This window comes from Pelodiscus sinensis, chromosome 24, assembly GCF_052426305.1.
Source record: "Pelodiscus sinensis isolate ZL-2025 chromosome 24, ASM5242630v1, whole genome shotgun sequence".
NCBI lineage: Eukaryota > Metazoa > Chordata > Testudines > Trionychidae > Pelodiscus > Pelodiscus sinensis.
Window position 1 is genome coordinate 20,212,441 of NC_143075.1, and position 272,949 is coordinate 20,485,389.

The window sequence follows — 272,949 nt, forward strand, 5'->3', positions numbered from 1 at the left end:
GAAACGTCCTGAGGACACCTCGTGAAGAAACATCTTGGTACCAACACACGCTCCTCAAACAACAGACGTACCCACCCAGGTCCAGAATGGGACCTGTCTGGTCAAGAGGGATGGTCAGCAGCCTGGGGACTAAGGGGTTACTTGTACCTAGCCAAGTAGCAGTCAGCCAATAGAAATGCAAGAAGGAATTTCAAATTGGGACAAAGGAATTTTTGGTTTTTCCCTCCTTTGTCCCTGGGCAGTTGTTCTCCAGATACAGAGGGGAACAGACAACATGTCTCTCGCCAAGAAAAGACTCTTCACTAACTGTAAGTAGGGTAAAGTTTAGATAAATCCATTAGGTTTTATTGTTTTATAGTTTGGGAATGGGAATCTGATGTCTGTGCATTTAAAAATGGGCTTTCCTCTCCTTTGTAACTAAGTTTTTGGCCCATGGGAGTCCCCCACGAGTATATTAATTGGTGACTTTCCCATCTAGTCATTATGCTTATAACAGGAATATTGCGGTGATGATAGAAGTTCTTTCTTTTCTATGAGCCCGGTATTGGTTAAATTTTGTGTCCTGGTTTTACTTTAGGGCTGAGATTTCCCAAGTGATTTCTTCGCTGGTTTTCTTACCATTACTTTGGTGGTGGCAGCGGATTTTTATCCCCAAAATCTAGGTTTTTAAGATTTTGGGGAGGAAGTTTTTTACCAAAGCCTGGAAAGAGAAGGTTTTGGGGTACTTTTGCGGCCCCCACTTCTGCATTTGTCGTGCCACAGTCGGGAAACAGCCTTGACGGGGCTTAAACTGACACCATGGCAGACAGCAATCTGACCCCCATCTACAAGGCAAGCAGGTAACATCAAAGGGTGGCAGCCCGTTATGTCAAGTCCTCGTTCGTACCTATGTATGAAAATGTACCCCAAGGGAGTTGTCTTTGTCCAGCCTGTGGGGCAGTGGTTCATCCCTGTCACTGAATGAGTCGAGTCCATTGTAACGAGCACACGTGTGGTAGCCTAATTATAGTTATGTGATCCGGGGAAGCCAGGACCACGCTTCATTTACAATAAACCTGGCCTTCACTGCCTAATCTGATTTTGTGGTCTGTGGGTTTCTCTCAGAGCCTGCAAGGTCACATGACACACAGAAGGAGCACATGCATGCAACTGAAGGGTTACCGTCTGACGGAGCAGGAGACCTGTCAGGACTCCATCCTGGTGACTTCTGGCCACTGCACCCAAGCAGATACTACTGGGTTACGTCATTCAGTCACCTCTGCCTGCCTGAAATTTTCTTAGCTGCCTCCAGTGGGTTCCTGAGAAATCAGTAAAGCAGAAGGATGCCTGCTTTCACACAACCCGATTTCCAGCAATGATTTCAATCTGCAGCCACTCACCTCGACAGAGTTCTTGTTTCTATTTCAAATGAAAAGACAAGGAAAAGCGTTTAGCGTGGAAAGTGGAACACAGCGTTGTGTTTAATGCTCACATGCCGCTCTGCACTCCACAGCCTCCCGCCTCGTGGATCGTCTTTTGCGGGGCTCCAAAAAAACCCTAGGGTAAGAAGAAAAAAAAGTGATGTAAAAAGAAAGTGGGGAGCGGGGGATAAAACGAGGGGAGGTTTTTGAAGCACAGACCGCAGCCCCTTTCGTAGCTCAGCTGGGTTTAGGGAAACATCAGAATAAAGGAAATAATTTATTGTGAATTTTCCATGCCCTTGAAGTCTATGGGATTATGCGTGGCACCAGGTGCTCCCTCAGTGACAAGAATCAGAGTCTGGTGGTGGATTTGATCTCAATAACCCCCCTTCACCCTTGTCCCCATCCAGCTCTACCAGCAGCTGGGTAAGCATGGGTGATCGACACATTACATATATGTTGCAGCTAGGAGACGTAATTCTCAGCATGGGTAGATGTAAGCACGCTCATGCTGCTTGAACTAGTGCACAAAAAGTGAGCCCCTGCCGGCGCCGCTCAGGTGGCACTGCTATTTGTACATCTAGCTTAAGCCGAGCTAGCATGGGCACGTCTTCCCCTGCTAGGAATTATACCTCCCAGCTACAGTGTCGTAATAGCCCGAGTCAAGACACCACTGCTGGCCTCCGGAGCAACAGGTCCTGAAGGATTCAGACCAGCAAACAAGTGAAAAGAAAGCAACTTCAGTCCACCTTTTGGCCACTCCCCTGGCAAAATGTGCTTCCTCTGAAAGCAAAGATCTTGGTTTGTTTCTGAATTAAAACTGTCTCCCCTCTCAAGCAGCTACCCCCCTCCATCCTTTACCCTGAGATAAGCACATACACAGGTGACTGCCACCAGGTAGATTTGAACCTGTAACCTCAGGAGCTTAGTGGAGAAGCCGCTACAGCATGAGCTATGAAGCCAGCTGGCTCCCAACCCAGGCCGTAGAGGTCTCTTGTTCTTATCTGTTGCTATAAGTGGTCCAAGTGCCACCGCATGGGACAGTGAGCCATACTAGATGTGTGGGTTACACGCACACACACTGGCAGCTTTCGGGTGCTAAGCAGCTTTGGCAATCCTCTATCCCCCTCTTGCAAGATGCCAAAATTCACTGGTCACCTCCACCTCTGTGGTAACCCATAGAGCCCTGAGCTGGGGCCAGCCTCTCTCTCCCCGGAGCAGTGCAAGACTATTCTCTTCTTCCCTTATGAAGGGGGAAGAACTGCCTCCTGAAAGTACTGTTGTCTCTGATTTGCTTTGTGAATTACGAACAGTCATTTCACACTGCACCACAGTGTAAAATTCCTTTTATGTGTATATAACAGCCTCATGGCCCCGCTGTGCTAGGCACTGCACAAACCCAGTCCATGTTCTGAAGAGAGAGAAAGGATGTGTTATCCCCATTTTACAGATGAGGAACTGAGGCAGAGAGATTAAAGTGACTTGCCCATGTCCCACAGTAAGTCAGTAGCAGAGCTGGGAAATTAACCAGATTCCCTGAGTCCTACGCCTGGGTTTAAACCACAAAAGACCCTCTTTCATCTAGTCCTATGAGATCCTTGTGAATGATGCCACATAAATGCAACGTATTATGAGCAACAACAAATACTTCCCAAAACCCAAGAGTTGCAGGCCCAATCGAGGGTCAGAAAGCAGCAAGAAAGCCTTTCACAGAGCTAGAGGCACCAGCTCGACAAATCCCCCGTGTCAGAGGAGCCAATATTGTTCATCTCCATTCCCTCACTTCGTGTTTGTCACACCGCTCCTGTAAATATCTCCTCTCGTTAGCCTCAGCGGAGTACTATAATTCAACCCTCTCTCCCTGTGATGGTTCATGAGCCGTATCACTGAGAACAGCACGGCTCAGGGCTCAGAAAAACACCTGCAAGTCGAAACCTGAGAACTTTATTCTGCTCTTTAGATTCCTGCCTACTGGACAAACCATGTTCTGGGGGATTAGGGAATGGAGAGAGACGATTATAGCCAATTGCAGCCAGCTAGTGGATTTGCAGACGATGGGCAAAGGGGAATTTGCAGCTAGTATTTTTGCACTGGTTCAAAGCGTTTAAGAAGCTGGAATGTTTGTTGCAGCCTTAGGCATGTTATCTCGGCTCTTTTTCTTTTCCCCTCTTTCCCTATACACTTTGGAGTCGTTTGCTGTCATAAATGCTAAATGGAGCTTGCGATCTTTAACACTGGTAAGCTGGAGTTGTATAAACAAGGTGGTAACATTTAAAGGCATGCGTGGAGATAACCACAAGGCTGAAGAGCCAGCAGGGAGCTAACACAGGGTGTTAATCCCACCTTTAAAAGGTGGAGTAAACATACAGGCGAACCACAGGGGCTGCAAATCTAAGGGTGGGTGAGGTTGGCAAATACTAGCTGGGCCCGCTCCCCATTGGGGTACTCTGAATAAAGGTCCCCCAACCCGTTGGCCATCCAGACCTTTATCTTCACATCCAGGTATGAAACCTCCCCATTCTACCCTCAGGATTCAGTGGGGACTGAGGCTCAGCTATGGAATCACCAGGCTGGTGCAGCCAATGCAGTATCCTGTCTCAAAGTTATCAGCACCAGATCCTAGAGCTGGATGAGACCTCAGGAGTCATCGAGTCCAGCCCCTTACCCAAGGCAGCACCAACCCCAACTCAATCAACCCAGCCAGGGCTCTGTCAAGCCGAGACTTAAACACCTCTAGGGATGGAGATTCCACCCCCTCCCTACGGAACCCATCCCAGAACTTCCCACCCTCCTAGGCTACGTCTAGACTGGCATGATTTTCTGCAAATGCTTTTAATGGAAAAGTTTTCCGTTAAAAGCATTTGCGGAAAAGAGCGTCTAGATTGGCACGGACGCTTTTCCACAAAAGCACTTTTTGCGCAAAAGCATCCGTGGCCAATCTAGACACACTTTTGCACAAAAAAGCCCCGATCGCCATTTTCGCAATCAGGGCTTTTTTGCACAAAACAAATCTGAGCTGTCTACACTCCCTTTTTCACAAAACTTTTGCGCAAAAGGATTTCTTCCTGAACGGGAGCAGCATAGTATTTCCGCAAGAAGCACTGATTTCTTACATGAGATCGTCAGTGTTCTTGCGGAAATTCAAGCGGCCAGTGTCGACAGCTGGCAAGTTTTTCCACAAAAGCAGATGATTTTGCAGAAAAACTTGCCAGTCTAGACACAGCCGTAGTGAAATAGTTTTTCCTAATATCCAACCGAGACCTCCCCAGATGCCACGGAGGAAGGGATAGGAGCCCCACAGAAGTTCTGGGTGTAATAATTTGCCTCCCTAATGTTAAGTTTACCCTGATCTCTGATGGATAGAGACTGTCTCAGAGATGCCAAGACTCAGCCATTCACCCAGCTGCCACAGAGATGCTGCTACGCGGGTACTTATGCTTGCATGGGTTAGGGTGGCACGTGAACGCCATGGTGGTGGGTGCAATTTACAAACCCAGGCCAATGATCTCTGCTGTGGAAGACTGCACTACCTTCTGCCTTGTCTCGTTTCCCTAAAGCAGGGCTAGGGGGACCCTTTTTTGGGTCGGGGGCTGCTGACCCACAGTAAAATCAGTTGGGCAGAAGACAGCGGGGGCTGGAGTGCCAGCAGGGGCTCCCCAAGGCTGGGGGTGGAGGAGCCCTGAGCACCAGGGGCCAGGTCCAAGAAAGCCGGGGACCGCATCCGGCCCCTGGGCCTTAGGTTCCTCACCCCTGTCCTAGAGGGAGACAAACAAGCCCTAATTCCGCACTGGCCACTCCAGACTTTCCTTGAGTTCTCAGCGCTCAGCCCTGCTCTCCCATTCCCTCCTTGGCCATCCGCCCCGCATTACCGGACAGCCACTGTAGCTATGGGGGCTTTGCATGATGCCGAAACAGGCACAAGTCGGGTGAGCCCAACCGTGGCTCGTTTCTGAAGGCGACGCACTGCAGCCTGCGGGCGGGGGGAGGGAGGTGCAGGGGGATGAGAGCTGGAGTGCTGGTTACTGTCCAGGAAGGGGGGGAGGCTTCAATTTCTTTTCTTTTCCCTTTCCGCTGAGTTTTAATTTTAATTAAAAAATGGAACACGCCTGCAGGAGCATTATACAGATCTGAACGGTTGTGCTGGGCAATTCCTCTGCGCTGGGGCCTAGTCTGAGGGCCAGAAGGACTGTTCATCAGCCCTGCAGTATAGTCCTTTGGGTCCTCCCCCCCCCCCCGCATGAAACCTGCCACGAAAAGGGACAGATCCACATACACTCGACAGTCTTTCTATTATCTCGAACAAGTGGGGCACGAGCCAGCCCCTCACTGTGGGGCACAGAAGGGAACAGGGCTCCAAAATGTGGGAATGAAATGATAAACGCTACAGAGAAATGCTACATTGATATGCAGAGTAGGCCAGCTCGTCTTCCTCCTGCGAGGGGGGCTGTGCACATCGGTCTTGGCTTCCTTCTGTTGTTGACAAATCACGCCAAGCAGAGGCAGCTTTTCTGCTTTTCTTCCCCATGTTGTCCCCCTCCACCCGCTTTTGAATTTCTTGCACTGTCTCTTATCTGCAGTCGCCCTGAAGTCTCAAGTGGCTTTATATTGTCGCAGCGAAGGAGGAAACAAAAGAGCACAGCGTGCTTCACCACCGACTCACCCACTAAAGGGGCCGTATTGTCAAAGGAGACATTCCTACCCGCTAGCAAATGACTAGAGAACCAGATAAATGGCACCAACGAGCACGCACGTTCATCTGGATTGTCAAGGGAATTCACTTGGGTTGCGGCCTCCTCCCTTTCCTGTTCACTTTCCACAAACAATAGAGCAATCGAATTGCACTAGAATGAATGTGCAAGGAAAGCAAATTTGAAGCACGCACAACAAGAGAAAACGGCAAAGTGTAGTCTGTGGCAAGGGCCCCTCTTACCCAGGCCACCGCTGGGGCCGGCCTCTTCTTCCCAAACCCTGGGGTTGGGGTTCATAGCAGGCCTCTGTGGTAGGGAGCCCAACCACTTCTTCTGGGACTCCTTCCCCTGGGCTATGTCCAGACTACATCCCTTTTTCGGAAAAGGAATGTAAATTAGACATATCGCAATTGCTAATGAAGCGGGGATTTAAGTCACCCGCACTTCATTAGCATAAAAATGGCTGCCGCTTTTTTTCAGCACGGAGCTTTGCCGGAGAAAAGCGCCAGTCTAGATGCGGATCTTTCGAAAAATAAAGCTTTTTCCGAAAGATCCCTTATCCCCATGAAAAGATCCCTTATCCCCATAAGGGATCTTTCAGAAAAGGCTTTATTTTTCGAAAGATCCGCGTCTAGACTGGCGCTTTTCTCCGGCAAAGCTCCATGCAAAAACCGTGGCAGCCATTTTTATGCTAATGAAGTGGGGGAGATTTAAATCCCCGCTTCATTAGTAATTGCGATACGTCTAATTTACATTCCTTTTCCGAAAAAGGGATGTAGTCTAGATGTAGCCCTGCTGTTTCTGCTCTAATGCTGGAGAGACTCTTCCGAACTTTTTGCGTTCTCGTTCTCCCTCTCCCTCCCTCTCTCTCTCTCCAGGCTTCCAGCTGCAGAGGCTTCTAAAGGCCTTCAGCAAGCCTGCAGTGGAGTCGGACGGCCCTAATCTGCCTGAGCCAGCTCCCGTCCAGCTGCTTCTAATTGTCTTGCAGCCCTCTGCTTCTATTTAGCAGATCTTTTATGCTTTTAAGGCTACCACTCTGCAGCAGCCCTCTGGTCTAACTCTGCTGCAAGAGAGAGAGAGAGACAGACACCCACCCTCCATGTCTCTCCCCCAGAAGACATGACTCTGCTACAGGTCCTGGCCTTTGGCTTTTGCTTTTAGCTTTAGATCCCCAGTTCAATCGTCAGTGTCAGTAACATCTCTGCTTTCAAATTTTGAAGGGCTACACAGGGAGCTGAAGCTGGTCAAAAGAACAATAAAAAATTCTTCTGAAATTTTGTACTTTCTTGAAAATTCAGGAAAACAGGGTGGGAGCTATATAAATTGGGACCCTGCCAGAATGAGCCAGTCACTGGCTTTTGTTGAAAGAATACAGGGAGGAGAAAGAGCCATTTTCATGCCCAGATCTAAGCTCACTTTCCAAACAGAAGGAATGGATTGTTAGCCCCACATTGCAAATGAGAAAACTGAGGCCCATGGAGGTGAGTCTTAGGAAATTCAGGTCTCGGAATTCACTGTGCAGTTCCCTCTCCATGGATGACTGAAAAAATGTTTAGAACCTAATTTACTTTTTACCACTGTGGCTGATTGTTTATATTTTGCACTTCATTCTGCTTGACACACCAAAACCAGACTGCTCTGTTTCACTTTCTGTTTATAATCAAATTTCGCTTTTCATGGCAAGGTCATGAACGTGCATGTTTAAAACAATTAATTGCACATGTGTGCATGCACACACATCCTGCAATCTTTTTATTCCTCTGGGGTGTGTACTGCTGTAGCAAAATCTCCATTTTAGGCTTCAACACAACTTAGCCATGGGAGGATTCCTCCAGAGCTGTATGGGAATAGCTATCCTGGCAGAGCTCCCTAGTGAGGAGACAAAACATATCAGTATAAGGAGCTCTTTGGCCAGCAACTTCACCCCCTCCTTAGGATTAGCTATAATAGCAAAAAAGACTCATTTGACCTTGCCCAAGGTCACACAAGCAGCCTGTGGCAGAGGCAGGAAAGGAATCCGTCTCTGCTCAGCCCCTATCCATTGCTTTATTCACAAAGACATTCTTCCTCCAACCTCCCTATAAACGGGGGATTGGGACCCACATGAACTTCTCTACCTGCCCCCTAAAATATCCCTCTGATCACATGAACCAGTCACGGCCAGTCTGTTCCTGATTCCCAGGAGAATGGAAGTGGTGCTGCCGGAGGGTGAAATCTGCTGAAATGCAAACTGTGTGAATTTTCACCATTGCTGTCCTTTCTCCCTCTCTGACCAGGAAAACGTCCCGGCAGCAGGGGTGGACTGGCAATCAAAATAGGCCTGGGAAATGGGTTGAGAACGGCCCACGTTTTCACGTCGAAGACATTTTTTTATAATTTACTCTTTGACCCCCAATTAGCCACACCCCTGACCCCTGTTAACCACGCCCCTGGCCCCCATTAGCCAGGCCTCTGGAGGTAACACTCTCAGGGCAAGATGGACACATGACCAGAAGTAAAAGGTGTCATGTGACCACTCTAAGGACTTTCCCCACTATCCTCCTACCAATAGGGATTAGGGGCTCCAGACCACGTGCCGGGCCTCGAGTTGGGCCACGTGGTGCAACTTTGGGCCAAGTGCTTTTAAAATCCTGGGATGTGACGTCACACCACACCCAGGCATCTTCCCTCTCACCTGTTGCATGGCATTTGAGCACACTGTGCATGTGCTCCCTCGGCCCCACCGTGCTCCGTACATGGCCAGCGCATGGCGCCGGGGAATTTAAAGTGCAGGATTGCAGTGCCCCATCACAATCCCCCTCCTCCTCCGGCAGTCTCCAGCTGGCCCTTCGGCCTGGCCTTCGGAGGACGAGGACGGCCCATTGGGAAATTCCCGGTGTTCCGCCGGGCCAGTCCGCCCCTGCCCAGCAGGACAAAGATTTCTCTAAAACTGGGGGCCATAATGTGGCTATTAGGGAGCTGTTAGAGACACAGAAAGGGACTGTACAGAGACACAGACCTAGACCAGCTGATGAAGCTAAGAGAAGGAGCAGGCTGGCAGTGAAGGAATGGGCCTGGCTACCGGTCATTCCTGCCAAAACACGCACCCTTTGCTCTTTCGATTTCTTATTCCCTTTCCTCCCGTCTGAGAAGAGGCCACATACTTGACTCTATGACGCCTTCAGCATCCCTCATGGGCCACCTCTGCCCACTACTTACCAGCGCACCCAGAAGAGCACAGCTTGCTGAAGCATCTGGCTTGGCACACATCACTTCGACTTTTCTCCCTTGAAGGGAGAGCAATTCCCCTTGGGAAACATCTTCACAAGTTCCTAACCCCCTTTCCTGGCAAAGGGCAAAAGAGCTCTGCTGACACGCCCCTTGAGCTTGTCACAGACTAGCCTCTTCTGCCCAAGTTGATGATCTTGCCTTGCTGGAGGCAAAAACCCTCTTTGCTCCTTCTCCGGCAGCCTTCCCTGCCCTAAATGGCTCCTTCAGACAGAAGAGTGCTTGTTCCATAACACACCTATGGTCAAGCCACTTTGTGTTGCCACGTTGGAAGCCAAGCAGCTGGCTGGGAGGGGATGCTTTCGAGGGAGACCCAGGCGGCCACCAGAGTTGCAGTGGGTGGCCTTGAGGAGTGCTCTGAGCCGGACACATCATCTGAGGTAACTTCTAGTGAGTCCTCAGGGCCCAGCCAATCCACAAGTAAAAGTCTAAGCAGGTGACCCTCCCAAGGCAGCGATATAGGTCCCAATGAAAGCAGCCATGCTGGTCTGCTCAACATCACTCCTTTGGCGAGGGGATACTCCCAACAGCTAGTAGTTCGGACAGCTTGTGCCTGCTCCAGCCATGGCCGGTTGCCTGACAGTGACCGAAGCGATGTCACTGATCCCTCTGAATCAGAACGGAGCCAACACCTCTGTCTGAGATGCCCATGACCCTTTGTGTTCAAATGCTCCTCAGGAAACCGCTCCCTTAACCCCCAGTCATAGAATCATAGAAGACTAGAACTGGAAGGGACCTCAAGAGGTCATTGAGTCCAGTCCCCTGTCCTCACAGCAGGGCCAAGCACCATCTAGACCATCCCTGACAGGTATCTGTCCAACCCGCTCTTAAATATCTCCAGAGATGGAGATTCCACAACCTCCCTCGACAACTTATTCCAGTATTTAACCACCCTGACAGGAAGTTTTTCCTAATGTCCAACCTAAACCTCCCTTGCTGCAGTGTAAGCCCATTGCTTCTTGTCCTATCCTCAGAGGCCAAGGAGAACAATTTTTCTCCCTCCTCGAGACACCCAAAGGAGACTACTGTGGTAACAGCTAGCCCCAGGGATGTCAACTTGCTCCTCGCCCTTCCACCCTCACCTCTAGCCCCTTTTCCTACATATCTGGTGTCACCAGCCATCGGTAAAGTCACCATGTGGCTCTTTCCTCCTTGCCCTCGTGCACAGAGCCCATGATCATAGAGATGAGCCTCCAGGTGGCTAGAGAGGAACTGTGACAAACATGGCCATTTCCTGCAAAATCTTATTGACTTAAGTTAAAGTATCTGTGGAGTCCATTGTGCTAAATTCAGCGGCAGTAGTATCGTGGGGTGTGATGTAATTCCTAGGCCAAAATTACACTGAGTTGGCCTTAGTGCTGAGGGTAAAGATCTGTAATTTAGAGTAAAATAACATTACAGGATTTTAATTAATCTCAAAACAAGCATTTCTATGGGGAAGGGAAATACAACCCCTCGTGTACAGGTAGCAGATCATGTTTCAGGGCTTGCCTTTAGCAAGCAGCATGATCTAGTTGGGGGGACACTGGACAGGAATGCCAGAGACGTGTTCCAGTTCACCCTCTTGCCCATGGCCGCAGACCATCAGTGCAAGTTTCCTCCCCTCTGTTTACCCTCCCACCTGTATAGCTTGTCTCTTTAGATTGACCGTGTCCCTTGTCATGAACAGTGCCTAGCACAATGGGGCCTCAATTCTGGCTGCAGCCTGTAGGCTGGGGATGGGCAATAATTTTTGCAGGGGGCCACTTCATGAATTTTGTTATGTGGTCACGGGCTGGCTCCACCCCCTAGAAAGGGCAGGGCCTGGGGTAGAAGGGGCGGGGCTGGGAACTAGCTTCCCCCCAGGGTTGTCTGGGGCTGGAGGCTTTAATTTAAAAACACAGCAAAAGGCTCACGGGCTCTGGGCCCTACTGCTACCGCATTGCCTGGCCGCCGCCTGGGGTTGCTGTGGCTATTTAGAAGGCTTGTGGCTCTGGCCCCTGTATGGGTAATGCCACGACAGAGAATCGTGAGCCATTGAAATGGGATCCTGCTGCCTGAGCCCCCGCCTGGAAATTTGATGGCACAAGCAGCAAGTGATACATAGAAAGTGGCCAGATGCAGTCCGAGGGCCGGATGATAGTGTGAGGCGGGCCAGCTCCGGCCCCAAGCCACATCTGGCCCAGCCCTGTTGCAGGCACTATACAAAGGACAATAAGTCTATGACTGCAAGTGCTGGCTTGTTATCCACATAAAAAACAGAATTCGGGTTGGCAGAATTTGGTTTTTTTGTCATGACAAGCAGATAACCACAATGGCTATTTTTAAGTATTTTTCAAGTTTCAGTTGTGCAAAATTAGGGGTTTTCAACATTTTTTAATTTTTATCGATTAAAATTTTCACTGTTGTGGGAAATTATAAGGGATGAGACAGTAATTATTGAATGACAATAAATGTTGAGATTTAAAGAGCTAATGCACTAATTCGCAGTGTCGCAACCAAATGCGCCAAGTAAATATGCTTAAATCAAACTCCATTAAGTTCTCAAGCAACACTTTTCATAGCTTGCCTAACTTCTTACCACCAGAGGAATATTTTTTCGTTGTTTGCATGTGTATGGCAAAAATCAATGTTTACCCACGTTTCCTGATAAAAATCTAATCCTTCCAAGCCTAGGCGTGATGATCTCTGGCCCTGTGGAGGTCAATATTCATTTTGTTTGGGTTTATTTAGTCTCACCAGCCTTATCTCTGTAGAGCTGATCTTTCAGGGTTGCACCTGAGTTTGTAAGAGCTCTGTTTGACCAAGAAAATCATTTACCTGGAAGTCTGAAGGGGTTCAGCTGCATCTGCTGAGTGGCTCTGGGTCTTCACTGTTCACTTGTGGGTAATGTTGACTCAAGACAAACCAGGAAGTACTTTTCAGGGAAGGTCCTACCTCCTTGAAACAATGTCGTGCTCCTGTTCTTCTGAAGAGGAACAGAGGAAGTTAGAGATCCATGTCGGTATGATGCAATCCATCAGTCTACAATCTCCATTTTTTCTGCTTTTTTATGGAAGGAAATATAGAAGGAGCAATGAAAGATTAATAACCCGCAAGATGCTGCCAACTCTAACGGCTAAGCTGACAAAACGGGAAACTGGGTGGCTCGGGGAATGAGTAGATCCGGGTTGCTGGTTCTGTAGCGTCCATCCGGAGCTGGCTTGGTTGTGGTGAATTGTGTGTAGCCGTCTCTCAAGAACTCACCACAAAAAGCAATCAGCATGACTGGCATGCATGTCAGCAGTCTTAAGGGTGACGGCGGAGCTACCCATGAGAGCTGACTGGAAAAAATAATTTTTCCTCCACAAAAAAGAAATTAAGATGGAAACATTATTTTTGTCTACGTTTTCCAGGGCCAATTTCAAAATTCCTGCAAAAATTAGAATGGAGAAATACTTCAATTTGAAAACGCTGCCTCCTGGGGGCTTTAGTTTGGGTGCCTTGTGCGCCCATTCTCCTCTATAGGTCAGGCTCCCTATAGTTCCCATGGTGTAGCTCATGCAGAGCTGTCCCCATGCATATACAGAAAAGGTGCTTGCATAGGGCATCCCAAAATTTGGGGCACCACTGGGACTGCAGACAAGAATGGGTGAGGATGCAAACACTGTCATGATCAGAAGGAGTGCTGACTAGCATCTAGTGACTAAGGGTTAACTCAGTTAACAGATGTCGGTTGGGGTAGGACGAGGGCGGTTTGGGCAGCCAGCCAATAACAACGCAGGTAGGAATTTCAAACTGGAAAAGAAGGGTTTCTCTCTCTCTCTCTCTCTCTCTCTCTCTCTCTCTCTCTCTCTTTTTTGTTTGAGCTCAGAGCATTTCTCCCAGGTATTGAGGGAGATGGGAGACACTTTCTATTTCCAAGAACAGACTTCTTGAAAAGTGTAAGTAGGGAAAAGTTTAGATAGCCCATCAGGGTTTATTGTTTTCCTTGTTTGGGGATTTGGAAATCATGTCTGAGCTGGCTAATTGTTTTTCTCTTTTGTAACTAAGGATTGCTGGACTTTCCCTGAATATATATCAAATCATGGCCATTTACCACCTAGCCAATTTACTATGCTTGCAACAGTAGTTTTGTTTTGATAATAAAAGTTTTCTTTTTATTATAATTAACTGGTATTGGTTGATTGCTGTGTCCTTGGGATTAAGTGCCTAGTTACAAGGGCAGAAACCATTGTGTCTGTGGATTCCCTGTTTTTCCCAGCTCCAAGCAAAACGGAGGTTGGAGCAGGAGGGTTGGGGCTTTATCTTAGGAGGGGGATTTCCAAGTGATCTCTTCCCTGGAAAAGCACTTATTTTTATATTTTCTTGGAGTCGCTTGGGTGGTGGTAGCGAGGAACCAGTCTTGTCTCTTTTTTTTTTTTTCCGGATCTCGGGGGACTGAGATTGAATACGTTTCTCTCTGGGAATTTGCAGAGACAGGTTTTTGCAGTGTTTGTTCTGCTAGCCGGCCTCCCACCTCTGCACTCAGAGTGTCAGGTTGGGGGACTGAGCCATGACAGGGCATGTCTACACTTGGAAACTACTTCAAAATAACTAAAATCAATTGAATAACTCCCCAAATAAAAAAGATCAAAATAGCGTGTCCCCACTACGGGGGAGCCTCGAAATTAGTTCGAGGCAGATTCCCTTCATGTGGATGCAGTACCCCAACTTAGAGCCATGGGAAGCACCAGGGAGTAATTACTTCGAATGACTCTGGGGAGTCGTTATTTCAAAATGGTGGCACTGGAGTGTCCACACGACCGCCATTTTGAAATAATTATTTCAAAATAAGCGTTATTCCCCGAGGAAAGCAGGCGTACAGATTTCAAAATATCGGGCATGGTAGGGTGGACACGCCACTTATTAATGCGACTTAAGGGGGAGGGTGTATTTCAAAATAAAAGCGTAGACCAGGGCTGGGGTGGTTACCTGGTTACTGCTGCTGCCAGCTCCTCACAGCGAGCCATGGAGCTGAACAGCCTCTGCAGCACCAGGATCTAGGCCCCCTTCCTCCCTGCAGGACCCTCCCACATAATATGCCATGGGAAGGGGGTGTGGAGAGTGCAGGGGTCCTGAGCTGGGGGTGGGAACAAGCCATATGGAGAAGGGGGGATATTAAGAACCTGGCCCACAAGGGACAATGAAGAGTCAAGGTGAACAAACTACAACTCCCATGAGGCACTGGAGCAGCACATCCAAACTGAACTCTTTCAGCTTCGGGCTGCTTGACAACCGAAGGGTTTCCACAGACAGCAGAGACGTTGCGGAAAAAAACATTCCTTGTAGTTGAAAACCCAATTTTCCATTAAAAACAATTCATAGGGAAGCGCTTTGACATTGAGGGGTGCCCAAAAGTTGAGTTCCATTGATAGCTGCGATATGGGCACCAACCAAGCTGTAACCCTTTTATCTAAGAATGGGATTTTGCCCTCAGTCCTTTTGCAAACCTTAAAACCATTTGTGCACTGTGCAACTTCCAGTGCTTTCCTTTAAAGAAAAAAAAAGAGGAGGGGTTTTACAAGAAAACTCCGTAAATTCTCAACTACCGCAGCAACGGGGACCATGTAAGAATGAAATAGAAAAATACCTGAATAAATGGACGGAATCCAAGATCATGTTGATGCAGGATTTTTATGCCTCCTCCGTGATCTTTATTTCTTGGTGAACATTCAACCCTTCTCCACGGGCCACTCTCTCGAAAATTGTGTATTCCAGATGGTTTGAGCATTTTTATACATCAGAGCCCTGTAGCTCTGCTGCACGCTCTGTTCTTTGCCTTGCCTCATCATCGCTTGGAATTTATTTCCCCCCATTTTCGACCGACAGTGCATCTGTTTCTCATAAAAGCCCAAATTCGTTTTTTGGTGTGTGCTTTTCTCCAGCTCTCCCCTCCCCCGTCGCCTCACCACTTCTGAATGAATTTTAGTGCTCACCAAAGACCATAGCACACGCTGCAGACAAGCCTGCTGCAAACTGCATCTTGGCCAGTGCACCTGAACTCAGAGTGGCAAATTGTTGCAGGTTATGGACTAAACTGCCTTCAGGAACAAAGCAAGATGCACATTGTATTGTGGACCTGAGCAAGCTTTGACCCCAAGTCGTCAGCAGTGAAAAGCTATTTGTTCTCCTCCTGCACAAATCAGTTCTTCTCAGGGAGATGCTAGGCAGGGCGGGCGTCTTTCTCTGAAGGGCCAGGAGATAATGCAAGGGCTGGAGCCAGTATCAAATCAAAACCAGGCTTTGAATGTTGGGGAAGTGTCGACAGCAGCCCCTCGGCCTGATTCTGCTGTCAGTTACACCGGTGTAAACAGGAATATCTCCCAGTATTGTCAAACTGCTAAAAATTGAGAGATTGATTTAAAAAAACACAATACCCCAACCTTGAGAGTCAATGGGAACAGTCCTCATTTGGGTTCTTTTATTTGCCTTTAGTTTCTCAGCCCGAGGGCGTAAGCTCAAGGTTTTTTTCTGTTCTCCTCAGGATTGGAAGCTTCCCTTTTTAAAACATGAAAGCTGCATTTCTCCGGTCACAGGACTCCAACAGCCAGCGCTGTAACAAACATGCCAGACCTGTCATGTCATCACAAGAGGGACTCAACTCACCATCCCTAGCCTTACTGAAGATCACTGGGAGGAACAAACTGAAAAGCATGGGCCCGAATCTGCCTGCAAGGTGTGGGGGGTTGGACCGCCGTTTATCTGTGGATCGCATGCCCGTGCCAAGCAAAGACCTGTCTGAAGGGGAGAGGCTGGTTCACCACTCACACTAGAGGTGCTGATGAGTACGTTAGAGGGAAGACCTGAAGGAGCAGTGTTAGAGAGCATCCCAGGCTATGTAGTACCTGTACTACTGCTTCGTCCTTGACCTGCTTCTCCAAGAAGACACAAGGTTTTCTCAGAGACAGCTGAGCCCCACGGAACAAAGGAGAATGACTCCTCCAAGACACCAGAGATGTGGGCCTGGTCGCGCGGAGGATCAGGTCTCCTGTTCGCGGGGGTGGGGAGCAGCCATCTTGGCGATGCCACCACACAATTTTTGCTGCTTGTTACCAGAGGTCGGGTGGTTTCTCTATTCCTTCCACACACACTCTCCCCGGAAGAGAGGCAACCGGCAGACAGCTGGCAAGCAACAAAACCGGCAGCCTGCAGATGCCCAAGGGGCTTTGAAAACAGGGGATTACACCAGCCCTCAGCCCCCCTGAGCCTGCGGGCTCACCTTGCCAGGAACCACCTCAAGAGCGGAAGGGTCTGAGAAGCCTGTGAAAGCAGCGTGAGATCTGGGGAGGAAGGGAGGAGGGGGAAGAGTTGACCTTGATGAGGAAAAGAGAGGGGAATCGGGAGTTTCTTCTCCAGGCAAAGCAGCTCAGCCTGGAAAGCAAATCAAAAGGAACAGAGCACAGAGCTGGGTGCCAGCCGTCGCCACGCACTGCCGCTGTCAGGATTTAACTGGGACAGATCAGCCCTCGGGGTGCTGCAGCGCATAGGTGCGTGTGTGTGTGTGGCAGGCAGTTTGGCTGCATGGAAATACTCACTTCTCGTTTGCTTCCTCTTCGGCGTGCAAGGCAGCTCAGTGACCCTGGTGCCTGGGAACGCTCGGCCCAGAGGAGACACTTGCTTACAGGGATCTTGTCCCTCTCCTTCCCTTCCAACCCCACCCAGATTACAACCTGAGAACCCAGGACTACCGTGTTCAGTTGCGGTGCTGTTTGCCAAGCAATCTGCGGATACACAGAAGCTCTGTGAGCTAGTCAAGCTCTTCCTCTGGCCAGATCCGGAGAGCGGAATCGCAATGCAGAGTTTGGGTTTTGGACCTGGGCAAAAGCACTTCTTAGCCCATGCCCAGATGGGCAAAGGGCTAATTTCCAACCCAAAAGCTCAGCCCAGGCAAGGCACAGTTGTCATTACTGGCATGAGATCCATGACTATGGCTGCTTAGCACCTGAGCCAAATGCTTCTGACTCATACAAAAAAAACCCCAACCCATCTAGGGGGTATTCCCTGCCCCAATGAAAGTTCATCTACAGAAAGACGTGGCCACAGACATGGCACCCAAGACATAGAGCTGCTGGGAGCGGAGGAGAAGCTGGGGAAGGCAGAAGCTCCTATGGGTTTTGGAGCTTAAGGCAGGCCTCCTACTGGAGGAGTAAGGGGGGGTGCAAATCATTTTAGCTGTGGTTTCGTGCATGGGTGGGGTGCAGCTCTGTACCCGAAGCCTGGGGCTGAACTTCCAGTCATTATGGGGAAAGATCAGGTCAGGATCCAGCCCAGCTCTGTGCCAAACCTGCATGTAGACTGAACGTCGCCAAGCGCCGCTCTTCGGGGTCTGCTTTCACGCTCACTTCCACGCTGGAGTCTTGCCACGCTCCATCTCCCTACAAAAGGCATTGAATTACATACAGCGACAGGCGCATACGTTTGCTTAGGCCAGCAACCCACCAGACCTCTCTTACTTCCAGCATCCGCTAATGCTTGCAGTTTCAGGGAAAGGCCAAACCCACAAGCTTGTGGGGTCAAATCCTCAGCTGGTGAAAGTCAATTCAGTGGAATTGTGTCACTTTACACCAGGGCTACATCTACACTGCAGGCTTTTTGCACAAGCACATCATGCCTGAGTTGCGCAGGAGCACAAAAGGTCAAAGGGACCCCATCAGAAGACACTTGCAGAAAAGACCTTCTCCTCAGGTAGAATCAGATGACGTCTGAGAGCGAGAGAGACAGCAAGAGAGAGATGATGGCTACAGCCAGCTACCTCCCCACATGCCCATCTCTCTGCGCTGGTGCAGCCCTGTGGCTTCTCCTCTCTGGGAGCACACGACCCAGCTACCCACGTGGCTCAGGCTGAAACAGATGCTCAGGCTGCCCCCAGAGATACCTCGATACAGATCAGACATGGCTCTTTAATGCTTCTGCTGACGGGTATTGTTTTGCCAGGCAATGGGCTTTATAGTCTCCTGGGGAGAAAGACTCAGAACCGGTTCCACTTTCAGCTCACCTCGACAGTATATTGAATAACCAGAGCCCTTTTCCCTGCAAAGTGTGCTGTAACTCCAAACTCCCCCTCCCCCTTTGCTTCCCATATATCTCCCGTCTCAACAACTTGTGTCTCTTACCCTGCCTTCCTATTCCAGTGACCAGGGCAGGAAGCTAAAGTGGAAGAGGAGGGGTTGTAGTGGGGAAAACAAAGCCTTGATCTTTCCCTCCTGGCAAATAATTCTAATCGCACAGACTTCATAATACAAATACATCCCAGGAGATTTTTAATAGCAGGTTAGATAAACACCTGTCAGGGATGGTCTGGATTGGGGTGGGCAAAAGAGCTTCTGCGGGCCAGATCTGGTCTGCCAAGTGGGTTATCCAGCCCATGGAGGTCTTGCTGCTCCCCCAATCCCAGGCTAATCAGGGCCTAGGGATGGGGGAGCGCAAGGAACTTAGTCAACCTTGACTCTAAGGGGACGTCTACACTAGTCCCATAGATCGATCTAGGGAGGCTAATGAGGGCGACCGGAATTGCAAATCAAGGCCGGGATTTAAATATCCCGCGCTTGATTTGCATGCTCCCGGCTGGTCGCCATTTTAGAAATTGACTAGCCCGAAGTAACTGCCCGCGTCTACACGTGGCAGTGAAACGGGATTCTGATTTAAAGCCCCTAATTCGAATTAGCTGGTAAACCTCATTGCAGGAGGAATACCAGCTCATTCGAGTTACGGCTTTAAATCGGAATCCTGTTTCACTGCTGTGTGTAGACGCGGGAAGTTACTTCGGGCTAGTCAATTTCTAAAATGGCGACTGGCTGGGAACATGCAAATCAAGCGTGGGATATTTAAATCCCGGCCTTGATTTGCAATTCCGGTCGCCCTCATTAGCCTCCCTAGATCGATCTAGGGGGCTGGTGTAGACATACCCTAAGCACCATGCGCCAGAGGGCAGGGAGCAAGAGACTTTGTGCTTCGCCCGCCCGCAAGCCAATCAGGGCCTAGGGACGGGGCAGTGTGCGAAGTCGCTCAGCTGGTGGGTGACTAAGTGCGGTGCACCCTTGCAGGGCAGGGGCAGAGGCAGGAGCAGAATTTGGATGCTGTCCCCATCCCCAGGTCCTGATTGACTCGGGGACGTAGGGTGGGGTGGGGAGCGTGCGTCTGCTCCTACTGCTAGGGGCACGGGGACCTAGAGGGAACCACCAGCAGCTCAGAACAGCTGGCGGTTCTCTCTCGTGGAGGGGTGGGGGCAAAGACTTCCTGTGCTCCCCCACCCACAGACCAATCAGAGTCGGTGGGCGGGGAAGCATGGAAGTGTCCAGGTCCCGCCCCTCCACCCGAGGCCCCGCCCCTTCTGGGGTGGCCTGGGGCCACTTCAGAAATTTCTGAAGTGGCCCCTGGTCAAATATTATTGCCCTTCCCTGGTCTTTCACTGCCAGCACTGGGACTAATAAAAGATATTATCTCGTCCACCTTGTCTCTCTAATATCCTGGGACTAACCTGACTACAACCATTACAAACCATTATGTCTGGGTAGCAGCCATAAAGAAGAGAGCTGGCCCATTTCGTCCAACCTATGGCTCTCCATCATTAAAGCTAGCTCTCTGTTTAATGTCACCAGGCAGGAGTTTTCAAAATGCTGCCTGTGACCAGCTCGCCTGGCGCTCATCCTATTAGCATCTCAGAGCGATAACGAGTCTGGAGAAACCGATCAATAAAGGAAATATTGGAAACCTAGGAGCACCAGGATCTAAATTCATAGCTGTTAAGGTCATCCCTTCAATACACGGACGTCAAACCCATTGCCTCCTACAGCAGCCTGCACAGTTTAGACGTTAGAAAGTCAGAATTATCTCCAGAAAGACCCCATCAAAGGTATTTACAAGGAAATAGTTCAGGGCATGACAGTCCACCAGATTACATATATGTTTTAAATAGAGAACAAGTCACATTACTGCCTCAGAGAAGCTTCCTGGAACTTGCCAAGAAATCCTTTCCAGCTGGCACTGCATAGTCAAGCTATCTTCTCTGAATATCCCTGGCATCACAATATATTTAAATCCATCTGGGGTATCTCATAGTGGTCGGGAGGCCAACTCCGTACAGCTGTACCAGGAATCTGCAGATAAGAGTTCTAGTCTTAGCTTAGTCACTAGCGGACTTTGAGCAAGCCACTTCACCGCCTTACGCCTCAGTTTCCCCATCCATAAAATGGGGATTATAATGCTGCCCTGCTGGGTAAAGCACTTGGTGATCAACTGATCGAAGTTGTTTTCTTTTAACAGCAAAGTTTTCCATCCCCTCTTGCAAATCATTACAGCACCAAACCTACTATCAGATGCTCACAGAGGCAAGGGGACGTCTACTTGGATCCGACAGAGGGGCCTAATATTGTAACAAAATGATGTGAGTAGAACCCACTTTAAAAAAATCCAAGGTTTTGGCCACAATAGTTGAAACCTTTGTTTTTTAAAAAAGGGTAATGAAAATGTGGCTGATGTCTATCAACTGACGGCTAAATGAAAGTTCAAAAATTTGATATTGAAATGTTTTAACACAACAAACTTCTTTGTGGAAGTTTCTCTGCCTTTCTCAACCCATCCATGCATCTCGGCCGCTTCTGCCAGATGGACGCTGCTCAGCCATGTTCATGAGCGACTGGACGTTCAGATGCTACGCGGACTAAAAAGGCCGGGAGTGCTAAATCAGTCCGATGGCAGGGGCTTTTGGCGTAGGAGGAGCACACTCTGCTGCAACTGGGAGCAAGGACTCAGAGAAAAGATGGCCCAGAGATTAGGGGACTTGCCAGAAACACAGATTACTGCCCCTGTCCTGTTTGCGTGCCCCTGGACTCACGGACTCTTGGTCTCTCAGCTCTCAAATTGGGAACAGAGCTCACCCGGAGTGTCTGAGGGAAAATACAGTGAGAAGATATTTTGTTAGGCCCTCAAATATAACAGCAATGAAGGCCATGTACGGAGCTGAGATAAAGCAACTGCTCTGGTGCCCTAAAGAGTCGAGTTGTGCATCATCCGTAGACTCCTAACCCATCCTATGTCGTTCAGGGGGGTGAGATGAGCCCTGGCTGGTTAGCCTCTAGCAGGTAAGGGCCGGGGTGGCGTGGTCCAAAGTCAGACAGACTGACTCTCCCATAAACAGTTGGGAGCTTGTGCAATTTGATCCTGACCTATCCATTTTGATGATTACCTCTTTGAGGGCAGGGGGAGTCTCATGCCCTGGGTTGCCCATACACATGAGAAGTCATCCACCAGGATGTAGCAGCCTGGCCTAGCAGTCAGAGCTACTGGGTTGGGGAACGAAGCCAAAGGTCAGCACTGGAGTCACACTGCTCACGACTAGAGCCAAGGGTCAGAAGCTGGAGGTCATGGCCAGAGCCAGGACTGGTAGCTGGGCATTCAGGGGGAGCGTAAGGGAAGGAGAAGAGGCAAGGAGCAAGCACGGAGCAGGAGCATGGTGGGGACAGGAGCCAAGGTAGGTGCCAGGAGCGGAGCAGGAATGGGACTGGGTGCAGGCAGCAGGTACAAGCAGAGTCCTGCTGCTCCTGGGTCGTCTTCTGTCTGAAATACTGGAGTTGGACCAATCAGTGGAGCTGGGCGCTCCTCCAAACAGAACCCTCATGGGTGGGGCTTCGGCTGGGGATGTTGTCCTAGTAGCTCTTCAGCCCACCAGGTTCAGTGGGCATTGGGTGGAGGCCAGGCAGCAAAGCGCAGGGGCACCCACCTCTGGGTTCAAGAGCCGGGGACATCGCAAGCATTTTGAGAACTCTGATCGAGATGCGCGTTACTCTAATTACCAGCCCGGGCCCTGGTCCTCGCTCATCCTTAGACTCACGACACAGAGGCTCTGCTATTGTGCGGCCTTAGCACTAGGGAGTCAGCGACTCATTCTCATAATCAAAAGACAGACTCTTCAGTGGCCAGCCCCCTGGAGGTGCAAATCTGTGCATGCGCCATTGATGTCAATGGGACAGATTGCCAGCCACGGCCAACGAGCACAGCACCACGGAAATAGAGCTACCCCAGCTGAGAGGAGACCTGAGAAAGGCCCTGCACAGCGAGAGGGATTTACGCACGCGAGCTAGCTCATGGGACCCCTCCCCGCCCCGCACGCTCCAGACAGCCGATCTCATTAAGGGAACAGGAATTAGTTTGTTCTCTTTGACGGTTTCAATCTGCGAGACACGGCGCTTCTCAGAAGTGCAATGCCTACCTTATTAGACAGCTGGCAGAAAACGAGGCGCTGAGAAACGTCTTCATTCCTCCGCTGCGCCGGCTAAAGTACATTAATTTGATAAAAGATAATCAAGCCCTCCGGAGCGAAGCTAACAACGTAACCCCGAGCAGCTGCTGCCAGAGCCTGGCTCAGAGCGACTCTTGTGATCAAGGCCTGCGCTGCTTGGTCTCGCCGTACGGGGGGAAGACAAGGGGCCCAGTGCATCCTTCTGCCTTCATATAACCTCTTTGCGTCACGCCTGCTCCAGTGTCCATTGTTGGGATATGTACAAATTCATAGGGTTCCGGGAAATAAATACAATAGTGGTAAGGGGTCCAGCCAAAGCAGGTACTGCCCTTTAAGCACGTTTCCCCCCCTTGTCCTTGCAGCCTAGGAAGACAGTTGCACTGAACAGTGTTTTCTTTGTTTTGTCTGTAAAAATACTGTCAGGGTCACATTCTTTGTAACCTGCTGACTTGGAAAGTTTGTAGTGTAAAAAATGTTGATTTATTTAAAAATTTGTGAAGAGTAATTAGGGGCGGGTATCATAATATTCTTCGCCTGCCTGTTCATAATCATGGCATAAAAATTAACATTACTACATAGAATTTTAGAAAAAACACTAATAAAGGTGTACATTAACATACTACAATAAGTAAAAGAGTGTCCTGATGCCAAATTATTGCCACTCGGAATGGCGTGTTGGGGGTCCAAGGTAAACGTGCGGCGGCAATAAAGTGGTCCGTTTACCCCATCTGCTCCTGGGTCACCTGTTTCTTCTCTAGCATCCACCAAGTTACTGGTAGGACCCATGGACTGGAGTGAGCCTTGAATAAGCTAGTTACTTTAATGGCTTTTAGACTGGACCCCTGATTCTGCTTGAAAAGACATTAAACCTTGTACCCTCCCCTGTTTGCTGGGTCTGAACGGCTGAATCCCAGGCCAGGGAGTCTAAAGGATCCAACAGGCTCCAGGTGCTCTATGCTTCTGATTCTGGAGATCCCTGGCTTCCACTGCTGCTGAGCGCAATGTGACCGGCAAGAAAGTTCGAAAGTGCAAAGGGATGTGACGGGCCTGTCAGAAAATGTTGCTATATAAATGCAGGTCAGGGACGGGCTCTGGGAAGGAGTCCAGCATGTCCCTGGTTTGGAATCGCAACACAGTTTACGCTCTGGGACAAAAGGATGAGCTTGATGTTAAGGTCCTGGACTGGGACTCATGTGGCTAGGGTCAAGTTCCGGACACTCAGGGCCTCCCATGCATGCACGCCGAGGGACTGGCTTTGAAGGCCGTTCCTTGTGGCTCAGTGTCATCTCTGCTGAGTTCTCAAGAGGCTGCTCACCCATGGATCTGCCGAGGCGGCAGCAGGGCAAAGCCACCGTGCCAGTTGCACTTCCAGGCTGATGTTTGTGCAGGCCGCGGCAGCATTTTGGAGACGATGGTTCACCTGCATGCCATTTGCAAAGGTTGCTGGGTGTCTGGTTTTCAACTCATTGGCATGAGGGGGAATGGGAGACAGGGCCGGGGGGGAGAATGGGAGAAAAGGTTTGAGGGAAGAGGTGGTGCAGGGGCGGTCCTGGCACTCAGCGTCCGCTTTTCCCAAATTGGAAAGTTGGCCATCCTAGCAGGAGCCACAACTGCACTAATGAAACTGGGGAGGGGGAGAGAAAGTCTTGCCCCCGCTCGATGCTTGGAGTTCTAGCCCTCTTTGGCATTACATGCAGCTACAGCAGGTTCCTCGTTTCCAGGTAGAAATTCCTTTTCCGTACACTCGGAAGAATCCAGCGAGACAGGCCCTTGCCATCTGTATTGTCCGCCCAGATTTTTCTGCAATTCACTCACCTTGTTTCAGTTTTCATTTTCAGCTCCATGAAGGGTGAAGCCTTTTGGCTTCTGGCAAGAGGTTCAGCATCCGCTCACCTAACATCACAAACATTCCTTTGTGGCAACAACTGGTTGGCAGGGGTGGGGATGGGATGGGTGCTGCCTTCGGGTGAGGAACACACACCTGGCCAAGAGCTGAGCCATGTCATGGCTCGCCCACGCGGCCTGGGATCTGGGGCGTCGGGTGAGAGACAGTTTGAAGGGGCTTGACTTCCAGAAGGTTCCGAAGAAGCCCTCTCAGCGAGGTCACCACTTGGCCCTTCCACAGCTCGGGACACACCAAATGACTCGTCGCTTTTCACAGTGTGGTCATCATGTCCCAGAGCCTCAAACCCAGACTCATAGACTTTAAGGTCAGAAGGGACCATTATGATCATCTAGTCTGACCCCCTGCACAGTGCAGGCCACAGAATCTCACCCACCCCTCCTAGAATAATCCTCTCACCTATATCTCAGATATTGAAGCCTTCAAATACTTTGAAGGCCCCAAAATGCAGAGAGTCCTCCAGCTGTGATCTGAGCCCCATGCTACAGAGGAAGGCGAAAAACCTCCAGGGCCTCTGCCAATCTACCCTGGAGGAAAACTGATGGCAACAGGGTTAGGTGATTAAATACCTGGGCCGACATTGCAGCGATGTGATCGCACCCGTGCTGTAAGGCAAGGATCCAGACCCTCAAAGGAACTGGGCTCCTCTACCCCAGCAAAGGGGCTGCCCCCTTCCTCGACTCCATGAACTAACCACGCTTCGGTATGTGACAGCCGCTGAGATGCAGGGAAAACTTATTAAAAAACAGCTTTGCAAAAAAATACATGCAGATTTGATGTCTAATTAGAAAAATACCAGGAAATTGGTGTAAGCTGGATAATCTTCTCTTTTCTGACAAGCTGTCCCATTTCAAGGATGAATAGTTGGGAATATAAATCTGATAATTGCAATGCTGAAAATGAAAATCAAATTGAAGCCATCAGAAGATCCTATTTTAAATTGGTTTAGTCCTCTGACAAAATTTCCATCTTCCCCCGTCCAGAGCAGCCCTAGCAGACAGCTGGACGGAGTGAGTGGTTGTCAATGGCTGAGATGTGCCGCAGCTGGGTGAAGTGTCCTGGTCAAAGATTCTTGGCTTTGGTCCCCTTTAGTCCCCCACCAAACACCATCCAACGGGCACGTTTGGCTGGTACCAAGTCGATGTTTTTCAGAATTTTCATTTGGCAGGAAATGTCCAAGTTCAGGCTGTGTTCCTGCTTGGGGAAGGGACCAACCTGGCTCCTGCTGATAGCCCGAGGGCCACCAGAGTGCAGTGCTCAGTCTCACGTGGCGCTGAGCAGGCAGGTTGCCCACACCCCAAGCCAGTGGCCCTCCTCACCAGCGCACAACAAATTCTGTTTCCATAAAAGCATTTGGAAGATTTTGGTTTAGATCTGATGCTGTCCCTGGGTCACAGAACTGTCCCCCTCTAATGGACTCCTGGGGTCTTTTCCTTCTCCCTAACCTGACCTTCCTCCTCACCAGCTGCACGTTGGGCAAGGAGGGGCAGCCCACTTTCAGCTCCGATGCCTTGCTACAATCTTACCCCCGACATGAAGGAAGGGTTTGGCAGATTTCGTGGCAGCGAGTAGATGGCAGCAAATGTTGATCATGTTAAAACGCCTCCAGGGCTGGTGCGGAGACATTCGAAATCCGCACTGAACCGTGGCCGCCCAAGCTGGGAACTGAAGTTCAATTCCCAGCCAGAAGTTCTCTCGCCAGCTGGTCTTGTAGCTCTAAAGGCAGCACCAGTCAATCGCTGAGCAGGGGCACTCAGCTGTTTTCTCCCAACATCTGGATGCTCTTGCTTTGGGAGTCCCATCCCATCCTCTGTCTGGCCAGAAGGAGATGGAGCAATACAAGCCACAATGGAGGGCCAGGAAGCCAGGAATGTCTTGGGGGAGATGAGTTTTTTAGAGCCATGGAAAACTTTGGGAATGACCCTGACAGCCACAGGAATACAACCCCCATCCCCCTGCCTATCCCTTCCAGGCAAACTCGGGGCAAAGTACAGTTGCAAGCAAGAAGCCACATCTGCTGGGAGACAGGGAGCATAGGTGAGGTGCAGGAAGCTACAAGGTGCATTTTGTAACCTCTCTATTAAGTCTCATGCCTCCCACACCAGCTGTGCCATGCACACAAGACGGGGAGGCAGGAGGGTGTCAGGATTCGGGGGCGGGAGTGGAGTTCGAGTGGCCTGAGACCTTCAAACGTACTTTGGCTCCAAGGCTCATTAGATTCCGGGGGAGTGAACTGGTTTCAGGCATCTGGGCCTTAGTTCTCCATCTGGAAGACGGGGCGAACACTGTACCCCGTCCTCCATCTTGTCCAACTGGCCTGTCTGCATAGACACAATCGGTCTGATTTCAGCTGGATCAAGAGGTGCTGCCCCAGTGCAAACAAGAACCCAAAGGACTGGCCCAGTGTCTCCAAAAGGAGAGCCCACGCTTCCGTCCCAGCTGCAGGCTGCCCGGATTTCAAGAGCTCAGATGACAGTGGCCTGCCGGAGCCATTTAAACAGGCCTGAGCTGGCAGCAGGGAGCCCTGACTCCAAGACACGTTTTCCTCCTCTTGGCTTCCTGTTTGTTCCCTCTGGAGGGGGCGGGTGGGACTGGCAGTGGCCACTATCATCAGACAAGATACTGGGCTAGATGGGCCTTTGGTCTGACCCAAAAGAGCCGTTCTTACGTCCAGCTGCTTCATTTCCATTCGGGAAGGTTCGTCCCTCAGCTGCTGCTCCCATAGGTATTTGTATTGCAGATAAGGATCACGGTGGCACCCTTCAGAGGCTGGGGGGTGGGAAGCAACGCTTGGAAAGGAACAGGACTGCAGCTTCTTGCAGGATTATTCGTCGCTATTCCCCTGAAGGCCCAAGGACAGAGCCCCAGTTAATACAAATCCCGGTCGTGCCCTGCAAGCAGCGGATCTATGCCAATGTCGCTCTGCGTGGGCCCAGGCCCGGCCTTTGAAAGGATAAGCAGCGATTTCCCCTAGAACGACTCCTCCATGCAAGACCCATCAGGTTTCCACGCCGTCTACTCCGTCCTTCCGCCCTAGGTCTCTGCTGCCAGGCACGTCACCGACGGCAGCTGCTCCGGGAGCCGTCGTGGGTGGGCTGTGGGCAGAAGGGGCAGGGTGTCTGCAGTCACTGGCTGGCAGCCCCGTCGGCAGGGAGAATCCAGCCCAACACGGCTGACTCCCTGGGCTGCGATCTTCTATTCCCTTGCGGCTTTGCTGGGCGGGGAGACCGCTACAGAGATGCCTGGAGTCCTCGCCTCTTGCTGATTAGCCTGTTGGGAGGGAGAGGCTGAAGGACCCACCTGGTGTATTTTTCTTCTCTGCATGGAGGCATGGAAACCATGGTTGCTCTGTGGGGTGCAGCCAACAAAGGGACACATGGTGCAGGCAGTTTAGATTCCCTGAGGTCCCTGGCTAACTAACAAGCTCTTGCTCCATCTTTTAGAAGCTAAACCGGTTCGTTGGCACAAACCAAGCCCAGATCCTTGGCTTCCCTTCCAAAGACCTCCAGCGCCTTGCAATAAGAAGCCCTGAGGCTATTGCAGGAGGGCAACCCCCCACAATGCAGAATCGCTGCCAAGGGCTCCAAATGTAGCACTGTTGTTATTGGCAAAGGGGGTTGCCCCCACCTGTACTCTAGTTCTCATCAAGAATCCTTCTCTTCCCCCACCCCCATGTGCCTGTCAGGTGTTTGGCCCTGGCTAGAGAGCAACCCTAGTCAACTGCTCTGACACAAGCCACACAAACCTCCTAGAAGCAGCAGTACCGCGGCACTTCCCAGTGCAGCACGCTGCCCTGACGCCGGAGCAGTCCCCTTCCCGTCACCAGCTCTAGTCCCGACAGCAAATGGATGACTATTAGCCAAAGGATAGTTAAGGTTACCAAAGAAGGTTGTAGTAGGGATGCTTAATTGCGGATAATAGACTAATCGAATAGTCGATGCACTTTGCATCGACTCTTCGACTAGTCGATAGGGAGCCTCCGCCTTTGAAGTGTGGAAACAGCCCTAGGACTGTTGCTACACTTTAAAGGAGAAAGCGCCATGTGGAGCCCGAGATCAGCTGGGGACTCCCTGCTGATCCCGGGCTTCCGTGCAGCGCTGCCGTTTTGTACTGGCGTGAGGAGCCTGACTCCGGGCTCCCATGGCGGCGTTTCAAAGCGGCAGCGCCGCACACAGCCCCCTCCCCAGCTGACCCCGGGCTCCACGCAGCGCTGCCACTTTGTACTGCCATGAGGAGCCTGACTCTGGGCTCCCATGGCGGCATTTCAAAGCAGAGCTGCACTCAGCCCCCTCCCCAGCTAACCTTGGGCTCCACGCGGTGCTGCCGCTTTGAAATGCCGGGAGGAGTTGGACGCCGGGCCGCGTGGTGCCTGGTCTCCCTCCTTCCCGTCTCTTTCTTACAGAAAAAGCAAAAGGGGGTGAGGGGGAAGCAACTAGTCGACAAGCTTGTCGACTAGCCTTTCACATCCCTAGGTTGTAGAATCACCATCACTGGAGGCTTTGAGCACAGGCTGGACACACAGCTGTCAGGGCCGGTTTAGATTTATTTGGTGTTGCCTCAGTGCAGGGCCTGGACTTGGTGACCTCCCAAGGACACTTCCAGCCCCGTGTTTCTAGGACTCTTGTGACCTGACATTGGGTTTGCGCCAGCCCACCCGAGGGCCCTGGCCACTGCTCTTTCAGGGGGCAGCCGTCGGGTGTGTCATGGAAAACATGCCAGCTGTGTTCCCATGCCCAAGCAGCCATGCCCTGAAACGCCTCATGGCTGGACCGGTCGTTCTCTGCCCAGCTTGAGTCCAAGCCCCAGAGGTACGAGAAGAATGACCACTGGCACCACACAACCCAGCCGGGTGCCATAAATGAACCCAGGTGGCCGGCCAGCTGATCTCAAGGGGCTCCTGAGAGAACACAGAACCCGTCGGGCTGAAATTTGCGCCTCTTTATTCCTACGCTTCCTGCTGCCGCAATATATACAGATGGTTTATTTATACACATAATAATATACAGAATTAGATTTATATCTCTCTCTCTATATTCACACACAGACACTCGCGCCCCCTTATGAAGGGATGTGCCCAAGAGCTCAGCAAACCTCCTCAGCCTGCAGGGAGGGCGCTGTTCCCAACACACCCAGAACGGTAAAAGAAACCCCCATAAACAAGCTAGTTTCTCAAGAAAAATTACAGGAAATGTGAAAAAAAGTCTTTAAAAAAGGGGGAGTGAGGAGGGGCTTTGTTTGGTAAGTGAAGCAGCGACTCCCTCCTGACCAGCGGCAAGTCCTTCCGGTCGGCCTGGGACAGTAAGAGCTACAGTCGCAGCATTCCCTGGTGCAGGCTGCTCTTCCGAGAGGCTGGCAGGCGTCTGGAGCCAGGGTTAGGCACTCTCCGTGGTGCATTGTGGGTAGCGGATGCTGCCAACGCTATAGCATCAACGGGACCTGCCATATGAGAAGAGTGCTGTCCGTCTCGCTGCAGGCAGGCAGCTTGCTGCCGGGGTTGAAGTTCCGGTAGCCCCGCCCGCCAGAGACGATGGCCACCGAGGAAATCTCCTTGCGGTGAGTGTCCCGGGCGCACGGCCTGCTCCGCACCCAGACGTCCGGGTCGTCAGCCATTTCGTAGATGGAGCCGTCCTCCTCGCTGTGCTCCAGGGTGTTCCCGCCCAGCGGCAGAGAGGCCTCCTTCACCGAGAGCAACTGTCCAGGCAGGTGGGAGGTGGAGCGGAGGCGGTACTGCAGGAGGATCCCCTTCTTCCTCATCTCCCTGGGTGGGTTGTCGTGGGCACACGGCTCTGGCAACGGGCCGTCCGGCTTCTCCTCCTGGCCTCCCTCCTCCTCCTTGTCGTTCTTCAGCACGTCCGAAGCCAGGGTGCTGGCGGCCACGGCCAGGAATTCCACAGGGCCACAGTGGCCGTTCAGAGAGACCATGCCTTTCCCTGGGAGCCGAGCAGGGACAGCGTGCGAGAGAGACAGAGAGGGAGAGAGGGAGAGGTTTTATTAACAGGAAACGCTTCAGAAAACAAATCAAGTTCACGCCTCATAAATATTGCAAGGCTCGTCTGCCGAGCCCCGGCGGCTCCCTGCTGCCTCGATAACTAGAGCACGATATTCTGAGAGGCACAGACGGCCGGAGCTCTCCGCGCCTCACTGTTAACCCTGAGCCTGCCAGCACACGCAGACCCCCACACGCCCAACAGCTCACCACCTCCTGGTTCCCACTGACAGCACTAAGAGGGTTCGGACTGACGTGCCATGTGCCCCCGCTGGCCACCCCTGGCCTTTGTCATGTGAGCTAGTGGCTCCTGGCTCTCCTCACTGTACACACACCCCCGTCCCGCCCCTCCCTGCTGTGGCTCTGTTCCCTGACTACACCATGTCCCCTTGCCTCGCCGCGCTGCGACTCCAGGTTTGTATCGTGGGGGCGATGCTGGGAGATCCCCAGCAGACAGGCCAGCAAGAGAAGCTCAGTCCACCCGCCGTGGCGATGAGGAAAACGCTTTTGTCCCCGCCAAGGCAGCGCGTCCTCTCTCGGGGTTCAGACGGTGCCCGAGCAGGGCAGACATGCAGCGGCTGCTTGGGGGGGGGGGCAAGAGGGGAAACACACCATGTGGGGGCTTGCAGAAGCCAAGGTCCTGCAGGGGTGCCTGGAGCAGGCCTGTAAAGAGGGGCTTTGTGCTGGCTTCCACACACACAGCTCCGCCGGGTCACCCCAGCCCTGAGCGGCACCCCTCTCCTCTGCTACTCCAGCCCTGGCAACCCTCCTAGCTCATCCCTGGAACTGGCCCCACCCTGCCCTTCCCCAAGTGCGGAGAGGAATGACCCTGGCCCCAGTGCTGAGCCAGAGAGCCAGGGGCTGCTTTCCGAGACAGCCCCCAAGGGGGTTCATCTGGGGCTTTGGCCCCCACATGTCCCCCGCTGGAAGGGGCTGGGAAGTAGGACACAGTAAGGCCCCTCCATGAGACTCCCTGGTGCGTGACCTCTCCAGGGTCCCATTGCGTCTGCCCAAGGCTCAGCCCAGGGAGGGAGGCTGCCCCCGAACACCAAGCGACGCCGTGAGGTGGCTGTAAGAGGGCACAGCAGTGGGTGGTGTGAAGACGTGGCTCAGTGCGGCACACTGCGGATCGACCAGCACGTGGGGCTTCCGGGCCCCAGACCCCAGCAAGCAGCTGGGCTGCCAGGAGCACAGCACCGCTAAGTGCACCTCAGGGCATCCAGAGCACTGCCTGAGTCACCGCCACCGCCACCGCCTCCGGCCAGGACAGGGCCTTCCCTGGGCATGGCCCTCCCAGCCCCGAGCCAGCCACCTTGCATCCCCTGCGCTACGGAGAGCACGTCCTGAGGCGGGGGGGGGAGAACGTTCTGAGGCCAGGGGGGACGTCCTCAGGCTGGGAGGGGGGACGTCCTGAGGCCGGAGGGGGAACATTCTGAGGCAGGGGGGACATCCTGAGGGCGGGGGAAGGGGGGGAATGTTCTGAGGCGGGGGGAGGAGGGGGAACGTCCTGAGGGCGGGGGGAAGAACGTCCTGAGGTGGGGGGGAATGTTCTGAGACGGGGGGGGAGGGAACGTCCTGAGGGCGGGGGGAAGAACGTTCTGAGGTGGGGGGGAATGTTCTGAGGCGGGGGAGGGGGGGAACATCCTGAGGGCGGGGGGGGGGGAGAACATTCTGAGGCAGGGGGGACGTCCTGAGGCTGGGGGGGGGGGGAATGTTCTGAGGCGGGGGAGGAGGGGGAACATCCTGAGGGCGGGGGGGAGAGGGAAGAACGTTCTGAGGCGGGGGGGGACGTCCTGAGGAAAGGGGGGGTTCTGAGGCGGGGGGAGGGGGGGAACATCCTGAGGGCGGGAGGGAAGAACGTTCTGAGGCGGGGGGGGACGTCCTGAGGGGGGGGGAATGTTCTGAGGCGGGGGGAGGGGGGGAACATCCTGAGGGCAGGGGGAATAACGTTCTGAGGCGGGGGGACGTCCTGAGGAAGGGGGGGAATGTTCTGAGGCGGGGGGAGGAGGGGGAACATCCTGAGGGCGGGAGGGAAGAACGTTCTGAGGCGGGGGGGGACGTCCTGAGGAAGGGGGGGAATGTTCTGAGGCGGGGGGAGGAGGGGAACATCCTGAGGGCAGGGGGAATAACGTTCTGAGGCGGGGGGAAAGGGGGTACGTCCTGAGGCCGGGGTGGGAGAACGTTCTGAGGCGGGGGGGAATGTTCTGAGGCAGGGGAGGAGGGGGGAACATCCTGAGGCCAGGGGGGAGGGGGGAAGAACGTTCTGAGGCGGGGGGGGGACATCCTGAGGCCAGAGGGAGGGGGGGGATGTTCTGAGGCGGGGGGAGGAGGTGTAGCGTCCTGAGGGGGGGGGGGGGGGGGTAGAACGTTCTGAGGCGGGGGGAGAATGTTCTGAGGTGGGGGGAGGAGGGGGAACGTCCTGAGGCCGGGGGGGGGGGGACATCCTGAGGCCGGAGGGAGGGGGGGAACGTTCTGAGGCGGGGGGGGGGAAGGAGGAGGAACGTCCTGAGGCTGGGGGGGAGGGGAGGAGAACGTTCTGAGGCGGGGGAACGGGGGAGCACATTCTTCTCGCCTGCCTTACATGGCCCCCTCCCCCCAGCGCTAGCGTTTCACTTGTCCGTCGAAGGAGCCAGCTTCGCAGTCCCACCGCTCGTCAGGGGTCCACCCGCCCCAACGCAGGCCCCCCCGCTGGCGGCGCAGACAGCCCTCCGCTCGGGCCAGCCCCCGGGGGCAGGCAGGCCAGGAGAGCAGACTCACCGGTGATTTTGGGGATGCCCTCCAGCCTGGGCACAGGCAGCAGCACGATGATGCCTTGGTCTGTGCCAACCCACAGGAGTCCCTGGCAGATCAGCAGGCTGGTGACCCGGACGTTCTTCTGGCCTGTGGGAGAGAGCTGGGAGTGAGCATCCCTCGGCCCCACCAGCGGGTTCAGCACTAGGCGGGGGAGAGGCGGCCCCGGCGAGATGAGCTCCCCTGCAGCCGCCAGGAGTGAGAGTCGGGCGGATGCCAAGGGGCACTGCCTGGAGCCACCGGATTAGAGCTGACAGGAAGCCAGACTCCCAGACCGGCACGCGTGGCCTTACACCAGGCAAGGGGGGACTGGCAGCAGGGGGGCTAGGCCACGCCGACTCCACAGGCAGCATGGCAGAGCCTGGCACCAGCCAGAGCTGCTGAAGCTGAGCAAGGTGCCAGCCTGGCTGGGGACCGGCAGGGAAAGCAGAGCATCCCATGCACCCTCGCAGGGCCCGGGCACGACCCTGGCTGGGTGAAGAGCCGGAAGCCACGGGGCTGCAGCGCCTGGCAATCTCCTGGCAAGGCCCTGACGGCGCGATGCCGGAGCCGTGTTTTACATTCGGAGCGCATGAGTGCCTTCCGCTTGCGAGAACAGAACACCCTGTTGTTCCTCGGCACGGACAATGAGACGGATAATTCGCTGCCATGAATTAACATGTTTTTGATGTCAGTCCAGATTAGCTCGTCCCGCATGATCAGCGCCGGGCTGTCTTTTCACTTTAGCGGCAACGTTCAGGAGAGGGAGGACGGGGAGGCGGACGGCTCAGCGAGGACGGTTCGGGCTCCGCTCGCCAGCGCAGATGCACCTGGGGCATGGCGGGAGGGGAGGTCTGAGCAGACGGAGGAGCCCATGGACTCCATGGGGGCCGGTGGGATACAAAGAGTTCCCCAAGACCCATCAGGTTGGATTCCTCCTCCCAACGCACGAGGGGCCCAGGCCAGCTGGTAATGATTCACCCTATGCTCTTAGTGCACTGTAGGATGGGGTTGGGGGGTAGGGCTGGCTCAGATCGCAAATGTGGGGGGGGCTCTGGCAACCCCCCAACTGGGCAGGACGGATGATGAGCAGGATATTTAGTGCCCAGTGCTGTCCAAGCCATTTTGTGCCAGCCAGGGTCCCTGTGCTTGTGACGGAGCGCTCCTTAGGGAAATGGGACACGCCTCCCTTTGTCTCAGCCCAGGAAGGGCTGCGTGGCTTCTTTCCCCACGTAAGACAGGAATTCGCACTCTGCTCCTGGGGTCTTGCAGCAGCAAGTAGCTGGATGGTAGTGTGGGGGAAAGGGGGGAGCACGAGAAGTCTGGTAGCCAGTGCCAGGTGCCCCAGAAGGCCCCGGCAGAAGGGGCGGGGCTGGGGGCAATCAGAGCTTTAGGATGCCCACCGCAGGGTGTGTGGTCCTGCCCGTGTTGGTGAATAGCCATTGGGGGGACCTATCCGCTATGGGACGTTCGAGTTCTCTTCTGGACCAAGCTACGGTTCTGGCCTGTGCTGCATCCCCCGGGCAGGGAGTTCCACTGGGCGGCTACGTAGTGTGAAGAACTACGTCCGTTGTTCCACACGCGCTGCCGGGCGATGTTATTAAACGGCCCCTGCCTCTGGTTTTATGAGAAGGGGTAAATCCATGGGTGGCGGGTATGCGAGGCAGGGGGAGGCCTTGCCGTCCCAAACTCCCAGCCTGGCCCCACTCACACTCCGCCTCCACAACACCTGCTGTAGGCGTACTGCGGCGGGGTGTTGCTCCCCCAGCACCTGTGCTCTGGCCCGGGGAGGCTGAGGCTGCATGGCCACCATCCCCGTGCTTGGGGAGAGGGGTAGTGTGGCATGCTGCCCATCTCTCGGTGGTGCCGGAAGCGGGGAGGCGACTTGGCTCCTGTAGAGGGTGGGGCCTCAGCAGAAGGGGCGGGGCCGAGGGCAGGGCTAGGAGTTTGCCTCTCTCAGCCTTACCTGCACCCACTGTCCTTATTCCCTTTCTCCACATTACTCATGGTTTTCCAGCCCTGTATCATATCCCCCCTTAGTCGTCTCTTCTGAGCTGAGCAAACCCAGCCTTTTCAATCTCTTCCCAGCTGGAAGCCGTTCCAGACCCTTCGTCAGTTTTCTCGTCCTTCTTGGTACTTTTCCCAATTCTCACATTTCTTTTTTTGAGATGGGGCACCCAGAGCAGCAGCCAGCATTCAGGGGTAGGCGTACCATGGCTGCGCATGGAGGCATTATGGTATTTATTGCCCTATTTTCTCTCCATTCCTAACCGTCCCTAATGTGCTGTTTGCTTTTTTGATTGTGGAGGCCCATTGAGTGGATGTTTTCAGAGAATCATCCACAACAACGTCGAGTGGGAATAGCTAGTCTGCACCTCACTATTTTGTACGTATGGCTGGGATTATGTTTTCCAATGGGCATCATTATGCATTTATCTACATTCAGCTTCATCTGCCATTTTGTTGCCCAGCAGCCCGGTTTGGTGAGATCCCTTTGTAATTCCTCGCAGTCAGCTTTAGTCCTAAGCATCTTGTGTCATTTTGTATGGTCTGGAAACGCTGCCGCCTCACTGTGCCCCCCTTTCCCCGGATCATCTGCGAGTATGTTGAACAGCCCTAGTGCAGACCCATGGGGGAACTCTCCACCAGCTTCCCACTGACCATTTAATCCTGTTCTGTGTCTCCGATCTTTTAACCAGTTACTGATCCGTGAGAGGACCTTCCCCCTTATCCTATCACTGCTTAATTTGCTTACGAGGCCTCAAGTGGGGGACCATGTCAGAGGCTTTTTTGGCTGTGTCTAGACTGCATCCCTTTTCCGTAAAAGGGATGCAAATTAGACACATCACAAGTGCAAATGAAGCGGGGATTTAAATCCCCCCCACTTCATTTGCATAAAAATGGCTGCCGCTTTTTTCCGGCTCGGAGCTTTTCCGGAAAAAAGCGCCAGTCTAGATCTTTCGGAAAATAAAGCCTTTTCCGAAAGATCCCTTATTCCTTATTTTAAGAGGGATAAGGGATCTTTCGGAAAAGGCTTTATTTTCCGAAAGATCCACGTCTAGACTGGCACTTTTTTCCGGCAAAGCTCCGAGCCGGAAAAAAGCGGCAGCCATTTTTATGCAAATGAAGCAGGGGGGATTTAAATCCCTGCTTCATTTGCAATTGCGATGTGTCTAATTTGCATCCCTTTTACGGAAAAGGGATGCAGTCTAGACACAGCCACTATGCCCCCTGGCACCCTCGGTCCCCATGCAAGAGAGGCTGGACTGGCCAAGAAGAAGAGCGGTGCTATTAACACCTGCTTGTATCCCAGTGCTCCCTGGTTTCTAGAGCTAGCAGACACACTACCCCAGGGCTACTCAACTTTGAAGCCGTGGGGGCCATAATGATACTCACAGCACATGCCAAGGGCCGCAACTTCAGTGTGGTTGCATAGACATGCAAATATATATGCAAATCTATGCAAATAGCTTCTTGCACACGGACGGGCATGAATACAAAGATGAAGGCAAGACGACACAACACGCAGGCCCCATTTAAGTCAGTTCTGCTGATATTAATAAAATGCAACAGTTACCTGATTTCCACCCACAGGCAGCACTTTTAACGAGCAATGACAGTGCAGGGATTTAACTACTACAGCGCATCTCAACAGAAGACCATCACATTGACTGCTTTCTGGTTTGGGCTCCCAACCAGACTCCTCAGGCTGCAAACAAATGGATTGCAGGCCACATGTGCCGCATGTTGAGTAGCCCTGCACTACCCTGTCCCCAGTGGAGGCAGCTCCCACCAGAGACGAGGAAATGTCAATTACGGGATGGGGCGGGGCGGTGGGCGGGGCAGGGGAAGAGAAGGATTATGGATTATACCCAGTCTCCCTTCTCCTTTCCCCCACTCCCAGGGTGCACTGCTTTCACCGGGCTGCCCTGAGCAGGGATCCAGTCTCCACAGACCCCTTCCCCGGACAGGGGCTGCTGTCACCCCACACTGCTGCTTCTGTATCAGAGGCAGCAGCGCGAGGGTGACAGGCAGCCAGTCCGCAAGGGGAGCTGGTTTTTACACTGGCTCCCCTCGCAGACCAGCTTCCGTCTGGCACCAGAGGCAGCAGTGCGGAGGGGCAGGGGGTTCCATGGGAGTGGGGCCGGAGCGCACTGGCTGCTGGCCCCACCCCCAGGGACTACAGAATAGTCGAGTAACCGACAAGAATTCATGAGGCTAATTGACTATTCAATTAACCGAGATTTAACATCCCTAGCACGCATGTGCGGGGTTAGCCTAGAGCCGGGGGCGCTGGACGACTGGCACAGGATCACTGCAGCCACAGCAGAGTCTCCAGCTCTGGTTTGGACCTGCCTCTTAGATCCAAGCCAGGGCCGTGGCTTTGTCCCTCTGTTGTCAGTAGTTCATGTCTGTTGGCCCCGGAGAGAAGCATGAGTCAGGCAATTCCGTGACCCCCGGCGGCTCCACCCCGGGGGCCCTGTGTGGCTGGACCATGGAGGAGGCTTTGCGAGAAACAAATTCTTCATGGATATTGGTTACCAGCACAAGCAAACAACACAGGGCAGGGCACGCCGGCTCAGGAGGGAGACCCCCTAGCTGAGCACCAGCAGGGCCCAAGGCCCCCAGACATCTGCAACAGCAGGGGGGTTGGGGAGGAGCAGGCAGCCCCACTGAACCCCAGAGCAGGAGGGTACCAGAGCAGGACAGATGGCAAGCGCCCACCATGCCCAAGCACTGCAGGAGACAAACAGCTGCTTCCACCCCTTCCCTCCCCCCCAGCAGCCGCCTTTTCCACTCCAGCCACCAGCTCAGCTGTGTATCCTGCCAGCATCCTCCCCATCCCCGCTCAGGCCTCCCTTGCCTCACCAGATGAGGGTCTTGCTCATTAAACTCGCACGCAGCCCTTTCCCGGCTAATGCTGTGAAAGGCTCGAAGGAGGCTTGAGAGCGGAGTTCTGAGTGACCATCCCTGAGCCTCAGTTTCCCTGGCCCCCTTTGTTCATCCTACCTGTTTAGACTAACCCCCCCAGGGCAGAGACAGCTGTCACTCCAGCTCTGGCACTAGTAAAACCTGAATGTGAGGCAGCTAGTCCGGTAGCGTTACGGTTTTAGTTTGTAACTGAAATAGCTCTAAGAGTTATGTACCAAGCCAAACGTGGACACAGTTACAGACACAAAATGGTGGCAGTGTGTCCAGGGGTTAAAGCCCTGGACTTGAACTCATAGAATCATAGAACCATAGAGCTGGAAGAGACCTCAGAAGGTCATCGAGTCCAGCCCCCTGCTCTAGGCAGGACCAATCCCAACTAAATCAACCCAGCCAGGGCTTTGTCAAGCTGAGGCTTAAACACCTCTAGGGATGGAGACTCCACTACTTCCCTAGGGAACCCATTCCAGTGCTTCACCATCCTCTTAGTGAAATAGTTTTTCTGAATATCCAACCTGGATCTCTCCCACCACAACTTGAGACCATTGCTCCTTGTTCTGCCATCTGTCACTACTAAGAACAGCCTCTCTCCAGCCTCTCTGACACCTCCCTTAAGGAAGTTGAAGGCTGCTGTCAAATCCCCCCTCACTCTTCGCTTCTGCAGACTAAATAGACCCAAGTCCCTCAGCCTCTCCTCATAGGTCATGTGCTCCAGCCCCCTCATCATTTGGTTGCCCTCCGCTGGACCCTCTCCAATGCTTCAACATCCTTTCTATAGTGGGGGGCCCAGAACTGGACACAAAACTCCAAATGTGGCCTCTCCAGAGCCAAATAAAGGGGAATAATCACATCTCTGGATCTGCTGGCAATGCTCCTCCTAATGCCCCCTAATATGCCATTAGCCTTCTTGGCTACAAGGACACACTGTTGACTCATATCCAGCTTCTCATCCACTGTCACCCCCAGGTCCTTTTCTGCAGAACTGCTACTTAGCTGGTTGGTCCCCAGCCTGTAACAATGTTTGGGATTTTTCCGTCCCAAGTGCAGGACTCTACACTTGTCCTTGTTGAACCTCATCAGATTTCTTGTGGCCCAATCCTGCAATTTGTCTAACTCGGATCTGTCTCTGTCTCTGGCCTGGGCAAGCCACCTTGCTCTGTGCCTCAGTTTCCCCATCTGGAAAATGGAGATAATGGTACTGCTGAAAAGTTCTATAGGAGAGCTAGGATGCAGTCATATGCGGGTACATGTTGTTCTCTTTCCTGTTTAGGTATCAGCTAGAGCAGTATCATTGTGTCCATGCTGTGGGGGTGGGACTGTTTGAACCTGGCTGGGATGATTTAAAAGGCTCAGCTTGCTAGAGCCGACCGTGCCTAAGCATCCGTGCATCACCTAGCACACCAGCGCCCCGAACTCCAGCGACTCTTCTCGGCACTGCCATTACGCCAGTCCCATTGAGAAGACCCTTAACTCTTCAGGGCTCTTTGGTAGCGGGGTTCCCCCTCCCAGAAAGGAAGAGCAAGACATCAAAAAAAAAAAAGTCAGATTTCTAATGGCAAATAAATATTTTATCACAGCGACTTAACGCCGCGGCGTTGGACTCACCGAAGCAATATATCTGCTGAGATACAGCTTGAGAAAGCCAGAGCTCTCCACGAAGACTTTATTAATGACCTGTCTAGTTAAGAAAGATGAGGGAGCTTAAGTTCAAAAACGCATTAATGCCAAAACACTCACTCTCCCAGGAAGAAAAGGAAGTGATAAATTTTTTAACATGCCCTAAAAAAAAAAAAAGCCACCCACTTACACGACTACTGCCTTTATTACTAATTAAACAATTACTCCTGTTCAATGCGGGAGTGAAGGGCGGGGACCCGACACTTCAAAGCCGTGAGGGGGGAATGACAAATTTCAGAATTCTTTCCAGCTGACTTCCCTGCTGGTGCTTTCAGAGGTGGGTATGGAGCAGAGCTCCCTGGTTCCTTGGAAATTGGGGTCAGCATCCAAAATCTGGGGTTTGAGCCCATTTTTAAGGGCCAGCTTCAGGCCTGGCCCTCACTGGGGGGCTGCCCTGACTTCAGCCAGCGGCGTAGCTGCATCAGGCAGAGGGTATGTCTGTAATCACAGACTGCAGTTCCAGGAGCCATCCCTGAGTTAGCTTTAATCCAGTGAACCTGGGCTCTGGAGCCACTAGCCCCCAATGAAGCGCGCGTGGCCGCCGCGCCGTTGCTCCACTACCCCAGCTACTGCGCCAGATTAGAGCTGTGGGTCCATCCCCCTACCACAGCCCACGGTTAGGCTGTGTCTACACTGGGCCACTTATTCCGGAAAATCAGCCGCTTTTCCGGAATAAGCTGCGAGCTGTCTACACTGGCCCTTGAATTTCCGGAAAAGCAATGATGCTCTACTGTACAAAATCAGCCACTATTCCGGAATAAACTGCGAGCTGTCTACACTGGCCCTTGAATTTCCGGAAAAGCAACGATGCTCTACTGTACAAAATCAGCCACTATTCCGGAAAAACTATTCTGCTCCCGCTCGGGCATAAGTCCTTATTCCGGAACACTGTTCCAGAAAAGGGCCAGTGTAGACAGCCCAGTAGTCTTTTCCGGAAAAAAGCCCCGATCGCGAAAATGGCGATCGGGGCTCTTTTCCGGAAAAGCGCGTCTACATTGGCCACAGACGCTTTTCTGGAAAAAGGGCTTTTCCGGAAAAGCAGCCTGCCAATGTAGACGCTCCTTTTCCAGAAAAACTGAAAACGGAATAGTATTCCGTTTTCAGCAGTTCCGGAAATTCATGCCAGTGTAGACGCAGCCACACAGTACAGACATGCCAGAGCTGCTCCTTCCACTGGGGAGGCAAAACCCAGCTGGATCGCTGCTAACTGGCAGCTTAGAGCAATTTTACCGTCTCGGCAGAGGGCACGTCCATTGGTGCCACCTTGCCGGAAGGTGGGCAGACACCCCCCCCCCCCCGGGTGAAAAGTAAACCCCGGTTTGGAGTCTATTTTTGGATTTTCTACAGCTTCTGTAGCCGCAGGATCTGAGCACAAGATACAGGAGAACTGCATCGAACCAGAAACTTGTCAGCCAATGCAGAAGGCAAGGGATAAACGGGGCATAAAGCTGTAATGGACAGGAGTCCTGACCAGCACCCAGGGACTAAGGGGTTAAACTCAGGTAGTTCGCAAAGGTGTTGGCCAGGGGGTCCAGAGAACCAATCAAGATAGAGGGTTGAAATTTGAACTGGATCTAGGTTCCCTGCCTGTTTTCTTTGTGTGGGAGAGAGAAATCCGGAGTTGAGAGACACAGAGGCTGTGTCTAGACTGGCAAGTTTTTCCGCAAAATCATCTGCTTTTGCGGAAAAACTTGCCAGCTGTCTACATTGGCCGCTTGAATTTCTGGAAAAGCACTGACGATCTCATGTAAGATCTCATGTAAGATCGTCAGTGCTTTTCCGGAAATACTATGCTGCTCCCGTTCGGGCAAAAGTATTTTTCTGAAAGACTTATGCGCAAAAGGGCCAGTGTAGACAGCACAGTACATCGCGAAGATGGCGATCGGGGCTTTTTTGCGGAAAACCGCGTCTAGATTGGCCACGGACGCTTTTCCGCAAAAAGTGCTTTTTGTGTCTGTGTGTGTATCTGCATGCCTGACTGAGGGGTCGGCTATCAGAGACTGCAGCTTGTTTTTCTCTTTTCAAGCTCTTTTTGGGCTTGGGGGTGATTCCAAGTGTTTGCCCCTGGTTTTTAGGGATAGAAAAGCACCTGCTGGTGGCAGCAACTCCTCAAAATCTGTCTTATAATTCTGGGGGGAAGTTTTTGTCACCTGTGCCTGGAGGTGAGGCTTTGAAGTTCTCTTGCAGGCCGTCACGGAGTGCCAGAGAGGGGAACAGCCCTGACAAAAGTTCTAGGGCAGGACAGTCCCAGGGCAGCCTCGCCGGAGAGGACGACGACCTATCGCTATTTGGTGGATAAACTGAATTTGGCTCTCAGAGGCGGACAGCTCCCAGGAGCTTGTTTGGAGTCACTCCCCAGACTGCATTTCTCATCCCAGCAGCCTACTCAAAAAACCCCGTTAGCACCGCCAAGCATTTGCATGACAACAAGCTCTTTGTTTCCACAGAGTTCACCAGCTCCTGGCTTCCCATTGGCCAGCTAGTTACTCCTTGCGATATCGCTATCGGTTGCCTGGAAAACCACTGACAGTGCACATGTCCGATCGCGATTCGGGGCGGTGGGGGGATGGGAGGAATTTGGAGAGGAGCTGGGGAGACGTGAGAGACCATGCTCGATGGGGGCAGCCCTGGGAATAAAAGAAGAGTGGCAAATGGATGAGAATGCAGAAGAGGGGAGCTCTGGGCAGAGATTTCTCTGAGAGGGATCAGGAAAGGGCTGGAAGATGCAGCGGCTTGTCTAGAGGAGGGAAACGTGCAAGTGGGGTTCACTACGCCAGCGTCCAGTCTCTAGCGTGTGCCCATTAGCACAGAGCAAAGATGCGGCAGGCACTCATGTTGCGGGCTCGGGTGCAAACCCAAAGCAACGGTATCAATGTAATTACACCGGCACAGTTTCCTCAGGCAGCCAAGCACAAGGACTTTGTGGCTTTTTATACCGTGCATGAGACTTCTCAGCTCATGAACGATGCCAGCGTGGCAACCCCAGACACCCAAGTGCTGTAACTAACCAGCACCGGAACCAGGCAGCACCCCCCTCCCGGCTGCCCTGCCAACACGCCTCACCCCTGACACAGGGACGCCTGTCGAGGGCCGAGAAGGGGACTCAGTGGAGGTGGCCTGAGCACAATTTGACTCCTCTGAGGAAGCTGCTGGGAAGCGAGGGTGGTTCCAGTGGGACCTATGTCACTCTGCACTGAACAGCCTTCCATAGGGCAGGCGTCTGGCACCACCAGTGTCTGTATCAATTTTCAGTGCGATTCAGGGAAGCAATTGGGTTGCACCGACACGGACGTCAACAGAGGGTTTAACCAAGGGAAACAAGGCAGCAATGCTCCTCGAAAGCCCGTCTCCTCCCTCTCTGCACACCTCAAAGCGCTTGACAAAGGTGGAGTAGCATCACCAGCCCTATTGTTAAGATGGGGGAAACTGAGGCACGGACAAGTTCCCTAAACACACGTCGCTCTATCGATAAATGGCAGAGCTGGGGAACAGAACCTACGTCGCCCGACTTGGCCTGAAACCGCACTGATGTGTCGCGCCAGCGCCACAGAGTCACAAACGCTGCAGGGGGTGCCACGTTCGTGCATGGCACCTGGGTGGGGCCATGGGCAGCTGAATAGCGGCCTCGCCCGACCAGCGTGCATTGCACCCAGCTCTCCAGCAGCCTCCTGCAAACCTGCAGCCACACACCCACTCTGAGAGGAGGCAAATAATCACTCTCACTTCACAACAGGAGCCTCCAAAGCAGGGCATGGGAGTGACTTGCTCCAGCACCTGATTTCCAGCCTCAGGCCTGTGTGTTCCCCCCACACCCACCCATCTCTCTCAGCGTAGGCATTCGGGATCATTGAGTGCCCCCCTGCGGTTCACTGCTGATCCCGGTTGTGCAGCAACAGGGCACTCCTGAGGGAAGGCAGATGACGGGTGGGCGGCCACACCACACCCGTCAGAGCCGCCCGAAGGATCGCTCAAGGCATTTTAATCTGGGGGATCAGCCCCCGGTTCAGCCACTCACTGGGGTACAGTCCTGGCCCTTTAAGAGCCATCCTGGAGAATCCACCCTGCAGAGCAGCTGGCTGAGCTGCCCTTGGAAAAGACCAGACTAGGGCAAGAGGAAATGTAAAGGGCCAGGCCTACGGTTTTAAAACAATCTGCGCATCCCAACCCCCAGGCCTGGCTCCCCAAAGCTTTGCCAGGATGAGCCTGGGCAACGAAGATCCATGCTCAGAAATGTGGGATTTCTGCCCCCCCCCCAACACCCACTGCCTCAATTACACCCCACTTTCCCCCTCCACCGCTTTCCCTGCCCTCCTGCAAAGCCGGCTGTCACTACTCCACAGGCATCCAGCCACTCTGCACTGGCAGGGGAGGAGGCAGAAGAGAACGTCGGCCAGCATCAGCCCAGAAAGGGACCCCCTCTGTCAGGCGGCGGGTGACGTGGGGAACAGCTTTTCAAATCACCAGCAAAGAATCCACGCCCGATGCGCCGCGTGAAAGACGGGAGCAGGAGCATACGCAGGCATCACACAAAGGCCACTTCCCACAGCAGCGGCCACAGCCCATCTGGCTCCTGTAGCCGAGCAGTTCGCCGGAGTCTGGCCCACACTCTCCTTTAAGGATAACACGGCCCCCCGCCCAGCGCTGGTTCAGGGCTGAGGCAGGGCCCAGGCCAGAGACTCTTCCCCCTGAATGCAAGGGGTCGTTTGGCCCGTCTGCTCTGTGTGTCCTGCATGGATGGGACAGCTGGAAAAGGTTGGGGGGGAGAGGGGGGAGTCGCTTCTCTGCAGATCGTCACCTCCTGCCCACCTGTCACAGGTCCCGTATGAGGAGAGATCAAAGAAACTGGGACTTTTCAGCTTGGAAAAGAGGAGACTAAGGGGGGACAGGAGAGAGGTCTATAAAATCATGAGTGGGGTGGAGAAAGTGAATAAGGAAAAGTTATTGACTTGTTCCCATAATATAAGAACTAGGGGTCACTAAATGAAATTAACGGGCAGCGGATTTTAAACAAATAAAAGGAAGTTCTTCTTCACACAGTCAACCTGTGGAACTCCTTGCCTGAGGAGGTTGTGAGGCTAGGACTTTAACAGGGTTTAAAAGAGAACTAGATAAATTCATGGCGGTTAAGTCCATTAATGGCTATTAGCCGGGATGGGTAAGGAATGGTGTCCCTGGCCTCTGTTCGTCCGAGGGTGGAGATGGATGGCAGGAGAGAGATCGCTTGCTCATTACCTGTTTGATTCACTCCCTCGGGGGCACTTGGCACTGGCCACTGTCGGCAGACAGGATACTGGGCTGGATGGACCTTTGGTCTGACCCAGTGTGGCCGTTCTTATGTTCTTATACGCCTGAAGAAACTGCTGGCAGGCTGGTCCTCAGGCAACATCTGCCTTGTTTCCGATATGTGTGGTGGTTCTAGCCTGGGTGGGACATGGGGGTGGAGAAGGAAACCTCCCTTCCACCACACTGGTAAGATACCCAGGCCCGGCTTCAGAGCCCACTTCTGGCCGTCTGTACGATGCAGCATTCGCTCACGCAGGGAACAGGACAGGGGAGAGTCTGGACTGGGCACGGAACCTGTAAACCATGGGACGGCGGGGAGGAGGCTGAAAGCGAAAAGGTTCGAAAGTGCAGCCAAGTGCCCACGGCAGGCGCATGACTGCTCCCTAGTGGTGAATATCAGAATGGCTCAACTGTGTGTCAAGCCCCAACACAGCGAGCAGGAGGATCGGGGATGAGGCACAGCACAGCAACAAACCGGGGCGTTCCTGTCGGGCCAGGGGTGCTGGCCATAAGCGAAGGAGAGAAAGCAGGATCGGAAGCCGAGAGAAAAATCCGGCCAGCCCACTCAGTACAGCGCCCCCTGCTGCTTGTAGGCAGGAAGTGCTCTCTCCAGTGAGAATGAACGCAGCAACACTGCAGACACTCGACTGCCGGACTGAGGCCGGGGAGAACAGGTTCTTGGTACAGTCTCCAGGCTGATTTGCTTCCCTGGTTGGCGGGAGGCGGGGGAGGAGGAGGAGGAAGGGGTCTTTCTCCAAAGTGTGGCATTGCAGACCTCCAGCAAGCTCACCTGCTCCCCATGGCATCTCCCCACAGTCCCGTCCACTCCATGGCTGCCACGAAGCCAGGCCTGACCCCGGCTACGGTCCTGCGGCTGGATCCCATTGGGGCAAATGCAGCCTGCCTCACCCCAGACAACTTCCCCATGGACCCCACAGCCTGCGCTCTGGGATGCAGAGGCTGGAGATGGTCATCCCCTCCCCCCCCGCGAGAACAGTTGGCCCAGCAACCGTTACGGACACAGCCCTTTGCTAAGACGACGTACAGCTTCCCAAAGGGTCACGTGCCTTCCACAGAAATACCCCTCCCCCCGGCCTCTCTAGCACCCCATGCACAGGAACAGCCTCCAGCACACCCCCCTGACCATGGGGCTGAGCCTCAGTGGGCTGCCCCCTCCCAAACAGCCCCGCCTCGCCCTACCTGGCAGGACGAAGGTGGTCCGTGTTGCTATGTTAATCTCCTGCAGGTGCTCCAGGGTCTCGGTGTGAAAGAGGCGAATGGAGGAGCCGGAGGAGAAGGCCATCCAGACGCCGCTGCCTGCCTTGATCATGTGCGTCACGCTGGCTTCCTCGTCCGGGTGGGCCTCGAAGGTTTGCTGCAGGGGGGATGAAAGGGGAGGGCTGAGACTGCTTGGCCACTGGTTAACCCGTTACCCAGTAAGTCTCCAACCAGTGGGGCTGGCGCAGCCTCCCCACACCATCCGCTGCGGGCAAGGGATGCTCCAGCCCCACACGGCCCACCATGGGCAGGGGTGTTACAGCCCTGCCGGAGCAGCCCCCATCTGTAATGGGGGGAGGAGGGAAAGCACTCTATCACATCTGTGGTGGGGGGCTGCTCCAGTCCAGGTGTGCTGGGACAGCCCACCCACTTACCCCAGGGTTTACCCGATTAACCCAGGGGTGGCCAATCCATTCTGGACAAAGAGCCAAGATAGCACTGGATCCAGTGTGAAGAGCTGGGGCAAAGTTGTCAAGCAAAAAACCTGCCCCTTTTGCTCCTTTAAAAGGAGCCCCCGGTTGTGTTTGATCGTGCAAAAAAAAAAAAAAGAAAAGAAAAGCTCTGCCCCTTTAAGAGGCTTTTTGGCCACATTAGGCTCCCACCAGCTGACACCCAGGTCAGCACAGAGAGCAGGGGGCCATTTTTCAGGGTGCGGGGACGGCTTACGAGCTATGGGGGAGGGGAGTGCTTCGCAAGCTGTACTTGGGGGAGGGGAGAAGCCTCCAGATGGCCATGGCGGGATTGACCAATTAAACAGGATTTTACAACCCTAGTTGCCACGGAGCACTTCTGCATTCGGAGTGCTGCAGGAATTCACAATTTCGATAGGAACTGACCGTACGCATCAGCCCGGTTGAAGTTACTCACCCTCACCCTCTCCCATCGCCCAGGTCCCCCCCACCTGCTCATGCCCCTGTGACAGCAGAGAAGGGAACGCCCCGTGTCCTTGCTCCGTGAGATGCTGCCTCCCAGGGGCTGGCAGGCTGCATGCGGGAGGAGACGAGGCGAATCGGATTCCTTTCCAAGAAGATAAACATTCCGGTGAACTAGAAACAACAGGGCCAAGCAGCATCACGAGCGGGCTCCAACGCAGCACCCGGCATCCCGTGGAGCCAGGCATGGGAGTGAGCCACGGAGACAAGGGCAGGCTCACGCATGCAAACGCAGGGAGCCCGTTTACTAGATCCAAGGACCCGGAGCCAGAGAAAGGACAAATTCAAGCGCTCTCTAGCCCAGCATCCCAATGGCCTCAATCCGTGCAGGCTGCCAGCTTGCTCGGAAGGTCCCAGGTGAACCCAATTTCTTGCTTAGAACGAGTCACTCTCGTTGCAACGCACCCACCACATCAGCGGCTGTACAGCAGGGGACGACTGTTGATCGCTCAATGCCTCTTATTTCTGAGGTGTCTCTTTAGACCAGGGGTAGGCAAGAATTTTTTGCCTGGAGCCACTTCAGAAATTTTTGAAGCGGCCCCTGGCCGCACTGGCAGGGGCGGGGCCTCAAGCAGACAGGGCGGGGCCTCAAGCAGTGAGGGTGGAGCTTCAAGCAGAAGGGGTGGGGCCAGGATCCTTCCCTGTTTCCCCACCCGCAGACCATGATTGGTCTGGGGGTGGGTGAGCACCTTTGCCCCCCCTCAACCCCCACCCGCTGCAGAGGATCGCTCTAGGTGCCCATGTCCCTGGCGGCGGGAGGAGACTTCGCAGGCTCCCCCTTCTGCCCCCAGCTCCTCGCAGGGTGGGGACACGGCAGAGGAAACTTCATGCACTTCTCCCCGCTCGCAGGCCCTAAGTGGCCTGGGGGCGGTGGAGCGCTAGGGCTTCCGTGGGCCAGATCGACCGGATCCAGCCCGTGAAGGCTCTTTTGCCCACCCCTGCTGTAGACCCTCCACGCCGGACACCGGGGTTTTAGTCAGCGGTGAGAGTAACTGAACATTTCCTACGGGGACTGGCCTATTGCAAGCCAGGTCCCTGTCAGCTCTTTAAACAGCTCCCTGCTGGCTTTTGCCACAGCTCAGCCGGCTCTTGCCGGAGCCGCGCACCACGGCGCACGCCCCTCCTCCCCTCTCTGGTTTCAGTACCCGCTGCCCCAAACCACAAGCGTCCAACAGCTGCAGCCCCTTCTCCAGCACTGCAGGCCTCTCCTGTGTCTCTACACCTGGGCAGGGGCACGAGTCCCAGCTCCCAGTGAGCAGCAGCGCCAGGAGTGACTGAGCACACGCTCGCGAGACACTAGCCAGGGAGCCAGCCCGTGCAGCTCCGGTCCATTGCTAGCGCCCGAGCAGGCTCCGAACGCTCCCGGAAGCTGGGGATCAGCCCACCGGCTCCAAGGGCAGACGTTCCCTGCGTCCTTTCAGGGGGACCGTCGGCAGGGACCGCACTTCCTGTTGTGTCCGTGGCAGGCTGTGCTCACCACCCCACCCGCCTTAGCAGGGACCCTACGGATCAGGTGGGGAAGCCACCACCCTTTCAGTCTGCAACTCGGCAGCTCTGCCGAGCTCTGCAATTCAGATTGCGGGGCTAGGCCCATCTCTGCCTAGCTAAGGGTTTTACGCTGCTGCCCATCACCCAAGCATCTGAGGGCCTCCCGCGTACCATCCCAGCAACAGGGACGTCCCCAGTGCATGTCATGGACTCCATCCCCTCTATTCTCACCCAGTGTAGATCACCTCCCGACTCCACCTCATACGCTGCACACAGGCACTTGGCCTCGGCTCCTCCAGCCGGGTCAGCCTGCAGCCCAGCGAAGAGAGTAGGAAGGATTTTGTCCAGTACAACCAATGACTCATTTCCAGGTGAGGTGGCAATTGATTTACACTGGGTCTTCACGCACAAGGCTTAACTCGTAGGTTAGGCTTACAGCACAGGTTACAAGATTCAGCTTTACCGGGAACTGCGGGTCTGTCTAGCCCCCTCTGGTCTCGGAGCAGCTGACTCTGGCTTGGGCTGTGGGGGCTAAAAATAGCAAAGTAGAGATCGGGGTTGGGGCTGGATGCTGGGCTCTGAGACGGGAGGGGGGGCTGAATGTCTCGGCTGCAATGTTATTGACCTCAGGCCTGCGCTCGGGTACTTTATTGCAGTGTAGACATGCCCTTGCAGTCAGGTTCTGGGCTTGGCCCTGGGCAGAGGGAAGTCTGGCTCTGGAAAGCAACGGGAGTTGTTTAAAAAGGTGCCGTGGAGGCAGGGCTTCTGAATTCCTCCAGGAAGTCTAAGGAGACACGCACAATGCATCATTCAGACCTTAAAACAATAAGCTCTGAACTGTAAAGGGTAAAAAAACCAATTCAGAATGACGTAACTCAGCCTCCGCTCCCAACGGGACGATAGCACCGTGCCCTGCAGAAGCGTTTGTGCCCCGCAAGCTACCGTGCGGCAGCTTCACACCCAGGCTGGCCGCGCAGACAGGCTCTGAGTCACTTGGGTGTTTACCGCTCCCTGACTGTCGCTGCCACTTCCGCGCCTAAACCCCCAGGGCGCTTCTCAAAATGGGGAATGAGGCGCTTTGGAAAACTTTACCCCAAGCCGACCAATCGGCTGCAACCTTTCCGTGGCAAATCTGATTCCAAAAAATCCAACCTTGGTGTTAAAAATCTCCAACCAGGGAGACTGTCCCAGAACCTGTAACTTGTCCTGATGGTTAACGACCTTCACTGGGAAAGGACAAATCAGCCTCCGTCTGGCTTTGGATCCTGTTACACCTTCCTCAGCTAGACTGAAGAGCCCATTATCAGCTATGTGTTCCCTGCCCAGTTACTTAGGCTCCCGCAGCTAAGTTTAATGCGCTGCTGCCGCAGGGCTGTAACACAGCAGTGGGGTCCCGGCATCAGCGCTGGGGGGGAGCGCTCTCCTAGCGCTGTAGGTAAGCTGCCTCCACGAAGGGAATAACTGACTGCCAGAAGCTTGGTGCTTTAGAGCGCTATTACTTGCTGCACTTGGGGTGGATGTGGGGTGTTTTCATAGCACAGTAAGGGTATGTCTAGACTACATGGCTCCGTCGACGGAGCCACGTAGATGAGGTTTCTAGACATAGGGAAATGAAGCGACGATTTAAATAATCGCCGTTTCATTTACATCAAAATGGCCGCCGCGCTGTGCCAAAAACTCTGCAGCGTAGACATAGGCCGAGTGGATAAGTGACTTGCCCCAGGTGTGCACACAGGAAACCTGGGGCAGAGCAAGGCTGGAACAGCAGGTCTTCCAAATCACAGCCTAGCGTCCTAACCCCTGGACCACGCTTCTTGTGCTCACACCTACCTCCACCAGCATGTGTTAAAAGTAGCCAGACAGCTGATTTATTTTCTCCTTCCCCCAGTCTAGCAATAAAACCCGGGCCAAGATCCTATGCATTGCGTCCAAGCTCAGAGCAACATTTTATGGTGGGAGTTATAAAATCCTGAATATTACATTGGAAATGCTGCCACAAGCTTACCTACAGCAACACAGTATTTATGTACCTAGAAATGTCTATATAAAATAGAGGCTCTATAAATCCACACAGCAGCAAGCAAGGCAGGAAAAGTCATTAGTATTGATGAGGCATCAGTTGTGCCAGGAAATTTCCAACCTGCTGTTGATACTAAGAAGCTTTCTTGGGGACGTGGAGCCTAAGTTAATGGGAGTTTTTCCTGGTGAGTTTCATGGGAGCCTGGGTGGAACGTGGCATTTTGAGAAGGATGGTGGGGTTGTAAAGTCCAGGACTGGCTCTCGGAACAGGATTCCGGTTCCCAGCTGCGTTGTGTTTAGAGACAGCTGGGAATTTCTGGATGGACTTTTATCGCAAAAGCGACTGATCGGCTGGAAGAGAAGCTGCTTGCGAAACAGGGCCGGGTTCCAGGAATCGCCAGACTTAAAAAAGTGGAGACTTTCTCCCCTCCCCAAAAGGCAACATTTTCCAAACGAAAATTTGCGATTTTTCCAATGAATGACTTTTCATTTGGATATTGACGTTAGCGAGACGGGGGAGGGGGAGAAGATTCAAATCAGACAGCCATATGCATGGGGGGTGGGGAGGATCATCTCCCACCCATCTCTAGCCCATCCTCACTGAGTTACCTTGTGTAGGTCACGTAGGCGTTCCTGAAAATTCACCTTCAGTGACTTAGAAACCTAAGAACCTAAAGTCTCTTTTGTTCCCTTTTGTGAGGCTTCATTTTCCCACCGGTACTACAGAGAATACACCCTTTCTCCGTCCTGCCTCCTTCAACAGTTAGCCCTTTGGAGCAAGGAACATCTCTTGGGATGTGTACGAGCAGCAATCAGGTTTTAAAGTTTCCTCCGGCCGCCTGTCCTGTCTCTTACGAATGCATTTATACAGCACCTAGAGCGACAGAGGCCCGATCTCAGCTGGAGCCAGCCTGTCTCCAAACACGAAGGAGGCTGTGTCTAAACTACATCCCTTTGCTCGAAAAAGGAATGTAAATTAGACACTTTGAAATTGCAAATGAAGTCGGAATTTAAACTTCCCGTGCTTCATTTGCATAATTGTGGTCACGGTTTTTTCGAAACAGGGCTTTTCAATAGAAAAGCGGCAGTTTAGGCAGGGATCTTTCGAAAACAAAACCCTTTGTCGAAAGATCCTGTAAACCTCATTTTTTCCTGTAAACCTTTGAGAAAAGGTATGTCGTCTAGACACAGCCGGCGCGGGGTTTGCGTTCCTGAGGAAAGCAGCTTAACCAAAGGGAGCGAGCAAAGCTGGGTGTGGATCGAGCAAGATTATTGCTGAAGCATAAATTAGGGGCTGGCAAGAGCCTCATTAGATTACCTCCACCTTCCTCCCCACGAGCGTGGGATTCACTTGCCCTGTGGTTCATCAGCCAGCACTTTGTCCCGTGCACGAAAATACAAGAGCCCATTACACAGCGCTCCGTCAAATTCTATTTATACTGTAACCAGAGGGGGTGTTTGCAGAGCCGCTATTATACCTCTGGTGGCTCGTGTTAGTCATAAGGGAAGTAATAATGCGGTTAAGTGACTGTTCATCGGATACGGAGGGAGAAAGCTGTGAATACGCAGAGCTAACACACGGCCCAACGTCCCCAAGCGGCAGCAGGAGCATTCATTAACGCAATGCTGCTCCGGAAAGGAGGGGGGCAGGTGTTGGCCATGTTCAGAGACGGGGCAATTACCAGAGAGGTAAGTGGCCTGAACTCTGGGGGTGCTGGGGACCCAGCACGAGCTACAGACGCTCAGCAGCTCAAAGTCAGCTCGTTGGCAGGCCCGCCGACATGGGGGAGCAAAGGGAGCAGTTGCCCCTGGATCTGGCAATTCAAAGGGGCCCTTCAAATCACCACGAGAGCACTGTGCCGCATGCGCCGTGCATTGGGGGGACTGCACTCCAGGCGACACTGAGAACAGGTTGTCCCCAGCCCCGCCCCTTCTGCCCCGCCCTCTCCGGGAGAGCAGAGCCGCCCCCCCCAGACCTCTGTCCAGGGGCACTCAGGTGCTGTCTGCTCCCCTGGTCGTGGATAACTTGGCAAAGGCCCCCCAACAAGTCCCTGGCAGAGCTAGGCTCAGAACTTCGCCTTCCACCCAGACCCGTCTGCAACTTTGCCCGAGTCCCTGCTTCCCAGGAGAGACTCCCCCTTCCAGTGCGTGGGGCCGAGGCTCTTTCCACAGTAACGGATGGCTCGCTGGCACCCAGCTTAGCAGGCAATGCAGGACTTGCCCTCCTTATTTCTCATGCTGACGTGTGTGTGTCTGCGAGTGTGTGTGTGTGTGTGTGTCTGTGAGTGTGTCTCTGTGCGTCTGAGTGTGTCTGTGTGTGTGTGTGTCTCTCTGTGTGAGTGTGTCTCTGTGTGTGTGTCTCTCTCTCTGCGTGTCTCTGAGTGTGTGTCGCTCTCCGTGTGAGTGTGTCTGAAGTGTGTGTGTGTGTGTCTGTGTCTGAGTGTCTCTCTCTCTGTCTCAGTGTGTCTGTGTCTCAGTGTGTCTGTGTGTGTGTGTCTCTCTGTGTGTCTGTGTGAGTGTGTCTCTGTGTGTGTGTCTCTCTCTCTGCGTGTCTCTGAGTGTGCGTCGCTCTCTCTGTGTGAGTGTGTCTGAAGTGTGTGTGTGTGTCTGTGTCTGAGTGTCTCTCTCTGTGTCTGAGTGTGTCTGTGTCTCTGTGTGTCTGAGTGTGTGTGTGTGTGTGTGTGTGTGTCTGAGTCTCTCTCTGTGTCTGTGAGTGTGTGTGTCTCTGTGTGTGAGTGTCTGTGTGTCTGTGAGTGTGTGTGTGTCTCTCTCTCTGTGTCTATGAGTGTGTCTGTGTGTCTCTCTGTGTGTGCCTGAGTGTGTCTCTCTCTCTCTGTGTCTGTGTCTGTGTGTCTCTATCTGTGTGTGTCTGTGAGTGTGTGTATGTCTCTCTCTCTCGCTGTGTGCATGTGGGTGTGTGGGATCTGCCAGCTTTGTCAGTGACGATTTTAAGTTTTCTTCCAGATCCTTGATGACAACGCCGAATAGCGGACGGCCAAGACCTGATCCCCACGGGGTCCCACGAGAAATATACCCTGTTCGTGAGGCTACCCTGTTTAAAACCCAACCCGCGAGCTGTCCAGATGTCCAATTTCTGTTTCCAGCTCCCCCCGCTTTGTTGGCTCTTCCAACTCCCCACGAAGAACGGAGCGTGGAGGGACGGACTTCGTGGAGGAAAGCGACGCGCACGATCCCCTGCACACCAGAGGCCCGAACGCTGGAACTCTGCCCTTTTGGCAGCTTTGCAGCCTTCCTAAAACTCTGTTAATTTCCCAGCCCACATGCTGATTTGCAGGGCATTACCCAGCATGCCCCGCGCCGAGACGTCTTTTTTTCCCCTTTTGCAAAGAAGTCCCAGCCGGCTCGTGTCATAAATAAGAGAGGAGAGAGCAAACTAATCCAGCCCCGCAATGCATTATTCATCCCCGGCACTATTGTGATGACAGATTTACAACAGCTAATACATGCAAACTAAGTTTGGGCACTTAAATGTGAAATTTAAGGGTGGGAGAAAAGTCGCTACAGCTGCAGGAAGTTTGTTCAATACGACAGTGAAAGGCAGGCTGGCTTCAGCCCTGTCACTGCCCAGGAGAAGCTCGGCTGGTTCTGCCCCCCTTCCCCTATGATGCCCCATCCAGGTGCTGCTTTGGAGCCCTTCGTTCCAAAGGGTCATGCCAGAGCTTGCACGTTGGTCTTTAAGCCGGCCGCCGCCGCCTGGTTTGTCTGCTTTGTCTCTATCAAGCTGCACATTTCCTTCCAGGCTGGCTTGCAGGCATGAGCTGGGCCCCCCGGCTTGGCCTGGGAGACCACGACTCTCTCCCTTCGCCACCGCTACCGCCACGCCCCCAAGAAACCCAGACGATGCCGGGCGGGTGAATCTCTCCGTTATACGTACCCAGACCCCTGGCTGGTGTAACCTGCCGCAACTTCCTATGCCACCCTGGCCCCTTGTCACCTGCTGGGACCATCGTGCTGGGCCCACTGGGTGCGTAGGTCACTGAGAACACCCCTTGCCCTTCCTCCTCTGGGTTGTCAGGGTTTGCTCCTTTCTTCTCTGCATCTCGGGGGAGCCTTGCCAGGCAGGGACTTGGTGCATAATGGAGCCCTGCTCCGGACTTGCTCCTTCTCTCGCTCCTCTTACTGCCACGGTATCCAAGCGCCTTCTGTGCAGGCCAGCAGACACGGTCCCCTCTTCGCTGCTCCCCTCCCACACGGCAGGCCTCTCTGGAATCGGCGACGGGGGGAGAGAGGAAAATCCTCCAATGGCTCCCTGTTCTGTTCACTCCCTCTGGGGCACTTGGCATTGGCCACTTTCGGCAGACAGGACACTGGGCTAGATGGACCTATTGTCTGACCCACTGAGACTTTTCTTATGTTCTTAACACCAGGGCTAAACATCATCTCCCCCCCAGAGTGTTGGGGCCACCTCTCCCTCCCCAAGCCATCCACCGACCCCCTGTTTGCTGCTTTAAGTCTGTTCCTTGCTCCCCCTCTTACCCACGGCCTTGCCAAGGCTCAGAGGCGCCAGCTGTCCCCTTCTCCGTACAGCGACACTTGAAGCTGTGCCGAAGAGCCGCCGTAGGGGGTTTGGCGGGGGTTTGGCGGAGACCAAACGGGGATCCAGACGCAGGAACAGGCCTGCTGAGGTGCCCAGGCAGAGCTGTGGTGTAGGGGGTGCTGCTGGCTGGATCATGGTTTGGGGCAGAGATGGAGCGGCTTGGTCATCCACCTGCCGCCAGCCAGAACGGCTGGGCATTGCCGGAGCTGGGTGCAGAACTGCCTGCCTGTGGTGGGGGGGCACAGCGGAGAAGCGAACTTCCAGCGCTGGCGTCGGGGGGCGGGGCAGGAGACGCCGGGACGGGAAGAGGAAACCGGGCGCTGCGGAACCCACTCGGCCTTCAGGTCCATCAGGCGCCCAAAGGGAAAACTGCAGGATCCGACGTGACGGGGGGCGGCCGTGGGAAGGGAAGTCATTTCACATGCACGCAGGCCTGACAAAGAGCCTCTCCGGCAGCCTGCCCGGACGGCTCTCCCCAGCCTGCCGCATGCTGTGAAACGCTGCCATTACAGGGAAGACGCGTCCCCGTGACGCCCGCCCCACCCCCTACCCCGGCCCTGGCGAGATGGAGCGTGTGTGATGGTTGAGGGGACTGTCATTAGCTGTATCCAGAGGGCCGCGCCGTGGAAGGAAGCCCATTTCCTATTCCGCTGCCAGCAGGGGCAGCTCTCTATTAACGATGGAGCGAGTCCACCGTGTTCCCGCGCAGAATGGAAATGGGAAGGCGCGTGCTCAAGGCCAGCTCCCCCCCGCCGCACACGCCACCCCTCGACGTGGCAGTTGCCACTGGGTGGCCGACGTGGGTGGCTTGTTCGGTGCTCCCCTGCCCCCCCCCCTTCCTGGCACGCTCCCCTCGGCAATCGGCAGGCCGGGCATAAAGCGCAGGCTCCCTGCAGCCGATCCCGTTTAAAAGCCGCTGGTGCTGTGCTGGTCTGAAATCATGAGTGCCAAAAAGAGAGGGGCCGCGGCTTGCCCGGCCGGGGAAAGGAGGGGTCATGGCTGCTGCGCGGAGGCTGAACACGGCGACCTGGCCCTGGCAGATCCTCCCCTGGGGATCTGGCCCATTGACCCCGACTGGAGATCGGGGACTAGACTCCCTTCTCCCAGCCAGAGCTGGCACCACGAAGAACAGAGCAAGCACGTTCTGGGGGGTAAGACATAAGCTGAGCCTCTGGATGCCTGGCTGGAAGAGGAAACTAGCCCCAGACTAGCTGCCTAACCTCAGACCAGTCACTTGGGCCATGTCTACACGGCATGAGGGGGGGATGAGCCAACCCACCTGGGCCACATCCGTTCAGCAGCCCCACGCACGGCTGGGGCCAGCCCTATGCCCGCGGGAGAGTGGCCTCCGGCGCCCAGCGGGGAGGATTCCGCCAGTCCAAGGAAGAGCTCTCCCCAGTTGGCTTAGGGCAGCGACCCCAGGGAGCTCCCAGCGGCCGCGTGCCCCCGGCTGTCCAGCGGGGACGCCCCTCCCCTCAGCGCGGCGGGCTTCGAGCGCATTGCGACTCGGGAACGTGACCCGAGGGCTCCTAGCTTGTCTCCACAGCCCCGGCTCCCGTTTACAAGCAGTGGGGAGGGAGGAGGGGTCTCAGTGCAGCCCCTCACAGCCCCCCCAGGCCTGAAGCCTTGCTAGTTTCCCGCCAGCTCTCTCATCCTCCCCAGCAACCGGGGCCAGGCGGCCCTTGGAGGTAGCTAGGCAGCCCCCTTGCTGGGGTGGATTTGCACAGGTGGCCTCTTAAGAAAGGAGAAAGGAACAGGCTGCGTCCCATGGCCCAGAGCCAGGCTTTGGGGGCCCCCTCTGCAGACTCAAGTCCCAGACGTTAAAGCTGGTGCAGCTGGCAGCCCCGCGTCACCTCCACAGGCTGCCAAGGGACGGGGGTCTTGGGGGTGCTGCCAGCTGCACCAGCTTTAACGTCTGGGACTTGAGTCTGCAGAGGGGGCCCCCAAAGCGGGCCTGGAAGCACCAGCTGTGGGAGGCTGGGGTGCGATGCACCGTGAGCTCTGGGGGGCGGGCGTCCTAAAACTCTGGGGAGCCTGACTGGGAGGGGGGACGGGGGGGGGGGGGGGGGGGCGCCACACGTTTATTTAACCATTTCACAGCCAGAAGCAGCAACAGCCTACAAAAGCCTCCGCTCCTCCTCCACACCCACTCCCCAAACCCGGGGGAGCTCTGAATCCCACCCCCGGGGTGCGGGAGAGGGGTCTGTGCCAGCCCTCCCAGCAAGCCTGCTGCATCCTGAACATGGCACCTGGCTCAGGATCCCAGCCTGCAGCCCCCTGAGCGGGGCTGAGGCCCTTCAGCCTGACCGGGACCCGCACTGCCTTCGCGTGGCCTTTTAGAAGCCCCCGTGCTGGGGCCTGCCAGGCAGCCAGCCTTTGTTAGACTGAGTTCTCCCCCCTCCCCCGCTCTGGTCCTTTGGAAACTGAGTCAGGCCAAGGAGTCACGTCGGACGAGACCCTCATCCCGCAGCTCCGGCCAAATGGGCCTCTACTGGAGCTACAGGCCCCTTTCTGTTAGGGTTGCCATACGGTTTAACAAAAAATACCGAACACTCCCCCCCCCCCCCAAAAAAAAAAACGGGGGAGGGGGTGGGAGAAAGTTATTGAACAAAAAAAAAAAAAAGGTGCTGTACCTTTAAATGGCCTCACTTCCCCCGCCCCCGCCACTCCCTCGCCCTGGCTTTCATCCGAGTGGACATATCACATGTCCAGTATTTTCTGGTTTTTTTACCGGACAGGGGACCCAAATAACGGACAGCCTGGTCGAAAACCGGACCCCTGGCAACCCTACTTTCTGTGGGCCGAGCTATTGCAGTTCTCGGTGGCATGGGGAGCCCTGAGAGGAGCCAAGAGAAAGATGCCCTGTCGCCTGGGGCTGTGCAGACAGCTCCCGGGGGGCACCCCACACTCCCTGCCAGCGGGCTAGACACCCCCCGTCTTTGGGTTTGCCAAGCTGAGCCTCTGCCCGTCTCTCGCCACTACCACCCACGAAACCACTAAAACTCCAGGGTGCCAGGCCCATTTGCCCAAACGAGTCGGGGCCGGCCGATGGGTCCCATTCGGCCAGCAGACGGTTACCTCGGCCCCCCATCTCCCCCCGGACGCTGGCGGGGGGGGAGGCTGGTAAACGAGCAGAACTCGCACAGCCGCGACGTGAGCCCGCTCCCTCCCCGTTCCTGCGCCGAGGGCCATTTCCAATCAAGTCGCAGCCCATTAGGCATGAGGCGGCATGGAGAGGCCGCGGCCCGCACATCCTTGGAACAACCCATCTCCCTCTGCGTAATAGGCCGGGAGCTCTCCCAGCGAGCCAGTGGCCAGCAGGAGCACGGGGAGCGCTCAACCGAGAAATGCGCCCTCGTTAGAGGCCTCGCTGCTGCCGTTAGATGATGGGGGAGCAGGTTCGGGAGGGCGGCCCCCGGAGCACCTCCAGCTGCATTCGCTTGTGCACGGCGACAGCCGCACGCGATGCATTGCCCGCAAAGCCTTCCTGGGCCCGTCGCACGTGGGGCGGGCAGGGGCTGGCTGAGCCGAGCGGGAGGGAAGCTCGCATGTCTCCCCAGGCCCAGAGGGGCTGTGGGGTTCTCGGCAGGCTGTCGGGGGCTGGCTCGTCTCTCAGGAGCAGGGGAGGCGTTGCCCCAGTCTCCCTCACTAGAGAGGACACTGAGGGCTCGTCTACCCCTGAAACGCTACCGCCAGCCCAGTGCAGCTGCACCCCAGGGGAGACGCGAACGCCGAGGGGAAAGGTTCTGCCCTCGCGGTCGTTCATCCACCTCCCCGCCAGGTGCTACCAGAGCCACGGAGGGAATGTTCCATCTCCCCAGTGCTGTCTGGGCAGGGGCTTAGGTCAGCTTATTTACCCCCCCCGGGGGTGGCTTTTTCACACCCCTGAGCGAGGAAGCTGGGTTGATGGCGTGCCCCAGGGGTCTGTCTACACTACAGCAGAGAGCGGAACTGGCTCCAACCAAAACAGCAGCAAAGCCACGGCTGTCCAAGCCGCCTGGGTCCCGGAGCAGGTCTCCAAGCCCATCCTGCCACGGCGTCCGAGCCGCTGCTGTTCGGAGCTCGCTAGAGCAAGCTCGGGTCTGTAGACGCACCCAGAGGTGCTGGAGCAGCGGCCTCTCCCGAGGGAGAGCTCAGCTTGTCCCGGCTGGCGCACTGGGTGCACAAGAGCCAGTGTTCAATGGGGAGAATCGGGATTGCGAGCCGCCCCACTCCCCCAGTACGTTCCAGAGGCATTAGCTGGGCTGCGTGTCGGGCTACCGGCCTCCCTGCTCTCTGCAGGCTTCTGCCCCCTCCCTCTTGCAGCCAGGCCTCAGCCGCCCCACTGCTCCTCCGGCCTCCCCGTGTAGCTCTGGCGCCATCTTGGCCCATACCCCCAGCGTCACTCGCTGCCTCGACCCGCACGGCCCCGACGTCCCTCTGGGCACGGGCTACTCCAGAGCACCCAGCGCCCTGGTGGGGGCTGCTCCCCACACCCCTCCACAGCGACGGCTCCACGCTCCTTCCCCATGCCAGTGCCTTTGGCAGGTCCCCCCCCCGCCCCATCAGAAGCCGGGTCCGGGAGACCTCACACGCGACGGTGCAGGGGCCAGGACTACTAAGAACACGGAGCTCCGCCGAGCCATTCCTCCCTCTCCCACCGCAGGTCCTGTGCCTGCTGCCCAAGGCCCGTTCCCGGGCCCTTTGGTGCCTGGCTAGGCTGCCCCAGGCTCCGGCCTTCCCCTTTGCAATCGTCCCAGCCTTAGCTCTGCCGGGCCCCAAGGCAGGCAGAGCCCAAGACAAAGGGCACGGGAAGAGCTGGCCAGGGTAGATCTGGCTCGGCTACTCCCAGCCTTGCTCCAGGGCGGCTGATGGGATGAGACGGCACCGGGGCCATGGGGGCCGGCGTCACAGCCAACCCCGAGGAGCAGAGAGGCTCACGGACCAGTGACGCTCCCCTCGTCCCGTTCAGCCATCACAAGATACTCTCCCCTCCCCTCCGCTGCTGCTCAACGCTCCCCCCGTCCCCCTCCCCTTCCCCTTCAGAATAGCAGGGATCCCGCAGCCTCGGGGGCACAGGCCAGGCCGTTCCAGGGACTCCCAGCCCAGACACAGCGGGTACGTCTAAACTACATGCCTCCGTCGACAGAGGCATGTAGATTAGCCAGATCGGCAGAGGGAAATGAAGCCGCGATTAAAATAATCGTGGCTTCATTTAAATTTAAATGGATGCCCCGCTCTGCTGATCAGCTGTTTGTCGGCAGATCGGGGCAGTCTGGATGCGACGCGCCGACAAAGAAGCCTTTCTTGATTGGCACAGGTAAACCTGGTTTCACGAGGCATACCTGTGCCGATCAAGAAAGGCTTCTTTGTCGGCGCGTCGCGTCCAGACTGCCCCGATCTGCCGACAAACAGCTGATCGGCAGAGCGGGGCAGCCATTTAAATTTAAATGAAGCCGCTATTATTTTAATCTTCATTTCCCTCTGCCGATCTGGCTAATCTACATGCCTCCGTCGACGGAGGCATATAGTCTAGACACACCCAGCGATGGGGAGAGGCGCGTAGAGCAGCGTAGCAACAAAACCAACATGCCCCAGTGGGGCAGGGAGGGTCAGTCGCCCAGCGCGCAGGTCGAGAGGCTGTGAGGGGACGCGCGGGGAGGGCAGAAGGGGAGGAAACCCCACCCTGAAGGCAGCTGGAGTCTGGGCCCCCGGCGCTGCAGATGGCAAGGGGAGCGGAACCGCCCGGAGGACCAGCCGTACCTGAGCCTTCAGGCTGGCAACATCCAGCACGGTGACGTGGTTGGCACAGCTGGCCCACACCGTGTCATCCAGCGTCAGCAAGGTCCGCACCGGTCCGGTCCCCACCTCCAGACAGCTGGGCTGCGCCTCCAGATCCCAGAGCCCCCCTGCAGCAAGGGGAGAGAACAAAAGCCGGCTAAATCAGAGACTGCTCAGAACAGACCAGAGGAGGAGACACCTTGGAGCCGGACCTCAGCCCCCTTCCCTCCCTCCAATCCCACAGGATCTAGGGCTTCCCCCTCAGGAGCCGGATCAGACGCTGAGCCCCAGCTGAAACCCAGGGCATGACACGGTTGTGGCACAAGCCACGCTTTCCACAAACAGCTGGAGCCCCACTCTCGGACCATCCCTCCTTCCATTCACCACCTCAGCGCCGCCCCGAGCCAGTAACCGTCGCTAGTTCCTGGGAACATCTGCAGCTGACCGTGGGCACGACCCGCCCGACGCTCTCCCCAGCACCCAGGCAAGGCCCCCACGGACTTGAGCTTGGAAGCCTCTGGCCTCACGCCAGGCCTTCCTCGCACATCCAGCCCTCAGAGGAAGAGGTCCCGCAGGGCTGGGGTGTGGCGCCTGTCACGCTGGGGGCAGGGAGAGGTGCCGGCATAGCTCTCCCTCCTAGGACTCCAGTCACACCTGACATGTCTCAACACACTGAATGCTGCAGCAGGAATCACACAACACTAGACCTCGAGAGTCACCAAGTCCAGTTCTCTGCCCTCGCGGCAGGACCCTGCACCGTCTAGACAATCCCATTCAATCTGCTCTTAAAAATCTCCGGGCATGGAGATTCCACAACCTCCCTAGGAAAACAGGCACAGCTCTCGTCCCTGCAGCCCTGACAGCGTGCATGGGCTATTTATAACCCGGCGGCCAGGTGCCGGAGAGGGGGGATGGCGCGGGACTGTTGGCACTGAGAAACACGCAATACTGGGGAGCACGCGGCAAACGTCGCCTTTTCAATCTGGCAGTGGCTACGCCGGGGCTACCTCGCTACTCTGCCTAAACTTGGGCAGCAGCCTCTGGGCGCTCATTAACTTCTCTGCCATGCATGGGCACGGAGAGCCGAGCCGGGGGAGGGCTGGAGCAGGTGGCAGAAGTCAGCTGGCTTACAGCCTCCTTCGCAGAGCACAGTGGTGTAACACAGATCCAAGGAGAAAGGGGTATGTGGGAGGCGGGGGGATTTCTGATAACAGAGACAAGCCGGGAGGAGGGTGCAGGGGGTGTGAAGGGAGAGGGGTTTGAAAATAGCCCCGATCCCAGGCCCTGCCATACTGCCCAGTGAGACGTGTCTCCGCGGCGGCTCTACACCGGCGCAGCCACACACGATTGAACGAACACGCGTTGGGCACACGGAGGCGCGGCAGCTTTGAGAGCCGCGGAGCCCTTCTGCACTTCCTTGCGCTCGGCCCAGCCTGTCATTAAGAGAAACTGAACTGCCTCGGCTGTTTCATCAGGGCATCCTGCTGCGCCAATTTCCCCACACAAGGCGCGGCGGGAACGACCTCTCCCGCCCCTCGCGTTTTCTGATCCGCTGCCAGTTGACCCTTCTCGGCACCTGCCTGACGCGAGCCATGAAAGGATCCCTTTGCTCCCCGACTCCCGCCCCGCAGCGTGCGCGACTCCACAGACGGTTTAAAGGGCTGGAGGCGGTGGCTTCTCTTCGGGGAAACGGGGACGTTGAGGAAGCTCTAATTAAAGCGACGCCGGGTTACGGATGAAGCCTGAGACTCGAGAAGAAGAGAGACAGGATGCTGCCAGCGGCGTGTGATGCAGTGTGGGGACTCGGGGCAGTTGCATGCTGCCTGCTGGGGGTTGCGGTGTGGTGTGGCGCAGGGATAGAAACCCCTCCTGCTGCAGAGCACAGCCTCAGCCGCTCACGGTTAGCATGGGCCATCAGGGGCAGCGAGACAGACCTCCTGCACATGGCTGGCCACAGAACCGTCCCCACCCAACCTACTCAGCTCAAGAGGGAACTTTACCAAGCCCCCGCTGGGTAGGTTATTCCTCAGCTCCCAACTTCATGCTGCCTTGTTTCTTCCTGGCCTCTGGCGTTGGCCCTGAGCTAGGTGGAGAGCAGGCTGCGGGTGGCCAGGAGGGGGAGACATGGTAACACCAACCAAGCCAGTGTTAATTAGCTCTGTTCGAAGCAGAATTATTGACAACTCCCAGTCCTGAGAGCTCGGAGCTGCAGCCTCCTTGCCTGAAGGGCCCCAAGCTAAGGGCTGAGACAGGGACGGGGGCCCTCAGAGCTCGGGTTTTTTTAGCACATTTGGGCAATTCAGGTCCACATCCATTCAGGAAGGACCAGTATCTGCTCAGTGCCCTGGGCTCAAAGGGGAAGTGCTGGAAGCCTGGGGAGGACACGCCATGTTCTTCAGGCAAAACAGAGAGGCTGAATCCCTGCTTTAAGCCCCTAATTGAACTCAACCTGAAGGCAGGAGAACCACAGACCTGCACCGTCATAGTGGAGTGGCCACGCCCAGCAGGAGGGCCACAGACCTGCACCCTCAAAGCAGCGTGCCCACGCCCGGCAGGAGAGCTGCAGATCTGCACCGTCATAGCAGCGTGCCCACGCCTGGCAGGAGAGCTGCAGATCTGCACCGTCATAGCGGCGTGGCCACGCCTGGCAGGAGAGCCACAGACCAGCACCATCATAGCGGAGTGGCCACGCCCAGCAGGAGAGCCACAGACCAGCACCCCCATAGCGGCGTGGCCACGCCCGGCAGGAGAGCAACAGACCAGCATCGTCATAGCGGCGTGGCCACGCCCAGCAAGAGAGCCACAGACCAGCACTCTCATAGCGGCGTGGCCACGCCCGGCAGGAGAGCCACAGACCAGCACTCTCATAGCGGCGTGGCCACGCCCGGCAGGAGAACCACAGACCAGCACTCTCATAGCGGCGTGGCCACGCCCGGCAGGAGAGCCACAGACCAGCACCCTCATAGTGGCGTGGCCACGCCCGGCAGGAGAACCACAGACCAGCACCCTCATAGTGGCGTGGCCATGCCCGGCAGGAGAGCCACAGACCAGCACCCTCATAGCGGCGTGGCCATGCCCGGCAGGAGAGCCACAGACCAGCACTCTCATAGCGGCGTGGCCACGCCCGGCAGGAGAACCACAGACCAGCACTCTCATAGTGGCGTGGCCACGCCCGGCAGGAGAGCCACAGACCAGCACCCTCATAGTGGCGTGGCCACGCCCGGCAGGAGAACCACAGACCAGCACTCTCATAGTGGCGTGGCCAAGCCCGGCAGGAGAGCCACAGACCAGCACCCTCATAGTGGGGTGGCCACACCCGGCAGGAGAGCCACAGACCAGCACTCTCATAGCGGCGGGGCCACGCCTGCTAGGAAGTGTCCAACCCAGGCTCCTCAGAACCTCTGGGGCAAACTTCCACCAGGTCCTTTTTCTTCCCCCAAGCTGCCTCTCTCCATGCAGAGTTTCCTTCCCTCCGCTCGTCACTGACAATAGTTCTCTGCCCACAGCTCGGTCAGGCACACCTTCTCACATTCGCCACTTGCAAACTTCCACCATTTTGAGGTCACATCGGAGGGCTCATCTCCTGGTGGGACAAGCTTAGTTTTCAGTCAGGCTCCTAGCACAGTCACTTCTGCGAAGGTTCAATGCCCAAACAGAACCACTATGAGCATGTAGCCTTCACAGCGCAGGACGGCACCGAGTCCCATTGCAGTGTGAGACTGGAAGCCACCCCCCTGTGCTGAGGAAAAGCCAAGGACCGAATAAACCTAGCCCAGCCCTGACAGGCATTTGTCCAGCCTCTTCTTAAAAACCTCCCTTGATAAACCTATTCCGGAGCTTTCCTCTCCTTCTCCTTAGAAAGTTCTTCCTGACATCTAACCTAAATCTCTCTTGCTGCCGGTTAAGCCCATTATAATCTGTCCTCCTTTCAGTGGACACTGAGCAATTGATCACCATCCTCTTTATGGCCGCCCTGGACACAGTGGGAGACTATCATCAGGTTCCCCACTCTCAATCTCCATTTCTCAAGACAGCACGGGTCACGGAATTTCACCCCGTAATTCCTGCAGCGAAGGAAATTTTTCCCTGCTATTGAAGTGACATTACAGAGCCGATTAATGTGTGGTTGAACTAGAGAGCATCTTTTAGAAAGACATCCAATTTGGATTTAAAGCTTTCCAGTGATGAATTCACCATCGCCGCTTGCTAAGCTGTTTCAATGGCTAATTGCCCTCACTTAAAAATTAGCATCTTATTCCCAAAATGATTTTTTTTAAACTGCAAACCATTGGACCTTGTTATGCCTTCATTTGCTAAATGAAAGGGCTTCCTACAGTCAGATCTCTTCTTGCTGGTACCTGGAGTTTGTAATCAAATCATCCCTTAGCCCTCTCTTTGATAAGATAATGATCTTAATCTATTTAAGTCTGTCCCCAGAAGGCCTGTTTTTCAATTCCTTGATAGTTTTTGGAGCTCTCTGAGCATTTCTGCAATATTCGCCGAACATCAGCGGCTCCAGAAAATGCTCCTACAAATGAAGTCGCTCACCAGACCAGTTACTTTCGGCTTAAGAAGCTGCAAGAGCATTTATGGAAATATTTCTTCTTGAATTATTTATCCCGCCCTCCTCAGGTACTTCACACCAAAAAAATCTCTGCAGAAGAACTATAAACAGGGACTGAAAGCAACCTGGGCAGCCATCCCGTCATTACCTGGGCTTGGCAGACCCTGGGCTGGTGTGGATGGGCACCGCTCTACTGACTTCAGTGTCACTACACCGATTTGTACCACTTGGGGGCCTGACCCAGGCTCCTGGGCGCTGAGAAGCAGCCTTGGATGAAACTGCGAAAAGCTTTTGAGAGAGAAGCTGGAGACACTGGCATCCAGCCAAGTGAGAAGAAGGGAAGGTAAGCAGGTGCGTTGCTAATTTCTGCCCTTCTGGTCAAGGAGGGAGAGTGGCGAAACGGAACAGAAAAACTTCACTTCCTGAGGCCACTGTGGGTCTCAGCACCAGCTCCAGCTCAGCAGCCTCGGTACAGAAAGCGACCGGTGCCATCTGGGTCGGGTAACAGCACGGTGACGTCTGGCCACACACACATGTCTCCCGTACAGCCCGCAGCAGAAACACGGACGGGAACACACCAGCCTGGCGGGAGGGCAGAGCATTTCTGCATATGCTCAACCCACACCCGCTCTTACATTAATGGTCTCGCTAGGATCCCACGCCAGGCCACCTGCAGCACTGGCTCAGTTGGAAAAGTAACATTCCCCACGCTGCTGCACGCGGCCTTTGAGCGCCCGCACCCAGCACCGGCCCAGCGCCACGGCAGGAGAGTTCAGGAACCCAGCGGCTGCGCTTCCGAGCCCAGGCCCTTAGCAGAGCCCCTGTGAGCAGGAGAGGGATCGAGGACTCTGCTAGCTCATACACCGTCATCCTGGGCGGCATGCCCACGTGTGGCCAGACACCGAAGCCTTGGGGAGGCTGGACGGCCACGCTCCGTGGTAAAGCCAGACGAGGGTGATCAGCAGCGACCCCCATCTGGGACCCTACTGCAGCTCAGGAATTAGTCTCGCTCTCTAACTACCGGGTTGGCACAGACACGCCTTCCCCTGCGGCCCCGCGGCTTTAACCTCGGGCCAGGGAGCTGGTGGAGTCTGCCCCTACGCTGCTGACGTGTTCCCCGCCTTCCTCTCCAACGCCCCCCAAGCCAGAGCCCAGCAGGGCCCCTAGAGCGCAGGGGACCCATGCTCCTTATGCATGTCTGCGCCCAGTCTTGCATGGAGGCTCTTTCCTGCCCTCTAGTGGCAAAACAGAGCTATTTCCTCGCCCACTCCGCACGGTCCCTCCCACACAGCATCCTCGCACGGGGATGTAATAGTGTAGTCGATTAACCAATTAATTGATACGCACATTTTTTTAGCAGGCTGGCCAGCAGCCCAGCTCAGTCCCAGTTTGCACTGGGTCCCGGACCTACCCCCGCTGCGGTTCTGTATTTAAAGTGTATTAGGGGGCAGGCAGCTCGGCTCAGTCTTGGCTCACGACGGGTCCAGGAGCTCAGACCCCTCCTCTGGACAGGGGCTGCTGCCATCCCGTGCTGCTACTTCTGTATCAGGGGCAACCGCACAGGGCGACAGGCAGCCGGTCCGCAAGGGGAGCTGGTTTTTAAACTGTCTCCCCTCACGGACCAGCTCCCGCCTGGCAACCTCCGCTGCTGCCTCTGATAGAGCAGCAGCAGGGCAGAGTGGCAGAGGGATGGGGGGGCTCCTCAGGAGTGGGGCCAGAGCCCATTGGCTGCTGGCCCCACCCCTGAGGACGATAAAATAGTCGAGTAACTGATAAGAAATCATTAGGTTAATTAACTATTCAATTAATTGTTATTTAACATCCTTACCTCACACTCCACCACATGTCCCATTATCCCTTTGGGCCTCTCAGCCCCCTGCCAGTCCTACGCGCCAACTCGCACCTGAGAGCCAGGGTCTCCCCTGGCAGATCCTTCCCGGGGTGGGAGGACCAGTCACAGGCCCTGGCTGGGGCTGACTGGCCTTGGGCCAGCCTCACCGTGCTTTCCGGGGACGCCAGTTGGTTCCCCCAAGATGCCCCACGGTTTCAGCAGAACATTAGAGCAGGGGGAGCTGGAGACAAACGAGAGAGCGGCTGATTCTGCCAGCCACCAGCTCTGAGAACTCCATGCAAGTCCAGCAACGAGCCAGCCTCCGAGATCCTCCACCTCAGACAGAAGGGAACCTGACCCCCTCTGATGCCACACGTTGGAGCCCAGCGCCTGGCCTCTGTGCGGGCTGCATCCCCAGCACCGGCACCAGCTGAACAGACACTGAAAACACAGGCAGACAGGCCCAGGCTGCCTTGGGAAGCCAGGCTGAAGGGCTGGGCATGAGAATGCCACTGGAAACCCTGCCAACCAGCACAGAACCGCCCCCCCATGTACACCCTCCCAGAGGGCAGCCACGGGCCCAATTAGCCTGCTGCCCCTTTAGCTAAGAGTGGTCAAGAAAGCACAAGCCAAGAAATTCATTCCCGTCCCTCCCCGCTCCCAGCCAGTCTGCCAACCGTCCCCCATGAAGGGTAACCTTCAGCACAGGAAACAGGAATGATGGGGGCACATCGCGGAAAGTCGTTACAGCCCCTGAGTCCCAGGGAGCCAGATCCCGGGAGAAGCAAAGCCCAGCCGCCGGGGAGAGGCGGGGAGGAAGTGGAGGTGTCACGGAGGAAAGGAGAGGAGAGAGACGCAGGGACGGAGCAAGCAGAGGGCGCGGAGAGCTGTTTCCACTCCGAGCAGTGCAGGGAGCCGGGCTCCCTCCCTATTTAGCCAGCAGAGCGAGAGCGCTGTGATGCATGAACCCTGCAGATATGGGCACATATTGACATTTCCCTCTCCCCACCCCTGCCTGCCTGGGAGACGGCGTGGGTTCCTCTCCCCCTTTAATTAAAATCTATCAATGCCTTATCAAAACGCATTTAAAAAAGCCAACACGCCGCAAAGCGGAGCAGGAGCTCTGCACACAGCCCCGTGGATAACCCTGCGCGGGCGGCGGAGACCCAGCCGCGGAGCACGGCACAGGGAGAGGCAGCAAAGAGCCCTCCAGACCTGAGGAGAGAGTATTCCCCGCCCTACTGCAGGACACAACACACCCGGCCCCCAGCGCCCAACCCAGAGGGGGACGCTGTCCATAGCACGAAATCTCGACCCGGCCCCCCATCTGGGCGTCTTCCTCTCTGCCTGATCCAGTAAGACGCTGACGATCACTGATGCCGGCACAGGTACTTAGTCCTTTAGCTCCAGGGGCTGGGCTATGTCCTCTGGGCTCTGAAGGTCCCAGGTTCAAATCCTGACAGCGACCAGGATGACAGTCAGCAGGGATGAATCTCTTCAGCCCTCTTTTGACAGCCTGAATGGTGTATATGGCTCTGCCCTGGCCCTAGGGTTGCCTGATGGTTTCACAAAAAATACCGAACCCAAAAAAACAGGCTGGGAAAAAATTCTGTTGAGCAGGAAAAAAAAAGAACCGCAGAAAAAGTTGTTGAGAAGAAAAAAGAGGAAGTGACCCGAAATGCCCTTTAATTCCTGGGCCACGGGAAAAACAGAAAATACCGGGCTGTCGGGTTCAACACCGGACATCTGGCAACCCTACCTGGCCCTCAGTAGAACAGTCAATTTCCCCCCAAAATTCTCTCTGGCTAGGCATGGCCACAATCAGTCGAAGGGTGGCTACCAAGCCTGGCTGGATTCGATTTATTCTGGTAAATGGAGATTGCCAATTTCTCCTGGGGGCCTCCTCCTGGCAGATGTCTCTCTCTGGCAACACTTGTGGAGCTTGGCAGGCCAAGGAACACTCCTTGTGTTGAATGGATCTGACACACCTCCATTGTCCATCCAGAACGCCGAGCAAGGAAGTTTAAAAGCCACTTGGAGACAACGTGGGTGTGCGGCGCCAGCGAAGTGCCAGCCAATCAATAGGAAATTAGTTTAATTCTCAAAGAGGATTTTATTTCTGCAGCTGTTACGAACCCTGAATTCCAGCGATTGCATTCACTTAGCAGCAGCTCCCTCTCTATATATTTACAACAGCAGGAAATAAAAGGTTTTAAATCGCTTGGCAATAAACTGGGATCAATTTTCCCCATGTGGCGTAGGGAAGGTTTGGACAAGACTCTGCCTCCCCTGGGTCAGGTTTAGTATTGTTCCCTTCAGAGATGTGGGGCAACCAGGGCGGCTACGCCTGCAGGCCACGGTTACCATGTGCAAATGGCCACGAGAAGAGCAGTAACTGATTGAAAACTGAAGCCAGGATGTGGTATACGGGACATTTCCATATCCCATCATCTCCTGTCTTCGGTACATCTACGGCCTTCATTACAACAATAGCCGAGTGGCTCTCCATCTCAGACATACTTATCCCTACAACAGCCCTGGGAGGCAGGGCAATACTATGAGGCCTGTTTTAGATATAGGGAAATGATGCACAGAGAGGTTAAGTGAGTTGGCCAAGGTTATGGAGGGGGGTCTGTGGCAGAGCAGGGATTTAAATCCACGGCTTCCATCTCCTCGGGGCCAACCGGTGCCACTCCACCATCCTTCCCTTCTGAGCAGGACACTGGCCACAGGCTGGCTGTTTAGAAGATCCCATTCCTTCCCACCCGGCCAGCACGAGGCATGTCACACGCATGGACCAGGCACCAGTACAACAAACACCGAAGGGTTAACTAGCGGCCCTCCTGCAGCCAGGCCAAAGGTGAGACATGTCGCAGACCCGCTGCTGGGAGAAGGCGGGGCGATCATTCCCGTCGGGCCAGCCTCACTCCAGATCCCTGGGGAAGGCCGGTTGAAAGCAAAGCACCGGTCCCCCTCCTTCCTCCCCTCCCCCATGCTGCTCTCGTGCTCACCGCTGTTTCTGGCGTAAGCAGCAACGGTGCCGTTCTGCAGGCCGGCGAACAGGTAGTCCGGGCTGTGCTTCAGGGAGAGGACAGGCTGCAGCCCGGGGCTACTGCAGGTCAGCAGGCACTGAGCCCCCGTGTCGATGCTGCCATAGACCAGGATGCTGGACAGAGGGGAAAGCGTGGAGTTACCATGGTGAGCGCCCAGCCTGGCCAGCTGCTGAGCACACCGGGAGTCCTGGGCACAGGGTGGGCAGCGGGAGGAGGCCCGGCTGAGCCGCCTGCCCAAAGCAGGGTCTGAACATGCCCCCCCCCACAGCTGATTTCTTCTGTTTCTGCCCCACCCGTTTGCTCCCAGACACAGGACGGTTTGGCCCAGCTCTTCCAGGCCCAGGAGTTAGCCTGGGGCAGGCACAGCTAGGAGCAGACAGCTGTGTCTGAACTGGAGTTCTGGGACTGGCTGGCGCCTGCAACGCCAAACTCAGGGCTCCGCCTCAGGGAGGTGCCATCAGGTTACGTTCACCACTTGGCAGTTTCCCGTAGCCACGGAGCTAAGTGAGAACGTGGGCAAATCAACATGCGCAATGCCAGGCGCGCCAGAGAGAGAGCTAGGTCTGGGGACACCGGAGATGCCCAGAGCTTGGGCTTTGCACAGGCATCCTGCTGCGGCAAATGCAAGACGAGACCGGGGGGGTAGAGAGGACAGATGGGGGGTATCTACCGGCTGTGATTTACAGAGCCTGTCGGGGGCCTGGACTCCACCTTCCAGGCCAGAGGAGGCAAGAAAAATATGGTAGAGAGGAAGAGAGTTAAAAGCGCTTTACGAGAAGTGCTCCACACACAGCCCCGCCCATTGCTCCAGGAGTGGAAGGTGCATCCAAGCCCACGGCGGGAGACACTGGGTGTCCTCACAACGCTACTGGGTCACAGGAGGAGAAGGAAAGCCAAAGGAGGAAACCAACGCAGGGCCAGCCAGCCGGATATCTGCAGTTGACGGTGCTGCGGGGGGTAGCAGGCCGCTGGCATTCCATACACAGCACGTCACGGTGGCTGACTGACGGCGATGACAGGGGGCAGCTGCCTGCATACAGGATACCACGAGGCCGAGACACCGCCCTCGGGAGATGGTGCCGCCGAACCCCCTACCCACAACTCACCTTCCGTCCTGCAGCCCCAGGCAGATGGTGGGAGGCGGAGCGGAGGGCTGCTCAGCCGCCGTTCCCGAATCCTCCGCTTTTCCCTGCTCCGGCTCCCCCTCGCCGGCCTCAGGAATGTATTCCATGCAGAGCACCTGGGAGGCCACCGGGAAGGACTTCACCGTGCGGGGCACCGAACGGTTGAGCGAGAAGATCTCCACCTGGCCTGCTGCGCCTTCCTGGCCTCCCCCGACCTGTGGAGATAGAAGCAGACACCCGGAAGGGCTTTTGACTTCCGCTCCCGTCGGCTGGAGCATCGCCCCCACCCCGAGCCGCCATTACCACGGCAAACACGGGGCCCCCCTCGTTCCCTGGCTTTGCCACAGTGGGGGAGACCAGAATGGACAAGCTACGTGGGCCATCATCGTGACAACTCCTCCCCTGGCTTTGACTCTCTGGCCAGGGACTAAGGGGCCAGGCTGGCTGCACACAACAGCCCCAGCTGGGCCGCAGGCTCTCTGAGGTGCAGAGGCATGTCTGAGAGCGGAGCCTCCGCCCCATCCGCACTCACTAGGCCGGGGGGTTCATTAAGATGCGTCCGCCCGGCCTTAGTATCCCGCAAGGGACCAAAACGTCTGGGGCTGCGGCGTTTCACCGCCCTCCCCTTTGCTGCCAGCCCCCTCCCCGCTGACACCGACCAACGGCGTGCTGGCCCGGATTGCCCAGGACCTCGGCTGAACCCCGCCCAACGCATCTCTCCTCTTCACCCTGCCCATCACCGTAGTAGCTGGACACCACAGGCCTCAGCGACTTCGGGCCCAGAGGGTGAGCCCTGCCTGGCGCTAGCCCCCGACTCTCGGGAGCTGTTCCCCGGCAGGTCAGCTCAGGCTGCACTCACCCACAGATACCCCTGCGGCAGGGAGGTGCTGACGGCCGAGAAACCCAGCAGCGAGGACTGGACGGGATTGTGCACCACGGCTCCAAGCTGGAAGAGAGAGGGGGACACGCGGCCGTCAGGCCAGGCCGGTACAGCGCTTTGCTGGGAAGCGCCGCGTGCACACGAAGAGCCGACGGACTCCCCGCCACCGGCCTCTCCACCGCCCTTCTGCACCCCCACGTACCACATGGGGGAATTTGATTGCATGCTCCCCACACTGCCCGGCGGTGAGAAACACCCTGGTAGAGAAGATGGCCCCCTGGCTCCTGACCGTCCCAGGCCCTGAGCCGAGCCGTCTGCGGTTCGCAGACAAGCCTGGGCGTGTCACTTGCCCACGGAGATGCTTGATCCTTCCCTCCCATCCTGGCGACGTGGGATTCTGAAGAGCCATTTTGGGAGACACCGGTTTGAACCCCGGTTTTCCATAGCCAGCCTCTGGATGGGCATGTGGGGTATTTGCAGAGCTCTCCACTCAACACAAGCTGTATTGGGGAGGTGGGAGGCCGAGGGAGAACAGCCACTGCCCAGCACGCAGCCCGCATGCCTCGGATCCTAGCGATCCAGCTGGCTTGGAATCAGATGCCAGCATGCGTTAAGACCCAGCCTTGAGGAAATGACAGTGTTGGCAGGTAAGCAGCCTCTTAAGAATATAATAAATGGAGCTATACCTCTCTAATAGAGCTGGAAGGGACCTTGAGAGGTCATCAAGTCCAGTCCTCTATCTTCACAGCAGGACCAAGTACCATCCCTGACAGATTTGCCCCCGATCGCTAAATGGCCCGCTCAAGGATTGAACTCACAACCCTGGGTTTAACAGGCCAATGCTCAAACCACTGAGCTATCCCTCCCACAAGAAAGGGGAGGGTGGGGGCGGCAAAGAATCACAAACAGGCCCAGGGTAGTTTTTCAGCAGCACATCTGTGACTCAGGATCACAGGGCAGCATCAATCACACGGGCCTTTCTGGAACGTCTCTCCCAAAGCGATTCGCTCAAGGTCACGCAGCGAGCGCAAGGCCGAGCCAGGAGTGGAGCCCGGCGCCCTGTCGGAAGGCTCCATGGTGGAACCGAGCGAGTCTCCCGCTGAGCTCCACACCGCAGATCGCTATCTTGGGCGGGAGTGGGGGGTCTGGAAACACACTGACTGATCAGCCTCGGAGGCAGTTTCACAGAAATGCTGTGGCACAAGCCAGACAAGGCTTGTTTGGCTCCAGGTTCCCTGCTCTGACCACTAGACTATTTTGCCTTTGCAAAACCCACAAATGTTCTCAGAGGAAGAGGGGCGCTGTAAACCCAGACCCCCTTCCGCATCTTTATTCCCTCAGCTGCTATCAGAGCAAACTGAGACAAAACAGGGACTTCCCAGTTTCCTCCGCCGCACACTCAGCCAGGGATCTCAGTGCACGCACGCAGACAGAGCGTCATGCACCTTTTCTCCCTCATCTGCACAGCGAGGCGCTCACAACCGAGACATCGTCTACACTGCGGCTTTTGCAACATGAGCCTATGCAAATGAAGCACAGATTAGCATATCGCCATACTTTGTTTGCATAATTTATTCAAGTCATTTTTTGCGCAAGGGGTTTTTGCACAAAAACAAGCAACGTGAACGGGGTTGTTTTGCACAAAATTCCCATTTTGCACAAGATCCTTATGCCTCTCTGGGATAAGGGTATAAGGATCTTGAGCAAAACGGGGGTATTGCGTAAAAAAAAAGTCCACACGGCTTGTTTTTGCGCAAACATGGCTTGAATAAATTATGCAAATGACGTGCGGCGATATGCTAATCCACGCTTCATTTGCATAGGCTCTTGAGGCAAAAGCCACAGTGTAGACGTAGCCTGAGGCTCCGCCTGTCCGAACAGAGTCTCAGCTTGCTCTCCATTGCTCCACTGGCTCAAAGGCTCCCAGAGCAGAAAAAAGCACAAGAGGAGAGAGACTCAGGGGAGCAGGACAGAGCTGTTTCGACAGGCCTGACCCTAAACGTGTGGGCAAAGCCGGAGCATCCATCACTTGCAGGGGAGCCAATAGTGACGGCCCCCAGCAGCGGCCTGGGTGGGCAGAGGGGGGCAGGACTTGAACCCTGTGCTCCCCTGGCAAATCCCCTATCCAATAGGCCACTCCAGAACCCATCCCATCTCCCTATCTTGGGGTAGGTCTACACTAGCTCGTTAATTCGAGCTAGGTAGGCAAATCAGGCAACCGGAGTTGCAAATGAAGCCCGGGATTTAAATATCCCAGGCTTTATTTGCATATTCCCGTCCGGCCTCCGTTTTTAAATCCCCCTTCGTTTGAACGAACTGCCCGCGGCTACATGCGGCAGTTTAAAGTTAATCCGAACTAAGTCCTCAGTTCGGATTATCTGTTACTCCTCGTGGAATGAGGTGTAACAGTTAATATGAACTAAGGGGGATTTAAAAATGGCGGCCGGACGGGAACATGCGAATAAAGCCTGGGATATTTAAATCCCGGGCTTCATTTGCAACTCCGGTTGCCTGCTTTGCCTACCTAGCTCGAATTAACGAGCTAGTGTAGACATACCCTTGGAGATTTCCCCAGTGCCTGGAGGCATCTGCAGACACAGCCTGGTGCATAGGGCTTCCCTCTCCCCACACACACACTATCTAGCGCCATGGGGCCTGCCAGGATGGCAGAGGGCAACCAAGCCCAAAGAGTCGGCGTTGGCTGGGGAGGGGTGCGGTTCAGGAAGCTGCTGACTGGGTGCATCTCCCCAAGAGCCTCAGCGAGCAGAGATGCTACGAGCCCAGCACACGGCCCTTCACCCAGCAAACCCGCGAGGGAGGGCAGTAACGGGCAGGCTGCCAGCCCTTCCCCAGGGAGGAAACGCCCCCTCCCAGGGGAGGCGCATGAACAACGCCGCCATCACTGATGGAGAGAAGCCCTTAGAGAAGATTCGCCTGCTGGGGCAAGATTCGCCCCTCAGCTGGCCCACCCCTGGGCACAGAACTGGGCCTCACCTCCCCCGGCACACGGATGAATACGTGTGGACCCCGAAACACGGCTCCGGCTGCGAGAGCAGGGCTTGTGTAGCCCAGGAAGCCACGAATCGGACACTGGCGCCACGCAGCAGAATGGGGAAAGGGTGAACAGCCCACAACCGACCGCTCGGGCCAGCGCATCAGAGACTGATGGCCAGGCTTGGCAAAGCTGGCCCCTTGGCCCGGCCATGCAGCACGTGCTCAGAGGCCAGCTCCGGCCGGCCGGTCACCACGTGGGCCTCACTCCTGCGGACTCCAGGACAAGCCCGGAGGATTGGCAACTGTGCTGGTACACGAAGGAGGGCACCACCCCCTTGGGGTACCCCATCTCCCATTACTACAGCGTTTGCTAATGGCATTCAGCCCTTCAACGAGCGCCCCCGTTAGCCTCCCCTGGGGGCCTTTCTAGCCTTGTTTTCGGTTTAATTGACCGACGTTATTTATTCATTCAAAAGCACCAGGACCCGGCCCATCTGTTTGGCATGGGCTGCCGAAGCTGTTCTCGCAGATGGCGCGGGGAGGGGCTGTACAGAGGCACGGACCAGGTGGCGAAGGGGGATGCCAGGAGTTCGAGAGGAGATGCCAGGAGAGAGGAAGATGGGAGGGAACAGAGCAGGTGCGAAAGGGAGAAGCCAAGGCCTTTGCTGATGATCACTGCAGGAACGAATCCCCCAGCGCAGGATCTGATGGGGAAAGGGGCTTGCTCAGCCTGGTCATAGAGACCCCGCAGCCGGCACTGCTCCAGCACAGGAACCGCGCGGGAGGTTTGCTGCAGCGCAACCAACTGGCTCACAAGCATCTCCCCCCTCTCCCCCGCAAACTGTGACATGGTCCTCTCCGCTCCGGAGAAGCCCAGCAAGGATTTGGACCCAGCCAGCTCAGGTTCTCCCCATCTCCTCCTGTAGCCCCACAGACCCATCCTCCCTGCCGCTGCACTCCAAGCATCCACAGAGCTGGAGACATCTCGCCTCATCTCCAAAAAGATCTCTTGGCATTGGACAAGGTTCAGAAAAGGGCAACAAAAGTGATGAGGAGTTTGGAACGGGTCCCCTATGAAGAGAGATGAAACAGACTTGGACTTTTCAGCTTAGAAAAGAGGAGACTAAGGGGGGATAGGACTGAGGTCTATACAATCAAGACTGGTGTGAAAAAAGTGAATAAGGAAAACTTTTTTACTCGTTCCTGTAATATAAGAACTAGGGGTCACCAAATGAAATGAATAGGCAGCAGATTTAAAACAAACAAAAGGAGGTTTTTCTTTACTCAGAGCACAGTCAACCTGTGGAACTCCTTGCCAGAGGATGTGGTGAAGGCTAGAACATGAACAGGGTTCAAAAAAGAGCTAAATAGATTCATAGAGGTTAGGTCCATCAATGGCTATTAGCCAGGATGGGTAGGAATGGTGTCCCTAGTTGTTTGTCTGGAAATGTATGACAGGAGAAGGATCACATGAAGATTACCTGTTGTGATCCCTTTCTGTTGAGCACCTGGCATTGGCCCCTGTTGGCAGACAGGACACTGGGCTAGATGGGCCTTGAGTCTGACCCAGTCTGGCCGTTCTTATGTTCTCAACACTAGCATGTGCAGGGCCAAGTAAAGCCCAGCTCGTAGTTCTCCCCTGAAGCGAGCGAGGCCACCTCCCATTTGGCACCAAACACAATCTGCTTAGTGAAGAAGCTCCGCAAACCTGAGCCATGAGGCGCCATGCTCTGTCGGGGTAGAGCCCTCCCCTCTGTGTCCTGCTGCCAAGGGGGAGAACCAGGGAGCTTAGTCTGAATTTGGCGAGGATCTGGAAAGCTTAAGGCTCCATAGAAAAAGACTAGAATTGGGGTTAGGCTCAGAGGCTGGATGCAGCCCCCAGCTTGCCTGCATCCAGCCCCCGAGGCTCAGGGCTCCTTCCACCCAGAATTGGGGAGTCCTCACGGACACTTTAGCCCCCCCCAATGTCCCTCTGCGGCGCTGGAGCACACAAAATCTACTAGCCTGCGCCTGGTGTGCGAGGCAGGCGAGTATCTTTCTGCTTCTCAGTCAGGGGCCACGTCAGTGAGGGGTTTCGGGTTTTTTTCTCCCCTTTTGCTTCTCACTTGTGTGCGGCCCTCGACTGATTTTTCTGTGGGTCAGCGGCCTCCAACCCAATAAAGATTCCCCAGCCCTGGACTAGAAGTTCCCCAGCCCCGGGACCCCAGCGAGACTTCAGTGTGAAGTCAGGACACTGCAAGCGCTCTGCAGGATGTCACCTAGGCACAGGAACTGCGAAGATTAAAGACGTAATCGGAGCGCTGGACTCCTCCCGCTGGAGTGGCTATTAGCATGTTGGAAAACAACTGTAGAGCCTCACCGACAGGGCTGATAGGAAAGCAGCGTGCCCGGGAGAGACAAGCTGCCATTTGCTCTAATTAGCCGACACGACAGTGAGCGCTCCAGAAGGAATGTTCCTCCACTGACGAACCCGACGGAGCTGGCTGGGGGTGGGGGTGGGGGTGGGGGAAGGGAGCCAGCAGCTCGACCACATCCCATCTGTGACTGTCGGTAATGGGAGGAAAGGCCTAATTCCTCCCACTGATTGGGTTACTTCTCTAATGAACGGCAACAGGGAAGCTGGGGGAGAGAGAGGGGGTCTCTCTTGACATAGACGCAAGAGGAGATCACTGAGCATGGCCATGCAGGTACCCGCCTACCACCTGTTAGCCACGACACACCAAGAGACACCACTGCCTGCTAGAGAGAGACTAGGAGACAGAACTCCTGGGTTCTGTTCTTGGAGACTCTGTGCCTCAGTTTCCCCAGGAGGATGTGACGCCCCTACCTCCGAAGGCTACTGGAACGGTTCATGGTTCCTATCTTAAATGCTTTGAAGACCTGGGTTAAGAGAGATTATCCCTTTCAGGACTTCAGGGTTATAGACAAGGATGAGGCACCATCCAAAAAAGCCAACTGGCCAGGATATTTCCATGGATACCGCTTTCGAGGGGGGCATTTCTTGCCATGGGTGGAAACGCAGCAGGCAGAAGCGTCAGGAAATCCATGACTCTTTCAATGGTACCGTGGCTGCCATCCCCCTAAGCCACCAGCCTCCCAGCCCTCTCCATGGCACATACATGTGTGATGGATGGGGGGGGTACGGTTCTTTTTTAGACATCCCAGCATTCGGTAACTAAAGGGTTAAAAGCAGACCAGGGGGTATCCAGGCCGTGTGGGCAGGGAGCCAGGAGAGCCAATGGGAAGAGAGCAGGTTTCCCTTTGCGTGTGGGTTTTTCGAGCAGGAGGTGGGGAGAGAGAGTTGGACTGACCCAGGCTTGGATTTTTGGCGCTATCTATGCCTAAGGAAAGGCTGAACCCTGGAGCAAAGGCCAGGTGAGTGAACAGAGATGCTTCTAGTTAGACGAGAGCAGGATATTTTCTTTGGTTTTGGTTTGGTTAAAGGCCTCAGTGCTAACCCCCCTGCACCCAGTAACTGAATCACAGAATCATAGAATAGTAGGACTGGAAGGGACCTCGAGAGGTCATCGAGTCCAGTCCCCTGCCCTCATGGCAGGACCAAATACTGTCTAGACCATCCCTGATAGACATTTATCTACCCTACTCTTAAATATCTCCAGAGATGGGGATTCCACAACCTCTCTGGGCAATTTATCCCAGTGTTTGACCACCCTGACAGTTAGGAACTTTCCTAACGTCCAACCTGAGCTTCCTTGCTGCAGTTGAAGCCCATTGCTTCTTGTCCTATCCTCAGAGGCCAAGATGAACAAGTTTTCTCCCTCCTCCTCATGACACCCTTTTAGATACCTGAAAACTGCTCTCATGTCGCCCCTCAGTCTTCTCTTTTCTAAACTAAACAAACCCAATTCCTTCAGTCTTCCCTCATAGGTCATGTTCTCTAGACCTTTCATCATTCTCGTTGCTCTTCTCTGGACCCTTTGAAACTAAACCCCAAGGAAGCCATTCTCTGCACTTTCAGCTTTTCTTGGGTTGCTCTGTGATACCCAGCGACCAAATCACATCATCATTTTTAAGGCTCTGATTGGATTCCTGTGAACTACAAAGCAGGAGGGTCCACGTGCATGTGCCTGAGACGGAGGCAGCCGCTATTAGAAATTACAGTTTGTTTTCAAACGCTCTCCTGAAAGAGGGTAAAAGAGCTGGGGGAACCCGCAGGAAGAAATTCCCAAGGGAGTCCTGGGTTCGGGAGAGGGGTTTTGCACGTGGGTGGTGGCAGCGTCCTTCCCAAGACCGGGGAATCGGTGACCTTGGGGAGTTTAAAGCAGAAGCTGATAGGGCAGGGTATTTTTAAAGTCTCTTGCGGGCTCCCCCTTCTGCACTCGAAGCGCCGGAGTGGGGAACAGCCTTGCCAGCATGTTGTGCCGCGCTGAGCCTGCGGCTGGCTCCGGGTGCACAGCGCGTTCTGTTCCGCATTAGATGGTGGAAAGGAGAGTCCACCCCTCTCTGTCTCCCCAGGACCCGTTGGATTGACCCTACCTCGCACCTCCAAGGAAGGTAGGGCACTACCAGCTGGTAACAGCCAGTTCTGCCTATTCAGTTACCCTCAGCAGCTGCCGCAGGACACGAGGGCTTACCTGGGACACCTGAGCCAGCATTGACGCAGCACCTGGAACTGCCCCTGCCCCATAATCCAGTGTCAGAGACTCCCCTCGCTTCCCTCCCTGAACTTCTGAGCCGCCACCCTCTTTTTGGCTGGCTTCTCACCTGCAGCAGCCACACGACTCACCCCGATTCTACCACTGGCCTGCCCTACAGCAGGGCATCACATCTGATAATCCCCCACCTTCCCCTGTTAGGGTTTTCCAAAAGGACACAAAAACCCATGTCCTGACTGGGGAACCTGTCCCCACGTTCCCTACGAGCAGGGCCATGCAGGCCAAGAGAGGCAGCAGAAAGACAGTGACACATTCACGCGGGGCAGCCAAACAGCCCACCCCATCTGGCAGCCTACGCAGCTCAGGGGAGGGGAGGAGAGAGAAGAGAAGAGGCCAGGTTCTTACCTGCAGGTCGAGGGCCTTGGAGGAGAAGGCGGGCATGCGACACGCCAGGATGGGGCACCAGAAGGGAGCCTTGCTTTTCTTGTCTTCGTCAGGGCACAGCCATCCAGGCTGGTTCTCCTCCCCTGTGACAAGCGGAGCAGGCAGGGGAGGTTAAGAGCTTTGCAGGTCTTCCTAGCAACCGCTGCCTCCTCTCCGGCTCTCCCCAAATGCCTCCAAACATGCAGAGCCAGGGGGCTCAGAGCCCCAGCTGTCTGCAAGCTCTAGCAGGGGCCTTTGCCCATCCCACCGGCAGAGACAAGTTTCAAGCCCTGCTTCTTAGGGAAAAAATATCCCCATCCTGCAAGGAGCTAGAAACGGGTCCCCGACCCCCAGCACTGGGTTTAAAGTGCTCCCCGATCTCAAGCAGGTCTGACTGAAGTATTTACATGGCCTCCAGCACAAGGGGCATTTCTTCACCCGTCACCCATAGGTGCCCGTGCCAGCATCAACCCAGCAGCACTGGCTGGGGACTTGAGCGACACGCCCAACACACAGAGGAGAACCCAGATCTCTTACTTCCTAGTCCCGTGATCAAGCAATGGGGCAGCCCCTGTACCGACAGAGCAGAGACTAACCACTGTGATATCACCATCCGGTACCCCAGCTTTCCAGGGTGCTGGTCCAGCACCGTTTATAGCAAAGGACACACTAGAAGCCGTGAGCTCACATCACCCACACCTCACGGCATGGCGTCCCTGCTTTTCTCCAGCCGGCCTCTTCCATCCCCTCCCCTCCCGAGCCAGGGTGGGGACAGGTCGTATCTGTAAGGCACTCCTAGGAGCAAGGATCCTCAAGTTTGAGGCCTGGTGCTGCTGGCAGAAGTTCCTCTAACTGTACAATTTCTTTTGTCTTGTCCATCAGTGGCTCATCTCCCGCAGCCACCGGGCACTCACCCAGCAGCTGCTTGCAGAGTGACCACACAGTGCACCATCCACTCCTAGGCATGTGCCTGGCCCAGACGCCGCGCCACACAACACTGGTTTGTCCAGTCAACCCCAGGGAATAGCTGCACCCCCACCCTTCCGAACCAGCCCCATGCACCTTAGGGGGGAACTGCCCAGTGGCTGCGGGAGACGAGCCTTTGATGGACAAGACAGAGGAAATCTACAATTAGAGGAACTTCTGCCAGCAGCACAGGGCCTCAAACACGAGGAGCCTTGCTCCTAGGACATCCTCTGGCACCCGATCGCTCCCAGAATGGATCTTTCCCTTTCCACCTGCGGGCAGAAGACGACGCACCCCCAGCTCAACGGGATGGGAGCTGTGGGTCCACACTGAAACCAGAGGCGTAACTAGGCAGACTGGAGCAAGTGTTACTAGCCAGCCTCGCGCTGGCCTGTAATGACCCTGCAGGCAGCCAGCTTTCACTGCCAGACCTGCCAGCCAAACACCTTAGTGCGAGGCATTAGCCCGTTGCAACGTTGGTGCTTTCAGAGAGATTTCAGGACAAGACCGGTGCCACCAGCCACAGTGGGCATCAGAGGGCATTTTAGTCGCGGGCTCTGGCGTCCTTGGCTATTGGGGGGGCCCTACTGTAAATAGAAACATAGGGTATGTCTGTACTGCAGCTGACACCCACGGCTGACTTCGGCCTTTGGGGCTTGGGCTCAGTGGCTGTTTAATTCCGGGTTCTAGGACCCTCAGAAGTGGGAGAGCCCCAGAGCTTGGGCAGCGACACCGCACCTGAGGCCCACGAGCCCTAGTGGGCTGGCCTGGGCAAACCATGGGGGTCTCATCGCAGTGCAGATGCAGCCACAGCCTCTAGAGGAAGGGCACAGCAGGCACCAGCCGGCCCGCTCGCTGGCTAAGACGACAGCGCCCCGTCGCACGTGGCCTCGGCTTTGCCTTGCCTCGATTTGAACATGCCAGCTCATGGGATCTCCCCCCATGTTTCCCTCAGTGTCTGTTCCCGCCGGACGCACGGTGCTGCCAGGACGGTTTGCCCAGGGCTAGCTGAGTGGTAGCCCAGGTTTGAGTTTGACACTCTTTCCCCTCCCTCCCCCCCGGCTCTGAGCCTGGTTATGCAGCACTACTCCCCCGCCCCTCTTCCTTGCATCACCATCCCATGAATCAGGACCCCAAGCAAAGCCAAGAAAGGCTTCCCAGCCCCACAGGGATCTCCTGGCGCCCTAGAGAGAGGGGTGTCCGGAGCCACTGCACCCAATATTCTCCTCGCACCAGGCTGACCCAGCTCCGCCCGAGTCACAGAGACGTTCCCAGCTTGCACAGGGAGAGAGGGCGTGAGCCCAGCACGAGAACGAAACAGGCCCCGCTCCTGCCGTCAGACGAGGCCTTCTGCGCCCTCCTCAGCACGTGGCCATTACGTCTCTCTGCTCAGCCTGGGGACTGCTGCTGGACTTGGGATCAGGCTGCACAGATCACGTGTGCAGAAGCCTCATTTGCACCTGCACCCTGCCCACAAGCCACAGCCCCCTGTGACTGAGGTTTTACTTCTTGTCACTTCACTGACATTCCCAGATCCATGAAGCGTGATGAACGGACGGAAGAACGATCGTTGACAAGGCTTTCATGAGGCCGCTTACCCTAGAGCAAGAAGGCCAGCGAAGAGCTTTGTACTTCTCCTCACAGAGAGACTCGGCCTTTTACGCTCAGAACTTCCCCTCTCCCCTCACACAATGGTTAACACGCAGGCACCGCTCGCGTCTCCGGAGTAGCGGCACTAGCCCCTTGCTAGCCACTGTCACCTGAAAAGCATCTGAGGTGAGACAGGGATGTGCCTGGGGAACCAGTCAAACGGTTATCCACTCAGCATCACCCTTAACACACGATGCTGGTACCAGTTAGCTGGTACCAGGGAGCAGCCCCCTGCCCGTGGCCCAGCACTCCCCCCCAGCAGCAGCCCTCACAGGCAGGGACTACTCTAGCCTGTCCCCAATGGGCGAGAGGGCTGCTCCAGACCTGGTGGAGTGGCTCCCCGCCCACAGCCCTTTAATCGGTAAAGGGTGAAACGTAGTGTTAACCGATTAAACGGGATTTTACATCCCTCCTCTGAGACGCAGCCCTCTCAGGATACAGTCAGGCAACAAGAAGCTGTTTGGAATCTAGGGGGGCGTCAAGTGGGCACCACGCGGAGCTGGGGGTCCCCACCAGGCAGATAACCCAGCTGGCTCTTTCTCCTGCCAGTGCAGGGTGGCTTCCCGAAGTTTGCTCAGTCTGATGCAAGCAACGGGGGCCACAGGCAGCAGGAAGGCCCTGTATTCCAGCTGTAGTTTTCCTTTTCCCGACTCCATCCCGTGTCCAAATCCGACAGGGGGTCTGAAGCAGGACACCTGCTCCAAGGTGCCGCCCAAGGATCCCGCTCTCACTCAGCTACTGAACGCGCTTGGCCACCCTACAAGGGCAGAGATGGGTGTCAGCACAAACCCCTAGAAACACATCACTTGGGAAAGATGCGTCGACACAGTCAAAGCTACGCGGGGGGCCTGAATGCAGCGAGCAGGGCTAACAAGAGCAGTGAACACAGAACAGATGTTCAGCACAGACTTGAAGTGGAGCCTGGGTACGCCCTCACCTTGCTAGCTATTGTTACTTGTGCCTTTGCTGGATAGACACAGACACGCCCTTATCAACTGCATGAGCAGCCAGGCTGGCATTACCACCTCTCAGCGGACTAGCCTGCTTTGAGCAGTGTCTCTCAACAACTGGTCCAGCCGATCCCCAAGATCTCCATGGCACCATTGAGGAAGGTCGCAAATGAGCCCCATGTGTGAAAAGTTGAAAAAAGGCGGCTTAGAGCTTTAGGGGTCGGAAATCAGATTAGATCAACAATGTTTAAAATGCACATGGACCATCTGCCGCCAATGAACCTATCAGGGGTGGCCACATTGAAACACCAGCCCCTAGTATAGATGAGCACTAAGAGCGATTCTTTCGGCCTGTTCAGCGTCTCACACACCGTGTTCTCTGCGTCAGCTTGCAGCAGAGCCAGGCCCAAGCAGCAACAGCGGGAAAAAAAAGGAAAAGAAATAACAAAACGTTTCTTCACACGAGGCTTTAATGCATTTTTTATTCCTAACTGGTGGTTACAGGATTGCCCCTCAGGCATCCCAGATTAAAAAAAAAACCTGTTAAAAACAAGAGAATCAAAACTCCTTCCAGCCTGGGGGAATCCAGGCATTCAAATACGATTTCAAATGAATTTTTCTTCCATTAAAACTTTTTTTTTTTTTTTTTTTTTTTTGCTGCAGTGGCTGGTGGAGTTAGCCACAAAGATAAGAAGGGACGGACGGACCACAAGGGAACTTGAAGCTGACGAGGGACTGGAGAGCGGAGGGGAACGGTGGCTGCCTCGAACCATTTGCCTTTCTTCCCCCCCGTTTAATGAAGAGATCAAAAGGGCCCCCGTGCTCTGAAAAGCAATTCTACCCATGACATTGCGGGGTTACACAGACGCTCGCTATAACTCCCAGAGGGAATGTGCTCCGTTTACAAGACAAGATTGGAAACCACCTGTGTGGCATGTTCCGCCTTAGAGGTGACAAATTACAGATCATGCAGGACTTTCCAAAAGCAGCTGGTGAATTTGGTGCCTCGGTTCTGTAGCTCCCAAATTAAGACCCTTTAAAATGGACCCAATCGCCAAGCACCTACCCTGAGGACTAAGGCCCTCCAACGCACCTCAGGCGAGGTACCCCCGGCTACTAAGCAGCGTTCAGAAACCTGGCCATCGCAATGGAATCTTCCTGCCATTCAGGAAGGTGACAGGCTGCGTCTGACGGGGCACCCATGGAATAGGCTACAGGCTGCATCCGACAGGGCACGGCACTGATTTTTTCTAAGGCTAAGGTCATGGCACTGGCAGAGATCGGCGTTTTCTTCCTCTCCAGCATGGTTCCACACCTGGCACCTTTTGATGAAAAATAGTTTGCTGCAGCACTCCCAGCTGGTTCTAGTCCAGATCACTCAAATGCTGGACCAAACATCCTGACCCCAACGTCCCTCATTTTTCAGACCAGACGTCGCTTTAAGCAGAGCACTTCACCTGCCTTTGGTTAAATCTCGTGGCCGTTTCAGTGGTGAAAGGGAGACGTCGGTAGATAGTGTCTCCATACGCATGAGTATGCCACATAAGCATATCAGAACATAAAAGTGGCCATGTTGGATCAGACCAAAGGTCTATCTAGCCCAGTATCCTGTTTGCCAACAGTGGGGTGCCCCAGATGCCCGAGAGGGAGTGAACAGAGCAGGGAATCATCACCTGAACCCTCTCCTTTTGCCCATTCCCAGCTTCTGACAAACAGAGGTTAAAGACACCATTCCTATCCATCCTGATTAACAGCGACTGATGGACCTGCCCTCCATGAATTTATCTAGCTCTTTATTGAATCTTGTTATAGTCTTGAGCTTCACAACATCCTCTGGCAAGGAGTTCCACAGATTGACTCTGCATTACGTGAAGTAGCACTTGCTTTTGTTTGTTTTAAACCTGCTACCTATTAATTTCTTTTGGTGCCCCCTAGTTCTGATGTTATGGGAACATACATAACTTTTCCTTATTCACTTTCTCCACAACAGTCCTGATTTTATAGACCTCGATCGTATCCCTCCTTAGTCTCTTTTTTTGTAAACTGAAAAATCCCAGTCTTTTTAATCTCTCTTCCTATGGCAGCTGTTCCAACCCCCTCATCATTTTTGTTGTCCTTTTCTGAACTTTTTTCCATTGCCAAGATAGCTTCTTTGAGATGCGGTGACCACATTTGTACACAGTATTCAAGAGGTGGGCGTACCATGGATTTATACAGAGACAATAAGCTGTTCTCGGTCTTATTCTCGATCCCTTTTTAAATGATTCCTAACATTCTGTGGGGTTGTTTTTTGGTTTTTTTTTGGACTGCTGTTGCATATTGAGTGAATGTTTTCAGAGAACTATCCACCATGACTCCAGTTCTCTCTCTTGAGTCTAGTCCCCATCATTCTGTACATAAAGCTACACCTACAGCAGCTAAGGTACCTTTGCTCCCAGCTGAGAAACTGCCAAATTCCAAGCCACAGGCTCCCATCCTCGGTCCCCTAGAAGAACTCAAAAGAGCTCAGCTCCTATTCAGGACCCAAACAAGTGCCCAGATTTTCATCAAATTCAGCACCAGTTCGGATGGCAGCCGCTAAGTGTGGCGCTTGGCGACGAATCTGGTCTCAAGAGCGGATACCGAGCACTAGAAAGCCAACGCTGAGCTCTGTGGAAAACCTGCGACCTTCTTCACCTCATCAGCCTCTCCCTGGCAAGGAAGCACCTGCAGAACCGACCCCTCCTGGGTCCTTCCAAGCACGACACCCCACATTGGCAGGTCAGAAACACCACTCAGTACTGGGGGAAGGGGCTGTGATTGTTCTCCACTCAGGGTTCTCCTCACTGGCCAGGAGGTGGCCACTCCAGGAAGTATCTGTCCAACCTGCTGCAGGACCCCAGCCATACCTATGAACCAGGGCCTTGGGCGGCATTAAGATTGCTTGCGCATGGCTCCGCGTTGTCTAAACAGGAAAGCTTGGAGAAGCTTTGGGACTAAGACCCAACCAGCCCCACACAAGAGCTAACCCACGTCCTCAGCATTCAGAGCCCATGCAGCCCAACAAAATCCCCAGGCAGGAGACGCTGGGGTTATTGATTCCTCTGATCTCCATGGTGCTGGTGGCTGCAGGGCGCATTCATTACAGAGCATTAAATGAGCGTTAATCAAAGGCCGCACACAAACGCGTCTTGCCCTGAAGGTCACTAGGAGAGCCAGGGACAAGCCTGGGAAGGAGCCGGCAGACGTGCTTACTTGGGGGTGTCGATGCTCGGCCGCCCAAAGCACGGCCTGCCATGACCTGCGGGGAAGCCTGCCGTCACTCCAGTTCCTTCTGCTGGGGCGTAGCGGTAGGGAACCGGGAAGGCTGCACTGCACCACCGGGTGGCAATCTCCTGTCTTCCAAGACCATCGCGATTGTCTAGTGTGACCCTCCTGTACAAACGCGGGGCGCAAGGTGCTGTCCAAAGCCTTTGAGAGGGACGGGAAAATCAGAGACGGGACTGGCTGGCTGAGATCCCATCAGAGAGAGGAACTATAGTAGTAAACTGAGGCAGTCCATGGCATTCTGCTAAAAACCCTATTAAAATCCTACCTGCATCCAGAGTGTCCAGAACGATTCCCTACACACAGAATGGGGTCCTTGCGACAGCGCGCGCCAGGGAAAAGGGGGTGAAGGCCCTCAAAGCGCCTCACCAGGACGCACAGCGCCAGGGGCTCGTGAGGAGCTGGAATTTCATTTGAGCCACCGACGGGTTTTCTTCCATGCGGAAAGCGACTGCGCGGCCTCAACCCATCGCTGCTTGCAGCCATCGGGGTTGGGTCCCTCCCCTGTGGTGCTCTCGCTTGTGTGGCCCAGACACCTTCCCCGTTCTCCTCCTCGGCCCCAACCACCGGAGGAACGCTGCCCAGTCGAGGAGATATGCCAACCTCGCTGTTCGAGCCACAATTCCCCCCGCTCCCAAGACCTGTGACTAACATTCTCCTGATCCCCTGCCACAAGCCCTGGGCACACGGGGTATGACCACTTAGCGAAGTCGCTCGAAGCAGTCGAGAACGGCACCCACCAGCTCCGGCTTTAGAGACACAGGCAGGAGGTTTTCCTTCTGCCCGCTTCGCAGCCACAGCATGGCCACCAGCAACCTGCGTGTTCCCGACTGACCCCCAGCAATACAGCCCCCCCCCTCCAGTCTGTTACGTCACCTGCAACGTGCTGCCCGCTGGGGGAACAGGGCGCTGAGGGTTCGGTTTCCTGAACTCTGACTAAGCCACACGTAAGCCAGGAGTGCCATTAAAACAGGGGTGGGCAGCCGGGCCCCTCCCCTCTCTGCACTTCGTACCAGGTAAGAGAGTGCGCAGGTGCCTGAGAGCCCCTCGTACCAGCCGAGCCAGGACACAGGGACTGGGGCCCCTCTGCCCAACCTGCCTCCCTGGACTGGCCGGGCTAACGCGCAAGCTGAACGGCGGGACGTGCATGTCGACCGCACTGAAGCCAGTTGCGTGGCAGCCACCTCCCAGAGCCCACCACACCCTGGAGGGACCCATCCCAGAGCCCCCACACCCAGCCGCCTCCCACAGCCCACCACACCCTGGAGGGACAAGAGGGGCCCATCCCAGAGCCCCCACACCCAGCCACCTCCCACAGCCCACCACACCCTGGAGGGACAAGAGGGACCCATCCCAGAGCCCCCACACCCAGCCGTCTCCCAGAGCCCACCACATCCTGGAGGGATCCATCCCAGAGCCCCCACACCCAGCCGTCTCCCACAGCCCACCACACCCTAGAGGGACAAGAGGGACCCATCCCAGAGCCCCCACACCCAGCCGTCTCCCACAGCCCTCCACATCCTGGAGGGACAAGAGGGACCCATCTCAGAGCCCCCACACCCAGCTGCCTCCCACAGCCCACCACACCCTGGAGGGACCCATCCCAGAGCCCCCACACCCAGCCGTCTCCCAGAGCCCTCCACATCCTGGAGGGACAAGAGGGACCCATCCCAGAGCCCCCAAACCCAGCCGCCTCCCACAGCCCTCCACATCCTGGGGGGACCCATCCCAGAGCCCACCCCACCCAGCCGTCTCCCAGAGCCCTCCACATCCAGGAGAGATGGTTCCCTGGGGTGTCTGCATGCAGAAGGCGTGGTGCCCGGAGGACCTGGGGGGCTGGATGGTTACTGGAGGGGAATGGGGCTATGCACGTGTAGCAGGATGGTGCCTCAGGGGCTGTTTGGGGAGGGCAAGGGATGGTATTCGGGGAACTTGGAGGCGGCGGGTACTTGTCGAGGGATGGCACCCCGGCGTGTGGGGCGCGTGCATGCATGGAGGTGGTGCCACTGCCCGTGCGGGCCGGCGGAGAGAGGTGTACCGGGGGCTGTGTGCACAGCAGGATGGTGACTCCCCACGTGATGTGCGTACATGGGATTGGTGCGGGGTTCGACTCACTAACTAGCTGTAGCCTGCGTGCCACAAGCATCAGCCCTGGAGGTCCTTTCCAAACCACGCACTCTGTCGCCTGACTGGGGTTTGTTTTCTCCACTCCCAACTGACTTTCCTAAACAAGCTGGCTACGGAAAATAGCTTGGTGCTATTTAACGCTTCAAAGATAAGCCCTTCCCCTGGGAAACCACTCCTTGTTTTACATCCATAACTCCCCTTGACTCCACAATGAGAGGGCAGATACCTAGGGTTGCCAGGCGTCTGGTTTTCGCCCGGACAATTCGGTATTTTGGCCTCCCGTCCGGTTAAAAAAAAAAAAACAGAGAATACTTGACACATAAAATGTCCGATATTTTTATGTTTTCCTCAGACAGATGGCCAGTGGTGTCTGCGAGGGTGGGGGGCGCGAGGTAATTTAAAGGCACAGCAACCTCTTTTTTTTCTTTTTTGCTCAACCAATTTTTCCCTGCCTTTTCGGGATTTTTTGTGAAGGTATCTGGCGACTCTATACCTTGGAGTCAGCTCCAGCCTACACTCTCTACCTCCTCTCACAAGCCAGAACCCTGAATGGAAGTCACACAATTTGCCTCTGATCCTCAGTTTTAAAAAAACGCATAAGCCCCAGCGAACAGGCAAAACGACCGGCCTTTCGTGTGGCTTGCTCACGGGAGACTGACACCCGTAAGCTCTGACTGACTCCGAGGGTCTATCAGGCTAGTATGCAGGACGGTACATTTGCTGTACATGGGGAAATGTCTCCAGAAAGGCTGCCAGGAACAGAGCTGGTACGTTAGACATTGTGTCCAAATGGAAACTAACATGGGGAACTTATTACAGGTAAGAATCCTGGTCCTGCCCTCCCCCCGCAAGTGCCCCATGTTAGTCATTTTGTCATAGGAAACCTACATGAAACCACAAGTGCTCCCAGCATAGAGCGATTTCTTACACCTTATCCTTAGCTTCCAGGGGTCTGGGGACTGCTGGGGCAGCTGCCACCAGCCGCCTCCCCAGCACTGAAATCTGCCTCGTGCTCTCGGCTTAAGCAGTTCCTCTCTCTGGAAGTTGCACTCTCGATGTGTCGTGTAACGGTGTTTTCTAGCTATGCAAATCTGCTTCCCCGTTTCCGACAGGCACTTACACAACACCCAGCACGAGGCAGGGGAAAGACTTATAAAAGCAAGTTCTTAAAAACACAGAGGCGTGAGTCAGAGAAATTGCACCATCGCATTCCCCTGCCATGGCTGACATCGCCAGCTGGGGCGTGTAGGGAACCCAGCAAGGAATCTCCCTAGGCGTTCTCCACCTTCACGGCCGCCTGTCAGCAGCAAGGAGAAGTCACAACTGTTGCTAAGCCTTGGGGCTCAACGACTGTTCCACAAAGGGAGGCCCATGGTGAGAGAGAGCAGAGCCTCCATTCCCACACACACCCCCGGCATTCGAATACCTGCTGTGCAGTGGAACTAAAGGTCTGCAGGCAAGAAAGTCCCAGTGATTGTCACTGTCACCAGTCCCTGATGACACCATAAGAACAAGGAAGGAACACGCTTGTAGGGCATCCACGGCAACGGGAAGTCACCCCGAGGAGAGAGGGGTAGAAACCAAGCCAGACGTCACAACCCAAGCCCATCTGGACCATCGTTCTCCACTGCCCTGCAGTTTGCACGGTCGTTTGCACCAGTGCAAAGCGAGAGTGAGACACAATCAAGTCAGCACAGGCGCGCTGCACACTGGGAGGCGTGCACCAGGAAGTGGAGAGCTGGATCTCCAAGGAGCAACGCAAAGGATGGATGTGGCCCATCGCGAAAGCCCTCTTGGCTAAGCGGCAGCCAACATCCTGCTCGGGACTCTCTCGGGTGACACTGGGCAGCCAAAGGCCCTTCCTGGTCAAGCTCATCTTTGCGGCTCTGGTAGGGTTTCGACCTTCCAAAATTGAGGCTTGTGCTTGGCACATTCCCCCAGTGCCACGCGCCGGGCAATGAGCTTTGGTTCTTATTTCTCCTTCCTGAAAGGCGGCCACAGGCTCTCCCCATCCCGCCCTTTCGTTCGCATTCATTGGCAAGGACGCCCGGCCCCTGTTACTCACGCAGGCCGATCTTTGCCAGGTGCAGGCGGTTCACCCAGGAGATCTTGCTGAGCGGGTTGGGGGTGATGAAGACCACCATGACGCTGATGGGACGGCCGGACCTGCAGCAGGAGGAGGATGAGGCTAAAATGTAGCTCCGTTGGGAGTCGGACTGAAAGTCATTTATGGACCCAGGCTCCTGGCACCACCCCGCCCTGGAGTAGCTCCCCTCTGTGCTCAAGGGGAGTGGCGCCGCAGAGAAGTGCAGCCACCCCTGCGGGAGTTTACACTAGGGATGGGCGCTATCGGGTAATAGATTAGTCGAGTAACCTCATGGATTCTTATCGAGTACTCGACTATTCCAAAGTCCCCGGGGGCAGGCCCGGCAGCCAGTGCGCTCCAGCCCCACTCCGAAGGAGCCCCCTGCCACTCCATGCTACTGCCTCTGTATCAGAGACAGGCGGGAGCTGGTCCGTGAGGGGAGCCAGTTTGAAAACCAGCTCCCCGCACAGACCGGCTGCCTGTCGCCCCGTGCGCTGCCTCTGATACAGAGGTAGCAGTGCAGGGTGGCAGCAGACCATGTCCAGGAGCGGGGACGTCTGAGTTCCTGGACTCCGTGTGAGCCAGAACTGAGCCAGGCTTCCTGCCCACCTGGCTCCTAATACACTTTAAATGCAGAGCCGCAGCGGGGGAGGTCTCAGATCCGTGCAAGCCGGGACTGAGCCAGGCTGCGGGCCAGCCTGCTAAAAAACGTACTGCCAAGGGGGGGGAGGGAGGAATGCATATGGTCTAAGATAAGCTTTTGCTTATCAGTTAATCGGCTGCACTATTCCATCCCTAGTTTAACTACGACGTTACTGAGACAGAGAGACCAGCCTGTCCTGTTTTCAGGCACTAAGTTCATAGGACTCCTCTTGGCAGCTCCGGGAGGCAGTTACGTGGTTCACCGCCCCTGTGGCCTGCAGCTCTGCTAGGAGACACAGCCGGGGCTTGCCAGGGGGGCGCCGAGCGGCTCCTGCGCAGGGCTCACCACCAGCATAGACCAGCGGCGGCGGATGCTGGTTCTTAGGCCAAGGCCCCGCAGAGCACGGGCCTGGAGAGGCTTTCGGAGCTCCACCCGGGCCCGGCAGAGCCAGAGCTGCGACACTGAGGAACGGCATCTCAGCAGGAAGGGAGAGGACCCAGACCTGCCATCGTCACCGCCTCCCGCCCTTGTCGCTGGACTAGCTAGAGGAGCACCCACGCCGGGAGGGAGCAAAAAGGAGCCATGATGCACCAGGAGCACATTGGCCCAGATCCTCTGCTGCCGGAGAGCCGGACAGCACCCCACCCCATCGATCTCCACCCGCCCAGGATCCTTCCCTTTGGCTCCTCCATGAAACCTCTGAGTGTCTGCTCAGAATCAGGGCCCAATCAGTGTGGAGTGGTGCTTCCTCCTTCCCCCCCACAGTACCTGGGGGCCCACAGGGAGTTACACCTCCCTGCAAACCCTTCGGCATGGGGCCAGTTGTTTGTTCTGGGACGTCCCAGCCCGGCCAGGACACGACTCAGGCTGCTCTGGCCAAAACGTGCACAAGGCCCCGGGTATGGAGGAGACCTTGTTCTTACCCGCTGGCGAACACTTCCATCACTGGAGACCTACCCGCCCGGGCAGCACGCACACCCGTACCGGACTGAGAAAGCGCCTCGCAAAGCCCCTAGGGCTTCCCCCTCGGATCCACTCTCCATGCTCAGAGGGTTGCAGCGGGAAACGTCCCGCCCACAGGAGCCGGGAGCAGACTTACTTGTCCGGTTTCCCCGGCAGCAGGAGACGGAGGCGGCACTTGTTGGCCGAGTGGATTTCCTCCTCCTTCACTCTCATCATCCTCTGCAGGGCCAGGCACCAATCCTGGGCCACGGTCATGTTCAGATTCTTGGAGCGGAAAAGAAACCCTGAGACGGGGGAGGGTCTGGGGGTGGGAGAGGGGGCCATGCAGAGTCTACGAGTCACCATCCAATTGCTCCCAAAGGCCCAGCCAGCAACCCAGGACTAGCCCGGGCACCCCTCCAAGGCTGGAGAGCCAAGTCCATCGGGAGGTGGGCACGTCTGCTGGTGTCTAGGGAAGCCAACGGCCGTCCAGAGCAAGGAGCTACCTGTCCCCCAGCTAACGAGCAAGCATAGCAATGTTTGGGGCAGGCGCGTGAGCGGGGCCGTGAATAGGGAGGAAAGACAATCGCTTTAGAACCTCTTTCCGCGCCATTTCCTATCCTGTTCCGAGGTTACGTCCTTTGTCGTTTGGACCCTTCCCTGTGGGGGCAATTTCCAGTTACCAGACTGCCCTGGCTTCCCCCAGCCTCAGCCGAGGCCCCAGTCACAAACCAGCAGGGGAAATTGCTCCATTTCGTTAGTGAATCCCATCCCCAACCGCCCAGCGAGCGGCACTCACAGAGTGTGAAGGGAGCAGCCTGGCCCGTACCTGGTAGGTGCCATGGAGGGTGCTGATGAGTAGGGTTATCTGCTCCACCACGGCCAGGTCCTTCTGCAAATCTTGGAGCTCCTGGAAGAGGCGAGGGGGGCCGAGGAACACCTTATCTTGGGAGGAAAGCCAGGCATTAGCGGGCAGAGGGGCTGAGTGGGATGATCAGCTGACCTTCCACTTTGGAAGATATGGCTCCAAATCCCAACTCGGGTCCCAGGGGGAAGCAAATTTGCATTCTCCCTTCGTAGCACTGGCAGGCCCTGCTGAGGAACAGAAGAGCGGGGGGGCGCTAGCATCCAGACTGGAGTACGTTTACATGGTGGCACAGGGACGCTGAGCGCAGACACAGCCAGGGCTACCCAGCCCTGCCCTGCCCGAGGGCCAAAACTCACGCGCCCTCTGAGCCCGGATTCCCTGGATCCCTTGGGCCATCACCCCTCTGGACTGCCTAGCAGCCGAGCTCCTAGGGCAGCATAGTCCGATGCGTGGGGCTGCCTGTCAGACACCCTAGGCCAAGAGGGCCCAGGCCCATCAGCCTTACCCCTGGGAAGCGGGGGGTACGGCTCAGCCTTCGCACCATGCTCCCACGCCCGGGGAAACGAATGAGCCAACCAGTGGACCAAACTGAGCCACGAGTCTTGGCCGTCGGAGATGCACTGCGCAGCTGCTAAGAGGTTGCCTGACTCGGGCACAGTCCTGGCCTGAGTCCAAGGACACCATTTTGGGAGCACGCAGGAGAGGAGGAAGGGGGCGCAGCTGCACATACCAGGACGCTGCTTCCTCTTCCCCTCACTATCAGGGAGGGGAAAGTATCCAACCTGACTGCATGCCTCTTGCTCCTGCCTGGGGAGGGGAGGGACCAAGGAGGCGACCCACCCCCTGTGCTATCCTTTCGCTCCCCGATTGCAAGGGGGAGGGGAAGAAGAGCAAGCAGCAGCCCCGTACATGTGGCTACAGCCTCACCCTGAGTCTCCCCAGTAATCCCCACATCAGACTCAGGTTATGGCTGACCTAGGACACATCTTCCTCTCTGTCTCACTATAAAGACTCCAAGCCATGGACAATAAGAACATAAGAGCGGCCACACTGGTCCAGACCAAAGGTCCATCTTGCCCAGTATCCTGTGTGCTGATGCCAACTGCCCCAGAAGGAGGGAACACAACAGGCAATCCTCACGTGATCCCTCTCCTGCCACCCACTTCCAAACATTCCTACCCATCCTGGCTAATAGCCATTGATGGACCTAACCTCCATGAATCTGTCTAGCTCTTTTTTGAACCCTGTTAAAGTTCTAGCCTTCACCGCATCCTCTGGCAAGGAGTTCCACAGGTTGACTGTGCGCTGAGTAAAGAAAAACCTCCTTTTGTTTGTTTTAAACCTGCTGCCTGTTAATTTTATTTGGTGATCCCTCGTTCTTATATTGTGGGAACAGCCGCTAGAGAAAGACACAGCACACACAGCTGGCGCGTTACCCCCGCGCCCCGAGCGGTTACTCACTGTGGGACGACTGGCTGGCTGGCGCGTGTTTTTTGGCTCCCACGTTCTGGATCACCACGTTGTCTTTGTCGTACGCGCTGTTCTCCTGCCCAACTTCCACCACCTGCACCTGGGGGAGGGCAGTGTTCCATTTCACCACGTACTTGGGGCCCAAAGGCACGAGGCTGCTGATTTCCAGCTGGCCTCTGCAGACAGAGGGAGAAACTCTGTTATTCCCTCATAAAACATGACCGCAGCACCTTCACCACCCCGCGCCACGCCAGAACTCTGCAGCACCAGGAGGGAACAGTCAGGTCATGCTAGGAGGACACCTCCAAACCAGAAAAAGGCAGGAAAGTTTGCAAGCCCAGCTCCCGCCCCGCTGCTTCAAAACTTGCATTCCACGCCCTGCACCAGCATGTTAATTCCTTCCACCATAAAACTGCACCCCCACCGCACGGGGCAAAACCACCACACCATGTGCTAAGCCTACCTGGTACTCACAGGCCTGGAAAGAGAGAAGATTAACAAAGGTCATTATCATAATGGCATGCAAGTCCTCAGCTGCTGCTCCCTCCCTGGATACTGCAGCTACTTTTTTCTACCCTTTGTTCTCATGCTAGTAGTTCTGGAAAGCAGGGAGTTCTGAGTTCAAATGCTGGCGCTGACACCATCTGTATCCTTAGATGAATCCCTGGTCGGCTGCCAAAATGCACAATCAGGGTCTTCAGTCGGCCCTCAGCACTTTGGAAACCAGGCTACTTACAGAACGATGGACGTGTAGAGCTAGGAGTCCTTCCCCGGAGGCTGAAGCAAGACGGAGTAAAACCATCCCTGACAGGTGTGTCCAACCCATTCCAGAAAACCTCCAGCGATGGGGATTCCATCGCCTCCCTAGCTAACCTGCTCCAGTGCTTAACTGTCCTGAGAACAGGAAAGTCCTTTCCCAAGGTCTAACCTGAATCTCCCAGAATGCAAAAGAAAAAAAAAAGCCGATAACTTCCTGTGCTGCCCTGGCGGACACGGGGAACAACTGATCGCTGTCCTCTTGACAACAATATAAGGCAGGGCGTGGAACCTGTTTTGGGACGGGGGACGCTGACCGACAGAAAAAAATCAGTCAGAGGCCGCGCACAAGTGAGAAGCAAACAGCTGCCCCCCTCAAAAAGCTAACAACCCCCTCCCTTCTGAGATGGCCCCTGACTAGATGGAGACAGACACTCCTCGCATTCCTCTCACACACCAGAGCCTCGGAGGACCCAGGCTAGGAGATTTTGTTTGCTCCAGCAACGGGGAGCCTATTGGCGGTGGTGGCTGGATTCAGCCTTGGGGGCCCAATCCAGAGCCAGGAGCCACATCCGGTTCCCAGCCCCGATATAAGGTTTCAGAGCGGTCGCCATGTTCGTTGTAGATTTATTTGGGCAGAAGCTTTTATGGGTCAACTGACGAAGTGTTTTTGACCCACAAAATCTTGCGCCCAAATAAACGTCCGTCTTTACAGCGCCACCGGACTCCTCGTGGTTCATACAGGGTCGCTGTCCTGTTTGCCCTTCAGCCTTCTTTTCTCAAAACGAGACACGTCCCGTCCTTCGGACATTTCCTCACATAATGTGTTCTAGCCCTTTCGGTTGCTCTCTTCTGGACTCTGAGGGTATGTCTAGACTACATGCCTCTGCTGGCAGAGGCATGTAAAATAGGCTACCCGACATAGTCAATGAAGCGGGGATTTAAATATCCCCCGCTTCATTAAAATAAAAATGGCCGCTGTGCTGTGCCGGCTCAGCTGATCGCCGGCACAACGCGGCAGTCAAGACTGGGATCAGTCGGCGAGGAAAGCCTTTGCCAACCAATCCTGTAAACCTCGTTGACCAAGCTGCATCTTGACTGCCGCGTTGTGCCGACGATGAGCTGAGCTCTGAGTTCTGTCGACAGACGGCGTTATTGCATCTACACTGTCCTTTGCGTCTCCACTCTTATGTCGACAAAGTAGCTTGCTTTGTCGACAGAATTGGATGTAGTCTAGATGGTCTTTGTCGACAGAAGCTTTGTCGACAGTATCTTTCGACAAAGCCTCTGTCAACAAAAGCCTGTAGTCTAGACATAGCCGCAACGATGGGTAAAACGAGATTAGGATGCTAGTTATGACCGACGGGAGCCCAGGGCAGTGCTCTGCAGGGACAGGATGCGCTGGGATGCAGGCAAGAGAGAGTACTCAGACCAGCTGCAGGGTAGTAGGTTAGCATAGATTGCTGCAGCTAACGGCAGCAGCGGCTGGCAATGTACCGAGCCAGACAGGCAGATAACAGAGCTCTTCTGCAACAGCTCTCGGGTAACTTGCCAGTGCTGGGAAAGTGCAATCCAAGGCGTATTTTCAAGTCAAAAGGGGCCATCTTTGATCACCTGTGTAACTCCACGAAAGCCACTGAGATTGCACCAGGGATCCATGTGACCCAAGGTTGCTAGAACGACTGCCAAGAAAAATGCCAAATCCCAGCAGAACTGGCGGAGGCGGGACTGGAGTGGTGCTTCAGAAAGGTCAGCCTACGTTTGTTAGCTGGATTTCACTGCCTGGAGCCCTAGCGCTGTAGCCCTGCAGATGCCCCCGGGCTGCGGGGACACGTACGGCAGCCGTTCAGTGGGGCTCCCAAAGGAAACGGACACCGCCAACGTACTTGAAGTTGATGTTAGCGCACACCAGCATGTCGTTGAGCAGGAAGACTTTGCGCTCCTTCGATTTGATCAGCTGGCCCCGGTCTCCGTACACCGTCTCCGTCAGGGTCTCACAATGCAGCAGCTGGCGCTGGCCTGAATTCAGCAGCTGCAGAGGCAAAGGAGCAAGGAGGACGTTTATTAAAGGAGCAGGGAGAGACGGTAACATCCTAGCTCATCACACGCGTGCATGACTGCTTCCTGCTGACCGGAATCGGAACGGCTCCACTCTGTGTCCTAGGCCCTATACTGCTAACAGCTACCGGGGTTTCTCCTGCTTCCTGCTGACCGGAATCGGAACGGCTCCGCTCTGTGTCCTAGGCCCTATACTGCTAACAGCTACCGGGGTTTCTTCTGCTTCCTGCTGACCGGAATCGGAACGGCTCCGCTCTGTGTCCTAGGCCCTATACTGCTAACAGCTACCGGGGTTTCTCCTGCTTCCTGCTGACTGGAATCGGAACGGCTCTGCTCTGTGTCCTAGGCCCTATACTGCTAACAGCTACCGGGGTTTCTTCTGCTTCCTGCTGACCGGAATCAGAACGGCTCCGCTCTGTGTCCTAGGCCCTATACTGCTAACAGCTACCGGGGTTTCTTCTGCTTCCTGCTGACCGGAATCGGAACGGCTCCGCTCTGTGTCCTAGGCCCTATACTGCTAACAGCTACCGGGGTTTCTTCTGCTTCCTGCTGACCGGAATCGGAACGGCTCCGCTCTGTGTCCTAGGCCCTATACTGCTAACAGCTACCGGGGTTTCTTCTGCTTCCTGCTGACCGGAATCAGAACGGCTCCACTCTGTGTCCTAGGCCCTATACTGCTAACAGCTACCGGGGTTTCTTCTGCTTCCTGCTGACTGGAATCGGAACGGCTCCGCTGTGTCCTAGGCCCTGTACTGCTACCAGCTACCGGGGTTTCTTCTGCTTCCTGCTGACCGGAATCGGAACGGCTCCGCTCTGTGTCCTAGGCCCTATACTGCTAACAGCTACCGGGGTTTCTCCTGCTTCCTGCTGACCGGAATCAGAACGGCTCCACTCTGTGTCCTAGGCCCAATACTGCTAACAGCTACCGGGGTTTCTCCTGCTTCCTGCTGACCGGAATCGGAACGGCTCTGCTCTGTGTCCTAGGCCCTATACTGCTAACAGCTACCGGGGTTTCTTCTGCTTCCTGCTGACCGGAATCGGAACGGCTCCGCTCTGTGTCCTAGGCCCTATACTGCTAACAGCTACCGGGGTTTCTCCTGCTTCCTGCTGACCGGAATCGGAACGGCTCTGCTCTGTGTCCTAGGCCCTATACTGCTAACAGCTACCGGGGTTTCTTCTGCTTCCTGCTGACCGGAATCAGAACGGCTCCGCTCTGTGTCCTAGGCCCTATACTGCTAACAGCTACCGGGGTTTCTTCTGCTTCCTGCTGACCGGAATCGGAACGGCTCCGCTCTGTGTCCTAGGCCCTATACTGCTAACAGCTACCGGGGTTTCTTCTGCTTCCTGCTGACCGGAATCAGAACGGCTCCACTCTGTGTCCTAGGCCCTATACTGCTAACAGCTACCGGGGTTTCTTCTGCTTCCTGCTGACTGGAATCGGAACGGCTCCGCTGTGTCCTAGGCCCTATACTGCTACCAGCTACCGGGGTTTCTTCTGCTTCCTGCTGACCGGAATCGGAACGGCTCCGCTCTGTGTCCTAGGCCCTATACTGCTAACAGCTACCGGGGTTTCTCCTGCTTCCTGCTGACCGGAATCGGAACGGCTCCACTCTGTGTCCTAGGCCCTATACTGCTAACAGCTACCGGGGTTTCTCCTGCTTCCTGCTGACCGGAATCAGAACGGCTCCACTCTGTGTCCTAGGCCCTATACTGCTAACAGCTACCGGGGTTTCTTCTGCTTCCTGCTGACTGGAATCGGAACGGCTCCACTGTGTCCTAGGCCCTATACTGCTAACAGCTACCGGGGTTTCTTCTGCTTCCTGCTGACCGGAATCGGAACGGCTCCGCTCTGTGTCCTAGGCCCTATACTGCTAACAGCTACCGGGGTTTCTCCTGCTTCCTGCTGACCGGAATCAGAACGGCTCCACTCTGTGTCCTAGGCCCAATACTGCTAACAGCTACCGGGGTTTCTTCTGCTTCCTGCTGACCGGAATCGGAACGGCTCCGCTCTGTGTCCTAGGCCCTATACTGCTAACAGCTACCGGGGTTTCTTCTGCTTCCTGCTGACCGGAATCGGAACGGCTCCGCTCTGTGTCCTAGGCCCTATACTGCTAACAGCTACCGGGGTTTCTCCTTTAGCTCAGGAAGCCTGGGCTTTCAGGCTCTGAGTTCTGCCGAGCAGTTCTGAGCGGTCCTGCTGCACAGAGCAGAGACAGCCGGGGTTACAGATTTGTACAGCAATTTTCTCCTGTGCAGAGCTTTATCCAACAGGACTCCACTGCCTGACAGCACTAGCACACTGAGCCACACCCAGCAGGACCCGGCTCAGGGGCACTTCAGAACTTTATTCCTTGCTCCCCGAGTCCCTGAGCCCAGCTGCGGGGAAGGGGGGAGCGGATGGAGCCAATGACGGAGGGTAGGTCTACGCTGTGTTTTAAAACCTGCGGCGGCAAGCCCCGGAGCCCTCTGATCCCCAGCTCTGCAGGATCGGTCCCTTCGCTTTCATTTCCTCTGCAGAGCAGATCGCATCCCGGCACGCCAGCCCAGCCCCACGGGACTGCTCAGCCACAGGATGTTCTGCAAACGCCCTTCCCCGGTGATTTCGAAATCGCGCTGACCGCGTTCCAGCCTCTCTCCTCTCAGGGGGTGCACGGCGAGGGGGGAATTTCCGACGCGCTGGTTTCGGGAAACCAGAGGCACTCCAAGAAATACCGCAGCCTCTGGGTGGCAGCTAGCCAGGCCAGGCTCGCCCCGCCGTAAGGACGCGCATGAGAGACGAGCCCACCCCCCAGGCTGCCCGACGCGGCCTCTGAAGCGCCCGCTTGCCCTCCCTTCATGATATAGAACCCCAGGCTATTGGGGGGGGGGTTGCTTTGCTTGGGGAAACAATGGGCTTCCCTTCCGCACTCTCTTCCCACCTACGCCCCCACTTGGCCCACACGCTCCCCCTCTTTGCACTCTGATCTCCCGCTCAGCCTCGCCGGGCTCTGCCTGGCCTCTGCGCTGGGCACCGCGGCCCTGCCCCTGCCCTGTTCCACTCTCAGCAGCGTTTGCAACGGCGTGGCCGGGCAGCAGAGCGGCCCCCGAGCGCTCACACGGGTTACAGCCCCCGCGCAGCTGGCCAAGGAGCCACACACCGAGGCCTTGGCTGGGCCAGTCTGTCTGGGCGAGCTGTAAAGGGAGAGCTTGTCCGACGCCACAGGCACACCCCCGTCCCCAAACACTGATGGGTTCCAGGTGCCTTTGAGAACAGAGCCATCCCTGTAACAAGACACAGCCTCCATCCAGCCTTGGGCGGGGAGCGTGCCCCAGCAGGCTGCCTGCTCCCCGGGCCCAGGCTCCCTGGCAGAGGGCCCCAGCGCGGACAGCCAGGGAGATGCCAGCCAAGACAGCCTGAGGTGGCTTTTTCAGAGAGGAGCCGCCACGGCGGAGCCGTCGAGCATAGTCCCCTCTGGGTCAAACCCTCCAGGCTCCAGAGATGTGTTCAGAAGCAGGCAGTCCGGCCAGATGTCCCAGGCTGGCTGCAGTACACTCCCGGTTCCCCTGCCAGCCCTGAGCAGAGGAGTGGAGCAGACAAAGCAGCCGGTGGGGCCGGGAGAAGAGAGGACCCGGGGGCGGCCAGTTCGGAGGGGGGTCTCCTTGTGGCATCCCGCCCTGTCCCTCCCTAGGCTGCAGAGACCTGGTGCAGTTACATGGCAGAGGGCAGGCCCGCGGGGCTGAAACAGAACCAGCGAGCAACTCCAGCAGGCGACAGGGGAGGGACGTCAGGGGAAGGGTGAAGAGGATACAGGAAGGAAGAGGTTTTGGTCCTAGCACTGGAAGCCGGAATGCAGCAAGGACAGCGTCGTGGATCTCCGGAGAAAGACTCAGGAATTCTTCTGGCCGCGAGACAAGTCAGCCACAACCCCACCCGGGAGATTGTCTACTCCGCACAGAGGCTGTAGGCAGAATCCGTGTGCGGGGGGCTCAGCTCTCCGGTGATTTCCTGCTCCGTTACCCCAGCCACGGGAGCAGAGCAGAGTCACAGGGAGCTAGTCTGATCTCCCCGTGCCAGCGCCTCCTCCCGCCCCGCCCCAGCGGGGATGCTGGCAGCAAGTAACGGCACACACCCGGCTGCAGTTCGACCTGGCAGAGCCCACAACTAGGACGCGTGGGATTCGGAGCACGTGTGTCCGGAGAGCAGAGACCCGCCCCTTGCCACCCAAGGCCATATCGATCCCGGCTCTGTCATAGGCTACAGCTGGGATGGGGGGCGGGCCCCCCAAGCTATTCACATACACACACTGTCCTCTAGTGGGCAGAGCCGGGAAGGGACTTTCCCACCCGGAGTCAGGCCCCCACCTTGTTCAGGCTGCTGCGGTCGCTGACGCTCCTCGTGAGCTGCTGGATCTCGGCCATCTGGTCGGCCACTCGCTTCTGCTCGTTGAGCTTCTCCGCCAGCGTCTCCAGCTCGGTGAGGGCGAGCTGGAGCGACAGCCTGTCCGGGTGGCCTTTCGGGGTGTTCTTCAGCATGTCCTGCGGGGGGAGGAGGAACCCCATTACCAGGTGGCGAGGGGGATCATCGCGGGAGCCCGATGCCTGGGGTGTGGATTTGCACAGGTGCCAAGGAGCTGCCGCTCCCAACCAGCCCCTCTGAACAAGTCAGCCCTGGATTTCACACGGGCCTGGCCTGCGAGGAGACTTGGGGAGCGGCAACGGCTCAGGACGAACACGCCCACGCACAGTGTAGGGCCACTTTCTGCTCTTTATCCCCCCCACCACCACCCTGGCCAGCTGGGTGATCGGTGACCCTGGACTCTTCCCCCCAGGCACAAAGTGCATCCCCACGATGCTCAGACAGCTGCCCCGCCCTGGTCCCTCGCCGGGCGGCTTCATACTTCCCAGGCACAGAGACCTAGGAGGAAGAGACGCTGCTGTTTTGTTCTCCCACGGGGCTGAGTTCGGGGGCCCTGACAGCAGGATCTGTCTGTTGAATGGGAACTTTCCTGTACACCCCGGACGATGGGAGCAGGCCAGCCCTGGCTAACCTCTGGGATAGGCACCCAAATGGGGCGGGGGGGGGGCATGTCCCATCACATTTTACTGGCCATAAGGGCGGGTGATGGGGCCTCAGAGGCAGAGAGGGGCAGAGAGTGGGACTGTGGGGGCAGGGCCATGGTTTGGGCACTGGTGGCATCCCCAGGTTTTGGGAGCTTCCGCCACTCCTGCCCCTATGCCTGGAATTCAGGTTGAATTTCGAGCCCTTCATAGGACTGGTCCTTAGCGGCTGTGAAACCAGCTTCACTTTGCTGACTCCTGTGGAGCCACCCAGCTGCGGGGCAGACTCAAGAGACCAGACGGACGGTGCCCATCCCCCCAGCCCTCCAATCCGGCCCACTGCCTCTTCTCCCGGGCGCGGTACCTGCAGCAGCAGGATGAACTGAGGGAACCGCTGGATGGGCTTCACCATCAGCCCGTAGAGCGTGACCCGGTCGGGGCTTGTCATCTGCCGCTTCTGTAGAGACAGGCACAAGCCACTGCCCCCTGCACTTCAGGCAGGAGCTCCCGGTGCAGAAAGCCCGGCGCCGTCAGCTCCCTCCCCTGCCCCGCGCCTCCCCGAGCCACGGATCTGGGTGGGACTGGGGCTTTTTACTGCTCCACTCCAGCCCAGGCTCATTCCCTTTTCATCCCTCCCTCCCCGGCCGCCTCCCGCGCTCCCCGGTAGATCAGGGAGATGCCGCAGAGATGCAGTAACGAATCCACCCGCCCCGCCACGCTGCTCGGAGCACGGCTTCACGCAGGCCCTGCAGCGGCCTGCATGGGCAGCAAGACGGTCGCTCTGGGCCCTCTCTCCCAAACTCCCCCCAGATGCAGGGTCAGCAGCCGAGCCTGGCACATGCACCGCAGGGATGCGAAGGGATGGGCAGGGCACGGTCGGGTCTGAATGGGCTGCGGCCAGGTCTATCGCATCACCCTGGCATCGCAGAGATCAGGAGGGTGGCACTGAGCGGGCGGCTCCCGCATTGCCGTTCTGGGGAGGGAATCCACGCCCCAGGACGACACGGGGACTTGGCAAGGGCTTGGTACGGGCCCGCTGGCAGGGGCTGCAAGCTGGCGTCATTCAGTGTGGCTATGCGGGAGGAGCAGCTACCCGCCCACGTCGGGCCAGCAGCCGGCTCTGCAAACCCAGCCCCTGGCGCGGAGAGGCCTCCAAGAGAGCGGGGAAATCCTAGGAGCCGGCGAGTCACCGAGCAGTGTTTGAAAGGCGCCTTCTTGCATCCTCTGCCTGCTCCCGGGAAACGGGCGCCCTCGCGCTAGCCCAGCCGCAAGCCGGGCCCCCCGCAGGCAGGGCATCAGAGAGCACCAACGCGTCCTTCCCCCCCCCCGTCCACGGACCTTGAGGAACTCCAGGAACGCGGGCTTCGTGAGACAGGCCTTCTTGATCACCGCCATGGCGTTGGTGAAGTTATTCACGTAATCGCTGTACACGTCCAGCACCATCGACTTGGAAAACTTGGCGCATGCACAAGGAATGGGACAGGCGGGAGAGAGGGGAGAGTCAAATCCAGTGTCTCGTCACCAGCGCCACATAACGTGGCCAGCTCCCTGCAGACCGCCAGCAGCGCAGCCGGAAAACCTGCCCCCCCTCTCGCCCCCACCTCATGCTGGCCTAAGGCATCTGCATTCAGACACCCAGAGCTTCCGTTTCCACCTGCAAGGAGGGCACCCCCAACACACAGACCACGAGGGGTGCTGGGTCTGCCCCACACCGCAGAGCAGTCCGGGGGTATTCCCACTTTAATGGGGGGCAGCTGACCACTCGCTCTTAGGCCAGAAGACTGCGATCTCAAATTCCCCACCAAGATCTGGGCTTGCACCCGGCCTCGGCAGGGCTCCGAGCGAGGTACCAGAGTTCGTACAAGATCGCCGGAGCCTCGCTCGCCTCTGGCAGCTGCTGCAAGGAGTCTGAGCCATGGGAGCCCACCTGCCCGCCCCCCATCGCCCCGGCGAGCCCCCCAGCCTGCCTGGGCTACCGTGGGGACAGAAGGGCCGTGTAATAGCCACGGTGCTGCAGCCACCTGCCTGGCTGCCAACCACGGGGCATGAGATGGCGCCTACTACACCGATGCCTGAAAGCGGCTGGAGGACACCAAGCGTTTCTCGTGGGGGGGGGTGGACTGCCCCCTTGGATCGCGCTAAGCAGCACTGTCTAAGGGCGCTCCGCCAGGCCTCCCCTCATTGGCGGCTGCTCTGAGATCCTTCCAGTCGCCTCTGTGGCCGAGGCGCGTGGCCACGGTATCATCTCCCCCACCCCGGCAGGTCAAGCCCCCTCCACCTGCACCGCTTGGGGCAGCTCCGTCCAGTTCCCAGCGGACCCACGTCGGAAGCCAGTGGGGTGGAAACTCGGCAGAGGGGCGTGGGGCCTGAGGGGCTGCTGGGAAGGTCCGGACGGAGGGACACTGACAGAAGACACGGGTGCATTTTGTATCCTACGTCACTGCCTGCCGGGGGCAGGGCTCTTGACCCCCCCCCACTGCCCCGGCCGTGGGAAAGGGCCGTGGGTTGGGGTGGATCCACGCTCCTTCCCCTCGCTCTAGAAAGTGCCTCTTACCGAGGCCACGAAGAGGTCCCCGATTTTCTCTGCGGTGTCCCACTCGGCCACGCGGGAGGACAGGGCGATCTGGAACATGGAGTGGCAGTGCAGGATTTCCTTGAGGCGGAAGAAAACCACCTGGCACTTCCTGGCGCTGAGGACTTTGGGCTCCATCTCCATCAGGGGGTGTCTGTAGTCCTGGAGGCCCCAGAGGAGGGTTTAAAGCAGCCTGGCCCAGCCTCCCCCTGCCCTCACCACCCTAGATCACTCACTCAGGGCCCCCCAGAGGAGCCACGATCAGCTGGGGGCCCCTCATGAACTTCCCAGCCTTGGCTGCCCCTTCCCAGCCCCCAGCTGCGAGACGGGGGATTGCGCTGAACCCTCACTCTGGCTGCCTGGGGGCTTCTCTGCCGTCCCGTGAGCTCTTCCGGACAGGGACCAACTCCCCCAGCATCGAGCACCAGGGCCCTGAGCTGGTCGGAACCAGCAGCACAGGCCGTGAAGCGGTTTGATGGTTTTAAACCACCTGCCCTGCCCGCCTCGCCCCAGCCGTTTCCCCTCATCGTCCCGTTGCTGCTCCTCCACCGGGCTCAGAGAGGCAGGAGCAGCAGCTCAGGCAGCCAGCGGAGTGGGGCCATGGCTTGGGCAGCCGGCAGGGAGGGCACCGGGGAGGGCAGCCGGCAGGGAAGGCGGTGGCCAGCGGGGAGGGCACCGGGGCGGGCAGCCAGTGGGGGACAGCTGGGAAGGGGGATTAGAACTGCAGGCTGCGGTCCAGCCGTGCTCGGGGGAGGGGGCTTAAGTGCGTCATCACCTGGAGAATTCGCTTTAACGAGTCCACGTAGCTGCTCTCGCTCTGCACGATGGAGCCCAGGATGTGGCGCCGCACCACCTGCAACACCCACGGCAGGCCTGGGGTCAGACCCGCGGGCAAACCCTCCCCCGCACACCCGGCACCCCGCTCCTACGCTGCACCCGGGCTGGGGGTTTGGGAGGAAAACCAGCAGGGGAAGGGGCGGGGGAGGGAGGAACAAGTGCCACGGTGCCACGCTGCACAGGAGCGGAGCTATTTTGTGGACTCACAGCGCTGCCTGGCAGTGACACGGAGCCATTTTGCAGACTCACCCTTTTGGGAGATTGGGGGGGAAGAGGGCTGAGCAGGGAGGAAGGAAACTCCACAGAAGAAGCCCCATCGGGATCCTTCATGCAAAGAGGCCGTGAGCAGACCAGCTCCAGACCTTGGGGACACTTCTAGGTCCTCCGAGGACAGGGGTGGAGAACGTCAGGCTCAGGGGCCGGATGCAGCCCTCAGCTCGCTTGGATCCGGCCCCTGAGGCGCAAGGCTTCCCTCCCAGTATTGGGGAGCCAGTGCTGGTGCTCCCGTGGGGCTGGGGCACACAAAATCTTCTAGTTTGGGTCCCCCAGGCTCGGCTGGATGAGGAGAAAATGGAGCGTGTCATTCCCCTCAGTCGGGGGCCACATCAGTGAGGGGTCTGATCTATTTTTTTTTGCTTCTCACTCGTATGCAGCCGCCGACCGATTTTTCTGTGGGTCAGCGCCCCCCCCGGTTCAGCCAGGGAAGGCAAAGCCACTTGTGCCACAGACCTGCTGAGGGCTTAATCCATCCGGCATGGGGCCGAGCTCTGGGGGCGGGTGTTTCACGTCCGAGACGGAGACCTCCAGGAAGCCCATGTCTTCCTCCTCGGAGTCACCTGGGAAACAAATCGCACGAGCAATGAACACCAGAGCCACGCGCCCAGCAGAGTGTAGCCGCGGCCGGAGGACGAACGGCTAGTACCTGGCATGGGCCAGTAGCCCTCTACAGCCTCCTCAGAACATAGGGACGGCCACACGGGCTCAGACCAACGGTCCATCTAGCCCAGCGTCCTGTCTGCCCACAGTGGCCAGCGCCAGGTGCCCCAGGGAGGGAACACAACAGGGAATTATCAAGCGACCCCTCTCCCGTCACCCCTTCCCAGGCTCTGACAGAGGGCAGGGACGCCGTTCCTACCGCCCTGCCCAATTGCCATCGCTGGTCCTAACCTCTGTGAATTTATCTGGCTCTTTTTTGAACCCTGATGGCTCGGCTGCCCTGACATCCTGCCCCTCCTCACGGGGAGGCTGCATTTACCATTCAGCTCAACCCGCACCGTGGGTCTGGCCCCAGAGCCTCGCACAGGCTGCAGACAGGGCTGGCTCTCGGCGTTCCCGGCGTTCTGCCAGCCTGCCCCCACCTTCGCCCGCACCCCCCACCTGGGATCCTTGCCTGGTCTCCCTACTGGCATCAAGGACTAATCTGGAAGCTTGATGCATCCTAGGTCTTCGCTATTCCCCGGAGGCAGAGATGTACCCACCCCCCCTACACACACACACTGCTCCCACCCAGCACGCAGGTCATGCGGGACTGAGACGTTCACTGCCCGCAGGGGTGGCAAGGGCTCAGCCACAGCCGGTTCAAGGTGCAGAGCACTGTTCTCTCTGCAGCAGCGTGTTGCACGACTGCTTCGGCTGAGCCAGGACTTTCGGGAGCCCCCGGAAAGCTGACACCCGACACCACAGGGCTGCAGGAATCAGCCCGAGGAATTGGCGGAGGCAGGAACGGGAGAGCCACCTTCTTTGCCGGTTGAGGTCTGACAGCCCAGTCCAGCTGGGAGCCGAGAGCCCTGTCAGCCAGGCAAACGCCTCGAACGGGGCCAGCCAACTGGGGAGGAAACAGAAAAGCCGCAACCCGCCTCAGGACCCTGCTAAGGGACGGAACAGAACGCACACCACAGGCCTTTTCCGCTGGTCTTCAGAAGGCCAGCCCACGCAAGGGGGGGGAAACACGAGCCCCACACGGGGAGCGAGCAAGTTTGGGGAGCCGAGGCGGCAGAACCTGAGACGGGGAAGCCCAGAGAGAGGGATCTCCCCTTACCTGAGGCAGAGACCGAAGAGGAGGAAGAGGAGGAGGAGGAGGAGGACGGGCTGATAAAAACGTTGCTTTCAATGGAGTACCGTTTCCTCCACATTCTGCCTGCTGCATTCTCCCACCAGCTCTGCCCGTCAGCTTCCTCTTTCCTCCCTCCCCCCCTCCAGTTCCCATTCTGGTTTGAGGTTGAAGCACGGGGTATAAATAGTCGTGGCATGGGACACTCCGGGCTTGTGCTGCCGGAGACGGGGAGGGGGAAGCTTGGCAACGAGGGGATCGGCAGGCTACAGGAATCAAGCAGCTGCTTGGCTCGCAGCTCCCCAGTGACCTTTTTCTTTCCCTAATTTTGGAAGGGCGGCTCAGCTCGCTGTCTCCGCTCTGACCCAGCTGCCCAGCGCTGCCGTCACAGCCAGGGATGGGTGGGGGACCCATCCTGTCGGCCCGGCACCCATCTCGGCTCGGAGGCGGCTCTCGAGGGACACGGCAGCCTCTCGGCCAGGTTGCAGGGCTCTGCAGTGGCCCCCAAGCCCCTTGCTGCACAGACAGTAGCAGCCTGCGGAGACCATGGTGGGGGACGGGGGGACAGTGAGGGGGAGGGGCAGAATTCAGCCAGGTTCATCCCTGACTAGATTTGTCACCTAGGGCAGCTCTTCCCTTGGACAGGAGGCAGCTATTTACCTCAGCCACCACCCATCGGATAACCCTACGTGCTGCTCCGGCATTATCCTGTGCTTCCCGCCCACACCCACACCCAGCCTCTCTCTGCTATTTAATCATCCTCTAAGACCCTAAAGGACACGTGATGCTCTCTAGTTACAGCACAGCCTGTGTTTAGACACAGTAACTCACTCTCCCCATGCCTGTGGGCAGGCTCCGCTACAGAGGGCCCAGCTAATAACCAGCACGGTCTGCACTGTTGCTACTCCCTCCATTTGTGAATCTCAAAGCATTCAGCAAGTGACCCCTCGACACCTGTGTGTTAGACATTATTCCCATTGTACAGATGGGGAAACTGAGGTACCGCGCGAGGCAGTGACTTGCCTCAAGGTCACACAGGGAGTCTGGAACTAGAACCCAGGAGTCCTGATTCCCTGCCCTCTGCTCTAACCATTACTCAGCACTCCTTCTGGGAGATGGAGAAGAAAATGGACACTGAAAATCAACCCCCAAATACCAGGGAGCCATACTCGGGGTGGACCACAGGGTATGTCTAGATTACACGCCTCTGCCGACAGAGGCATGTAAAATAGGCTACCCGACATAGTCAATGAAGCGGGGATTTAAATATCCCCCGCTTCATTAAAATAAAAATGGCTGCCACGCTGTGCCAGCTCAGCTGATCGTCAGCACAACGCACGAGTCAAGACGTGGATTGGTCGATAAGGGAAGCCTTTGACGACCGCTCCCTTATGCCTCATGAAATGCGGTTTACAGGAGTGGTCGACAAAGGTGTTTCCTGTCGACCGATCAGCGTCTTGACTCGGGTGCTGTGCCGACAATCAGCTTAGCTGGCACACCGCGGGCGGCCATTTTTATTTTAATGAAGCCGGGGATATTTAAATCCCCGCTTCATTGACTATGTAGGGTAGCCTAGTTTACATGCCTCTGTCGGCAGAGGCGTGTAATCTAGACGTACCCATACCCTGCTCTACCAGACCCCAAGGGGTCTGCCTCTTTCTTATGCCCCAGCAGCTTTCATAGCGCTCGTTATGCCAGGCATGTCTCATTAGACTGGACTGAGTTCAGAGCATACGGACCGGAATCCTCCTATGCTCTAGAAATCCCATTGGTATCTCTGGAATGCATGGGGGGTGTCGCACCTCTTCCATCTCCACTGCCCCATGCCTGTGTCCCCCATTCCCTGTATCACACGAGAAGCATGAGCAGAGAATCGGTTTGGCTGGACTAGACTCCTTGCTTCCCCTCCATTGGCAAGCCTCGCACCTCCCTTCTCTGCTGTTCTACAGGCCCAGCCTTTTCCAACGGTATTTAGGTCCCCAACTCCCACTGAAATCCAGCGGAATAGGGGACTACGTGCCTTTACAAATCTAGGTCTCATCTGACCCGTGTGCACGCAGCTCTGTGTAAACGCGCACTGCCCAGCCTGCTAACCCAGCATGGGCCACTGGAAAGGAAAGTCCAATATGAAACCTTACAGCCAAAGCCAAGGACTAGCTAGCCCCTCGCTATTTGTACCCCTGCATGACGCCTCTCTATAGCCCAGTGTTTCTTAAGCGGTGCTCCGTGGCACACTGGCGTGTCGCAAAGCAGTCAGAGGTGTACCGCGGAGAACAACAGAGTTAAAAATGGCTGCCTTTAAAGGGGCAGGAAATTTTTTTTTTTTTGGCTCAATAACTCCCCCCCCACACACACACCCTTTTTTTGTTTGTTTGTTTAGTAATTTTTCCCTGCTCCCGCCCCCACCATTTTTTTCCCCTCAACAAAAAATCCTTGGTGTTCCTCCTAAAAGAAAATTATTGTTCGGTGTTCCTCGGTCTTAAAACATTTGAGAAACACTGCTATAGCCCCTGGCTGGGATTTACAAAGCCAGGGACGGTCAGAGCAGCTGGACAACAGAACGGAGGCCCAGGGAGGTGGTGGAAGTCCCTTTGCTGGAGGTTTTCCAAAGGAGGCTGGACAGCCATCTGCCTCGGAGGACTTAGATACCACAAACCTGCTCTTTGGCAGGGGTTAGACAAGAGGGCCCATGCAACCCCTTCTAGCCCTACGGTCCTAGGCTTGTCTGAGTTCAGGAATCCCGCTCAGGATACATTTCCACAGGAGTGGTGTGGCTTGTGCCCGCTGTTGGGTTTGAAGGCCTCAATCCCTCCATGTAATGGGTAACAGCTCACTGGGGGTACGTCTACACTGCAGAGTGTTTCTGGAAAAACATGACTTGCATCCACACTGCCATTGAGTTCTTTCGACGGAAAGTCAAAAGAACAGAAGGGTTTTTCCGACAGCAGTAAACCTCATTCTACGAGGAAGAAGCCTTTTTCCGAAAAAGGCGTGTGTGGACGCAGAAAAGACCGTTCTTTCGAAAGAACTCCAGGAAATAACAGAGGTGCCCTGGTGGCCACTCTGTCCAGACAATCACAGTGCTCTCTTTCGAAAAAGCACATCACTTTTTCGTTGCGCTTTTGTAGTGTGGACGCTCTCTTTCGGAAGAAGCTCTTCCAGAAGATCTCTTCCAGAAAAGCTTCTTCCGAAAGAAGCCTGCAGTCTAGACGTAGCCTGACAGATCGGCATGCTTTGGAAGACAAGAGTGCTCAGCAAAATCGACTTCTTTCCCATCCCCCAAGGCCATTGTCCATGAAGGCCAGTTGGGACCAATCTTCTCTGGGGTGGAACTAAATATTAAAGCTGATGAGAAAATGGGGCTTCTTCCATTACTAAGCCATGCACCATTTCAACAGAAACTAAAAATTTATGTCAAGCAATTGGCCAAAACTGAGATCCTATTTTCCACCAGAAAAAAAAGGGTGATTGACATTTTTGACCAGCCCTACTACGTATCCCTGATTTAAGGACATGCGGGTTTATCAGGGCCTGCAAGGGGCACTGTGCAATGTCAACACCTCTGCAACAGAAAAGTCCCCACCGAGACACACAAAGCACTGGCTGGCCGCACGGTGCTGGCCCTTCCTCCGCCCCAGCTGCAAAGACTCACTGAAAAAGTTTGAAATGCAGCAATACTTCCCTGAGGGCACTTCTCCGTGTGAGCACTTGTCCCTGACCCATCACGAATGGGGTAAGTTCTGGGATCTGGGTTACAGGATGATCTGTACAAAGAGCTGCTATTCTAGGCAGAGGAGGGGACTTGAGGCTGCAAGGGACGGTTGTACTTTCAATCTGATGCTTTGTGGTGCTTAGTGCATGTTCTGGACTCCTGAAGTTTCCCACCAGACCTCACCATACTGGAAACACCTTGGCGAGGTCTTTGTTTTCCTCCAAGAGGAGCGTGATTTGCTTTAGCCATGTGCTGTCCTCTCAAAGACCACAGCGACATCCCGCTCTTGGGCCACCACTCGCTCGGGCTTCTCCTCCCATTCCTTGAGAAACGACAGTTCTGCCACCCAAACTAGCTGGTTTCCTCTCTCCTCACATGCCACCGAAAGGCTAACGGAAGGGGAAGGTTTGGTACAGTCGTTTCCATGGAAGTAAAGCAGCAACACTCAAAATTACAACAGAGCCAGGTGGCCGAAGGGGGAAGAGCCCAATTTAGCCAGGAAGGGCCAAATTCTCCGAAGCAGCAGTGCCGACCCGGCCAACAAAATTACACTCGTTACTCCAGCAGGCGCTTTTGCCCCAGCTTGTTCTTCTGATTTAGAAGCAGCAGCAGAAGCAACACATGAAATAAAACAGGGATGTGATTTTTAGCCTTAAAAAATGAGATTAAACAATCACATTTCAGGCCAAAAGCATCTGTCTTGGTTTCCCCGAAGTGTGCGGAGCACCCTCCACTGCTACTGCAGATAAACACTTCAGACATTTGGGACATTCGGGGACAGGTTTTCAAAAGACTGTGGGGACAGATTTTTCAAATGCTCCCCAGTCAGAGTCGGGGCCAGATGACCAGCTCCCGCGGAGACCTGCAAAAGTTTTCAGAAGAGCACAACGCTCAACCCAAGTTCGTCTGAAAACCTGGCCCGTTTTTCAGCATCTACTTCGGAGCAGGGTTCTTTAGAAAGCTCGGCCCTGGATTAAGGGTGTTTTTAACATATGGCCTTAGGCTGGCATTTACAACTTGGGTATGTCTACACTACCCCGCTAGTTCGAACTAGGAGGGTAATGTAGGCATACCGCACTTGCAAATGAAGCCCGGGATTTGAATTTCCCGGGCTTCATTTGCATAAGTGGGGAGCCGCCATTTTTAAATCCCCGCTGGTTCAAACCCCGTGCAGCGCGGCTACACCTCATGGTGTACCGGTAGTTCGGAATAGGCATCCTAGTCCGAACTACCTAGTTCGAGCCCCGTGTAGCCGCGCGGCACGGGGTTCGAACCAGCGGGGATTTAAAAATGGCGGCTCCCCGCTTATGCAAATGAAGCCCGGGAAATTCAAATCCCGGGCTTCATTTGCAAGTGCGGTATGCCTACATTACCCCACTAGTTCGAACTAGCGGGGTAGTGTAGACATACCCCTTGAGAGTCCTGAAGGTTTTAGAAAAGCTAAATAGAAAAAGGATTTGGGGATGAGTTTTTAAAGCGTACAAAAACACTGGACGTGCGTTTTCCCAACCCTTTTGCACTGTTGGAGTCTCTGATTGAACAGCCTTGCACTAGAGAAGGGGTACAATTTTCTCAAGAACCTACAGAGTGAGCGTGTAGTTTACAGAGCAAAAAGCGTAAGTCGATCACAGAAAAATCAGCGAGCCCCCTACCGTCAGCAAGGCTACGGGTATGTCTACACTACCACCCTAGTTCGAACTAGGGTGGTAATGTAGGCAACCGGAGTTGCAAATGAAGCCCGGGATTTGAATTTCCCGGGCTTCATTTGCATAAAGCCGGCCGCTGCCATTTTTAAATGTCCGCTAGTGCAGACTCCGTGCCGCGCGGCTACGAGGAGTAACGGTAGTTCGGAGTAGGAAGCCTAGTCCGAACTACCTAGTGCTACACGCGGCACGGAGTCCGCGGTAGCGGACATTTAAAAATGGCGGCGCCCGGCAAGATGCAAATGAAGCCCGGGAAATTCAAATCCCGGGCTTCATTTGCAACTCCGGTTGCCTACATTACCACCCTAGTTCGAACTACGGTGGTAGTGTAGACATACCCTACGATTTTTTCACGGAAGTCACGGATTCCTTGATTTCCGTGACTTCAGCCCGCAGCGGTAGGGAGCAGCAGGGGGAGTCCCGGATTTCCAAGCGGTCCCTGAATCTGTATCCTCGTCAGTGTGAACCTGATCTCCTCATTTTGCCATTGGTATTTTTAGTGGAAGTCATGGACGGGTCATTTTTCTTTATTGCCTGTGACTTTTACTGAGCCAGTGCCCGTGATCAAATCTCAGCCTTCAATCCTGAGCAACGTGTGAATCTGATTTCTGTAAAAACCGGCTCTATTGCGCAGGACCCCGACTGCCTCCGCGCCAGTTACCTGGGGCTTCTTTCCGGTGCAAGAAGGTCACTTTCCGCATGACGGCGATCTTCGTCTTCTCCAAGCCATCCTTCGTGCCGCTTCTGGCGGCTTTCATCAGCTGGGTCATCTGAGCAGAATCGGGGGAGAGGAGGGAGACACAAAGAAGTGACCATCTCTGCCAACCCTCCAGGCCCAGCGGCTCCATCCCGGAGCAGCCGCCAACGTGCCTAGCCCCTAAGAGCAGTTCTACCCCCCAGGCACAAGCGCATCTTCCCCACGCCAACCCCACATACACTTCCCAGGGGGCATGGAGGTAGAGAAAAGTTCATTTCCCACACTGGGGCGTTAAACAGGAGCTACTGAAAACTGTCCCCCTCATGGCCCTAAAGACTCTGCTAACTTCTTTCACTAGTGGCTTTAGAAATCAGCGACACTTTATAGGAAGGATCCCTCAAGAAAGGGTTAAATCATTCAGCGCTGTCATCAGCATGTTCCAGGCAGAGTAGCAAGGGCCACAGCTGGCTGGAAGCGCAGCCCTAGAGAGGGCAGGTGGTGTATAAGCAGTCACTGATCGGAGGTCTCCTTAGCAATCTGGAACAAGTGAGAGGGCGTCTATTAACCCATTAGAGACAAAAGCCCTGGTACAAAACGTGGTCCATGTACCTAGAGAGATCCCTGGTGGCGATATCATCGCAGGAGCCCAATGAGCCGTGGCGAGCTGCAAGTTCGGCTCTTTTCCATCTCCGCAAAAGAGGAAGTGCCCCTTTTTTTTGGTTTCAACGCGTGAATTTAGTCAAGGGGTGGGGCTGTCAGACACGCGCGGCATTGGCCAGCGTGAGGGTAGGTGGATCTAATCCTTGGTGGCAACTGGTGAGCAGCCCCGGGGACAGAAGCCCCGTTAGACATGGGGCAGGGCAGCAGCAGCGCCAGGCTCCCCCATAGCACCCTGCAACGCACTCCCTGGAGGCATTACCTCCACAATAGACACAGCCCAGGACCCGGCCGCTCCTTGGCCCCTCTGCCGAACCCACAGCAAGGCAGCCGTTGTGTCACTGGTTAGTCCACTAGGGACCGGACTGAGCCCCATGAACTAACTCCACACAGGCCACTGAACTGCCAACCAAGAGTGGCATCTCCTAGTCCCTGCCAGCCCGGATCGAAAGCTCCCTATGCCAATCTGCTGGGTGGGCAGGACAGCCTGCCCTCCTCTTCTTCCGGCATTTCCAGTCGGACTCAACAGCAGCGTCCTGGCATCTTTGCCACCTTCCCTCTGGGACCAGCCTGGGCTCTAGGAACGTGTCGCCAGCCACGGGCAGCCGAGCCATCCTACCGGCCGGACAGCTCCCCTTTAACACTGCCCCACTGGAGACCCCCATCACCCTTTGGCAGGCATCCCTCACGTGGATCGGTCCAGCCCATTGAAAGGGCCAGCAGGGAAGGGGGGAAGAGCAGGTTCACTGTGCAGCCACACAGCAGCCTCGTGCACAAGGGGCTGCTTGAACACGTGGCACTTGGCAACCATGGCAAGGCACCTAGTGCCAGCTGAGGACAGCTGGGCTGTGTCCAGACTCAGGGGTTTTTTCGGGAAAAGTAGCCTTTTTCCGAAAAAACTTCCCCTGCGTCCAGACTCAAGCCGCGTTCTTTCGAAATTAAATCGAAAGAACGCGGCTTTTCTTTCGATGGCGGTAAACCTCATTTCACGAGGAAGAACGCCTTCTTTCGAAAGTTCCTCTTTCGAAAGAAGGCGTTCTTCAATGTAAATAGGGCTTCTTCAAAAGAGAGCATCCAGACTCACTGGATGCTTTCTTTCGAAAAAGCAAGCCGCTTTTTCGAAAGTTCAACGTGCAGTCTAGACGCTCTCTTTCGAAAGAGGCTTGCAGTCTAGACATAGCCCTGGTGTACAGCACATCCGGACTCTTCCTACTCCCACCCCGGCACCGCGGCTGTGAGGAAGGCAGCCTGCTCGGAACACCCCAGCAAGAAGCATCTTGCACCTCTCAGGTGGTGAAGAAATTGCCCCATGTAGACCCCTTCGATCTGGGCCAGGCTTGAGTGTTAGACAAACCGAACATTTAAAGCAGGATGGATTCTCCAGCTGGGCAAATGGAAGGCAAAAGCTGACCTGATCTGCTCAAGACCCTACGTAACTTTGTGCTGGAAGCTCCATTAAAATGTTTATGGGACATGCTTTTACCACATCTGGCAGCCCCCCCCCCCACACACACACACACTTGTGCCCTTGTAGTGGAACATCCAACAGCGGCACGTGGAAAATGTCCATTTGCAAACTGTTGGGGATCAAAACCAGTACAGCGTCCCAAGGAAAACACGAAGGGGAGGGCAGATGCGCAAACTCTGCTGAGAGCAGGACCAGTATCTAACCTCAAAGGTGACAAGCTGGTCAGAACAATTTTCACAGCCCATTTTCCATCCGGGAATGTAGTTCTATCAACGTTCATGCCCTTCCTGAAAGGTGGCAATTTCACCAGCAATCCATTTGGGACTAAACCCTCCCAAAAGTTCCTATGATTAAAAAAAGGGGGGGAGAGGGTGTTCCTGTTGGCCATTTTCAAAACAAAATGTCTTGATTTTGCATTTTGAAAAAACCTGTTTTAATGACCTTTATTAGTATTATACATAGCGAGGGAAAAGTTAATCCAAATTAATTGAGCAAAAAATAAAACTGGAGTTTTCTTTCATGGAGTGTTTAGAAACGAAACCTGGACATTTCTAACCAGAGGGAAGACAAACGCTCCCTCGTCACTCGCTGACTTGTTGCAGGTGGCCTTTGTCAGCTGAGCAGGTGAGCAAGGGTGCCGTTTCGGGAGAGCGGGGGGGGATGGCGGGGAAGCAGCCATGCACACCGGGACGCGGCTTGCTTTTCTTCCCGCTCCCATGGTTATAAGGGAGTGAGGGGAAAGTACTTGGATTCTGTGTATGACACTCACTCCTGACTGGTGAAGGGCGGGGCAGAAGAGTAATTCACGGAATCCAAGTACTTTCCCCTCATTCCCTTATCGCCAGGGTAATGGGAAGAAAAACAAACCGTGTCCCAGCAGGCACGGCCACTAGGCAGGCCACGCCCCGGTGCACACGGCCACGTCCCAGCAGGCACAGCCGCTGCCCTCCCCCCGAAATGGCACCCTTGCAGATGAAGTGACAGCAACAAGGGAATTCAATTCAGTTTCCTACCAACCATCGAGTGTTGAACGCTCTCGGCAGCGGGATTTGAACCCACGCCTCCAGCAATGACCTCCATCCCACTACTAGCACAGTACGGGGCCTTCCACCGGTCACTACAGTCGAGAAGGAACTCTTCTGATAGAGGATGACGTTCAACCTCTGCCTTCGGGAGGAAGACTTCGACGGCAGGTTTTTAACGGGCAGCTGCTTCAAGCCACAAAAAGGTTTGGGATTCAGAGATAGCCCTGGCTCAGATGGACTCCTGGGCAGAGGGCAGGCGAGCTGGACCAAGGGGCAGAGTCAGTGCCAGACATCTGACTGTTGTCGCTCTCCTGTTTCAGGGAGCATCGTAAGCAGCACTACTGAGAGGTGGAACCCACAGGAAAGACGTGACCATCAAATGAGAGGCTAGCCAAATAGGACGCCCGTGTTCAGTCTTCGGCAGTGGCTCAGATAACAACAGTCATTTTATACACAGGCTCCATCTACAAATGCTCTATAATGGGGGACTGAGCTGCCCTAAGCGTGCTAGACACCCAAAACGTGTGCTAGGGATGGTTGTAAGCGGATCACTAGAAGGCACCACAGCAAACTAGAAGACTTACTCAGCATTGCTTGGGTCTTTCAGGGCAGGGTGCCAGCAGCATGAGGGGTGCAGGCGTCACAGCAGGGGGTTGGGTGTTGGGGCGGGGTGCAGGAGCCAGGGCAGGGGGTGGAAGGTGTGGGGAGCAGCTCAGGGCAGGGCGTGGGAATGCAGGAGTCAGGGCAGGGAATGTGGAGCTCAGGACAGGAGTATGAGGCGTGGGAAGGCTCAGGGCAGGATTCAGGACAGAGGGTGGAGGGTTCAGGCCAGGGAACTCAGGGCAGGAAGATCTGGGGGGACAGGGGGCTCAGAGCAGGAAGATTTAGGGGGACAGAGGGCTCAGGGCAGGAAGATCTTGGGGGACAGGGGGCTCAGGGCAGGAAGATCTTGGGGGACAGCGGGCTCAGAGCAGGAAGATCTGGGGGGACAGGGGGCTCAGAGCAGGAAGATCTGGGGGGACAGGGAGCTCAGAGCAGGAAGATCTGGGGGGGACAGGGGGCTCAGAGCAGGAAGATCTGGGGGCACACCAGCAAGGTTTACCCCTAAGCTGTGTGCCAGCACAGACCTGCAGCTGTTTAATGAGCCCTGCCCAAACAGGGGCTCAGGGAGCTGCCCAACTGTGTGAGTGGCACCTCTCCCTCAGCGACAGCAGCAGCTCCCTGCTGAGGAAAGAGCAGCGAGTCTCTCCCAGCTGGTAGGGACATGTCCGCTCCCTCTGGGGCTCAGGTCGAAGAGGGAGCTGAGCAGGGCCGGTAGATACAACCATCCTCCCCACCATTTCACTTAGTAACCACATTCACTTGAAAGAAAAACATGGAAACACTGTTCGCAGAGTCACTTTTCAGAGCCACGGCCATGCTCTGTAGAGCCCATGGCAGGCAGAGAAACTTTCTGCCCATTTCCTTGAAAGGTAAACTGAGGCACAGAGGTGCTATGGCTCAGCTGCAGGCTACACGTCAAGTTCGAGAGCATGTATCCATGCTGGCTCTGATGGAGCGAGCGCACTAAGGATAGAAGTGATGCTGCCCCCCAATGAGGAGACAGCGGCCCCAAGTACATGCCTATAGTCTCAGATGGGGTCAGACTCTGGGAAGCCAGCCCCGCCTGCGACTTGCACTGCCACAGTGACACTTGTACCGTGCATGCCATGGCGGAGCAGAGCTAGTGCGGGTACGTCTCCTCGAACAGGGGTTTGCACGTACTCGACGAGTGGCCAGGAACTCCCAGTTCTTGTCACTGGTCTGCACGCCCCTGCCCCTTTGGGAGCCTCGAGCTCCGGCAGGTGTGAGCCAAGCAAGCCTGGTATGAAAAGGAAGCAACTGTGCAAAGCAGAGTTACAGCAGATGGGAGACTGTGGTGCAGAGAGCATGCAACCCAGGTGGGACCAGGAAGAGAGTAAAAAAAAAAAACCGACTGAAGGAGGGACAGTACCTTACAATCGTACTTCTGCTTCAGCTCCTGCATGTCTCTCCCCCCAACTCTTAAAGCCAGAATGTCCCTCTTAGTCCTGGCGTATCTCTCCTTTAGCCTATTCAGGTCTGGAGAAAGCTGCGCCCCAAGCAATCGGGTAGGAGGAGAAGCAACAGGCGGAGGGAAGAGAGGCAGAGAAGAGAGATTCAGGTAAGCAGCCAAACACAAGAGGAGGAGAAACAAGAGGACCGGCAGCCCCTCTCACCTCACCCAGCTCCAGTCCGAACGCAGGCACGAGGTTCCTGGGCCCGCCATCTTAAGGAGGAGCAAGCCAGCCGTACCCCCACCGGGGCGGAAAGCTCTGGGCTGTGGACAACAGGAGTGAGGGGAATCTAATTGCTTCAGGTCCCTCTCTCAGGCAGCAAGAGGGCAAGACTCTCCCCACCCAAAGACCTGTCTGCGGGGAAGCACCAGGGGCTCCTGGAGTTCTGCCAAGGTGAGGGGGAAGGGGGCTAGGAAAGGGGGCTGCTCCCCCCCCCAGGTACCATGACAAGGGGATTCCAGCCTGTGGAACTGAGGCCCCCACCCCTTTAGAAATGCAGCCAGGCAACAACTGCTACGTTCGGTAAGTGACTGGGCTCTCCACAGTCCCAATCACGTCCAGCCCCCCACTCTGAGCCCAGGAGAACTCGCTACGCCACTGAAGAGGGGTGGTCGGGGGGGGGGGGATGCGCTCACTGCTCCAGAGCTCGACCCAGAGCACACAGCAAAGCGGGACAGAGGCCGGCACATGCAAAGACGCTGGCCGCAGGGGGTAGCACAGACTCATGCACTATGCAGGGCGCCAAGCGGGATCTCAGCCAGCAAGAGGCATTGCCGGGTGCCCACCATCCCCATCAACCCCTCTTCCCTCCCACGGCTGCATCCTGCCCCCTAGTCGCGGTGCCCGTCGGCCGAACCGTCAGAGCGCCGGGACGTCTTGTCCCAGCTGACGGAGCTCAGAGCCCTGACGTGCAATAGGCCCGGAGAGAACACAGCTTCACTGTGCACATCTGCCCACATGGGTATCTGGCCTGGCGGCTCAGTGGAAAACCCGGGAGGGATTCTCTGGGGCACGGGCTCTTCTCTGCTTGCTCCACAGTCCAGCTGTGGACTCGGGACAGGATCTCCCCAGGACATCACTGAAACCAACGGACAGCGCGTCTAGAGACCAGGCTGAGTCTGTGCTGGGGCCTGCCAGGGTTGAGACCCGGCTCCTCTGGGCTTGACCGTCCACAGCCCTGCCACCTCTGGGTGTGCCATGTCAGGGATGCAACGAAACACCTGCCGGAGCCTCAGCACCACTTTCATTACAAACTAAGCACCAGCTAACGGGCTACGTGCCCTTTCGAGACGGTGCCAGCCCGTGGTACGATTTCATGACTAGCCGCTTGGAGAGGCAATCAGTCAGTTCTGACTTGGCAGAGGGACAACCCACCATGCGAGGGAACTGGACACTCGGGGTCCAGACACCCCAGGAGAGAAAAGAAGCTTTAAGCCCCCCCAAACGAGCACTTGAACTAATCCATTCCCAGTCCAATAACACCGTATGGATCACGTACGGGGAAGGTCTTTTAGGAAAGCTTCTAAAGTTCTGAACTTGGCCGTCATGCAAATCCGCGGCTATCCGCTTCGTCTCGGTGGCTACAGATGCAGAGATCTGCGGCTCTTTGTTGCAGGCACACATTTCGTATCTAGAACCCTGCAAGTTTTTGCGGAAACGGAGGCGGCTCTCCAGTCATGAGCTAAGAATGCAGGGCCCAGCTCCGTCCCTGCATAAACACCGTACTCATCACGGCATTACAATGTCAGGTACACCTCACCGCAGGGAGGGGCGCCTCCCATGCCACTGGATGAGAGGAAACTGATTCAAGTAACAAGTCACTCGGCGGGTGCTGTCCGTGAAAGACTGGATCCTCCCACAGCTCCGGGGTACACTGGGAAACTGTTCAAAGGTGACAGGCAGCTTGTACTAGGAAAGGGATTTTATGGCACGTAGGAGCATAACGCCTGTGGTTGCCTCTTTACATTTATCCTCTGGGTGACTCTGTCATCTCTGACTCGGCGCCTCTTCTATTCAATAAACCTGTTTTCACCCCAAGCAGGCCCCAAACAGGGTGGATGTGGGGTCCTGAGTCAGCTGGGGGGCTGGTTTCAAGCTTTGAGGGTGATGCACCGGAGGGGGAGTTAAGAACTAGGAGAGGATGGATTTGGGGAGTCCTGGGACAGTCGCCCTGCAAATAGTAACTAGGCTGGCAGATGCTAGCGTGAGACTTTGTGCTCGTGGGCTGGCTACTGGCATCAGAGCTCCGAGCCTTCGCTGCACAGCCTAGAGGCCACCAAGGCTACCCAGCAGGGGTGACTGGACACCCTGCCGGCCTGGGTGGACCCCAGAGCGTCCCAGGTCTCGAACACAACAGCCAGAAACGGGATTCTTGCTGCCCCACTGATGAGCCTCCACTAGTACCTGCAGCCAGTGGTACGTGGTCTGATCACAAGCCATTAGCTAGCTATGCATGGGGCAGGGGCCTTCAATGCACCCCCCAAGTCCCCGGCTCCTAGAACACTGCTGCATCTCAGGACAGTCTCTAAGCCACATGCTCCATCCTACCTGCTGTGTCGTCCCCCCCCCCCCGGCCCATTCCACATGCAGACTCCTGAGTCATACAAGGCCAGAAACGGCTTCCCCAGTACCAGGCAATATCTGTGATGAGCACCTAATGTACAATCTCAGTTCAGTTCTCTAGGCAAGGTGTTCCGTAAATACAAAAAAATCTTCCCCACTTGAACATGTGGCTGTTTATAGGGCTTTACCACCATAGATCTCAAAGTACTTGACAAAGAAGGTCGGTGGCATTCGACCCATTTTACAGGTGGGAAAACTAAGGCACAGAAGGGAAGGGGCTAGCCAAAAACCACCTAACAGGCCCCTGGCAGAGTCAGGAATGGAACTCTGGTGCTCTGTCCACTAGGCAACACAGCCTCTAAAGAGTCACTTAAGTCCCCTTCTTCCTTCCCAGAGAGTGGGGTAAAAGGATTCACATCCAGGCTATTCGACTGTACCCCACAACTCAGCTGAGTCACATCTGGAACAGCTACACTACTCCCACCGTCCCAGTCCGCTGCTTACACTCAAGCTAGGGACATACCCTTCTCTGAACCGCGGATGGGCTACAAACATTTATAGATGGGCATTCGCCTGACAAACCATCTGGCATTTTCCATCCTGCGCCCCCAACCATTACAGCCCTGGAACATGGATGGAAGAACCAGTCAGGGGTTATTTCAAACTGGCGCGCCCTCCCCCCACCCCAGACGACGAGGCACCGGGCGTATCATTTCTCAGGGCACATCATGTGCCGATTACCTTTGGCTGGAAGGATGCCTTGTGTTTGGTAGGTTCTGCCTCAGGCTTAGCCTCTTCTCCAGAATCGTCGCTGTAGCTCTCAAACTCGCTGGAGCTCCAGCCTAGATCCTCCGCTTCCCGATGTGCCCCATCCTCGCAAAGCAGGTTTCTGTCTGTCCCTGCCAGGGCGGGGAAAAGAACAGAACATCACTGGCAAAGACCGACGGCATGGCCTTTTGGGAGGAGCCATTTCCTTCAACACGCGACGGGTGCAATTAGTTCAACATTATCCACCCATGTTCCACACTGAACCCCACGCCACCCATTTCCGCCGAACAGCCTTCACCAGTGTGGACCCAGGCCTGGCGATGCCGCTGCGTTCGTTTAGCATTGCGCCAGAGCTAGGAAAGTCTCCTGCGGCCAAGTGCAATGCCAGTAAATCGTACTGGGGGAAAAGAGGAGTGAGCGTCACCTAAGGAAATGTACAGACTCCTAGGGCTGGAAGAGACCTCAGGAGTCATTGAGTTCAGCCCCCTGCCCAAAGCAAATCCAACCCTGACTCAATCATCCCAGCCAGGGCTTTGTCAAGCCGGGACCCTAGGGATAGAGATTCCACCCCCTCCCTAGGGAACCCATCCCAGAGCTTCCCCACCCTCCTAGGATACGTCTGCATGACAACATTATTTCGAAATAACTAGTGTTATCTCGAAATGACTTAGTCTGTGTCTACACAGCAGGCAGCTATTTCGAAATAATGGAGGACTTCTTACTCTGACTCCTGTAACCCTCCTTGTACGAGGAGTGAGGGAATCGGAGGAAGAGCGCTCTATTTCGAGATACGTGCAGTGCAGACGCTCCCAATTTCAAAAATAAGCTATTTAGAAATAAGCTACGCAATTGACGCAGCTCAATTTGAGAAGCTTATTGCCAGTTAAGCCCAGCTGTGTAGACGCACCCCTAGGGAAAACGTTTTTCCTAATATCCAACCTGGACCTCTCCTGCTGCAACTTGAGCCCATTGCTCCTCGTTCTGCCACCTGCCACCACTGAGAACAGCCTCTCTCCAGCCTCTTTGGAACCCCCTTCAGGAAGACTGCTATGAAATCCCCCCTCACTCTTCTTGTCTATGGATTAAATAAGCCCAAGTCCCTCAGCCTCTCCTCATAGGTCATATGCTCCAGCCCCCTCATCATTTTGGTCGCCCTCCGCTGGACCCTCCACAATGAGTCCACATCCTTTCTGTAGTGGGGGGCCCAGAACTGGACACAATACTCCAGATGAGGCCTCCCCAGTGCCGAATAAAGGGGAATAATCACTTCCCTGGATCTGCTGGCAATGCTCCTCCTAATGCACCCCAATACGTTATTAGTCTTCTTGGCTACCAGGGCACCCCGTTGACTCAAACTGGTGGAATTCCCCGCACACACTTAGATTGCTTCAAACCAGGCAGGATGGTGGATGAGGAAAGGAAGGCTCTTGGAAGCAGGATGGAGAGGGACAAGGCGGCTAAGGGACCGTTTCCGCTCTGCAACATCTGTTTCCAGGAGCTGGACTCAGCAAAGACAAGTAGTGGCTCGAGCTGGCGACCCTCTGAACATGCAGATGCCGAGCCACTTTGCACCGAGCCCAGAAGACGGCCTGCGCTCCTGGCCAGCAGGGGTGAGCAGTTCTGCACCAGCAGCGTGCTCGACCTCTGAGAGCAGAGACGGCTGCAGGGACAGACCAGCCATGCGTCACCATGAGGAATTTGAGAGAAGGCGGAGGAGGGGAAAGCAAGGCGAGAAGTCCTGAGAGGGCCAGTAGAACACGACAACCCAGGAAAAGCAGCTTCGGAGGCTGCCCAGCTTGATAACGGATCCCCCTTTGAGTCAGCAATAACTGGAATCACAAGGGACAGCACAGAACCCAGCAAAGTATCAGTAGGTGGGTGAGTGGGCAGGGTGGTGCTGACCAGCAGAGGGAGCTACTGCGCCACCGTTGGAAAACTTCGTTCTTTCCCTGGAACTGCACGGAAAGGTACGGCGAATGCTGGTGCACCCTAAGCTAGTCTGCAAACTCGCCGCTGGAAGATCACCAGGGCAGTGGTGTCAGTGAGAGGCAGCGTTTCTTGAGAGAGATCCAGGGCGATGGAGCGAGGCATTTTATTACTGCTTGTTTTGTCACAACAATGCCGGAAGGACCCAGTTGGGACGGGGGGCCCCCTCTGTTCTCTAATTAGAGGCTCTAATTAGAGCAGGACAAGGAAGGAGCATCAGCCCTATTTACAGATAGGAAGCAAAAGGCCAGAGAGATTAAGTGATTTGCCCAAGGTTACAGCAGAACCTGTGTCATAGCTGAGAGATTCCCAAGCACGGGGCAAAACCAGCCCTTCTAACCACAGAGCTGTTCTAGCCCCTTTCTGTTTGCTACTTGTATTTAAACCAGGGGTTCTCGAATTGGGAGACGTCAACCTCCCCTCCAAATCCTGTTTCACTTCCAACATTTGTAATTCTTGTTAAATATTTTAAAATGTGGCCGGGGGTAGGGGGTAGGTATTTAGAAAGGGGGGTCGGGAGTCACATTCATGAATGTTTGAGAACCACTGGTTTAAACCTTGTCTGTTTGCTCCTTTTCTCCTCCTCCTCTAGCTGGTATCGCGTGCTTTTCCATTTCATTTTGTAAAACCACCATCCATTTCCGATTTCAGCTGTTCAGTTTTCCACTCTCCCCAGGAGAGATTTGGTCACATGGAAGAGGATCTGGGGCTGGATCTTGTATGTTTGTATCCCATATACAATAAAAACCCCAGCCCGTTCCACACTGCCAAGCCCCTTTAAACTGATTGCATAGCATATTGGTACCAGTACTGTTTATTTCTTATTTGCACTGCAGTAGCTACCTCAAACCCCCAGCACGCCTTCAGTACGCCAGGTGCTGTACAAACAGAACCAAAGGGCGGTCCTTGCTCCTGCGAGCTGCTGCATTACACACCCCAAAGGTAGGCGGCAAGCCCAGTTCAGAGTAAAAAACACATCCGCTCCTCTCTCCTTGGCAAACAAGCTGTTCGGATGAGCAACGCCCAGATTTCCTTGCGGCGCACGCTGCCAGACGGCCAAGACACAGGCTGCTCATCTGTCTCTGTTCAGCACTGTGGAATCTAAGCCACGTGTCTCATTTTAGTTGCACAAGAACCAGTGTTAGCAAGTGAAGAAATGGGCCTGCTTTTCCCACACTCAGATCTGCTTTATTTCTCCACTGCAGGCGAGGTCCATGCGCCATCTCAGACCTCGTGGTCTTCCATCCCAGCTGATGCCACCATGCCTCAACTCCTAGGCACTTCTGGAACCTTTGCCCCAGGTCACCACGGGACTGCTGAGCCCACTCCTCCTGCTAGCTCCAGCCAATACCTGGCAGCCCTATTTAAACACGGTCCCGGCTTTTCTCAGCAGCGGCTTTCATTGTGTTCTTGTGAGGTTTTAAAAGACTGGTCACCGCAAGGAAGGGATGGGACTAAGAGCCCGGCTCCCGCCCCATTCCTAGGGCAGATCTTTCAGACAAACATCCACCCTGAGAACCCCGCTTGAGCAGTGTTCCCCGTAAGCTGGGCACGTGTGAAGCTACTCAGGAGAAATTCAAGTGTCACCCAGCTGATTAGCCAAGCGCTCCCAGCTAGGTTTTGTTTCTACGAGTGGTGCACATTCACACATGCCACGGTGCACATACAAATTATTCTGCACATCGATGGAAAAGATGAGCGGGAACATTGACCATGACCCTTGGTACATTGCTGAAATGGTCAATTACTCGCACAATTACAAATTGACACTTTCTCCCCAGTCTAAAGCCATTTAGCTTCAACTTCCAGCCTTATTGGCTAGTGGAAGATCCTTCTCTGCTAGAGGGAAGAGCCCATTATTAAATATTTGTTCACCATGTAGGTACTCAGAGACTGTAAGCAAGTCATCCCCTCTTTGTGACTCTAACTGGATTGAGCTCCTTGAATCTATCCCTATAAGGCAGGTTTTCTAAGCCTTTAGTTGTTCTTGGGGTTCTTCTCTGAACCCTTTCCAATGGATCAACCTCCTTCTCGTATTGTCACCAGAACAGGGCACAGGACTCCATCAGTGATCGCATCAGTGCCAAATACAGAGATAAAACAACGCTCTGCGCCCCGTCAAGACTCCTACTGAGGTACCACAAGATCGTCCTTGCTCTTTTGGCCAGTGCGTCGCAGTGGGAGCTCATGCCAGCTGATTACCCTGCACAATCCCCAGAATTTCGTCCAGAGTCACTGCTTCCCAGGACAGAGTCCCCCATCCTGTCAATACGGCCGACACTCCTTGTTTCTATGTGTGTGTGTTTACATGCACACTTACAGAAGCGGGTGACAGAGCTGGCCATCCATCAGTAGAGCCCCACGCGGATACAGAATGTGGTGCCACAGATATCCACACTGACATCTGCGGATACACGTGGATACAAAGCAGATATCCACGGATTTGCAGGGCTCTACCCAGCAGCGTTGCGCCTCTGGCCCTGAGATGGAGACGAAGGCTAACATCAGACAGGAGACCCCTCGTGTGCAGTGCACAGCACTGGCCATAAACTACAACTGTGTTGGGCTCTTGCCCTTCTGCCCAGCGGGAGAGCTCAGGAACAGACAGCTGGATTTTCTCCACTCTCGGAACATCCACTCCTCCAGCTGGGGAGGGACCCGAGTTCCACAGAGCCTGGCAGGAGGAGGAGATGCTCTGGAAAGAATGCAGGCGGACAGGAATTTTAAATTTGATTCCAATCATCGGGCTATTATTAAACAAAAAGATAAACAACTCCCTAAAAGAAGATTTGATTTTAGCTCACGTGTGCAACTGGCCATGGAGGCGTGAAAAACACAATCACCGCGCAGCCATGAGACGATGGCTACATTAACTTGCATTTCCACCTCCGGGGGCCTTGCTGGATGGAGACAGACGTTCACCATCATCGTGCACACCACAGTGCCACATAGGCGATGTCTTCAGAACCAGCAGCAACGAGCGTCCGAGCCCCAGGTAACAGACCTGACTCACGGGGCTCTGGTGTTAAAACCAGCGTGTGGACGTTCAGGCACGGGGCTGGGAAGCCTAGTGAAGAGGGCGGGTTTCACAGCCTGAACCTGAACATCGACACAGCTGTTTCGGGCACCATTTGCGCAAGCCCGAGGCTGTGGAGCCGAGCTCTGTGACTCCCAGCCCTGTAGACGTACCCGTAAGGTACAGACAGCCTTTGCCCACAGAGCTTCCCATCCAAACAGCTACCACAGACAAGGGGGAGGGGGGGACCACAGAAATTGTTCCCCTCCCCCCTTTGACAGACCAGACACAGAGGCATAAAGTGAATAAGAACCAGGGTGCTTCAAAAACATAGGCGCCTAAATCTCTATTTTATTCACCTAAACTCACTAAGCCCCGAAACCCGTCAGGGTAAAAGTTCTCTCAGTCCCTGTCTCTCTGTAGGGATCCAGATGCCCCCACCTAAGCCGCAGGGCAACTCCCAATCCAGGGAAAACAGGTGTGCCACCGGCCACGTGCAGTGACAGGCAGGGCCCAGTGTAGTAGGCGTCCACCGACCGGACTGGGTCCCATTGGCTACATCTAGATTGCAAGCCTCTTTCGAAAGAGGCTCTCTCGAAGTCTCTTTCGAAAAAGAGCATCTAGACAACAAGAAGATTTTTCGAAAAAGCAGCTCGCTTCTTTGAAAGAGAGTCTAGACGCTCTCTTTTGCCAAAGCCCTGTTTTCATGCAATAGCGCCTTTTTTCGAAAGATGACTTTGAGAAAAGGCGTTATTCCTCGCAGAACAAGGTTTACTGCCGTCGACAAAACCGCCGTGGTCTTTCGATTTCCTGTCGACAGAACGCGGCGGTAGTCTAGACGCAGGTACAGGTTTTTTTCGAAAAACCCCTGTAGACTAGACACACCCATTCAGAGCCTGGCAGGAGGAAGAGGAGCTTCTGGCCCACTCTGGATAAATCCCAATGGGAGTGGGAGAGCGTCCCTGTCATCCAGTGCTTCAGGCGAACACCTTGGAGATTGGAGACCCGGGTCCTCCCCCTGGGAATGTCCAGTGGAGCTGCTTTCCCAGGTGAGATGAGGGGAGCCCCCCATAGGCCACTAGTCCATGGCTTAGAGGTCAGCACGTCTCCGGAGAGCTAGGAGTCCCTCGTTGAAATCCTCCCTTCCCCCAGGCAGAGAGGGTCACAGAAGCTGGGTTTCCTACCTCCCAGGGGCGGGCATGAGTCACTGAGCTAAAAGCTGTAAGAGGGGAGCCCTCAAGTGCCCAACTCGGCAGAGAGATACACCTCTACCGATCTCATAGAGATGGAAGGGACCTTGAGAGATCATTGAGTCCAGTCCCCTGCCCTCATGGCAGGACCAAGCACCATCCCTGACAGATTTGCCCCAGATCTCTAAATGGCCCCCTCAGGGATTGAACTCACAACCCTGGATTTAGCAGGCTCGAACCACTGAGCTATCCCTCCTGGCTGCAAAGCAGAACTAGGCCTCTCCCTGCAGCCTGGATTTGGGAGCCTCAATCTCACACCTCTCTGGGCAGCACCTCCCATTGATCATCTTAGACAGCTCCCTGCCGCGTGTGCCTCTGCGTCACAGGCACCCCGCTCTCCCGTCGTGCCACACAGAAGTGTAGGTGACTAACTCAGGCTTTGGGATGGACAGGGAGTTTTCCAGGAATCTAAATTACACACAGTGTCAAGGCCTAACTCCTTTGGTGCACTCAGCCCTAAGTGACTCGCCTATGGTCACACACAGTCTGTAGCAGAGCCAGGACTTGCTCCAAATCTCCCGAGTGCTAGCCCACGCTCTAGCCATTGGGTCATACTTCCTATCTCCATCAGAGTTTACCCAGCACAGAAAGTGACAGCGCGGGTCTGGCTCCCCCCTGCAATGCATACAAGCTAGAGCTGGATATTCTAGGTCCCCAAGTCAGCCTCATGAGCCCCAGATGTGATATGCTTCAGATAATATCGATATTTTCATCCTTGGGACAGGCATCTAAACTCCCTCAGTTTCCCACCGGCCATCCATTCACCTCTCTGGGGAACACTCCCACACCCAGTGGCAAATGTAGGGCAGGGCGAGTGGGGCAGCCGCCCCAGGCCTCACCCTTCAAGAAGCCCCGCGCATGATCCATGCCAAAGGGAGGCCCCATGAAATTGTGCTGCCCTGGGCCCCGCAAAATCCTCATCTGCCCCTGCCCACACCAACATCATAGAATCCTAGAGCTGAAAGAGACCTCAAGAGGTCAAGTCCAACCCCCTGCCCAAAGCAGGACCAATCCCAACTCAATCAGGACTTAAACACCTCTAGGGATGGAGATTCCACCCCCTCCCTAGGGAACCCAGCCCAGTGCTTCTCCACCCTCCTCTGGAAATAGTTTTTCCTAATATCAAAGCTGGACCTCCCCCACTGCAACTTAAGCCCATTGTTCCTCGTTCTGCCATCTGTCACCACTGAACACAGCCTCTCTCCAGCCTCTTTGGAACCCCCCTTCAGGAAGTTGAAGGCTGCTCTCAAATCCCCCCTCACTCTTCTCTTCTGCAGACTAAACAAACCCAAATCCCTCAGCCTCTCCTCGTAGGTCATGTGCTCCAGCCCCCTCATCATTTTGGTCGCCCTCCACTGGACCCTCTCCAATGCGTCCACATCCTTTCTATAGTGGGGGGCTCAGAACTGGACACAATACTCCAGATGTGGCCTCACCGGTGCCAAATAAAGGGGAATAATCACTTCTCTGGATCTGCTGGCAATGCTCCTCCTAATGCCCCCTAATATGCCATTAGCCTTCTTGGCTACAAGGGCACATTGTCAACTCATATCCAGCTTCTCATCCACTGTAACCCCAGGTCCTTTTCTGCAGAACTGTTACTCAGCCATTTGGTCCCCAGCCAGTAACAATGCTTGGGATTCTTCCATCCCAAGTGCAGGACTCTACACTTGTCCTTGTTGAACCTCATCAGATTTCTTTTGGCCCAATCCTCTAATCTGTCCAGGTCACTCTGGACCCTATCCCTGCCCTCCAGCATATCCACCTCTCCCCCAGCTTAGTGTCATCTGCAAACTTGCTGAGGGTGCAATCTCATCCAGGTTATTAATAAAGACATTGAACAAAACCAGTCCTAGAACCGATCCTTGGGGCACTCCGCTAGAAACCGACTGCCAACCCGACATCGAGCCGTTGATCACTACCCATTGGGCCCAACAGTCTAGCCAGCTTTTTATCCATCTTACAGTCCATTTATCCAATCCATATTCCCTTAACTTGCTGGCAAGAATATTGTGGGCGACCGTATCAAAAGCTTTGCTAAAGTCAAGGTATATCGCATCCACTGACTTTCCCACGTCCACAGAGCCAGTTACCTCATCATAGAAGCTCATCAGATTGGTCAGGCACGACTTGCCCTTCGTGAATCCATGTTGACTATTCCTGATCACCTTCCCCTCTTCCAAGTGCTTCAAAATGGATCCTTGAGGATCCCCTCCATGATTTTTCTGGGGACTGAGGTAAGATTGACGTGTCTGTAGTACCCTGGATCATCATTCTTCCCTTGTTTTAAAGAAGGGCACTACATTTGCCTTTTTCCAGTCATCTGGGATCTCTCCCGATCTCCACGAGTTTTCAAATATAATGGCCAGAGGCTCCGCAATGACATTTGCCAACTCCCTCAGTACCCTCGGATGCATTAAATCCGGGCCCATGGATTTGTGTACGTTTAGTGCATTTGTCTGGGGGCTGACCTTGTCCGTGAAGACAGAGGCAAAGAAAGCATTGAGTACTTCAGCTTTTCCCACATCATCTGTCATTAGGTTACCTCCCTCATCCAGTAAGGGCCCCACACCCTCTCTGATCACCCTCTTATTGCTAACATGCCTGTAGGAACCTTTCTTGTTATCCTTCACATCCCTTGCTAGCTGCAAGTCCAATTGCGCTTTCACCTTCCTGATAACTCCCCTGCATTCTCAAGCAATAGTCATCTGTCCCAGTTTCCACTTCTTATAAGCTTCTTTTTTGTGTTTAAGCTCACCAAGGATTTCCCCGGTAAGCAAATCTGGTCACCTACCACTTACATATTTGCTTTTCTTGCTGCGCATGGGATGGTTTCTTCCTGTGCCTTTAATAAGGCTTCCTTAAAATATTGCCAGCTCTCCTGGATTCCTTTCCCCATCCCAGGGAATCCTGACCATCAGTTCTCTGAGGGAGTTAAAGTCCACTTTTCTGAAGTCTATGGTGTGTATTTTGCTACTCTCCTTTCTTCCTTTAATTTAATTAAATGGAGATTGCCTATCTCCTAGAACTGGAAGGGACCTTGAAAGGTCATCGAGTCCTGTCCCCTGCCTTCACAGCAGGACCAAGTACCATCCCTGATGAATTTTTGCCCCAAATCCCTAAATGGCCTCCACAAGGATTGAACTCACAACCTTGGGTTTAACAGGCCAATGCTCAAACCACTGAGCTAGCCCTCCCCCTTTGGTCAAGATCCTGAAATCTACCATCACATGATCACTTCTTCCCAGAATGTCACCCACCTCTACTTCCAGTACTAGTTCCTCCCTGTTTGTGAGCAGCAGGTCAAGGTGTGCATGGCCCCTGGTTGGTTCCTTCAGCACTTGTATCATGTAAGTTACCCCCAACATTCTCCAAAAACTTCCTGGATTGTCTGTGTACTGCTGTATTGGTCTCCCAACAGATGTCAGAATGATTGAAGTCCCCCATGAAAACCAGGGCCTGTCATCTGGAAGCTTCTCTCAGTTGTCTGAAGAAAGTTTCGTCTACCTCATCCACCTGATCTGGTGGTCTACAGCAGACACCAACCACATCATCCCTCTTGCTTCCTCTTCTAAACTTAACTCATAGGCTCTCAATAGGCTTTTCTCCCTCTTTATGCTGGAGCTCCGAGCAATCATACTGTTCTCTTACATACAATGCAACTCCTCCTCCTTTTCTCCTCCACCTGTTCTTCCTCCACAGTTTATACCCTCCCATGACAGTGCTCCAGTCATGCAAGTCATCTCACCAAGTCTCTGTTATTCCAATCAAATCATAGTTCTTTGACTGGGCCAGGGCTTCTAATTCTTCTTATTGGTTTCCCAGGCTTCTTGCATTTGTGTACAAACGCCTTAGATAACCAGCTGATCGCCCTGCCTTCTCCATCCGAATAAGGGCCCTCCCTTGTTGCTTGTTCCTCCTTGTGTTTCTTCCCGGTATCCGATTTTCTTACTTAGCACTGGGCTTTGGTCACCGCCCCCCAACGAACCTAGTTTAAAGCCCTCCTCACTAGGTTTGCAAGCCTGCCCGCGAAGATGCTCTTTCCTCTCTTGGTTAGGTGGATCCCATCTCTTCCTAACAGTCTGTGTGTCCGGAATAGAGTCCCATGGTCAAAGAAACCGGAGCCCTCTCTCCAACACCACCTGCGCAACCACGCATTTACTTCCTCAATTTGATAATCCTTAATTGGACCTTTTCCTTCAACAGGGAGGATGGACGAGAACATCACTTGCACTTCAAATTCCTTGATCTTTCTCCCCAGCGCTACATAATCTGCTGTGACCCGCTCAGGGTCATTCTTGGCCGCATCGTTGGTTCCTACGTGGAGAAGCAGAAAGGGGTAGCGATCCGAAGGCTGGATCACTTTTGGAAGACTCTCGGTCACATCCTGAATGCGAGCTTCCGGTAAGCAGCACACTTCTCAAGATGCCAGGACTGGACGGCAGATGGATGACTCAGTCCCTCTTAGAAGGGAGTCCCCGATCACCACCACCCATCATCTTCTTTTGCGGGATGGGGGTTCCACGACCACCACCCTAGGATTACGCATCCCATGCCTTCCTGTAGATGGTGTTCCCTTCTGATTTCTACCCTGAGAGGTCCCTACCAAAGCATTCTCCACTGCAGTGCCTGTGGAGAGAGTCTGACAGCGGCTCCTTACCCCTACAGGAAAGGGGGATACCTGAATTGGCCGCCTTCTTCTTCTAGAGATTACATGCTGCCAGTTTTCTTCCTTGTCCTGTACTGCCGTCACTGGCTCTTCAGCCTGCTGTGCCTGCAGGATTGAACGCTGCCTTCTATCGAGGAAGACTTCATCCTCTCTGATGGAACGTAGGGTCGATACTCGGGCCTCAAGTCCTCTAATTTTTTCTTCCAAAATGGAGATCTGCTTGTACTTAGTACAGATGAAATCCCTTCTTTCTTCCGGGAAGATGACAAACATAGCACATGCTGTGCAGGTAACAACTGCAGACCTATCACCATCCATACCTGCCTTCCTTCTGAGAGATTCCTCAGCTGTTATTAAATACCTCCTTGAAGGGCAGGAGTGCAGTGAAAAGATTTTAAAGCAGTGGTTCCCAATCTTTTTGATACCGGGGACCAGTAAACCCATTCACAAGCTTTTGGAGGACCGGTAACATTTATTTGCATATTTGCACATTCATTAAGCAAATGATGAATATGCAAATAAATTGTTTCTGGTCCTCCCAAAGCCCCCAGCGCTAACAGGAGCAAGCCCGGTTGACTGCCCTGAGCAGTTTCCCGACCCCAACCCCAAGGTATCTACTTCACCCCCGTTTGGGACCGGTAAGGTTAGAAAGTCCCTCTCAGGCCTGCCAGGTGACTCAGCTCGTATGGGCTCTGGAGGTCGGGTGAGTAACCCCATGTCCTCTCCCCCAGTCACGCCTGAGGCGTGTTGCTGACCCTACCTATCTGGCAGGTTGTTCTGCCCCCCCCTCCTGGCCCCAATCCCGGTCGCGTTATTGGCCAGCACCAGCTCCCCTGGCTGCGTCCAGTGCCGGGCGTTCTGCATTGGTGCGCATGGCACTCGGCCTTCTCCCTGGGTCCTAGCGCCTGCCAGATCTAGCCCCGCCTCCCGGGAGCATGCCCAGCAGAGACGCCACAGCAGGTGGGCTCTCTCCCTAGAATTGTGTGCGAACATTTTTCTGAGGACTGGTATTTTTTTTTCTAAGGACTGGTACTGGGCCATGGACCACAATTTGGGAAACACTGTTTTAAAGAATGGTGAATGTATCTCACCCCCTTCCCACTCTCCTTCCTAACTCCCTCTCAAAACTCCCTGTTAGCAGTCCCTGTTCACAAGCTCCCTGGTTGCTGACTCACTCCTTTATAAAGCCCTGGACTGCCTGATAGCCCCTCCCCCTTTTAAGGCTCAACCAATGAGCAGAGGCTTCTAGATTTCAAACCCTGATTAGAAGCTCACAGCTTTTACCTGCCAGCCGCAGCACACACTCCATGGGGGGGAGGGAAAGGGAGAGGGGAAAAACCCAAACAGCCAAACACAAGCTCAGCACACAGCAAGAAAGCCCCAAACACAAACACACACTACAGACAGCCACTTCCCTCAAGGGTCCTGTATTAGCTTCCTCCTTCGCCTAGAGAACTCCCTGTTAGCAATCCCTGATCCTGGCCCCTCCTCTGGCCTCCAAACCACCCCATGTCCAGAAGCAAGCTCCCCAGAGTCCAGGGCCCACAGCTCAACGCAGGTAATCGACACGCCCACAGCACACTTTTTAAGACCCATGGGTCCTACACAGGCCTCTCTCCACATGGGGTGTGTCTCCTCCAATGCACAATCCCCCAACACAAACCATGGGGCTGAAGCCAGCCAGTCTCTGTGCTCTTGAATGAACTCGCACCACACAATTATGATAAAAGACAAAAACACCCTATGACCCACAGGCAAGCACTGTTCACAAAACGATCACTCCGCATCCGACTTGCCTTGCCCTCAAAGGAAACCGCTACAACGCCTTCAAAAGAGCAGCCTTGGAGTTAAAATCCATCAACTTTGCTAGACACTAAAAATCAGGGACCAAATACAGAACCTGGATTTTAGGGCTTATTACAACAATCTGTTCCCTCCCCCTGTGACTGGAGAGGTGTTAACTGGTCACTTCACCTTGAAACATGTAAAAACAAGGAGTCCTCTGGCAACTTTGAGACTAAGGGTATGTCTACACTACCCCGCTAGTTCGAACTAGCGGGGTAATGTATGCATACCGAACGTGCAAATGAAGCCCAGGATTTGAATTTCCCGGGCTTTATTTGCATAAGCCGGCCGGCGCCATTTTTAAATGCCAGCTTGTTCGAACCCCGTGCCGCGTGTACGGGCTAGATAGTTCGATCTAGCTAGCCATTCCGAACTATCTGTACGCCTCGTGGAACAGATAGTTCGGAATGGCTAGCTAGTTCGAACTATCTAGCCCGTGCCGCGTGTAGCCGCGCGGCACGGGGTTCGAACAAGCCGGCATTTAAAAATGGCGCCGGCCGGCTTATGCAAATAAAGCCCGGGAAATTCAAATCCCGCTTCATTTGCACGTTCGGTATGCATACATTACCCCGCTAGTTCGAACTAGCGGGGTAGTGTAGACATACCCTAACAGATTTATTAGGGCATAAGCTTTAGTGGGTAAAACCCCACTTCATCAGATGAGTTGGAGTGGAAATTGCAGTGGCAGGGGCATATATAAGAACAGCACAAGAAGTTAGTTGTCAAGTGAAGGACCGGTGTTAATAAGGCTAATCAAGTCCGGATGGATGTGTCTCATTAGCAGCATTTGATGTGAAAATGTGAAAATCAGGAGAGGGGAAATTGCCTTTGTAGCGCGTTAACCAGTTCAGATCCTTATTCAATCCTAAATTGATAGTACTGAATTTGCAAACGAACTCCAGGCCGGTTGACTCCCTTTGTCGTCCGGGTTTGAAGTTCTTTTGTAGAAGGATGGCTACTTTCAAATCCACTACTGAGTGTCCAGGGAGGTTAGTGTGTTCCCCACAGGTTTGTGTGTGTTGCCTTTCCTGATGTCTGATTTGTGTCCATTTATCCTTTGGTGCAGAGACTGGCCAGTTTGGCCCATATCCACGGCAGAGGAGCACTTGATGGCATAGATGATGTTAGCGGATGTGCAGAAGCGTGAGCCCCGATGGTGCGGCTTATGTGGTTGGTTCCTGTGATGGTGTTGCACGTATAGATGTGTGGACAGAGGTAGTGGCGGGGTTTGTTGCAGGGGGAGGTTCCTGGGTGTTTGTGGTGTGTGGCTGCTGGTGAGTCTTTGCTTCATGCTGGGGGGCTGCCTGTAGGTGACAGCTGGCCTGTCTCCCAAGGCCTGTGAGAGTGAGGGATCGTTTTCCAGGAGAGGTTGTAGATTGTGAATGATGTGCCGGAGGGGTTTTAGTTCACCCCCACTTGTAATTCACTGTAACACTCGAAGGTTTCCCAGGCCTGAAGGAGAGCTCTGCCTAAGCATGTCTCTCCCATCAAGAGAAGCTAAAAGATATAACCCACCTACCGTGTCTCCCTACTCAGCTGGGACCAACACGGCCATACCCCCATAGCAAATGGCGAGGGAGCAGGGAAGCAGTCCAAGGGCCCAGCTACGCGGCAGACGGTGCCACGGCATCACTGTATGTAGCCGCTCAAAGCCGACGGGGGAAAACTGTCCTGTCAGCTTCACTGCTCCAGCCAGAACCGTCCCATGCTAGGATGATTCAGGGCGGCCGCCCCAGGCCACCTCAACCATCCTATGGACAGGAGGCCCCCCGAGGAGGGGCTTGGCGTGGGGCGGCAGCAGGGGTCCCCCCCACCATGGCAGCAGGAAGTAGAGCGTCCCAGCCCTAGGAGGCGCTGCAAAGCAGCGAGGCGCAGCAGGCTGGAGTGGAGCAGGGTGCCGGCTCGCTCCGGTTCCCACCGCCGCGCTGAGTGCATGGCGGGGGGTAGGCCCCTGCTGCCGTCCTGCCCCAGGTCCCATAATCTTCCGGCTCGCGTGGCAAGAGGGAGTGGGCAAAAGAGTGGAGAAGGGGCGGGACGGGGCTTGGGGAAGGAGGGGACCAGGCCCGCGGCAGAGAGGTTGTCCTGGGTCTCACATGTAGGGCACTGGGGTGGGGGCGTTGCCCCAGGCCCCCCCAAGGGACGGCCCTGACCCCAGCCCCATGCGTGGCAGTAGCGAGCTGGCAAAGGAAGCTCTCATGCCGACGCAGGGCTGTCCATACAAGTGCTTATGTTGCTGTAACTTACAGTGGTCCCCAACCTTTTGGGGCTGCCGGGCGCTGGGGGCAGGGCCGCACATGCGCCCGGGGCTCAAGAACGGCTCGGGCTGGCCCTGGTCACTAGGCGGGCGCACAGAAATGCCCCAGCGGGCACCATGGCACCCACGGGCACCACATTGGGGACCCCTGACTTACATGCATCAGGAGGGTGGTTTATTCACACCCCTAGGCACTGTAAGTTCTGCCGACCTCAGCTGTAGCGTAGATCTGGTTTAAGGAGGCAGGACTCCTGGCTTCTATTCCCAGCTCTGCCACAGAATCACCAAGTCATGCCACCACGGTTGCCTCAGTATCCCCATTTGTAAAATGGAGTTCACACCTCCGTTCCTCCCACCACTCAGGTAAGGGCTCCACGCTGCTTGGATGGAAGGGGCTACGAGAGAAAGGAAAGAGCTGGCGGAGGCAGGGGAGGGAGTAAATAAGAAAGAGGGGCGAGGACAGCGTACGGGAGAGGAGGAAGTGAAAGACACGTGTGCTCATGGCAGAATTCTGGTGGGTCCATACCGAACTGATCCGAGTTCAGGTTTTCACATGGGACGTCATCATAGATCACATCTTCCTCCAGGTCTGGGAATTGAAACCGCTCGCCTGGAATGAAAAGCAACACAGGGCAAGCTGTGGAGAGGAACCTGACAACAGGAGAGAACCATGATCTTCAGCTACACCTGGCTTTGACGGTGTAATGGCAGCATGGGCCAGCGGGCAGGGCACTGAGTCAGGACATCTGCGCCCTATGCCGGTCTCAGCCAGTGACCTAGTAGCCAAGTCACTTCCCCTCTGGGACTGCTCCTCCTCCTTTGTCTACTTAGACTGTCAACTCTTTGGACAGGAACGGTCTCTCCCTGGGGATCTGCACAGAAACATCCCAGCTACGTCTAGACTGGCATGATTTTCCAAAAATGCTTTTAACAGAAAAGTTTTCTGTTAAAAGCATTTTTGGAAAAATCGCGTCTAGATTCAGAAAAATCGCGTCTAGTGGCCAATCTAGACGCGCTTTTCCGCAAAAAAGCCCCAATCGCCATTTTCGCGATCGGGGCTTTTTTGCAGAAAACAGCACTATGCTGTCTACACTGGCCCTTTTGCACAAAAGTCTTTCGGAAAAAGACTTTTGCCCGAACGGGAGCAGCATAGTATTTCCGGAAAAGCACTGATGATTTTACAGGAGATCATCAGTGCTTTTCCAGAAATTCAAGCAGCCAGTGTAGAAAGCTGGCAAGTTTTTCCGCAAAATCAAATGATTTTGCGGAAAAACTTGCCAGTCTAGACACAGCCCCCGAGTGCTACTGGGCTGCAATTCACAGCAGGTCTTGTCTGGAGCACCCGACAGTTCAGAGCCAACCTCCAATGTGCTGCTCTTGGTGCCTTTTCTGCCACAATGGCCAATGCCAGAACCCAGCCCCTCCCTCTGAGGTGTCGCTAGGGAGAGCTCAAACCAGGGGCCTGAGTTCTCTGGCTGGACTTCCTAAGTCCTTTGGCTCTGGGGCTTAGCCCCAAGGAGAGAGAATTGAGGCCAGCTGTGAGAGCCACATCTGGGCCGGGCACTGATCCTCAGGCAAAGCCGGGATCAGGCCCTTCTCTAATTTCAGCCCATTGGCTGGTCAGCCCCCTCTGTGGGGCCTGGTAACGGAAGTGTAACGTGTTGTCCCGCCGATGGGCTCGGACACGCTCCACCTGGCCAGAGAGCCGTTCTAGTGATACCTGCCTCGGGCACAGGAGACGGGACGCGAGTCTGAAGGAACCCAAAGTCATTTCGATGCATCTCCAGAACCCTACCTCGTCGGATGCTCTTCCTCTTCCAGCTACCAGTCCGAGTCCCGGGGACCACCACGTCCCCATTGCTGACTGCCGGCAGGAACCTAGGGCGGGAAGAGCACGCTGAGTGGAGCAATGGGGCAGGCAGGCAGCTCGCAGCAAAAGCAGCAGCCACACCCCAATCGCTGGGCGACAGACCTGCCTGAAGACTGGGATCCTCCCATCGCCGACCTAGATGGAGGGTGACCGGCACGGACAACCCACGCTCAGACACGCTGTCCCCCTCTAGTGGCTGACCCGTGGCTAGCGAGTCTCCTACGGCGTCCAGCTCCGCGTCGCCCTGCAAGTCCCGCGACAGGCGCGCGAGTTTTGTGCTCTGAAGGGGCAACTCCCTACTCAGAGCTAGTACCACGTGCAGCCACGTACACCCCCAGGCTCACAGACTGACCCTGAGCACCCCACCATCCAGTCACACTGCAGTTCTCTGTCACACTGGTGCCCAGCATGCCCCCCCCCCCCGACACTGCCACCGCGCCTCACCCGCCCCTTCGTCCCCCGGTCCCAGCACAACCCCCCGACACTGCCAACGTGCGTCACCCGCCCCTTCGCCCCCCGGTCCCAGCATGACCCCCCGACACTGCCAACGTGCGTCACCCACCCTATCGCCCACCGGTCCTAGCATGCCCCCCCAACACTGCGAATGCACCTCACCCACCCTATCGCCCACCGGTCCTAGCATGCCCCCCCAACACTGCGAATGCACCTCACCCGCCCCTTCGCTAACTGATTCCACCATGCCCCCCCAACACTGACACTGCGCCTCACTCGCCCCTTCACCCCCCAGTCCCACCATGCCCCCCCGACACAGGCCAATCAGGGCGTGGGTGGGGGGGGAGCACGTGAATTCTCCCAGCACATAAAATTAACCACCAGCTGCTGCTTAGTTGGCGGTTGACTCTAGGCGTGGCGCTGCCTGGCAGGGTGGGGACAGGGAGCAAGAGACTTCACCTGCTCCCCCTTCCCAGGCCCTGACTGACCTGGGGGCAGCAGAGAGGAGCATGGGAAGTCTCCCCCCACCGCCAGGGGTACAAGTACCTAGAGAGAATCGCCAGCTGTTCAGAACAGCTGGAAGGTTCTTGGGGGGGAGGGGGCAAAGACTTTGTGCGCTTCCCCCACCTCCAGACCAATCAGGGCTGGTGGGTGGGGAAGCAGGAAGTGTCCTGGGCCCGCCCCTTCTGCCTGAGGCCCCGCCCCTCCAGGGCAGCCTGGGGCCACTTAAAAAATTTCTGAAGTGGCCCCCTGGTCAAGAATTCTTGCCCATGCCTGCCCTACGCCCATCTCCCCCGGAAGCAGGCAGCAGCGCCTCCTTCACCAGACATGCCAGAGCATCATCCCGCATGGAAGCGGTTACCAATGTTTAATACTCAGGGTTAGAAGGGAGACTTCCCTCCCGTGACAGATCTCTGGGAAAGGTGGCGAGGAAGAGGACACGAGAGCAGTGAGATCAAAGCGTTTCCCAGACATCAGCTGACTGTGTCCTAGCGACCCTGCCTTCATCTCTCCAGGGGACGGGCTCTGCCTCCCCCAGCCCTGAAGAAACATGAACTGGGCAGATCTGGCCACAAACTCAGACCTGAGGAGCAGGCGTGTCAAGTCTCCAGACACAAACACCTTTGTTCCTTGTGCCCTTTCCCCCGCGGTAAGATCCGAGAGGCTATAAAGCAGCGTCCAGGGCCAGTAGACGGTACGCTGAGTTAACACACCCGGCCTCGCCCCGGCTCTGCAGGGAAGCAGCAATCCGGGTTCAAATCCCCATCGTGGAACTGGTGAGATGAACAAAATCCACAGCCGCCCCCTAACCTGCCGCCACGTCGCAGAACCTGGCTCAGCACAGCGCTCGGGGGAAGCTGAGCAAGCAGGAGGCATCCAAACCTAAGCTGGAGGCAGGGCTAGCATGGACCAGCCCCACCCAGCCTGGACTCATCTCTCAGCTGCAGGGCAGGAGGGCGACAGGCGGACAGAGCCGCTGTCAGGCTGAGAGGTCAGGCTGGGGCCTGGTTTCCCCTCCACATCTGTAGAGATTTGTGCACGTCTGCAGGGGTGGCCCGTCCATACAGGAGAACTAGGCGGTCGCCAAGTTAAATGGGGCACCAAATGGGTGGTGCAGTATCATTGAGGGGTCTGGGGGGGGGGGCGCCGATTGCAGGGCTCGCCTAGGGCGCCGGTTGCTGGCAGCTAGTCTAGGGCCACCCCTGCACGTCTGTCCGCATGAGAGTCCCTTTGTTCAAGAACAGCCTCCTAAATTCCAGCAGGAGCTGGGGCCACCAAATTCGGCAGGCAGCTCCGTCTTCTCCTAACGGAAAGCAAGGTCAGGTCTGGTAGAGCCCGGAACACAGGCAGTGCTGGGAATGAGGCTGTTTTCCACAGCCCGGAAAGGGAGGGGCACGGGGGGGAGGCGCGATACTGAGCGTGGTCCCTGGAGCCAGGGAGCGTGCAAGGGAGCGTGCAAAGGAGAGCGATACGCTGAGACGCCACTGGGGGCAGCCACACCACGACGGGACGGGCCTGCAGGACTGGGGAGCTGCCAGCACAAAGTAACCCTTCCCCCCGCCCTCGGCTGCATTGCTGGAGGTGGGGAGAAAAGGTCCCTGGCAGGGGAGGGGAGCAAGAGAATGTCCCTCCATCTGGGTGAGCAGGGGGGCTGAAGAGGCCCCGTTAGGCTTGAGGAGCTGGGGGGAGGAAAAAGAAGACCCCTGGCAGGCCGGGGACCTTGGGGGTGGGGGTGGGACCCCCTTGCCCTCATCCCCCAACTCTCACTGTAAGGAACCCCAAGCTGTGTCTGACCCAGGTGAGAAGCACCTCACACCATCCCCTGCTTTACTCTCCAGCTGGGGTCTTTGCTCAGCTTCCCTGCCAAGAGTAGAGCAACCCATCTCCCTCTGGACAGTTGCTCCTGTCTCCTTGGATTTCCCACGGATCCTTTGTAATGGCCCATTCAGGCTCAGCCAGCTGAGTCACACCCACCCCCTCACCTCTCCTAAACAGTCAAGGGAGGCCTCCACACCCCAGGTTGCCATACAAAATGTAGGGGAAACTGAGGCATACGTCTCACACACACCCCATGAAAACACTACAGGAAATTCCCCCTTCATCACAGAAGCCACTCAACTCCCCCCGCCAATGGCCGGAGCCAAACCTGGGATGGCGTCTCCCCGCCGAGCAGGCCAGGCCTCCAGTCGGGGTCTGTCTCCCTGCCCCGACTTTCCCCTCCGCTGGCAAAACAGGCTTCAGTTCTCCCCAGCAGGCCTCCCCCTGAACACCCAAGGAGCAAGCCCCGGCCCAGCAGCAGCTGCCATTACACCTGCCTGGGGGGTCAGCCCGGGAGGGGCAGAGCATGCGCTCCCCCAGCAGCCTCTGCTGCCTCCAGCCCCTCTCCCGGCAGGCAGCCTGGGAGGCAGCACCTGTCTCCTCACGTACCTGAGGGAAGGAGTAAGGACGCTGCCCGCGACACGCACCAGTGCAGAAATCAGGCCCTTCTCCCAGGGCGCGGCAGGAGACGCATCACCTCGGCTCCCAGCTCAATCCGCAGCCGGCATCCCGAGATCTTTCCCGTCCGCCACGCGCCCACCCTGCTCCACACCCCAGTGCGCGCCGGGCTGGGGCCTGCGCTGGCTCGCTGCTCACTGGGCAAGAACGCCAGGCAGCCGGCTGACCAGCACGGCTCTTCCCCCCTCCACCCTCACTGCATCACTCCCTGCTGCATCAGCTGCTGGATCCAGGAGCAACGTCAGGCTGATACCGAGAGCCGCTGCCCGCCTCCCCACCCTCCTCCGCTCCCGGCTGCCTTCTAGCTGGGCTGAGAAGCCCCCGCACTGGCAGCAGGGGAGAGAGGAACCAATTAACTGGATCAGAAGCCCCGTGTGGCCGTCAAGAGCTGCCGAGACACCAATAGCTGGGCGGGAAACAGCGACAGACTCCGGGAGCCTGACATAGGAGGAAGCAGCCTCCTGCAGCTAGTTAGGGTTAAAACTGATTTTAAAAGAGACAGGGGCTCTGAAGACCTGGCTCCAACTCCCTGCCCTGCCACTGCATGGCTGGGGGGGCCTTGGGTGCGTCCCTGCACCTACATGCCTCCATTCCCCTCTCCAGGCTTTGTCTGTGTTGGATAGTTGAACTGCAAGCTCTTCAGTGCAGCAATTGTCTCTCGTTATGCGTCTGCGCGGCACTCAGCACAACGGGGCAGTGATCTCAGATGGGCCGCTAGATGCTACCATAACAACAATAATTGTAAAGTGTTTAACAACAGCTTTCTAAGCCTTTAGTCCTGCAGGAGCCCAGAGACATCAATTACTACCTGATGAAGTCCCTTCACTCACTACTGAAATGCAGCCACCTCTGGGCTGTAGCACAGAGCCACAATTTAGAACAAGGGGTGAAGAATAACTTCTTTAGCTGAACCTGTGGGGTTAATTTAGAGAAGTAGGAGGTATCCAAATGCCCCAGCTTTCCCGCTCCAAATACTTTTTTATTAGGGCAAAAGCTTTTCTGAGTTGCCATCAGAGGCATAAAGTGAAAGAAAAAGAAACAGATGGGAGTCTCTGTACTCCTACAATCTGTTTCATGAGGTGAGTTGCAGCTCAGGAAAGCTTAAGCCATAATTAGTGTTAATTTTTACGGTGCCAACAGACTCCTTGCTGTTTTTGTTGAAACCAACTAATGCAGCTAATCAACATAACACAGGAGCGAGGGGGTCACCACATGAAATTAATAGGCATTAGGTTTTAAACAAACAAAAGGAAGTATTTTGTCACACAGTCAACCTGTGGAACTCCTTGCCAGAGGATGTAGTGAAGGCCAAGACTATCAGAGTGTTTGAAAAGAACTAGATCAATGCATGTAAGATAGATACATCAATGGCTATTAGCCAGGTGTTTGCCAGAAGCTGGGAAGAGATGACAGGGGAGGGATCACTTGATGATTCTGTTCTGTTCACTCCTGGGGCACCTGGCATTGGCAGACAGGACACTGGGCTAGATGGACTTTTGGTCTGACCCAGTCTGGTGGCTCTTATGTTCTTAACCGGTGAGGAGGCAAACACTGGAACTGAGCTGGCCTCCAACACCGGCAATCAGTTCAGATTCTGCACAAAAACCCAACAGCCTTCCCTGATCTCCTTCCCAGCTGCATGACCAGATGGGCAGGCAGGTCACCATCTCGCTGTCCCCACGCTCTGGCTGCTGGGGCGCGGCCCTGCACCAGCAACCAGCCCCAAGCCATCCGGCGATGGAACATCCCATCCCTGGGCCACTCTAAGCTTTAGACACAGTGAAGGCTTCTGTGTCTCCTGCCTGTATCGAGCCAGACACACCTGTGCGCACAGGGCCATCGCCGTGCCCAACTAACGCCACTCACACGCCACTTGCGGGCTTCACCGAATGCCCAGCACCGCCCCCATGTACGTACGACTCGGGACGTTCTCTGAGAACAGGCCACGCAGCGATCCCCACACACGGAGCTTGCGGTAGCCTCAGAACAGCAGCACGTGTCAGCAGCCTGCATCCAATGCAGACATGTGAGAGCACACCGGCCCAGACACCCGGCAGCTGGGGATTTCAGAATCTCTGGGCAGGTTACCCAGACACCAAATTAGGGAACATTGTTTGGGATCCCAGCTATCTCCTCCCAATACTTTTGGGTGCCCCGCTGGGCGGAGGAGAAAGACCTTCGCGCTGCCTCTATGAAATGTTTCACAGCGCATCCGTCAGAGTAGCTCTGCTGCTTTGCAGAAACAAAGCACAGGCCCCTGGGAGGCGTCAGGTTGGGAAGTTGTACTATCGAGAAGATAAGAACGGCATTCTGGGTCAGACCAACAGTCCATCTACCCCAGCATCCTGTCTCCTGACAGCGGCCAATACCAGACACCCCAGAGGGAGGGATCACAACAGGCAATCCTCACGTGTTCCCTCTCCTGTCACCCATTTCCAGACAAACAGAGGCTAGGGACACCATTCCTACCCATCCTGGCTAATAGCCATTGATGGACCTAACCTCCATGAATCTAGCTAGCTCTTTTTTGAACCCTGTTAAAGTTCTAGCCTTCACTGCATCCTCTGGCAAGGAGTTCCACAGGTTGAGTGAAGAAAAAACTTCCTTTTGTTTGTTTTAAACCTGCTGCCTATTAATTTCATTTGGTGATCCCTAGTTCTTCTATTGTGGGAATAAGTACGGTTCAATCAGCACTTCCCGCAAATCCTAGGCACGCCAGCGCAATCTGCAAAACTACCCCATGCCGGACGACCGTCTTGGTTATGACAATCTTGCGGCCCCACTGGGATGAAAGAGGGCCACTCATGCAGCCCACTCGCTAGCCTCAGTTGCCCATGGCTGCTCTAGAGGCTCCCACACGACAGCTCCCATGTGGCACTGTGGCAGGATTTCCCAATCCAAGTGTTTTGGGTTTCAGCCAAAATAGTTCAGCACATTTTTTGATCAAAACTAAAAACATTTCCCATATGATCTGGTAACAAAACGGGCAGAGGGGAGCTTGAGATAACTCCGCATGCACACAGCAACTGGTTCTCGTTAGGGATGTAATAGTGTAGTCGACTAACCGATTAACCGACAAGCAAAAGCTGACTGGTTAATGCTACAGACTACATGCATTTCTCCCCTGCACTGGCCAGTACATTTTTTAGCAGGCTGGCCAGCTTCCCAGCTCAGTTCTGGTTTGCGCTGGATCCGGGACCTACCCCCGTTGCAGTTCTGCATTTAAAGGGTATTAGGAGCCAGGTGGGCAGGCAGCCAGGCTCAGTTCTGGCTTGCACTGGGTCTGGGAGCTCAGCCCTGCCCCACAGACAGGGGTTGCTGCCACCCCGAGCTGCTGCCTCTATATCAGCAAGGGGAGCTGGAATTCCACGCTGCTGCCTCTGATACAGAGGCAGCAGCTTGGAGTGGCAGGCGGTTCCTCAGGAGTGGGGCTGGAAGGCCCCACCCCCAGGGACTATAGACTAGTCGACTAAACAATAAGAATTCATGAGGTTAATTGAATTGACTCTTCAATTAACCGAGATTTAACATCCCTAGTTCCCGCCTGAATAGAGTTATTCTAAACAAGAGAAAACACAGAGCTCTCCACAAGGGAGAGCACAGAGTACTTGCCTCTCTCTTTTCTGCAACAGTCTGCATGTGAACTGAACTCCGGCTCTGTCCACGCTGGAGAGCTTACAGCAGCACAGCTGTGTGGATGGGAAGCTCTCCCGCTGACGTAGTGCTGTGCACACCGCCACATATGCCAGCAAAACCCATGCACGAGGCCAGGTGTTTTTTCACACCCGAGTGACACAAATGTTGCCCACATACGCGGTACTGTCGACATGGCCTCAGACTCTGAGCTACGTGGGGCAGGCTATTCTGTGCCCTTAAGCATCAAGCATGAGAGGATCCTGTTTGGCTGGGCTGGTGTCTAGGCACTACAACAATAAACATGATTAATAATAAGTGCAGCTTCCACCAATGAGAGATGTTGAATGGTCAACCCAGAAGCATGGAGCTCACTGGTACACTTACTGGCTGACCGGTCCTTGCCGGTGAACTCCGGCAGCAGCCAGCCAGGCCAGGCTGGAGCAGCCCCAGCTACGGAAAGGCAAGTGGGCCAAATGGTGAGACCACACAGCCATGGCCACAGAGGGGCCAGGAGGCTGGTTCTGCGCTAAAATAGTTAACTGGTTAACCATTATAATATCCCTACTGCCAACAGACCAGCGGATTCCTAGAAGGTGCAAGAAGCAGAAAAGAAAATCAGTGACACAGCTAAGCCACAGCCTAATGATCTCTTAGCAACTGGAACAAAACACCAAAGCTGCAGCCGTATTCGGGGTATCCCCCTTACTAAATTAGGCTGCAATCTCCCCTAAACCAGCAAGCTAACTCTTTGGGGCCTCCTTATGGAGTTAAGCCATTGACAGTTTGCACTGAACAGAACCTTTTGCCCAAGGATCTCAAAGCACTTAAAGAAAAAGTCAGAACGATCCCCATTGTACAGAGGGGAAACTGAGGCACAGAAGTGATGCAGCGAGCCAGGAGTAGGACTTGGGCTTCCCTGACACACAGCGCCCATGCTCTCAACCACTGTGAGCCAGTAAACACAGCCCTACACAAGAAAATACCTAAGTATGGAGGGAAAAATCCCTCCTCGGCTCCTCCAGGCCTAAGGGCATATCAGTGCCTAGGACAAGACTGAGCGGATCCCAGGTGCAGGCTGCCCAGATGGAGGTCGAGAATTGCAAGTGACCCTTTGAACCCACTTCAGTCCTGAAATTTTTGCTGTCTCATGCACGATGCCTTCCGGTGCAAATTGGTGCTTTTTTTTGTGAGAAAAAAAAAAAAGTGCCGGTACTCCAGGGGAAAAGTTGTTAAGCAAAAAAAAAAGAAAAAACAAGCTGGGAGGATGGGGCCAACACTGCCCTTTTAAGACACGTGGCCCCTTTAAGACACCTGGCTCAGCTGACTGTTGGACAGTACACTCCGTTCCTTCCAGGTAAGCTCTGGCTGGAGGTGCCAGTACTGTGTACCGGGAAGTACTGCCACAAAAAAAGCACTGGGTGCAATTAACCCCCACCTCCTTCGGGTGGGTGGGGCTGGAAAACTGTAGTGTAGACACTCGGGGGAAGGTCCTGCAGCGTAAGCCAGCTCACCTGGGCCGGCCTAGATGTTTAACTGCAGTGTAGACAGACCCTTAGGCTAAGGGGTTAATCCATTCTTGGTTTAACACACACACGTGCCCTTTTCCCCCTTCAGTCCAGCTGACCACATTTAGACACGTCCCCGCATGCATGAAAGCGACATTCCGCTCCTGCTTTACCAACCCAGGCCCGACTGCTCCATCAGGGATGAGGGAATCCAGCCTAAACCGTGGCAAAACCTGTGACAGGGGAGCCTAAAATCTTCAGCCGACTGTCCCAGCTGCAAATGCTGCTCTGAGAGGGTCAGAGAGTGAAAACGAAGCCCAGAGACCCTCAGATAGCAGTGTGACCCAGCCACCAGGGGAGTAAGGACCAGACATGGAAGGTCAAATGGACAGAGAAAGCGACAGGCACTTTCTTACAGGGCTGCACAATCCACTCTGGGGTGGGTGTAAGAGAAGCGCCCAGTGGAGATCTGCCTAGCACCGCACCTCTCGGTCCAGCCACAGGGAAACAGTCGCGCCCTCCAAATGACATTTTCGCGATCGAGGCTTTTTTGCGGAAAACAAACCTGAGCTGTCTACACTGGCCCTTTTGCACAAAAGTTTTGTGCAAAAGGACTTTTGCCTGAACGGGAGCAGCATAGTATTTCCGCAAGAAGCACTGATTTCTTACAGTAGGAAGTCAGTGCTTTTGCGGAAATTCAAACGGCCAGTGTAGACAGCTGGCAAGTTTTTCCGGAAAAGCGGCTGATTTTCTGGAAAAACTGGCCAGTCTAGACACAGCCCCAGTGTGGTGGGGGAGCTGGGCAGAGGTTTCAATGCATGCATTACTGCCCACCAGCGTGTCATGGCTTGGGTTCACGCAGCAGCATGAACTGGGTTCAAAAGCCTTGACAACGCCAGCGCAAAGGGATGGCGGCTGAAGGTCACAAAACTGAGGCTGCAGCAGACCCAGCCTAGCAGGCAGGCGCTAGCGGGAGGGGACGAGCACACTAGAGCCCACATTTCTAAACACTGCTTAAAGGCCACGCTTAGATTTAGCAAGCAAGCGTCAAGCTGAACCTAAAACCAGCAGGAAGGGATCCCAGGAAGCCTGCATTGCAATTGGAAAGTGTAACCAGCAAACACTGAAGCATAGTGCAAGTTGCCCTGGGGAGGGGTGGGCAGGGGGGTAGGTGAGCTAAGAGACATGGGAACTGAATTGGGGGGCATCGTTTTGATGGCTGTTTGCAGCTAGCGGGTATGTGATCAGAATGGAGCAGCCTGTTGTGTTAGATTTGCTGGTTTATTATTGTTCCAACAGTGGCGCATCTTAGCCAGGATGAAAGCAGCAAGGACAATTCAATGGGCCCTTATCAGCACCAACAGATGCACAGGTGAACCGGAAAAGGAAACTGACCATGGAGTTTTCCCGGTGTGGTGGGCCAAGCAGCCTCCGCACTGGGCTAAGATTCAGTAGCGCTGCTTTCAAAACCCGCTCTGCCACACGACTCCCTGGGCACGTAACTTAACCTGGCCACAGAACGGGGCTCCTGGCCTTTCCGGTCGCTCGGCTCTGTCTGGTTCCACTAGAAACTCTTGGGAGCCGAAAACGTCCCTTGCTATGCACGCAGTCCTGTGGGCCCCAGGCCTCTAGCGGGTATGAAAATGACAGCAATGAATATGGAGCATGTGCCCAAGCCACCCCACGTACAAGAGCGCTAACCGGGCAGTAGAAACGGAGACAAGCGAAGGAGACTGAACACAACTCAGCGGCCACCCCTCCGGCGCTCTTTGCAGCACAGCCGGAGAGAACATTCAGCCCTCCCAACGTTTGCCAGGGGTCATCTGAGAGGAGGTTAAAGGCCAAGGGAGCTCCCAGGAGAGGGTTAGAAGCTGGAAGCAGGAGGAGCTGACACTTCGTGTGACTGGGGGGCAGAAAGCCCTGAAATAGCAACCAGAAGGCTCTCGCTGAGGGCGGCAAAGGGCCAAGCACAAGTGCTAGCAGAGAGCAAACCGGGATCTGCTTCATAAACTTGATTCAGGAAACACCCACCCAGAGAGCAACCTGCCTCCCTTACCTGGCCAGGAACCTACTACGCAAGCACCTTTTGGTGAAGCTACTGGAGCAATCCATACAGACCCCAGGGCAAACCCCACTAAGGCTGCCTAGCCAGCCTGCCCTTGTTCCAGGCTGAGACACAAGCCTGGGCCCCACAGAGCTCTCACACATCCAGCTCCTCTGGCTGCCTCCCAGCTCACCTGAATTATCACCTTGGCTGTGGGAGGGGCCCAGCCTGTGAAACAAGCCAGCTATTAGCAGCTGGGGAGGAGTTAACCCTCCAGGTGCTGCATTAGGGGAACAAGTCTAAAGAAGCGACGAGGAGTCCTGTGGCACCTTATAGACTAACTGAAGTGTAGGAGCATAAGCTTTCGTGGGCAAAGACCCACTTCGTCAGATGCATCATAGGTTGCATCAGATGCATCAAAGACCCACTTCGTCAGATGCAAAGTCTAAAGAGCCTTTCTAGCTCAAGGCCACGCTGGTACTGAATCAGTGAGGAAACATCAGTGCTCTGGGGCAGTGTTCCCCGATTTTATTTGGCCCCGGAACCCTTTTAAACTCGAAAGAATTTTGCGGAACCCCTAATAACTGTCTTATCGATGCAGCTGAAAAAGCAGACCACAGGTAAGTAAGGATAATAATCAATAAATGCTAAACAAGGTCATGAGATGTAGATTAATGGATCATCGTCCATTTAGATTGGTCACGGTTACATTTCTAAATACAAGACATCACGCAACTATACGGCCTGCACACTCCCATACAAGCAACTGGTGTGACAGCTGTGACGTAGTGGGGGTACCTGGCTGGTTTCTACGCTGCTGGCTCTGGGGTAACCCCCACTGGCTGCAGTTGGTACCGTGGCCCAGAAGGACAGGCCATGAGTCATTATGCAAAGAAGGTCTCAACCTGTCTGACCAGTCACCCCCCAGGGAGAGGAACAAAGGAAGGTGGAATGCTGCCCTGGCTGGGGGCAGGGCTGGAAGAGGAGAGTTAGTTCCTGGCTGGAAAGCAGGGAAGAAGGAACTGGGGAGGGGGCGGGGATCCCCCCATCTCAAGGGGGCACTGAGGCCTCTTAGCCCCAGTTCCTGTAACCAGATGACATCTGTGCTGTGCTGTATCCTGGAGGAGCAATAAACCACCCTCAATTCCACTGGCTGGTGGAGTCTGTTTGTGCCATTTCGGGGTGCAGGAGACGGGGGACCCCCAACGCGCCGTCACAACAGCTGAAGCGTCGACTTTGTCCGACGCGGTGCTAGTCGATTGGTATCCAGTCACCCACGGGATCCACGCTGCCTGAGAGCGAGGAGGGGGGTTTACAGTGGTAGAACAGGCGATCGCACCACTGACCGACTGTGCGCGCAGCGCTGAGTAGTGACATTGTCCCCATTCTCTGGCTAAGCTGGCATTACGCAGGGACACGAATCATGGCAAACACACATGGAAATGGTTTGCAATAAAATTCATAAATGCTTAAACATTCATTATTATTATTTTTAAATCATACAATGTTATTGTAATGGAATTTTCTTGCGGGACCCTTGTTTTCAGGATTCCGCGGAACACCATTTGGGAAAGACTGATCTAGAGTATTAGTTACCCTCTCACCTAGGAGCCTGAGCCAAAGTCCAGAATCCCCCTATGCAAGGTGCTGTACAAGCACAGAACAAAGGACAGTCCTGGGCTGCCTCCCAGAGCTGCCTGCTCGGAGCTTCTCGATAACCTATGGGCTGCGTCTAGACTGGCAAGTTTTTCCGCAAAAGCAACTGCTTTTGCGGAAAAACTTGCCGGCTGTCTACACTGGCCGCTTGAATTTCCGCAAGAACGCTGGCGATCTCATGTAAGTGAATGCTTTTGCGCAAGAGGGCCAGTGTAGACAACGCAGTATTGTTTTGCGCAAGAGGGCCAGTGTAGACAACGCAGTATTGTTTTGCGCAAGAGGGCCAGTGTAGACAACGCGGTATTGTTTTGCGCAAGAGGGCCAGTGTAGACATCGCGGTATTGTTTTGCGCAAAAAAGCCCCGATCGCGAAAATGGCGAGTGGGGCTTTTTTGTGGAAAAGTGCGTCTAGATTGGCCATGGACGCTTTTCCGGAAAAAGTGCTTTTGCGGAAAAGCGTCCATGCCAATCTAGACGCTCTTTTCCACAAATGCTTTTAATGGAAAAACTTTTCCATTAAAAGCATTTGCGGAAAATCATGCCAGTGTAGACGTAGCCATGGGGTTTGGTTCAGAATCTGGCCCAATTCCAGCGGAAGGGGGATCTTGCTGCTGGCCCTCTGCCTGAAAAGTGCTTTGAGATCCTCAGCTGTTCTGCAGTGTCAGTGCAATGCCCACCCGCTTATAGGTCCCCCCTCACCATCCCGGAGAGACACGTCACCTGGACTACAGCGATGGTCTTGATGAGCGAAGGATCTTTAGATCCAGAATTCAGAACCGGATCCAGGCTGAGAATAGCACAGCCCCCGGTACAGTTACTCAGATCCGGACGGGGGCCAAGGGCGTGTGTGATTTGCCCCGATATGGAGGCAAGGGCAGAGTCTATCTTTCTGTTCTGTGTGCCCAGCACCTGAGGTACTGAACCATGGCAGCGGCTCCTGGAGGCTACGCCTAATAAATAACACTGCTAATTCTGGCCCCAATCCAGATTTGGACTCACCCCCAAAATAAATTCAAGGGGGAAGGTGTATGATGGACTGGGGGTTGGGACGAACGAGTGCTGAGCGACGGTTAAATTCCCAGACAGACAGAAGAGGGGGATAAAACAGCTGCTACTGAGCCAGTTCAGGTGATCTTGTGGTGAAGAGGCTGTGCTGGGCCTCCAGAGAGCTGGGGGTCAATTCCTGACTCTGCCACAGACACCCTGTGTGGCCTTGGGTCAGTCACTTGTCTACAAGAACAATTCACAGCAGGTTGGGGTGTGAATCCACCCTCCCCCGGCCTGCCCCGGACGAACTGTCGCAGGGGACCCTGCTGACGTGCACTTGCCCTTCATCGGTGCGCTTTGATCTCATCCCCTTTCAAAGAGGGTTAGCGCGAAGCAGCTGCACATTCCAGCCTGCCACAAATTAATTGTTCGTGCAGAGGAGCCCTTCATAGCTCTGTGCCTCAGTTCCCCATTTGTGATCACTCTTCCTCCCCGCTTTTCTCTGGGCCAGGGACTGCCTCTTGCTGTGCATCTGGGCAGCGCCCAGCCCAATGGGGCCCTGGTCTGCACCTCTCCTGGCTCTTAAAGTAACCCTAAAGGGCAAAGCTCAGTGGTCGCCAGGATGGGCGCAGAATAAGAAGCTGAATAGAGGTGAATCCCTGGGTAAGCAGAGTGCTCCCTTCCCGATCCAGCCCCGCAGAGCCTGTGATGTCAGTGACAGAGTTTCCAGTGGATCCCTGAGACGCTGCTGTGGATTCTTTGGCTTGGATTGGAGGCCTGGAGTCAGAGCAACAATGGAAGACGGGACTGGATTGCAAAGTGCCAGCTGAGGCCAGGCAAAGGGCCCCAGCCCCTCTAGGACAGAGAGCGCGGCTCCTCCAGCTAGTGCACGAACCCAACGCTTGGGTAGCGGCCTGCCTGAGAGCAGGCATAAGAACATAAGAACGGCCGTACTGGGTCAGACCATAGGTCCATCTAGCCCAGTAGCCTGTCTGCCGACAGTGGCCAGCACCAGGTGCCCCAGAGAGGGTGGACCGAAGACAATGATCAAGTGATTTGTCTCCTGCCATCCCTCTCCAGCCTCTGTCAAACAGAGGCCAAGGACACCATTTCTACCCCCTGGCTAATAGCCTTTTATGGACCTAACCTCCATGAAATTATCTAGCTTCTCTTTAAACTCTGTTATACAGGCAGTCCCCGGGTTATGCGGATTCGACTTATGCCCGTGTCCTCCGGGGCAACAAAAGCTGCTCCGTGTCTCCCTGGTCTGCTGGGGGGGAGCTCCCCCAGCAGACCAGGGAGACGCGGAGCAAAACCGCAGAGGACCCGGGCGGCGGGACCGCGGCGCGTCTGGGCAGTCCCCCCACCCGGGTCCTCCGTGGCTTTGCTCCGTGTCTCCCTGGTCTGCTGTGCCGGCAGCCGCAACCCAGGAGCTGGCTCAGCATCTTGCAGAGAATGGGAGCCAAGCTGTGCTGCAGAAATGCACTAGGCTTTCCCCCCAAACGTCCCAGGCCTCTCATGCCCTCCCTCCCGGCTCCCGTTCTGTCCACCACCCCCGCTCACGGGGCAACAGCAGTTCCCTTGTATAGCCCTGTGCCCTGGGATCTTTTTGGCATCCTGGTGAGATCCTGGCATGGTGGAGAGCTGCCCGCATGCCAGGGAAGCTGCGGGATGGAGCGGGGAAGGGATGTTCCAGCCACACAGTGAGTCCGGGGCAGAGCCAGGAACAGACCCCTGGACTTGCAAGGCCGTGGGCACCACTGCCCGAGGCCCCGCCCTGCAAGCACTTGCACGCCTGCCGAAGTAGAAGCATGCGAAGTGCTCCATTGGCTGCAGGGACTGGGCCCCAGGCTTGGACTCACACAGGCTTCTTCCGTAAGCACCCGAGCAAACGCCAGCAGGCTCAGGACTCCCCTATGACCAAGTGCAACCCACACACCTAGTGTGGGTCACTGTCCCAGGTAGTGGCCCTTAGACCACTCACAGTGAAAGACAAGAACAAGGGAGCTCTGCAGCCCAAGCGGAGAGCCAGCGGGCTTTTAGCTCACGTGGGAGAGGCTCCACTAAGCTCCAGAGGTCCCAGGTTCAAATCCGCCTGGTGGTAGTTACACAAGCCGTGAGGGAAAGGCTAAAGCACGTTGAATGACAGACTGGACTTTCCTAGCACTAGACAGCAGGAGGTAGCTAGTGGCAAGGCAGCCTTCTCTCCCCATTGCCAGCAAAGCATCACAGGTTCTAGAAACTATTTGCATTCTCCTCCCCTACCTCACGCGTTCGGATTCCCCCGTCCCACGCAACCCACCAAGCACCTAGGGATAAGAGGGGAATAAAATCTAGACTCACTTACTCTGTCTGCAGCTTTGTGTCAAGTGGATCTGTCAAAAACAAAACCAGAAGGAAACCAAGTAGGTATCGTGCAGTACGTTAACCTGAGCACAACGAGATTCAGAGCTCTCAAGGACACGGGAACTGTTCGGCTGGATCTCAGCACGGGTCCAGCGTGCTCAGTCGCCTGTCTCTCAGAGTAGCTATCGTCAGCTACTCTGAATGGGTGGAAAATCCAGCAATGGACAATCCAGGGACAAACTGGTCTTACAAGAAGTTCCTTCCTGACCACCATTAAGTAGGGGTTTGCTTCTGTCCTGAAGCATGAGGGTTTATGTCGGCACATCTGGTTTACAAGCAGAACGTTCCCTTCATGCAACACCAAGAAGATCCCACTCGTGTTGGCTTCATTTTCTGGCATTCTTTGCCACGCTCAATCTAAGGCCAAGAAGTTCGAAACATGCTTCGGGGAGACCTTTCAACCTCACCCCGAGTTTAGGTGAATGGGTCTCAGGAAGGGTTTGGTGTCTGGCCAGCACACGCTCCCGACAGAAGGATCTCTTCAGGGTGCGACGGAAAACAATGTTTTCCCTCGTATTCTAAACAGAACTTGAGGGCAGCGGTAAGTTCCATGCCCTGGACAGCATGAGGCAGGTGGAGGAGGCTTCAGATCTGTATTGAGGGACACTGGCAAGGACATGGGGAGAGACCTGCCCTGGAAGAGCAGGGGAGGGAGTGGCTGGTTTGGATCGAGGGGCATCAGCAGAGCTGGGCAGGAGCCCAAAACTGCAATCAGTCGGAGTGCAAAACATGGCAGGCCTGATCCTCTGGGCCCTGCACTTTGCTAGTCAGTTTCGCCACTTCAGAGGCATCAGGACGGGCGTCAATCTCTGCCAGGCCTGGAGGGTCTCTTGTGAAACTCACTGCACTGGGTACGTGACTGCCAGCCGAGCAGGGCAACGACGACTCAGGGCCTGGCTCTCACTCGTTCCTGCTGCTTCTCGGCCACTAAGCTAAGCCTGTCTTGTTGCACCCCTCCCCTCCGCCCCGTTTTGCAAGGACCCCTTAGGAGCAAAGCATCCTGCATTGCCACGAGCAGAACTCCCGACTTACCGGCGCTGGTGCTGGAGCCAGAGTCGGTCAGCGGTGCCTGCCCTGCAGGGGGCGCTGCATCCTGCTCCGGCTGGGCCGGCGAATGGGGCTGAGCGGCAACTCCTGACCTGTGCCTCCGGGGAGGGGCCTGCAGGGCTACTGCCAGGCTGGGCTCGGTGCTAGCGCTGCTGACCCCCAGCGTGGCATCCTCCTCGTCGCTGTCGTCGAAATCAAACGCCTCCCCCAGCTCCTCCTCCTCCAGCGAGGTCTCCAGGGGCCCTGGAACCAGCACGTCTCCTGTCGGAAGATGCAAGAATTCGGTGGATGGATGCACTTAGGTTGGGAGGGGTGGGGAAGAAGAAAACATGGTAACTCCAGGCAGCCAAACGACATAGGAAAGCAATGGGCCGTTTCCCCTGGGTACCTGTGCCATGCGGCCCATGGTGTCCATTTGCTACTGCTTTTGTACCCATGCTAACAGGGTGGCTCTCTCCCCTCCACTGCCTGGACCAGATATTACAAGGTTACAAATCTGCTACTGTCTCCATGCGAACAGTATCCCAGAGCCCGATCCATCAGGAGAGCTCCAAGTGCTTTCCAAAGGAGAGCTGTATTTTGTCCCCCATTTACAGACAGGGAAACTGAGGCACGGGAGCGAGGCAGTGTCTTGCCGAGGCAGAGCTGGGGATGGAGAGGTCTGCAGACCAAGACTGAAGTGCATTGACAGAGCTGGGAGGTAAGTCTCAGGTCTGGGGCAACCATAGCAGCAGCAGTTAGGGAGTCCCCTGCTTTGGCTAGGCGGTTTGGTGACCCGGGCCTGGTCCCTGCAACGGCAGGGGGTGCTGAAGGCTACAAAAGGGGTGTCTGAGCAGAGGGGGTATGTCTACACTACAAAGTTAGTTCGAACTAGCAGAGCGCTTAGTTCGAACTAGGAAAACCTCATTTTATGAGGATTAAGCCTAGTTCGAATTAGCTAGTTCGAATTAAGGGCTGTGTAGCCCCTTAATTCGAACTAGTGGGAGGCTAGCCCTCCCCAGGTTTCCCTGGTGGCCACTCTGGCCAACACCAGGGAAACTCTTCTGCCCCCCTCCCGGCCCCGGAGCCCTTAAAGGGGCACGGGCTGGCTACGGTGCCCGTGCCAGGTGCAAGCCTGCCAGCACCCAGCCAGCAGACCCTGCACCTGGCCCCGATCGAGCCACCCACCCGATGCCCCCCAGCCCTCCCCCTCTTCCCGGGACCAGGCTGGCAGCTCCCGGGAGCTTGCCCGGGACCGCAAGAGGCGGGCACCCACCTGGGCTAGTGCGGACATCGTGGACCTCGTCCATGATCTCCGCACTAGGCACAGGAAAGTGGCCGGCTCGGGCAGGAGAGCTGCCAGCCTGGCCACGCAGGAGCAGGTGTGCAAGAGAATAAAGGGGGTCCACTGAGACCCCCGACCCTGAGCCCTGAGCTTACAATGGCCGTACTGGGTCAGACCAAAGGTCCATGTAGCCCAGTAGCCTGTCTGCCGCCAGCGGCCAACCCTAGGGACCCTGGAGGGGATGGATCGAAGACAGTGACCAAGCCATTTGTCTCGTGCCATCCCTCTCCAGCCTTCCACAAACCTTGGCCAGGGACACCACTCCTACCCCCTGGCTAATACCACTCCATGGACCCAGCCTCCATGACTTGATCTCACTTCCCTTTAAACTCTGTTCTAGTTCTAGCCTTCACAGCCTCCTGCAGCAAGGAGTTCCACAGGTTGACTCTTTGCTTTGTGAAGAAGAACTTTCTGTTACTAGTTTGAAGCTTGCTACCCATTCCTTTCCTTTGGGGTCCTCTAGTCCTTCTTTATGGGAACTAATGAAGAACAGCGGGAGGAGAAAGGGAGAAATTCAGAGGGAGAAGCAGCACCTCCCCCGCTCACTCCCATTGCCTGGCCTGTCTCTGGCCCGCAGCCCCGAGCGCCCTGGAGAACACGTCTCCAAATGCGGGAACAACTGGCCGAATCGAATCTCAATCTGCTCTTGATTTAGCAGACACGGGCTAGGCGCCAGGACACCAGTGATTAATGTGGTGGAGTAAACACAACCACCTGCGAGCCTGCGCACTGCCGGACTGGCTTCTCCTCGGCTGGCTGAGAACAGCCTCTGCCCTGCAGCCGGGCTAAGCCCCCTGCCTGCATGTCCCCTGGGAGGGGGGCACATTCTGCTGCTGTGAGGACTCGGGGAAGGGCCTGCCTCAGGATCGCGACCCAGCCCTTCCTGTGCTGCGGTATTAGCCCGCCAGCTGCTCCCTCTGTCTCCCGTCACCGTATCCTCTCTGCCCCCTCCTTCCATCTCTCTCCCACGCCTCCGTCCTCTGTCTCGCGCGCTGGTGAAGCAAGCGGTATTGCAGACCGGGAAATGCCAGCCCAGGCTGTGCACATGTGCCCACATTACCAGGCCAGAGCATGGGGGGGCGGGTGTGTGTACACGCACGTGTGAGGCTACTGTTCATGCAACTGGGTAAACCCGAGTCGCTCCCTGGACTTCAGTGGAGCTGTGGGAATTCAGTCCAGCTCAGGATGTGGCCATTCGGGGTTTAGGAACTGGTGTGTCAGTGGTTATAGAGCTTGACACAGCCTCTTTGGTCGCCTAACACAGTGTTTCTCAACCTTTTTTTTATGAAGTACCCCTTTTTAAAAAAAAACACGAGTACCCCCATACCTACAGTTTTCAGACACAATTTTTTTTTCTTCCACTGCAACACATTGGTTTAAACAACATAATTGTAACCAGCCAGAAGATTAAATTTTTGGGTGTAAAAAGTACAAAAATAATACAGTGCTGTAAAACTTCAAACAAAAATTCAGTTTTCTCCAAATTTCAGCTGCGTTGACGTACCCCCCAGACTTCTCTCAAGTACCCCTAAGCGTACTCGTACCACTGGTTGAGAAACACGGCCCTAACATATGCTCGGTGGGAACCCAGCACATTAAACCCATCAGCCCCTCTTTGGAGGGTAAGACCAGAGGAAACGCAGGGATCAAATGATACTGGGGGGACAACCAATGAAAAAATGGGAGGGGGAGGGAAGATCACAGGAATAGAATCAAAAAATCCCTTTGAAGGCTCTCCAGGCTTCCTGTCCTGTGCTACAAAGAACCCCTAACAATCGGCTCTGAGGTATTCTTAATTCTCCTTCACTCGTCTCCATTTCTCCTGCCTGTTTACTGCGCTCGCACGCTGTGTGGCTTGGGCAAAGGGCTCCTATTCATTGTTAGCGCTATAACAATATCTGGCAGCACAGCAACAGAGTCTCCGCCCCAAAGAGCTTCCAGTGTAAACACACAGGCTACGTCTAGACTACATCCCTTTTTCGTAAAAGGGATGTAAATTAGACGTATTGCAATTGCTAATGAAGCAGGGATTTAAATCTTCCCCGCTTCATTAGCATAAAAATGGCTGCCGCTTTTTTTCAGCATGGATCTTTGCCAGAAAAATGCGCCAGTCTAGACGCTGATCTTGCGTAAAATAAAGCCTTTTCCGAAAGATCCCTTATCCCTCTGGGAACAGAAGCCCAGCAAGGTTAAGTGACTTTCCCAGGGTTACACATGGGGTCTAGGGAAGAGCAGGACTTGATTACAGCTCTTCTGAGTCCCAGCCCCGAGCCATCCACCCAGCACATAGAGCTTTATACAGCCAGCCTATGAGAAACTGCCTGCCTGGCAAAGTCTGAGGCAGAGCTCAGCTCAGAGCAAGACAGCTGAAGAGCCAGCCCAGCTCGGTTACGTCCTGCCCTTAGCTCCAGGCATCATTAGGTGCTGCAGTTTTCTATGTGAGGAAAGATGCTTAATGGTTAAGGCTGTAAGAAAGGACTAGGCTCAATTCACAGCTCTGCCACAGACTCTCCATATGACCTTGGGCAAGTCATTTGCTCACTCTGGGTCTCAGTTCCAAATGGGGGAGGAGGGGAATCTCTCTCCTTCCTAGAGCTTATCCCCCTGCTGACTCTTCACTTGTTGGCTACTTGGGATAGGGATGGACTTTTTGTTCTGTGATTGTACAGTACCTTGCGCAATGGGGGCTGGCCCAAGACTGGGCCATTTCGGTGCTATTTTAATACAAATAATAGTAATAACATCCTTCCTTCCTCTCATCCTTCTCTGTCTTGTCCCCTCATACAATCCGCTGTTCGGGGCAGGGCCTGTCTCTTACACTGGGTTCAAGCAGCCCCTAGTGTAATGAGACCCTGAGGCCTTTATGTGCCACTGGAATAGAAATCATATTGATCTCATTGCTTCTTCCTTCTCCGGCGTCACCCTTTGCAGTCTCCTTGCGTCTCCGAGCTGTGGGTAGAGAAGGACGGGCCGCTGCGTGGACTGACTGCAGCCTCCGGGACCGGTCCAGGCTGGGTTCCTCTGGCCGGCCAGCTCTGCTTTATAGGTAAGGTGTGTATAGCACGGACCGGACCGGACCGCAGGAAGCAGGTCTGTATGGCTCCCGATCCAATGCTATGAGGGGCAGGCTTCAGAACTGGAGTTCAAGGTGAGCTCTGGCAACTAGATGACCCGGTGGCTAGTGCACCAGCCTGGAACTTGAAAAATCTGAGCTGACGTCCCGGCTCTCCCACAAGGTCCCTATGTGACTCTGGCAAGTCACTTACGTCTCCCTGTGCCTCGGTTTCCCATGTGTAAAATGAACCGTAAGTGCTGAGCAATCCAGCTGCCCATGATGATGCCTATACGGATGCAGAGCTCCTTGGAAACCATGGGCCCCGAAAGTCTGGGGACCGGGAGTTTGGTGGGGATCTCCGCGGCAACAGGTTCACTCAGGTGATGGGCACTTTGGCGGGCCCGGGGGGTCTGAGTGACCACACTGGCATGTGCCCACACAAGCCCTGCACTGACTGACACGGGGTCTTGGCCCCCGGCTCTTAGCGCTGCCAGGGGCTGAGATGCTCTGTGATTCTTTCCCAGTGAATCGTGGGAGACTTTACATAAGAACATAAGAACGGCCGTACTGGGTCAGACCAAAGGTCCATCTAGCCCAGTAGCCTGTCTGCCGACAGTGGCCAGCACCAGGTGCCCCAGAGGGGGTAGACTGAAGACAATGATCAAGCGATTTGTCTCCTGCAATCCTTCTCCAGCCTCTGACAAACAGAGGCTAGGGAAACCATTTCTATCCCCTGGCTAATAGCCTTTTATGGACCTAAGCTCCAGGAAATTATCTAGCTTCTCTTTAAACTCTGTTATAGTCCTAGCCTTTCACAGTCTCCTCTGGCAAGGAGTTCCACAGGTTGACTACACGCTGTGTGAAGAAGAACTTCCTTTTATTAGTTTTAAACCTGCTACCCATTAACTTCATTTGGTGTCCTCTAGTTCTTCTATTATGGGAACTAATAAATAACTTTTCTTTTTCCACCCTCTCCAAACCACTCATGATTTTATAGACCTCTATCATATTCCCCCTCAGTCTCCTCTTTTCTAAACTGAAAAGTCCCAGTCGCTTTAACCGCTCTTCATATGGGACCCGTTCCAAACCCCTAATCATTTTAGTTGCCCTTTTCTGAACCCTTTCCAAGGCCAAAATATCTTTTTTGAGGTGAGGAGACCACATCTGTACACAGTATTCAAGATGTGGGCGTACCATAGTTTTATACAGGGGCAGTAAGATATTCTGGGTCTTATTTTCTATCCCTTTCCTAATAATTCCTAGCATCCTATTTGCCTTTTTGACCGCCGCTGCACTCTGTGTGGAAGTTTTCAGAGAACTGTCCACGATAACGCCAAGATCTCTTTCCTGATTTGTCGTAACCAAATTAGCCCCCATCATACTGTACGTATAGTTGGGGTTATTTTTCCCGATGTGCATTACTTTACACTTATCCACATTAAATTTCATTTGCCATTTTGTTGCCCAATCACTCAGTTTGGTGAGATCTTCTTGGAGTCCCTCACAGTCTGCTTCTGTCTTGACTATTCTGAACAGTTTGGTATCATCCGCAAACTTTACCACCTCACTGCTTACCCCTTTCTCCAGATCATTTATGAATAAGTTGAAAAGGATTGGTCCCAGGACTGACCCTTGGGGGACACCACTAGTTATCCCTCTCCATTCTGAAAATTTACTATTTATTCCTACCCTTTGTTTCCTGTTTTTTAACCAGTTCTCAATCCAAGAAAGGACCTTCCCTCTTATCCCATGGCCTTGTAATTTACACAAGAGCCTTTGGTGAGGGACCTTGTCAAAGGCTTTCTGAAAATCTAAGTATACTATATCTACTGGATCCCCCTTGTCTGCATGTTTGTTAACCCCTTCAAAGAACTCTAACAGATTAGTAAAACATGATTTCCCTTTACAGAAACCATGTTGACTTTTGTCCAACAAATTATGTTCTTCTACATGCCTCATGATTTTATTCTTTACTATTGTTTCGACTAATTTGCCCGGTACTGAAGTTAGACTTACCGGTCTGTACTTGCCAGGATCGCCTCTACAGCCCTTTTTAAATATTGGTGTCACGCTGGCTACCTTCCAGTCATTAGGTACGGAAGCCGATATAAAGAATAGGTTACAAACCACAGATAATAGCTCAGCAATTTCCCATTTGAGTTCTTTTAGAACCCTTGGATGAATGCCATCCGGTCCCGGAGATTTGTTAACATTAAGTTTTTCTGTTTGTTCCAAAACCTCCTCTAATGACACTTCAGTCTGGGACATTTCCTCAGATTCATCACCCACAAAGGACGGTGCAGATTTGGGAATCTCCCTAACGTCCTCAGCCATAAAGACTGAAGCAAAGAAATCATTTAGTTTCTCCGCAATGGCTTTATCGTCCTTGATTGCTCCTTTTATAGCTCGATCATCTAGGGGACCCACAGGTTTTTTAGCAGGCTTCCTGCTTCTAATTTACTTAAAAAACATTTTGTTATTTCTTTTTGAGTTTTTGGCAGCTGTTCCTCAAAATCTTTTTTTGCTTTTCTTCTTACATTTTTACACTTGATTTGACAGTGTTTATGTTCCTTTCTATTTATCTCACTAGGAATGGACTTCCACTTCTTAAAAGATGCCTTTTTGTCCTTCACTGCTTCTTTTACATGGTGGTTAAGCCATGGTGACTCTTTTTTAGGTCTCTTGATATGTTTTTTAATTTGGGGTATACATTTAAGTTGGGCTTCTATTATGGTGTCTTTAAAAAGTTTCCATGCAGCTTGCAGGGATTTGGCTCTAGTCATTGTGCCTTTTAATTTCCGTTTAACTAACCTCATTTTTGTGTAATTCCCCTTTTTGAAATTAAATGCCAGAGTGCTGGACTGCTGAGGTGTTCTTCCCACCATAGGAATGTTAAATGTTATTATATTATGGTCACTATTCTCCAGCGGTCCTGTAACGGTTATCTCCTGGACCTGATCTTGCGCTCCACTCGGGACTAAATCGAGAATTGCCTCTCCCCTTGTGGGTTCCTGTACCAGCTGCTCCAAGAAGCAGTCATTTAAGCCATTGAGAAATTTTCTCTCTGCTTCTCTTCCTGAGGTGACACGTATCCAGTCAATATGGAGATAATTAAAATCCCCCATTATTATAGAGTTCTTTATTTTGGTAGCCTTTCTAATCTCCCTCCGCATTTCAATATCAGTATCGTTGTTCTGGTCAGGTGGTCGGTAATATATCCCTACTGCTAAATTCTTATTATTGGAGCATGGAATTACTATCCATAGCGATTCTATGGAACATGTTGATTCATTTAATATTTTTATTTCATGTGATTCTACATTATCTTTCACATACAGTGCCACTCCGCCACCCACCCGGCCTGCTCTATCCTTCCGATATATTTTATATCCCTGTATGATTGTGTCCCACAGATTTTCCTCATTCCACCAGGTTTCTGTGATGCCTATTATGTCAATCTCTTCCTTTAATACGAGGTACTCTAGTTCACCCATCTTATTAGTCAGACTCCTAGCATTTGTGTAGAAGCACTTTAAAAATTTGCCACTCTTTATTTGTCTGCCCTTCCCTGATGCATTGGATTCCTTTATATGCGGTTGGTTGACTTTGTCCTTCTGGGCACTGGAGGGATCGTGGGGAGGGAGCAGAGACACTGTCAGGGTGACTCTCCTCCCTGACCATCTGCTTGGCACCTTGTCGTGGCCCTCACACCATGCAACATGCGCGCAAGTGAGCTGCAGGGGCTGAGCTGGCTGTGCTTTACAGTCAAGCTGCCGGGTGGAGCAGGTCCAGGCCGCCTGACTTTTCTGTCTTCCCTCCCCTGCTACAGGAGATAAATCAGGCACCGCCTCCCTGCATCGCCCTGGCCCGCCCTTTGGCAGGAGGGCCACACACAGCATGGCTGACAAGGGTGAAGTGGGATGAACAGGATCATGCACCGCCAATGCGGGTCGACTACCGGGGGTCCTGCTGCCGCCTGTGCCTCGGAGTCCTGAGGAACAAATGGAACTCCTCGCCGGGTGATGGGATGGCTGGTGGCTCGTGGAGAGCACTGACAGCCCTACACCCCAAGGGGCTGCTCTGCCCCATGAATGCCTGGATGCCGAAGGGAAACAGAGGCTGCTCATCACAAGCCGCTCTGTCTGCGGTTCTCATTTATTCCTGCGATTGCAGAGCCCCCCTAGAGATGCCGACCAGGGTGCCCTTGTGTCAGGCGCTATGCACACACGTAGCGCAACGGGCGCTCCGGCCCCACGAGCTCATCCCGCGAGGGGACCAGTCCCGATTGGTCTCATTTCCTAACGAGGAATACAAATGCTTGAAGGGAGAGGGCTGGGTTTCCAGTACCTGCGGCGGGGCTTCGGGGTGGGCTGGAGGAAGCCATCTCTTCAGGGGTCCTGACGCCTCACCTGGCACCTTCCCAGCTGCTCTCCTGGGAACAGAAAGAGAGAAAATCTGTTGGGAGGAGAATCCTGGCTCTGTTTATACCACGGGCGGAGGGTGGAATAAATCACTGAGTTCTCTAGCACCTCGCAGGGCTCTGCTGCTCATAATGACAGCTCCCCACGCCCTGTGAAGGTGAAGGGGAAACAGGGCCACAGAGATGAGCCCCCTAGTTTTGAGAGGAACTCGAGCCAGGAGTGACTTGCTCCAGATCGCACAGCTAGCAAGGCATACGGTAGCATCCAGAGGCTGCCCTGACCCACTGTGGTAAAGCATGGGTCAGAGCCTGGGGGCTCCCAATTCCCTCCTCCACCCACTAGACAACACTCCCCCACAGGCACTTTGCAGCTACAGAGGACTCAGAGTTTCCGGGGGGAAGGGGAGCAGAGTAGGAGCTCAAAGTGGCAGGAGGGGTTCAAACACCAGCAGCGCTGCTCCAGGATGGAGCAAAACCTGCTAGCAACAATGTTGCTGGTAGCTAGTGAGGAAAAAGAGAGAGAGAGAGACCACCCTGTCCCCTCCCGTAGAGATGGGGAAATTGTGTTTACTTTGTCCTTGGTTTAGTGGCAGGTGGTCACATCCTATTGTCTCTGTTCACTGGCTGGAGGAATGTGACAAGCCTATCATCAGAAAATCAAGTGCAAATGTTTGTGGAAAATGCATTTAACATACTCTTTCTGTAAATGTGGAGGGGGACATACGTGATGTGGAGGGGGATGGAGACTGTAGTGGGGCGCTATTTGAAAACATGGCGCCCGCCCACTTCTAACAGCCCCTCCGCCCTTGTGGGAGGGATGACTGGACCCATGTTCAACTGATCACTGGGGACACATTAGGACTAAGGGATCAGGGGGTGCAGCTCACGGGGTCAAAACAAGGGAACCGGATGGGGGCACAGAGCAAAATGCAAAGACCGGCCGCCGGCACAACGCCCCACGGGGGAACCTTTTCCTTTCCTGCTGGGGAGAAATGCCCTGCTAGAACTGCCGACTGGCCAAGGCTGCAGCCATCCAGCTGCCCCTGCCGTGGGAAACATGCTCCCTCAATCTGCAGATTTTCAGAAAGAGGAGGCCTCAAAACGCCCCCCAACTCGAGCAACCAAGAGCTCCACTCAGCCCCCAGGCTTAAAGCGCAGACACACATCTGTGCCTTGGGGATTTCAATCCCCAGAGCATGCAGGGGAAACCTGCCCGCCACCCCCAGGGCTGCAGCCGGGCTGCGCACAGCGAGTTCCAACAGCAGCCCTGCCTGTTTGCACAGTGGGTTTCCTCTGGCCAATCCCCGGACAGGCAGGGCCTCCGTTCCAAAGGGCAGGCGAGGGGCAGTACCTGGCACTGAACAGGCCAGTGGATTGAAAGCAGAGCGGGCCCCAAGCCAGGCGGGGATCCAAGCTTCCCCTATATTTGGAGGGAGCTCGGACGCACTGGTTTGGCTTGGACTTAGGATACGTCTACACTGCAGTGGAAAACCTGCAGCCGGCCCGAGGCAGACAATGGGCGTGTGGGGCCCGGGCTGTTACTTTGCGGTGTGCTCAGGGGCTGAGGCTTAAACTCAGACCCTCCAGCTGGACCTCCAACACGTCCAGAGCAATTAAACAGCCCTGCGAGTCCGAGCCAGCCGCGCGGTATCAACTGTAGCGCAGACCTGCCCTTATCAGTGTTCCCTGCCAGCTGGGCGCTTGTGCGGCCACCCAAGAGAGATCCCATTGCCACCCAGCTGATGACCAGAGCGCCCACAGCCGCATGTTGTGTGTCTCCTGGTGGTGCACACTGCTTTATGCGCACCGTGGCGGGTGCCAATGTATGGAAAACACGGACAGAAAAGAGCACAGGAACATAGACCCTTAAGAGGTGGGTCCCGCCCCAGAGCAAGAGCAAGGCTTCCGCAGGAATCACGCAACGGGCAGCCAGACTAAAGAGGAACGTGGATCCGCTTCAGAACTAAGCTGGGGAGGAATTAAAACCTTCAGCCTCATTTCCTCCTGGAGGCGGAAACACGTGTCTAAAGCCAGAGGAGTCAAAAGGGCAGCAGCCAGCTGCCACAGGTGTGTCCTGTACGACCAGGCTGCATCTGCACGGCGACTGCATTTCTCTGCCAGAAGAACAGACACGGGAAGAGCGCAGCCCTGCTTGGGATAGGCCAGGCAAGAGTCAACGGGCTCGTTTCCTCTTGGGTAGCGCTGTCCGCCCCACTCCACCCAGCTGTCCCAGGCAGACAGTCCCACGTGAATAGGGCAGAGCTGTGTGTGGCGCCCGGACCTGGCTGGGGACTGCTCGGCCAGGCCTGCCTCCCGCCCTCCAGCGGCAGCTTGGATAGAAAGAGGTGCCCGGGCAGGGCTGTGGGAGCGGCGCAGGGCAGGACTGAGGAGCCTAGGAGGAAAGGCTGCTGACTCTGGCCACGAGGGGGAGGATTGGAAGTGGGGCATGAGGAGACTGCAGAGCCTGCCGAGGAGCTGTGGGCAGGACGGGCCGGGAGAGGAGCCCCTCATCGAGAGAGGGAGGGTGCTGGGAAAACAAGGGCCCTGTAGGGCGAGGAATAAGCAAACTCTCAGAGATGTGTATTCCTCACGGTGCTGAAGCCTCAAGCCCCGCGGAGCACTTCCCCTCGCCGGACCGGGCCTGGCTCTCAAGAGATTCCCCCACAAGATTCACCCAGCAGGCCCAGCGCAGGCTCCACTCGGCTGGCGGCTGAGTCTGAGTTTCCTCCCTGCCTCGTGTCAGGGCCCCCACGCGGCTACGCGATCCATGACGGACACACTGCCTGGGCCTCTGAGACCATCCCTGGCCACCCAGTGAGAGCAGGCCGAGTGCCTGGGCGGGGAGCCGGCAGCTGCATCCGCCCTGATCCCGGCGCCAGATTCATGCACAATTTAGTCTCTCTCTTTTGGTTGAACTCAATGCTGGGGAAAGGCGCACGGGAGACCCAATGTCCCTGTTGGCTGTGGCACAAGTACCCCCGGCACCGAGGGCTTCCCGGACGCACACAGCAATGTCCTGCTAGCGCCACTTTATCCAGTCGGCCTGGCCCACTCGGCCTTTGGCCGCTCTGCAGCAGTGGCCCACGGGTCTGCTGAGAGGGTCATGTAAACGCCACGGCAACAGGGCAACATCTTGTGCCCTCTGTCCCTCCCCAAGCCTGGGCTTCACGCAGGCAGCTTTGCAGAGAAGAGGGAGCATGGACACAAATTAAAATCGGGGCTTAATTTTGGCTGGAGGTTGGCCAGAGCTGAGCCCAGGCACCTCGGGGGCTGGCAGTTCATGGTCCCAGCACCTCCGGGCCTGACAACTCAAAACCCAGCACGTCGGGGGCTGGCAGTTCATGGCCCTAGCACCTCTGGGCCTGGCAGTTCATAATCCCAGCACCTCCGGGCCTGGCAGTTCATGGCACCGGCACCTCTGGGCCTGGCAGTTCATGGCACCAGCACCTCTGGGCCTGGAAGCTCAGAACCCAAGCACCTCCGGGCCTGGCAGTTCATGGCACCGGCACCTCTGGGCCTGGCAGTTCATGGTCCCAGCACCTCCGGGCCTGGCAGTTCATGGCACCAGCACCTCTGGGCCTGGCAGTTCATGATCCCAGCACCTCCGGGCCTGGCAGTTCATGGCGCCAGCACCTCCGGGCCTGGCAGTTCATGGCGCCAGCACCTGTAGGGCTTGGCTCATCAGCTATGAAAATTTTTAAAAGACCCACCTGCCTCTTTCATTACAAATTGTGCCCTGATGAAAACCAGTTAGCCGTGACAGGCACAAGATTTGAACCCTGAACCCCAGCACCTGCCTCTGACCACTACCCCACATGCTCAGCACAGAGCAGGACTCTTTCAGGTGCAGGAGGGCGGTGAGGTACAATGGCCCTCATAGCAACACGCGCCAAGCTCTCTCCCCCACCCCCGGAAACCATGCCACTGACTTCAGTAGACTCTGGATCGGGCCCTTACGTAGGGCACTACTTTACATGACATTCGTGGGACACAGACGGCTTGCAATCTAGTCAGTACCAAGAAAAGTTTGGCAGGAGTTTCGGGTGACACGTTTGGCTCACCGTCTCCCATCCCGGCCAACAGTGACTGTCACATTTTCCTGGTTTTTTCAGCGTTTTTCTCTCCTCCTTGCTGTGTGAAAGGCCCACACAATAACTCTCTGACTGTACCTGGCAAACAGCGGACAATACACAGGGCGCTGGCAGATCCCACAGGCTTTGTTTGCCACCAGGCACTAACACAATTCCAGGCAAAAGAACCACGAGAATGCTGCTGCTGCCAGACCCTCTGCGTCAGGGTGTGGCTACGTGTCAAGCAGCATGTGTACATTTGGTCAGCGCTAAGGGGGGGGGCAGACCTCCTCGAGGAGGAAACTACACCACCAGTTTGATGTGTGGGCGAACCCCTCGCCTCGCTTGGCGCGAGCTGCCACACTGCAAAATAACACTCAGGCTGCGCAGAGCGGCCGCACAGGCCACGGATGAGTTGGCCTCTCCCCGCCCCCCCTTGGACCAGCCAACAAGCATCAAGTGTGGTGGGGGGTGGATGGGACTTGAGTTGGGGGCAACACACGAGTTCTAACTAGGGATCCCTGCAGGGAAAGCTCAGAGGCACTCAGCCCCCCTTTTAAGCAGTATTATTGCCCCCATTTTACAGACAGGGAAACTGAGGCACAGAGAGACACCCTCCTCCCCCAATTGCCCAGGATCATGGAGAAAACAGAACCAAGGAGTCTTGACTCCTAGTCCCAGTTCTCTACTGAGACCATTTCTAAATCAGCCCTAGGAGGCGGCTGTGCTATTTCAACGTATAATCCTGCAGGAGAGGAACTCTGTTAGGGCATGTCTACACTACCCCGCTAGTTCGAACTAGCGGGGGTAATGTAGTCATCCGCAGTTGCAAATGAAGCCCGGGATTTGAATTTCCCGGGCTTCATTTGCATGAAGCCGGCCGGCACCATTTTTAAATGCCGGCTAGTTCGAACCCCGTGCCGCGCGCCTACACACGCGTCACGGAGTACTTAGTTCGGATTAGGCTTCCTAATCCGAACTAGCTGTACTCCTCGTTCCACCCAGCGGAGCAGCTTTTCTCGCTGCGGCTTTGCTCCGCGTCTCCCTGGTCTGCTAGGGGGGCAGCAGACCAGGGGGGCCCCCCAGCAGACCAGGAGCAAAGGGAGGAGGTAGGAGCGGGTTCCACGAGGAGTACAGCTAGTTCTGATTAGAAGCCTAATCCGATCTAGCTACTCCGTGCCACGTGTAGCCACGCGGCACGGGGTTCGAACTAGCTGGCATTTAAAAATGGCGCCGGCCGGCTTCATGCAAATAAAGCCCGGGAAATTCAAATCCCGGGCTTCATTTGCAACTGCGGATGACTACATTACCCCCGCTAGTTCGAACTAGCGGGGTACTGTAGACATACCCTTACAGACTAGCAGACCCTGTCCGTTCACACCGGAGTGCATAGTGAAAAGGGGATCCCCAACGTTGGGGATCGGCAGAGCTGCAGCCAGCAGTGATCTGAAGAACTGGAGAAGGAAATCATTCAACAGGGACATTTCCAAATAACTCTCGTGCTGCGGGGCACACGTGGGGGCTGGAATTTTCAGACCATCCGAGCTCCCCCAAACAGGGGCAGATTTTCAAATGCACTCAGCCCGCAGAGGCCGGAAGAACCACGGGAACGGCTGGGCGCACGGCTAAGCGTTGTCGCACACCTAGTGCCAAGGAGCCGGAAGCCACATTCCATGCGGACAGATCACTCTACAGTCGCCCAGACCAGACTGCCCTTTGGAACAGCTGGTGTTTGCCTCTGCCCATCTAACCCAGTATGTCCCTAAGCTCCCACGTGAGGTCAAACCAGGTTTTCTGCAGCCTCACCGGGTCTATTCAGCCGCCAGTCTGACGTTTCACCCCGTGTGTTGAGACAGAGCTCCCCTGAGTGACGGAAAGTCCTGCTGTGACCCCAGCTCCCTCCTGGCCTCCAATTTCTACTGCTGCGGATGCATGCCGAGGGTCTGGAAGGCAGGCCGCAGAGCCACTGGGAAGAATGTTCTGCAGGCGCTGGGTGTCGGAGGGTTTTGCAATTGCCGTGCACGGCTGCACAAACTGTTTGAGCGCGGCTCACCCGCTTGAGCCAATGACACCAGCCCGAGAGAATGCAGCCGGAGCTGGTTTGGTAGCTATGGTGACTGCGTTTGTCTGCAGAAGATCTAACACAAGGAGGGAGGAGAAATCTAGCAGAGAAATCAGCTGGCTCCCTCTGGCTCAGAGCTTTACAAGTGTGAGAGAACCCTTTCCCTTCCAGCAGATCATTTCTATACAAGTATAGAACAAGTTAATAATAGGACAATCGGGTATCTGTCCACAACAGGACTTAATAATTGCAATACGATCTAGTGCAGTGTTTCTCAAACTGCTCCGCAAGACATCTCCAGGGGCTCCGCGAGGCTGACAAACAGGAAACATCGATAGGTACAACACATACAATCAGTGGACCGCTGGGGCGCCATATAAATTTTTTTGCATGTAAAGGGCTCCGGAGCCCAAAACGTTTGAGAACCGCTGATCTAGTGCAATGGTTCTCAAACTTATTTGATCATTTCCCCTCTGCCCCAACTTTGCCTCGGTAGCAGTTTACATTCTCCCTTCTGTCCCTCCCAAACAAGTACAGTAAACTTCCAATAATCCGGCACCTTTAGGACCCAGGGGGTGCCAGATTATCACCTATGCTGGACTATCAGAAGGGGGGGCTATGAGGAGTCTGGGGTGGAATGGGAGGGATGCGCCCCTCGGCGCTGAGGGACCAACCTGGCAGCACCCCAGCTGCTCTGCTCCAGATTTCCCCAAGTCAGCTGCTGCTGAAACTGACCGGTGGCTGACTCCAGGAAGCTCGGGGCAGAGCAGCTGGGGTGCTGTCGGGTTGGCAGCACTACGGGACCAACCTGGCAGCACCCCAGCTGCTCTGCTCCAGATTTCCCCAAGTCAGCTGCTGCTGAAACTGACCGGTGGCTGACTCCAGGAAGCTCGGGGCAGAGCAGCTGGGGTGCTGTCGGGTTGGCAGCACTACGGGACCAACCCGGCAGCACCCCAGCTGCTCTGCCCCAGGCATCCCCAACTCAGCCGCTGCTGAAACTGACCAGCGGCTGACTCGGGGAAACCGGGGGCAGAGCAGTTCTGCCCCCAGCTTCCCCGAGTCAGCCGCTGGTCAGTTTCAGCAGCAGTTTCAGAATCAGGGAAGCCGGAGGCAAAGCAGCTCCAATTGTCCGGCTGCCCAGAGCACTTCCAGGTTCCAGATGGTGCCGGACCATCAGGAGTGCCGGACCATTGGATGCCGGACCACTGGAGTTTTACTGTACATAGAAATCACAGAACACTAGAACTGGCAGGGACCTCAAGAGGTCATCAGGTCCAGTACCCTGTCCTCACGGCAGGACCAAGCACCACAGATCATCTCTGATAGATGTCTATCTAACCTGCTCTTAAATACCTCCAATGATGGAGGTTCCACAACCTCCCTGGGCAATTTATTCCAGCGTTTAACCACCCTGACAGGTAAAAAGTTTTTCCTAATGTCCAACCTAAACCTCCCTTGCTGCAGTTTCAGCCCATTGCTCTTGTCCTGTCCTCAAAGACCAAGGAGAACAATTTGTCTCCCTCCTCGTTGTGACACCCTTTTAGAAACTGGATACCAGCCTAAGCAGCAGTGCAGATTCACAGTAAGGCAGAAGTTTCAGTTTCTGTATTTTTCACTTCAGTTGTTTGGGGTAGTTCAACTCAATGATCTATGACAGCAAGCGCGAAAGCAAAACAGCAACTGTGGTCCATGCCTACAGTTCGATGCAGCCCTCACGTCATAGCAAACGGATTAACGTACAGTTGGCAATGACTTTACATAAAGCTCTGCAAACCTAACGGAAAGCTGGCCTGCCAGATAGGGCACTGGGCCTGGGGACAGGAGCTGTGTCCTATTCCCAGTTCTGCACAGATCTATGACTCTATGGCAGGAATACCAGACACATGTGGTATGGTGACACAGTGGTATCCTGTAGGGACATTAGATTGTGTGTAATTGAATAGTCGTGTAACCGCATGAAATCTAGTTCCACGACTAGTCAATACTCCCCGGGGGTGAGGTCAGCAGCCAGCGTGCTCCTGGCCCCACTTCTGCGGAGCCCCCCTGCTACCTCGCACTGCTGCTTCTCTATCACACGCAGCAGCTGGGGTGGCAGGCGGAGGCAGTCTGTGAGGGGAGCCAGTTTCAAAACCAGCTCCCTGCCCAGACTGGCTGGCAGCAGCCCCTGTCCGTGGGAGGCCTGAGTTCCCCACGGACAGAGGCTGCTCAGTGGGATGTGGAGCAGCCCCTGTCCGTGGGGAGCTTGGACCCCTTGCGGACAGAGGCTGCTTTGCAGCAACCTCCCCTCCTCTCCCTCCCCCGCCCTCCCCGCATGCTGCTGTCTCTGATAGAGGAAGCAGTGTGGGGGAGGGACAGGCGGCACCGTGGAGCTGGTGTTGGGGGAACCGTCTTTTAAGTCAGCTCCCTCCATACTGCTTCCTGCCTGCCATCCCCCGGCTCAGTAGGAGTCACAAAGAGGGTGAGGGGGAGCTGACCGGTGCCCATGAACAGCTGGCTTAAAAGCCGGCTCCCCAAACATCGGCTCCAGCCTGCTCCCTCGTCCCCCGCACTGCTGCTTCTCTATCGGAGGCAGCAGCGCAGAGGTGAGAGGGGGCAGGCGGATCCGGTGCACGTGGGGAGCCAGCTTTAAAGCCAGCTCTTCATGGGCACCGGCTCCTGTTTCCTCCCCGCTTGCTGCCTCTGATACAGAGGCAGCAAAGTGGGGGGGGGGGGGGAAATGTGTGTAGTTGACAAGATTAACCGATAAACCTAGGCACATTGGTTAATCGTATAGACCACTACATATAGTCCCTAATATAGTGAGTGACACACCATTCAAGCTGATTTCCATGACCTGGCTAGATGAGTCGGTTTGCTGCAGATAGCTGGATGAATCCATTTGGTGGACAGACTGGTACCTCATCAGCACCATTGCAATGAATAATATTTAGCACTTCTGTGGCATCTCCTAATATGTTACAGGCATTAATTAAGTCTCCTAATCTATTCCCTGTGTGGTGGGTAAGGATCATAACTCTCCAGAGCAAGGACTGTTTCTTTGCTTGTGTTTCTATAGTTTCCGGCACAATGGGGCCCCGACACGAAGGGCTACTAAGAACACAAATGAACAATTATTATCACTGCACAGGAAGATAAAGCCAATGTCTCTGAAAAAGATATCTAGGATCCCGCTGGATAAATCAATTCAAACATCTAATGCACAGCGAGAAGGTGTCAGAGGTGGGGGTGCATTAATAAAGCATATGCTAATGATCATTACATACATTTTTTTTAGTGCTGTCTAGATGAATGAGCACAGAATGGGTGAAGACTTAGGCTAGTAACTTCACTTTTCTACTAGGGATGTAATAGTGCAGTCGATTAACTGATTAACAAAAGCTTATAAGTTAGTGCTATAGACTACATGTATTTCCCCCTTCCCCCCCCCCCCCAGTAAATTTTTAGCAGCCCAGCTCAGTTCTGGCTTACGCTGGGTCCAGGACCTACCCCCACTGCGGCTCTGTATTTAAAGTGTATTAGGAGCTGGGTGGGCAGGCAGCCTGGCTCAGTTCCAATTTGCGCCGGGTCCAGGAGCTCAAACTCTCCCCCCGCAACAGACAAGGGCTGCTGCCAACCCTGCACTGCTGCCTCTTTATCAGAGGCAGCAGCACAGGGCGACAGGCATCCGGTCCACAAGAGAAGCTGGTTTTTAAACTGTCTCCCTTTGCGGACTAGCTCCCGCCTGGTACTCCGTGCTGCTGCCGGCCCTGCCCCCAGGGACTGTAGAATAGTCGACTCTCCAATAAGAATTCACAAGGTTACTCGACTATTCAATTACCTGATATTTAACATCCCTACTCTCTACCTGGCTTTCCCCATCAGCAAAGTAGAGACAATCATTCTTCCCTACCGTAGCACAAGGCAGGGAGGTGGAAAATGGTCGCTGATTTTTCGGATGCTGAGTTTGAAACCCCTTGAGTCTAATTTGCAGAGCTGCAGAGCCCCTGCAGTTCCCACAGATGGCAGCTGGGTTGAGGGAGGTCCAGCAGTTTGGAGAATAGAACTCCTAAGTTGGGCTTCCAAAAAACGAAAAGCCCAAAATCAAAGGCCACAATTTGGCCTTGCTGTCTAAACAGTAAATATGTAAAGCACGGGCGGGTGCTAAGCATTGTTGTTTAGACTCAAGGTTGGTCACTTCCTGTCAGAAATACCAAAGAAATAGAAGAGAGCAGCTGAAAAGACAGGATCCGGGACCTCCCCCTGCTGCGGCTCTGCATTTCAAGTGTATTAGGAGCCAGGTGGGCAGACAGCCTGGCTGAGTTCCCGCTCGCACCTAGACTGGGACTGCTGCCACCCTGAGCACGGGGCAACAGGCAGCCGGTCCTCAAGGGGAGCTGGTTTTTGAACTGGCTCCCCTTGCGGACCAGCTCCCATCTGGCACCCCGCCTGCTGACTCTGATACAGAGGCGGCAGCGCGGAGTGGCAGGGGATCCTCAGGAGTGGGGCTGGAGCGCACAGGCTGCCGGGCCCTGCCCCCAGAAACTATAGACTAGTCAACTAACCAATAAGAATTCATGAGGTTCATCGACTATTCAATTAACCGATATTTAACATCCCTAGTGCAGTGGTTCCAGCTCTCGCCTGGAATACCAAAGACTTTCCCTGCCACACACTTACTTTATAACCTTGGGCAGGTCACACAGCATCTTGCCATCTGTGGCTATGTCTACACTGCAAGGTTTTGGCGCAAAACCCTGCGGAGCGTCCACACCTCAAATGGGTTTTTGTGCAAGTAAATCGACAGTAAAATGGCAGAACAGAGCGCTTTTTCCAGTGTAGGTAAACCTCCTTTCATGAGGCATAACTCCTTTTGCGTAAGAGTTCTTGCACAAAAAGGAAAGTGTGGACGCTCCACAGGGGTTTCTTGCACAAGAAACCTCTATGGGAAAAAGCACAGGTGCTCTGATGGCTATTCTACGAACGGCCATCAGAGCTTTCTTGTGCAAGAGCGTCCGTGCAGAGTGGACGTGCTCTTGCGCAAAAGCACATCGCTTTTGCAATGCGCTTTGAGGTGTGGACGTGCTCTTGCGCAAAAGCACATCGCTTTTGCAATGTGTTTTGAGGTGTGGACGTGCTCTTGCGCAACAGGCTTCTTGCGCAAGAAGGCTGTAGTGTAGACATAGCCTGTAAGTGGAGACAACAGAGGAGTTGGGAGGATAAATACATTACAAAGGATGAAGTGCTACGGGGAAGGGGCTGTACCCTAAGACAGAAACAAAAGTGTTCACCTTTCAGGTGGGGGGGGGGCTCAGCTGTCAGGAATTTAGACAGGACAGGACGCAGTGACCTTAAACATCAAGTTATTTGTCTCTTGGATGGGTAGGTAGGAGACATCCCCTTCCAGAAGAACGTGTTGTATGGTCATTCGAGCAACAAGCACCACTGATGGAGGATGGACAGCGAAGTAGACAATACACAGGTATTACCTCAATGGGGCAGGGGCATTACCTGGTCCCTGAGGACTGAGGGGTTACGCTCCCCTCTGATACGTTGTATGAATAATGGCGGCTTCCCAGACAGAGGGGAGAGGCGAGCAGGGCCATAGGCGTGGAGGGGTGAGGCGATGCTCTTTCCTACACGCACGAGCCTGCCTAGCATTACGGTTACATGGGGCCAGATCCCCCCGCGGGTGCAAAGCGACTGACGCCCTCTGTGGAGCGAGCTGCAGGACTCTGGGAGCTCAGCCCTGGCCAAATGTGTGTTGCTTCTGCCGAATCAGCGTGCCAGCTGTCAGCAAGCGGCAACGCACTGGGAAGCCTAAAGAAGGTAATGAACGCTGACAGGCCAAGAGACTGTAAACAGCCGAGTGGGATACAACGCGCAGCGTTCAGACCCAAGCATTCGGATCAGGGCCTGGACGTTCAAGCTGTTGTAGTAATTGGGCTGCTCCCTACTTGTGAGCCCAACTGTGGGAAAGAGGGTAAAAGTGTGAAAAGTGTCACAGCGGATGAGCATTGAGGGGGAAAATTGCAAAAGGGAGACGGGGCGGGCTGGGTTAGTCCACAGAAAGGGGCCTGTGAGGTCACTCAAGGACTGTGCAAAGATCGTGCCTGGTAAACAAGCCTGGGAGGGAAAAATCAGCGAACGCAAATTGGTGTGTTAGAAATTTGGCCTAATTAGTAGACAAAGTGTGGGGATGGGCTGCTCCACCCAACGTGCCTTTGGCTACCGACAGATCCTGTTTCCTCAAAGGACAAGACACAGCTCTCAGCTAGCTCCTCTTTTCCCCACAGGGACCCTTTTTGGGGTCAGGGGAGGGGGGACACTGAAAAATCAGTCGGGCACCACATAAAAGTGAGAAGCAAAGCAAAGAAACTCCCCCATTCCTCTTGCAGACCAGAGCTAAGCCGAGGGGGCCAAGCGAGTAGATTTTGTGGGAGCCCCTAGGCTTTGGGGTGGGGCCAAAAATGAGGGGTTCAGTGAGTGGGAGAGGCCTGCCAGGAAGTGGGCTTCAAGTGTGGGGTCTGGGCAGGAGGCAGAGTACGGGAGTGGGTTGGAGGGACCAGACCGGGGGGGGGGGTGCAGGAGCAGAGTGGGGATGTGGGGTCTGGGCGGGAGGGGGTGCAAGAGCGGGGTGCAGCAGCAAAGTGGGGGTGGGGGTGGTGGTGAGGGCAGGGTGGGGCTGCAGGAGTGGGGTGGAGAGAGGAGGGATGGGTGAGAGTAGCAGGTCTGAGTGGAGTCCCAGCTTGCTCGCCTCCGGCGCAGGAGGCTCGGGGCTCTCCCCTGCCCCCCACAGAGGGGAGCTGGCACTGGCATTCCAGTCCCGCGGGCAGGCAAGAGGGAGCTGCAAGGCTGGAGCGCCAGTGTCGGCTCCCCGATGCCGGGAGAGGGGGAAGCCCCCAGCATCTGGGGATGGATCCAGGCAATCCAGAGGCCAAATCTAGCCCCAGGACATCGGTTCCCCACCTCCAAAAAGCTGGCGAACGAGTTATTTCATCTAAAAACTCTCTGCGGCGAAGGGCAATGGGGCCTTACATTTCAAATACATTCACTGGTTCCTTATCCCCACAACAGGTTTAAAAGAGGTTCCGTGGGGTGTTCGCTCTGGCACTAAGCAGGAGCCCTCCGTGTACGAGGCCCCGAAACTTGTTTAAAACTGTTCAGTGTTGAACAGTTTCAGTCATATGAACACCTGTGACTCCACAGGCCCCTTTATTCCATGGAAATGAAAACAACCAAGTTCTTCTGTGGAGAAGGGGAGACTGGAATCCCAGCCCCCTCTGGAGATAGCACAGGGAAATCACTGCATGCTAATGTAAATACATGCTAGATAAGAAGTATAGCGTGCAGCTGCCCAACCGGATTCACGCACAAACATGAATACAGCCGGACGCTCTAAGTGAAGTACCGGTCTTGGGCCGGCCCTTTGCACAGAAATCAATTTCCCCCTGAGTGGAGAAGTTTTCCAATTCTGAAGGAGCAAGGAGTGTCTGGAAGCAGATGGGCGAATCAACTGGAACAGTTTAATTGCCAAAGGAACTGAAGCTGCTGGACTCTGAAGCTGCCGTGTTTGCAAGGAGGAGGGGAGGCGGATGCCAGCGAGACTGAAATATGTGTTGGAAGGGGAGGAAAGGAGAAAGCTGGGAGGAATCAGAAGGGTTGTGCTGGAACAGGTGGGGAAGAAATTCATGTTCCCGAGCAACGGGTGAAGCCTGCAGAGCAGCCTGGCGCCTTCGTTGCATCTGCAGGCGGCAGCCGGAGACTGGGAAAAGCACAGCAGGGCTCTTGCAACAATTCCAAGGCAGAGGCGCCCCCAGGGGCTCTTGTACATTTCAAAAGCAGAATCACAGCAGAAGCAGAGACTGCTCACGCCACTTCCACTGTGCCTCTACTTCCCCTGCCTCCCCCGCTGCCCCCCCGCAGAGACGGTGCTGGGGAGAACCAGCTTTTAAGCTGGCTTCCCCCAGCACCAGCTCCTGCGCCTACCCTCCCACTTCAACTTATCGGATAGTCGACAAGTCTTTTGGGGTGTGTCTATAGCTCGGTGGTTTGAGCATTGACCTGCTCAACCCAGAGTTGTGAGCTCAATCCTTGAGCGGGGCCGTTTAAAGATCTGGGGCAAATCTGCCAGGGATGGTACTTGGCCCTGCCATGAGGGCCGCAGACTGGACTCAATGACCTCTCAAAGCCCCTTCCAGCTCTGTGAGATAGGTATCTCTCCATACACTGCAAAGTTATTCTGGAATAATGGCCATTATTCTGAAATATCTATGCGAGTGTCTGCACAGCAATTCTGATATTTTGAAATAATGGACGGCTTGGTCCAGCTTCTGTAAACATCATTCTACGATGAATAACGCCTATTCCGAAATAAGACGTGTGCAGACGCTTCACTGCTGCTATTTCGAAACAGCCCCTCCCCAGGGCCATTCTAAGTTATCCCTGCTGGGGCTCTAAATCGAGATAGCACATTTACATCAGGGAAGCTGCCTCGGACTCATTTTGATGCTTCCCTGCAGTGTAGACGTGCTATTTGGGAATAAGCTATTTCTGAATAACTATTCCGGAATAGCTTATTCCGAAATAGCTGTGTGTAGACGTCGCCTTACATCCCTAATCTAGACAAGCCCAGTCAGCGACACGACTCTGAGGCAAGGTGGTAGTCACTAGCTGGGTTAGCGTGCTCCTTCCCAGACCAAATCTGCTTTTCCTGTGGCATGAGGGGAGCCTCACAAGACCACACGAGTGTCCAGAACTACACAATCACTACACAATCAGCTCAGCTTTGACAGGACCCGATCCGAAGGCCTTTGACGGCAAAGGGAAGACTCTGACCTCCACAGGCTTTGGAGCGGGACCCTACTTTTCCCCTGTTGAAACCAACCAGGGAAAATTCAGAGAACCGGCTACGTCTAGACTGGCATGATTTTCCGGAAATGCTTTTAACGGAAAAGTTTTCCGTTAAAAGCATTTTCGGAAAAGAGCCTCTAGATTGGCACGGATGCTCTTCCGCAAAAGCACTTTTTGCAGAAAAACGTCCGTGCCAATCTAGACGTGTTTTTCTGCAAAAAAGCCCCGATCGCCATTTTCGCAATCGGGGCTTTTTTGCGCAAAACAAATCTGAGCTGTCTACACTCCCTTTTGCCCAAAACTTTTGTGCAAAAGGGCCACTTTTGCCCGAACGGGAGCAGCATAGTATTTCCGCAAAAAGCACTGATTTCTTACAGTAGGAAGTCAGTGCTTTTGCAGAAATTCAAGCGGCCAGTGTAGACAGCTGGCAAGTTTTTCTGGAAAAGTGGCTGATTTTCCGGAAAAACTGGCCAGTCTAGACACAGCCCACAAGTGTCCAGAACTACACAATCATTACTCAATCAGCTCAGCTTTGACAGGACCCGATCCGAAGGCCTTTGACGGCAAAGGGAAGACTCTGACCTCCACAGGCTTTGGAGCGGGACCCTATTTTTCCCCTGTTGAAACCAACCATGGAAAACTCAGAGAAGCCCCACGCCTGCCTGGCTGATTGTGGTGCGGGAGGAGAGCAGGAATGATGATCTAAACCAGAACACAACACCCACGGTCCGGTGAAAGCTCCGGGCTGGACTGGAGAAGAGCAGGCCCAGCAAACCTAGTGGAATGTTCTGAGACCATCACACACGGAGTCAACCCAGGGGTGCCAAGGAGCTGACAGCTGCAGATTCAATCCCTCCACCCCTCCAAGAAAGGGACCTTTCAATGCACTGCCGGTTACAAGGCCACTACAGTAAGCACGGTCCCGGGGTTAGCTCTCGGAGCGGATGAAGAACTGGCTTTGATGTCCAAGACAGAGTGCTGCTTGTGTATGGAAGCAAGTAACTTATGACAGAAGAAGGGGGACTGGTGAAATGCCTCCAACCACGTGGAATAAAAGCAGCTGACCCAGATTTCCATACAAGCTTTGCTGGGGTCTAAATGGTTGGGTCACTTTTTCTTGTCATTCTCAGGACCTTTGGCAGGCAGCAGGGTGTCAGTAACAGAACATAAGAACGGCCAGACCAAACGTCCATCTAGCCAATATCCTGTTTGCCGAGAGCGGCCAATACCAGATGCCCCAGAGCGAGGGAACACAATAGGAAATCCTCGCGTGATCCCTCTCCTGTCTCCCATTTCCAGAAAAACAGAGGCTAGAGACACCATTCCTGCCCATCCTGGCTCATAGCCATTAATGGACCTAACCTCCATGAATCTAGCTAGCTCTTTTTTGAACCCTGTTAAAGTTCTAGTCTTCACCACATCCTCTGGCAAGGAGTTCCACAGGTTGTCTGTGAGCTGAGTGAAGAAAAACCGCCTTTTGTCTGTTTTAAACCTGCTGCCTATTCATTTCATTTGGTGACCCCTAGTTCTTATATTGTGGGAATAAGTAAATCACTTTTCCTTATTCACTTTTTCCACACCAGCCATGGTTTTATAGACCTCTATCATATCCCCCCTTTAGTCTCCTCTTTTCTAAGCTGAAAAGTCTCAGACTTTTTAATCTCTTTTCATAGGGGACCCGTTCCAAACCCCTCATCATTTTTGTTGCCCTTTTCTGAACAGAACCCCCGGGATGAATGTAAACCGTGGGGCTTTGGTAAAGGGTTCTACAGAAATAAATGCATCTTTTATTATTCCCGCAAATGATGGAAAGGCACAAAAATAAACACATCCGGCAAATAATGGGTAAAAAAAAATCCATTTGTTTTTTGCCTGCAAGGCTGAAAGTTCAATAACTTCGACCTAGTTTGGGACGCTCTTGCAAACTAACCCTGCCCACAGACGCTCTTTCAGTCATGCTTTTGCAAAGGGCCTGGTTTCTGCACAAACACAGTAACAACGAGTATATATAGAACCATGAGCTTTCATGGGCAAAACCCACTTCGTCTCTACGGGGGAAACTACACAGCACCCTTAGCTTGAAATAAGCTATGCAATTTGCGCTGTGCAAATTGCGTAGCTTATTTCAAGTGGATTTCGAAATAGCTTATTTCATAATTTGGTGCGGTCTACACAGCACCAAATTTCAAAATAAACTGCTGGTCTGAAATGTCCCTTAAGCCTCGTGGAACGAGGTTTACAGGGATGTTGGAATAGCACGCCCATTATTTCGAAAGATCTTTCGAAATAACAGGTGTGCTGTCAAGATGCGGAATAGCTATTTCGGGATACCGGAAGTATCCCGAAATAGCGCCGCAGTGTAGACGTACCTTAAGGTGCCTCGGGACTACTCATTTTTAAAGTTACAAACTAAGACGGCTATTCCTCTGAGAGATATTAACAATTATTTATTTGGAAAGAGAAACCAGGATGTTTTCTCTCTCTGAACAGTGCTCCATGACCCTCGAGTTAAAACTCCCCATCCAAGCATGGATTTTCAATCCTGCTCTGGATGTTTTTTTCTGTTCTACGTCACCATTGACTATCTGTACTGTGAACACACCATCCCCCCACCTGCCTTTCTTGCAGGCTTACGCCTGTAAATGTGTCAATGAATAAGGGCCTCGCTCCACATGGAAGACTGAAATTAATGCAGGCTCACTGAACAATAGTAGATCCCTGGATGCTCAGACTGTCCTGGTGACATCCAGGCTCAAAAGTAGATCCTCCAAAAGTCTAGGCTCCATCCCACAGAGGCAGAGGACCCACATCTGTGGCAGTGTAGGGGTTCTGACACTCAGCTGAGCAGTTCTGATTCCAACCAGTTGGAGGCAGTGGTAAAAATACCGCTAGCAAGCCTATCACCATACTCTGTGCACTGGGCTCTTCCCTCCCAGATTCAGGTACCCAAGTCCCGACATTCAATGTACAAGTCTTTTCAGATGAGACTGGAGAAGACCTGCTAGCATGCCATGGAGAGACACAAGCACCAGGAGGCTTCCACCTCTTCCAAAGACAGATACAGCAACAAACCACTAAAATGAGCCCCGAGCCTGCCAAGTATTCCCTTACCCCCGGCTAATGACCAAGCAGCATGTCCACATTCCCAGTGGGGAAACCCACAGCTCCAGACTGGCGTGATACCTCCTGGCTCAAAGCAGGGCTTGAGTAGGACTTGGCGCCATGGGCCGGCTGCTGGTGGACCCCTCTCCAAAGCTCTGCGTGAGCAGCAGCAGGAGCGGCGGCAAAGAGTCACAGAAAATGCCACAGGAAGAAACGTTTGGGAGATTTTAAACGTTATCTCAGCAAACAAATTTCCTTGCTGGTTTCACAATTCCCTGGGGTTTGACTCCCCCCTGTCCCATTCCAACAAAAACAAACAGCTCTCTTCATGTGCTATTGAAATAATTGGAGCAACAAATACATAAATTAATACACCGCCGAGGTCTACAGTAAGAGACAGGACAGCCCACTTGATTTCAGCAGACCAGAAGAGATGGGGAAGGCAGTTACTGCTTTGACACCCAACATACGCTCCGTAACAGGCTGATTTCTCCTCCAGCCACTTATGTTACCATCTGGCTCCTGGAAGCGAGCCCATTACAAAGGGGAATTAGGGAGTGGGTTCTCCCGCTCTGCAAAGACAGGGGAGATCCCTAATTGCTCTGAGGTCAAGAAAAGATCTGGTAGCTGTATGGCAAGGGCAGAAATGCAGAATTGAAACAGCGAGCACCCAGGAGCAGCGGCGTGTAAGCCACGGAGAAAGGTGCCACAAGACTGCTCGTTGGGTTTAACATTACAGACTAACCCAGCTCCCTTGGGAGATTGAGGGCCACATGGTTCTCCTGTGGGGTCTGGGCAAGGGATCTGTCCCCAGCCTTTATATCCTGGGGGGCACAGAGTGGCAAACGCCACTCTTGTATTTGGGGCAACAAGCAGGCCTTGCAGAATTCTTGTAATAGAAAATGCATCATGGACGAGCAGAAAGGAGAAGAGATGCAAAGACACAAGGACAGTGAGATAAAAAACAGACCTGGTTCTCCATTGATGGCCTTGCCCAGAATTCCCTCGTGCCAGGCGCTGTACAAGCACACAGCCTCCAAGAGTCCCTGCCTCAAAGAGCTTCCCGTTTCAGTTAGTGCAGTCATTTCATGCCATTGCAAAGGGCTGTCAAATGCTACCCTTGTGATTCTGTCTCATGGATTCCTTGGAGTGCCCTGCAGACCCCCGTCCTCTCATGTCTTGTACATAGACTGCAAGCTCTCAGGGGCCACATAAGAACGGCCGTACTGGGTCAGACCAAAGGTCCATATAGCCCAGTAGCCTGTCTGCCGACAGTGGCCAGCACCAGGTGCCCCAGAGAGGGTGGACCGAAGACAATGTTCAAGCGATTTGTCTCCTACCATCCATCTCCAGCCTCTGACAAATAGAGGCCAAGGACACCATTTCTATCCCCTGGTTAATAGCCTTTTAAGGACCTAAGCTCTATGAAATTATCTACCTTCTCTTTAAACTCTGTTATAGTCCTAGCCTTCACAGCCTCCTCTGGCAAGGAGTTCCACAGGTTGACCACACACTGTGTGAAGAACTTTCTTTTATTAGTTTTAAACCTGCTACCCATTAATTTAATTTGGCCACACTCTCCTTTTGTTCTGGGTTTGAACAGCACCTACTGCGGGGGGGGGGGGCTGGTCCATCACGAGGGCTCTTAGCTGCTCCAGCAATACAAATAAACAATAATAGTTTTACCCCCATTGTGCTCTGGCCACACCATGTTTGGGGAGTTTCTGTTACAGGCCCAGCCCCTGGAGGCATGTGATCAAGTGAGCCTCTCAACTTTCCTTTTTAAAAAGTGTTTGGCCCTCGCAGTGGTGGGAAAAGATTACAGATGCGACCAAGGGGAAAGACACCACATCGCAAAGTTCACCTAACCAGAGAAAGAGGCTCCCAACCAGGCGCCTCCCCAGACCTACCAACAGCCCTGGATCTGGGGGGCTGAAGAGGTGACAGTGTTAGAAACAGGGAGGTAGAACAGTTTGGTAGCTAAGGCACAAAACTGGGACTCATGAGATTTTAGTTCTGTTTGCAGCTCTTCCACAGACTGGTTGGCCAATAGGGTTGCCAGTTGTCCGGGATTGAACCGGACAGTCCAGCATTTTCACCTTCTGTCCGGTAAAAAGATTCAGAAAATACTAGATACCTAAAATGTCCAGTATTTTCTGAGTTTTTCCCAGCCAGGAGGAGAAAATCCCGGGCTGTATGGCTTAATACAGAGGTTGCCTGGCAACCCTAGTGCTTACTGGGTTTTGCAGGGGAGCTGTCCGGCCCGCTGCAGGGAGGCAAGATGGCAGGTGGCCATCGGCAGCCTGTTAAAAAGCCTCACCACACAGTTTTTAAAGGGGCCACGGTGCTTTTTTCTTTCTTTTTTTTTTGCTCAACATGTTTGCTTGCATGTTGTTGTTGTTGGGTATTTTTTCTGAAACCATCTGGCAACCCTATTGGCCAACCACGCCCCTGTCCGTAAAATGAGCACAATAACCCTGGCCTGCATGCAGAGTCAGTGTGTGCTTTCCTGGCGGCAGGATGTCACTCTTCCTGCGTGTGCGTGCAGCACTTCATACAGCGGGACCCTGCCCCTGGCCGGGGCTACTTGGGGCAAGCACAGGACAGAAGAGAGTAACCCATCCAGAGCTGTAGTACTTCTTAGCGCAGCCTCGCGAGCGACCTTTTAAAGAGACACATTGTTCACCCTCGCCCATTAAGGGGGAAACCATTTGAAAACAGAAAAGCTGAACGACCTGCTGCCCTTCTCCAGCCCCAGCGACTTAATACTCTGCTAGGAGCAAGCAGGGCAAATCTTCTTTATTCGTGTATTTTTAGCCTTTCGGCTCGACTGACAGCTTCCAGGTGTCAGAACGGCAGCCAGCGTGCTCTCTTGCCGCCCCTGCGAGCTCTGTCGCTTTCCTGGCACAGTGGTAATCGGAGAGGCCGATTTCATCAGGCTGGGTCTCTCTAGCAAGGCTTTGACGGTAACTCTGCTTTAGGACAGGGGTGGGGAACCTAAGGCCTGGGGGCGGGATGTGGCCCCTGCTTGCCTGGATCTGGTCCCTGTGGTTCAGGGCTCCCTCGCAGCATTGGGAAACCTGCACTGGCACTCCAGCCCCCCGCCCCCCCATCCCACCATGGGGCTGGAGCGCACAAAATGTATTTGCCTGGGCCCCCCAAGGCTCTGGTGTGTGAAGGGAACATGGGGAGTGTCTTTTTTCTTCACGGAGGCAGGCACCGTTAGTGCCTGCCTCTGCTCTCCCATACGTATATGTATATGTATAACCGCCACCAGGCAGATTTGAACCTGGGACCTCTGAAGTGGAGTATAGGAGCCTCTACCCGCTGAGCTAAAAGCCAGCTGGCTCCCAGCCCATGCTGTAGAAGTCTCTTGATCTTAACTGTTGCTGTCTAGGTACCACTTGCATTGCTCAGTAACCACACTAGGTGTGTGGGTTACATACGCGTACCCACTACATTTTCCAGAGGTTACACATTTACCCAAACACCCGCTAGTTAACACCCCTATTTCAGCTAGTGGGTGGCGGGCCGTCGTGTATATTGTGCACTGCCACTGTCAGGAGAGAACCAAGAAATAATCAAATTATAAAAGGGTTCTCATCCATTGGGTACCCAAGAACCGAGGCGCACAAAATGGAGTCATCCCGTTTAAGCCCAGGATGGGTCACAGGACTATCTAGTCAGACCTCCTGCACCTCACAGGTCACTCATCACACCTGGCCACCCACCACACCTGGCCACTCCCAGCAAGCCACACAGCTGGATTCTGACCTATATATCATAGACAGAGAACAGGCAGAGAACATCAGCGCCTGAGGCTCCCACAGCGGCATGGAAAGGAGTCAGGGGCATACACCCAAGTAATCCTGACAAGTGACTGGTGCCCCCCCCCCGCACACACACTGCTGAAGAAGTCGTGTAAACCCCCAATCTGTCCTCCCTGCTCCCACAGCTGGCGATCAGTTAGTCCAGAAGCATGTGAGCATGAAGCAGACAACCAAGCACCCCAGAGAATTCTCTATATCACTTTGGAGCACTTGCCTTCCCCATCCCTGCTTATCTCCAGTAGGGTTGCCAGATGGTTGAAACAAAAATACCGAACACCCCCCCCTCCCCCCCCCACACACACACACAAAAAACCCACCGGGAAAAAATTCTGTTGGAGGGGAAGAAAAGTTGTTGAGCAAAAAAAAATAAAAAGATTTCAAGGACTTATTAAGCCAAAAAATAAAAACCAGGTAAGCATGACTTGGGGGGAGGGCTCAGAGCAGGGAGGGAGGCCGAGCGCTGAGTGTTTGTAGGGTTGCCAGGTACCCGGCATTTTCCCCTCCTGGCTGGGGAAAAATTCAGAGAATATCGGACATCTCAGGTGTCCAATATTCTCTGAATTTTTTTACTGGACAGGAGGCGAAAATACCGGACTGTCCGGGTGAATCCCGGATACCTGGCAACCCTAATCTCCAGCAACGGTTGTCTCTGATGCCTCAGAAGACGGAGACAACAGCAACAATAAAGCCAGCATACCCTGCTGGAAAGGGGGATTATCTTCCTGACCCCTGCACGTGCCCGGGTGAAGTCCTGAAGCATGACATTGGAGATTCTGGAACATTCTGACTTCCTCTACAACGCACAACAAGCCAGCATTAAGACTGGGATTAGCATTCACGAGTTTCCTTCCTTTCCAGGCCATGCTCTGGTCTCCAAAGTTATGCAATTTTACCACTGTTTTAAGAAGGCAGAGCTGCAGATTCCCACGGCTGGACTATTTGTTTTATTTTAAATCTTATCACAAAACACCCATTAAAATCTGCCCTCCGGCTGGCTTTCCTGTTGACACTTGCTGTCTAAGCCGTCTAAATTACAGCGACTGCCACTTGCACCTTTCAAACCATTTTTTCGTGCATTCAAATGGTCTTTAAAGAGACAGCCTAAAGGTGACTTTACAGGGGAGTGAAAAAAACAATAAAATGGACGTGTGCACTTTTCTGTTTCTCTACAGTGAATAAAGAACATCTGGAAAAGCTTTATTTTATTTTGTTAATGTAAGGGGACTGTTACCCCTTACTAAAACTCTGTGGGAGTTTTTTGGTTTACCAGCTTCAGAAGGGGAAGGGTTCATGAGACTGACAGACCCCAGAGACAATGGAAAGCAGTCAACACTCCAGCTCAGCCTGACTGGCAGGTTGTAAGTGGGGATTGTTCTGGCTCTCTCTCTGAGCAAACAGGGAGCTGAAAGAGCAGAGCGAGCTGTGTGCAGGAGAGGTCCTGCAAAGACAGAGAGCTGAGAGAGGAGAACAAGAAAAAGTCCTGCAGTGACAGAACCAGACACAGACAGGCCAAGCAGTGCAGACCCTGTGTTGAGCAGCAGACTGGCAGTGCTCAGAAAGCCAAAAGGAACAGAGAAGCAACACAAGAAGCTGGAACTGGCCAAGCAGCACAGCCTGCAGCTGGATGTGGTGAGCTACTGGGACCTGCAAAGTGTGGGGAAAGGCTCTGGACTGGGAGAGGGGTCTGGCCACTTAGAGACTGAGGCTGTGTGGTCACTGCCAGTGCAAGCATGTCCAGCCTGCAGCCCCTTGCAGCACATCCAGGGCTTCTAAGGAAGAGACTGTGAACTGTCCTTACACTCTGCAGACTGCTGTGTTGATGTCCCTGTGCTACAGAGCAGGGCTGTGTGTTCTCATTTAACCATTCTCATTGTTTCTTATTCTATTCTCTTTAATCAGTTGTTGTTTAATAAATTGTATTTGCTTTGAACCTTATGAAGTGATCACTGGGCCAAGAAGGCCTGCAGTGTAAAGAGAGCACCTCGGAGTGGGGACACCCTAACTCCTGCCCCTAGTGACTACAAGGTCAGGGATTAAGCCCCAGGAAACCTGGGCCCAGCCTTGTTGGGGTTTCAAGGGCTCTGCTACTCAGGAGAGTGGAGGGGGAGCCCTCAGGATCAGGGAGCCGTGGGGTAAAGGAAGTGGGAGCGGGGACTCAGATCCTTTCGCTGGTTCATTTCACCGGGGTGTATAGAAGCCAGGAAAGTTCCCCACAAGAGCGGGACCATTCCCCCGCTTACATTAAGGTTTTCTTTCTTCTCACTTGCCCTGGAAGAGTTTATGATTAGCAGGACCAGTCCTGGGTGTTTTTTAACACAGGGAAGAAAACATTTCTGATGTCCCCTGCAAGGCCAAGCGAAAAACCAAAATCCAAACTAATGTAGCACCCTCCCACCTGATTTGGCTCCTGGAAGATTGTGCCCATGGCAACCCTCCTCATGCCTCACCACGAAGGTTGGCCCTGATGTTTCGTGAAGACCTAAAGTTGGCCTATAGTGGGCTTTGGGGTCGTGTGTGTGTGTACATGTAAGGCGTTGGAGTCGAGCAGCTACATTACCACAAGTCCAGAGTGTAAATACATTGCACTAGTGTAAGGCACTAGACTAGAGTGTCCTTTGTTTAAATTAGGAAGTTGTCCAATATCCCTAGTCTAGGCAGGGCCCCTGGGAATTGCCCTCGTCTAGGCAAAGCGAAATGACAACAGCACATTATGGAAATTGAGAGAGGAAGAGCTTTTTAACCAGACAGTTTAGAATTGTCTTATTGTTATTGTGGCCAACACCTTTTGAACTACAATAACTGGTTCACATTGCGGATAAAAGAATCTTTTGTTAATAATTCAATACTTTGCTCACTCAAATGAGGTAGCTGAACATAAAGTACAAATTCTTTTAGCGTCTCCGCGGGGTGGCTGTGTTAGTCTGTAACTTAACAAAAGTGATCCTGTGGCACCTTTGAGGCTAACAAAAATATAAATATAGCATCATCGGCTTTCGTGGGCACGACCTACTTCTTCAGATGAGTGGAGCAAAAAAATAATTTTTGAAGTCGGTTGTGCCCAAGAGAGCTCATGATACTGTGTATATTTTTTTTTGTTAGTCTCTATGGGTACGTCTACACTGCGGGCTAAAGTTGAGTTAAGATCCACAACTTCAGCTATGTCAATTGCGTAACTGAAATCCATGTAGCTTAACTCGGCTTCTGGTGCGGTCTACACAGCTAGAAGTCGAAGGAAGCACACTCTTCTGTCAACTTCCCTTACTCCTCGTGAAATGACAGTTACAGAAGTTGGAGTAAGAACCCGTTATTATTTCGAAATTATTTTGAAATAACGGGCTTGCTGTGTAGACTCGCACTCTGTTATTTCGAAATAAGCATGCAGTGTAGTTATAGCCTAAGGTGCTACAGGACACTAGTGGGTTTTTTTTTAATTCTTTGAGAGTTTGCCCTCAGCAAAGCCGAGCTGGACAGTACTGAGAATTTGAAAGTGACAATAAAAACCTTCTTTTCTTCTTGGTTATAAAGATGTTGAAAATAAAAGGTCCAGCCCAATTTTTAAAAGTCCTTTGGAATTCACCTTCAATCCCCAGCCTGTGACTACTGTCTGTTATCATTGTTCTAACACAGGGGAGTTCAAACAAGGGGGGAGTGCTCCCAATTCTAGGGAAATGGGAATGAACTCCGTGCCTGAGGCCCCACAGTGGGAGAGAAGTCCTACTTCTCTATGGGTATGTCTACACTTGCAGCCTATTTCAGAATAGGGCTGCAAATGTAGGCATTCGGAATTGCAAATCAAGCCCGGGATTTAAATATCCCGCACTTGATTTGCATCTTCCTGTCTGGGCGCCATTTTTTGAAATTTACAAGCCCGGAAAAACTGCCTGCGTCTACACGTGGCAGTGAAACGAGCGTTCGAAATAAAGCCCTATTTTGAACTACCTGTTATTCCTCTTGCAATGAGGCAACCTAATCATTTTGGCTGCCCTCTGCTGGACCCTCTCCAATGCGTCCACATTCTTTTTGTAGTGGGGGGCCCAGAACTGGACACAATACTCCAGATGTGGCCTCACCAGAGCCGAATAAAGGGGAATAATGACATCTCTGGATCTGCTGGCAATGCTCCTCTTAATGCAACCTAATATGCCATTAGCCTTCTTGGCTACAAGGGCACACTGTTGACTCATATCCAGCATCTCATCCACTGTAATCCCCAGCCTCTGCAGAACTACTACTTAGCGGGTTGATCCCCAGCCTGTAACAATGTTTGGGATTCTTCCATCCCAAGTGCAGGATTCTGCACTTGTCCTTGTTGAACCTCATCAGATTTCTTGTGGCCCAATCCTCCAATTTGTCTAAGTCACTCTGGACTCTATCTTTGCCCTTAAGCGTATCTACCTCTCCCCCTGGCTTAGTGTCATCTGCAAACTTGCTGAGGGTGCAATCCATCCCCTCATCCAGGTCATTAATAAAGATATTGAACAAAACCAGTCCTAGAACCGAACCTTGGGGCACTTCGCTAGAAACCGACCGCCAACCTGACATCAAGCCGTTGATCACTACCCACTGGGCCCGGCCTTCTAGCCAGCTTTCTGTCCATCTTACTGTCCATTTATCCAATCCACATTCCCTTAACTTGCTGGCAAGAATATTGTGGGAGACCATATCAAAAGCCTTGCTAAACTCAAAGTATATCACATTCACTGACTTTCCCACGTCCACAGAGCCAGTTACCTCATCATAGAAGCAAATCAGATTGGTCAGGCACGACTTTCCCTTTGTGAATCCATGCTGACTATTCCTAATCACTTTCCTCTCATCCAAGTGCCTCAAAATGGATTCCTTAAGGATCCCTTCCATGATTTTTCCAGGAACCGAGGTAAGACTGACCAGCCTATAGTTCCCTGGATCGTCCTTCTTCCTTTTTTTGAAGATGGGCACTACATTTGCCTTTTTCCAATCATCCGGGATTTCTCCCGATCACCACGACTTTTCAAAGATAATGGCCAAAGGCTTCTCAATGACATTTGCCAACTCCCTCAGTACCCTCGGATGCATTAAGTCTGGACCCATAGATTTGTGTACGTTTAGCTTTTCTAAATAGTTCCTAACCTGTTCTTTACCCACCAAGGGCTGTCCATCTTCATCCCATCTTGCGTCACTTAGCGCATTAGTCCGGGAGCCCACCTTGTCCGTGAATACAGAGGCAAAGAAAGCATTGAGTACTTCAGCTTTCCCCACATCATCTGTCACTAGGTTACCTCCTTCATCCATTAGGGGCCGCACACTCTCTCTGATCAGCTTCTTCTTGTTAACATGCCTGTAGAAACCTTTCTTGTTATTCTTCACATCCTTAGCCAGTCTCAATTCCATCTGCCCTTTCGCCTTCCTGATAACCCCCGGCATTCTCGAACTATACATTTAAACCCCTCCCTGGTCATTTGTCCAAGTTTCCACTTTTTGTAAGCTTCCTTTTTGTGCTTAAGTTCACCAAGGATTTCCCCTGTAAGCCAATCCCGACTCCTACCATGTTTGCCTCTCTTGCTACACGTCGGGATGGTTTATTTCTGTGCCTTTAATAAGGCTTCTTTAAAATACTGCCAGCTCTCCTGGGCTCCTTTCCCCTTCATGTTAGCATCCCAGGGGATTCTGCCCATCAGGTCTCTGAGGGAGTCAAAATCTGCTTTTCTGAAGTCCAAGGTTTGTATTTTACTACTCTCTTTCCTTCCTTTGGTCAGGATCCTGAAATCTTCCATCTCATGATCACTGTTTTCCAGGTTGTCACCCACCTCTACTTCTCCTATTAGTTCCTCCCTGTTTGTGAGCAGAAGGTTAAGCTGCGCACGGCCCCTGGTCAGATCCTTCAGCACTTGTGCCAAGAAGTTATTCCCAACATTCTCCAAAAACTTCCTGGATTGCCTGTGTACTGCCGTATTGGTTTCCCAACAGATGTCAGGGTGATTAAAGTCCCCCACGAGTACCAGGGCCTGCGATCTGAAAGCCTCTCTCAGTTGTCCGAAGAAAGCCTCATTTACCTCATCCACCTGATTCGGTGGCCTGTAGCAGACACCAACCACAACATCACTGCTGTTGTTTGCTCCTTTAAACTTAACCCATAGGCTCTCAACAGGTTTTTCTCCCTCTTTATACTGGAGTTCAGAGCAATCATAGTGCTCTCTTACATATAGTGCAACTCCTCCTCCTTTTCTTCCCTGCCTGTTCTTCCTGAACAGTCTATACCCTTCCATGACAGCCCTCCAGTCATGCGAGTCATCCCAAGTCTCTGTTATCCCAATTAAATCATATTTCTTGGATTGGGCCAGGGTCTCAAGTTCTTCCTGTTTGTTGCCCAGGCTTCTTGCATTAGTGTACAAACACCTCAGATAACCAGTTGATCGCCCTGTCTTCTCCATTTGAATCAAGGGTCCTCCTTTGTTGCTTGTTCCTCTTTGCATTTCTTCCTGGTATCCGGCTTTTCCACTCCCCTCAGGGTTTTAGTCACCGTCCCCCCAACAAACCTAGTTTAAAGCCTTCCTCACTAGGTTTGCAAGCCTGCCCGCGAAGATGCTCCTTCCTCTCTTGGTTAGGTGGATCCCATCTCTTCCTAACAATCCTTGTGCCCGGAACAGAGTCCCATGGTCGAAGAAACCAAAGCCCTCTCTGCGACACCACCTGAGCAACCACGCATTTACTTCCTCAATTCAACGATCCCTGCCCAGGCCTTTCCCTTCAACAGTGAATTCATCACTAGAGCCAACAACATAAGCTACCAAATCAAAAGGTCATTTGACGGCACATCCAGTAATTTGATCTATGCCATCAAATGCCAGCAATGCCCCACTGCTATAGATATTAGACAAACTGGACAGTCTCTGCAGGAAAGAATCAATGGACACAAATCAGATATACGTAAAAGGAACATACAGAAACCTATTGGGGACACTTTAATCTTCCTAATCACTCTTTAAAAGATCTTCAAGTGGCTGTCTGGTCACAAACCAATTCTACTAGCCAGATACACAGAGAAGCATTGGAATTAGAGTTCATCCACAAATTCAATTCTCATGCTAATTGACTCAATCGTGATGAAGGATGGGTAGGACATTATCTACCTAACAGTCAATGAAGGTGCAAACAGCTCTTTGTGTAGACTCCTATGTCAGGAAGGAGACTATCAATTGACTTTGATTCTTATCTGCTTTGTTTTAACTACCCAATCTTCAGATACTTACTGATTCCTTCTACCTTCCTGAATTTTCTATACCCTCTGCTCCCTGTCTTCCCCCTCCCCCCCGCCCTCACTCCCCTTCCCGTATTTATTTTGGGTCTGCACATCCTAAACTCAAAGCTCCGGTCATCTGAAGAAGTGGGCTGTGCCCACGAAAGCTCATGATACCATCTACATGTTTTGTTAGTCTACAAAGTGCTACCAGACATTGTATTGCGTTTTTCTCTTAACAAAGGACAGTCCACAATGAGTGCATTGGTCCACAGAGTGTGAGGCGGCATTCTAGGCCCTTAAAAATTGCCCGTGTCGAAAGCCGGTGCTATTTAGCCCGGATTTCGACCATCCATTCATTGTACAAGTCAATGCCTCGGGCGTTGGATTGGGGGCTGTCTCTCCCAAAACATAGAGGGGGAGGAACACCCAATTCTGTACATTAGCAGGAAACTTTTCCGCAGGGAGCGAAATTATGCAGTTATTGAAAAGGAGGCCCTCGCTCTTAAATGGGCCATTGATGCTCTGAGGTATTACCTCCTTGGCAGCATGTTTGCAGTCCTAACAGACCATGAACCACTTAAATGGTTGCACCGTATGAAGGACACAAATGCCAGAATAACGAGGTGGTACCTTACCTTATAGCCCTATTCCTTCCCGATCCAACACCACCCAGGGAAGGAAAATGCTAATGCGGACGGTTTATCGCAAGCAAGGGAGGATCAAGAGTCCAGCTCCGGGCAACGGGAGCTGGAGTTAAGGAGGGGTGGAGTGGAGTGGGTTGGAGTGGCAACTCACCTGACCCCGAGGAGGAAACGCCCCTCCCTGAGCCATGGTGGGCAGCACCGGAGCTGAATGATGTGCCTGGGAGGAAGACGGGGACGGGGCCAGGGATGGAAAAGGGCTGTCCAAAAAGCCAGTGAGGGGCCAGCCAGCGAGGGAGCCGGAAGCCTCCCCAGCCCTACCCAATGAGGAGCTGGAGCCGGAGCCGGAGCCGAGGCAAGTGGACCACTGGCCTGGACTGCTGGGCCCATTGTTGGAGGACTACCAGAGGGACTGCTTATTTGGCCATGTCCTTGGCACTAGCAGTCAGAGTGTGCTAATAAAACGTGCAGCTAACGCCAAGTCGGGAGGTACAGCCAATACCAAGGAGGACCAGAATATCACAGAAGAAGAGCTGGAGTAACAGAAATGGGATGACATTTAATAGTATAAAAGTGCAAGGCCATGCACTTTGCGACAATCAACAAGAATTTTTGCTACGAGTTGCGCATTTATCAGTAGGAAGCGACAGAGGAGAAAGACCTGGGTGTACTGGTCAATCGCAGGATGACTCAGCTGCTCATGTGATGCAGCCATGGAAGAGGCTAATTCAGCCCTAGGTTGCATGGGGCGAGGTATTTCCAGTAGAGACAGCAAAGTGTTCGTACAAGGCACTGGTGAGACTCCATTTGGAGCACAGTGCGAAGCTCTGGTCTCCCACGGTTAAGAAGGATGAATTCAAACTGGCACAGATGCATTGAAAGGCTCCTAGGACGGCCTAAGGAACGAGGAACCTCCCTTCTGAGGACAGACTCAAAGAGCTTGGCTTGTTTAGTCTAACCAGAGGTTGAGGGTGACATCTGCACAGCGCCGTGACTCGACACAAGATGCGCCATTTGAGCTAAGCAAGTTGCATAGCTTATTTCAGTGCTATTTAGAAATCGTTTGTTCCGCCATTTGGCGCTGCCTACACAGCGCCACATTTTGAAATAACCCGCTATTCCGAAACGTCCCTTACTCCTCCTAGAATGAGGTTTGCAGGGACGTCGGAATAGCGACCTACTTCCTCTGGAAGATCAAATACTGAAAAAGAGCCAAATATGCTGGGGGGGAGGGGGTGGTAATCCTTAGATCTAACTTACGGATGGGAGAAATCTCACAGTGAATTTTACAAGGTTGCCGGGAGCTGTGTCATGTAACAAACACGAGCTAGACGTACAGGACCTGGGTAATCGGTGTCCTGAGACACTGAGGCTCCTGATGAAACAACTGGATAAACATATCATTATCACTGCACAAGCCAAGGGGGAAAATACCTCGTTGCTGCAAATGCATCGCACCGTGCAAATGGGAGTGAGCAACGACGCTGCACCTAGGAGGAAGTACGAGCGTCATTTCAACCCCGGCTGGAAAAAAACCGCACAAGCTGGACTTTCCGGAGAGCCGCACCAAGCAGCCCAGCGCTACTGAGTGAACTCACATTCGCACGGGAGGGGGCCCGGAGGGTCACGTAAGCACGTTCTGCAGAGAGCTGCCCTTAGCAGAAGTGAGACAGGCAAAGGTCATGCAAGGCTCGTAGGAATAAGGCCCTACCCGGAGATCCCAGCTCTGAAGACTTGCAGGCGGCAGGAGGGGTTGGAGGTTGAACCCTACAGCTGAACCCAAAGCTCGGGGCACGTCTCTCAGGGCCTGGAGAGAAGTCGGAGCGGCAGCCTTGGCTCCGAAGCTCGGGTCTCAGCTCAGACCCACTTGTGTCTAAAAGGATCCTCCCAAAGATCTCCAGGAGCCAGACCCGGGGCGGGGAGATACTGAGACGGCAACAGGAAAGGCGCAGGGAACCTATGGCCTGGATCCAACCCCGGGCTTCCCTTGACCTGGCCCATGAGGCTCACGGCCCCCCCACCACCTGTGGGAGGTGGGGGGGTGAAGCAGCAGCATGGCGGGTGCTTCCCCTGGGGGGTGGGGAGGGAGCAGCTCCCCACACTGTGGCTCTGCCTCCCTGCCCCCAGCCAGAGAACAGCAGAGCAGGGAAGCTCTGTCCCTGCTCACGCCTGCAGGCTCCAGCCCTGTCCCTCCCGCTGGCCGGGAATCACAGCCAGCGAGAGGGGAAAGGGTGGGAGCTGCAAGCACAGGGTGGCGCAGAGCCGCGGAGCCACGGGTCCCCCCCCCAGAATGGCACCAAGTAAGCACCCCAATCTCTGCCCCGTCCCAGACTTTCCTGCCCTCCCAGATCCCACAGCTCCCCCAACCCGCTCCTGCGCCCAACCTCCCCCCACCCAGGCCTCCTACCCCAGCCTACTCCTGCACCCTACCTCCCCCCCAGACTCCCCAAGCCTACGCCTGCACCCTGCCTCCCCCCCCAGACTCCCCAAGCCTACGCCTGCACCCTGCCTCCCCCCCAGACTCCCCAAGCCTACGCCTGCACCCTGCCTCCCCCCCAGACTCCCCAAGCCTACGCCTGCACCCTGCCTCCCTCCGAGACCCAGCACTCACACCCTGCTCCTGCTCTCTACCTCCCTCCCAGACCCCACCCCCTTACCCTGCTTTCTGGCAGCCCCCTCTTGCATACCGAACCCCCCATTTTGGTCCCACTCCAGAGCCTACGGGGGGCCCCACTAAATCTACTAGCCCTGGGCCCCTACAAGAGTTAATCTGGCTCTGAAGGAGCATCAGCAACCCTCGCCCTCTCCCCCAGTGGGGCTGCAGTGTGAGGGGAACCCTGGTGCCCCAAGCTGCACGAGTGAGGTGAGTGGCTCTTTTTTTTTTTTTTTCTCCTTCTCACTTGTGTGTGGCACCAACCCTAAGGACGCTCCCCACCACAGCAACAGGGAGTTTCCTTGCAGGTCGTATCGGGAACCCAGCCAGAGCAGCAGCAATCGGGCGGGTACCTCAGGGAACACACACCTCAGGCGGCTTCCTGCCACGCTCCATCAACCCAGCCCCCCGGCCACCGCAGACTAGGTCGGCATCTTACCCCGGCCAGGGGCAAGCATCGCACGTGACGAGGTTCTGCCTTCTCCCCTCCCCCCGAGACACAGCTCCCCAGCACTCACGGCTCGGTTAGCGACTGCTTTTAGCGGGAAGCAGTTGTGACCTCGGGCCTACTGCCAGGATTGGAACCCACAGGGCGATTCCAGCATATTTACCACACTGTGCCCTTCCTCAGTTTCCCCCCATAAACCCTCGTTACACCTTCGGCCACCCACGCATCTTCTCTCCTGGCTTGTCGCTGCGCCTTTCACTGATCCATAGACATTCATCCTAATCTCCCTACCACCTGGTGTAGCCACGCCACCCAAACACAGCCCGTTTATTCAGACTCCGGCCTCTCATCCTCGAGAATTCCCTCCACCTGAGCAACATCTTTCCTGCACCAACGTGCCCAGCAACATATGCAACGCCGCCCATTCTGGGTCAGAATCTCGTTTCCACCAAGACCCCGGGACACCATGCCAGTAATGCAAGGGGCACACATTACAAGGGTAAATGGGCCGTGGTGTAAATGAAAATGAGGGTATTTATTTATTTTAAATATTTTTGCCCCACCTCTCTAAAATATTCGAGGTGGCTTACAAAAAAAATTAATACACAATACAAATATATATAAAAATGGAAAAATACGAGATGCCGGAGGGACATAAAACCTGCTGAAAACGTCTGGAGAGGAGGAACAAAGGAAATGAAAATTAATGATTTAAATGAAAATTAGATCCCTGAGTGCTAAATGCTTCCCGATACAGACTGTCATTGCCTTGATCTAATATGCCGCTGTATGTACAGCCCAGTTCTCACTTTATTTTGCCACCACGTGTATTGCAAGTTCTTCTCTAACATGCCCTCTGCTATCACTGCTCGGTCATTTCCAACACGGACTGTTTTCCAAGTCCCGGGGGGCGGGGGGGGGGGAGGCGTGTTAGTCTGTACCTTTAAAAATAATGAGCAGTCCTGTGGCAACTTAGGGTTCGTCTACACAGCAACACTGTTTCGAAATAACGTAGCCCATGTCTACACAGCAGGCAGTTATTTCGAAATAATGTCGAAATACTGTCAAGCCTGGAGGACGTCTTACTACTACTCCTGTAATCATCGTGGTACGAGGAGTAAGGGAAGTCGGAGGAAAAGTGCTCTATTTCAAAATAAGTGCTGTGTGGACGCTCCCAATTTCGAAATAAGCGACGCAATTGACATCGCTCAATTTGTATCGCTTATTTCAAGTTAAGCCCTGCTGTGTAGACCACACTTAGGGTGTGTCTAGACTACATGGCTCCGTCGACGGAGCCATGTAAATTAGTTTATTCGGCATAGTTAAAGAAGCGGGGATTTAAATAATCCCCGCTTCATTAAAATAAACATGGCCGTCGCACTGTGCCGACGATCAGCTGATCCGACACAGCGCAGATCTGTCGACTGATCTGCAGTCTAGACGCAGATCTTTCGACTGGGGAAGCCTTTGCCGACCGATCCCTTATGCCTCGTTTCAGCTGATCGTCGGCACAGCGAACAAACTAATTTACATGGCTCTGTCGCCATGTAGTCTAGACACACCCTTAGACACTAGCCAAACTATATAGGATCATGAGCTCTCACGGATAAGACCCACTTCATCAGATGCCTTGCAGATCAGCGGTTTGGATTCCTGCTCCCTCAAAGGATCAGCTTGCAGTTTGCCAGCTCAACTCTCCTTTTGTTCTTCCCAGCTTGTATTTTCAGACTTGCAAGCTGTCAGACACAGCCTCAGCAAATACAAGGCTAATGCCCTTGGAATCCCTTCGGCATTGATCTGCCAATGTCCTACGGGGCTCCAATAGTTAATCTAGAATATGGCCGGCCGTCAGGAACATCAGGCCTTGGCTTCATTGCAGTGCCATTCAAATGGAAACCCCTCTGCACTGGGAAAAACGTGGCAATCCAAACAATGTGTTTGATATCAGAAAATCACATTTCCGCCTGCACTAGACAGGATCTGGCAACGTAGCAGGACACAAGTGTTGCTTTTGGTTTCTGGGAACTTCTTTGAACAAGGCACTGAGACTTGATAACGAAGTATGGAAACTGGTCCTGAGCACAGTCCCCCACCCCCGCACAGCTTCCCATTAAACCCCGAAATGCTTCTCCCCAAACCCCGAAGCCACCCCACTCCACCGGCCAGCACGGAGCTGCCAATCCCTAGACAGCATAACAAGTATGAACAAACTAGTTTCCTCAGTAAAATGCGACCTGCTTCACACGGAACCTGAACTCTGATGCTCACTATGGGGCAGCGAGGTGTCTCTCACTCTGGGTACGTCTAGACGGCGGCACTATTTCGGGATACGTCCAGTATCCCGAAATAGCGTTTTCCACATCTTCCTAGCTCACCCGTTATTTCAAAATGCAATCGAAGTAACGGGCGTACTATTCTGACATCCCGGTAAACCTCATTCCACGAGGATTAGAGGAGTTGTCGGGAAAGCGGTCTATTTCGCTGTGTAGACAGCGCCACATTTTGAAATAGACTCTCTCGAAATAAGCACGAAACAAGCTTAGGAATTTGCGTAGCTCAAACTGCTTTGCTTATTTTGAGCTAGCGCCGCAGTATCCACGCAGCCTCCCTCCCTCCCTCTCTCACTCACTCACTCACATACACACAGTTACACGTGCTTCTGCACTTTCCTCGTATCAACCAGGATTCAAAACCTAAGGCAGCGAAACGCCTTTGGAACCAAGACCAGACGCAGAAAGGATCTTGAAACCTCACAATGGAGTCTGCTCTCTTGAGATTTTCAGCTTGATGTTTGAAACCAAAGAGGAAGCCGTAAGTGAGTGAGGCTACATGGGTGAGGCCACATCTGGAGCCTTGTGTCCAATTCTGGGCCCTCTCTTACAGAAAGGATGTGGATGCACAGGAGAGGGTCCAGCAGCACATGACCTGCAAGGAGAGGCTGAGAGATTTGGGCTTATGAAGTCTGCAGAAGAGAAGAGCGAGGGGGGATTTGGTAGCAGCCTTCAGCTACCTGAAGGGGGGTTCCAGAGAGGATGGAGAGAGGCTGTTCTCAGTGGTGGCAGATGGCAGAACGAGGAGCAATGGTCTCAAGTTGCAGAGAGGAAGGTCTAGGTTGGATATTAGGAAAAACTATTTGCCTCGGAGGGTGGGGAAGCACTGGGATGGGTTCCCCAAGGAGGGAGCGAAATCCCCATCCATGGAAGTTTTTAAGTCCCAGCTTGGCAAAGTCCTGGCTGGGATGACGGAGTCAGGGTTGGTCCTGCTGTGGGCAGGGGCTGGACTCGATGACTCCTGAGGTCTCTTCCAGCCCTGGGATTCCAGGATTCGAAGGGTCTGATTAGAGAGGTGCAGCGGAATCTTGCGCTAAACCTGTTGATTCCCCTTTGACACGTCATCGTTGTCCCCGGCGAGCCAGGGGAGCACGCGAGGCCTAACGGGTTTCATCTGCCTCGGAGGAGACTCGGGTTTTAGAGTCGAGGGGAAACGTTCTAACGACAGGGACGGGTAAGCTCTGGAATAGGCTGCCCGGGAAGGCTGCAGAATCCCTGTCACTGGAGGCATTTCAGAGCAAGTTGGACCAACGCCTGTCAGGGAAGGAAGGGCGACATGTGTGGGAGTATGGGGGGGGGGGATTCATGCCCCCAAACTCCATGGGCAGGAGGGGCAAGGCGCCAGCCAGCACCCGGTGGGGCTAGAGTCTCTGGGCATCTCTGAGCAGGGGGGGCTTGGTGTCCGCTGTCAGGATCCAGCTCCCGCCTCCCCCCCCCAAGCAGTGATGGGAGAAGCAGAGAAACACGGCCCCAGCACCTCTTGAGACCCCTGCCAGCCCCACTGTTCTATGCTTCTGACTTGAAGACGAGCTCTGTGTAAGCTCCAAAGCTTGTGCCTGTCAGAAGCTGGTCTAATAAAAGCATCTCTCCACCCACGCCGTGGCTCTGTAAGCAGACACCAAAAGCCAGGGCCCAGGATGGAGAACAGCAGAGACGGGTGCTGACAGGTGACAAAGCCACAAAGCTGCTTGCTCCCGCGACTGAACAAGGAACTCTGTCGCAGTAAGGCGGCGTGTTCGCTGTCTGGGGCACTCGGCAATCAGGCAGTGGAAGAGACTGGAAAAAAAGCAAGTACGGTACAATCCGGTGCTAAAGATACACTACAAAAAGGTAAAGAACCTTTACAAATATTGACAAGGTAAGGAGACCATTGTCTCTTGGTGCTCCCCTGTCTGACTGTATCCGACTGTCATCTCTTGAGCGGCGCTCAGATTGTGAGCTCCCCTGTGATCGGGAACCCATCTCTTTGTTCTGTGTTTGTACATCATCTAGCACAGCGGGATCCTGGTGGTCCCTCAACGCAAGGATCTCAGCAGAGTTCAATCCTTAGGATCTTTTGGAAGCAGAGCACTTGAGCTAGAGGAGTTAACTCCATAAACTAGAAGCAGTAGTAAGCAGCTATTCGTTATTTCAATCAGCCACTAGAGGACACAGCACACAGTCAACTTGTGGAACTCCTTGCCAGAGGATGTTGTGAAGCCAAAACACTAACAGGGTTCAAAAAAGGAGCTAGAAACATTCATGGAGGATAGATCCATCAGTGGTTATTAGCCAGGAAGGCCAGGGAAGGGGTCCCTCACCTCTGTTTACCAGAGGATGGAAATGGGAGACAGGGGATTTACCACTTGGTAATTGCCCTGTTCTGTCCATTCCCTCTGGGGCACCTGGCATTGGCCATTGTTAGAGGACAGGACACTGAGCTAGATGTAGGGCCATCCTTAGGGCGGTGTGGGGCCCAGGGCAACCCCTCCTGCCACAAGCCCCGCTTCTGCTCCGCCCCCACCCCACCCCCTCCTCCGTTGCCCAAAGCCCCCTCCCCAAGAGACGTGAGCAAGGGGGCCTGGCACGGGGGGAGGGGAGAGGCAATAGGGATGAGACCCCAGCCCGTTGCCGCTGCCACGGCGAAGCTGAGCACAGCCTGCCGGGAGAGGGCCAGGGCAGAACACGCTGCTGGCTCTCTCCGGCTCCCGCCACCATGGTGAGTGTGGAGTGGCCCGTCCCCGGCTGCTGCCCTGCGCCAAGTTCCCCAGTAATCCCCTGGGCCGCCCTGGGACCCGTTCACAGGGCCCCCCAAAGCGCAGGGCCGGGAGCAGCCACCCCAAACCGTCCAATGGATGGGACCGCTCTGCACTGCCCCCTGCAAGAAGCCCATAACTTGTGGCTGAGCTGCAGCACACAGCCGAGAAAAACACCCGCCCATTCCCGGGTTAAAGGACTCGGGAGAACAAGAGAGAGCAATGGGGGGAGGGGAGGGACAGAATCAGAAACCGCCCTCCCTCTCTCCTCGACATCCACAGAGCCTGCCTAGGGCCCCGGATCCTCTGCGGGGGTGGGGGGGGGGGGCGCTGCAGCTGCTTCTAATTGCCCCAGCCACCCTAGATTAACTTCATCCTGCCGTGGCCACAAAGCTGGCTTGCTGGACCAAGCCTTCTCCAGGAGCCTGTTGTTTTTCCACATCCGTAAGCCACGTGATTGAAGCTGCACAGCAGCTGAAGCCAGGGAAACAGTTGTGATAATAAGCAAAGATTGGGCGGCCGGAACAAGCCAGCCGTGGCCTCCCATTCCACCGAGCAGCCCCTGGTAACCAGGGTCAGCTCTCAGAACACAGTGAAAAGGGAGCGAAAAACTCTCGGGTTCCGATGGAAAGTTTTTAAAGTTTGATGGGGAAGCTAAACAAAAGGCCATCGAAAGGCAGAGACGGGCGACAACCGGCTAATGGACAGTCACCATTATTTAATCATTGGCTTCACTGTTTATCTGATGTCTCATTTTCCTCCAGCTTCTATGCCTGCATATCCCCTGCATTCACCCCGGCCTGGAGCAAGCTCTATTCTCAATCAGCTATTATTATATCGCACTCATCACGGAATATCCGAGCACCTTCCAACACTGTATTAAGCAACAGCAATACACAGCTGACTCTCCTCCTCTCCCCAGAGGGAAAACCGTGTGACATGGAGAGTCCTGTGTGGTAGGGGGGAGTTTTATTTGTATTTGTTTAAAATGCTCATGGCTGGGTATTAGAGAAGGAAATACATCCCTTGCTGTGTAATACAGTAGGAAAGGCCGGAGACGTCTACCTTGGACGTGGAGCAGAAAATGGTGAGGTTTGTGATAGTCCTTAGTTCCAGGGGGAATTCATAGTCGTGCACAGAGCCTTGCACGAATACATCTCATACAACACCCGTGGCGACACACAAACGCCGGATGTCCCTTACAGAACTTGGACGCCTGCCCCATTGGTGTCTGTGACTCAAGTCAGTCCGCCATTCTAGTGTGAGCACCCAAATGCCACGTGAGCCACGTCAGCAGCCAGGGCTTCAAATCCTCTGAGCCCCTCCCAGCACCCCAACACACAGAACACCCGCGGAGCCAGTGTGAGCATTTGGCACTGGACCCTCTGACTGGAAATGCACGTTCCCCCCAGCCCTTCACACGTTCCTGCTCCCCCTGCCGTGTGGTACGTGACACGCAGAGCACATCTCGCGATGCCTGCATCGTGCTGCCAACCGGCAGATCTGACTTTCTGAACCCTGCGGCGCCTTCCTGAGCTGGGAGGAGAAGCCGGTCATGTGCATTTGGATAAATCATGCAGGTGCCTCCCCCAGGCTTCACCGGCCGCGAGGTGGCTGCGAACCCTCGCCTAGAAACCCTGCTGCCACCGCTCCACAAGTGGAGGCAGAACCTACATGGTACACAGCCTTTGCACCAAGGGGCACTTCGCCCGCAGCGACTAGACGCTCAGGCTACGTCTACACTGGCATGATTTTCCGGAAATGCTTTTAACGGAAAAGTTTTCCGTTAAAAGCATTTTCGGAAAAGCGTGTCTAGATTGGCAGGACACTTTCCCGCAAAAACACTTTTTGCGGAAAAGCGTCCATGGCCAATCTAGACGCGCTTTTCCGCAAAAAAGCCCCAATCGCCATTTTCGCGATCGGGGCTTTTTTGCAGAAAACAAATCTCTGCTGTCTACACTGGCCCTTTTGCACAAAAGTTTTTCGGAAAAGGACTTTTGCCCGAACGGGAGCAGCATCGTATTTCCGCAAAAGCACTGACAATCTTACATGAGATCGTCGGTGCTTTTGCGGAAATTCAAGCGGCCAGTGTAGACAGCTGGCAAGTTTTTCCGCAAAAGCAGATGATTTTGCAGAAAAACTTGCCAGTCTAGACACAGCCTCAGGGTTGGCGCCCATCACCGTCGACTGTGGATTCCAACAGGAAGAGAGCAAGGCCAGTGCAGAGCGCGAATGCGAACCCCACCCTGAGCTCAGTGGAAACAGGAAGCCTTTGTTCTTCATTTTGAAACCTGCTGCGGGTGAATGTCTCCTCTTCCAAATGAAGGGGTAGAGGGCAGCAGCCAGAGTATTCTCTGGGTCAACAATATAACAGTTCTGCCTATGCACCCGCCGTCCTAACCGCCTCTCCAGGCCCGGCAGCTGTGCCAATGTGACAACAGGAGGGCTCCTACGTAACCTCTGTGTGCCTGGAGGTTAATAACACGCCTCCCCGCCCCGTCTATGCAGACTGGAGGCTCTTTGGAGCAGGGACTCTCTCTTGTGAGGTGCTAGGCCCCCCATGCAAACGCTGGGGCCCCCATTCAGCTGTAACTCCACCTGGACTTTCCCCCTGCCCCCTGTTTTCTGCACTGGAAGCAACAGCGCTCTTCTGGGTGAGCCTGCCTTGCTGGGCAAAACCGATCGGTCATCAGCTGGGCCTGGTTATGGTGGAGGGTTCACGTGCTTGCACCTGAACGAGACATGCAGGCCCAGCATTCACAGGGTCCCGTGGAGGGGACAGAAACCCGTCCTGCCTGCTGGAGGCACAGAGGAGTAGGTGTCAGAGGGGAGAGCCGATGCTGGAGCAGGAGCTAATGACTCTGTCGGAATCCCTTTTGGGAGCGCCTGGGGTGCACGCCGCTGATTAAAGGGTGCCGCACGGTCCCTGCTCTGCACTAGGGGTGGTAGCTATCGGGTAAGAGACTAGTCGAGTAACCGCATGAATTCGATAGCTGAGTCGACTATTCTATAGTCCCTGGAGGGTGGGGCCAGCAGCCAGTGCGGTCTGGCCCCCCTCCCACTCCGCGCTGCTGCCTCTCTATCAGGCGGGAGCCAGGCAGTGAGGGGTGCCAGGTGAGAGCCAGTCTGTCAGGGGAACCAGTTTAAAGAACAGCTCTCCACACAGACTGGCTGCCTGTCGCCCAGGGCTCTTGCCTCTGATACAGAGGCAGCAGCATGGGGGGCAGCAGCCCCTGTCTGGGGGAGGGGAGCCCTGAGCTCCCTGTGGACAGAGGCTCTTCTGCCTCCCATGGAGCAGCCTCTGTTCTCGGCGAGCCTGGGTCCACTGTAGGCAGAGGCTGCTGCCGTAAAGCAGCTCTGTCCACAGCGAGCCAGGGCCTGCCACGGGCAGAGGCTGCCTGATAGGGGAACAGTGCGGGGGAGGCCAGGGGGAGGGAGGCGGGCAGCACCACAGAGCCACGGAGCCAGTGCTGGGGGGAACCAGCTTTTAAGCCGGCTCCCCCCAGCACTGGCTCCTGCTTCCCCCCCTTGCTGCCTCTGTGGCAGAGGCAGCAAGGGGGAGGAAATGCGACTTGTCGAGTAAATTAGCCGATATGCCTGGGCTTACGGGTTAATCATCTACTCGACTCATTCACATCCCTACTCTGCCCCCATTCAAAGCCCTTTCACTGCGCATTTGTGCAGGTACCACAGTGCGGCCCGACTGGCCTTTGGATGCAGAGACAGACGCGCCAGAGGACTCACAGGCGTCTTAACTCCTGCTCTTGGTCCCTTGGTGCACATGTCCGTCCCCTTTCCCCCAGCACCAGGGCGATCCAAGGCTCATGGAAACCAAGGGAAAGACTCGCCAGCAGCTCTGTATCAGGCCCGAATACCGAATGGCGTCTGCCTTCACCAGGGCCCCTCATACACTTGTTCGGCTGACTAGCGGGTCACAGCCTTCCTTGCCTTGCCTTTAATGGATTATCCTACCTCTGGGATCCCCCCTGAGCAGATGGCTACGCTCCGCAGTCCCCACCTCCTTGTCTTTGCTGTTCCCCTGGTGTTCAGCTTTTTTTTTTGTAAGGCACTTCCTCTGCGGCACTGTCTGTTGACAAGAGACACAGGCTAATGTTTACCAGTCTGTCTCCTAGCTGGTACCTGGCAATCCCACTGTTTATCCTCATTAGAATTAAGGGCAGACTCCTCTCCACTTCTCTGCCCTCACGCTCTGGCTCCAGGCTACTGTTTCTTAAAACACACTCATCAAATTGCACCTTGCCATTTGTAAACCGCTTTGCTGGGTCTAGTTCAATAATTCTTTGGAAGCCTGAAACGCAAAATGTGTGTCATCCCTTCCAAATGGGGCTTCCTCCCTTACATAGACCCTCTATGGAGTGTTATTGTATTTTTATAATGGAAATTGCCTATCTTCTAGAACTGGAAAGGACCTTGAAAGGTCATCAAGTCCAGTCCCCTGCCTTCACAGCAGGACCAAGTACCATCCCTGATGAATTTTTGCCCCAAATTCCTTCCACAACGATTGAACTAACAACCCTGGATTTAACAAGCCAATGCTCAAACCACTGAGCTATCCCTCCCCCCATAGGGTCCTTATTTATCTGGATTCATAAACATTCTACAAAGGGCATCTTTAGACCTATGCTGTAGTCTAGGGCCCAGCTCCTCAAAGTATGTAGGCCCCTAACTTCCATGGAAACCATCTGAAATCGATTGAATTTACAAGCATAAATGCCTTTGAGGTTCTGACCTGTGTGCCTAGTTCATCGGTTTAAGACAGAGCTACTCAACACACAGCCCACGGGCCACATGCAGCCCATGGGCCGTTTGTTTGCAGCCCACGGGTAGGAGCAAAAACCAAAAAGTCAATATAATGGTCTTCTTTTGATATGCGTTTTAGTAGTTAAATTCCTGGACTGTCATTAGAACATAAGAGCAGCCATACTGGGTCAGACTAAAGGTCCTTCTAGCCCAGTGTCCTGTCTGCTGATAGTGGCCAATACCAAACGCCCCAGAGGGCAGGATCACAACAGGTAATCCTCACGTGACCCCTGCCCTGTCTCCCACTTCCAGAGAAACAGAGCTAGGGACACCATTCCTACCCATCCTGGCTAATAGCCATTGACGGACCTAACCTCCATGAATCTAGCTAGCTCTTTTTTGAACCCTGTTAAAGACCTAGTCCTCACTGTATCCTCTGGCAAGGAGTTCCACGGGTTGACTGTGCGCTGAGTAAAGAAAACCCTCCTTTTGTTTGTTTTAAACCTGCTGCCTATTCATTTCATTTGCTGACCCTAGTTCTTATATTATGGGAATAAGTAAATAACATTTCCTTATTCACTTTTTCCACACCAGTCATGATTTTATAGACCTCTATCATATCTCACCTTAGTCTCCTCTTTTCTAAACTGAAAAATCCATGTCTTTTTAATCTCTCTTTATATGGGACCGGTTCCAAGCCCCTAATCATTTTTGTTGCCTTTTTGTGAACCTTTTCCAATGCCAATGTATCTTTTTCGAGATGAGCTGACCACATCTGTACACAGTACTCAAGATGTAGGCGTATCATGGTTTTATATAGAGGCAATAAGATATTTTAGATATTTTCTGTCTTATTCTCTATCCCTTTTTTAATTACTCCTAACATTTTATTTGCTTTTTTCACTGCTGCTGCACACGGAGTGGATGTTTTCAGAGAACTATCCATAATGACTCCAAGATCTCTCTCGAGTTAGTTGTAGCCAAATTAGTCCCCATCATATTGTATATGCTCATTGCTCATTAGAAGTGCTGTCATTGGGTGGAAATCGGGTAAATATTGCATTTTATTAATATCAGCAGAACTGACTTCAATGGGGCCTATGTGTTGTGCAGTCTTGTTTTAATTTTTGCATGCATGCCCGTCAGCGTGAAAGTAGCTATTTACATATATTTGTATATATATTTGTATGTCTATGCAATCACACTTAAGGTGCGGCCCTTGGCATGTGCTGTGAGTATCACTGTGGCCACCGGGGCTTCCAAAGTTGAGTAGCTCTGGTTTAAGATGACCTACCACAAATCCCTTTCCAGTATTGCCCCACCCTTACAATTCACTGCCTACCCTATTTCCAAATGCCTGAGAGAAAATGTTTACCTTGGCCCGTACCCTGGAAAGCACCAGACTCACTCTGTTTTAGTTTCCATGTGCTCCCTTCAGCTCCCGGATCTATTATTGTCACGCGGCTCATCACAAGTGCAGGGCCGGTGAGTAATTTTTAAAAATAAAAGTGCAGCATTCTTTCCAAAACACTTTGCGCGTTCAGTGGATCCAGCTCACTGAGACTTTGGGCTGGCAAATCAGCTACGGCACAGGGAGTTGGCCCAAGTTTCCCCTTTATTCGGCTCTGGTGAGGCCACATCTGGAGTATTCTGTCCAGTTCTGGGACCCCCACTACAAAAAGGATGTGGGTGCATTCAGGGGCGGATGAGAGTGCTGCGGGGCCCAGGGCAGAGCCGCAGGGCCCCGGGCAGCGAAATTTTGCGGGGCCCCCCCTTTGATACGGCGCGTGCACCGTGGCGCCACGACGCATGCGCGGGGCCTCGGGAAGCGCGGGGCCCGGGACAGCCGCCCTGCTCGCCCTGCCCTAAATCTGCCGCTGGATGCATTGGAGAGGGTCCAGCAGAGGGCGACCAAAATGATTAGGGGGCTGGAGCGCATGACCTATGAGGAGAGACTGAGGGAGTTGGGTCTGTTTAGTCTTCAGAAGAGAAGAGTGAGGGGGGATTTAATGGTTGGTGCCGGCATGTGCCCCAGGGCCGGGGCTGGGGCTGCCCGAGCGCCTTGTGCCGTGGGCCCGGGGCCAGCGCCGCTGCCCGAGCCGCGCGCCTGGGGCCAGCACCGGCGCCGCTCGAGTGCCGCACGCCCGCATGTGCCCCGGTGCTGGGGCCGCCCGAGCACCGCGCACCCGGCGCTGGTGCGTGTCATGCACCTGGGGCCGGCGCCTCCTGTGCACCGCACGTCGGGGGCGGGGCCGGCCCAGGTTGTCGGCGGGCGTGCACAAATGCCCCGGCGGGTGCCATGGTGCCCGCGGGCACCGCATTGGGGACCACTGTTCTGAGGTCTCTTCCAGCTCTATGGTTCTATGATTCTAAGGTCCACGAATTAACACCACAGAACAGGGATTTATTCATGCCTGGGCGCTGGGCAGGCTGCCTGGGCGGGGCTGGATTTCGCCTTTGGTCAGGTACACCACAGCCACAGTAGACAGGTCCCAAGCTTGACGCCTTCATTCTGATGAGGCCCCTTTAGCTCTTTAAGATTTGTACAAGCCGGTTTGGTCTTTTCCCCTTCCCCCTTCCTCCAGCATCACTAATTTGATTAACTTAGTATACAAATTGAGAAAGATCCAACACAGAATGAGATCTCGGAAGTATTTCAATGACATGATCTAGCAGCTGGAAGTTGAAGACAGACAAACCCAAACTAGAAATATGGTATAACAAGGGCAATTTGCCATTGGAACCGCTTAACAAGGCTTGGGGCGGAATCTCTATCACTGGAAACTTTTAAATCAAGACTGGATGATCTTCAAAGAGCTCTGCTTTTGTTCAAACTAGGGACGCAACAGTGTAGCTGATTAACCACTACGCAAAAGCTTATAGGTTAATGCTGTAGACTACATGCATTTCTCCCCCCTCCCCCTGTCAGGAAATTTTTAGCAGGTTGGCTGGCAGCTTGGCTCAGTTCTGGCTTGCACAGGGTCCGGGACCTACCCCCACTGCAGCTCTGTGTGTATTAGGAGCCAGCCGGGCAGCCAACCCGGCTCATGTCAGGACCAGGAGCTCAGCCCCCTCCCCTAGACAGGGACTGCTGCCACCCCACATTGCTGCCTCTGTATCAGAGGCAGCAGCGGGGGGCGACAGGCAGCTGGTCCGCGAGGGGAACTAATTTTCAAGCTGTCTCACCTCCTGGACCAGCTGTCACCTGTACAGAGGGAGCAGCACGGAGTGGCAGGGGGCTCCTTGAAAGTCCAACCCCACCCCCAGGGTCTATAGAATAGCTGAGTGACCGATAAGGATTCATGAAGTTAATCGACTATTCAATTAACTGGTATTTAACATCCCTAGTTAAAACAGGAATTATGCCAAGGAATACGGCCTGGTATGCAAGAGCTCAGATAAGTGACTGCAAAGATCTATTCTGACTTGAGAATGTTTGGAAAAGCACCAGTATCTTAAGTCATGTTTGGAGCTGGTTCCAGCAACAACTTTAAGTGGTTTTAATCTCATCTTCCTGCTGTATTAAATCATGCTAAACTCCAACCAACGGGTGAGCTGTTATGGTGCGGCACAGGCAGACCTCGGCAGGATGCAATTAGTACTTAACTGGACACAGAGCTAGGGTTTGTGTCATATAAGCACTTTCCCAGTCACATCTTTAGCTATACGTGACAGGGTGTATAACTGGCCCCGAGGGGTAGCCGTGTTAGTCTGTAACTAAAAAACAATGAATCGGACCGTAGCACCTTAGAGACTAACACAAAAATGGAGAGGGTATCATAAGCTTTCGTGGGCACAATTCACTTCTTCAAATGAATGGGGCAAGGGGTCCAGAGGTGCAAATAAATATCAGAAAAAGAGGAGAGAGGAGAAGGGAAAGAAAAAAAACTTATCAGTTAAAGTGTCCCTGATAAATGAGGCTAATAGAGTGGTCTGTAAGTGCTGTTTACTTAGCTTGGATGGGCCATTATATTCAACACCCAACTGACATACAAAACTTAAGTATCGGGCACTTACAGCCCACTCTATTAGCCTCATTCAGCACGGACACTTTAAATGACCATTTTTTTCTTTCCCTCTCACTCTCCCCCCTTTTTCTGCTATTTATTTGTACCTCTGGACCCCTTGCTCCATTCATCTGAGGAAGTGGGTTGTGCCCACGAAAGCTCACAATACTCTCAATATTTTTGTTAGTCTCTAAGGCTGTGTCTAGATTACATCCCTTTTTCGACAGAGAGATGTAAATCAGGCACTTCGAAATTGCAAATGAAGCCGGGATTTAAATGTCCCACGCTTCATTTGCATAATCACGTCATGGCTCTCTTTTGAAAAAGCGCTATTTTGAAAGTAAAACCACAGTCTAGACGCGGTTCTTTCGAAAAGGGAAGGCTTCTACGAAAGATCCCGTAAACCTCATTTAAGCAGAGGTATTTAAGCATGCAGAGTAACCCTTTGTAAGAAACCATTCAAAATGAAGTGGGCAATTAAAACTCTACAGCCACACACAGTCTATGAACATGAGAACAGCCATAGTGGATCAGACCAAAGGGTCCATCTAGCCCAATAGCCTGATTTTAGAATTTATGAGAAAGAGCCAATATCTTAAGCCATGTTTGGAGCTGGTTTCCAACAGTGGCCATTGCCAGGTGACCCAGAGGGATCCATCCTGTCTGTAAAGAGGGGTTGTACCACTTTAACTATCGCCAATGGAAAATCTCTATAGTGCATCCACTTTAAAGACAATTATACCACTTTAAAGGCCCGGGTATGATGATAATATTGTGGTCAGAAGTCACCAGTGTGGTGTCCTGACAGGTATCTTGCTCTGTTCACTGATAATCATTCAGCTGTGTGGTTTGCTCCCCCTGTATACTGCACGGCTGTGTCTAGACTGGCAAGTTTTTCCAGAAAATCAGCCGCTTTTCTGGAAAAACTTGCCGGCTGTCTACACTGGCCACTTGAATTTCTGGAAAAGCACTGACAATCTCATGTAAGATCGTCAGTGATTTTCCGGAAATACTATGCTGCTCCCGTTCGGGCAAAAGTCTTTTTGCGAAATACTTTTGCGCAAAAAGGCCAGTGTAGACAGCACAGTACTGTTTTCCACAAAAAAGCCCCGATTGTGAAAATGGCGATCGGGGCTTTTTTGCAGAAAAGCGCGTCTAGATTGGCCACGGATGCTTTTCCGCAAAAAGTGCTTTTCCGGAAAAGCATCCTGCCAATCTAGACGCGCTTTTCCGAAAATGCTTTTAACGGAAAACTTTTCCGTTAAAAGCATTTCCGGAAAATCCTGCCAGTGTAGACGTAGCCCACATGTATTACACAGGTAGCCAGCACAGCAGACCACAAAATCAGATAAGGGACAAAGGCAGCTGAGCCAGTAATAGTTCCCTGGATCAGATGTCTACAGCAACGCTAAGACTGAGCCAGTGACAATGGACCCAGCCCATTTGGTGGCAGGATCCCCACTGTCCCTTACGCTGGACAGGGACAACCCCCTTCAGATACAAACAAGTTACATGTCACTCCCGACATATCAGGGTGCCACCCTCTGATGCACCTCGCTCCCGCCCATTGTCTTGCCCGGGGTGGTTCAATCAAAGCAGCGCTTGTCATCATGCTGCCATGCTGGACCCCGCTCAGAACTTGGGTCCGTACGTCCTTGTTATCTGTGGGGAGTGTGTTGGGACCAAGATACCTCCTAACAAAGTGTCCTGTGGCCATCGCTCTGGAACAGGCACCGCACCGCCTGTGCCTCTCATGCAGGAACGCGTCAGCCCTGTTCTCGCCAAAGTCTGCAAGCAAGCCTGCCTCTTGCTCGCAGTTCTTGGCCACTTTTGCCTAGGCCTCAGGCCTGAAATACAAGGGCTTAAGTTTTAGGCTCGCCTCTTACTACAGCTATACCTTATCCCCATTTCAGAGAATAAGTTCTACCACGAGAAGGCACCTCTATCCCCTCTATGCATCGGCACCCGGGGTTGTTCCGCTTTAACTCTTTCATTTAAAAACAAACCGTCCCACGCAGCCACCATTCACTCCGCATTGGCAGAAAAGCCACGGACACACCGGGCCACGGAAACAGAATGGCTCTCTCGCCCCACGGCTGAGCTCTTCACAACACACAAGGGCCACAGGTGGATTACTAAAGGGGGGGCATCTATCGGTTCTGGCTGGAGAGCAGCTTCCCAAACTCCCCTTGGCCTAGGGGGCTGGCCTGGCCCCTTGGAGCCACATTGAACAGCCGTGAAAACGTTCAGAGCCCAGGCTAAAAAGCAGGGCTATTTTCCTGTGCCTTCCTTGGCCAGCCTGAGTGTTTCCAATCCCTGGCTCTGCCAGCCCCTCCTCGCAAGGGGGGCTTGGCCCAGCGATTTGCGCACAATAGCAGGGAAGAGGCGACCTCACCCTCCAACAGATGCACCCATGGGCCACCCACCAGACATTCAACCCCCCCGCCAGAGCCAGACGGGGTCTGGGTGACCAGGGCAGGCTGCCTCCCCTCTGGCTTTGTGTCTGTTCCCAGCCGGGGGGGCAAGACGGGCGCTCCCCAGGGCTGGGCTCCGGAGCTGGGGGAGCCGGCCCCGCGGTCTGGTTCCCGGGGGGAGGCTCCGCAATCCGGCCGGGAGAAGCAGGGGGGGTCGCCGCGGTCACTTACCCCGCTCCGCGCCAGCCTTTGTTGCGCGCTTACAAAGGAGCAAGCGCCCGGCTGCAGCCCACGCTCCGCGCGCCCCGCCGGCTCCCCGCGCGCCCGGCTCCTCTAGGGCTCCCCTCGCGGGCCCGCTGCCATCGCCCCCTTGCACCGCGGCACCGTCTGCGCCGCTCCCCGCTCGCGGCGGCTCCCCCAGCCAAGCCCCTCGGCGGCTCCCCGGGCCAGGAGCCTCCCGCAGCCAATGGCGGAGCGCGACTGCCCGCTCCCGGCTGCGCGGCCGCTTGGCTCCCGGCCGCCGATGAATATTCAGGAGCGCAGCCCAGGGGCGGTGGGCGGCCCACGTCACAGGCCCCAGGCCGGGGAAGGGATCGGCTCCGGTGGGACTCCTGATGGGCACCGGGCGGGTCGGATGCAGGCCCCCTCTGTGCCGGTGCAATGGCTCCGCTGCACCTCTGCTCCATGGACTGCTAACCCCCCCCCCCCAGCATCTCTGTCCATGGACTGCTAACCCCCCCCCCCAGCACCTCTGCTCCATGGGCTGCTAACCCCCCCCCCCAGCACCTCTGTCCATGGGCTGCTAACCCCCCCCCCAGCACCTCTGCTTCATGGGCTGCTAACCCCCCCCCCAGCACCTCTGCTCCATGGGCTGCAAACCCCCCCCCCCTCAGCACCTCTGCTCCATGGGCTGCTAACCCCCCCCAGCACCTCTGCTCCATGGGCTGCAAACCCCCCCCCCCCCCCCCCCTCAGCACCTCTGCTCCATGGGCTGCTAACTCCCCCCCCCCAGCACCTCTGCTCCATGGGCTGCTAACCCCCCCCAGCACCTCTGCTCCATGGGCTGCTAACCCCCCCCCAGCACCTCTGCTCCATGGGCTGCAAACCCCCCCCCCTCAGCACCTCTGCTCCATGGGCTGCTAACCCCCGCCCCCCCAGCACCTCTGCTCCATGGACTGCTAACCCCCCCCCCAGCACCTCTGCTCCATGGACTGCTAACCCCCCCCCCCCAGCACCTCTGCTCCATGGGCTGCTAACCCCCCCCAGCACCTCTGCTCCATGGGCTGCTAACCCCCCCCCAGCACCTCTGCTCCATGGGCTGCAAACCCCCCCCCCCCTCAGCACCTCTGCTCCATGGGCTGCTAACCCCCGCCCCCCCCAGCACCTCTGCTCCATGGACTGCTAACCCCCCCCCCTCAGCACCTCTGCTCCATGGACTGCTAACCCCCCCCCAGCATCTCTGCTCCATGGGCTGCTAACCCCCCCCCCCAGCATCTCTGCTCCATGGGCTGCTAACCCCCCCCCCAGCACCTCTGCTCCATGGGCTGCTAACCCCCCCCAGTACCTCTGCTCCATGGGCTGCTAACCCCCCCCCCCAGTACCTCTGCTCCATGGGCTGCTAACCCCCCCCCAGCACCTCTGCTCCATGGGCTGCTAACCCCCCCCCCCCAGCACCTCTGCTCCATGGGCTGCTAACCCCCACCAGTACCTCTGCTCCATGGGCTGCTAACCCCCCCCAGCACCTCTGCTCCATGGGCTGCTAACCCCCCCCCAGCACCTCTGCTCCATGGGCTGCTAACCCCTCGCCCATGCAACCCTCCCCCCCCCCAGCACCTCTGCTCCTTGGGCTGCTAACCCGTGGAAAACTTCTCTTTTCCCAAAACATGCCCTGGGAACCATAGCGAAGAGAGAATCTTGGGTTTTGAGGGCTCAGCTCAAGGGGTACATCTACACTAGCCCCCTAGTTCAAACTAGGGAGGCTAATGAGGGCGACCGAAATTGCAAATGAAGCGCGGGATTTTGGAAATTGACTAGCCCAGAATAACCGCGTCTACAGGCGGCAGGCGAACGGAAGATCGAAGTAAACCCCTAACTCGAATGAGCTGTTATTCCTCGTGAAATGAGATTTAACAGCTAATTCGAGTTAGGGGTTTACTTCGCTCTCCCGTTTGCCTGCCACGTGTAGATGCGGGCAGTTATTCCGGGTTAGTCAATTTCCAAAATGGCGCCCGCCCAGGAAGATGCTAATGAAGCGCAGGATATTTAAATCCCGCGCTTCATTTGCAATTTCGGTTGCCCTCATTAGCCTCCCTAGTTCGAACTAGGGGGCTGTGTAGATGTACCCAAGGTGAGGTGGAAACCTACATCTCCACCTTCGGAGGCAGAAATACCTTCCTCGGTTATGTTAATGGCTTAGGACTTGTCTTCACTGCCATTTTACTGTGTTGTGACCTTTTTGGTCAAGGATCTGAAAAAAGCCATACCCACCAAGAGCAGCAAGTGACAGCGCTGTGAAGCACCGGTGCAAACAGTCTTCCAGCGCAGGGAGCAGTTAGCTCTTCTCCTTACCTACCATGCTGTGAGAGCTGTCTCCCAGTGCTGGTGCCAGGACCCCACTGCCACGGGAAAGCCCTGCCGCAGAGGCGCATTAAACGGAACAGTGTAGACACAGCTTCAGAAAGTGCACTTCTAAAGTTTGCAGAAAATATCAAACTCAGAGGGGTTGCAAATGCTTTGGAAGGTAGGGGTAAAATTACAAAGGATCTGGACAATGTGGAGAAAAGGTCTGAAATAAAGAGGATAAAATTCTATAAGGACAAATGCAAAGTGCTCCACTTAGGAAGAACCCATCAGTTGCTCCCACACACACACACAATGGGAAATAACTGCCTAGAAAGGAGTACAGCCGAAAGGGATCCAGGGGTCATAGTGGACCACAAGCTAAATACGAGTCAACAGTGTGACACTAGCTATGTCTAGACTGCAGGCTGCTTTTGGAAGAAGCTTTTCGGGAAGAGATCTTCCGAAAAAACTTCTTCCGAAAGAGAGCGTCCACACTGCCAAAGCGCATCGAAAAAGTGCTGAATGGACGCTCTCTCGCATGTAAGCTGTGATTACGATGAGCAGAGTGGCCACCAGGGCACCTGTGCTTTTTCCTCTTTCCTCTTCTTGTGAAATAACTCTCTCTTCCCCATCCACACACATATTTCTCCGAAAGAGCTCTTTCAGAAAAAGGCTTCTTCTGAGGGAAATCCCCTCAGTTCTTTCGATTTTTTTTTTTTAAAGAATGCGATTGCAGTGTGGACATAATTGAAGTTTTTCTGAAAAAACTCTGCAGTGTAGACATACCCACTGTCGCATAAAACGCAAACTTGATTCTGGGATGCATTAACAGGAGTGTTGTGAGCAAGACTATACGAGTCAACAGTGCGCCCTTGTAGGCAAGAAGGCTAATGGCATATTGGGGTGCATTAGGAGGAGCATTGCCAGCAGATCTAGAGAAGTGATTATTCCCCTTTATTCAGCTTTGGTGAGGACACATCTGGAATATTGCGTCCAGTTCTGGGCCCCCCACTATAGAAAGGATGTGGACGCATTGGAGAGGGTCCACCGGAGGGTGGCCAAAATGATTAGGGGCTGGAGCGCATGACCTATGAGGAGAGACTGAGGGATTTGGGTTTGTTTAGTCTGCAGAAGAGAAGAGTGAGGGGGGATTTGAGAGCAGCCTTCAATTTCCTAAAAGGAGGTTCCAAAGAGGATGGAGAGATGCTGTTCTCAGTAGTGAGGGATGGCAGAACAAGGAACAATGGTCTCGTTACAGTGGGGGAGGTCTAGGTTGGATATTAGGAAAAATTATTTCTCTAAGAGGGTGGTGAAGCACTGGGATGGGTTCCCTAGGGAGATGGTGGAATCTCCATTCCTATAGATTTTTAAGTCTCGGCTTGACAAAGCCCTGGTTGGGTTGATTTAGTTGGGATTGGTCCTGCCTTGGGCAGGGGGCTGGACTTGATGACTCCTGAGGTCTCTTCCAGCTTTATGGTTCTATGATTCTAAGACAGGAGAACTCATTCTTCCGCTCTGCTTTGCACTGATTAGGCCTCAATTGAAGTACTGTGTCCAGTTCTGGGCACCACATTTTGGGAGAGATGTGGACAAATTGGAGAGAGTCCAGAGAAGAGCAACACAAATGATGAAATGTTTAGGAAGTATGACCTATGAGGGAAGATTAAACAAACCCAGGGTTTTTTTTCCAGTTTGGAGAAGACTGAAAGGGAACATAACAATTATCAAGCACCTACAAGATTGGTATAAGGAGGAGGGAAAAAATTTGTTTTTAACCTCTGATGACAGGGCAAGAAGCAATGGGTTTAAATTGCAGCAAAGGTGGTTTAGGTTGGACATTAGGAGGTTTTTCCTAACTAACCATTAAGGGTGGTTAAGCACTGGAATAAATTTCCCAGAGAGATTGTGGAATCACTGGGGATTTTTAAAGAGCAGGTTAGACAAACATCTGTCAGAGATAATCCAGATAATACTTACTCCTGCCAGGAGTGCAGGGGACTGGTCTAGATGGCTTCCTGAATCCAGTCCTATGATTCTATGATGCTATGAAATTGATCCACCCCCAAGATTCAACAGACAGCAGGGGTGGGCTAAATACACACTGAGAGCAGAGAGTGAACTGTTTCTAAGATTTCTACAGCAGCCAGCTTTCTCTCTCACTCACACACTCACACTCACACTCATTCACAACACACAGACGTGCGCACACACCATCTTCCATCATCACATACCCCATCACTGCAGAGCGGGGGAAGGGACAGACGCCAGAGAAGGACAGCTTTCCCTGTCTTAAAGAGACAGCGCATGGAGTGTCTCAGAAACGTACCCAGCAGCACATACCCACACTCTATCATACACCCACACACCTTGTCCGTGCCGCACACACTGTCCCAGTCTCTGTGCCACATGCAAACACACAATCTCTATCACAAAGTCTGTCTTTCAAAGACACACAGAAAGACACACAATTCTCTCTCTAGCCCTCTGCCCCACTCCTTCCACCAAGGCCCCGCCCCTTCTAGGGCCCAGAACTGGCCCCTGACAATTTACCAAAATTTGTAGAGTGGCGACATGGCAAAAATTATTGCCCACCCCTGACCTACAGCTTGAGTCTCCAGTGCCTTGAGTGGCATTCTCTTTCATCATCACTCGCACTAGTGCTGTGCAAAGCATAAGTAAGATGCAATCAACTCAGAATCCTGCACTTTTGCACTTTCACTTTGCACAAGCAAAAGCAATTCCATAAGGCAGAGCAGGTTAAAAACGGGGGCGGGAGGAAAATGTGGAAAACCTTGACATTGTTTTTGTTTTCCAGGACTGAAAAACAAACCCACTTTCCCCTCCTCTCTCCACCCCCCCCCCCCCCTCCACACAGTTCCATAATGTTTTAAAACCAAAATTAATATAACCATGGTTCCAATATTTTTCATTTATTGCCCCTTCCAGGAGCAAGGAGACAGCTCCCCAACACACATCCTATCCAGGGCCCGGAGTGGCTGTCGGCTCCCCTGCATATGTGTGTGTTAACTGGTCATGTTAAACCCCAGACTCCAAATCAGCGTTTGCCTTGACATACTGATCCATGCAAAAATGACAAGCTACCCCGTTCTCTCTCTAAGATTATAAGTCGTTTTAAACACAAGGTAAGAAAGCATTGTTTAGATCCACCCTCAGAAGGAGCCATTTCCTTGTTATCCTGAAAATATTACTAAGTGAACTAAAACTATTTCATTTAAAGAAAAAAGCAGCCACTAAAAAACCCTCCTGCAACAACCTTTGTAAAGACGACAAAATGAAGCCGTGCACGGATCAGAGCTGGCAGAATCCCGGAGAGAGAGAACTCATGATCCAGTTGAGCAACTTTGCCCATGACTCTGCTGTTTTGTAACTTCTAGAGCCAATTTTCCATGAAGCCAAGAAGAAAAGATGCTCTAATCCTGGCAGCCTGACTCAGCCACTGCAGGACAGGAAATACCACTATGGGAAGAGAAAACATCTTACCCACATAAGCAACTCTGGGAGCAGCAGGGGTAAACCAGGCGGCTTAGATCCTGAGGTGGAGTCCGCCACTGGCTCTCAGAAAGTGTCTCCTGCGTGGAAAATGCTGGGTAAACACAGTTGCACTGACTAGTGCTATAGTCTGGATTGTAGGAGCACCGTGATGAATCATGCAGCGGGAATTTTGCATGACTCAGGACAAGTGAGCACCAGTGGGTGAGGGAATAAGAGCGACAATTACTGTTGGTCTGACAGTTCAGCTTGTGTCTTGGACAAGACTCTCCCTTATGCCAAGGACCTCGGTCAGGAAGACCTAAAGTGCCTGGAAATCTGCCCCCACTCTCCCCCCAAGAATCCAGCTGGTGCAGAATTCTACCTGGTTCTGCTTCTGTAACAAGGATAATGACATGGCTGTTTTCTTCCCCCTCTGAGGCCTTGGGCCCCACTAGAAGCAGATCTTATGCAAAAGCAACCCTGAGACTGCTCTGATCTGCACTAGGGGCTTGGCAGGGCCCTGAACAACCCCAGAGTACAGAAAGTAAAAAAAGCATTTAAAGTCTTTACCCCCTGAGCGAGGCACACATCGCTGAGTTGTTGTACAAGGAGAGTTTCTCAGATGCCTAAGCCATTAAGGAGCAAAAGTCTTATTGGCTTTCAGTGATATTTATGCCCCTAAAACCTTTAGATGCTTTGAAAAAATTTCCCCGTACATATTATTTTATTGGAATTATGTCCGGTTCTGGAAAAGGCAGAGGCGATGCGCTGCCAGCCTCCTTCCTTTCCCCCCTGCCTCATGTGCCCCAGCTGGCCAGGAGAAAGCAGAGGCGTGTGCTGCCCCAGCCTCCCTCCCTCATGCTCTGGCCAGCCTGGGAAAGCCTGGGGTGATTCTCCAATTCCTACCCCAGGAGAGAAGCTGGTGGCAGGGCTGGGCCATGGGGGCATGGCACCTCCCTCCCCAGAAATTCACACACTCCTCTTCTCCAAGATCTAGAAGTACTCAGCCTGAGTGGAAAGAAGGGTTCTCCAGTAAGGTTATGAGGGTTACAAATAAATCAAACGGGCAGGTAAATGATGGGTTTGAAACGAGCTAAGAAAATCATAGACTCAGGTGGTTGGAAGGGTAAGATCATGTTCGGCTGGATGTCCTACCCTTGTAGTACGCGCTACGTTTGGCCGAGGCATCCTATCCTTATAGTATGTGCTGATCCCATTGGGAAAGTGCTAAGTGTTCCCGTGACTAACTGGGGAAGGTGGCTCCATTCTCCATGTGGATATAGGATGGCTCTCTAGAAAGAGAGGACCTAGGATCAGGGCTGAGCAGTCCAGAGAGAGGAACTTGGGGGGGGGGAGGGACAGCCAAGCCCAGGGAGGAGGCTTGAACTGATCTTTGTTAATTTTTCTATTCCACCTCCAGGAAAGGGGCTGAGTTTCAAATCTACACGCTACAAGGATTGTCTCAGAATGGGCTAGATACAGAACCCCCTTGTAGACCGATTAGAACCTACTTGCCAATACACCCTTTTCTCTCGTTCCAGGATTTCCTTATTTGACTGCTCAGCAGATGGTACTGAGGCAAATATTAAACTCCCAGCTCTGTCATGTCATTTGTAAGGCAGGTAAGATAAGATTATCTCTAAGTACTGCCATTGAGTGCTCTGCATTCGCTCGAAGGGCAGACAATTTCCAAAAATCAGCCTACTGCAGAGATCAATGGGATTTTAATTATTTCCGTTATGAAATACCAGCACGGCCACCAGACCAGACTTATAGCATCATTCACGTTAGACAATGGACGTGCTGGGGGAAATAGAAAAGGGAGAAGGAAAAGAAAGAGGAAAAGAAAACTGAGTGATTGTCAAAAGATAACATTCAGGCCTAAGGCCAGCATTATGAGATGTGGGTTCTAACTCCAACCCTCCCATCTACTCCAACCCTCCCATCTACTCCATTCCGTAAAAGGGATGCAAATTAAACACATCGCAATTGCAAATGAAGTGGGGATTTAAATCCCCCCCACTCCATTTGCATAAACATGGCTGCCGCTTTTTTCCGGCTCGGAGCTTTGCCGGAAAAAAGCGCTATTCTAGACGGGGATCTTTCGGAAAATAAAGCCTTTTCTGAAAGATCCCTTATTCCTCTTAAAATAAGGTATAAGGGATCTTTTGGAAAAGGCTTTATTTTCCGAAAGATCCCCATCTAGACTGGCGCTTTTTTCCGGCAAAGCTCCGAGCCGGAAAAAAGTGGCAGCCATGTTTATGCAAATGAAGCGGGGGGGATTTAAATCCCCGCTTCATTTGCAATTGCGATGTGTCTAATTTGCATCCCTTTTACGGAAAAGGCATGCAGTCTAGACACAGCCCTGGTGTCTCTCTTTCCATTAACTCAATGACACTCAGATCTCAGGGGTTAAGGAACCGATTTAACAATCAGCATTGTGGATTCATTTACTGTACTACTATTCACATTTAAACAGTGTGATGGGGAAATATTTCGTTTGTATACGATTCTCACTGCAAATACGTTAGCTGGTAACTTCACTGGTTAATAACATAGTAAAAGCATCCTGAATGGTTAATAATTAAACCACACAGGGCACGTCTACACTACAGCATTATTTCGAAATAACAAGGGGAGCGTCCACACAGCAAGCCCATGATTTCAAAATTATTTCAAAATAACAGGCTTCTTATTCTGGAGTAATAACCCCCCATTTCACGAGGAATAACGCCTATTTGAAAATGGCTGTTTCGGAATAGCGCCAGTGTGGACACCCCACTGCAGCTATTTCGAAATAGCTCCTCTCCAAGGCCGTTCAAAGGAATTACTCCCCAGTGCTTCCTGGGGCTTTAAATCAAGGTAGCACGTCTGCATTAGGGGAGCCTTCCTCAGAGTAGTTTCGAAGCTTCCCTGGAGTGTGAACTTGCTAATTGGATACAGTTATTTCAGGAGTTATTTTTCCGAAATAATTTATTTCGACATACCCTTGTATTGTAGACATATCCACAGTGTTTTAATAGCATGCACTGCAAAGAGTGGCAGCTAGAATTGCCAGGTGTCTGGTTTTCGCTGGGACAGTCCATTATTTGTGGCCCCTGTCCAGTAAAAAAAAAACAGAAAATACCGGACATGTAAAATGTCCGGTATTTTCTGTTTTTTTCGGACGGAAGGCCAGCGGGGCCATTCTTCCCCTGCCGTGTCTAGTGGGGAGTGAGGGAGGGGGGATTTGAAGGCACAGGGACCTTTTTCTTTTTTGCTGAACAAGTTTGGTAGTTTGGTCCCCCAGTGGGTTTTTTTTTCTCAACCAATTTTTTTCTCTCCATGTTCGGGATTTTTTTGTGAAAAACCCTAGTGGCAGCAGGCACACGAGGAGCCACTTACAGCGTGAGTATCACTGCCTTAACTACTCTTGCACCCCCATGCTTCAGTGGTGCTGTTCCTTCTTTCTGCAGATGTCAGAGAGACGGGAACCCGGTGCATCGTCCGTTTTTCTGTCGACTTTTCCAAAAAGTTCACCTTTCGTGAGGGGAAAAAAGCAGGTTTCACTCCCAATCACCCTGCAGACACAGATGCAAATTCTCTTCCTTCCTGGGCACCAATGACAGACCGGCTCATGGCATTAGAGTCAGTTCCATTGGCACTAACCCACCACTAGCAACCCAGCTACTGTCGCATCACCATGGCCACAGTCAGGAAGCACCAAGCCTGCACAGGGGTAACCAAGCCTGTAGTACCAGTGAGAAGACCAGAGATGGAAAGGAGCCTAGTAGATTCACCCATCCCAGCACCAGGGTGCAGAGCAGACAAAGAAAGAAGAGCCAACGGTCCGTGTCAGTCAGGGCAGCTTCACGGAAATCAATGGAGCAATGGCAACTGGTGCCAACTGAGGAGCTAGCCTGACATTGTTCCTGTGCCTCGGTTTCCCCTAATGGGCCCATTCCACCTTTGTAATGCACTTGGAGATCTGTGCTGTACCGTTGCTGAGTATGATGACTGGCTGCTAGAAAGTGAATGTTTCCTGTTTTGAATTAAGCCTTCCTGAAATAGCAGCTGCAGGCATTCCAGGGTTTCCACTAGCTTTCACTGAGCCAGCCCCGCGCCTCTTTCCCTCCCCCCCGCCTTCCCACCGTGCCAGCCAACAAGCCAGCATCCTCTTCAGCTTGAGCTGAGCTCCACCTGGACACACATTAGGGAGCACGACAGCTGGTCAAACAGGGGGACAGGAAACCCCAAACCAGTCCTATCCAGTCCGGCTGCCCATGCTGTCTGGACCAGGTTGTCCAGTGGGCCGTGTCTCCACTGGGATCTCTGGCACAGGTGTGGGGACCGTTTACCATTTGCAGGGACCGTTTATGCTAGTGCAGCAGGATTTGCGCCAGTACAACTTGCCCCCGTTGGAAACCAAAGAGAAACCGCCCCGGGTGCAAACTGGGATGCGTTTGTGCCTGCGTTCAAGGTCTGCGCGGCTACGGCTACACGGCAGCGCTATAGCTAGTCCGCGTCTTTTGGGTGCGCTCGTTATTCCGACGTCCTTGTAAACCTCATGGCATGAGGAGTAAGGGACGTTGGGGAAGAGCGATTTATTGCAAAGTAAGTGCTCTGTCGACAGCGCCACATTTCAAATTGAACTCAAAATAAGCGACACAGGTCGAGTAGCTTATTTCGAGCTCTGGGTGCAGTGTCAATGCCCCCTACTGGGGCGGCTCCCCTAGTGGCTGCAGTCCCTGGGCAGACATGGCCTTCTTGTCTCGTCGTGCGGCTGATTCAAGGTCCTTGGCTTGTACTTCCCTTCAAGGCAATGCATAGTCCCATCCCTGCCCAGCTGGAGCTCTGACCCCATTTCCTCCTCTCCCCTTCGCTCCCACCCCCTCTCCGCAGCCAGGCTAAGGATGTTAAAATGTGGTTAATTGACTAGTTCTGTGTTCCCCAACATGGCGCCCGCGGGGGCATTTGAATGCGCCCTCCAGGTGCTCGGGGCTGGCCTGGCCCCGGGCACATGACGCATGGTGAGCGCCGGCCCCGAGCGCGCGGTGCTTGGGGGGGAGGGAGCACTGGGCGCGCGGCGCTTGGAAGGGGGGGAGCGCCAGCCCCAGGCGCACGGCGCTTGGTGGGGGAGGGGCCGCCGGCCCTGGGTGCGCGGCGCTTGGCGGGGGGGGCGCCGGCCCCGGGCACACAGCTATGGGGGGGGCCCCGCCCCCGGGCATGCGGCTATGGGGGGGGGCCGCCCCCGGGCACCCGGTGGGCGAACGGCCACACCCCCTGGCGCCCAGCGGGCAAACGGCCACGCCCCCTGGCGCCCGACAACCTCAAAAGGTTGGGGACCACTGGACTAGTTGATAGACACTTTCGCATTTCACCTTTGAAATGTACAAGAGCCCCTGCTGGAGCTCTTGTACATTTCAAAGGAGGAATGCGGAACTCCTAGTACAGAGCCAGTGGGAAGTCCTGCTGACTCTGGGTGCCTGCTTTGAAAAGCCATGGAGCCCGGGGTCAGTGGGGGACTCTGAGTCCATGCTATGCTGCATGCCGCTAGGAGCCTGGGGTCAGCCGAGCACTCCCGAGCTGATCCCGGGCTCTGCTCAGCACTTCCCCGGAACCTGGCCTGGAACCCGCCGTGGAGGCAGCGTTTCAAAGGGGCAGTGGAGCCCGGAGTCAGCTGGGGACCCCCTAGCTGATCCTGGGCTCTGCGCAGCATTTCCCCAGAACCTGGGGACAGCTGGGTATTCCTACTGATCCTGGGTTCTGGGGAAATGTCGCGGGGAACCCGGGGTCAGCTGGGAGTCAGCTGGGAGTCCCCGGTTGACCCCAGGCTCCACAACAGCTGCCCCTTTGAAACACTGCCTTGGGTTTCAAAGCGGCGCAGCTGTGCAGTGCTACCACTTTGAAGTACCCCCTGCCCCCCCCCCACTTTTGCTGCCTCTATCTCATAGAGGCACCGGGGGAAGGGGGGAGAAATCGACTAGTCGATTAGTCAAAAGACTATCCGATAAGCAAATGCTTATTGGATAGTCGACTAGTCTTTAACACCACTAATCCAGCCTGCTCCCCATGCCTAGATCCCTGCTTTCTCTCTCCCCTTCCTCACCGCCCCTCTCAGTCCCCAGACCCGCCCATCTCTGCTCTGCTGTCCCTCGACTAGCTTGTCTTTGTAACTCGAGAGCTTGGGGCTTGTCAGCAGAAGCTGGCTCACAGTGGGCCTGGCCCTGGGGATGGGGTAGAAGATGCCTGGAAGGGCCAGCCTGCAGAGCAGTGCCTGTCGCCAGTCATCCCAGCCGTGCATCCCTGGGGCTGATCTGCAGGGGAAGGCTGGCTGGCAACCCAGGGCGTGGCTGAAGGGTGCCCAAAGCCCACCTAGAGCAAAGACTGATGGAGGAGGAGGGCTGGAGTGGTTGGTCCAGAAACGCTTCTTATTCTGAAACGTGCTCCAAACCCTCCTTGCAGCTTCCCTTCCTCCCCTTGGCCCTTGAGGGATAAGCCGCCTAGATCACCTCCCACGTTCTGCAGAGACAGTCTCCTGCCAGCGGGGCCAGGAGGAGTTGGCCACAGAAGAGACAGCCCCCATGGGGGAAAGGGCTAGCAGGCAGGCAGGCGCTCTGCGGGGAATGCATTTCGCTCAGCCAGGAGAGGGGTTGCCAGGTTCCAAAGGCGCTCACATCCAGCGCCCGCCGGCCAGCGGGGGGGGGGGAGGGCTGAGAGAGCACGTGGGGTTCCTGGGGGCTCAGAGAGACCAACCCGGCACCCATCATTGAAAATGAAGCTCCAAGCCTGCTGCTGATCCAGGGCTGGTTTCAGTGCAGTTGTAACCCCGTGGGGGGGGGGGGCTGCGTATGCCTGGTCTGGGCTTTCCTGGCCAGTCCCATCTCTGCCCGTCACCAGAGGCTGCTGGAAATGACCCTCCCGGCTCTCTCAGGGGCGAGGCGGTTGCTGTCCCCCTGCATTGTCAGCTGCCGACCCGTCACACCCAGCACTCCACCCGCCAGGCCTCTGTCGTAAGAAGGAATTTCATGGTGCCGCCTCCACCCAGGTTGGCTTATAAAAGAACAATTCACCCATTGTTTCGTTGGGAACCAGATAAGCCAGACGGACAGCCCCAGTGACATGGAACGGCCCTTGGGAGGCCATGACAGCAACACCCTAGGCAGGGCCGGATGATCTGCTGGAGCTGGTAGCCTGCCTCTTGTTCCTACTGTCGAGGGCCCCGAATCGGCAATCAGATCCACGCAAGGAAACCCCAAAGGCCCCCCGGCATCCCATGGGAGGCAACAGATTCTAGCCATGTGTGTGTACGGTTCTAGCCACACGGCTCCTATGGCGCGAATGGGGCCCGTCAGGGGCGGCCTGAGACGAGCTGCCGGCAACTGGCGCCCTAGGCGGAATGCGCGATCGGCGCCCCCGCATCTAAAGCCCTCAGTGGCGGTGCATCATTGGGCTCCCCGTTTAACGCGGCGCCCTAGGCGACTGCCGAGTCTGCCCCGGGGCCAGTAACGCTCCAATACTGTCCCACAGGGTTGTCAGCCCTAGGGATTTCACAAGAACAGCCTGACTGGGTCAGACCAAAGGTCCGTCAAGCCCAGTGTCTTGCCTTTGCCAGTTGCCTCAGAGGGCGTGGACAGAACAGGCAATCATCAAGTGATCCCTCCCCTGTCACCCATTTCCAGCCGCTGACAAACAGAAGCTAGAGACACCGGCCCTGTTTACCCTGGCTAATAGTCATCAATAGACCTATTCTCCATACATTTCTAGTTCTTTTGAAACCTGTTATAGTCTGGGCTTTCACAACATCCTCTGGCAAGGAGTTCCACAGGTTGACCGTGTGTGGTGTGAAAAAGATCCTTCCTTTTTTTGTTTGTTTTAAACCTGCTGCCTATTAATTTTATCTGGTGACCTCTAGTTCCTGTGTTATGAGAAGGAGTAAATAATACTTCCTCATCTACTTTCTCCACACCTGCCATAATTTTATAGACCTCTATCGTAGTGTCCCCTCCTCCTCTATTCCTAGCTAAAACACCCAGTTTTATTAGGCTGTCATCACAAGGCAGCTGTTCCAGACCCCTAATAATTTTTGATGCCCTTTTCTGAACTTTTCCTATTCTAACGTATCTTTTTTGAGATGAAGCGACCACATCGGCACACAGTATTCAAGATGTGGGCGTACCATGGATTTACACAGAGGCAATGTGATATTTGGTTTTATTTTTATCCCTTTCTTAATGATTCTCAACATTCTGTTTGCTTTGGCGGCTGCTGCGGATTGAGTGGATGCAAATCTCAGGGATGGTATTGGCTGTTTTTACAACTGCTCTAGCTCCTGGTGTCAGGTGACAGCAAGAAAGAAAAGGGACATTTTTAGATTTTGGGGCTGCAGAGAAAAGCTTGAAAATGTGACTCCCGAAAGATTCAAAAGACACAAAGGGGAAAAAAATCCAACTTTATTACTTTTTTAAAATCGTATGATTTTAGGATTCTGCCTTATGATTTTTGTCACTTTAAAACTTTTCTCTGCAACCAGGAGGGCTGGAAACTTCCTACTTTTGTAATGAAATAAAAGAATGTTGCCTAATCGTATACATGCATCTGATTAAGTGGGTCTTTGCCCACTAAAGCTTATGCTCCAATCAATCTCGTCTCGTCTCCTCGTCGCTTTTGCAGATCCAGGCTAACGCGGCTACTCCTCTGATACTTGCCTAATCATCTGACTCCAGCTGCTGGGTCTTTGTTCATAAGTAACAATCCTCCCTTTTCTGCTGCTCTGTTCATCTGTAGATCTCCAAGCACTTTACAAAAGGATTTTACTGGCAGGGGAAAGCAGCTTGTCCAAGGTCACCCAGTAGCAGAACAAGGAATGGTCTACACTAGGGAGTCATTTCGAAATAACTACCCTTATTTTGAAATAATCAGCAGAGCGTCCACACTACCACGCCCGCTATTTCGAAACAAGGAGCTGATTATTTCAAACTAATAACTCCTGCTTTCCTTGAAGAACAAGCTATTTCGAATTACAGGTCGGACCTCCCCGGTCCAGCACCCTGGGGACTCGAATGGTCCCAAACAATGGAGTTTGCTGGACAAGGGGAGGTTAAGGCTCTCTACACAGCTGTAGGCTCTGCCTACCGTTGGGCTGCACTTCCTGCTGCTGCCTCCACCATGCCAGGCCTGGCTGCGACTGCTCCTTGCCACCAGCCCTGGCCAGCTGTGCTCTCCCCGCGCTGGCCCCACTGAAGCTGGGCTCCCCACCACCAGCCCAGACTGGGTTAGGATTCTGAGCCTGGCCAGCCGGGGCTCTCGGGTCCAGCAATATCTATGATCCTGCCAGACCACAGATGTTGCCGGACCAGAGAGTCCTAGAGGTTCGAGGTTCAACCTGTAGTTATTTCGGGAGTTCTTATTGCAAAATAATATCCTAGTGCAGCCACGGCCCTACAGACCAGTCCAAAGTGCTAGCCACTCGTTCGTGCCTCTCACACAGCAAACATCTCACGGCTCCCGATAAAATAACAGCAGGGCCGGTCCTAACCAATTGGCGGCCCCGGGCGACTGCCTGGCTCACCTGTAGGAGTGCCAGATGGTTTAAAAAAAAACACCGGACAAAAATTTGTTAAGCAAAAAAAAAGGGGGGGGGGGGGTTGGAGAGTAACCAAAGAAACCTGGGGGGAGGATTCAGGAGGTCGGGCCGAAATGCAGTCACGGCCTGCCCCTAAGACTGGCTCTGTCGGCGGCCCCTTGAAAATGGAGGCCCCGGGAGACCATCCGGCTCGCCCACCCCTAAGACGGGCTCTGAATGACAGGAGCTGACATTGCTGGCACGTGAGAGGCAGACAGACAGGAATGGAGGGGGGATTCTTTTTATTCACACAAATTAATCACATGCCCGCCGGGATTGAAATGACAACGCTGTTCTACTCTCTCCGTGCGAACAGCAGCCGCCTGTCCAAGGAAACCTCCGTCAGCCTGTCTAGCTGCACGATGGGGTCAAGCAACATCCGGCCTCCCAGCGCTTGATAACAGTAATCCCCAGTCGTTTTGAGTCGGATCCAGGCAGACCCCGCAGAGAGACTGGCTTGGGCCCGTGTCCTTGAGTTTGTTTTTTTCCTCATCCCGGGGCTATGTCTACATGAGAAGTTTTCGCGGCAGAAAATATGCTAATGAGAGACTCATTAGCATAAGTCGTGACATCATTAGCATATTTTTCTGTTGTTTCTTCTTGCGCAAGGGCTTTTTGCGCAAAAAGAAGCAGTGTGGATGGGGGGGCGGTTTTGCACAAAACCCCCCATCTTGAGCAAGATCCTTATGCCTGACCCCTTGTGTAAAAAGAAAAGCCAGAAAATATGCTAATGAAGTTGTGACTTATGCTAATGAGTCCCTCATTAGCATATTTTCTGCCACAAAAACGTGTTGTGTAGATGTAGCCCCTGAGATGGAAGAACATGGAGGATGCCACGGTGAGCCCCAGGAGACGTGTTTAACGAGGCAGGGAAGGGCTAAGCCTGGAACCAGAGCACAGAGGACTCACACCAAAGGGCTGATCCCTGGAGACAGGGCCGGCCCTACCATGAGGTGAACTGAGGCGGCCGCCTCAGGTGCCAGACCGTGGGGGGCGCCACTAGGACCCAGAGGGTAGAAAATTGTGTCTGCTGCTGGTAGGGTTACCAGGTAGCTTCAGAAAAAACACCGGACACACTTGATGGGAGTGGGAGGGGGAAGGGACCAGCTGGGAGGGGAGCAGGGCTGGCCGGGAGGAGTGGGGGATGGGAAGCAGGGCTGGCGGGGTAGAGGAGTCGGAGACAGCGGGGCTGACAGATCGGGGCGGGGTATTGGGGGGAGCGGGGCTGGCCGGCGAGATCGGGGCGGGGTGTTGGGGGGAGCGGGGCTGGCCGGGGAGATCGGGGCGGGGTGTTGGGGGGAGCGGGGCTGGCCGGGGGAGATCGGGGCGGGGTGTTGGGGGGAGCGGGGCTGGCCGGGGGAGATTGGGGCGGGGTGTTGGGGGGAGCGGGGCTGGCCGGGGAGATCGGGGCGGGGTGTTGGGGGGAGGGGCGGGGCGGGGCTGGCCGGGGGAGATCGGGGCAGGGGCTTGGGGGGGGGGGGTGTGGGGGGGGGAGCGGGGCTGGCCGGGAGAGATTGGGGCGGGGTGTTGGGGGGAGCGGGGCTGGCCGGGGGAGATTGGGGCGGGGTGTTGGGGGGAGCGGGGCTGGCCGGGGAGATTGGGGCGGGGTGTTGGGGGGAGCGGGGCTGGCCGGGGAGATCGGGGCGGGGTGTTGGGGGGAGCGGGGCTGGCCGGGGAGATCGGGGCGGGGTGTTGGGGGGAGCGGGGCTGGCCGGGGAGATTGGGGCGGGGTATTGGGGGGTGCGGGGCTGGCCGGGGGAGATCGGGGCGGGGTATTGGGGGGAGCGGGGCTGGCCGGGGGAGATTGGGGCAGGGTGTTGGGGGGAGCGGGGCTGGCCGGGGAGATCGGGGCGGGGTATTGGGGGGAGCATGGCTGGCCGGGGAGATCGGGAGGTGGAGAACTGGCTGGCAGGTAGCAGGGCTGGCCGGGAGGGGGTCTGGGCGAGTGTGGGGGAGAGAATCGGCTGGTGGGGAGCAGGACTGACCCGGGCACTTGCAGATCCCAGGGGCTGCCCGTCCCGCGCACGGTCCAGGCAAAGCGCGATTGAGTCCGGCTACGGCTCCACAACACGCCTGACCAGCGCTCGGGGGCACGGACGGGGCTTCTCCTCCTCCCCAAGGCATCACTCCTACGTCAGATGCAACCAGAGGCTCCCAGCGCCGATCGCGCCCCGCCTCCCAGCCACTCCCCCGCCCCCGCCAGGCTTCCATGGGGTGTCCAGCCGGAACACCAGAAAACCATTGCACATGTCCGGTATTTTCTGAATTTTTTGACTTGACAGAGGGCCCAAAAACTGGGCTGTCCGGTTGAATACCGGACACCTGGCAGCCCTACCTGCTGGTGCAGACGTATTCTCTCTGCTCTAGATGCACAGAGATGGGGGAGTGCTGTGCTGGAGGAAGGAGGGCACAAGTGACCTTTCAAAGTTTTGGCCCAAGCGAGGGGCCATGGGGGTGTCATGTGAGCTCCCCGCCTCAGGTGCCAAAATGTTGTGGGCCCGCCCTGCCTGGAGAAAACCTTGGAACACGGCCCCGGGCTGCTCTCCCTTCTCTCATTGTCTCCCGCACTTGCCTTTCCCCGGAGATGAACTTTTCCTCTGCCCTCTGGTTCTGTTTCCACTTCCTTGTGGCAGGGAACCGGGCCAGGAAAGAAGGCAAGCGGGTACCTGCCTTCCGCCCCTCCTGCCCATGACTCAGGGCCCGTCACATTGCACCGTTGCAACGACATGTCGTGAGCTCAGCTCCACCCTGTTCCCTGGCAGGTTACCCCGCGCCCGACAGGGCCTTCTGCCAACGGAGCACGACTCCTTCCCGCACTCCGGCCGGCTTCAGAGTGACGCCTCGTCGGGGCGGCCAGCGCTCCATTTGTACCCAAAGCAGGGCCAGGGCCCCAGACTTTTTTTTTTTTTTTTTACATTCAGAATTGATGCGGCCAGCCCACGTACGCCAGGGCTGCCTCATAGGTGGCAGAGCTCAGCCCTGGCACAAAAGCAGCACCAATTCAGTTCTATTTTGGAACTAATTAAAGGAGATTTCAGCACCGTGATCTCTGAGCCCAGCTCATTTCGGGGGTTCGGTCTGTTGGACAGCCGGGCTTGGCCAGGGCCCAAGCTCTGAAACTAAGTTCCTTCTAAGCTGCATAGCTACCTGTTAATTCCTGCACACGGCCGATTCGCCTCCCTCCAGGAGCTCAAGGCTGCAGCGGGAGAAATGCCCTGAGGCTGCTGCAGCTGGCGGGAGGGCCCACCGTCCCCAAACCAGAGCTGCCACGACCAGGGGAGAAGCACCTCTTCCCACTGGCCCTGAGAGAGCTTCCCTGGCTCCCCCCTCCGGCCTAGCCTGGACTTGCCCCAGCTGGGGGACAGGTGCCCACAGGTATAAAACTATGGTACGCCCACATCTTGAATACTGTGTACAGATGTGGTCTCCTCACCTCAAAAAAGATATTTCGGCTTTGGAAAGGGTTCAGAAAAGGGCAACTAAAATGATTAGGAATTTGGAACCGGTCCCATATGAGGAGAGGTTAAAACGACTGGGACTTTTCAGTTTAGAAAAGAGGAGACTGAGGGGGATATGATAGAGGGCTATAAAATCATGAGTGGTGTGGAGAGGGCGAATAAAGAAAAGTTATTTATTAGTTCCCTAAATAGAAGAACTAGAGGACACCTAATGAAATTAATGGGTAGCAGGTTTTAAAACTAAATAAAAGAAAGTTCTTCTTCACACAGCGCGTAGTCAACCTGTGGAACTCCTAGCCAGAGGAGGCTGTGAAGGCTAGGACTAGAACAGAGTTTTAAAGAGAAGCTAGATAATTTCATGGAGGTTAGGTCCATAAAAGGCTATTAGCCAGGGGATAAAATGGTGTCCTTGGCCCCTGTTTGTCAGAGGCTGGAGAGAGATGGCAGGAGACAAATTGCTTGATCATTGTATTCGGTCCACCCTCTCTGGGGCACCTGGTGCTGGCCACTGTCGGTAGACAGGATACTGGGCTAGATGGACCTTTGGTCTGACCCAATACGGCCGTTCTTATGTTATGTTCTTATGTGCCTCCTCTTCAGCCTACTGGAGCTCCAGGCCCCAAGCTGCTGTGGTGAGAAAGGGCTGGGGGAGAGGGAGAGTCCTCTCAGGGCAGCTGACACCCCAAATCTTTCATCCCTAGTCTCTCCCCAAAACCCTCACCCACCCCCTCAGCCAGAGCCCTCTCCCTGCACTCCAACCTTCTGTCCCAACCCTGAGCCCCCTCCTGCACCCCAACCCCCTGGTCCCATCCCTGCCCCACCCTGCCCACGTGCGGAATGACTTTGCACGGAATGCGCACCAGCACGGAAGAGACGTCTCAACAGAGCACGATTCCTTATTGCCCTTCCTCCTCATCGGTGCACAGAACAAAAGTCATTCCGCACACGGACATAAGAAACTGCTTCTGTAACCCGGCAAGCAGGAAGGGTCTCAGCCGTGTCTCCGTGGCGTGCTTTAGCCCCACTCCCCACATGGGCCAGCCTCATGTCTTTGCGGCTGTGTGGACATACCCATAGCTACCCTGGAGCAAAACGAGGCCTCGGCGCCAGGGAACACATCTGCCCTTAGGAGAACACAGCCTGGAGTCAGCTCCAGGGGTTCTTGGCTCCCTCTCAGCGCAATTTCCTCCCCTCTTCTCCTCACACTTGGAGTCACTCGCCCTGGGCAAAGAGCAGAGGAGAATCGGTTTGTCTGCATGCTCCTCCCAGTCACGGCTGGGTTCTCACGAGCTCCTGCTCCCCTCTCCTCACAGTAATAGGGCAGCAGACTCCCCAGGGAAACCTCCTTGCTCCTTGTCTCGCTCCCTGAGGCAGCAGGGCCGGAAGGGGCTGTCAAAGGGACGAAGGGGAAAGTGCCTCGCAGGGCTGAAGACAAAGTCTCCTAGACACCTAAGAAGCCGCAGTGACCAGCTCTAAAAGCTCAAGCTACCGCCCCAAGAGCAGGGCATGATCAGGCCTGAGGTAAGTTTAATGTTTGCAGGGGAGGCAGAACAGTCTGCGTGAATGGGGTTATTTTTACCAGCCCAAGCACTGGTATAATGGTGACTAACCAGGGATATAGCTTAGGAAAGACACAGGAAGGACAGTGAGGACTAGTGGATAACTCACAGATTGGAGGCCTAGGTTTTATTCCCAGCTCTGCCACAGACCTGCTGGGTGACCTTGGGCAAGTCACTGCCCCACTATGTGCCTCAGTTTCCCCCAATCTGTAAAGTAGAACTAGGGATCCTGACCTCCTGTGTAAAGCCCTTTGACATGCTAATACCACTTAGGAAGGGTGGGCGTTATTATACTGTGTAGCTAGGCCAACGGGACTCAGGCTAGTTAGAAAGATACAATTTCCAAACGAAGACCAAGCATTTAACAGGTTAAAAAAAATCCCAGCTGTGGAATCCGAAGAGGAACCAGCTTCCCACAGGAGGTTCCCGCGCACCCATCCTTTGATCCACCAGCCAAACCACCTCAGCCCAGATCTGATCAAGATCCTATCAGTAGCACAACACACTCAGCTCGGCGCAGTGCCGAGGATCCCCTCCGCCTGGGAAGACAGACACTAAAAATCTTACTTGGCTCCTTTCCAATGCTCTGCTCGCCCCTCCCGAAAACGAGCCCTCGGGTGCAGCAACGCCGATTTCGCTCCCGTGGACGAGTCCGATTTGAGGTCTCCAATGTCTCGGCTCTCCCTTCCAGTGCAAGGACTGTCTCGCAGGAGTCTGGAAATTCATCAGACACTTGCAGGAGGAGGAGAGAACCAACAGGTATCAGCGTTCCCTGTCTGGAGTGACGGCTACCGGCTCAGTTTGGGCTGGGCCTCTGAGTCAGCCAGTGAATGAAAGTCTGGAATTAAAAGCTGTCCTGCTGCCAGCTTAGAGGCGGGGATCCTTCCTTCGTTGTGCTGCAGAACCCCGGTCCGGAGTGCAGTGCATCTCGGCCCCAGGGGGTATCTCCCTCTTCCGTACCTGTTAGCAGCACAGAAGGCCGTTTGCGGAGGAGAAATAACCCGGGTTTCCTTCATCAAGAAGAGCCCCCCCCCACACACGCACATACACTAATATTTAAAACCCCCGTTGCTGCTTGAAGCCGGGCATTGCCCTGGGCAAGAGGTGAGAGCCAGCCACACTGTTCAAAGGCAGCCTATGTTCTTGAAAGCACCGGTTATCTGGGGCACTTCAGTGACTGGGAGCTCTCTCCTCCCAGGCTTGCTACCCTGAGTGGGGTAGTCTCAGCGACCAGTTCATGGACCACTCCAGTACCTGTGAGCTCCTTAGTGATAGAAATGTAGCCATGTTAGTCTGGTGTAGCTGAAACAAAAGACAGGACAGAAAATTGTCACAACCATATATACCAAATTTCAGAATAGAAGGGGGATGGAGGCAGGGGAAGGGGGGAGGTAAATGTTCTGTTCTGAAATGTGATTTGTCCTTTTCATATGTGTTCATTTTTTTTTATTGTATCCTTTGGTATATATGGGTGTGACAATTTTCTTTCACTATTTGATCTGAGGAAGTGGGTCTGGCCCACGAAAGCTCATCACCTAATAAACCATCTTGTTAGTCTTTAAAGTGCTGCATAGTCCTGTCTTTTGTGAGCTCCTTGGTACAGTTTAGGAAGGCAGCAAGCCAGTCTGAGGGTATGTCTACACTACAAAGTTAATTCGAACTAACAGTCGTTAGTTCGAATTAACTTTGATAGGCGCTACACATACAAACTGCTAGTTCGAACTTAATTCAAACTAGCGGAGCGCTTAATTCGAACCAGGTAAACCTCATTCTACGAGGACTAACACCTAGTTCGAATTAAGCAGTTCGAATTAAGGGCTGTGTAGCCCCTTAATTCGAACTAGTGGGAGGCTAGTCCTCCCCAGCTTTCCTGGTGGCCACTCTGGGCACCACCAGGGAAACTCGTCTGCCCCCCTCCTGGCCCCGGAGCCCTTAAAGGGGCACGGGCTGGCTACGGTGCCCGTGCCAGGTGCAAGCCTGTCAGCACCCAGCCAGCAGACCCTGCACCTGGCACGGCACGAACCAGCTACCTACTGCCACCCAGCCCTCCTGGTCTAGTGGGTGGCAGCGCAAGAGGTGGGCGCCCGCCTGGTCTAGTGCGGAGATCGTGGACCTCACCCACGACCTCCGCACTAGGCACAGGAAAGTGCCCGTCTAGGGCAGGAGAGCTGCCAGTCTTGCCACCCGGGAGCAGGTTTGCATGAAAATCAAGGTGGTGCAGTGAGACCCCCGACCCTGAGCCCTGAGCTTAGAACGGCCGTACTGGGTCAGACCAAAGGTCCATCTAGCCCAGTAGCCTGTCTGCCGACAGCAGCCAACACTAGGTACCCTGGAGGGGATGGACCGAAACAATGACCAAGCCATTTGTCTCGTGCCATCCATCTCCAGCTTTCCACAAACAGAGGCCAGGGACACCATTTCTACCCCCTGGCTAATACTACTCCATGGACCCCAACCTCCATGACTTTATCTAACTTCTCTTTAAACTCTGTTCTAGTTCTAGCCTTCACAACCTCCTGCAGCAAGGAGTACCACAGGTTGACTATTTGCTTTGTGAAGAAGAACTTTCTGTAATTAGTTTGAACCCTGCTACCCATTCATTTAATTTGGTGTCCTCCAGTCCTTCTATTATGGAAACTAATGAAGAACTTTTCTTTATGCACCCTCTCCACACCACTCATGCTTTTATAGACCTCTATCATATCCCCCCTCAGTCTCCTCTTTTCTAAGCTGAGACGTCCCAGTCTCTTTAGTCTCTCTTCATCTTGGACCTGTTCCAAACCCCTGATCATTTTAGTTGCCCTCCCCTCTCCCACCCTCTCTCTTCCCCTCTCCCACCTCCTTTTCCCAGTTTCCCGAGTTTTGTTCAATAAAGAGAGTTTCTATTTTTGAACACACGTGTCCTTAATTTTGTATATCAGGAAGGGGGGCTAGGGAGGGGTAAGTGGGAGGAGGTGAGGGAGGAATGGGGTACGAGCCCCCGATGGGGAGGACTGGGGTGGCTCTGTGGGCTTCTCGGGGTGGAAGCTCTCCTGAAGCCCCTTGATTGACCCCCCCCCCCCCCCCTCCGGATGGCAGCCTGTGGCAAGTGCAGCCGGGCTGATGGCCGAGTGCTGTGATGTGCCGAGTGTGGGCACTCAGGGCACTCCAAGACAGGACTGCTTTGCAAGCGGGAAACCCCTGAGGACTGTCTGTCAGGGGTGGGGGTCAGGTCCCTTTAAGCACAGCCCTCGGCTAGCCTGAGGCAGCAGCTCCACGCTCTAAGTCCTCCTCTGATGCCCTGCCGGCACTGCTTCCGGCCATCCTTAACCTCGGTTCAGGGTCCACTCAATGTGGACATGCTAGTTCGAATTAGCAAAATGCTAAGTCGAACTAGTTTTTAGGTCTAGATGCACTAATTCGAATTAGCTTAGTACGAATTAACTAATTCGAATTAAGTTAGTTCGAATTAGTGCTGTAGTGTAGACAGACCCTGAAAGACGCTGGTGTCGACATAGCCTTAAAGGTTAAAAGCCTACTACTGCTACAGGTTAATGAAGTTACCTTTTTAGCATGAGTGGAAGAGAATGAGTTTTAGGAGAGGAAGGGCCCTTGTTCCCTTCCTGATGACTTCTGGTGCAGGCCATTACCTTTGGTTTTCCAGCCATAGCAGCAGATAGTGCTATTAGAGCTTACAGGGAACATGGCCTGTGAACAGCCTCAGCCATCCAAAAGAGAAATGCTGCCCAGCTGATTAGCAGAGCACCCACAGCTGGCAGCATGTATTGCTCATTGTGGTGCACACCCACATATGCATTTGTGCATGCAACAAAATTTATTCTGCACATGGATGGAAAGAATTAGAGGGAACATTGCTCACAGGCTTATGAGATATGGACATCTGCAACAGAGTCAAGCTATGGGAAGCAGCATCCTGCTCAGACCACCTTATCAGCTAATGAGAGTTTGTTTTGAAACTGTAAAGCAGAGGGGGTCTCAAACTATGGCCCATGAGCTCTGGGACATCTGGCTGGCCACATGGTGCTGGGTCCTCCTGGTTTTACATGTGCTCAGCCCGGAGCTGCAAACAACGTAGGCATAGCTAATTGCATTAGGGATTGCTGCTAGATATGCTGGGGAACGGGAGCTGCCTGCAGGCACTAAAACTCAGTTAAGCTGAGTTGAATTCATCTCTTAATTCTTAATAAACTCAGTTGTTGTTTTTCCAGCTTCCCAAGTGTGGACTCTTGCATGTTCCAGAGGCGACAGAATGGTGCTCCCCTTTCTGGCTAGCTGGAGAGGAAGCAGGATCTTGGGACGGCATCCCTTTAACACAAACAATAATACATCCCTTTAAGCAAACAATGCACATATGCAGGGGCAAGATTAGAAGGCAAAGGCACAAAACGTGCTCAAACTACCTAGAGACATAAAAGGAAACAAGAATACTTTATATAAATATATTAGAAGCAAGAGGAAGACCAAGGACAGGGTAGACCCATTGCTCGGTGAGGAGGGAGAAACAGTAACGGGAAACTTGGAAATGGCAAAGGTGCTTAACGACTTCCTTGTTTCGGTTTTCATCTAGAAGATGGATGATGACGGGATGCCTAAAATAGTGAATATTAGTGGAAATGGGGTAGGTTTAGAAAACAAACTTTTAAAAAAGCAAGTTAAAAATTATTTAGAAAAGTTAGATGTCTGCAAGTCACTAGGATCTGATAAAATGCAGCCTAGAATACTCAAGGAGCTAATAGAGGACGTATCTGAGCCTTCTGCTATCATATTTGAAAAGTCATGGAAGACAGGAGAGATTCCAGAAGACTGGAAAAGGGCAAATCTAGTGCCCATCTATAAAAAGCGAAATAAGAACAACCCAGGAAACTACAGACCAGTCAGTTTAACTTCTGTGCCAGGGAAGATAATGGAGCAAGTAATTAAGGAATCCATCTGCAAACACCTGGAAGATAATAAGGTGATAGTAATAGCCAGCATGGATTTGTAAAGAACAGATCATGTCAAACCAATCTGATAGATTTCTTTGATAGGATAACGAGTCTTGTGGATAAGGGAGAAGCCGGGGACTGCTATACCTAGATTTTACAGTCTCACATAACCTTCTTATCAATAAACTAGGCAAATACAACTTAGATAGGGCTACTATAAGGTGGGTGCATAACTGTCTGGGTAACCGTTCTCAGAGATTAGTTATTAACAGTTCACAATCCTACTGGAAGGGCATAACAAGTGGGGTTCCACAGGGGTCTGTTTTGGGACCGGTTCTGTTCAATATCTTCATCAACAATTTAGATATTAGCATAGAGAGTACGCTTATTAAGTTTGCAGATGATACAAAGCTGGGAGGGGTTGCAAGTGCTTTGGAGGAGAAGGTCATAATTCAAACTGATCTGGCGGAAAGAGATCTAGGGGTCATAGTGGACCACAAGTTGAATATGAGTCAACAGTGTGATGCTGTTGCAAAAAAAGCAAATATGATTTTAGGTTGTATCAACAGGTGTGTTGTAAGCAAAACTCGTGAAGTCATTCTGCCGCTCTACTCTGCACTAGTTAGGCTTCAGCTGGAGTACTGTGTCCAGTTCTGGGCGCCACATTTCAAGAAAGATGTGGAGAAATTGGAAAGGGTACAGAGAAGAGCGACAAGAATGATTAAAGGTTTAGAGAACATGACCTATGAAGCCAGGCTTCATGAACTGGGCTTGTTTAGTTTGGAAAAAAGAAGATTAAGGGGGGACATGATAGCGGTTTTCAAATATCTAAAAGGGTGTCACAAGGAGGAAGGAGAAAATTTGTTCCTCTTGGTTTCTGAGGACAGGACAAGGAGTAATGGGCTTAAAGTGCAGCAGGGGAGGTTTAGATTGGACATTAGGAAAAAATTCCTAACTGTCAGGGTGGTCAAATATTGGAATAAATTGCCAAGGGAGGTGGTGGAATCTCCCTCTCTGGAGATATTTAAGAACAGGTTAGATAGACATCTGTCAGGGATGGTGTAGATGGAGCGTGGTCCTGCCTTGAGGGTGGGGGGCTGGACTCGATGACCTCTTGAGGTCCCTTCCAGTCCTATTATTCTATGATTCTATGGACAAACCAGAGAAATGGTCTGAGGTGAACAGGATAAAGTTTAATAAGGACAAATGCAAAGTACTCCACGTAGGAAGGAATTATCAATCAGTTTCACACATAGGCTACATCTAGACTGGCATGATTTTCTGGAAATACTTTTAACGGAAAAGTTTTCCGTTAAAAGAATTTTCGGAACAGAGCATCTAGATTGGCAGGACGCTTTTCCGCAAAAAGCACTTTTTGTGGAAAAGTGTCCGTGGCCAATCAAGACGCGCTTTTCCGCAAAAAAGCCCCGATTGCCATTTTCGCCAAAATGGCCAAACTAAATATGAGTCAACAGTGTGATGCTGTTGCAAAAAAATAAACATGATTCTGGGAGGTATTAAAAGGAGTGTTATGAGCAAAACACAAGAAGTCATTCTTCCGCTCTACTCTGTGGTGATTAGGCCTCTGTTGGAGTATTGTGTTCAGTTCTGAGTACCACATTTCAAGAAAGATGTGGAGAAATTGGAGAAGGTCCAGAGAAGAGCAACAAGAATGATTAAAGGTCTAGAAAACATGAGCTATGAAGGAAGACTGAAAGAACCGGGCTTGTTAAGTTTGGAAAGGAGAAGACTGAGAGGGGACATCATAGCTGTTTTCAAGTGTCTAAAAGGGTGTCACAAGGAGGAGGGAGAGAAATTGTTCTCCTTGGCCTCTGAGGACAGGACAAGAATCAATGGGCTTAAACTGCAGCAAGGGAGGTTTAGGTTGGACATTAGGAAAAACGTCCTAACTGCCAGGGTGGTTAAACACTGGAATAAATTGCCTAGAGATGTTGTAGAATCCCCATCTCTGGAGATATTTAAGAGCAAGTTAGACATCTATCAGGGATGATATAGATGGTGCTTGGTCCTGCCGGGAGGGCAGGGGACTAGATTTGATGACCTCTCAAGGTCCCTTCCAATTCTAGTGTTCTATGATTCTAACACAAGCCAAGCTGGAACGGTAGGGTTTGGGAGGGTGGGGGAGTCTGGCAGCAGCACGCCGAACCAGGAAGCTGGAGAGATCAGAGGTAAGGGCAGTGGCAGAGCGCACATAGGGAGGGAGGAGATGTTAACAGAGTTATGTCCGTGAAGGGAACAGGAGCCGGGAAGTAGGAGTCCAACCAGGGGAGAAAAGGGAAAGAAAAAGATGTCACTGCAGAACCGCTTGAAAGAGCCTAGAGGTGAGAAAATCCAAGCAGCTGCAACATCTTCTCTTGGGGACTTTGCTTCTATCAGAATGGAGCTGCCCCCCAAAATGAAAGCAGAAAAGGAGGATGCGAAATGCACCTGGGAAGATGAGCACCGCTCAAGGCAGCGTCTCACTGCTCTGAGAGCATGAAAGGCTGCAAGGGCTGCTTTCCGACCCATCAGCTAGTTAAATGAAAAAGATCCTGTTCCAGTGAGACCTGTGTGAATCCAGGGAACCTCTATTCACGCTAACGGAGTCCTTCTGGATTTACACCTGCATAACTGAGAACAGAATCTGGCCCTTCCCCTTGAGCCAGACCCCTGCTCCCTCCTTTCTGTCTGCACGACATGCTAGAGAGGAAGGTGCAAAGCCATTTCTGCCAGTGTCAAAAGTGGTCAGGTTTCCATCGGAAAACTCAACATGCAAAAAATCAAGAGAGAGAGAGACTGCAGCAATCAAAACTTACATTTGGGATGCAAATGTTTATGTTTGGTATTTTTTGCCAGGGGGAAAAAATGTCCATTCCCCACCTAGAACCCTTTCTCTGTCCACCCCAGCGTTTTCCAGCCACCTGTGTCTTGGTAACGCGGTGGAGGGAGAGGGGCAGAGAAAACATTTGGTCAGTAAAACGATTTGGGATAAAATGCTCTTTCTTGTACTGTTTGTGACTCCACAAGGCTAACGCCAGCTGACTGGGACCTTGTTAAGCACACTGCCAAATTCTGCAGAGATGATCCTGGAGCCAGGGTTCCCTCTGCTGGCACTGAGGAGATAAAGCACCTGCCATTTACGCCCAGAAAAAGCAACATTAGTGCTTTGCAGCAGTTCATTCATCAGCACACACATCAGGACACTCCTGCGAGGTAAGTAGGACTATTGCCTTATTTTATAGAAGAATCAGTGAAGACATGGATGGTGTGTCTACACGGCATTCAGGTTTTGAAGGGTTTTTTTTCTCAAGTATGGCAACTTTCAAGTCGCTGAAGTGACTGTTACTGAAGTGTCCGGGGAGGTTGAAGTGATCTTCTGCTGGTTTTTTAATGTTACCGTTTTCAGTAAGTTCGCAGATGACACACGGAGGGAGAGGTAGATACGCTGGAGGGCAGGGATCGGGTCCAGAGTGACCTAGACAAATTGGAAGATTGGGCCACAAGAAATATGATGAGGTTCAACAAGGACAAGTGCAGAGTCCTTGGGATGGAAGAATCCCAAGCATTGTTACAGGCTGGGGACCGACTGGCTAAGTAGCAGTTCAGCAGAAAAGGACCTAGAGACTGCCTTGGATGAGAAGCTGCATATGAGTCAACAGGGCGCCCTTGTAGCCAAGAAGGCTAATGGCATGTGGGGTGCATTAGGAGGAGCATTGCCAGCAGATCTAGGGAAGTGATTATTCCCTTATATTTGGCACTAGTGAGGCCACATCTGGAGCATTGCGGCCAGTTTTGGGCCCCCCACCACAGAAAGGATGTGGACGCATTGGAGAGAGTCCAGCTGATGGCAGCGAAAAGGATTAGGGGGCTGGAGCGCATGACAAGCCAGGGGTGGGTAACTTGCAGCCCATGGGGGTTCTATGTGCAGCCCACGAGACATTTTGTTGACTGTTGTCCACATGCAGGGTTGCCAGATTTCGCTGGTTTCTGTCCGTGTCGGTTTTTCTCCTACCAGTATTACTAAAGTGACACGTGCTTAAAGCAAGGGCATGTGAAGTGAGCGTGTGTTGATTGCACATAACACTGACTGAGCCGTGCGCTCCCTCTCGCTGCTCCGGCTCTGTCACCACACCCCGCAAATTCTAGGTACACCAATGCAGTGAGCAACCCAACCCAATCTCAGGAGACTGTCTTGGTTATGACAATCTTGCGGCCCATTGGGATGAAGAAGGGCCATTCATGTGGCCCACTCACTAGTCTAGGTTGCCCACTATGAGGAAAGACTGAGGGATTTGGGCTTATTTACTCTGCAGCGGAGAAGAGTGAGGGGGGATTTGGTAGCAGCCTTCAACTACCCGAAGCGGGTTCCAAAGAAGACAGAGCCCAGGCTTTTGTGAGGCCACGTCTCCCCTTGTGGGAAGACTGACGCTGCGGCGGTCGATCTTCCAGCACTCAATTTAGCAGGTCTAAATCCAACACTCAGGGTGCCCCCCTCGGTGCCGGTACGCCTGCACCTCGTGAGGGGTAAGGGAAATCAACGGGAGCATTTCTCCTGTCAACCTTCCTCTGTGAGGATGGCACTGAAGCGTGGCTTAAGGGACGTCCACCCCAGCTATGTGTTTTATAGAGCTGAAATTGTGTTTCCCCTGTCGTGTGGGCCTGTCCTCAGTGGGGTCAGATGGCAGAACAAGGAGCAATGGCCTCAAGTTACAGTGGGAGAGGTCTTGGTTGGACATTAGGAAAAACGATTTCCCTAAGGAGGTGGGGAAGCGCTGGGATGGGTTCCCTAGGGAGGTGGAGGAATCTCCATCTTGGAGGTTTTTTAGTCCCGGTTTGACAAAGCCCTGGCTGGGATGATTGAGTCGGGGTTGGCTCTGCTTTGGGCAGGGGATGGACTCGATGACTCCTGAGGTCTCTTCCAACCCTAGGATTGTATGTAAAGTATAAATGGACACAAATCAGACATCAAGAATGGTAACATTCAAAAACCAGTAGGCGAGCACTTCAGTCTCCCAGGGCGATCAGAGACAGACTTGAAAGGTGCCATAATTGAGCAACAAACCTTCAAAACCAGACTGTAGTGTGAAACTCCGGAGCTGGAATTCATAAGCACCCTTGACACTATCAGACTGGGTCTGAATAGAGACTGGGAATGGCTAGCTCATACAGAAAGCAATTTCCTCCTCCCTTTCCCATGGGTATTCTCACCTCCTCTGGGTGTGGGCCACATCCACCCTGACTGAATTGGCCTCCTTAGCATCAGTCTTCAACATAGTCACCGAACACTCCCATCTTTGCACGTGTGCCTCTCGGTCAAACCGAAGTTTCCACTTCCTGCATCTGAGGAAGTGGGCTCCAGCCCGCGAAAGCTGATGCCAAAATAAAGGAGTTAGTTTTTAAAATGCCACAGGACTCTTCATTTTTGTTGAAATGCCACAAGACTCTTCATTTGCGTCGCCCTGCACTGGCCCTTTAAGGGGCTGAGAGTGGCGTCACAGGCAAGCCCAGCTGAGGCGGCTACTGAGGGCCCAGTTGGAGGCTATAAAGAGCAACTCCTGGAAGGAGGAAGGAGACCTGCCTGCTGCTCTGGAAGGAGGGCACTAGAGACCTGACTGCCAGGGAAGCAAGATGCTCCCTGGAAGAGAGCAGGGCTGGGGGGCTTTGGCCTAGCAAACCCAGGCTACCAGGTCTGAGGCCGTAGGTAGGGTGGCCAGGTGTCCGGTATTCTACCGGTCAGTCCAGTATTTGCACTCTTTGTCCGGTAAAAAAAAATCAGAGAATAGCAGACATGTGCAATGTCCGGTATTTTCTGATTTTTCCGGCTGCGCACAGGACGGAAGCCTGGCGTGGGTGGGGCGAGTGGATGGGAGGTGGGGTCATGATCGGCACTAGGAGCCTGTGATTGCGCAAAAGCCTGGTGTGGGCGGGAGGGGGTGGCTGGGACGCCCAGGCTCGGGGGTGGGGCCGTGACCACTGGTCTGGGGCTGTCACAATGGGGGGAGGGGCTGGGAGAGGCAGTACTTTTTTTTTGCTTGACCAAAATACCGTGTGTCCGGTATTTTTGGGGAGGACCATCTGGCAACCCTAGCCATAGGGGCTGCAAGAGGCAGATGTGGTGGGCTGGGAAGGCTCAGGCTGGGGAAGCCCCAGGCTGTAAGGCTTGAAGGCAGGGTTGCAGGAGGCCACCTGGTAACCAAAGGTAGCAGGTCCGTACCCTTTGCCAGGGATGAGTGGCCAGAAGGGACTGCTGTCTGCCCAGAGACAGGGGCTAGAGAGAGGGTCTGGCAGGGGGCGACTGAGGCCTGGAAGGTGCAAGGGAACTAGGTATTCCTGGAGGGAGCTGGGTGTTCCCTGGTAGAAGAACTGGGGGTCCTAGAGAGGATGGAAGAACCCTGGAGTATAGTGAAGGAAGAACAATGACACACACACACACCCTGCCGGAAGGGGGTGCCGACAAAGACCGAAGTGGGCACGGACGGAGGGCAGTGCCCTGAAGACAATGCCATACCGATGGAGGACATGGGGGAGACACCAACAGAAGAGGGGTGTTGGAACAGCCAGCTAATTCCCCAATGTCACCTACCTTGCTGAAGGCGCCGTGCTGGTGACTTGACCCCATTACAAAGCTGTGGACTTGTGGCCGCTCAGGAGAAATTCACATGCTGCCCAGCTGACTAGCAGTGTGGCCATAGGTAGGCAGGTTGGTTGGTTTGTTTCTATTGGTGGTGCACATTTGCATATGCCTTGGTGCGCATAAAAAGTTATTCCACACACAGGAATAGAAAAGATGAGAGGGAACACTGACGGATTGTCTGAGGGTCTCGACAATGTTCCGTCACAACTGAAAATGATCCCTTCTATTTAGCTAGCCATACTCTGCAGGCCCACAACATCTTCAAGGCACACAATGTTTAGTGAGTTGCCTCAGGGACCTGTCCCCGGAACAAAAGAGAGAGCCTACAAGTCCAGGAGGGGTAGGACATCCAGCAGCTCCTGTGTCCAACGTTGAGTCTTGAGGCAGTGGGTTTGGGTGTAGCAGGAACCCAGATAAGCCGTCCAGTATCTGCATGGTTTTCCCCCACCTCACGGATGCTTTTTGGGGATGGCAACAAAATAGATCTGGTCTCCTCGCATTCTTCCCACCATCCAGGAGATGAAATCCAAGGAGCGTATTCAGTCGTGTACATTCCATCGCGTATCCTGTCCGACCGCCCCATAAATGGCTCCTTGGGGCATTAGAGCCCCTGACAAAGGAGACTTACCGTAAAAATAAACACAGAGCCAAGGACACACCTACCTGGCAGCCTTCCCTGCGAGAGGTCCGTCTCGCTCTCCTGTTTCCAGGAAGCCTTTCACCTTCCTATTTACTTCGCTTTGGAAAGACAGTTGGGAGCCTTTGTCCTGCCTTCTGCATGTTCTTTGTGATGCGAGCGTCCGTGTCTCAATTTGCTGATTAAATATCCTGGAGAGGGGGCGGTTCCTTGCCTGATTTATCATATTTATTACACCAGATTACCCCCATTGTGAGCCTCTCTAGCAGCTGCCCTTTTCTTTGTGCCACCCCAAACCAGTCAAAGCTTCATTTAATGCTGCCTCCCTACCCATCATAATGCTTGACCGGGGATTGCTTAGGGCAACACAAGGCAAACGGGACAGCCATCAGTTTGGTCACTGAACCGGGGCCTTCGGGAACATGAGCTAAACAACCCCTCTAGGAGCAGACTCCATATTGTCTTTGGGCAAGACACAAGGGGGAGGAGGTACTGAGCTGAGCCGAACTCTTCAGTTTTGTGAAATGAACTGGCCCCCAAGAAAGGGGTGTGATTGGACCATGTGAGTCTACATGCGTTCTTTGGGGAGATCAGTCCAGGAAAATGAGGCAGCTGATGGGGATGTTGACAGGGATGAGAAAACTGACAACTCCACGTTGGATCATCCTCCATTCCCTGACATTTGGTAGGTTCTGCCATGCACTTTGAACCTGAGTATTTAGATTTTCATTTAACAAAACGAGAGAGTCGAGTTAAGGAGAGCGGTATGTGCACCTCTTCTGTGACATCCTGCATCACCTCAGTCTCCCACGGTGACAGTGCCCTCTGCTGACAGACTCGTACAGGCGCAGGAAACCAAAAATGAAAGCAGGGAAGTTATGTCCTTATATCCCCAGGAGAGGATGAGAACTGGCTAGATCGGAACTCCTGAAGAGCCAGACCACTAATGTTTTGGGGGTCAAACCCCAAGCTGGTAGCAGGAGGCCTGATTTCAGGGTCCAGGTCAGACATGGATGGATGGATTCATTTGTGACTGTTCCCAAAACTGAGCCTGGATTCAGCCCCCCTGATTCAATCCGCATTCGTCAGCCTCAGTGTGACTGGAGAATCCATTCTCCCAGCACGGGAAGAGAACAGCAGCTGCTGCCTTCAGCAGAAGTTATCTGCATCCTAGGGCAGGAGAACAGAGCGGTGGTATCCCAACTCTGTGTCCACTCCCAATCTCTAATTCACAGCAAGAAGTAAGTATTGGTGTGTTACAGAGGATCACAGAGTTCGAGGCCAGAAGGGACCATCAGATCATCTAGTCTGGATGCCTGTGTGTCACCGGTCCCAGCACCACCCCACACTGAACTCAACAACCAAAACCAGACCAAAGTATCCGAGCCCACAGTAGATTAAACTATGTGCCCCAGGCAGAGAATGGGGGCAACCCAGAAGTACCAGTGCCCGAAGCCCCCATGATAGCATAAAACTGATCAAGTGAGAGACCCAGAAAAACCTGGCATTTGACCAATACCCTCATGCTGCAGAGGAAGGTGAAAATGCCCCGAAGTCACCGGAAGTCTGACCTGGGGGGAAAATTCCTGCCTGACCCCACCTATGGCAATCAGCTAGGTCATAGAATCCCAGGGCTGGCAGAGACCTCAGGTCAGTGAGTCCACCCCCTGCCCAAGGCAGGACCAACCCAACTCAATCATCCCAGCCAGGGCTCTGTCAAGCCGGGACTTAAAAGCCTTTAGGGATGGAGATTCTACCCCCTCCCTAGGGAACCCATCCCAGTGCTTCACCACCCTCCTAGGGAAATAGTTTTCCCAACCTAGACCTCCCCACTGCAGCATGAGACCATTGCTCCTCATTCTGCCATCTGTCAGTACTGAGAACAGCCTCTCTCCATCTTCTTTGGAACCTCCCTTCAGGTAGCTGAAGGCTGCTACCAAATCCCCCCTCACTCTTCGCTTCTGCAGACTAAATAAGCCCAAATCCCTCAGCCTCTCCTCATAAGTCATATGCTCCAGCCCCCTCATCATTTTGGTTGCCCACCGCTGGACCCTCTCCAAGGCATCCACATCCTTTCTGTAACAGGAGACCCAGAATTGGACACAGTACTCCAGATGTGCAAGAAGTATGGGGAATAAGCAGGAAGAACTTGAAGTGCTAGTGAATGAACACAACTATGACATAGTGGGTATCGCAAAGACTTGGTGGGATAATACACATGACTGGAATACTGGCATAGAAGGGTACAGCTTGTTCAGGAAGGATAGGCAAGGAAAAAAGGGAGGAGGTGTTGCCTTATATATTAAAAGTGATTGCACTTGGACTGAGGTAGAGATGGATGTAGAAGATAGACTTGTTGAGAGTTTCTGGGTGATGTTAAAAGGGATAAAAAATAAGGATGATGTCACACGAAGGGTCTACTACAGACCACCACCGAGGCAGAAGAAGTAGATGAGGCTTTTTTTAAACAACTAACAAAATCTTTCAAAGCCCAAGATTTGGTGGTGATGGGGGACTTCAACTATCCAGACATATGTTGGGAAAATAACACAGCTATCCAATAAGTTAGGCTATCCAATAAGTTCTTAGACTGCATTGGCGATAATTTTTTATTTCAGAAGGCCGAGAAAGCTACTGGGGGAAAGCTGTTCTTGATTTGATTTTAACAAATAGGGAGGAAGTAGTTGAGAATTTGAAACTGGAAGGCAGCTTGGGAGAAAGTGACCATGAAATCATAGAAATCATGATTCTAAGGGAAATAGAGACAATGGATTTCAGGAAGGCAGATTTCAGAGAGCTGGTAGATAAAGTCCCATGAGAAGCAAGATTAGAGGAAAAAAAACAACTGAAGAGAGTTGGCAGTTTTTTAAAGGGACATCATTATTAAGGGCCCAAAAGCAAACTAGTCCACTACAAAGGAAAGATAAAAAGTACATCAGGAATTGTATATAAAGTGGAAACTAGGTCAAATTACAAAGGATGAATATAGGCAAATAACACAGGTATGAAGGGGCGGGATTAGAAAGGCAAAGGCACAAAAAGAGCTAAATCTAGCGAGAGGCATAAAGTATATTAGGAGCAAGAGAAAGACCAAGCATAGGGTAGGCCAATTGCTCAGTGAGGAGGAAGAATCAATAACAAGGTGCTCAATGACTTCCTTGTTTCGGTTTTCATCTAGAAGATGGATGATGACGGGATGCCTAAAATAGTGAACGTGAGTGGAAATGGGGTAGATTTACAAGATAAAATTTTTAAAAAGCAAGTTAAAAATTATTTAGAAAAGTTAGATGCCTGCAAGTCCCTGGGATCTGATGAAATGCAGCCTGGAATACTCAAGGAACAATAGAGGAGGTATCTGAGCCTTCAGCTATCATATCTGAAAAATCATGGAAGACAGGAGAGATTCCAGAAGACTGGAAAAGGGCAAATCTAGTGCCCATCTGTAAAAAGGGAAATAAGAACAACCCAGGAAACTACAGACCAGTCAGTTTAACTTCTGTGCCAGGGAAGATAATGGAGCAAGTAATTAAGGAATCCATCTGCAAACACCTGGAAGATAATAGGGTGATAGTAATAGTCAGCATGGATTCGTAAAGAACAAATCATGTCAAACCAATCTGATAGCTTTCTTTGATTGGATAACAAGTCTTGTGGATAAGGGAGAAGCCATGGATGTGGTATAATTAGATTTTAGTAAGGCATTTGACAGGATCTCACATGACCTTCTTATCAATAAACTAGGGAAATACAACCTATAGGAGGCTACTGTAAAGTGGATGCATAACTGTCTGGATAACCATTCTCAGAGAGTAGTTATTAACAGTTCACAATCCTGCTGGAAGGGTATAACAAGTGGGGTTCTGCAGGGATCTGATTTGGGGCCAGTTCTGTTCAATATCTTCATCAGTGATTTAGATGATGGCATACAGAGTACGACTATTAAGTTTGCAGATGATACAAAGCTGGGAGGGGTTGCAAGTGCTTTGGAGGAGAAGGTCATAATTCAAACTGATCTGGACAAACCAGAGAAACGGTCTGAGGTGAACAGGATAAAGTTTAATAAGGAGAAAGGCAAAGTACTCCACTTAGGAAGGAACAATCAATCAGTTTCACACTTACAGGATGTGAAGTGACTTCTAGGAAGGAGTACTGCAGAAAGTGAGCTGGGGTCAGAGTGGACCACAACCTAAATATGAGTCAACAGTGTGACGCTGTTGCAAAAAAAGCAAACATGATTTTGGGAGGTATTAACAGGAGTGTTGTGAACAAGACACGAGAAGTCATTCTTCCGCTCTACTCTACGCTAGTTAGGCCTCAGTTGGAGTAGTGTGTCCAGTTCTGGACACCACGTTTCAAGAAAGATGTGGAGAAATTGGAGAAGGTCCAGAGAAGACCAACAAGAATAATTAAAGATCTAGAAAACATAAGCTATGAAGGAAGACTGAAAGAATTGGGCTTGTTTAGTTTAAAAAAGAGAAGATGGAGAGGGGACATGATAGTGGTTTTCAAGTACCTAAAAGGGTGTCACAAGGAGGTGGGAGAAAAATTGTTCTCCTTGGCCTCTGAGGATAGGACAAGAAGCAATGGGCTTAAACTGCAGCAAGGGAGGTTTAGATTGGACATCAGGAAAAACTTCCCACCTGTCAGGATGGTTAAACAGACTAGAATAAATTGCCTAGCGAGGTTGTGGAATCTCCATCTCTTGAGATATTTAAGAGCAGTGTAGACAGACATCTATCAGGGATGATCTAGAATAGATGGTGCTTGGTCCTGATGTGAGGGCAGGGGACTGGACTTGATGACCTCTTGAGGTCCCTTCCAGTTCTGTGACTCTATGTGGCCTCACCAGTGCTGAATAAAGGGGAACAATCATTTTCCTAGATCTGCTGGCAATGCTCCTCCTAATGCACCCCACTATGCCATTAGCCTTCTTGGCTACAAGGGCACACTGTTGCCTCCTCTCCAGCTTCTCATGCACTGTAATCCCCAAGTCTTTTTCTGCAGGTCCTGAGCATATGAGCAAGAACCAGACAGCCAAGCACCTGACAGACTGCTCATTGCCACCTCAGAATCCCAGCCCATCCTGTCCCACGTCTCATTCCCAGCTATGACCCTCCTGATGCTGCAGAGGAAGTAGCTCAGAAAAAAGAAACTTGGGATACATTGGGGGTGGCCATCTGTGACCTGGATGTCGAAGCTTTTCAAAATGTAAGACACAAGACAATCCACTGTTCCCTCCTTTGTAAACACAGCACTTGCCAAATCAAATATCAAAACCTACCCATATAATTTTGACCTGGGAGTGCGGAACTGCTCCCACACAAAGGAGAAAACCCGAGGTTAGTAACTGAGAGACAGCCTGACGTTGGCATATTTTCATTTTAGGATTAACAGGATTAGTTTTAGGAGCGAGCATAATTATCACCTCTGTCACATCATGCTTTTGTACGAATCGTCTCTCAACGGTGGCGGAGCGCGGGCTGATATGGAGCAGCCGTGGTGACTACACAGCTATTTGCTGTGACCACGCTCTAGCACAGGGAACCTTTTCTGGGTCGGGGGCCGCTGACCCACACAATAATCAGTCGGGGGCTGCACACAAATTAGAAGCAACAACAAAAAACCCCAAACCCTCACGACTGTGCCCCCCGACTTGAGAGGGAGAAAGACGCGCCCCACGTTCCCCTCACACACCAGTGCCTAGGGGGCCCAAGCTAGTAGATTTTATATGTTCCAGCCCCACGAGGGGGACGGCAGGGAGGTTGGAGCACCAGTGTAGGCATCCCAATGCTGGTGGGGGGAGCCCCGAGCCTCAGGGGATGGATCCAGGCAAGCTGGGGGCCACATCCGATTCCCGGGCCGTTGGTTCCCCACCCCTTCTGTCTCAGGAGCTGCAACCACAGCCGGCCCTACCATGAGGTGAACTGAGGCGGCCGCCTCAGGGGCTAGACTGTGGGGAGGTGCCACAAGGACCCAGAGTGTAGAAAATTGTGTCTGCTGCTGGTGCAGGTGTATTCTCTCTGCTCTACATGCCCAGAGATGGTGGAGTGCTGTGCTGGAGGAACGAGGGCAGAATTAAGATCTTTCAAAGTTTTGGCCCAAGCGAGGAGGCATGGGGGCATCATTTGAGCTCCCCACCTCAGGTGCCAAAATGTTGTGGGCCGGCTCTGGCTGCTACTGGGGGCCGGGGCACATCTGACTGAAGTCAAGGGGACCCCTCACAGGCATGGGGATGCGGGCTAGCAGAAACCAGTGCAGCCCGGGGAGCAAGACTTGCCAGAGGTCTCCCCATTTTGCCCGCCTCTCCCTAACTGGGTCAAAATAAAACGGTTCCGTCCAATTCCTCCCGGCGCCGTATGCTGCCCGAGGAGCAGGCACTGTCTTTGTGGGAAGGTTTTTAAGGGTGTTGTTAGTGGGCTCTTCGGCCTCTTCCCCACACAGACCTTCCCCCTACCCCTGCCCTGGGCAGGCTCAGCGCAGAGACAGGCGATCTCCAAAAACACCCAATAAAAAAACACCACATGCAGAGAAGAAGTGTTGCCCTTCCATGCTACCTGGCTTGCTTCAGAACGTGACAGCCAGGCGTCCCCGGGCAGCAAAACATACAGTCCCATTGGGGAGAGACATGAAAATAGTCCTTTGAGGCCTACCCCCACCCCCCTTGTTTCCTTTGAGGCCTACCCCCACCCCCCTTGTTTCATTTGAGGCCTACCCCCCCCCCTTGTTTCATTTGAGGCCTACCCCCCCCCCTTGTTTCATTTGAGGCCTACCCCCACCCCCCTTGTTTCCTTTGAGGCCTACCCCCACCCCTCTTGTTTCATTTGAGGCCTACCCCCCCCCCCTTGTTTCATTTGAGGCCTACCCCACCCCCCCCTTGTTTCCTTTGAGGCCTACCCCCACCCCCTTGTTTCATTTGAGGCCTACCCCACCCCCCTTGTTTCATTTGAGGCCTACCCCCACCCCCTTGTTTCATTTGAGGCCTACCCCCCCCTTGTTTCATTTGAGGCCTACCCCCCCCCCTTGTTTCATTTGAGGCCTACTCCCACCCCCTTGTTTCCTTTGAGGCCTACCCCCACCCCTCTTGTTTCATTTGAGGCCTACCCCCCCCCCCTTGTTTCATTTGAGGCCTACCCCACCCCCCCTTGTTTCCTTTGAGGCCTACCCCCACCCCCCTTGTTTCATTTGAGGCCTACCCCACCCCCCTTGTTCCCCACCCCCCCCCTTGTTTCCTTTGAGGCCTACCCCCACCCCCCTTGTTTCCTTTGAGGCCTACCCCCACCCCTCTTGTTTCATTTGAAGCCTACCCCCACCCCCTTGTTTCCTTTGAGGCCTACCCCCCCCTTGTTTCTCCCTCAGGGGATTCCCTTCCAGGGGTAGGCACTGACGGAGCGACAGCCCTTTTGCCTACTCTCCGGTGAGACCGATGCGAGCAATGGATAACACAAGCACGGACTTTTCTTTTGACTGGTGGGTGCTCCACTCGCAGGCCCCCACCCCCCCACTGACCCCCCTCCAAGGACCTGTCTCTGCTCCACTCCCGCACCCCAAGACCCTGCACCCTAATGACCGTTTGCTGCTTCCTGCCCTCCCCAATGCCTCCCTCAGCTGCGTCTGGCAGGCGCCAAGACCCCCCTTGATTTTGGATGGGTGTTTGAGCCTCGGAGCAGCCCCGGAGTCTGCGCTTACGATGGATAGCAACCTTAGGTGCTGTGCTTGGAGTCTACTCAGGGAAAGATTGGCTCTATCCCACAAGGCCAGCACGTCCTCCTCAGGGCCAGATGACTACGTGCGGCATAAAACGCCACCCAGCGTGAGCGCGGCGAAGAACTTAGCCCCGAGCAAATCAATCTGAGGCAGTGAATGGGTTGAATCCAGGGGTCACTGATGCCTGGCGGGGGGACGGGGGACGACTGAAGAGAGGGCAGAGGGCGGGTGGGGGTAGGCCTCTTAGCAAATCAAATGTTGGCAGGGGTATAAGGGGGCAGTGCAACTCCCGAGTGCTACCACAAGTCCCCGCTGTTTAAATCTTTAGATTTAAAGACATGCCAAGACTATAATCCCCTGTGGACAACACCTCTGAGGGTTAATAGGACAAGGCCCTTGAGGAATATAGCCCTTTGAGAACTTGGAGGAATGCAGAGTTTGCTTACCGAGGTTGCTGAAATCTTGGTGTTGTCCCATACAACCAGGGCCCTATAGTGTCACATACTGGCCAAGCATAGTGTTCCAACTACTCTCTGCCTCAGTTTCCCCTTCCTGGTGGGTCCCCACACAGGCCCGAGTTGGTGCTGTAGCTTAGCCCTCCAGCCAGGTTCAGTCCCTGAAACATGACTCCTTCCAGGATACCAAAAGTCCAAACACACAAGTGCTTTCACCCCCCTTGGCTCCACTTCAGCCCACCTTCCGGGCTCCCTTTATGATTCCCCACGCTGGGAGGGAACCCGATTGCCAGGCAAATTCCTTGGTGCCCTTCCAGGCCCTACTTCAAGGCTTTCCACAAGAGCCCACCCAGCTTGCTCTTTGGGCTGCCCCCTCCCCTAAGCTGGCTTCTCTGCCCTTTTATGAGACCCAGGTGTTTTTCCAGCTGCCATCTGACCCCAATTAGTTCAGCCCCCTTAGGCTGGGCAGGGGCTATTGAGGGCACAGGAGGGGTTGATTGAACCCAAGCCTCCTGTCCCTTAAAGGAGCAGGCCACCCTGTAACGCCAGGATTTTAAAGACTTGGTATTGAAAAATAAAATCCACGCTGCCTCCGCTGGGAAATTCAAAGCAGGGACCACTGCTTGCCTCGTGTCTACAGCAAAAGAAGATGTACGCTCCAGCTGCTGGCTCAGCGGCAGCTAACCAGGTCTCTGCCTAGTTCTCTGTCCATCACGCCGGTCTCAGTGACCGTGCTGCGGATCCTTAGTGACCCTGCTCAATACAAATCCAGCAGCTTGGCTAGAAACACACACACACACACACACACACACACACACACACACACACACACACACAAAACAAAATAAACTCTTGTCAGGTTAAAAAAAAGCAGCTTTGCACCATTGTATTTTCCAGCTTCCCAGGCGAGGATTAAAAACCACTGGAAAATGCATTTCCCAAAGTAGCTGACAGTTGTTTTAAGTCAAATGGGGCTGAAATGTGAGTTGCAGGTGCACATCTGCTTTTCACATTTGCCATTCCTCACAGAGTACTCAACGGAGCCATTTCGCATGCACATGGGCCCTGTGGTTTTGTTCAGAGTATTTTATATATTGCTGTGCGCTCACCTACACCGTTCCCGAAATTGCATTCGACTCTCCTCAGAGTTAAATCTGGAGGTCATAGTACCATACAGGATCAAAGGCGCCCCTTTTAACAGCAGTACTGCTGCCTACCAGCAGACCGGAAGAGGAGCTGTGTCGAGCTCAAAAGCTGGTCTCTCTCCCCAACAGAAGTCGTCCAATAAACTATATTGCCTCACCTACTGTGTGTCTCTATATTTATTCTGCAGTTTCAGCTCTCTTAGCCAATCAGAGCTCAGGTCTGCTGTTCAGTGACGGAACCCTAACTTTTTCCTCACTTCTCAGTTATGCAGGTCTCTGCAATAGGATTGGCTGAGTTATGCTTTTCACAAGCATTGTTCTCTTCTTGCACAATAACCATCCAGCATACAAATCCCTGTCTGCTGTTTGGCTAAGGGCCATTATTACCCACTTGGAGAGCTGTAATTTGCATCAGCTGGCATGCTTATTTGCATGAATTGCATCAGGCTTCTGGAAAGCACTTAAGCATATGCTTTGCTTTCATTTGTGACCGCAAGAAGACTATGCTTGAGACATTCAAAACATAAAAAGCAGTCACCACCATTTCTGTAGGGCCTACGAAAACAAGGAAACATAGCCATGTAAGCACCACTGGCTGGCTCTGCATCAGCTGCAGCAATAAACTAAATAACCTCTCAGTCTACCTAGACTCTATAAGGTTATCCATCTCCACTAGATAAGGGCCAAAACAAGTATCTAGTACAGGGGTGGCCAACCCATTCCGGACAAAGAGCCAAGATGTCAGTGGATCCAGGGTGAAGAGCTGGGGCAAAGTTGTCGAGCAAAAAAAAAAAAAGTCTGTCCCTTTAAAAGGTGCCCCCCAGTCGCATTTGGTCAAGCAAAAACCACACAAACAAAGGTCTGCCCCTTTAAAAAAAATGCATTTAGAGATTCTTTGGCCACATCAGGCTCCCACCAATCGACGCCAAGTTTATACTCCATCTTTAATGGCCGCACCGGACGGCTCTCCTGCCCCAGGGAGCACAGGGAGCCAGGAAGAGAGGGCTGTTTGCCAGGGCACGGGGGTGGCTTTCTGAGCCATGGGAGGGGCTTCACGAGCCGCACCCTGGTGGGGGGAAGAGCCGCATGTGGCTAGCGAGCCGGCCACGCCTGATCTAGTAATTCAATCAATCAAGTTTCAAGAAGGACCTGATCCTACACCCAACAAAATCATTGGCAAACTTCCCAGACATAGCTAGATGAGACCTCTGGAATAGTTCTCTCAATAACAATACAGAGGTTATGCAAATTCCCTCTCCCTGATTGGCTATTATACTCATAACCCCTCCCACTTCACCTCACCCCAGCTGTTATGTACAATGAAATGTATTCATGGTGGGAGGAAAGGTAACTAAGGCTATGTCTAGACCACAGAGTTTTTCTGGAACTTCTGGAAAAACTCTGCCACGTCCAGGGAATGCGTCTGCTTTTTCAGAAACTGTTCCGAAAAAGCAGGCGCTTTCTTTCGGCATCCCTGTATTCCTTATTTTATGAAGAACAAGGGATGTTCCAAAAGAGGATGTTTTTCTGACATTTGGCCCCATGTAGATGGCCCCTCTCTGCCAACAGTGGCCAATGCCAGATGCCCCAGAGGCAGGGAACACAACAGGTAATCATTACGTGATCCCTCTCCCGTCATCCATTCCCGACAAACAGAGGCACCATTTCTACCCATCCTGGCTCATAGTTATTGATGGACTTAACCTCCATGAATCTATCTAGCTCTTTTTCAAACCCTGTTAAAGTCTTAGTCTTCACCACATCCTTTGGCAAGGAGTTCCACAGGTTGACTGTGCGCTGAGAGAAGAAAAACTTGGTGGAGATGATGAGAAACTTGGGGATAGTTGGGAAGCAACAAGTGGGGGAAGGATTTGGATGATGAAGGGCTTGTGTTTCTTGTGATGAGGGGCCTGCATCACACCCAGTGTGGCCAAGTTAGCACGGGCAGATGCTCAGGCTAGATGACCAGGTACATACCCAGGGGACCTGGAGGGTGGTGTATGCAGTGGCTGGCATGTCCAATACTAACATGGCTATGCTGCTCTTTTTAGCTTATTAGCTTGAGCAGAGCTAGTGTGTGTCTGTCTATCCACACTGGAAGGCCTGCTCCCAGTTACAGTGCAGACACTGTGACGTAGACCCATTATGAGAGATATGACAATTTCCTCCAGTATATTTGGAAAACCTTATTGTATTAAGGCGGTGTCTTTCAGCCTCTCTCACTTGTGGACCCCTACAAAATTTTGAATGGAGCTGTGGTCAAATCTTAAACAGAGTCTGCAGACCCCCAGGGATGGAAAACAATTGTATTAAGGTGATGTATTATGGTGGGCAGGCCTTGTATATTACCTCTCTAGGGATATGTCTACACTACCCTCCTAATTCGAACTAGGAGGGTAATGTAGGCATACCGCACTTGCAAATGAAGCCCGGGATTTGAATTTCCCGGGCTTCATTTGCATAAACTGGGCGCCGCCATTTTTAAATCCCTGCTGGTTCGAACCCCGTGCCGCGCGGCTACACGCGGCATGAACTAGGTAGTTCGAACTAGGCAGTTCACGAACTAGGTAGTTCATTCCACGAGGAGTAACGGTAGTTCCAACTAGGAAGCCTAGTTCGAACTACCTAGTTCATGCCGCGTGTAGCCGCGCGGCACGGGGTTCGAACCAGCAGGGATTTAAAAATGGCGGCGCCCAGTTTATGCAAATGAAGCCCGGGAAATTCAAATCCCAGGCTTCATTTGCAAGTGCGGTATGCCTACATTACCCCGCTAGTTCGAACTAGGAGGGTAGTGTAGACATACCCTAGAGGAGAAATGCAACAGATTTAAGACCTGAGGCTGCATCTACACTGCAGACTTCCTGCGCAAGAAGCTTTTCGCAGAAGAGATCCTCTGCAAAAGCTTCTTGCACAAGAGCGCATCCACACAACAAAAGAGCATCAGAAAAGCAACGTGCTTTTGCACAAGAGAGCGTCCAGACTGCATGGACTCTCTCTCGAAAGCAAGCTCTGATTGCTATGCACAGAATAGCTACCAGAGCACCTGTGCTTTTTTCTATTGGCTCTTTTTGCACAATCCCCCCTGTTGCCTGTCCACACACACCTTTTTGTGCAAGAACTCTGCACAAAAAGGAGTTATTCCTTGTAGAAAGAGGAACACCTACGCTGCAAAAACCCCGCTGTTCTTTTGATTTACTGTAAATTTACTTGCGCAAAAACATGCTTGAGGTATGGACGCTCCGTGGGTTTTTGCACAAAAACCCTGTAGTGTAGACGTAGCCTGAGAGTTCAAAAAACTACACTGACAATGTGCCAGACAAATATGGACGTTGGGGACAAAACGTGCTCATGGATTTCCTTAGGGAGAAGTTAATGTGAATTCCCAGTTCCAATTATGCAAAACCCCAATTTTTTTAAGCGATCCCCAAAGGACAGGGTCATTGATTGGCGATTACCTGTTACACCAGGCTGAGATCAAAGGCCAGAAATGACTGCTCCGCCCCATCCTTGTTCTGATTCTGGGTGCAGCATGTGGATGAACTGCTAGATGGACTCTCTCGGTGGAGAGTTTTGAAACATTAAAACCTACCACAACCCTAGGCTGGATTTGCAGGGTGACTCTGGTAAGCCATTTAGCCTACCAATTGGTTCTTTTATTGTTTAAATAGGTTTTCTCTGAACATAAGAACATAAGAACGGCCGTACTGGGTCAGACCAAAGGTCCATCTAGCCCAGTAGCCTGTCTGCCGACAGTGACCAGCACCAGGTGCCCCAGAGAGGGTGGACCGAAGACAACGATCAAGTGATTTGTCTCCTGCCATCCATCTCCAGCCTCTGACAAACAGAGGCCAAGGACACCATTTCTATCCCCTAGCTAATAGCCTTTTATGCACCTAACCTCCATGAAATTATCTAGCTTCTCTTTAACATTTGTTATAGTTCTAGCCTTCACAGCCTCCTCTGCCAAGGAGTTCCACAGGTTGACTATGCGCTGTGTGAAGAAGAACTTTCTTTTATTAGTTTTAAGCCTGCTACCCATTAATTTCATTTGGGGTCCTCTAGTTCTTCTATTATGGGAACTAATAAATAACTTTTCTTTATTCACCCTCTCATGACTTTGTATACCTCTATCATATTCTCCCTCAGTCTCCTCTTTTCTAAAATGAAAAGTCCCAGTCGCTTTAGCCTCTCTTCATATGGGACCCGTTCCAAACCCCTAATCATTGTAGTTGCCCTTCTCTGTAGTGCTTTTACCTTAAGAATTAATATGCTTGCTTAGAAGGAGGTGGATGGTGATTTATAACTGCAGGCAATCTCCTGGCCACAGCACTTAAAGTGAAATCAAAGCATAGGTGCTGGCCTTTCAGCCAGGCAGCCTGGCTTGCTGGAGATACCACAGTGTAACCGGGGCATGGTGCAGCCTTAAAATTCACCCACAGGCGCGAGTGAGAGGTAGGTCTCCACCCAAGAGAAGTGATGGATGTGGGTGCCCTCAATGGAACCCTGAAGGGAGGTTACCCGTGCAGCTGCTCTGAAATATGACCCCTCTCTGGAGGAAGAGGAGTTCAGTGATTAGGTGCCAAACAGTTCCCTGATCTACTACGGATTTCCTGTGTGAGGTTGTGCGGGGCACCTGGTCTCCAGTTCCTATCTATACAATGAGGAAAATAACAGTCCTCGCCTCACAGGGAAACATGAGGAGAAATCCACTGACGATTGTGCTCAGATAATATAGTGAGGGGGGCCGTATGAGCACCTAGAATAGAGAAGGTGATTTGGGTCCCTACATCTCCTTAGGCTGCTTTGAAAATCCGATCCTACAAACATTGCCACTGGCAGGTCTCAGTTACATTTTTTATTTGTACCACAGTAGCTCTGAAGATCTATGGGACAGGCCAGGACTACTCAACACATGGCCCACAGGCCACATAGAATCCTAGAGCTGGAAGAGACCTCAGGAGGTCATCAAGTCCAGCCCCCTGCCCAAGGCAGGACCAATCCCAACTCAATCAACCCAGCCAGGGCTCTGTAAAGCCGAGACTTAAAAACCTCTAGGGATGGAGATTCCACCCCCTCCCTAGGGAACCCAGCCCAGTGCTTCACCACCTTCTTCCGTCTGTTTGCGGCCCACGGTGCGGTTTGGGTTTACATGGAGCTCAACACATGGCCGGGTGCCAAAACAAAAAAGTAGTGAATATAGTGGTCTCCTGCTGAGATGCGTTTTAGTAGTTAAATTCCTGGACTGTCATTGCTCATTAAAAGTGCTGTCATATGGGTGGAAATCAGGTAACTGTTGCATTTTATTAATATCAGCAGCACTGATTTAAATGGGGCCTGCGTGTTGTGTAGTCTTGTCTTAATTTTTGTATTCAAGCCCGTCATTGTGAAACAAGCTATTTGCATACATTTGCATATACCTTTGCATGTATATGCAACTACACTTAAGTTGAAGCCCTCGGCATGTGCTGTGAGTATCATTGTGGCCCCTGGGGCTTCCAAAGTTGAGTAGCCCTCTGTTAGGTGCTCAACAAACCGATCATAAAGACGGTCCCTGCCCCAAAGACCTTATCACATTTTCCCCATCCCTTTCCTGTTCAAATTACACAGCTAAAGAGTCGGTTCTAATGACAACCCTGTGCTCGCCTTCATGGTAACAGTAGCAGGGAACAGAGATCTTTGGGCATCCTGTTTTAGGTCACACCCTGATTTCACTGGCAAACGTCCCCTTTGAGTATGTGCAATGATCGGCCTGTCTGTATTTCTTATCTAGTGGCACAAGGATTGAGAGCAGAGAAAAAATAAAAAACCCTGATAAATGTATTCCCGACACTCCAAAAAAAGCCAGAAAAAAGAGCTGCTGTAAACCGACTCCCCTGAAATCAATGGAGCGACTACAACCAGCTGAGGATCTCCCCCAAGTGCCTGCTGATTTACATGTTTAAATCCCAGGAAAGGATTATTGTTTGTTCTTGGTACTGTGGTCACACCCAGGAGCTCCAGTTATGGACCAGGGCCCTATCGTGCCAGGCGCTGCACCAACCCAGAACAAACAAGCGGCTGCCCAGAAGAGCGGTCGTTTGATCCTGACAATAAAGCAGCATCCCCAGAGGCATTTTTCAGAGCACCCCAAACTGACAACTGAAAAATGAACAGGCCTCTACCACTCCTACGGAGCACCCCACCCTGTGTGGATTCTGAATTGTCCGCCTGACTGGATTCAGAAACAAAGCCGCCGCCTCAGAGACAAGAGGTGTAATTCCCGGGATGGTTTTTTTGGAGAACTAGTGTTTTCTTCGGTCCTCCTCCTCTTGATAATTATCCTCATCCTCATTGTTTTGCCGACAAGCCCTAATCGTGGACCAGGACTAAACAAACACAGACAGTCTGTGCCCCAGAGAGGTTCTGGTCTAGCGGCACAATGCAGTATTGTGGCACACCTTACCTGTGACTGTCCACACCCTCTTCTGCTGGAGAAGTCCCTGTAAGCACAGCCAGAGGCCTCCTGAGATGAAATGACAAGGCATATGAACCACAGCATACAGTAGTATAACTATCCTGGGAAGTTAACAGGCAGGACCAGTTCTTCACTCTCCAAATTACTTTTCCAGGGCAGCCCAGCCTCAGGAAAAACCAGTTTCTGGAAATCCACACCTTAGCGTCATACGATTCTTGCACCTAGTTACATCAGCGCTCGTGACACACAAGGGGAAAAAGAACCTTCATTTTCCTGCCTGCAGCCCAGACATAATCCAGTTTGCCACACTGTAAACATTTCTCTAGCAGAGGCCAACTGCAATGTGCTGTTTTCCTAAGCAAACCTATTGGCAATTATGTGGCAGAACAAACTCCTTGATAGTTGGCATTCTGGGGGCGGGGTGTGGGCGGGGCCAGGCTAGTAGTTTAGGAAGGCAATGCCTTCCCCCACCTAGCAAACTCACCACCCATGCACTAAGCCCAACTACCTGCCTTCTGAGGTCCCCCACCACTCTGTCCTGGTGAGCCAGATGCTCCAGTCTCCTCCAGTGATGTCACAGAGCTGAGGGCACAGCCCACAGCAGAGCAATCCAGACTCTGAAATCAGCTCAGCTCTGGGAAAGCTCAATCAAAGGGACTTGACACAGCCCCAATGGGATTAGAACCCCAGATAAATCTGTCTCACTCTGCATAACGTTTAACCAGAGCAAGCTCATAAAATATTTGCCCACTTTATGAATGAAAGAGATACGCACAGCTGTGTCCCTCCTCCTCTCCCCCCCTAACAATTATTTACACTGGATTCATTAATAAACAAAATATTGTAACAAGTAGGATTTAAGTGGCTGCAAATAATAGCAGACAGATCAAAGTAAGTTACTAAACAAAATAAAACAAAACATGTCAGCTAAGCTGAGTAAACAAAGAAACTTGTTACATGTAAAATCTCACCCGCAAGTTAATTAAATTACACAGACTGGGTAGCCTTCCCAGCCTGGCCCAGTCTTTCTTAATGTTCAGTTCCAGGTATTTGCTACAGACATCTTAGATGGGAAACGGGTGGCCTGGCATCTCGGGGCAGTTCCAGTTGTTTGTTTCCCTCACCTTTATCTCTCTTTTGCAAAAGGTGGGAATCAGAGGTGGATTTACAATGACACACACCGTGCCAAGCACAGGGCCCCACCAATGACATGGGGTTCCCAGAACTGGACAGTCCAGCATCAGGTCTGGCACCCTCCCCTCCTCCGAAAGGGGTAGCCATTCTCTGGGGCAGCCAGTCCCTCTGCAGAGAGGTCTGTGTAGGAGGCAGGAGAGCAGGGAGGCTCACCCGCAGGCTGCAGCCTCAGTAGAGCCAGCAGGAGGCGGTGAGCAGCACCAATACGGTTTGGAAGGCTTCAGAGGAGCACGGGGCAGCCACACAGCCTGCCGGAGAAAAGCAGCACTTTGAAGCAGGAAAGCGTCACTTTTCCCCAGCCAAGAACCCATTCAGGAGGACTGAGCAAAGCACTTTACCAATAGTCAGCTAATGGTACAAACAGCATTTGGAAAGACCATGAAGTGGTCCCCTGAGACCCTCAGCAATTTTCAAGTGGTCTGAAAAAAAAGTGAAAAAAAAGTCACACTACAAAAACAATCCAGGGACCTCACCTTATTTTCATTTACTTCTTATTATTTATAATATAGGAGGAGGATGAAGGGAAAAGAATGAAAAATGGCAGGGAGCAGCAGGAAGAGTGAATTTTCTTTTTCTTGGCTGGGTCCCCAGACCGCACCCAGAAATGAAGCTGAGCACAGGGCCCCCATAACTCTAAATCCATTACTAGTAGGAATGCTTTGTGTTCCATTTAAACTTTTTCACACTTCCAATGGAAAAGTACAGCATCCAAAATGTGTTCCGGCATCATGTGACCTGACCACAAGTCTCAGCAAGACTCACCGTAGTCCAGGGTTACAGGAAAAACATGACTATTCACAGATTATTGTCCTGAGTATCTGGCCATTAAATTCCTTGAGTACATCTAATGGCCCTCACTTAGCATGTCTAGAAGGATAAAACAGGTTTATACTTCATATTTCTAGCTTCAAAGACAGGACGGGTACATGAGCACAAACAGAATATACACATTCATCAGATTATAACTTTTTAAATAATACCTTCCAAGATGTACTCAGCCTTCTGATCATTAAGCCTACAGAGCTGGGAAGAATAAAATGTAAAGAAGGAGTGTGTTTTCACAGGTTAGAACAAAGATCTCTCCTGCCTAAGGTGATTCCTAGAATCAAAGAATCATAGAGCTGGAAGAGACCTCAGGAGGTCGTCGAGTCCAGCCCCCTGCCCAAGGCAGGACCAATCCCAACTCAATCAACCCAGCCAAGGCTTTGTCAAGCTGACACAAAAGCCTCTAGGCTTTGTCTACATTACACATTTTTGTGGCAGAAAATATGCTAATGAGGGGCTCATTAGCATGAGTCACAATGTCATTCGCATATTTTTGGCCGATTCTTTTGGCGCAAGGGGTTTTTGCGCAAAAAGAAGCAGTGTAAGGGTATGTCTACACTTGCACCCTAGTTCGAATGAGGGATGCAAATGCAGGCATTGGAAATAGTCAGTGAAGCAGGGATTTAAATATCCCGAGCTTCATTAGCATGATCTTGCTGGTGCGCTAGTTCAAACCACAGCTGATTCGAACCAGGAAGTGTGTGCCGGGACGCATTAGTTCGAATCAAACCCCTTGGTTCGAACTAACATTTGAGGAGTAACGTTAGTTCGAACCAAGGGGTTTGGTTCGAACTAACGCGCCCCGGTGCACACTTCCTGGTTCGAATCAGCTGTGATTTGAACTAGTGCGCCAGCGAGACATAGCGCTAGGGATGGAGATTCCACCACCTCACTTGGTAACCCATCCCAGTGCTTCCCCACCCTCCCAGTGAAATAGTTTTTCTTAATATCCAACCTAGACCTCCTCCACTGTAACTTGAGACCATTGCTCCTTGTTCTGCCATCTGTCACTACTGAGAACAGCCTCTCTCCATCCTCTTTGGAACCTCCCTTCAGGAAGTCGAAGGCTGCTCTCAAATCCCCCCTCACTCTCCTCTTCTGCAGACTAAATAAGCCCAAATCCCTCAGTCTCGCCTCATAGGTCATGTGCTCCAGACCCCTCATCATTTTGGTCGCCCTCCGCTGGACCCTTTCCAATGCATCCACATCCTTTCCATAGAGGGAGGCCCAGAACTGGACGCAATACTCCAGATAATTTATCATAGACAGTGCATTGATTAGATTGATCATAGACCGTGCATTGACATCTGGATAGTGAATCCGAGATAAACAATCTTGAGGGTTTTTTTTTCTTGCAAATAGGACACAAACCTCTTTGAGGAGCTATTATGTCTCCAGTTATCCACAAAGGTGCTTCAGAGGAAACACTATTAGAGCCTGATTTTTGAATTTATTTTTAATTTCTTATTTACAGTGTATTACAATGCAGCAGGCCCTGGGCACAAACTCTATAGGCTTAATTTTGCTGTCAGTTTTCACCAGTATAAACCTAGAGTAAATCCATTGACCTATGCACAGTTAGTCCAGATCTAGAGTAAGGCAGAGGAGTCTGCAGTAGGGCCTGTCATGCACTTACCATAAGTTTCCAGTCACGCTGGGCCAGAACAAAGCCTTTCAGTAATTAAACAAGCTACGACAGCTCAAGCAATAAAAAGGGCAGCTACTAATTATTTGGAGCATAGGGGTGGGATAAGAAAGGCCTTAGAGACTTTTTTATGTGATAGGATTGCAGTTTAGTCCTGTACTGCCAAGCTACAAAGGCATCCTCAAAGCCACTACCGTGTCTTATCTACTCTTCATTTTTAATGGACTATTCTGCACCACGCGTCAAGGGAACGGTGAAGCCAGCAAAGGAAGGGTAACAGTCACTGACGTTGTGTCTTCGCAATAGCTCTAACCTTTTAAAATCAGGATATTGTAGTGTTCTTCTGCTCCAATTTCCTCTTCTCCCCATTCTGAAGTAACTTGCTGAAAGAGCAATTGCATAGAAGATGGCCTTATCACACATGGGAAAGTATGTTTATGTTCCTAGCCATGTCCTGGCACAAACAGGGAGCCTGGATTTGATAGGAGGAGTCTTGGAAAATTCCAGGTTCAGTGACTCTTTCTTTCCTCTAAACCTGTAATGAGCAACTCTATGATCCTAGCTGGGATCAGGGGCCAGCAGATGCAACCTGTCAGGTGACATGTAAAATCAGATCCTGAGCACCTGTTGGTCGTCAATGGCTTTTTTTTTACAGGGTAAAACCTTTAACACAATGCCCTGGGCAATTTCCAATTTGAGTCATTATATTTTCTCTAGTTGAATTCCATGCTGTGCCAGTCAGAGTATGTCTAGACTACAGAGTTTTGTTGGAAAAACGGCCATTTTTCTGATGAAACTTAAGGAATGTTCATACTGAAATGCGTTCTTTCGATAGTAAATCAAAAGAACAGAGGTCTTTTTGCACAATTGGTAATTCTGGGTGTGTCTAGACTATAGGGTTCTGTCGACAAAAGTGGACTTTTGGCGACAAAACTATACCTGCATCTACACTACTGCCGTGTTATGTTGACAGTAAGTCGACAGAACGTGGCAGTTTTGTTGACAGTTGTAAACCTCATTCTACGAGGAATAACGCCTTTTGTCGACAGAGTTCTGTCACCAAAAGATGCTATTGCATCCACACTGCTTTTTCAAAAGAGAGTGTCTGGACTCTGTGGAAAAAGCGGCTTGCTTTGTCGACAGAACTGGCTGTAGTCTGGACGCTCTTTGTCGAAAGAGGCTTTGTCGACAGTATCTGTTGACAAAGCCTCTGTCGACAAAAGCCTGTAGTCTAGACGTACCCCCTCATTCTATGAGGAAGAAGCCTTTTGGCGAAAGAGCTCTTTCACAAAAAGACGTGTGTGGATAGGGAAGAAGGAGTTTTTTGTAAGAAGAGGGAAGAGGAAAAAGCACAGGTGTCCCGGTGGCCATTCTGTCCATAGCAATCACTGCTTACATGCGAGAGCAGTCTGGGCGCTATCTTTCAAAAAAGATTTTGCAGTGTGGATGTTCTCTTGTGCAAGAAATCTTTTCTGAAGATCTGCACCTGCAATCTAGACTTAGCCTCAGCATGCAGACACCCCAACAGAAGGGCAGGGGGATCTAGACCCCAAAGAGCAAGCACGTGAATCAACTGGTTGTATGCAATGTTATTGTGGATAAAATAGGTGGAGTGAGATCTTTTATGAAAGCTTGTAATGCTCTGAACTTGATGGCCATTATGAGCCATGTCTGAAGACCATGGTTATGAATGTGGGTATTTATGTATATAAACTACCATGCTCACAACTGGTACGGCAATTTCAAATCCACCACATAGCAGAGAGGAGCTTCTTCCAAGTCAGCTGTTTTCACAAAACTGGACACAAGTGGAAATCCAGGGTTCAGTCCAGGAAAAGACATTACAGCTACTGGAAAAACATTGTCATGCCCCCAGCTGTTCACTCAAGGCGGAATTTCCTCTGGCCTCATACCCAGGGTTAATTCAGATTGGCAATCTGTGACACTCCTTGCCCTAACTCACTATGTGGTGTCAGTGGATCTGGGTGTCGTTAAAGAGCTGCTGGGTTTTAATACCGAGATAGATGCATTTCAGAGTAGGATAAAACCAATTGAGACAAAGGCATAGAAATATCTACCTACTGTGTATCAGAGGTGAGCAAAATACAGCCTGGAGGCTATATCTGATCTGCCAAATTGTCGGATCCATCCTGCCACCATCTCATGGCACAGCTCAAAGCAATTGCCTACAGGGGCCACGTGCTCTCTGTGCACCATGCATCTGGGGCCATGTGCTCTCTGTGCACCATGCATAGCTCCCATTAGCTAGAAACTGGTAGGCTGCATGCAGAGGGCCCCCGGAAGGATGTGCAGTACACAGAGAGCACATGGCCCCCACAGCCAGACTCTTTGAGGGGCATGCAGAGGTGTGGCAGGCAGGGATCCTGCCTGATGATCCCACTGGGTTTCTGTCTGGTAGCTGTCTCAGGTAAATGCCTCCCAGCCAGAGCCTGCCCTGGCACCCCACCCCATCCTGCATCCTAATAACTCTGACCCAGATCACAAACCAAACCCTCTGCACCCCCTCCTACACCTCTGTCACATCTCACAATCCCCTCCCAGTCCCTGCACTCCCTCCGATATCCTTCCTCCAGGTAGGAATCCTCTCCTGCCCCCATGTCCCTCCTGGACACTGAACCCCCTCCCGCACCCTAATCCTCTGCCCCAGATCACAACCCCTTCCTTCACCCAAACTCCCTCCCAGACTCCACACTCCTTCCTGTACCACAATCCCCTACCCCAAGCTCCTTTCTGCATCCAGCCTCCATCCCAGATCCTACACCTGTTCCATTTATTTCATGGCAGAGGGCAGATCTTGGCCACTTACCAAATTATTAAAATTTGTAAAACATTTGCCCATTCCTGATCTATAGACATACAGCAGCTGTTATATAATTTGTAAATCAGAGCGCAATAGCTTGTTTAGGGCTTTGGGAGTATTTGGAGTGAGAAGAAGTATAGAATTATAATACTCCTGCCAACAGAGAGAACCAGCATGTGAGACCTAATAGCAATAAATATTGACTAGGTGAATGGTGTTGTATTTAAGGCCCTGGACTGAAACTCAAGCAGCCGGTGTTCAGTTCCTGGCTCCACCTGCTTCTTCCAGTATAACTCTGGGCAACTCATTTAATCCAGTGTTTCTCAATCTTTTTTTATAAAGTACCCCTTTTAAAAAATTATAAGTACCCCCAGTACCTACAGTTTTCAGACACACCATTTTTTTCTACCACTGCTGCACATTTGTTTAAATAACTTATTCGTAGCTGGTCGGGCAATGACATTTTGAGGGGTAAAAAGTACAAAAATAATACAACGCTGTGAAACTTAAAACAAAAATGCAGTTTTCTCCAATCTTCAGTTACGTTGATGTGCCCCCCAGATTTCTCTCGAGTACCCCTAAGGGTACTTGTACCACTGGTTGAGAAACACTGATTTAATCTCTTTCTGTCTCAGTCCTCAATCTGTAGAATAGAGATACAGGCAGTCCCCGGGTTACGTCAATCCGACTTACGAACGGGGTGAGGCAGCCCCGCACTAGCTGCGCCCCCCCCCCCCCCAGCAGACCGCAGAGACGAGCCGCGGTCCCGCCGCCTGTGTCCTCCGTGGTGAGAAAAGCTGCTCCGTGTCTCCCTGGTCTGCTGGGGGGGAGTGCCCCCCGTGCCGCCGGAGGCGGCGACAATGGGGGAGGCACCCACACTAGCTGCGCCCCCCCCCCCCAGCAGACCAGGGAGACGCGGAGCGGCTTTTCTCACCGCTGAGGACGTGGGCGGCGGGACCGCCGAGACGCGCCGCCTCACAGGCGGTTCAGCCACACTGCCCCGAGCGCCGCAGGGGAAGCACCCCCCGCGCTGCGGGAGGCGGCGACAGTGGGGGAGGCACCGTGCCGCGCCAGCTTTGGGTCCATTGGCCCCGCGGACGCCCCTGGGCAGCTCCAACACCCCCCGCTGTTGGCTGGAAGGAGGGTCTTGAGAATAAAGCTTGAGAATAAAGGACTGAGGGAAGTGAGGTGTGGGAGAATAAAACTGAGCTCTGGAGAAATGTTTGGCTAGAGTTTCCCCTACAATATGTACCAGTTCCGACTTACATACAAATTCAACTTAAGAACAAACCTACAGTCCCTATCTTGTACGTAACCCGGGGACTGCCTGTATTAGTTCCTTTAGAGCTACCCCATATAGGGATTGATCCAGCAAACTGCTGAGCATTCTGGTCCTAATCCAGCAAAGCATGTGCTTAATTTTACACCCGGGAATAATCTCGGGGAAACAGACTGCAGGACTGAAAACTCTTCAAGCGAGAGACTCTCTTTTGCTGTATATTGGTAAACAGGAAAGCTTGTCTCTCCCCCCAACAGGAGGTGGTTCAATAAAAGATATCACCTCACTCTACTTGTCTCTCTAATACTCTGGAACTGACACCGCTACTACACTGAACATAAGAACAGCCGTACTGGGTCAGACCATCTAGCCCAGTATCCTGTCTTCCGACTGTAAGGGTACGTCTACATAGCACTGTTATTTCGGAATAACGTCCAATAGCAAAGTGCATGTCTATGCTGCAAGACATTATTTCGAAATAATGGTGAGCTGGAGGACTTCTTACTCGGACTCCTATAACCCTCATTTTTCGAGGAGTAAGGGAAGTGGAAGGAAGAGTGTTTTTCCTCCGACTTCCTGCTGTGTAGACAGCGTCAAAAGCTGAATTAAGCTATTTCGACTTCAGCTACGCAATTGACGTAGCTCAAGATGCATAGCTTAATTTGGCTTTTGCTCTGCTGTGTAGACATGCCATAAGTGACCAATGCCAGATGCTTCAGAGGGAATAAGAACCTTAAATGATCCCTGTCACCCACTTCAAGGTCAAAGGTTAGGGACACCCAGAGCCTGGGGTTACATCCCCAACCATTTTGACTAATAGCCATTGATGGACTTCTTTTCCATGAACTTTTTTCAATCTTTTTTGGAACCCAGTTTTGTTCTTCACAATGTCCACTGGCAACAAGATCCACAAGTTGGCTGTGTATTGTATGAAGTAATTCCTTTTCTTTGCTTTAAGCCAGCTGCCTGCTAATTTCACCGGGTGATCCCTGGTTTTTGTCTTATGTGATGAATAACACTTCCATATTTACTGTCACTGCACCATTCATGATTCACATCATATCCCCCCTCAATTGTTCCTTTTACAAGCTGAATGGTGCCAGCCTTTGTAATCTCTCCTCATATGAAAGCTGTTTCATACTCTTAATAATTTCCGTTGCCCTCCTCCGTACCTTTTCCAATTCTAATATATCGGGTTTGGAAATGGGGAGACCAGAACTGCACATAATGATCAAGGTGTGGATGTACCATGGGTTTATATAGTGACATTAGGATATTTTTCTGTTTTATTTATCTACCCTTTTTCTAATAGTTTGTAATATTCTGTTGGCTTTTTGATGCTGATGCACATTAAACAGACGTTTTCGGAGAATTATCTCCAATACATATATG

The 272,949-nt window shown here is 53.6% G+C and overlaps 1 protein-coding gene across 9 annotated transcripts; it reads right to left on the bottom strand.

Annotated features, from left to right (window-relative positions):
- Positions 1 to 29,418: 29,418 nt before the first annotated feature.
- ARHGEF10L (Rho guanine nucleotide exchange factor 10 like) lies at positions 29,419 to 236,684 on the bottom strand. Of its 9 annotated transcripts, none has more exons than XM_089773156.1 (29): positions 236,407 to 236,684; positions 165,991 to 166,075; positions 157,250 to 157,525; positions 156,159 to 156,186; positions 140,460 to 140,542; positions 139,191 to 139,274; positions 123,618 to 123,775; positions 120,233 to 120,349; positions 115,054 to 115,162; positions 107,657 to 107,763; positions 106,866 to 106,943; positions 106,073 to 106,252; positions 104,857 to 104,973; positions 103,883 to 103,975; positions 102,823 to 102,996; positions 98,310 to 98,455; positions 96,131 to 96,145; positions 95,659 to 95,843; positions 94,159 to 94,274; positions 93,487 to 93,614; positions 91,724 to 91,824; positions 80,642 to 80,763; positions 72,606 to 72,692; positions 71,729 to 71,961; positions 70,581 to 70,735; positions 61,157 to 61,302; positions 46,340 to 46,514; positions 33,239 to 33,361; positions 29,419 to 30,425 (listed from the first exon to the last, which is right to left on the bottom strand). In XM_089773156.1, the coding sequence occupies exons 2-29, from the start codon at positions 166,025 to 166,027 to the stop codon at positions 29,914 to 29,916; spliced, it is 3,885 nt and encodes a 1,294-aa protein (XP_089629282.1). In that variant the 5' UTR covers positions 166,028 to 166,075; positions 236,407 to 236,684; the 3' UTR covers positions 29,419 to 29,913. The 9 variants fall into 9 exon arrangements, with proteins under 9 accessions (XP_089629282.1, XP_089629281.1, XP_089629283.1 ...); XM_089773155.1 differs by lacking the exon at positions 236,407 to 236,684 and adding an exon at positions 215,396 to 215,659; XM_075906178.2 differs by lacking the exons at positions 29,419 to 30,425; positions 236,407 to 236,684 and adding exons at positions 30,442 to 31,059; positions 215,396 to 215,661.
- Positions 236,685 to 272,949: the final 36,265 nt, after the last annotated feature.

Excerpts from the sequence above, each read along its gene's own strand:
- ARHGEF10L (XM_089773156.1), bottom strand. The coding sequence starts at position 166,027 with ATGGCTTCCTCCAGCCCACCCCGAAGCCCCGCCGCAG. Across the intron at positions 91,825-93,486 it reads CTGCCGGGGAAACCGGACAA|GTCCGGCCGTCCCATCAGCG; the intron begins GTAAGTCTGCTC and ends CTCCTGCTGCAG. Across the intron at positions 70,736-71,728 it reads CTGGGGCTGCAGGACGGAAG|CATCCTGGTCTATGGCAGCA; the intron begins GTGAGTTGTGGG and ends CCCTCTGTCCAG.